Source organism: Vipera ursinii (genome assembly GCF_947247035.1).
Source record: "Vipera ursinii genome assembly, chromosome: 3".
Lineage (NCBI taxonomy): Eukaryota > Metazoa > Chordata > Lepidosauria > Squamata > Viperidae > Vipera > Vipera ursinii.
Genome location: NC_139516.1, coordinates 114,532,916 through 114,821,273, shown reverse-complemented (window position 1 = coordinate 114,821,273; position 288,358 = coordinate 114,532,916). Strand labels below are relative to the sequence as shown.

The following is a 288,358-nucleotide window of genomic DNA, read 5'->3' as shown; positions in this document are numbered from 1 at the left end:
GCATCTTCCCAATGAGAAAGTAGCTAGATCAGCAGCTCTCAACCTTTTCTATACCCCGCACCCCTAGAACGCTCTGATATATTCGCGCACCCTTTGCAAAAGTTCAAAACAACGGCAATAAATTATGCATATACACTATAATTTTGAAAAGCCGAGTTTTCGCACCCCCTGGAATATTGTCTTGCACCCCCAGGGGATGCAAGCACCCCTGGTTTGGAACCCCTGAGCTAGGTAGGCGTAGGAACTTCATTTTCTTTCCCTCAAGATGAACATAAATCCAGTGCCTGTCCCCATCCTCCCACCTAGTGTTCATCTGTACACAAGCTCCTAACTCACTCTTTGTGTTGACAACCTGAAATCCAGAATTGTTCATGACGTACTTACTCACAAAGTCTGTGTGAAACTTCATGCAATGTGGATGATCCCCGTACATTTTTAATCTTCAATCCATCACCTCACTGGAACAGCAAGAGTGCCTCCAGCTTCAAAAATCCTTAAAATGTTCTCCTTTCCTGATCAAAAGTGACCCAGACAGCAGTTTCCACCAATTCCAGGGTAGAGCAGCCTCCTCAAGTGGAGAAGAAATTACGTGCAAGCAAATCCGGCTTAACCACAAGACAGCAACAGCAGCTGTTGGATGGCTGGTTAGAAACAGTTGGAGCTGCTTTTCCCTCCCTCCCTCCTTCTCTCTGCTTGTAGCAAACTTAAAATCTCCCTCAAAGGGAGCTGGATTCTTGCTTTATGATATCCTGGTAGCTGAATTCATCAGTGTACACCAATGAGTGTATCACGCTACTGATATAACTCACAAATCAAAAGCTGGGGGAATAAAACTGGGTTGGATATTATTCAATGTGTTCATTTTTGAAAAAGGTCAGTGCTGTGTGGAGTAATAAAAATGACATATAGCTAAAGTTAAATATGGGTATTTCTGTGCTGGTCTTGTTGAGATACAAATTGGATAATATCTAATAATATTATCTTATAAGGAGCTTTTTAAATGTAAGATGGTGACTTTATTTTGACATTGCCATCGTTTGATAGATGGGGTTCTCTTGTCTAATAACAAAACAGAACTGCAATTAACAAGCAAACCCTTTCCATTGCAGTTTGCATCCGCATACTTAGAAGTGTCAGATCTGTTGAATTCGTTGATTAATTAGGTACCTTCAAGTTGGCATTGATTCTTAGTAGTCACTGAGATAGACCTTCTTAAGGGTGATTTGTCCCCAGCCTTATTTCTTAACAGTGCGCCCATTGCCACTAAAATCACTTTAGGACTTTAAAGTGATTCCTGGTGTTCTCCTTGAAAATGGTGAATATATGTTCAAGACCATATCATGCAAACTGGTTGGTGTCTTCTTCCACTTTACCTTAACCTAGAAGTTGCAAAACATGTTGAGTGCCATCCAACCTGAGGAGCCTAACACATGGCACTGTATCACCAATCACTTTACCTTGTCCATCCATGTGGTTTCTTTGGTAAATCACAAGATTGGTTTACAATTGCCTCCTCCCACACAGTACAAACTGATGCCTTTGCTATTGTCATACTTCTGCTGCCCAATAGAAGTGTTTTGTGTTTTGTGTTTTGTGTCCAGGGTTTTTAGGTTCACTTTTTAAATCAATATCAATAATGTTATTATTGATGTTATTGATATTGGTAAACTAATATATTGATGATTTCAAACATTTGAGATAATATAAATTCTCCTGGACTGGACTGGAAAGCCTCCAAAATCCCTTCCTGCCCTATGATTCAGCTAGCCTTACCTTTGAAGAAATAGATAACCAAGTCAAGGAAGAAATGTCTATTCCAGTGATGGCAAACCTTTTAGAGACTGAGTGCCCCAAAATCGCCTCCGCCCATCCTGCCCCTACTCCGCTCCATCCCGCCCCCACTCTGTTCCCACCCTGCCCACCTGCAGGGCCACTTACCACCTCCAAAGCCCACCGCAGATCACCCAGGTGGTCCAACAGCACCATGGTGGCCACACCCTCTGCCCATATGCCTGCAGCATCAACTGCGCGTGATGGGGCATGAGGGCGGAGTCTTGTCCCTGCTGCCCGGCTGCCATGTCCTTGGCTGTGCTACTCTGTGTTGGATGCACTCGGGGGTGACTCTCCTCCAGGGGGGCTACTGGTGAGGGGGCCACAGAGAGAGGCGAGGCTGGGGCAATGGCATGCGTGCCCACAGAGAGGGCTCTGAGTGCCGCCTCTGGCACGCATGCCATAGGTTCGCCACCACTGGTCTATTCTATCTTTTTTTTCCTGTGTGGTGCTAGGTTAAATCTGATTCTATTTATATATTCAAATAGAAAAATGGATTTTAAGTCAAACAAACCTCAACTATGTTAAAAAAGACCTACTGTCTTCTCTACAAGGATCTTAGGATCTATAATTATGTTTTGAACCTTCTTCAGTCTGTTTTGTACAAAGACTCTGCCTGCAATTTAGATATTTGTAGCAAACCAGCACCAGCTTATGATTTCCCCGAAGTACAGCATTTTATTTTGTAATTTTTTTTAAAGCTGCTGACCCTGATTGGAATGCCTTTATCATTACTAACATTAAATATTATACCTGAAATAACAAAATTTAAAAAGAAGTTTTATATTTTTATTTTACCTTTTAAAAACATTTGATTGTGATCATTTCCTATGTGACTGAATTATCTCCTAAGGAAGGGAGAATCTCCAGCTGCATAGCTAGGACACTACACTATAAACATTATTTATTCATTTTTTTTACTTTTTAATTTCCAGGAAGATAGCACAGGAAACAATGAATCTTGTTTCTCTTACATGGTTAGGGCAATAGAACCAGGTGAAGTGCACTCTGGAAAATAGGTGATGACAGCTGGAATTACCTAGCTGCCACCAAAATTAGGAGGCATAGCTATGAAGACCTTGGTGGCTTCTGAGGGGATATTTAAGACCTCTACCCTCACATTTTGTGTGCTCATCCCTTCTGCTACAGAATCTATTACTATATTTGAGGATTATCTCTTCCTATCACTAATATATAGGGATTTTACTTATATATTACATTTACAAAAATAATGAAGGTGGGATTTAAACAACAAACAAACAAACATAAATATCATCTGCCCTATTCAGCCATTATTTCTTAGTAATTAAACAAGAAAACTTCAGTAAAAAACACAGAAGCACAGACCATCAAAAGTATGTTGGAGTGGCAATGTAGATGCAGGAAGATGGGTGTCAGAACCCATATTTCTAAGGGGCTCTTTCTAATTCTGATTCTAAACTTCATTCTTTCTATTCCTCTGGGTTCTGTCATACTCCTGGAAGGGAAGGGGGAAGACACTGCAGGTTGCTTCTTTGTTTTCTATATCGCTACAATGTAACTCTTTCCCTGTCTCTGCATACACACTCTTTGAATTGTCCTCCCTTGATGTCAACTAGAAAGAAGGGAGGAAAGAATGTGCCTCCGGGCATCTGGCTTATCTCCTGTGCGGAAGGGAAGGTGTGAAGACCCAACAAACACCGCTATAACCCTGAGACGGACTGGTGCTATCAGCATTTTCCCACAACGGATTTAACACCTGGGGAATTGGCCCATTCGAACTGACTGGATGAACTATTGGGGTGGGGTTTGCTTGGGACTCCTTTAACCTATTGATCTGAGTGGGGAAACCCTCAGATCCTGTCTATTATGCCTTCTATCAGCTTCTCCTAATAAAAGTTCCTTTTGGAAGAACCTGCTTCCACAAGTTCTGCTTTCTTAGGATGAGGTTTTGAAGTGGGCCCTGACAACGGGGCTCTGTCTTTCATGTATGGTTTCTCCCTCCTGGGGGACCCTGCAAAGGGTCAAAAGTTGCCCCGTAGAGGCAGCAAGTAAGGAGGGGACTCTCGTTGATCATGGGGTGGTGGTAGCGGCAGACCTCCTGTTTGATCTGAGGAAGTCCTCCAAACCGGCGGTGGAAAGACTGGCTGCATTCATGTAGCCAGTCCAAAGCTGCTGACAATAGAAGTCAACAAGCACTACCAACCAACTTTACAGCAATGTGGATGAAACTGGGTGAGACCTGATCCTTTCTTTATGATTTTAAGACTTTTTCCTGAAAATCTGCCCAAAGCACTCCCCCGATGAAAGAGGGAAAGGGAATTTCTGCCCCATTCCCTCAGAAAAGAAAAGCCAGGAATTAATTACTTGGGGATACTGGCAAAACCTAGAAGACTTATCTGAAATTAATATATACATACAGCTTGAAAATTTGGGGACTAAAAGTGTTTTTAAGACCTTTTTTTTAAGAAAAAGACTTGAAAAGTTTACAACATAAGTTTTGGATCTAAAAACTGGAAAGTGTCATTGATGACATCTAGTGGTGAATTATGGCACTACAATTTATTTATGCCTAAAAGAAACGTGGCTTGAAGCCCAGAACTAGTTAAGACTTTGGTTGGCTTTGGAAGCTTTTATTATTGAGAATTACAGTTGAGAAAAAAGAAACAGGTTTGGGGGCTGCTTATCTGTGTGACAGAGATGATAAACGTTCTGAATTTGGCCTGACTGAAGTTTGAACATAAATACTGACTTTCAGAACTGTATTGTGGATTTATTTATTTTTGTAGAAGAAACATATAGAATTCTTTGGATTATAAATCTTGATTGTTAAACAATCTTCAGTGGTTCTTTTTTCTCCCTGGACAGAAAGGATATATTTCTTACTGGACAGAAAAAATTGAATTTTACTTATATCTGCTTGGGGGAGATTCAAGAACAGATAATTGGTTGGATAAATCTATAAAAGCTACTTATTTAAAAAAAATGGATGTTTCATACTAAGCATTAAATAGTAAAACACCATCTTTTAACATCTGTTCCCAGTAACCTTAACTTGCCATATCACCAAGAAAATACTGATGAAACACAGAAAGAAATTCTTTCCATGTTGAAATTAATACAAAAAACAATTACTTTAGCTTGTGAGCAGGTTAATAGTAACACAAAGGAGATAAAAGGACAATTTTCTAATTTAAATCTACAAACTCAGAAAACAACTACAGAGAAGGAACCAGCAACCCAGAAAATAGAAGGAAAACTAGAGAATGCTGACACAAACATTGGCAATCTAAAGGAAGAAACTAATGACCAGACTCAGATAAATGAAAACTCAGAAGAAACAATGATAATATTGGAAATGGAGCAGACATTTTATAAACTAAGGTTTCAGAACATACTGGATGACAAGGAAGGAAAGCTGATGGAATGGAAGATAAAGTTAACAGAACCTCGGGGAACTGGAAAAGGAGGGAGGCGGTTTAATGAATATCAATGGGCTGTTGTTGTTGGTTGCGAAGTCGTGTCCGACCCATCGCGACCCTATGGACAATGTTCCTCCAGGCCTTCCTGTCCTCTACCATCTTCTGGAGTTCATCTAGGCTCACGCCTACTGCTTCAGTGACTCCATCCAGCCACCTCATTCTCTGTCGTCCCCTTCTTCTATTGCCCTCAATCTTTCCCAGCATTAGGCTCTTCTCCAGTGAGTCCTTCCTTCTCATTAGGTGGCCAAAGTATTTGAGTTTTAGCTTCAGGATCTGGCCTTCTAAAGAGCAGTCAGGGTTGATCTCCTCTAGGACTGACTGGTTTGATCGCCTTGCAGTCCAAGGAACATCAACGGGCTAGCTCTTCCAAAAACACAAAATTGTTTCTCTTGTTCCAAATAATATATACAAAAATAGAGGAAGAATTATTTGATGATCCAAATGCACTGACTTGGAAAGTTAGTTGGCAAAGAAAGAAAGCTAGAGTAAAATTGAAGGAAACAGAAGCTTTGACCTATTAGAGGGGATGCTATATTATTAATTAGAAGTTTGGATATGGTTAAGAATAGATTGTTAGAAATAGAAGTATTATTATAACTAGATAGATAGGATTTGTAATCAGAATATTATATCTTGGTATGAAAAGGGAAATACAAATATGTTAAGAACTTTGAATAAGGGATGCTTTTGGTTACCCAAATATAACTTGTTTTGAAATTATAAATGATTAGGATACTTTGAACATGGATGGGAAATTAAAATTGAAAAAAAGCAAAAATAGGACATGTACTGAATAAGTGGAAATTGAGTGCAAATGTAATTAAGATATGCTTTGGCTAGAAAAGATGTTTTAAACTGATATTATTGATATTATTAGAAAAATGTAACAAATGTTGATATGCAATTGTATGTTTACTAACAATAACAAGAATTGTATTTGCTTAATGCAGAAAAATGGTTATTGCCAGAAGAAGAGAGGCTGTACTGGCGGGTTTAATATTGGACCTAGTTGGAAGAAGCTTACATGTATCACAGAATTACTAATGGACTCAGTCATCATGTTGTCTATTGAGCACTTGTTTGTGAAAACAGAAAATTAATAAAAAATTTAAAAAGAGTATATTGGAGCACCTGATAAGTAGTAACCATCTTGTAATTTTCAGGGAGGAAATCTACTTTCAAATTGCTTTTATAACAGAAAAACCTAGTAAGGGAAATCGAATATGTAAAAATGGTTTGGGGTAATAATAATGAAGGCTCCTTCAACGTGACTTCAACTTAACTGAAACATACATATAGTTTGTTTTTTGTAATCATAGAGTCATAGAATTATAGAATTGGAAGGGACATTGGAGATCTTCTAGTTCAATCTTCCTGACAGTTAGAACAATTAACCAGTGGAACAACTTGCCTCCAGACACTGGAAATGCTCCAACACTGGACGTTTTTAAGAAGAGACTGGACAGCCATTTGTCTGAAATGGTATAGGGTTTCCTGCCATCATCATCATCATCATCATCATCATCATCATCATTATTATTATTATTATTATTATTATTATTATTATTATTATTATTATTCCCTTGCCCAAGGCAGGTATCCTCATACTAGCATACCATCCCAAGTGGTGGTCCAATCTTTTCTTAAAAACATCCAGTGATGGGACGCCCAGGACTTCAGCAGGTAGACTAAAGGTAAAGGTAAAGGTTCCCCCGCACATGCGTGCTAGTCGTTTCCGACTCTAGGGGCCGGTGCTCATCTCCGTTTCAAAGCCGAAGAGCCAGCGCTTGTCCGAGGACGTCTCCGTGGTCATGTGGCCGGCATGACTAGATGCCAAAGGCACACGGAATGCTGTTACCTTCCCACCGGAGTGGTCCCTATTTTTCTACTTGCATTTTTAGGTGCTTTCGAACTGCTAGGTTGGCAGAAGCTGCCACAATGAGAAAATTCCTCCTTATTTCAAATTTTGATGTTTTTCTGATAAGCTTCTACCTATGGCTTCTTGGCCTAACTTTGGGAGCTATAGAAAATAAATCCACATCCTTGTCCATGTAAAAATCCATCAATTATTAGAAGATTGCTATCATGTCTTCCCACATCCTTCTTTTCTTTAAGCTACTCTTAAAGGTTTTGTAAGATTTTGCTTTCAAGCTCTCGACGATCCTTTTTGTTCTTCTCTGCGCTTTTTCTCTTTCCAAAAAAGAGGTTTGTTATTACTACTTTCAGGATGTTTTAGATTTCCTTGTCAGTCCATTGCCCTAGATTTCCTAATCGTCCCCCCATTCAGCTGTCCAGCCGGCCGGTAACTGACACCTGCTGGTAAAAGGATATATTAAATACCTGTTTTGAAACAATATAGCCTTGATTTAGAACAGCAAATTTTAAAGGCAAAGGGCTAGTGTGCTACTTGCCTGAGCCCTGAACTTGTTGTAAAAGCGCAGAAACAAAATATAAGTGGGATAGTAGATGCAGTCTAGGATTTATATGGCTGTCTTCAGACAGTTTGATTTCAGAGGAGAGAGCCTGCTTTTTCCTTCTGCTTAACACACTTAGTATGTGGGTATTAAAGATGTACCTGCTGAGAGCATTAATGAAATTAACCCCAGAAACCTAAGCAACTAATTCAATTACCAAGAGTGATATGTTAAAACATGACATCCTAAGAACACATGCAGAATACACTTCTCTCTGAGCACCCATCTGCTAAAGCACATCTTTACTAATAGAGCTCTTCTTATTTTGCTCATCCTAGTTTAAAACAAAATTCCTAGCTATAAGTACATAAATGAAATGACATGCTAGGGAGATGTTAAAACATTTCCTACCTTAGAAAATGCACTTCCAGAGCAATCTGTCCCCAGAAAGCAAGCCAATTTACAGGGTATTTAAACCTCAAAAGATCTTTAGTTATAATGCTGAGACCTTAATGTGACTGGACATTAATGAGCAGCGTCATTGAGTCATCTTAGGCCTACTTAAGACTCTTCAACAGATGTACTTTACTGTAGGTACAGCTGCCTATTTTTCCTTGAAAATGATCGGTGATAGATGATAGCACTTCTGACACAGAGCGGGCAAAAAAGACACAGCTTAATTGTTTTGTTTATTTGTGTTTTCACTGCCTGTGACTGCTGAAGCTCTACAGTGAGTCATAACAATATTAGAATTCATATTATGTTTATGTTTATGTTTATTGGACTTATATACTGCCCTTCTCCCGTAGGACTCAGGGCGGTTCACAAGGTATTTAAAATAACAATACAAATTACAAAAGTTAAGAACAATTAAAATAATTAAATTTAGTCCTTGAAAAAATAAAACCCCTGTTAAACTCCAATTAAACCCCATTAAAGTAAAATTACAATTAAAAATCTCAGTCCTGGCCGGAAAGCTCAAAAAGCCAGGTCTCCAGGTCCCAGCAGAATGAACGAAGGTCAGGGGCAGTCCTAGGACTCATATTATTATAGTAACATATTGCAATCACATAAAGCTGAGGGTGAAAGCATGCCAAAGTTGGCTTGAAACAACATTAAAAAAACTAAGATCATGGCATCTGGTCCCATCACTTCCTGGCAAATAGAAGGAGGGGAAAAATGGAAGCAGTGACAGATTTTATTTTACAGAATACCAGAATAACAGAGACTCTAGCAGGAGACTCTATACCATTGCAGACAAGTGGCTTTCCAGTCTCTTCTTAAAAACCTCCAGTGATGAAGGACCCACAACTTCTTTTTTTTCAATATATTTTTTTATTTTATTGAAATCATCCACAACTACATCATAACAATACATCGCAGTGCTTAATAAAATTCTTTTTTTAAAAAGAAATACAAAACATAATAATAAACATTCTAATGATTTAGACAAATTGCTATTACATTATATAATCAATCCTTCCCATAACCATCCCTTTTTGTCAACCATTCATACCGTGGTCTCCAAGATAGATAATAATCTGTATCCCCCTTATCTTTCAACAGCATGGTCAAACGGTCCGATTCTGCACAATCAATAAATTTCTTAATTAACAGATCCTCGGGAGGGCTAACAGAGTTTTTCCAGTATTGAGCCCATAATATGCGTGCCGCCGTTAACAAATGCAACATCAAATACCATGCAGATCTATTCAAGTTGTCTGGTTTTAAGCCTAACAAAAACGTGTCAGGAGTCAATTTAACAGAATATCCTAAAATCTCATTCATCCATATATGAAACCAATGCCAATATTTCCTTGTTTCGCCGCAGGTCCACCACTGGTGGTAATAGGTGCCTTCTCTTTCTCCACACTTCCAACATGCTGGGGACACACCCAAAAACATTTTACCCAACCTAGCTGGCGGGAGATGCCAACAAAACATCATCTTATAAACGTTCTCCTTATACGCAGTAGATTTTGTTAGCCTAACATTTTTCTCCCAAATGGACCGCCACTTATCACGTTCAATTTGATAACCCAGATTCCTTTCCCAGGTGACCCTAAAGCCCTCTGTAAGCTCATTTAACCCATCCATATCCAATAGTAAGGAGTAACATTTTGCCAGCAACTTCTCACTTTTCCCGAAAAGAATCTTATCGAATCCTTGAGCTTCTCTAGTAATCCCTGGCACCACTCTCTCCTTCATGAACCGACTGCGAAGCTGCATATACGCCCACCAATCTACCTGGATACCTGCAATAGCAATTTAGATTTTAATTCTCCATTTGAATGTAATAATTCTTTATAAATCACCCTTTTTTCTGGATTAAACACATTAGGGAAGGTCAATGTTTCCATTGGGGACAGCCAATACGGTATCCTCATATAAAACTTCTTCCTAACCAACGACCAAGCCCCTAATAGTATATTACGCAAATAATGCCTAATAAAATATTTTGGTGGGCTTCCTGACTCCCGCCACAAATGGGCATGCCACCCTTGGGCTAGATCATGTCCCTCTAACGCTAACAATTGCCTATTTTGGAGAGTCATCCACTCCCTTATCCAAACTAACAACGCCGCAACATAATAATACTTCCAATTAGGGAGCCCAAGTCCTCCTTCTGCCTTTGGTCCTTGCATTATCTTAGCCTTAACCCGAGGTTTTTTATTTGCCCAAACAAATCTAGAAACAAGTCTCTCCAAGTTCTTAAAAAATGAATTGTCTAACTTCACAGGAGCTGTTTGGAAAAGAAAGAGAAATCTCAACAAAACCTGTGTCTTTATTAATGCTATTCTACCAAATAGAGACAGGGACAATTTGTTCCACTTCTCCAAGTCCTTGGATATTTGTACCAGCAATTTTTGATAATTATTTTCTTTAATTGAGGAGCACCGTTCTGTGAACCTGTTCCAAGGTATTTTACCTTACATTCCACCTGCAGCTCCAACTTTCCTTGCAGCTCCACCCTTTGCGCTATTGTCGTATTCTTTACCATGACTTTCGTTTTTTCTTTGTTAATCTGTAACCCTGACACCTCTCCGTACTCCTCCAACTTCTCCAAAAGACGCTTACCCAAATTCATAGGTTCTTCAAGAATAAACACCAAATCATCCGCAAACGCCTGGACTTTATATTCTTGTTCTTTTATCCTCAACCCTTTAACTTCCGGGTCTCCTCTCAAGGCTCTCAAAAATGGTTCCAAAGATAAGATAAATAACAAAGGAGACACAGGACAGCCTTGCCTCATTCCTCTCACTATTTTCACCTCTTCCGATTCCTCTCCATTAATCAAAATTTTGGCAGTTTGCTCTTTATAAACCGCCTGAAATGCATTCAAAAACCTTGAACCAAAATCCATGTACCTCAATAACCAATTTAGATACCTCCAATTCACCTTGTCAAATGCCTTTTGGGCATCAAGGAATACCAATGCTAACTGTTTATCAGGTTGGGCCTCATAATATTCCAACACATCGATTATAATTCTCAAGTTATCCCTAATCTGCCTAGATGGTAAAAAACCATTTTGGTCACTATGAATGAAGCTATTCAAAAATCTTTTAAGTCTCCCAGCCATGATAGAGGCAAATATCTTATAATCTGTATTTAAAAGGGAGATAGGTCTATAGTTCTTAATTTGTGAGTGATCAATGCCTTCTTTAGGAATTAATGTGATATAGGCTTCGGACCAAGATTTGGGAACTACAGATTCCTCTAAAACTGTGTTAAATAGATCTTTCAAATATTTCACCAAAGTCTCTAAGAGCAATTTATAAATTTCAGCAGGCAAGCTGTCTGTCCCTGGAGTCTTACCTGTCTTTTGACTCCTAATCACACTTTCTATCTCGCCCCTCTGATGGCAAGCTGTTCCACTGGTTAATTGTTCTCACTGTTAGGAAATTTGTCCTTAGTTCTACACTGGTTCTCTCCTTGATTAGTTTCCATCCATTGCTTCTTGTCCTGCATTCAGATGCTTTGGAGAATAGTTTGACACTCCCCCTTCTTTGTGGCAGCCCCTCAAACATTGCAACATTGCTATCATGCCCTTCTTTTCACTAGACTAGACGTAGCCAATTCCAGCAACCGTTCTTTGTATGTTTTAGCCTTCAGTCCCCTAATCATCTTTGTTGCTCTTCTCTGCACTCTTTCTAGAGTCTTTTTTTTTGGGGGGGGCTTCAAGATCACTGTAGACGGTGACTGCAGCCATGAAATTAAAAGATGCTTGTTCCTTGGGAGGGAAGCTGCAGCAAACCTAGACAGCATCTTAAAAAGCAGAGACATCATTTTGCCAACAGAGATCCATATGGTTAAAACTATGGTTTTCCCAGTAGTAATATATGGCTGCGAGAGTTGGACCATAAGGAAGGCTGATCACCAAAGAACCCTGACTGTTCTTTGGAAGGACAAATATTGAATCTGAAGTTCAAATACTTTGGTCACCAGAAAAGAAGAGAGAACTCATTGGAAAAGATCCTGATGTTGGGAAAGATTGAATGCAAAAGGAGAAGGGGATGGCAGGGGATGAGATGTTAGATAGTGTCATCGACACAGTGGGCATGAGTCTGGATAGACTCCAGGAGATAGTAGAGGATAGGGGGGTGGGGGTGGCATGCTGTGGTCCATGGGGTTGCAAAGACTTGACTTAGCGACTGAATAACAACAAAAGATATGAATCCTAATATGAGTCCTAATAATTAGGGCTCCTTCTTTCCTTCCTTCCTTCCTTCCTTCCTTCCTTCCTTCCTTCCTTCCTTCCTTCCTCCCTCCCTCCCTCCCTCCCTTCCTCCCTTCCTTCCAATTAAATGATAGATAGATAGATAGATAGATAGATAGATAGATAGATAGATAGATTCTCACCATTCTCTTCTTGAGATTAGAATTACGCTATGTCCATTTTCCACAATTACATTTGTCTTTATGATTTCCCCTTCCCTTAATGTTTACCCACACAATTAGTCAAGACCCATAAGAGTCCAGTGGCACTGTTCTGTGGGCAGCTAGCTAATATTGGCACCACATTATGATCATAGCTTATTTAAGACCATGTACTTTCAGACAAAAAAGTACAGCATTTTGTACTACAGATAATTTGCTCAGCCATAATTCTTTCCTCCACCTGTTAAAAAATACCTAATACCTATCACAAGGTCATGTGGAAAATATCCCCAGCATAAAAGGAACCAATTTATGCATGGAAATTGAGAAATACCACATTGATTTCACTTCTTGTCAGCATGTATACAGAACAACCCTCCCAAACAGAAGGGTTATTCCACAGTATCATCCTCAATGTTAGCACAAACAGTTTTGAGTACAGCAAGTGATACTGGACAGAGGTTGACATCCCATATTTACCGCTTTCACTGCTGATTACTCAGGAGGTGACAAATAGAGCAGCAGCATATTTTAAACACATTTTCTGCAAGAAATATGCAAAATGAAAAGGTTAGCAACCTCAGATAAAAAAAAATCTGACCTTGAGATGTTTTCAGTTGCAGCTATTGGAAACTTTGAAATTTTGGATGCAAAACATAGGCACCAAAGTTTCAACTGTAATACACTGCTGGCTCCCTTTGTCACTCATTGGCGAGTATTTTTGTAATTTGCTTGTATGTGGCAATATCAAAGAACATAACTTACCTCATGTACTGTTAATATTGGTAATGTCCTCAGGCACCAAAAGACCTGAATATGACACTATTTCATTTAATCAATTTATTGAAAAATGTTTGAATGCCTTATTATGGTTGAATATTATACTTCTAAGGGAAAGAATGGAGGCTGCTCACCTGCTGCTATGGAAAAACAGCTAAGTGAGATGCAAGAAATCATTTAAGACCATCTCCCTGCTCCCCATCATCCCACTTTATTTTTATTTTATATTTTTTTTGCCTCAAAAAATATTTGTAGCTGCATTCTGCACTAACTCCTTGGCATTCATGCAGTGGAGCAGAAGGAGAGGTAATAGACTTTGTGGGATTCTCTGTTTCATCCATGTTCTTCATCCAGTGCTTTTGGCTCGCTTAGATTTCTCTGCGTTTTGCTTCCCAGCATTACTGTGCGAGAGATTTGTTCAGAATATGATTGGAGTTATTCAAAGAGGCTGCCAGCACATTCATTTGGTCTCAGTCTCTGGTTGAACAATGCACTTCCCCCCCCCCAAAATAGCGTGAAAGGGAGAGGAGGGGGGAAAAAGAGAACCACTGTAATGCTGAGATGTATCCTAAGGCAGAAAACGCATTCAGCGCTCAGGCAGGGAAAGTTGAGTCAATTTGATGCTTTCTGAGCCACAGACTGCCAACAATTCCTTCTTTTGTGTGAGGGAAAGAATCAGAGTCTATGTGCTCTGCCCTCTTTTCCTTGCCAGAGAGGAAAGGTCACGAAGAGGCACGTAATGGAAAAAGCATGTGGCAAACTTTCCTGAGAAAGAGGAGAACTAGCCCAGTGAAACCTCTGAAGAGGACCCTCCGCTTCTTGGTTTCAGAATGGGTCATAGGCTGGGTGAGACTCCTCTGGGCATGAGCAAAGGGAGTTGCACGGAGCCAGGCCACGGAGAGATATTAGTGCAAGCAAGACTGAGGAGGAAGACCAGACAGCACCACACAGTAACCTCTTCCAGTCAGCAAACAAGCGTATTTTTAATTAGTCAAATTAATTTTTGCTGTTGGGAAAATACACTAGCATTTTTCAGTGTTAATTTGGAAAACAGTATGATCAACATTTCATAAATTGCATTTTTTTCACATTCATATTCATAATATCGTATTCTATCACTATTCATAATATTTCATAAATATATAAAAAACGAATAAGACCGTCAGTTCTAGTCCCACCTTAGGCACGAAAGCCAGCTGGGTGACTATGGGCCAGTCACTCCCTTTTAGCCCAACTCAACTCGCAGGGTTGTTGTTGTGGGGAAAATAGAAGGAATATTAGGTATGTTTGCTGCCTTGAATTATTTATAAAAATAATAAATGTGGGATAAAAGTAAATAAATAAAATAAAAGCACCTTTTCTAATACGCTACAGTAGCACAAAAGGGAGAAGAAGCAAGTTCCCAAAAGGCCAGCTGCATTCTAGATTCTACCATCGAAATTTGAAGCAGTGCAAGGAAAGGAAAGCTGAGGGACTGACCAAGAAGGAAATCAGTGCAAAGGTTTGTTTTTTTTTGGAAAAGCAAAGAGTATTAAATGATCTTTTCACAATACTGTAATGGGGTTCAAACTGAACTTCTATTTCTGATATTCCTGCTTAGATGAAATTGGAGGAAAAGGGACTAAAATGCCCCTCATTTCTTCAAGGGAGTAGCTGAATAGGAAAAAGCCAGCCAATGTTTCATTGACTGCAGTTGCCATTTGGGAAATTAAGAAAAGTCCCATTTTGCACAACATATTAAGCAGAATGGAGTTGGCTGGCTTGTACTTCAGTGTGTGTTGTATGGTGTAAATCATGCAAGTGAGGTTAGAACATAGAACATAGAATAATAGGGTTGGAAGGGACCTTGGAGGTCTTCTAGTCCAATTCCCTGCCCGTTGCAGGAGTTCGTATATCACTCTGAATTTTCTTTGGGCTTGATGGGATGGATACACATGATCATAGAAAGAATAACAGAAGAGAATCATGGAGTTGAAAGGGATGTCAGAGATCCTCCGGTCCAACACTCCACCCAAACAGGAGACTCTGTACCATTTCAGAAAATGGCTGTCCAATCTCTTGTTAAAAACCTGCAGTGATGGAGCACCCATAACTTCTGGAGACAAGCCATTCCAGTAGTTAATTGTTCTCACTGTTAGGAAATTTCTCGTTAGTTTTAGGTTGCCTCTCTCCTTGATTAGTTTTCATCCACTGCATCTTATCCTGCTTTCTGGTGCTTTGGAGAATAGGTTGACCCCTCTCCTTTGTGGCAGCCCCTCAAATATTGAAACACTGCTAATGCCCTTCTTTTCACTGGACTGACATACCCAATTCTTGCAACTGTTCTTCATATATGTTTAGCCTCCAGTTCCGTAATCATCTTTGTTACTTTTCACTGCACTCTTTTTCAGAGTCTCAACATCTTTTTTATATTGTGGTGACCAGAACTGGGATGCAATATTCCAAGTGTGGTCTTTCCAAGGCATTGTTGTTATTGTTAGTTGCGAAGTCGTGTCCGACCCATCGCGACCGCATGGACAACATTCCTCCAGGCCTTCCTGTCCTCTACCATCTTCTGGAGTCTATTTAAGCTCATGCCTGCTGCTTCAATGTCTCCATCCAGCCACCTCATTCTCTGTCGATCCCTTCTTCTCTTGCCCTCAACCTTTCCTAGCATTAGGCTCTTCTCCATTGAGTCCTTTCTTCTCATTAGGTGGCCAACGTATTTGAGTTTCAACTTCAGGATCTGGCCTTCTAAAGAGCAGTCAGGGTTGATCTCCTCTAGGACTGACCGGTTTGATCGCCTTGTAGTCCAAGGGACTCGCGGGAGTCTTCTCCAGCACCATAGTTCAAAGGCCTCAATTCTTTGGTGCTCAGCCTTTCTTATGGTCCAAGTTTCACAGCCATACATTGCAACTGGGAAGACCATAGCCTTGACAATATGCACTTTTGTTGACAGGGTGATGTCTCTGCTTTTTAGTGTGCTGTCTAGATTTGCCATGGCTTTCCTCGCCAGAAGCAAGCGTCTTTTAATTTCTTGGCTGCAGTCCCCGTCTGCAGTGATCTTGGAGCCCAGGAAAATAAAATCTGTCACTACCTCCATTTCTTCCCCATCTATTTGCTTTATTAATAATAATATATATTAATTATGTATTGGTCAGATGTAAAGGTAGACTTACAGTATAAGGTTTAATCAGATCTATTTATTAAATGGGGTTTAACTTAAAGGTAAATTAAAAGTAATCTGTTCACTGAGAAAGTTTCAACTTTAATTTGTTTCAAGTCAATATCCATTTTAAACTCCAAATGTAAATTTTTCCAACGTGTTTGACAACTTCTTAAAATAATTCAATCTTTTACAAGCAACCAAATTTTGTTTTATTGGACCAATTTCATTCCACGTAGAAAGCTGACATTTCCACTCATTAAACTAAATGGGCATGCCAGTAGTAAATGTCCCAAAAGATTAATAAAATGCCGCCTTGTAATTTAAAGCCACACAGTGCATGGTAACATTAATAGTATTAACTTATCTTGAACAAAATCCTAGTCTTTTAGATACACTAAAAATTGAAGGGTTTTTTTTTCAACTACAAAGGTAAACATTGTAGGGCAGGCCAGGTGGGTTGTATGACATTTGTGAGTTCCGGCACTTTTTTTTTTACACAAAAAAAAGCACTGCACTTAGAGATAAAAGATTACTATATCTAAAGGGGCATGATCTACAACTTGGATGGCATGCCTTCTTATGGTATGAGAAGAATAAAATACATAGATACTTTCAAAACCACTACATTAAAAACACATTTCTAGAATGGGAAAAAGTAAAAACGAAAATCTACATGAAAATACCTGGATGGCTATTAACAATGGAAGCATTTGTTCACCCAAACGTAATTAACTATGAGAAAATTGTGATCTATAAAGACATGTTGAATACTGAAGGGAAACTAAACTGAAAGAACAGGGCATTGATCTATCATGGTGGCCACACTTGCAAATTCAAACGAGATATGAAAAAGATGTTAAAATTTCTGGATTTTATAAAAAACAGAAATAATTGGACCAGATGTTATTGACATCAGATGAAAAATGGATTAAGAACCTGTATACAGTAAGTATATGTTGAGTTTAAAGATGGAAGAGGACCAACTTAAAGAAACAATGATAACCAGTGGAACAACCTGCCTCCAGAGGTGGTGAATGCTCCAACACTGGAGGTTTTTAAGAAGAGACTGGACAGCCATTTGCCTGAAATGGTATAAGGTTTCCTGCCTGAGCAGGGGGTTGGACTAGATGACCTCCAAGGTCCCTTCCAACTTATTATTATTATTATTAACATGGGCAAAAAACTTTGGGTGTAACAGAGTTAGAAAACTGGCAAAGTCTTGCGGAAAGAAATTCTAAAATAGCAAAGGCAGTGATTTACAAAGAAAACCTATACAAAATGTTCTACAGATGGCACTTAACACCTGTGAGGTTAGCGAAAATGTTTAAAAATATGCCTAGCAATTGTTGGAAATGTAGACAAAAACCAGACACATGGTGGACATGACCTAAAATCTGTCAGGACCCACCTCAATCCACATCTTAGGAAATAAGAACTCTTGGATGCAAGTTTTAGTCCAAAAGGAAAATGTTTACTAGGATGGAATCGATTGTGGCAATACAAGATGGAATCTAACAAAGTTACATTTCAATCCTATATAAAGCATTCCCATTTCAGTCCCTCCCCTCATCCATTTGGTCAGGCTCCCATCATTTGCTTAGGTGTCAGGCCCTTCCATGGGAAAAGGAACTCTCCTTGGTTTTATGGTTATTGCTTTCCTTTTCAGTTGTAAATGAAGATGCGATCCAGATCTGTCTCTCCCCCTCCCTCCCTCAGTTCAAACGTTCCCTGTTGTTTGAAGATCGCCTTAAGTAACCATCCTCTCCCCCCCCCTCAGAGAGATGGCAGAATCCCCAGAATAAGCCCAATGTTCTACCTATACATTTATGAAATGTGTAGAATACATATATGGTTAGAGAAAATGACTTAAAAACACATAGATTTTAAGCCACAATTATTTTTGTTAGGTATAATTGTAGTAAATTTTGAGAAGGAATGTGTATATTTAATGTTACGTGTATTAACTGCAGCAAGAATTGTATTTGCTCAACACTGGAAGGATGAAGAATTACCAGCGGAGGAAAAGATAATTAAGAAAATTTTAGACTGTGCAGAAATGGACAGACAAACACTAAAAATGAAAGAGAAAGAAGATTCAAATTACTTTAGAACATGGGATACATTTTATCAATGGCTAGAAAAAATGAGGTAGAGAGAAAGCAGTTTAACATGTATTAGTAAACTAAACATTGGAACCCAGACAATATGTTGCTGATAAAATATAAAAGATTTGTGACTATAAAAATTAATAAAATATTGTGGGGGGAGGGGGGAAGAAAGTGTCTTGGGCCAGTCACTCTTTTTCTGTCCAACCTACTTCACAGAGCTGTTGTAGTGTGAAAAAACAAAACAGGAGGCATTGCTACATTTGCTGCCTTATGCTCTGGCAGGAAAAGGTAAAGGTAAAGGTTCCCCCGCACATGCGTGCTAGTCGTTTCCAACTCTGGGGGCCAGTGCTCATCTCCGTTTCAAAGCCAAAGAGTCAGCGCTTGTCCGAGGACGTCTCCGTGGTCATGTGGCTGGCATGACTAGACGCCAAAGGCGCACGGAACGCTGTTACCTTCCCACCGGAGTGGTCCCTATTTTTCTACTTGCATTTTTACGTGCTTTCGAACTGCTAGGTTGGCAGAAGCTGGGATGAGTAACAGGCGCCCACTCTGTTATGCGTCACTTGGGATTCGACCCGCCAAACTACCAACTTTCTGATCGACAAGCTCAGCGTCCTAACCCACTGAGCCACCGCGTCCCTTCTGGAAGGAAAGGCGGGATATAATAGATAAACACCCAATGAAGTTAACAAGTATTCCAAAAGAAGACAAAAGCAACAAGACCAGTAAGAAGCAATAGGACAGATGAATCGGAAGGAAGGAAGGAAGGAAGGAAGGAAGGAAGGAAGGAAGGAAGGAAGGAAGGAAGGAAGGAAGGGTCAAAATAGAATTCAACAGCCAAGAATCTAGTTTTCATCAGAAAAAACAAACACTCAAGAATCTAAACACAAACCTTTACATTTGAAAAAAGCAGAATTGGATATAAAAATGATACCTTGGTACTACTCTTTTTTTTTCAATTAACTGCCTGTAACCATTAGTGGTCCAATGGACTTCTCATTCATATATAAACTTACCTCATTATGACATAGATATTTCCTTTATGTGAATGAATCCAAAGCATGAATAACATAATATCTGAAATGTAATCTTTTGTAGCAGAATCAGTTAAGCAGATGTTAAGGGACAAATTAGAGAAATGGCATAAACAGTTTGAGAACTGGATATTATTGGAACTGGGGGGAAATGAAGGGAAGGTGCTATTTTTGTTTTCCAAGGACGAGGGGGACATGATAGCAGTGTTCCAATATCTCAGGGGCTGCCACAAAGAGGAGGGAGTCAAGCTATTCTCCAAAGCGCCCAAAGGCAGAACAAGAAGCAACGGATGGAAACTAACCAAGGAGAGAAGCAACCTGGAACTAAGGAGAAACTTCCTGACAGTTAGAACAACTAACCAGTGGAACAACCTGCCTCCAGAAGTGGTAAACGCTCCAACATTGGAAGTTTTTAAGAAGAGACTGGACAGCCATTTGTCTGAAATGGTATAGGGTTTCCTGCCTGAGCAGGGGGTTGGACTAGATGACCTCTAAGGTCCCTTCCAAATTATTATTATTATTATTATTATTATTATTATTATTATTATTATTATTATTATTATTATTATTATTATTATTATTATTTGCTGCTGTACACTTTCATCTCTCTGTTCCATGAAGTCTTCCTGAGGGTGAATCTTTTGGATATATAGATACTTTTATACATATATAGATACAGATATACATTTGAACAAATATATATACACACAAACTATGCACTAAATACCAAAGTAAAGCAGCGAATGCACGTATATGCATATATACATAACAATCACCTTTAATATAAAAAATCCTTTCTTATAGCTTAATTGCTCTTCAAGAATGTCTAGACCTTCACCCAGCAGTTAAAACAGTACAGTAGTAAAGAATTTTGTTTTGTACATAAGAGATTGCTGGTTCAAACCCCAAGAAAAACATTTTTTTTCATTGCTATTTTTGTTTTTTCATATACATAGCTTTCTCCAATTGATTGAGGGCTGTTTTTGAAAGATTAAATACAGACTTCCAATGTTTCATTATCTTTTCAGTCATTTGAAGTAAAAGGTTTCATACTTCTGCTAGGTTTTGAACAGAAGGGGAAGGGGAAGGGGAAGGGGAAGGGGAAGGGGAAGAAGAAGAAGAAGAAGAAGAAGAAGAAGAAGAAGAAGAAGAAGAAGAAGAAGAAGAAGAAGAAGAAGAAGAAGAAGAAGAAGAAGAAGAAGAAGAAGAAGAAGAAGAAATAGAAGAAGAAGAAGAAGAAGAAGAAGAAGAAGAAGAAGAAGAAGAAATAGAAGAAGAAGAAGAAGAAGAAGAAGAAGAAGAAGAAATAGAAGAAGAAGAAGAAGAAGAAGAAGAAGAAGAAATAGAAGAAGAAGAAGAAGAAGAAATAGAAGAAGAAGAAGAAGAAGAAGAAATAGAAGAAGAAGAAGAAGAAGAAGAAGAAGAAGAAGAAGAAGAAGAAGAAGAAGAAGAAGAAGAAGAAGAAGAAGATAGAAGAAGAAGAAGAAGAAGAAGAAGAAGAAGAAATAGAAGAAGAAGAAGAAGAAGAAGAAGAAGAAGAAATAGAAGAAGAAGAAGAAGAAGAAATAGAAGAAGAAGAAGAAGAAGAAGAAATAGAAGAAGAAGAAGAAGAAGAAGAAGAAGAAGAAGAAGAAGAAGAAGAAGAAGAAGAAGAAGAAGAAGAAGAAGAAGAAGAAGAAGAAGAAGAAGAAGAAGAAATCATCTTTCTTCTGTTAGGACAACCATTGCTTCCTTCTTTCTTCTTCTACAAAGTAGTCAGTGAATTGTTGCAAGGAAGTAATCAGCTATAATGGGCAAGAACACTGAAGACAACTTGAAAAGACAAGACTAGTTTCAAACCACAGCCAGGAAACATGCCTGAAGGCTGAATTTGTGATGAGAGGGAAATGACTAGAGGATTGACCTCGTCTATTTTTTCCCCTCTTGTTCTTGTGACAGGGCAGATCGGCAGGGTGGTTAAAACCCTACGTCTTCCTTCAGTTACTGTAAAATGTAGAGGCTTCGGTTGATTATTTAAGATAGATGACCCCCCAATTGAGGAGGATGGTCCATAGCTGAAATTAAGCATCAATCTTTGTTTTTAATTTCCCAAAAATAGTTTGTGTTTTTTCTTCTTCTTCCTTCTCACGAAGATACTGTCAGGCTGCCCTCCTCATCACTTGTGCTGCAGGCTGCCACAGTCCTGAGAGGGAGGGGGAGGGGGGGAAGGGGAGGGAGACCAGTGGACACAGGAAGCAGAGGTGTGAACCAATTTCATCCGGCCCACTTCAAGGACTTTTGGGCACCCAGGACCTGGGAATGGAACTTCTTCTCTAATTGTCCTGTTCTCATAACACACAGCTACCATCCTATTGGGTAGTGACAAACTGGTCAAAGGAGGGGGGGCTAAGGGTTTGGAAGAATGTAGCAGTTTCCGTGGGTTTTCTCCAGATCTGGCCTTGTTTTCGTGGCATCCAGTTGTCTCTAGTAAAAAAAAAAAAAAGCCTTGTAACCGTCTGATGGAATCAAGTGTTTTTCTCTCCTAGAAAGCCAGCTGGAGCAGGGCTGACAGATGTTTTGGAAAGAACATAATTCTACCAGCGAAAACTAAAAAGAAGAGATATGACTAACTAAAATTAACTAACAGCTGAAATATTAAGGTAAAAAGCATAGTATAAACTAAATAAAAATAACTTGATACGCTAGAAAGAGCTACCATAAGCCTGCTGCGGCTTCAGTGCCTTCATGAAAAAGAAAGGAAAAAAACTTTAAAATGTGTTTTTTAAATGATTTCTAGAATTGGGGAAGTGCCATGTGTGAGAGATGTCATGTCTACATGTGCGCACTTAATTCTTTCCCTGTACCAAAGTAATCTTCTTCCAAATAGTCTTCCAAATAGTCTTCCAAATATATTCATTATCATCATCATCAGCAGCAGCATCTTACATTTTAAGGAGATACCTGGTTGATACCTAGGATGCTGGCAGCAGCCCGTGTCAACCATTAGGGCCAGTCAATTTGAGTGTTCAGTTGACTGAGTTTCATGTTTTATGAATAAAAGTTGTATAATAATAATAATAATAATAATAATAATAATAATAATAATAATAATAATAATAATAATAATAATAATAATAATAAAGTTGGAAGGGACCTTGAAGGTCATCTAGCCCAACCCCCTGCTCAGGCAGGAAACCCTATACCATTTCAGACAAATAGCTGTCCAGTCTCTTCTTAAAAACTTCCAATGTTGCAGAGTTCACAGCTTCTGCAGGCAGGTTGTTCCACTGGTTCATTGTTCTAACTGTCAGGAAGTTTCTCCTTACTTCTAGGTTGCTTCTCTCCTTGATTAGATTCCATCTGTTGCTTCTTGTCCTGCCTTCAGGCAATTTGTAGAATAGCTTGACTCCCTCTTCTTTGTGGCAGCCCCTGAGATATTGGAACACTACTATCATGTCACTCCTCGTCCTTCTCTTCATTAAACTAGACATACCCAATTCCAGCAACCGTTCCTTATATGTTTTAGCCTCCAGTCCTCTAATCATCTTTGTTGCTCTTCTCTGTACTCTTTCTAGAGTCTCATCTTTTTTACATCACGGTGACCAAAACTGGATGCAGTATTCCAAATGTGGCCTTACCAAGGCATTGTAAAGTGGTATTAATACTACATGTGATCTTGATTCTATCCCTCTGTTAATGCAGCCTAGCACTGTGTTGGCTTTTTCGGCAGCTGCAGCACACTGCTGGCTCATATCTAAGTGATTGTCCACTAGGACTCCGAGATCCCTCCCACAGTTGCTACTATTGAGCAAAGTACCCCCTATACTATACCTGTACATTTGGTTTTTCTTGCCTAAATGTAGAAGCTTACTTTTTCACCATTGAATTTCATTTTGTTAGATAGCGCCCAGTGCTTGTCTGTCCAGATCCTCCTGTATCTTAAGCCTATCTTCTGGGGTGTTGGCTATTCCTGCCAGCTTGGTGTCATCTGCAAATTTGATGAGTTCCTCATCTATCCCCTCGTCCAAATCATTGGACGTTGGATGGTGTGCAACAAATTTTTGATTGCTTTCCCTTTTTCAAGGAATAATCATCTACTTTCTAGAATATTTATGGGGGCCATCTATTGGCTAGGTACTGACATGGTAGTGAAAGAAACAAACAAACAAAAATGGGGCAACGGTTGTGTACATTTTCTTCCCCAATTTCTCCACCCACCAACAGGATAGAAAAGTTCAAGAGGCTATTTGCTCATAATTCAAATTCCTTTGAGGCTGAAGAGATGCCACACTTGATGTGAGCATTATTTGTATTCTGCAAATGAATGGTCCATAGACTGATTGCTTAACTAAGAAATAAGAAACTTGGTTGATTTGAAAGTTAGTTCAACAATCCCACCCCTACTTCCAATTCTGGCTTGTTTCATAAAGTTTTCTGACTAGACTCAGAGATTTCACTTTAATTTCTACAGCAACGGTCTGTGGTTTCCAATTATGGAAATGCAGTTGGTTTCATTGGTTTCAGAAAGGATGCTACTTAATGGAGATAGGGAAGGTAGCGCATTTTAGAGGCATAATCTACAGTGTGAGAAGAAAATGCCTCCTATGAAAACCCAACTTCTCCCCAACATGGAAGTTCTGCTTCTGAAAGACTTACATATTTACAAGGGTCTAATAGTTTTCCCTTAATCTACAATGGGGAAGCAATGAGCAACAATTTTAACGTATAGGAAATTATAGTTATTGCATCCAAAAATAGGGTTGTCACTCAGGGACCTTCTGCAGAGGTGGGATGTACAGTTAAATATTCCAAAGTAGGAATCAAGTTGCCAGAGTACAGCCAGCCACAGCAGGGCTGCTTCCACGGCTCCATCGAAGAATGTGACAGAAGACGGTTCCTAAAGCCATGGAGATCGATCAGAAAAATGGTATCAAGTCAATTAGTTGAAAACTAAATTGTAATTTACGCTTCGGGTAAAGTGGTCCTCCCTTTTTTGTCCTGGTGCTGCCCACAAGCAGAACACTGCCCCTCCCCCACATTCCCATACGACACCAGTCTCAAAATGGCTTGTCTCAAAAAAACTAAGCAGGGACAGAAGAAGTTGGTGGACGACCTGCTGACAACCAGGACTGACCAACCTGTCAGGAGAGTTAAAAGAACTTCTCAGAAGCAACAGTGAACCATGACCATACTGTTTCTAAGAAAATAGCATGGACATGTCTATATGGCCCCTAGAAGTTGCATTCTATGTGATGACATTGACTTTCCATATTGCTGGCTGGCTGGCTGAATGAGGAGGATATCAATGTTTTTAAAACCTCAAATTCCCATAGCAAGAATTATAGGATAATTTGTTTTCTATAGGTTGTATTCAGCTTGTGATCTGTCCTCCCCTTTCTATTCTTATCAGGTTGACGTTCAACTTCTATTAAAGATTTGGGTCTCCCTTTATCCTTTCTTTTAGCTTTAGGATTGTTGTGTAGTGGGTTCTGGAAAGCAGGAAGGATGCCGAGATGATGAGTACAGCATAGCAGCTCTTTATTAGGTGAAGGGACTGTACTGGGGAATAGGGGCTACCTGCGCTCTTTATATACCTAACCAGCCCCTGGCCAGGTACTCAACCGACCAATCAGTTTGAACCTGTTTCCCGCCAAAATGCTTCCCGCCAAAACAGTTACAGTTCAACGCCTCCTGGTGGTGACTCTTATACACAGCTTTAGGTGTTGCAATAAAGCTTAATACATAACAGATAACATCTTAAAAGATGTACAGCTATGTAGAAATAGTTGAAAACCAAGATGTATGCATATACTCACTCATACTGTTTTTATTTTTTAATAGCAAGCTAAGCAACCAATTTTAGCCTAGTGAGTTATGCGAATGGAGCAAGTAGGTTTACTTTATGATGCATGTATCATTTGAAGGTAGAAAATCAGAAAATAAAATCAGATTTTATCTGATTTTTCAAAATAGTCAAAATGTCAAAGTATAAAGTATAAAGAGAGATTGGAAAACACTTAGAGCGGCAAGCAAAGGAGTTTTAGTGAGCAGACAAAGTAAAGCCCCATTTGTAATCCTGACATTTGTGCTGCAGAAAAATCCCCCAAATTAATAAGAGGAACAGGGGGAACAGATCACTTCCTTCTTTTACTTTGTCTGAAGGAAAGAAATAAGGTAATCAACGGATTTTCACTGGGTTGCTGAGTGAGTCTAAGAACTAACTAAATACCTCATTAGAAACTTCTTTAAAGAACAACCTGAAAGACTGTCTATAGCTTGGCATCTCACTGATCTGTTTTCAAATTTTGAGATGTCCGATGCTTATACTGTACCTCTAAATACCCTATCCTCACAAAGTATTATGTAATACGCTAGGCTTAACAATGAATAGTTATGTCTAAATGGCGCCATCTATTGGACACTGTCTTTTTTTCTTAATAAATCAAGTACATAATCTAGCACATGAGGTGTTGACTTTTGTGTTGTATTGCAGGTGGGGAATAGAATAGAGCTGGAAGGGACCTTGGAGGTCTTCTAATCCAGCCCCCCCCCCCACTCAAGCAGGAGAACCTATACCATTTCAGACAAGTGACTGTCCAGTCTCTTCTTAAAAATCTCCAGTGATGAAGCACCCACAACTTCTGATGGCAAGCTGTTCCACTGGTTAATTGGCCTCACTGTCAGGAAGTTTCTCCTTAATTCTAGGTTGCTTCTCTCTTTGTTCAGTTTCCATCTACTAAAGAGCCTTCAATTTTCCCTAGCCCAATCAGAGGAAAGCACTCTTTTTGAACTTGAGTTTATAGCAGATTAGCAAAATGATATAAACTAAGACTCTGTTGGTTATAACAATGTAATACATTCAGATTCAATGATACAAAACATTATTTAGTTCTATAATGATTTTATTATCAAAACATTTACAATTTAAAGCATAAAACACCACTGGAATTAATTTTAAATAAATTAAATACATATTACATATAAAATATTATGAAACTTATTATGTTTCATTTTTAATTCCTTTAAATAAACTTTTATTTAAAATGAAGGAACTGTGGGCTTAGACATTCATATCTTTTCTTAATATTTCATGTTAAGCCAAACAAACCATATGATGATTTAAGAGCAATGTGTGAATACATTCCTACAATTGAAACAATCAAATTTATGGAGCTATAGAATGAACAGTAATTCTAGATTGCAAGTATAGATATGCAGGGTTTTTTTCAGGAAAGAGTGTTGATCCCTCAGGAGCATTCAAATTATTAAATTACTAATAGATGTCTCTGTGTTATTTATTAAACTATTCCTTAATATGATGTATAAATACTTTCAAACAAATTTCCATTTTTTTTAAAAAAGAGATAGTTCTGGGTTTATTTTGGAGGATTACTTTTAGGATTGTTTCACTTATACTTTGCTTCCAAAACAGATTTAGTCATCTTTGATTCACACAAAATTGCATACAATTGTCCAAGAAATAAATACTATCCGTAAGTTAGATAATACAGTGCTAAATCCCATAGGGATGAAACATTTTAAAAGTTGATTTATTTCAAGATATACCAGTGATGGCGAACCTTTTAGAAACTGAGTGCCCAAACCCCCCACTTTGCCCTACCCCTCCCACCCCACTCCCCACCCCTGCCCACCTGCAGGGCCACTCACTGCCTTCATGGCCTACCACAGATTGTCCAGGTGGCCCAATAGCACCATGGTGGCCACACCCTCCACCACACCCTACAGCATCAACTGCACGCAACAGAGTGCGAGGGTGGAGTCTTGTCCTTGCTGCCCAGCTGCCATGTCCTTGGCTGCGCTGCTCTGCATGAGCTGTGCTCAGGGGCAAGTCTCCTCCAGGGGGGCTGCTGGTGAGGAGGGGGCCACGGGGGGAGGCAGGTCTGGCATGATCTGTTTTTGACAAACCCATGTTGGCTTTTGGCTTTGTTTGCCTCTAGGTGTTCGCTGATTTATTGCTTGATTATCTTTTCCAAGATCTTCCCAGGTATTGAGGTCAGGCTGATAGGTCTGTAGTTTCCTGGATCCATTTATTTTCCTTTTTTGAAGATGGGAACTACCTCAGCTCTTTTCCAGTCCTCTGGTAGTTCCCCAGTGCTCCAGGATCTTTGAAAGATATAGTTCAGTGGTTCTGAGATCACATCTGCCAGTTCCTTCAGAACCTTGAGGTGTAGTCCATCTGGTCCTGGTGATTTGAACTCATCTAGGGTGGACAGGTGTTCACTTATCATTTTCTTGCCTATCTTAACTTGTGTTTCTAATCTGTTTTTTATGGTACTGTTTTTGATAGGTTGGACTGTTTTTTTCCTTTGTGTAAATACAGATGCAAAAAACCGGGTTGAATAGTTCTGCTTTCTCCCTGAGGCTTGTCACCTTTTCTTGCCACTTTCTACTACATACACCTTTAACCGTTTTCAATATGTCAAAAGTATCATTTATAAAAGAGAGAATAAATTGCCATCATCTTTGTTCTAGATTTACAGAAATGGAAGGCAGCTACCAGAGCCTAAATATCCAATGATAGAATATACCCTCAGGTGGACTGGGCACAAGGCTGGAACATATTCCATGCCCTTGGATGGCTTCTATTCTTCCTTGATACGTTGCCAGCATTGGAACAGGATTGTTGTGGTGGGACAGTTTGCTTCTTCTCAAGTCATTGTCCTCAAGGAATCTCCCCTTATCCCCGTCAGAAAAGCTTCTCCAAAGGTGACTTATCTCAATCCATGGAGTATCATTTCAGAGACGTCCAGGTTTACTGGCTGAAAATAATAAAATGTAATAGTGTTGGATGTGCCTCCTTTCAACTTTTTTCCTTAGGTACTCCAAACATTGATGAGAATAAATCAAAATCCTATGGCTATAACAATATTTTATTTAGTGTTTATAAAAGCTGAACTCAGGAGAAACTTTGTATATTTTTTTAATCCAAATATTTCTGTGGCTAGTGTGACACAATATTATTTGACATAATAATGTGAAATTATTCATAGCTGCAGACTATTATGGACCTCACTTTAGGTAAATTTCCAACCTCACTATTTAAAGCATCTGTTTCTGGAAGTTTCTTTCTGGGACAAAAAACCCTTCTGTATGATTAAGCTCATATGAATTTGTGCCACAAGTTATTATGATGTTATTTTAACACTCAGACAATTACCAGGGATTCTGGTAATATTTTTATTGTATATTTTCCTGCACTATTTATTAAAGTATTTTCTCATTTTATCCCTTCCACTGTTTTTAATATTTTAGCTCAGTTTGAAATCTGCATAGAAACTCTGTAATATTAGGCAGATTATTGGAATGATTAATAAATTAGCTATTGTTTATCTTTTCCTCCAGAGCAGGGATTCCTAAGCTTTTTGCCACCACACCTCACTTTTGTATAATCTTAATGTACATACTTCCCCTAAAAATCCAAACATCAAAAGGAACACAAAGCAACAATGAAAATACTATAATGAAAGTTTGTGAAAGTTGAAAGTACTGTAATAATATACACAAGAAAATTTGGCAGTAAAATCAGAAGTCGTAGTTATGTGAAGTCTCCTTAATGACCTGTGGTGACTCACTTAACAACCAAATGGGAAGTAACATTGGTAAATCTGTCATGTTCCCTTGATATTTTCTTTCGTGATCGCATCACTTAGCAACAAAGTTGTTGCTATCCCAATTGTGCTCACCAAGAAAGGACTACTTGCACTCCTGGAAAAGTTGGATTGGATTATCAGAAGTTTAGATTAAATGGAATCTAAAATTGTATGAATCCATTTTAAAAAGCATCATATATGGAATAGACCAGCCAATTGTATCCCAGTTTAATATCATCTACTGGGTGAAGATGGAAAAATTTATCCCATGGAACATTGAAAGAAGCCCCAGATGATTTTTATAAAGGTTCAAGATATAAATCTTAAATGTGTCTTAAATACTATAATATTTTCTTAGTCAGCTTTGTTGCTTGATGGGAAAAATATATATTTTTTTTCATAAATCAATACCCAGCCATGAAGTAAAAACTTTAAGCATTATAAAAACATGTTCAGCTTTTTATCGGAACATGTAATTTAACATAAAATACATACATAGTTTGGCAACCAGTATTTCTCCAGGCTTCAGGAAAAGTTCTTTTTTTCCCCAGTCCTATAACCTAATACTATTCCTTACTAGAAACGTTAGCATATGCCCTTGGCTATTTTCACATTATGGAGTAGCACCAGTGCTTTTTTTGTAAAAGAAAAAGGTGCCGGAACTCACACATGTCATACAACCCACCTTGCCTACCCTACAAGGTTCCATCCAAAAAAGGTGCCGGAACTCCGTTCTGAGCGTTCTATGACAAAAAAAGCCCTGAGTAGCACTCTCCTACTGAACTGTGCTCTTGGCCTCCACCCACCCACCCACCATTCTATGCACTATTAAAAGCAATAAACAGTAGCTTTCTTCATAACTTACTTGATTAAATGATTTGAGGTTGGAAACTACCTTCTGAATCAAGGCTCGAAACTGTGATCAAAAAAACACAGGAAAAATAATGTAAATTACTGGGTCCCAAAACAATATACTAACAGCCAAAAATTGCATTGGATTCTTCAAGAATCTGGAAAAAGAACATACCTTGTAAGAGTGAATGATTTTTCTGCAGGAGAGAAGGGCAATGAAGAAACAGAAGGAAAGAAAAAGAAAAAATAGTAAGGTAAGATTTTTTAATTTTTGTACCCATTTTTTAGCAATTGCTAATATAAACATATCTGGATTATCTTCTTCATTTTGTAAAGAATCAACTTATATACATACAAAGAATAGAAATCATTCTATAAGTCTGTATGTATAAGAATATGTATCAAAAGATTCTCATAAGTTGCTTTTTAAGTTAATCTTGCTCTCATCTGTTATCAAAGTGAAAGTCCATTCCCATAACACTTGTTCATAGAGTTAAATGTTACTAATTTAATTTATATTTAATATAGGGATTTCTTTAAAAAAAAAAACAGATAATAGCCCAGGAGAAATTACTGGGACTGCAGCAGTCATGAATGTGAAATTCAAACCTTCCAATGCTTGCTACAATTTCATGTACACTGTTAACAATCTATATTATTTGAATCTGTTTAAAACAGACATTTTAATACATATTTTTTGCTCTTGGTATGTGCATTCAGACAAAAAGATTTATCTCACTTTTATCCTCCCACACACACAAATGCTCAAGATGATGAATATAGCTTATAGTCCTGCTTCCTACAAGTTTGTGAGGGAGATTAGGCTGATAGATTTACCTTGTAATTTCGCTATTTCTACACAGTACAGTTGGGTATTACTTTAAAACAGCAGATTGTAAAAATGTCTTACTTTTTCTTTGAAGACGCTTTTGGACCCAGATAATGAACGATATCACTGATAGGGCCGAAAGCCCAGTGACTGATATAGGAATTGCTAAGAATTTCCCAAGCGCTGGAAAAGCTAAAATTGGAAAATTGGAATAAATTAGAAGAGTATAAAAATCTGTTCTATTGGCTTTGAATTTGTTGTTCTAGACAGCAATGGCAACCCACTTATGAAAAACCTTGCCAAGAAAATTACAGGGACTTCTACAGGCATTATCTGAGAACTGGACATGATTGAGCGGAAGAAAAAAAAATACTATATATTATTCTAGCATCACTTCCTATTTATTGTATGAGGTTGATTTTTCAAAATTCATGTATCTTCCTTTGGAGCATGAGTGCAAAAATAAGCCAGACCAAAGTAATTGTTATGAAAAACTGGGGCTTTGACTTGCTATTTGCATTTTGGTGAGGATTTACAAAGCAAAATGGCCACCTTAGAATTTTCAGATGCTTAAGGCCCCAAATGCATGCATTTAAACTCCTGAATTTCCCCCCAACTATTCCTATGAGTCTATGAATTTGATGTAGTTCTGCCTCAAAGTATTAGAAATTACAAATATAATATTTACACATCATAAAGATGCTTATTTCATGAAATTCTAGTAAAATCCCTGTCACTATGATGTATGAAAAATGAATCCTGGTATGCATGTAGCACCGATAACCAAAATATATTACTGGATAGTCCGATCTCTGTCTCTTACCTTCACAAACAGGAATTGGCTGACTCCAGTGTCCGTCTGATGAGCACTGAATCTGGGGTGATCCTCTTAAAGTGTAACCCTTTCCACAAGCAAAATCACACGTTGACTTATATTTCAGTTCTGTATCATGATGGGAACAATTCATAAGGCTTCCTTCTGACTGAGGTACGGCTTGACATTTCACCACTGAAATAGAGGCAGATCGTGCTGTAAATCATCCCATATATGGTCAAAGAACAGAACATAGAAAAACAGCAACTCTTTGTGAGTGCAAGTAAGGCAACAAGATAAAACCTTCACCTTCACATGTTGGCTCCTGTCCATCCCATTTGCCTGATGCTCCACACTGAAGCATATCGCGGCCTTTCAAAACGAAACCTTCTTCGCAAGAAAAATTGCAAGATGAATTCCAGGCATAATTTCCAGAAGGGTTGGAGCAGTTGAATAAACCATGCACAGGCCTCTGTAGTGCATGACATTCCACAACTAAAGACAGAATTGTATTACATTAGATTAGGCATCTTCCTTAGTCAACAAGATGCCTATTGGCTGAAGACAAACTAAAGCTGTGAATTTCTTATTATAGTACTGAGGTTCCATTTAAACTCCTGATCTCTTCTCCCAATTATTTGTTTATTTTCTGTTTCAAAGTCTACTACCAATCTCCATGATTTTTTCTCTATAACAAATAATTCATTTGTCTTTACTCCAGCCCATATAAATTATATTTCAACAAGATTTCCATTCTTGTTTTAGATTTGGGGATACATTCCCAATAAAAATGTCTTAAAATTCACTCTCCTTTTTTGACAGTGCATTGAAATTCAGAATAATCTAAGGGATGTTCTTTCAGTGGAGTCAAAGGGACTAGTCTAGTTTAAACTGTACAATCCTTTTCTCCATGCTGAAAATATAACTCTTGAAATATTTTCTATAACTTATTTGCACTTTCTTTCTTAAAACTGGGGACAAAATTCAAAGATTCTGATTCTTTATAAATATTTTCCATATGCATTCATTGTTTTATAGACTCAACCTGAATCAAAGAAATTATACAATGCTGCTTGATATTGCATAGTTTCATATGTATTTCCTAACTTCAGCAAATGTATGGAGGCGACAAATGGCAATTTTTCAATGCTTTTAAAGTTTACCTTCACATTTAGGAACTGGACCAGACCATTCACCACGTGATGAACAATGGATACGGGATAACCCTTTCAGCATGTAACCCTCCATGCAGGTAAATTCATAGACTGACTTAAAATTTGGATTTGTGTCGTCTGAAGAATGTTTGGCTATTCCCATCTCAGGAGGCTGCACTGCTACACATTTCACTGCTGGAATTAAACACAGCCCATGCAACAATTTACTTTTTTTGTATGAAAATTTTTAGTTTATTCAAAGAAAGTTAAAATACAAAACACCAAAAAATTCAAAACAGGACGAGAGAATTAAAAAACATAACAAAAAAACTAAAAAGAAAAAAGAATATTAAGACATATAGACATAACCTCCTCCCTAACTGAATGCTGATTAATATAATACAGCAATGTTAGTTTCCCACCCACTGTGAAACAGGCCAAAAGAATTTTAAACTGTTAAACAACTAAATCTACTTACAAGTTGTTATCCTGTCATCTATAAACTATATTAATAACAAAATAGTTACCAGAAAAGGCAATAATTACAAATATATAAAAGTAATAAAATTGTGAATAATAATAAGAGAAGACAAGATTGAAATTCCAAAATGCTCTGTTAGCAAACTATTATTATAATCAACTTGTAGAAAATTTACCATGGCTTCAGTCCCAAATCATGTGGTAATGAAGAAGCAACTTATTATCATATATGGTGGACATGTAAAAATGTTAAAGCTTTTTGGATAAAAATATGGTGGATTTTTCAGAAAGTTTTTAAGAAAAAAATAAGATTTACCCTGCAGTTACTTTTATTGGGGATTATTCCAGATCGTACTGTTATAGAAACTGAATTAATGTTACATTTAATAACGGCAGCCAGATTGTTGGTGGCGCAATATTGGAAGAAAGAAGATTTACCTACAGTAGAACAATGGATACTTAAAGTAATGGGAGTAGCTGAAATGGCAAAAGTTTCAGTATATTTGAAAGACAAGAAAAATATATTTTGGAATGGAAAAGATGGATTGATTATATTCAAAACAAATATGGGACTAGAAAGTTTCAAATAGCATATGAATAATTTTTAATAATTATAGAAGTGTTATTATAATTATTTTAGTTTTGTTATAAGGGAGTTAAAGGGTAGAAGGTTTGTTAACGTTGTATTAGATATTTAGCATATGTTTGCTTAAGATTGCTATATGTAATACCCTGTATTCTGCTTTGGGAAGTCCGGGGCGGGGGGAGGGAAGGGGGGAGGGTTGGTGGGGAGGGTTTTTTTTCCACTAAAACTTTGTAAAACTTTTCAATTTAAAAAAAAAATCCCAAATCATCCCAAATATTAACCCTAATTGGTCCTGGATCAAATATGCGCATTTGTTTCTTTATACCATCTCTTTTCAACTGTCGATCATTCACCATAAGTCTAATCTCTAAAGCCAATCTATCTTGCCCAAAAAACCCAGATAAAATCATTTCTCAATCATTTGTATTAACTCCATTTTCCACTCTTTCCTCTTTCAAAACCCATTAACACTGTTCTCTGCTATTATATAAAAGCACAGTGTTACACTTCTGTAAGCTGTGTGGAGCTGGTCGTATTCTGAGTCTATATTTTTTCCTGGCCACTATAAAGCTGGGCAATCACATTTCTTCTCAATGTTCTGCACCATCTGTGTCATTTCTGTGTCTATATTTCTTCCCATTGAATCTGCTACTTTGAAAACAAGTTCTTCTCGTAGGTTTAAAGTATTTAATGTCTGGAGGGGTTTTTTTTTACAATGTTTTGCACAGACTTTATAAGTTCAACCAACGTTTTAGGGGGAAAAAAATCAGTTAAAGACTGCATGTTGCTAGCCAGGCACTGTTTCCCCACCTTGGGTGTCAGCTTCCTCCTTCTCTCTGTAATCCAATATGTTGTTGCTCAAAGCAGGGAGGAAGCAAAGAAGACAGAGAAGATATTTTCTGACTATATTGATCCAAAAGGTTTTTGCAGGTTAATTAAATACAAATCAAAAGTCATGTGCTGTGTTTCATTTTGGAAAGCAAAAATGGATAAAAGCAATCCAATAATTCGAAGAAACCAAGCAAAAAAGAAAACAGAAAAAATCAGCATTCAGCCAACCAATTGATTTTTAAATAACAAAAACAAAAAAGTGAACTTAAAAATCACAGGCATGTTTACAATTTCTTCTGGTAGGAAGAGATGTAAATGCCCATTGATTTTTCAGCTGCTCCCACAAGGAGCTGCAGTCTTCAAGATTCCCTTCCTGAGCGGATCCACAGCCATCCAAAAGTCATCTTGGGTCAATCCTAAATCGGTAAAGGTAAAGCTTCCCCCACACATGCGTGCTAGTCATTTCCAACTCTAGGGGTCGGTGCTCATCTCCGTCCAAGGACGTCTCCGTGGTCATGTGGCCAACATGACTAGATGCCAAAGGCGCACGGAACGCTGTTACCTTCCCACCGTAGTGGTCCCTATTTTTCTACTTGCATTTTTACGTGCTTTCGAACTGCTAGGTTGGCAGAAGCTGGGACGAGTAACAGGCGCTCACTCTGCTACGCGGCGCTCGGGATTCGACCCGCCAAACTGCCGACCTTCTGATCGACAAGCTCAGCGTCCTAACCCACTGAGCCACCGCGTCCCCTAAATGCTCCCTTTCAAATCCAGGAGACAAGACTGCCAAAGAACCAGGTCTGGCAGCAAACGCAGTAGATCCTGAGTAAGAGAAAAAAAGCCCCTTGCTCCTCAGCACACATCTTGTGGAGGAAACTTACACAACAATTTAGTTTGAGGATAAATGGGCCAATTCACTACATTAAAAAATACATCCGGTAGGAAAACAATACTAGGAACTAAGAAAAGAAGGTACCTTCACATTCTGGCTCTGATGCATCCCAGTGTCCAGAAGCATCACACTGGAGTTCACTGGATCCATTAAGTTTAAATCCTTCTTCACAAGCAAACTTGCAGGTTGAATTCCAGGCAGAGTTTCCGGAGGGATCAGAGCAGTTCATGGAGCCATTAGCTGGAGGCTGTAGTTCACTGCAATGCACAGCTGTAAATGACAGAATTTAAAAATATGGCCTGTTATATCTTCATAGGGTATACATATATTCATATATCGTAATTATACATAAAAATGATGAGTTTGGAGGTTAATATTGTATAAGTGGGAAAGGGTTAGGGTTTATTGACTTTGATGTAGTCATGCTTCAATTACAAATATTATATTTATACTTCATAAAGATTCTTATTTTATAAAATTCTAGTAAAATCCCTGTCACTACGATAAGTATGAAAAATGAATCCTGGTAGGCATGTAGCACCGGTAACCAAAATATATTACTGGATGGTCTGATGTCTGTCTCTTACCTTCACAAACAGGAATTGGCTGACTCCAGTGTCCGCCTGATGAGCACTGAATCTGGGGTGATCCTCTTAAAGTGTAACCCTTTGCACAAGCAAAATCACACGTTGACTTATATTTCAGTTCTGTATCATGATGGGAACAATTCATAAGGCTCCCTTCAGACTGAGGTACGGCTTGACATTTCACCACTGAAATAGAGGCAGATCGTGCTGTAAATCATCCCATATATGGTCAAAGAACAGAACATAGAAAAACAGCAACTCTTTGTGAGTGCAAGTAAGGCAACAAGATAAAACCTTCACCTTCACATGTTGGCTCCTGTCCATCCCATTTGCCTGATGCTCCACACTGAAGCATATCGGGGCCTTTCAAAACGAAACCTTCTTCGCAAGAAAAATTGCAAGATGAATTCCAGGCATAATTTCCAGAAGGGTTGGAGCAGTTGAATAAACCATGCACAGGCCTCTGTAGTGCACGACATTCCACAACTAAAGACAGAATTGTATTCCATTAGATTAGGCAACCTCCTTAGTCAACAAGATGCCTATTGGCTGAAGACAAACTAAAGCCGTGAATTTCTTATTATAGTACTGAGGTTCCATTTAAACTCCTGATCGCTTCTCCCAATTATTTGTTCATTTTCTGTTTCAAAGTCTAGTACCAATCTCCATGATTTTTTCTCTATAGCAAATAATTCATTTGTGTTTACTCCAGCCCATATAAATTATATTTCAACAAGATTTCCATTCTTGTTTTAGATTTGGGGATACATTCCCAATAAAAATGTCTTAAAATTCACTCTCCTTTTTTTGACAGTGCATTGAAATTCAGAATAATCTAAGGGATGTCCTTTCAGTGGAGTCAAAGGGACTAGTCTAGTTTAAACTGTACAATCCTTTTCTCCATGCTGAAAATATAACTCTTGAAATATTTTCTATAACTTATTTGCACTTTCTTTCTTAAAACCGGGGACAAAATTCAAAGATTCTGATTCTTTATAAATATTTTCCATATGCATTCATCGTTTTATAGACTCAACCTGAATCAAAGAAATTATACAATGCTGCTTGATATTGCATAGTTTCCTATGTATTTCCTAACTTCAGCAAATGTATGGAGGCGACAAATGGCAATTTCTCAATGCTTTTAAAGTTTACCTTCACATTTAGGAACTGGACCAGACCATTCACCACTTGATGAACAATGGATGCGGGATAATCCTTTCAGCATGTAACCCTCCATGCAGGTAAATTCATAGACTGACTTAAAATTTGGATTTGTGTCGTCTGAAGAACGTTTGGCTATTCCCATCTCAGGAGGCTGCACTGCTACACATTTTACTGCTGGAATGAAACACAGCCCATGCAACAATTTACTTTTTTTGTATGAAAAAATTTAGTTTATTCAAAGAAAGTTAAAATACAAAACACCAAAATATTCTGCTTTGGGAAGTCCGGGGGGGGGAGGGAAGGGGGGAGGGTTGGTGGTGAGATCGTGCTGTAAATCATCCCATATATGGTCAAAGAACAGAATATAGACAAACAGCAACTCTTTGTGAGTGCAAGTAAGGCAACAAAATAAAACCTTCACCTTCACATGTTGGCTCCTGTCCATCCCATTTGCCTGATGCTCCACACTGAAGCATATCGGGGCCTTTCAAAACGAAACCTTCTTCGCAAGAAAAATTGCAAGATGAATTCCAGGCATAATTTCCAGAAGGGTTGGAGCAGTTGAATAAACCATACACAGGCCTCTGTAGTGCACCACATTCCACAACTAAAGACAGAATTGTATTCCATTAGATTAGGCATCTTCCTTAGTCAACAAGATGCCTATTGGCTGAAGACAAACTAAAGCTGTGAATTCTTCATCAGAATACTTACAAAAATTGTGTTTCACTATTTATCATTTGTTGCCATAACAATGTCTACACAGGAAGTCCTAAATTTACAACCATTTGTTCAGTGACTGTTTAAAGTTACAACACCACTGAAAAAGTGACTTATGACTGTTTTTCACACTTATGACCTTTGCAGCATCCCCATGGTCACATGATGAAAATTTGGAGGCCTGGTAAATGGCATGTATTTATGATGGTTGTGATATCCTGGGGTCATGTGGTCACCTTTTGCCACCTTCTTATGAGCAAAGTCAATGGGGAAAGCCATATTCATTTAACAGCTGTGTTACTAACGTAACAACTGCAGTGATTCACTTAACAATTGTGGCAACAAAGGTTGTGAAATAGGGCAAAAGTCACTTAACATCAGTCTTTCTCAGCAACAGAAATTTTAGAGTCAATTGTCGTTGTAAGTAGGGACTGTAATAAGTGACAGATAATGGAATGTAGAATAGAATGTAATTTACATTCGTAGATTCCTCTGGTAATTTAATGTGATAATCTTTCCAACCTGACCAACACAAATAACAAACTAACAGAAATAACTGAATAACAAATTTTCAGCATAGAATACTTTTGTATGCTTGCTTTTCTTCAGTTAATCAGTGATGCCTTTTCCAAAAATACTCAATTCTCTTTGCTTTCCTATTCTATTTTCCAGCAGACTGTCTCAACAATGAAAATGCTTAGTCTTTGGGAAAGAGTCAAGGTAGTGTCTGTTCTCTAACTTACTTTCCCCAAAGTTTTATTTTTGCTAAACTGAAGCTATTTTAAAACTTCAGTGTATTGGCAAAATAAAATCCACATTTGATGACTTAGAGGATGGTTCAGAGTGTCTTGAGACACACTCATGATTTCAACTGAAGGTAGCACAAGGTGTTTTTTTTGACAATTGAATAAAATGTTTCTAGTTCAACAACACAGATTTAGACAATTCTCTTTCGTTTTCATTTGGTTTCAGCAGTCAAATGTGCATACCTTTACAGGATGGAGAGGGTGCAGACCATTTTCCAGAACTGGTACATGTTATTGATTCCATCTCAGTTGGTTTGTAACCTTCCTTGCATTGAACATCACAAGAAGAGTTAAAGCCAAAATCCTGTATTGGATGTTTGCATGTAAAGATACCTTGATCTGGGTCTTCCAGTTGATCGCAAGTAATTACTACAAGAGAACAGAAGAGTTTGGATAAGGCATTTCTATCAAAGTGGAACAAATGAACAGAACTGGAAATCACAATAAGTTTGAACTAACTAAATGACTAATTAATCATACCATGTTCACAGTCACGTCCATAGAAACCTTTGTTACAGTGGCAGATGTAATTGTTAATTGTTTCTATACAGTCCCCACGACCACTGCAGGAATTTGGACTACAAGAGGCTGCAAGAAAATTAAGCAGATTATATTTTAAAAACTTTACAGCAGTGATATTGTGGCTATTATAACACAATAGTAGTATAAGATATTTCCCTTTAAGAAGGAAAGAGAAAAAAACTATGTTTCTATCTTGAAGATTCATTTTTTTCTTTTGGCTTTTTGTCCTTTGGGTGCTCTTTTTTTCTTTTTCAAAGCTGTCTGCTGTGTTGTATAAATTTCAGTGGAAACATTTTCCACAATAAAAAAACAAAAAAACTAGGACAGAAACAGCCATTTACATAAATTACAGAGATTTTTTCCAATTTCTTGCTTTTAAGCAAAACTGTTTCCACAATTACTTTCATATTAACCCCATATCTTTGCACTTCATACATCCAATGTTAATTTGATTGGACTTCCAAATTATAGCCACCAACAATTATCACATCTGACATTTTAAAAAAATATTACTATAACTTTGGAATATTAGAAGCAGAATCCATACAATGAAATTACTCCAAATACATTCTTACAGAATTCCATTGAGACTTATTATTGATTTACATCAAGAATGATTCAATCCGAATCTAACCTCTTATTTTTCAATATTTACAACAGTCCTAAAAATAAATATGTACTTTTCCTACTGAAAACAGTATAAACAGTAATCAAAGTGATATCAGTCCATACCAGTATAGCACAAAGCTCTTTTAGTTTTATAACACGGTTCATCATTCCACTTTCCTGAATCTTTTGTTCGTTTTATATAGATCTCAACACAGTCCTCATTCTTTTTTACGTTGTTTGGTTCACCTTCAGCCCAGTTTTTAGCTTCTTCAGTCAGTGGCTTGTTTGTTCCAATCCACCTCCATTCATTCTCAATTTTTCGGATACCAATCCAGTAATAATTTGAATTCCTAGGAAACGTTGCATTTAAGTAGTCAATTTCCTCTTTATTCTGAATAGCAACCAGATTTGTGAAATGGGTTTTACACCATTTCTCTGCATTGATATAATTCATGTTTGCCTCTGACGCATGGTATGTCCAGCCATTGCTATCCTTAAATAATAAAAGTCCTAAAACAAGAGATAACAACAAATTGCTGTATTAGAATTTAGCTATCTGAGCTAAACATAAGCCCCGGAGACCAGAAATGTAGTTCATGCTAAAAGAAAACAGAAATAAAGGTAGAGAGGATAGCTATGGAAAGAGGAATGGTTTTGGTTTAAAATACAGATGAGAGATAACTATGCCTTCTTATCAATTGGATGGAGAAGGAAGAGAGCATAAAACTAGCATATGCCTAGAATGGGCTTCTAATATGGAATGGAACTTAAAGTTTTTTTTAGTGGAAACAAAGGACTTGATTAAAAAAAATAGAATAAAAAGAAAGTAGATAAAATATAACAAGGGATCTAGAAAAGATGGGAAAAGGAAATAGACAGGAATGAGTCTTGAGTTTTCAGAATAATAAAAAAGAGAAAAATGAATCTGATGATAACTTTTCAGACAGTTTAGAAACTACTATGAGAGAACATCATTAAGCAGAACTTAGTAGATTTTTGATACCACTCACCCTCACACAAACATAAAATACACAAAATATCCTATACTTTCGACATTGGTTTGCTGTCTGTTTTTAGCCAAAATATTTTTTAGTTTGTATTATTAGTGTAATTTTTAAAAAGTATAAAATAAGATTCCTGTTTCAGTTAAAAGAAACCCACGGTAAGAAATGTTGTTTCCAGGAAGGTCTCCTAAGGTTTGAAACACTCACTTACCAAAGCAAATAATGGAGAGAAAATAAAAGGTATTCATCACAGCAGAAACAATCTTAAAATCCTCTCTTTATTCTTGTTGGTAGTGCTGCAGTGTCTGGATAACAAAATAAAAATAAAATAGTAGAGTGTTGTAAATTGATAAAAGAAGTTTCGGTTCTCTCAAGTATAAATAAAATCATACAATTCACATACAGTATTAAACGTGAAATCCAAACAAAAGTAGCAGTTAAACCTCATCAGCCTTCTGACCTTCAAACTCTTTTCCCCTCTCATTTTCCTCACCCAGTTATCGGCAACCGATTACTCAGTGAGATTACAGGATCGTTTTCAAGAAAGCTAGACTGAATCTATTTGAAACATTTGAATGTTGTAAATACAAACTGGAGCTTGAAAAATGTTGAACTGGAGGAAACATATTCTGCATGCATATTTTTTTAAGTATAGAGTTAAAATAATTTACCCCTTAATCTGCCTTCCAAACACATTGAAGTGACATTTACCAACTATTGGCATTTAGTTATATTGAATGGTAATTAGGCATGCTGCCTGGGAATTCTGAGAATTGCAATTCCAAGTTTTAGGAGAAAATTACTTTCAGGAGATGCCAAGCAATATAAAGTATGAACTTTACAAAAGTGAAACTTACAAACTGCACGTTGTACAATTTTAAGGAAATTCAGATTGGCATTAGTTCTCTGTTGAATTGATAGTTTAATTTTAAAGAGCAGATTAATGTGAAAATTAATATATATTTAATAATATAAATAATACTTTTATTCTTTGATGCATTATAAATGTATTTGCTAAAAGAAATTTATCAAATTGTAGTTTTAAGATGAAATGAATGCTGTCATTACTCATATGTCCTTTTTCTATTAAACTTTCCCTCTGACATCCTTTGAAAAATAAAAATAAAAAGCTCTCAAGTTTGTTTTTTTTAACTTACCAATAGCGACTGTGGAATGTTAGAGCAGCAGAGTAGTTGTCTTGTCTTCTGCAAACTCAAGCTTTAAATTTACTCTCTACAGCTTTCCCTTGTTGATTGTTGGCCTATTGCTCAGCTCACTGCCTTATATAAAAGACTCCGGCCGCTTTGGAAATCCCATGACACATCCAACAGGATATTACCAGAAGAAAGTGAGAATTTCCCTCGGTAGGAAAAAAAAAATCTCCTTGGAATATTCATGATGTTAAAGCACTGAGACCACCTCCCTGCCTTTTCCGTTAGAAAGCATTTGTCCTCATGAATATCTGATTGCAATTCCTGGACACAAATATTTTTTTAATTAATCCTCATTTTTAAAAATGATGTGCTCAGATTCCTTTGTTGATGAAGCTATTCTTGGAATTGGATTTATTTCAAGGATTTATTCTTCAAGATTTTTTTCTGTTTAGTTATGGAGGTGAAAAAAATTCCTTTTTATTCAGTCCATCCATCTATCCATCCTTTTCTCTATGAACTCACTGCAGTAAAAATAGCCTTCCTGCCCTTAATTTTAACTTCATAAAAGCCTGTAAGATAGATTAGGTTTGAGAGATAGGGCCTGACCCACATTCCTTGAGTATACTACTGTAGCAGTAACTGTATGCCTGAATTTGTCTGTCACTGATCCTAGTCCCTTACCTTGGCTCTGCCCAGTCTGGATCTATTGCCTCCACATGTGCAGGGTCAAGGACTTCCTGTTCTAAGGCTAGCCATGGCTCAACACTAGAATAATATTTTTTTATGATTTGAATGAAAGATACAATTATCCTTGTCTCCCCATAAATGCATTAAGTTTAATAACTATAGCAAATAATATTGCAAAACTTGTCACTGATCACATTTGAAATGAAGTTTGTATGGATTTTCACTGGATAATTTTATTGTCAGGTCAGGTCTGCCATCTTCAACTTGGTGCCTCGCTATCATCTTGCCATCAAAGGCTAGGAGGGAGGGGGGAAAAACATACAGAACAGAAGATATAACTTCCTAGCAAGAGATGCTTCTACCATGTTTCCCCGAAAGTAAGGCCTACATAAAAAATAAGCCCTACCTTGAGTTTTGGGGGTGGGCCTAATATAAGCCCTACCCCAAAAATAAGCTCTAGTTTTGGGGTGAGGCACACACCTAAAAATCAAGCAAAGGCGGGGGTGTGGTGGGGGTGGAGCTGCAGCCAGGCCTCTCCTTGCTGGCCCTCTTCTTCTGAGGCCTCTTCTGCAGCCAGGCCTGTGTTTCTCAGTCTCAGGGTTTTCCAGAAGGCCTGTGCAGCCAACAACCAAGTTATGGATTCAATCTGTAGCTTGGGTCTGCAAGACCTCAGCAGCCAAGCACCATAGCTTGGTACTCGGCCGCTTAGGCCTTCTGGAAAGACCTGGCTGCAAAATGCAGTCCTGAATGCAGCTGCAGAACTTTGGCCACAGAAGAAGTAGACCGGCTGGGTGTGGCTGTCGGTGCTGGAGGTGAGGTAAGGCCTACCCTGAAAATAAGACCTGGTGTATCTTTTGGAGGCAAAAAAAAAAGACCTGTTCTTATTTTGGGGGAAACACGGTAGAATGAGCCAATCAATATAGAAGTCTTGTTCAGACATAGTCACAGAGCCAGTTTGGTCTAAAGAGTAAGAGGCCAGTTTGGTCTCAGGTTGGAAACCAGGAGACTGTGAGTTCTAGTCTCACTTTAGGCATGAAAGCCGGCTAGATGACTTTGGGCCAGTCACTCTCCATCCAACTCAACTCATAGGGTTGTTGTAAGGAAAACAGAAGGAAGGAATACTGTGTGTGTTCACTGCCTTCAGTTATTTATAAAAATAAGAAGGGTGGAATATACTGTAAATATATAAAAAATAAAATTCGCCACACAAACCATGCTATAAAGCTCCTCCCTTCTGAGCAGGGTTTAGGTGGATGTCTAAGGTCCCTGCCAATTGTATGTTTCCATGGTTCACTGTCCATAGGGGGTTCAAATAAACATGGTGGCCCTGGCTCTTTATACATGCATCAATGTAGGAGCATGGACGTCAGGCAACAGGTGCCTTCTTGTTTGACTTGATTTCTTCTTACAGGCACTGCTGCTGCAAATCATGTACACTTTGAACAGAACAGTCTACACAGCCTGCAAACTCAGTTTGATTTCCTATTATTGTATTCCTTTACTGCACATCCCAATCTTTATCTGTCTTCCTTTTGTGTCTTTTCTTGGTTTTGCTTGAGAAATCTACTCCAATACTCTGCTTTTAGGAAAAAAAGAAAGTGACCTTTCAGTGGATGAAAAACACATCAAGGGCATGAATGTCTTTTCAGTTTTTGCCATTTTTCTTCTGGAATTCATGATAAACTCAAGTCTTTTCTGAAACAGATTTTAGGAGCTTATTATTTACTAGATTTATATTCTTCCAGGTGTTCAAAGTAACATACATAACATCTCCTCCTCCAATTTTTCCCAACAACAACCCTATGAAGCAGACTAAGTCTTAAAAGTCTGACTGGCCCCAAATCACCCCAAGAGCTTCTGTGACTTAAGGTTGGTCTCACCAGGCCTAACCAAACACTTTAATCAAGCCTCAACACATGGTTTCCATATGATATTTAGGTTGTCTCTGAAGGATGATATATAAATACTAAGCATTGGCAAGTGTTCTTTAAGTCCTGTAATACACATTCATAAATATAATGTTCATAATTTTTACTAGGATTTTTTCTAACGAAGTGCTACATTAAACTTCACTTGTGCCATGCATACATTTTAATGGTTGCATTAATTTTATTTTGGAGACTTTGCATGTTGGGCATTGCTTAGTTTAAAGCTTTGTTACGTTAACTGGAATTCTCAGAGTGACTTGCAGTAATTTCACTGGAAGAATTCATCATTGGAGTTCCAAGAAGGAAGGAAACTCCACCAGACAGTTTGTTGTGGGCTCAGAAATAACTTTCCTGTGCAATGGCCAAGCAATACTTTGTTGATAAGCCAGAAAAAATATTATATTTTTAAAACTTCCAATGAATTTTACTTTCCCTTGTAATCTTATCAAAATTATGAAAGCATTTCTTAGAGTTAAAAACTATTACAATGACATATGTGCAAATAAATATTTATATAATTTCCAGATTCCTCCTTCTAATTGCATTTTTCTTCTCCATACTATATTTATAGCTAGATTTCACTTACATTATTCTCTCTGAATCAGCTTGACTCCAGGTGATGTCCTGGATACATCCATGAATTTTTCCTGGTAACAATGTAGTGGTTTGCCATTGCCTTCTAGGGGCTTTTTTTTAACTTCTCAGTCTGCAGTCTTGGGATTTCCTTGTGGTCTTTCATCCAAGTAATAAACATGTGTAACCGTGCTTAGCTTTTTGAGATCAACCAAGATTGGCTAGAACACATTTCCAGCATCAGGAAAATATGAATGCTTTCTTCAGATATTATGGTCCAAATATGTTACTAGAATATTGAATATTTATTTCATCTTGTCAAATTCTAATTCAGTTTTACTTCTTAAATCTTGACCATTTCGACAAATGGATATATAATGACAACTTGAGTCAGCTTGTATCATTTATCTTGCTATCTGGATTCATTTTAGATTGTAAGGTTCTGCCTCAGCTAGTACTCCCAAGAAAGCAGAACTGTTGAAACTGGAATTGTTTCAATAGGAACTTTTATTGAGAGATAGTGAAAGCAGAAAGGCAAGGCAAGATCTGAATAATTGCCATGTCAAACATTACATTAATACTAGCCTTTCAAAACCCCTCCCTAGTGCCCAACTGTCCAGTTTGATTTCGAGCAATCCACAGGCCACAATAGTTATGGGAACCGGAGCAATAAGGTATGGTTCTCAGGCGTTGCAGTTTCTTCCCAATGTCTTCACAGTGGAGTAGAGATAAGGCAAATGGCCCCAGGCACATTCCTCCCCCAATTTCATACCCAGAGAGATACATCAAAGGTGAAGAGAACAAAGTAACAGAAATACATCTCAGAGCCCACAAGTCTTCCCCACTTCCAACAGAGTGAAACCTCCCCCCTCCAGTGGTGGGATTCAGTCGGTTCGCACCACTTTGGCACAACTGATAGGTAATTTTTTGTTACCCAGGCCCAGAATGGACTTCCGGAAGCAACATCCATACAGAGAACCAGTTGTTCACATATTCCAGTACATTCAGGAAAGCAGCTACCACAATGCCTTCATAGATAACCCCACAGGGGTCCACCAAGAGCAACACATGCTTCTCTCAACCAGCATTTACCTTCTTTCTCTTGCCCGCCCTGGAGGAAGATCCTCCCATTTTTATTGATCTTGAGCATTAGAAGACCTAATTCCCCAATTTTCAAACTTGATAGAAATAGTTACAGGTTATTCTGATGCCAGGATAGGAACCAATGATGAAGCTCTTTTCCAGCACTATAATCCACTTGCATACTACCAGCTGGGATATGGTAGTATGGAAATCTAAAGTCTCATTGCTATTAACAGAGGAGATTGGGGGCTGAAGAGGAACATTTACTCTCAATAACTAGATGATAATATCTAATACATACTGATTCTGCATCCTGTTGCAAATATTTAATGCAACTTTTTGTCTAGAGAGTAACCATCTATCAAAAGCAAAACTGACACTCCACAATCTTATGTTCCCCCTTCTACTGACAGAATCATTAGACCTTTAGGGTCTTATAAATTGTCTACATCTCAATTCAATTTTTTGATGATCCAGCTGCTAATTTTTTGAAACAGTCTAAAACCACAGCAAATGATGCTCATGAGACACTGTTTGTTTTTCAGCAAATCATCAGCTTTGCCCAAGACCATTTACAGTCCAGATGACTTTCTTCTTTATATATGTCTAACTAATACTTCAAATCTTGATTTCAGCTATAGCACAGGTCATCAAAGTTTATAAGAATGCTCACATAAATAATAACTCTCTTTCATATGAAATATTTGTTCTGTTAAAAAGGGTATTAAAGGAGAATAAAGTTATGCACTACAGAACAGGACCAGGTTACACCAAGCTGTGATATTTGAAGGCAGTGTTCTGACACCAAGTATATTGATTTCTAGCAGAATTCAACCCCATAAATAGCTATAACTTAATTCCCAATGGGACAATAAAGCTCCAAATAAAGATCTAATCCACACCTGCTGCACCCAAACCAGCAGCAGCTGTCTGAGCTTCCCTCTCCCCAGTCAGGCCCTGCAAAGCCTTTCAGCCAGCCCCGCTACATATATATATTGCTCAAAAAAATAAAGGGAACACTTAAACAACACAATGTACTGTATTTAATAGTAGGATGTCTTATCTTGTGTTCCCTTTATTTTTTTGAGCAGTATATATATATAAAGTTTGGATATAAAGAGGCCCTAGAGAAAGATTATTACAGTGTATTATAGGATTAAATATTGTTGGAATATAGCCAAAAATAGATAAAGCTTGTAAAGGGGCCCTATAGTAAGAGGAATAAGATATATAAGTAGTATAATACTTTTAAAATATATGAAATATTAAAACATTGAGAGGGTCTATTTAAATGAAAACTTTGGATATTTAAAGGTAATGAATTTTGAGAAAACTATGACTGATAAGAGTGGTTTGTACTGAGGGGAAACTAAGCTTCAATAAGAATCTTGAAAACAGGACATATAATGATTTAATGATGACTTTTATATATACAATATAAGCTGATTAAAAACATGTTATATGTTGATGTTATTATTATATGCATAAATACTAAAAAAATTATATTCAACTTGGTTTGTACTGAAAATATTAAGAATTATATTTGTTTAAATATAATTTAAATTGGCCACCCCTTGGGGGGTGGCCAATCAACCATGGTTCAGGCCGGACTTGGGTCTGACCACGCGGCGGGAGAACGGGGTGTCGCTGTCTCCGGAGCTCACGAGCGGGTCGTGGGATTACCAATTCCCACGACGGGGAATGGCAGCAGGCGGATAGACAGGGGGCCGTATCGCTACCGGGAGGGCCATCTCCGCTACTTGCAAGCGGTGAGGCGCTCCGACCCTCTGCTTCTTCCCCGAGGTTCCGGGAGCGAGGATGTGCAGCCTCCTGAGCTCCGGCTGGTGTATCTGAATGCCAGGTCCGTGGTTAACAAAGCTCCCCTCGTTAGGGATTTAGTTGAGGGTGAGCATGCGGACCTGGCCTGCATCACGGAGACCTGGTTGGGCCCAGAGGGTGGGGTCCCTTTGGTTGACATCTGCCCACCAGGCTTCCGGGTGCTGCACCGGCCTAGAGCTCAAGGTAGGGGTGGGGGAGTGGCGGTTATTATTAGGGAGACCTTATGTCCGCGGGAGACCACCGTTTCTCAGATAGTCGGGTGTGAATCTCTCTTTGTGAGATTTGGTTCTGGGGCGCAGTTGGGTTTGCTGCTGACGTACATTTCGCCTAGTCGTACAGCGGCAGCCCTGCCCGAGCTGCTTGATATCCTCTCAGGGTTGGTGGTTGAGTTTCCCAAACTTATAGTTTTGGGAGACTTCAATCTACCATCCCTGGGAGGCTCATCTGAGCTAGCTCGGGAGTTCATGGCTTCCATGACGGCCATGGACCTGACGCAAGTAATTTCTGAACCAACTCATGAGGGAGGCCACACTCTTGACCTGATTTTTTTATCTAGATGGTGGTTGGATGATCTTGGTGGGGGCTCTCCATTTATTATGCCCCTGTCATGGACCGATCATCATCTCCTGCGGATGGTCTTCCGTTTTGCCACCCCCCGCCGTGGGGATACGGAACCAATTAGATGGTACCGCCCCAGACGCTTAATGGATCCTGATAGATTCCAAGCGGCGCTGGGGTCCCCACCTGCCTCCATTGCTCACAGCTCGGCGGATGCCTTAGTGGAAACCTGGGAAAGGGCAGCCACTGAGGCACTTGACCGGGTTGTACCCTTGCGGCCCCTGACCCGGCGCAGATCCCAGCGAGCTCCATGGTTCTCCGCGGAGCTCCGGGAGATGAAGCGTCGGAAACGGGGCCTAGAGAGCTGTTGGAGGTCGAGCCGATCCGAACCCGACCGGTTGCGGTTAAGAACCTATATTAGGTCTTATCTCGCAGCGATGAGGGTGGCGAGGTGTAATTACTTCTCTACCCTCATTGCGTCCGCAGATAATCGCCCGGCCGCCCTGTTTAGGGTGACTCGCTCACTTCTTAATCAGGAGGTGAGGGAGGATCCCTTGCAGGGTCGTGCCGAGGAATTTAGTCAACATCTGTCGGATAAAATCGCTCGGATTCGGACCGGTTTGGACTCCAGCTGGGCAGAGTCAGGCGATCAGGACACGGACGGTCTTGTCAATGTTATCTGGGAAGAGTTTGATTCTGTGACCCCTGATGAAGTGGACAGGATTATGGGGAGGCTGAGCTCCTCCACATGTTTGTTGGACCCGTGCCCTTCCTGGCTGGTTTATGCAGCTAGGGAGAGGACACGAGGCTGGCTCCAGGCGGTTATATCTGCTTCTTTGAGTGAGGGTTATTTCCCCACCGTCTTGAAGGAGGCGGTGGTGAGACCTCTCCTCAAGAAGCCTGCCTTGGACCCAGCTGTATTGAACAACTTTCGTCCGGTCTCCAACCTTCGCTTTCTTGCGAAGGTTGTTGAGAGTGTGGTGGCGCATCAGCTCCCTCTGGTCCTGGATGAAGCGGATTATCTGGACCCCTACCAATCGGGTTTCAGGCCCGGGTACAGCACGGAGACGGCATTGGTCGCTCTGGTGAATGATCTCTGGAGGGCCCGGGACAGGGGATATTCCTCTGTCCTAGTCCTATTAGACCTCTCGGCGGCTTTCGATACCATCGACCATGGTATCTTGCTGCGGCGTCTCAGGGGATTGGGAGTGGGAGGCACGGTTCTTCGGTGGTTCTCCTCCTATCTCCTGGGGCGTTCGCAGTCGGTGTTGGCAGGGGGGCAGAGATCGACCCCGAGGTCTCTCGTTTGTGGAGTTCCTCAGGGGTCGGTTCTCTCGCCTCTCCTGTTCAACATCTACATGAAACCGCTGGGTGAGATCATTCGTGGTTTTGGAGTTGGGTATCATCAATATGCCGATGATACCCAACTTTTCTTTTCGACCCCAAACCACCCCAGTGATGCCCTCGCTGTGATGTCCCGTTGCCTGGAGGCGGTTCGGGTCTGGATGGGGAGGAACAGACTTCAGCTCAACCCTGACAAGACTAAGTGGCTGTGCATTCCGGCATCCCGGGACATTCAAACTGTTCCATCTCTTTCTATGGGGGGTGAGCTCTTACCCCCCGTGGATAGGGCTCGCAACTTGGGAGTCCTCCTAGATTCACGGCTCACCCTGGAAGATCATGTAGTGGCCGTGACTAGGGGGGCTTTTGCCCAGGTTCGCCTGGTGCGCCAGTTGCGGCCCTATCTGGACCGGGATGCCCTGTGCACGGTCACTCATGCGCTCGTGACCTCTCGCCTTGACTACTGTAATGCTCTCTACATGGGGCTTCCCTTGAAGACCACTCGGAGGCTCCAACTGGTACAGAATGCGGCCGCGAGAGTTGTCTTGGGAGTTTCCCGGTACTCCCATGTTACACCTTTGCTCCGCGAGCTGCATTGGTTACCAGTTGTCTTCCGGGTGAGGTTCAAGGTTTTAGTTATGATCTTTAAGTCCCTACATGGCATGGGTCCGGGGTACCTCGGGGACCACCTGCTGCCGGCTTCAACTCCCCTCCGCCCTGTGCGTTCCCACAGAGAGGGCCTCCTCAGGGTGCCTCCGGTCAGGGAATGCCGACTGGCGGCCCCCAGGGGGAGAGCCTTCTCTGTGGGTGCCCCGGCTTTGTGGAACCAACTGCCGGTGGAGCTCCGGACGGCATCGGACCTCCGAACTTTCCGTCGTGGTCTGAAGACCCATTTGTTTGAATTGGCCGGTCTGGCCTGATGGGGGAGTTGGGTTTTAAATTGTCATTTTAAATTGTATTATTGTTTTTTAATTGGGCACTGATTTAATCTTTGTTTTAACTTTTGTATAGTATTGTATTTTTATTTATATGCCCTGTGAACCGCCCTGAGTCCCCAGGGAGAAGGGCGGTATATAAATTAAATAAAACTAAACTAATAACTAAAACTAATGTAGACAAAAGGAGAATATTACAGGAAGAAGAGAGGATGAAGCAATATATCACTAACATATTGATTAATTGTATAAATTAATTATCACTGATTGTTTTAAATATATGAACCCAGACAACACACTGTTCATGAAGCACTAAAGATTGTTATTGTAAAAAATCAATAAAATATTTTTTTAAAAAAGAAAGTCTCTCATCTGTAATTAAAAAAAGTATACATCAGATTCCTATAACGATTGGATGCAACAAGAAAAAATTCTGGCCCTTAGCAGTCTGGATTCAGGTCTGAACTATCAACAATTAGCCAACGTATCATGATTTGGCTGAGAAATTCTCTATCCCACCAAAAGGTGCTTCTATGTTGCTGTCATTGAATCAAAGGCCAGCATTGATTCAAAACCACATGATGGATTTTGGAGGGAAATAGTTGCTACATTGATTGGACAATGACCTCTTAAATTGATAAAAATACAATGCATCATGGCACCACCGTTCAAAGAAAGGGCAATTGCAATGACAATTTAATCAAACCTGGCCCTATTCAAACAAGAGCCCTTTCTTGTCCTACCATTGTTTAATTTACATATTAGCAATATTGTTGATGTCTTTGCTAAGCCAGAACATCATCCTCCATGTCTTGTCTTTGCCTTGTCACCAATTGCATATATGCTGATGATGTAACCATTCTATCCGTAATGCACATGGGTATTTATTAAACAGATAAATTATGATTTTGCATATTGCAGCTTTCCCGTAATATCCACTCTTGGCCTTTGTAATACTTTGGCCAAAATAAGGCAAAGAATTTGGGAAATACGATTTCCAGCTGGATAGAGCAAGTGTTTCCAATACCTTCCCACCTTCATTATAATGCAATCTCCATCCTTTTTGGATTATCCGTAGCTATTTTTTTAAACATTTTACATGCCCTGTTCAGGAGACTTTTCTCCCTGGCCTGAATTAATGCATTGCCTATTCTGATGACAATAGGCAGCTATACCAGCTTCCCTTGTGAAAATTGCATGTGGGTATGCTAAGATACAGAGGGTGAAACTTTATCACATATATTGTTAAAATGCCCACTTTATAGAGACAATGGTGACCAGATCTTTTGCTACCTATTGTTAGAAAACTTGTTTCCTTTGTAACCATACATTTTAATGACAGGTCTAGGAGACTAAATAAATTTCCAATGAACAGTAATCTTCATAGAATCATAAGAGTTGGAAGGTACCTAATTTCAGTGCTTTTTTTGTAAAAGAAAAAGGTGCCGGAACTCACATACATCATACAACCCGCCTTGCCTACCCTACAAGGTTCCATCCAAAAAAGGTGCTGGAACTCCATTCTGAGCGTTCTATGAGAAAAAAAAAGCCCTGCCTTAAGTTTGTCCATTGCACAGAACCAGTTCAGTGTCGTGGTTAAGGCATCAGGCATGAAGTCAGCTGGGTGACCTTGGGCCAGTCGATCTCTCTCTCTACATTAAAAAGGAGGCAATGGCAACCTTTGCCAAGAAAACCACTCAGTCTTGTCCAGCCAGTCTCCAAGAACTGAACATAACTGAACAGAAGAAGAAAAAAATCCTTGCTAAGTACTAGATCTACTTGAGCAACTTTGACAAATGATCACCCGGTCTTTAGTGATCTCTAGTCGCATAACTTTCATTTGGAAAATACTGTGCCTGAATTAACCTCTTTGCTTTCCAGAAAAAAAGAGGCGCCTCCTTTTTGAAATTAGGAACGATTTACTCTGTAAATTCCTTGGAAGTCCCAGTTTTCTTCCTCTGAACAAAATTTGGATATGGAAAAGTAAACTTCTTTTTTAATTATTATTTCCAGAAAGCACAGGGCAACAAAAGAAAAAGCAAAGAGAAATAGGAGCGCTTCCGGTTTTGTGTTTCTTAAAACCTTTTTTTGGCGTTATATTAAATTACTCTTTGGTGTATAATAAAAATGAATTTTAATACTCTGCTATTTATTTTTTTCAAAATAATTGATGGATGCAAAGATAATGAGGAAATATTTGCATTCCTGTTTATGGGCTTGGGAGAAGTTCTTGCCTTGTGTGATATTTAACAGAAAGAAATAATTCAGTGATTCCCATCAGCCAGTCCTCTGAGAGTTTTAGTATAGCTGGTGTTGTGTAAAACAGTCTCCACTCTGTCTGGCTCTGCATTGTCATAAACTGGAATTCTCTGCTTTAGTCATTCTGTGTCTCTTCAGTTCAGGAGGAAGAGTTGGCGACAATGGTTTAAAGAGGGCTAAAAGTAACTTCAGATAACTTTTGTCATCCATGGTGGGGAATTTCCCTTTTCTCCTGGCCTGTGATAAGTGGGGAAAGTGAGCTAAGTCTTGTTCACTTTTCAAACTTTATTCAGTTTATTGATTTGGTTACCATATTCCACAAAATTCAATTAATTATGGATATAATTTGTTAACCAGCTATATTATGCTCATACAGATAAATAAAATTACAAACTTTAGGCTGGGTTCCTTCATGCAACTTCACCTATACCCTGGTTTATGTCTCTCAACATCAGCTATATTACAATCACCAAATCCTATAACAGTTTAATTACCTCAGGTGACAATGCATCAGTCTCAAAAGTCTCATACAAAATTTGGCATTCTCTTCTTCATACAATGGTCATGAGAACCTCAGGATAAGCGGACAAGCAATAAGGATTACATTGTTTTACTAAATTCTCTGTACATTTGAATTGCTCTGTGAGCTTGAGGTTGTGGCTATTTCTTTGTCTTGCCTTATGTGTTACTTCTTGTTATTACTAACCTGTTTGTAAATCAAGTCGGCAGGGCTTTTTTTCTCATAGAACGCTCAGAACGGAGTTCCGGCACCTTTTTTGGATGGAACCTTGTAGGGTAGGCAAGGCAGGTTGTATGACATGTGTGAGTTCCGGCACCTTTTTCTTTTACAAAAAAAAGCACTGCAAGTCGGTGTGTGTATGGCCAGTCTAAAACAGAAGAAGACGTATGCTGACTGGGAGAAAGATGTTGTTCTTAGTAATCTGTTAAGTGGGAGTTGCTGTATTACTATTGCAATTGCTACTCAAATAAAGTCCCCTTTGTCCTCATTAGAAGGCAGGCTCAACTCTGCTGGAATAATATGTGTAATGCCATTGAGAAGCAGGTTAGCTAAATCTTGCCTTAAGCTTTATAATCTCTGAAGAACAAAATCTTGTTCATTCTTGGGAATTAAGGCAAAGGAGTTCCTGGCTTCCATCCCTTTGGTCAGAGCAGGAGAGGAAGAGGGGGTTAATTAATCCTGGCATAGATTATGTTTTTGTCTTCCTGAGGTCAGGTTCTCTGTAATAGGGGTCAGGGTCTTATCTATATCTTTTCCACCAGTTCTGCTCTTGGCAATGAGCCCAGAAGCAGAAAGCACTAGCATAGGCTTAGTTGTCATGTCTCTGAAGACTTCTTAAACTCTAATTTGATGGTAAAGTCAGTCTTTAGAAGAATTTTTAAATTCACTGGTAGTCACAGAATCACAGGATTGGAAGGGACCTTGGTGGCCTTCTAGTCCAATCCCTTGTTAAGGCAGGAGACCTTATGATATCCTGGACAATTGGTTGTCCAGTCTATTCTTGAAAATACCCAGTGATGAAGCACTCACAACTTGTTCCCATTTGACTGTTCTCAATGTCAGGAAATTTCTCCTTAATTCTAGGTTGAATCTCTCTTTAATGATCTTCCAGCTGTTGCTTCTGGTCCTGCCCTCATCTCAGGTGCTTTGGAGAATAAGTCAATCTTCTCTTCTCTGTCACAGCCCCTCAAGTGCTGGAAGACAGCTGCCATGTTCCCCTAATCTTTCTCTTTGTTAGGCTAGAGTCTAGACATACCTAGTTTCCTTAACCATTCATCATATGATTTATCCTGCAGACCCCTTATCATCTTTGTTGCTATTCTCTGGGCACTTTCTAGGATCTCAGCATCATTTTTTGTACTGTGGTGACCAGACCTAGATGCAATATTCCAAGTATGGCTGATTAAAGCGGTTCTATCACTTCTTACGATCTTAATGACATCCTTCTGTTGATGTAGCCAAGGACTGCTTTGGCCTTTCTGGCAGTCGTACCTTAGTGTATGGAATGAACAGTAGAGTAACATTTTGGGATGAAATGCTTATTGAGAATGTGGTGAAGTTAGCAATGCCTTCTTATACAGGTAGCTCAAACTGTTGTCTCATTATTTGAGCAGCTGTCTGCTGTAAAACATGATTTAGACCTACTGGAAAAAAATATTTTAAGTCTTTTGTACAAAAGCACAAAGTCAGACCTGTCTCCTCTCCTATTAAGGTTTACACAATTCATTCCCAGAATGCATTCTAAAAAATGGCAAGTTGTTAAAGGGCAACATTGACAAAAATGTGCAATGTTAAATGTTTGTATTAATGTCTGATAAGGTAAGGGTGGAGACCCTACTTATATTAATGCCTATCTGGATCCCAAAGAGGAAATTACCTGCAAGCTAAACTGTTCTCTTCAAATTCAGCAGACATCTCTTGGTATCTCCCTGAATAGCCTTAATGTTAGACACTGGGATTATAAGATAGCACTTGTAACCTCCCTAGAGCAACTTCTTTAATCAATACAGACAGAGCTAGGTGCCGCTGAATGGCTTCCAGCTGTTCAAAACCAAAAGCAGCTTTTGCTATTTTTTAATCATATTATTCCCCTAATGCTAATTAAGATGAAACCATATCTAGCATCATTTCAAATTATCTCTATCAGAGATTTTCACCATTTTAAAATTAATTCCTTTCAACTTTGCCTCAGCTAGACCTTGTACCCATTGCAAAACTTCAATAGATCAGTAAGGTTTACACTCCTCCACATATGCTCTTGAAAAAAATAAGGCATCAGGAGTAAGCCACTCTTACTAAGTGAAGATGTGTCAGGTCCAGCTGAAGCCGATCTCATCAGTGCCTTCGCTGTCCAGGACTGAACAAGATAATATAACACAAACACTGGGTAATCTTAAAGAAATCTTATTGGTGACTATAGCTACAGCAGAGCCATTTACTGATCTTGTGTCTTGAAATATTGACACCCATCACCACTCTTCAGTGGATAATGGAATGGTTGGAAATCACTCACCCAAAATTATTTGTTCCTGCTCTTATAGGATGAATGGGGAATCTGCTGGAGACTGCCAGGCCTTATTAACTAAGGAAGAGGAAGCAAACCCTGTACCAGAACAGATGTTAAAAAACCTGCTTTGAATCGTAGACCGGGGCTACATGATGGCCTGTTACCACTTCCCTTGGAGCCTTTTAGTCTTTTCCCTCTTGATCTGGATGTTGCTAATGGAACCTGTAAAGTCACCCAACTGGAAGCTACTCCTCAAACCCCAGTGATGTCACAACAGTCACTTACTAGATGAAATCTTATGTCTGGTTCCATTTCAGATTTCAGAGGGTGAAACGTCAAATACCAACGTCAAATACCAACAAAAGACTCTGCATGTTTAGTTAATCTTATTATACTTATGGTTATATATACCAATATATAAAAAGGTAAAGGTTCCCCCGCACAAGCGTGCTAGTCGTTTCCAACTCTAGGGGCCAGTGCTCAAGTCCGTTTCAAAGCCGAAGAGCCAGCGCTTGTCCCAGGACGTCTCCGTGGTCATGTGGCCGGCATGACTAGACGCCAAAGGCGCATGGAACGCTGTTACCTTCCCACCGTAGTGGTCCCTATTTTTCTACTTGCATTTTTTACAAGTTTTCGAACTGTTAGGTTGGCAGAAGCTGGGACGAGTAACAGGCCCTCACTGTTACGTAGCACTCGGGATTCGACTCGCCAAACTGCCGACCATCTGATCGACAAGCTCAGCGTCCTAACCCACTGAGCCACCGCGTCCCTTATACCAATATATAGAAATATGTAATTATTATTCAATATGTTGTTTAACTCTTCACCCCCTATAAGTTTAAACTGATACCTTTTCATCCCTTATCCATTTCCTCATCCATAAGCAAATCTATAAAACATTGCAAAAAAAATTCTTTTAACCTCGATCAAGCACTTTCAACTACAGTGTATTAGATTATCTGTGACTGCTATTCAAGTTTAACCGTAGATATATGGGAATGTTTTTTTTAACAGAGCTATAGTGGACTTGCAACGAAATATTTAACTTTTTCATTTAAAAATGTCAATGTTAATTATTCCCACAAATAATATTCTCTATCAGATAATAAGACCAAAGTAAGACTTGTCTTTTTACTTCAACCCTATCTATTATTCAACCTTATCTCCAAAATGAGACATTATAATCTTGACAAGTAATCAAAAGAGTAAATTTACAGCATTTTTGTCATAAAATCATATTGCTTTATATAATGAAATAAAATATAATTATTTCAAAAAGCCCAACAATATTTTGTTTCATCACAATTTTGAAGTATGCTGTGTGCATGCACACCCACTGAATCATTGCTGGGGAAACTGCAGCTGCAGAACTTTCTCTCCAAATAGCCCTCAGTGAATAAGCAATCAAGAGAACAGTCTTCCAGCTTATGATCCATTAGTATTTCCTTTCCTTTGAATGAAAGTTCTTTTAGATATCCTGTTGAGCAAAGAACAGATCTCTTGGGTCTAATCAACAAAGACAGCAATTCAGGAACAATACATTAAAAAAAGACTTATCTATAAATGAGGGTTTGCCCAGTCCTTTCTAATGCCAGGAATATCCAAACTCTCTTCACATAAACCTGGGAATATTAGTGCAATAAAATAGAGACATAAATGGCTGTCCAAAACTTTTTATACAAATAGGAATTCTCCATTCCTTTTCTAACAGCTTCCAGTGGCCAACTATTACACATTATGTGACTAGCGTTTAATGGAGAGGTCCATAAGTAGCTTAATAAAAAAAAAAAGTTAACTCCAAGTAGTAATAGTAATTTGGGCTACTTCTGATCTTATACACCTGGCACTTGGGAGACAAATTTTTTGTTTCAAAGTTTCATTTCTGTATATTTCCAAACATCCTTCCCTGTCAGTCATTGCAAATGCATTGTAATGGTATGTGGGAATGACCTTGGGAAATAGGTAAAAGAGATGAAGCTTAGTGAATGGTCAGATAATAGACACCATAGCCTGCAGCTGCATAAAGGATGGAAAAAAGAAATCATGGCGTTAGTTTTAGGAGCTATCCAGATCCTGAGGTTTAGCAAAGTTACAGGAAGCGATATATATCTTAGAATGGCGTAGGCAAGTGCTTCCCAAACGTTTTCTTTCATTATCAAAAACCATTTATCAGAAAGCCTTTTATACCAATTATCAGAAAGTCCTTATAAATGTCCCTGTTGTGAATGAGAAATTGCTTTGTGTGTCAATACAGGTAGCCCTCGACTTACAACAGTTCATCTAGTGACCATTCAAACTTACAATGGCACTGGAAAAGTAACTTATGATCATTTTTCACATTTACAACCATTGTGGAATCCCCATGGTCTCATGATCAAAATTGAGACGCTTGGCAACTGACTCATATTTATGACGGTTGCAATGTCTCAGGGTCATGTGATTCTCTTTTGCGATCTTCTGAAAAGCAAAGTCACTTAACATTACTAATTTAACAATTGCAGTGATTCATTTAATGACAGAGGCCAGAAAGGTCATAAAATGGGACAAAACTCAACAAATGTCTCACTTGGCAACAGAAATTTAGGGCTCAATTGTGATCATAAGTCAAGGACCACCTGCACCTGAAGAAAAATTGCTTTTACCCAATTTGGAGTAATTTACTATCTGATGAATGCTTCTGCCTTCTAGCCAATTTTGTTAGCATTACAAGGTACTACCAAACTGATCTGGGGCTTCTGTAGACTAACATGCTCTCCTACAATGTATTATGCAGTCCGTATGTAATGTGTGTACTAGTTAAATCGGTTAATCCAAAGTAATTTGGATTTGGCCTGCAACTTGGATTAATTAATGGGCTGTTGAGCAAACATGGCTTCTTGTTCTGTTCCTTTAAAATAGATACGGTTAGTACCCCACATTAAGCACCTTTTGTTCCACTGGCCGAGATTGAAGAATATCCGTTATCTACCCTGAAATCGTGGGCTTCGCGGGCGAGGGGAAAGGTTGTGCTTGTGTGTGTGTGTGTGTGGATAATTCTAGCAAAGAGGCTCAACGCAGCCTTCTTCTCTTTTGGAAAAGTCCCGTTCCTTTCGCGCATTCGTGCGGCCAATACGCAGCTGGCCCACCAGCAGTACCAACCAATAAGCCACGGGTCTTCAAACTCGGCCCTTTTATGACTCATGGACTTCAACTCCCAGAATTCCTCAGCCAGGCATGCTGGCTGAGGAATTCTGGGAGTTGAAGTCCATGAGTCATAAAAGGGCCGAGTTTGCGGCTGCCGATCGAGGCCCCTTCTTGCCTTAAGAGAGGCTAGACGCGACGGCGAAACTACGTCGATGCTTTCGCTTTCTGCGCTTCGGCCTGGCGCTCTGTTCTCCTCCGCCAGGCTGGGTAATGGCGGCCGGAGGGCAACTGAGCTCGGTGCCCGAAGTGGAGCTGGACCCCGACGGCACTTTCAAATATATCCTGGTGCGGGTACAACGGGGGGCTGATGACCACCGCGACATCGTGAGGGGCACTGCGGACGCCGAGTTCCACAGTGAGTGGAGCTGCCAGCTGGACCGGACCCAGACAGTGGCTTAACAGTGGTGGGGGGAAAAAATGTGAAGTCGGCACCGTTGAACGTGAAATTAGAAAGCCGGGATAGCACTAAAGAAATTTTGTTTTGAAAACTTACACGTATGACTAAGGAGTGGTCTCTGAAAACGTTAGTTCAGGGTTAAACCCTAATAAGCAGGCATATACATAGAATGAAGGCTATTGCTAAGCACATTGATTTGTGCTTAGATTGTAAGCCGCCCTGAGTCTTCCGAGAAGGGCGGGATATAAATGGGATTAAAATAAATAAAATAAAAATAAACCTGGGTCAGATCCGCTGTCAGATTTCGCGGGGACAGCCAAGCCTAGTTCAACCATAATGTTCCGTTTGCTTTCCTTTTAAGTAGGGTTTGCGGAAACACCCCCCCCCCCCGCCCTTATGGTTTAGTAATAGATGAACTAGACCAGGGGTAGGCAACCTCGGCTCTTTTATGACTCATGGACTTCAACTCCCAGAATTCCTGAGTCAGCTGTGCTGACTCAGGAATTCTGGGAGTTGAAGTCCATGAGTCATAAAAGAGCCGAGGTTGCTTACCCCTGAACTACTAGACCAATACAGGAACTTGAATCCTGAGTTTGCATGCAGTGTGAATTCAGCATGTTGAAATAACTTGTTTCAGCTATGCCTTTTGAGCTTTTGCATTTCGAATCTGGAGAAAAGCACATTGTTCTATCTCTTTTATTTGGATTATAGTATAAATCTAAATGATGATGCTTTAGTCTAAATGCCACACTTTCTTCTTCCACAAAACCTTAAGTACGTGGGTTGCTATTTTCATTTTTACAAATAAACCACTTTATTCTTTTTTACCACTCTATTTTGTTTGTGGGCAGAGAAAGCCAAAAAAAAAAAAACCTTGTCACTCGTTTTTTGGCATTCAGTTTTGGCATTTCTTCACCTTTTTGGCATCTACAAAGGTGAGGATAGTCTATGTTCGTTTATAATAATGAATCCTTTCCAGACATAAATATGTTCGAAACTACTTGCATGAATACTATAGTTCAGGCAAGGTAGAGTTTTTATAGAGTTCCTACAATGTTTACATTTCACAGATCCTTGTTTTATATACTCTTGATATTCAGCTTAGCTTCTTTTTATATTACAGATCACATATTTGAAAAAGTAAATCCTGAAATGGAAAAGCTAGGCTTTGTATGCAAGTGTCTTGGAGGAGGAAAAATTGAACATAACAGCAAAGACAAGAAAATCCGTGTATTTGGCCTTTCTACAGTTAAGTGCTGCTTACATATGCTGCCCAAATATGACAATTTAATTTGCATATTAAGATTAGGTTGTTTATAAATGTATTGCTATTAATTCACAAGAAGGAACAGTAATAGATTTGAAGATGAGGTTTCTGTAACTCTCAGCTGTCCTCAAATATGTACCATCTTTCATGTTAAATCATTGCTTGTAGAATTTTTATTGAGTTCACACATTTCCAATTCTGCTGATTGCAAAACTGCAACAAAAACTCCAAACAAAAACATAATCTAAATTACATAGTATCCAGAATAAGCATAATGAATCCAGAATCTATTTTTATTGCTTTCTGTTCTGAAGAGATCTTGGGGACACAGGAGTCATTCCTAGTTTAGGGAAAATCTATGATGCATCATAGAAAACACAAAAAATTACAGAATACAGCTGTTTGATACTATTGGTTGTTCTTCAGTTTTATTTAAGAAATTAATGTAGTTGTTGATCATTTATTTATATAAATTTGTATAGCTGCCCATCTCACAAAAAGGTGACTCTGGGCAGCAGTGAACAATCATAAATAATCTGCTTTGAGTTCTGTCATAAGTTGCTTTGAGCAAACTTGTTCTGTCATAAGTTGTCTGCTCTGAGCAGGTATTATTAGGAATAAGTGTATTTGGAAATAATCGTGCTCAATAGCTATAGCAGAATGGAGTAAAATATTTTTGAGTGTCTTTTCCCATCCTTTTATTCTATGATTCCATGACACTAGAAATCTTTTCTTCTTACAGGGATATGGTAAAGCTGATCATTCTGCAACTGTTGAAATACTGAAGAGAACTTATAAAGATTATGAAATTAGCTGGTCAGATGACAAGAAATAAAATTGTATAATCTAATATAAATCTGAATCTTTTCAAGATAGTATACACTTAATTCTAAGCTCCCATGAAACATGAGTGCATTTAGCCTATACTGAATAAAAAAAAGTATATGAATGGGTTGGTTCATGTTTTAAATAACTTGGGATCACATCTTGTTGACAGCATTTGAATTTCTTTGAAATCTATACTGTACTTTATTTCCAGTTTACATTGCCATAAAGATAATTTTGATGCAGGCCCTCTTTAAGCATTTTTAAGGAATAAAGTTTCATTCAAGTCAAGCTTTCTTTGAGGACTTCATGAACATTGGTAAATATTTCCATTTTTGTTGATAAACTGCCAAATCAAAGACAGAATGAACACATGATCTTTGATAATTCATCCAGTTTCAATATTAAAATTCATGGAAATTATCTTGAATATACCTAATACTTGTATTTCCAGACTCCAAATTAGGGATATACATCTTTTTCAGGTACTCCTTCCCTAAAATAATGCAATTTTAGAGCCTTATTTGGGAAAATCAAAATTGTATATATGACAATTTAATGTATTAATACTGTTTCCCCGAAAGTAAGGCCTACCCCGAAAATAAACCTAGCTTGATCTTTGGGGGTGGGTCTAAGCCCTATTCCAAAAATAAGCCCTAGTTTGGGGGCAAGGCACACACCTAAAAATCAAGCTAGGGCAGGGGTGGGGGGTTAGAGCTACCCCACATGCCTCGCACCCACTTATCTGGCAGCCAGGCTTTTCCTCGCCAGCCCATTTCTTCTTCTGTGGTGTCTTCTGCAGCCAGGCTTGCATTTCGCAGTCTCAGGCCTTTCCAGAAGGCCACTGCAGCCGAGAACCGAGCTATGGATTCAATCCATAGCTCAGTTCTGCAAGACCTGTGCAGTCGAGAACCAAGCTATGGATTGAATCCATAGCTCTGTACTCAGCTGCAGAGGCCTTCTGGAAAGGCCTGACTGAAAATGCAGGCCAGAATGCAGCTGCAGAATGAAGCTGCTCCTTCAGTCAGAAGAAGTGGACCGGCTGGGCAGAGCTGTCAGTGTCAGAGGTGAGTATAAAAGACAACCCCCCAAAATAAGATCTGGTGCATCTTGGAGGCAAAAAAAAAAAAAAAAGACCCGGTGTTATTTTCAGGGAAACACAGTATTTTAATTTAGAAGGGGCACTTGAGCCATTTAGGTAGCATTGACACACTGGCAACTGCAGGTGCTGGATATAAATTCTCCTGTGGGCAATTATATAATTCTCTTGTCATCCAATCCCAGAGCAATTTAAAAATATTTAAATACCGTATTTTTCGGACCATAAGACGCACCGGACCATAAGACGCACCCAGTTTTTAGAGCAGGAAAACAAGAAAAAAAATTCTTTCTCCTTCTGTCTCTCTCCCTCTCTTTCTCTCCCATTGTCCCTTCCTTCCTTCCTACCTTCCCTCCCTCTCTGCATTAGAGCAGTACCCGCGGAGGCGGCCCTGCAGCCCAGCTTTCTCTTGCAGAAAGCAAGCTGAAACGGAGTGAGGGAGATTGCCAGAAATGCGAATCGGCCGATCTCGCACTCCTGCAAACTCCCTCGCTCGGTTTCAGCTTCCCTTGCTACAAGAGAAAGCAGGCTGAAATGAGGCAGATTGCAGCAGCGCGAGATCAGCCGATTCGCATTCCTGGCAATCTCCCTCACTCCGTTTCAGCCTGCTTTCTCTTGTAGCAAGGGAAGCTGAAACCGAGCGAGGGAGAGTGCAGGAGCGTGAGATCGGCGTTTCTCAGCACGTGCCGATTCGTGCTCCTGGCAATCTCCCTTGCTTTCCACTTGCGGAGGTTGGGGCTGGCCATACGGATCACCTTCGGACCATAAGACGCACCCTCGTTTTCCCCCCCACTTTTGGGGGAAAAAAGTGCGTCTTATGGTCCGAAAAATACAGTAGTTAAAAATATTAAGATATAGATTGTGCTTTGATGACATACGTTTAGTTACAATTTACTCAGTTGTGGTTTTGTACTTGTACCATAAAGATAACCATATGAATTGGATTCATAATACATGCTAGATTGAAAAGGCATTTAACAAGGTTCATTGCAAACATAATCACAGTGTAACTCTTTACAACTAATGTTTCATAAAAAAAATCCCTGTGCATGACAAGACACATCAACCATGGAAGGATTAGATCTACTTCACTATTTGAACGAAGACCATGAATTAAATTGTGCTGAAATAGAATTTTTACTGTGATTCTTCATTTGTTATCTGAACAACAAAAAAAATGAAATTAATTTATGGTAACATTCAGCTTCTAGCACAGGGGTGTCAAACGCAACATCACATGACGTGTCACGACATATCGTGACTTTCCATTTTTGACAATGGGATAGGTGCGGTTTTGGCACTGCCTGCGGTCCAGCAGTTTGACACCCGTTCTAGCATGACGCATACACCTGCTTGGTTTTACTGCTGTGAATTGTTAGAAAAGTCAAAGGTAAGCATGCTTCATAAGCTATTGCTTATGAATGTGGACTAACAAAGCAAGAGATAGAACAAGTGAAGATCAGAGGAAAGTATGAGACGAGCTTCAAAAAAAAGGGTAACATCTGGAAAGAAAATATAATGGAAATATGGTTGCTGGTTTCTAGCGGTAAGGAGAAAATTATAAGACAGCCAAGTTGACCTCAGTTAAAGTTCTCAACTAGAAATAGGGAGACCTGAATTCTAATCCTGAGTTAGCCGCAGCAGGCAACTGGGTGACTTTGAGCCAGTCACTCTTAGCCCTGGGATGAAGCAACAGCCAAGCACTATACATATTGTTTCCAAGAATCAATCAATCAACAATAAAAATGATACCGAGAGAGGTAAAAAAAACCACCCAAGGAAAAAAGGGATAGCATGTAGAGCAGGGGTGTCAAACTGCCAGCCCGCAGGCCGGATGAGTCATCCCAAAACCACGCCCACCCCATTGCCAGCAATGGAGAAAAAGCTCCAATACATTGCACGACATCACGTGATGTCGCAAGTTTGACATGTTTGATGTAGAGGGAGACTGCTTACCCCATGGTAATATAAAGAATATAAGGTTAAATTTCTCTCATATGTAATTTACCCATGGTATTTCAGAGATGGAATGTACAATGAATTTAGAATTTTTAAAGCATAGAATAATGCTGTTCCTATTTTGCTTTTTTGAAGCAGCTTCCTTAGTGTCTTAGACTAGATGAATCTTTATGCCAGTAAAAATTATTGAGATAATTTTGATAAGTGATTGATGTATTAGAGCAGGGGTGTCAAACTCAATTTCATTGAGGGCCGCATCAGCATTGCGATTGCCCTCAGGGGGCTGGGTGGGTGTGGCCTACTGGGTGGGCGTGGCCTACTGGGTGGGCATGGCTAAAGTGTGTATGGCCTACTGGGTGGGCGTGGCCAGCTCTACATCCTTTGCATCAAGGGTGCCTATGGGGGCCTGGGCAGGAGTGGGACAGATCTGAGGGTCTCTGGCAGAAGGAGGGTCTCTGGGCCAGGGCCAAGGCAGTGGGGGCCGTTCCCTCACTGTTTCCAGGATGGCTTCACGGGCCGCATGAAACCACTTCGCGGGCCAGATCCGGCCCCCGGGCCTTGTGTTTGACATGTCTGTATTAGAGGGAAAGATATTATATATGTAGTATCAGTCTTAGATAAATTATCAAACTAGGTCCATAAAAGAATGCAGTCTTAGACATTAATGGGAAATGACTGCTAGACAAAATCAAGGAGAAAATATTCTTATGTGGTACATACCCTGCACAAATAATTATAATTCAGAGATGAGAAAACATGGTAAATGAAAAAAGTTATGGTATAAGTAAAGTTAAATGTAATTACAACACCTAGTAATTACAAAACCTCTGATAACAGAAAATACATATTTAATAATATGCTGAGCCAACAGGAATTGGCTAACAGGAATTGTTAAATGTTAGTTTAATAATGAAACGCTTGAGCCCCTTCTCAATAACTTTAACTGTTTGAGATTTAAATATATTCTTCTTTTCTATGAAACTTGTAAAAAGGTGAACCCCTCCTCCACACCCAAAATAATGTGCTTTGCTAGCTAAAAATATGGTGCCCTTTCTTGCCAATAAACTTGAAAGTGCATCATGGAAAGCTTCATAGTAATTAGGATTATAAATAGTTTCGGATGTAAGTATGAGATCATATTTTACTAAAGGCTTGGTATTATTTAAAATAAATTTACTAAATTCTGACCATTCCCCAGAAAAAAACTTGCATTTAGATAGAAAATCTTGGGTGAAGTCTTTTTTCCTAAATTGATTTAGGTGAAATTGGGTATCTTCTTCACAATCATCATCTTGAGAACAATTAGCCAGCACGTTCGGCATGGTGAGTTCTTCAATTACTGAACTGTTATAATCTTGAAAATGAACTTCTTTGGCATTTCCTTTTAGTGCAACTATTCCCAACAGACCAGCTCCACACCCAAAGTCCAAAACTGACTTCTGTGCAAACTGAATGTCAGCTTCTGATAAATAATCCATGAGATCAAAAGTGCATTCCCAAATCTTTAAACCTCCTTCATAGACACCTGTAATTAGGTCAGATTGAGGAGAAATGTTAGGCATAATATTTTCTCTGACAGAATTTCCTGGGAGTGCAGCCTCCACCACAGAAATATTTGCATAGTGAATGCCTGGTAAAGTTGCAATAATTTTGCTCTCAAGGACTTTACTGATATCTTTAGGAATATCATGTACCTTGGCAGATTTGGGACAGGACTGTTGCCTCAACAAACTTGAGTCAGGGCTTTCATTCAAAGTACTGTGGTCTGATATATCAGCAGTGGTTCCAGATAAATAGTAATTTAATATTTTTTCTTCTGAGGTAATCTTATTGCTGTTTTCTGAAACGTCGCCTTGATTATTCAATAGGACCATTTCCTGCTGTAGCTTTTCATTCTCAGCAGTAGTATCTGTTCTGTTTTCTGTTATTTGGTCTACAGAGAAGTTGAATTGAAATTCCATTGTCTTGAGAAATAAACAGGAAAAAAAAGTTTATGTTTGATGTATTAATAAGCAAACATATACTGATTATGGTTGTGCTTCAAAAGAAACGTACAAATCTTATTCTTAAAGTGACATTAACTTCTATCCAGTTATAATTTACCCTATTTCTAATATCCTTACAAATGTACTATACAGCATATAATATTATACTGTATATTGTTTCTTAACAATACTCATAAATGCTTACACTATCCGGTTACGGCTTCGTGGGTTGCCCAGACAGACAGCAATCTTTGTTGTTCAGAAAAAGATACACCAGAGTTGAGGCAAGAGTAATTTGCCCCCAAATCTGATCCAGTTTCAAGAGTCTCTTTCACAGCGTTTCCATGGGAAAAAGGAACCCAGCGTGGCTAAAGCTGATACACCAGGGGTCTTCAAACTTGGCCCTTTTATGACTTGTGAACTTCAACTCCCAGAATTCCTCAGCCAGGCACACTGGCGTAGGAATTCTGGGAGTTGAGGTCCACAAGTCATAAAAGGGCCAAGTTTGAAGACCCCTGTGATACACCGAGTGCTTCGCTGCCTCGTACTATTTACCGGTACTTGATTGATTATGCTACTCCCCCTCGCTCCCCCCCCTTTTTTTTTCCTTCCAAGAGCACCCTAATTCCCACACAATACAGGATCCTTTCCTTCCAACCTCGTGAATGGTGGCGTTGGCGGACTCGGAAAAACTGAACTTCGCACGGGAGGAGGAAGCCTCTCTAGGCTCACGGCCGGGCAGCCGATCGACTTAGCGGAGAAGCTCGCCGGCGGCTGAATAATAAGCTAAACCTCACGTGGCCCGGCGGGGTTTCGCTTTCCAAAGAGTTTCCAGAGCGGCTCCGTCGCAGGACTAGCCCGCCCTTGAGTTCGCTCTATGGTCGCCGCGGTGTTTGATGGGAGTCGCCCTGAGCGGAGGGGGAGGGAGGGAAGAGGAGGACCTTCGTTTCTGGCGGCAGATACGGAGTGAGCGGCATGGCTCAGGCCGAGCCCGAGAAGATCTCGCTGTTGTCCGAGGTGGAGGGCTGGGATCCAGAGACGTGCCGTCGCCAGCTCTCCGACGCCCTGCCGCGCCTTTTCATATCCTTCTCAATTGCAATAGCCGAGGCGCGGGAGCAATTGGGAAAGGTGGCCCCGCCCCTTCCTTTAATTCAAGGGTTCCCAGCCGGGGGTGCGAGACGATATTCCGGGGGGCGGGCGGGTGCGAAAACTTGGGTTTTCAGAATTATAGTATGCCTAATTCATTGCTGTTGTTTAAGGGGTGGCTCTTTGAGCTATCAGGCCTGGACTGAGGGGTTTGAATGATTTTAAATTGGGATTTTAATTTGGGGGGCCATATTAAATTTAATTTAATTTTAACTTAATTTTATACTGTATTGTTGTTAAATTTTGCCCTGTAAACCGCCCTGACTCCTTCGGGAATAGGGCGGTATACAAATTGAAATAATAATAATAATAATAATAATAATAATAATAATAATAATAATAATAATAATAATAATAATAATATAATATATCAAGCATTCTAGGGGTGCGGGGTATGGAAAAGGTTGGGAGCCGCTGCTTTAATTAGTCGTATCCACTGCTGGCGTTTGGGATGATTCAATCTTTCTGTAAGTCAGGATGTTTACTTGCAAGCCAGTCAGTTAGTTGCTCGCAGCGAGCTAAGAGGAGAGGTAGAAACGAAGCGCTGTAAGTTTGAGAAATGAAAACGGGCCCTAAACAACCTAGGTCAGGGGTAGGCAACTTCGGCTCTTTTATAACTCACGGACTTCGAGTCCCAGAATTCCTGAGTCAGCTATGCTGACTCTGGAATTCTGGGAGTTGAAGTCCATGAGTCATAAAAGAGCCGAGGTTGCCTACCCCTGACCTAGGTAAAGTCTCACACTCAGCAATTTCCTGAGCATTAAATGTTTAACACTGAGTTTATCTGTTTTCCACTCCCTTTCCAAAGACAGCGACTTACAATTAGTAACATAAAATTTTAAAAAAATGGATAGCAGTAGCATAACAGTAATAAAACAATAGAAACTTGGATAGGGCCCATTGTTCATACTTGAACAATGGGTCCTATCTAACAAAATGGAGAAAAGCAAAGTTCTACATTTAGGCAGGAAAAATCAAAGGTACAAGTACAGATTAGGTGAGACCTGGCTTAAAAACGGTAACTGTGAGAGGGACCTTGGAGTCCTAGTGGACGATCACTTGCCTGTGAGCCAGCAGTGTGCAGCAGCAGCCAAAAAAGCTAATACAATCCTGGATTGTAAAACCAGAGGCATAGAATCAAGATCATGCGAGGTATTAGTACCGCTTTATAAAACCCTAATAAGACCACACCTGGAATACTGCAGCCAATTTTGGTCACCATATCACACAAAAAAATGTTGAGACTGGAAAAAATTCAAAGGCCTAGAGTCTAAAATACAAAGAACAGCTGCAGGACGGGTCTGGCTAGTCCATGGGTAGGCAACCTTGGCTCTTATATGACTCATGGACTTCAACTCCCAGGAATTCTGGGAGTTGAAGTCCATGAGTCATAAAAGAGCCGAGGTTGTCCCTGGGCTAGTCTAAAGAAAAGAAGAAATAGAGGAGAGATGATAGCAGTATTCCAGTATTTGAGGGACTGCCACAAAGAAGAGGGGGTCACATTATTCTCCAAAGCACCAGAGGGCAGGACAAGAAACAATGGTTGGAAACCAATCAAAGAGAGAAGCAACCTGGAATTAAGGAGAAACTTCCTGACAATGAGGACAATTAACCAGTGGAACAGCTTGCCTCCAGAAATTGTGGGCGCTCCATCACTGGAGATTTTTTAGAAGAGACTATTCACTAGACAGTCACTTGTCTGAAATGGTATAGGTTCTCCTGCTTGAGCAGGTGACTGGACTAGAAGACCTCCAAGGTCCCTTCCAGATTCTATTCTGTTCTATTCCATTCCATTCCATTCCATTCCATTCCATTCCATTCCATTCCATTCCATTCCATTCCATTCCATTCCATTCTATTCTATTCTATTCTATTCTATTCTATTCTATTCTATTCTATTCTATTCTATTCCATTCCATTCCATTCCATTCCATTCCATTCCGAGGTTCTGATTTTTCTGAACCTCCCATGGATGGAGGAGGCTGTTGTCATAGCTTTCTACCTGGAGAGAATTAAAAGGTTGAAGCATGCACCTGACCTCACTGAAAAGGAGTGAAAGAATGAAACAGGGCTTCATTCTATGCTGTACACATGGAGGGGAACAAGGGCACAAAACTGGTGTCTGCTTCTCCCCATCTTGTGGTGTCGGCACTGGTTTCTAAACTCCTGCTTCATTCTTATTGGCCCGCTTATTTGCACCTCCTGTTCATTTGCTCACTTCCAACAGTGCATTCTATTAATATATTTTTAGGGAAAGTAAGATACAATGATACAGTGGTAGAAAAATGTACAGCTTTATTTACTACATTATCACTTGAATTTCTTTTTGATTTTAAAGTGATCATGTTTATATTTTTAGATTTTTAAATTCCTGTTTAGTTTTTGTCTTTGTTTGCTGCCTTGAGTAGAAGGGCATGTAAATCAAATAGGTACATTTTTAATCCTCCGGAGTCCTTCATAAAGCTAGTTGTAAAGCACACATCTTAAATATACTAAAAGCTTTTTAACATTTAACTATTTTTAACCAATATTTTCACTATATTATGACAGAAACAAAAGACACGCAACATATTTCATGACCAGTAAGTAGTGTTTATTGAGACCAATGTTTTTAGCCACAGAATAGAATTTGGAAGCAACATTTTATTAGAGCATGGTTCTTATTTCAATGCGTTAATGTTGGAGTTACTACTGAAGTCTCTTTGTCTGTTTTGTGCCTGACATTTTTGTTTGGTTGTTACTGTAATTGTTAAATGCAAACACGTAAAATGTTGCACCTGGGAATAGTTTGGAAACAGCGACTGTTAGAAAATATAGCCCCATTCTTATCAACTGAGATCAGATCTCATCTGTTTTACTGCAAGGTGCTTACCTCAAGGAGGTAGAGGGTTTGGTGAATTGGTGTAATAAAAACAGCCTAGTTTTAAGTGTTGGAAAAACTAAAGAGATCATTGTTGATTTTAGAAAAGCACATTAATAATTCACCTGTGGAGATGGTTAGCAGTATGAAATTTCTGGGTGTGCAGCTAACGAGTAGGCTGGCTTGGTCGCTCAACAGCAAGACACTGCCTGCATTTTCTGTGTTGCATGAAAAAAGTACATCTTCCTTTCCCTGTCCTTACCACTTTCTACAGAGGGACGATCGAGAGCATCCTGTCATTGCATTACAGTCTGGATTGGAAGCATCACTGCTTCAGACAGGAAGGCAGTGCAGAGAGTGGTGAGGACGGCTGAAAAGATTATTGGTAGTTCACACCCTTATATCCAGGACATAGCATATAAGCGATGCTTGAGCAGGGTCCGCAGTATTATCTGGGACACTACACATCCTCTTCACAAACTGTTGCCTTCTGGGAGGAGGCTTTGTGGTATATGAAGCAGAACATCCAGATTCAGTCACAGTTTTGTTCCGAAAAAACCTTGTGAACTCTCAAGCTTTTTCTTTCCGCTATGTATTCAAGATGGACAGTGATTAATATTTGTATGTTTTATATATAAGGGTGGTATATACAAATGTATCTATATAGCATGTCTATATGTGTGTTATGTATGTGTACACTTTTGAGAGCAAGCAACAGAATTTCATTTTTAATGTGTGCCAGTGTGCTTTCAGTAAAAAAATGGCAGTTTTATTGTCTTTCTGTTTGCCCCCCTCTCTCTCTCTCTCTCTCTCTCTCTCTCTCTCTCTGTGTGTGTGTGTGTGTGTGTGTGTGTGTGTGTGTGTCTATCTTTATACAGTTATAATCATACTGATCTCTCACCCACTTTCAAATGTAATTCACAATGCTGATTTTGATTTGTAAAACATTAAACTGGGAAAAAGTATCCTAAATATCACCTTCTGACTCAAGTGCCAAAAGGCAAATATTCTAGAATATTTTTACAGATCAGGGTAATCAGGAAAACATTGATAATGTAGTTTAAGATAATATAATTAATTATTGCCAAATTTGTTTGAAATGTCCATAACTGTAGAGTTTAGAGAGCTCTAGTTTTTTTGTTAATTTGGAGGAGCCAAATACTTTTACACAATTTAAACTACCAACAAAACATATAGTTTCATTTTTCAGTTGGTTGCAATGACAAATTCTGTCTGATTCTAAATCACAATTGATATCTGTTTAGGCTTGGAGGATCCTGGAGTTTCAGTTCTTTGTGTTGAGATACAAATCCTATGCTCTCCAAGCAACACACTTTTTTATTTGGAAGTAGTAATCTCATTTGGTGTAGCCAATATAGCTTAAATTGTACTGTAGTTTAGTTGAAAGAACCATTAGTATATACTGTGAATTAAATTAGCGTCCTCAGATGTTGATAAAGCTCAACTTTATTTTAAGCTATGAGTATGCTGTTTTTCTTAATATTTGTACTCTTTATATCAGACAACTGACAGTGGGATTCAGCATGTAGGTAAGTAGTTGTTGTATAGACTTTTAAAGTATGTTTAATTCCTTTATTTGTAATTATTAAATACTATGAATATACACAAAACAGGTTTATTTTGAACCCAGATCAAATCATTCTGGTCTGGAGGTTCTGATAAATTGTCTCAGGTCAGCCACAATTTACCATAACATTTTGGTGGTTCCAAGCTTTAGCATGACACAAAATCTGGGCAAGGCAAGCGGACCAAAGCTGGTGCTTTTCCATCTTTGTATCTCCCAGGAGGTATATCTCACCCGCCATCTGATGTGTGGACATTGTTATATTTATGTCAGCGAGACCTTTTCTGGAATCACCCTGCTTATAGAAATTTAGAATTTCTCAAATGAACATCTAAATATGAGAGCTTAGAGCCAAACAAACTAAATTATCCTGTCAACCATCTAAATGTATTTATCCAACCTTGTTAAATCTTCGTAGTTACATGTTTCAGAGAAAATGGAAGATTTTTCAGTAAAGATGCCATATGGGAATTCAAAATGAAGGCAGCAAAGTATTCAATAAAGGAGAATATTTGTAGCTCAGGGTTGAAATGAGGGATCCTTGGTGTTCTCGTAAGCTTGATTATTTTTTTGCAGATGTTTCATTACCCAAACTAGGTAATTTCATCAGTATTAGTCACTGATGATTTTGCCTAGTTTGGGTAATACAACATCTGCAGGAAAACCAAGTTCAGAGAGCACCAAGGACCCCTCAGAAAAGTATTCTCTGGCAATATATTAGTTATGTTTACTGTATGAGGATAAGACAAATTCTAAATATAACTTCAAATTCTAAGCATCATAAAATGTTTATCTAGAACTCTGCTTAACACATGAAGAATATTACATTTCTTAGACAATAAGCTCCATGCTATAGTCTCTCAGATTTCTGAAAAGATGCTGCCTTTTTTGCAGGATCAGGATGCTTAGAATTGCAGTCTTTTATCATTCTCATTATTTTGGCTTAGTCACCTATAAATCATTTTCTTTTAGATAAAAATCTGTTTAGTATTTGCATATTTGTGGTTAAAAGCTGTAAAACATCACATTGAGACTCCTAACTGGGATATAAAGCTTGGATTTATGATTTTATTAAATGTACTTATTTACAGATGTCTTGAGGATTCTGACAGAGAGATTTCTACCTCACATAAAGCTTTCAGAATTGGAGAAAGTTTTTTTCCCCCAAATATTTCCAAAGGTATGATATTGTATGTTATGAGCTGAAAAGTGTGAATTAATAACCACTGTGTATGTGCATGCGTGCACATACACATGGACCTTTCCATCTTGCTTTCCTGGACACGTTATTGAAGTTTTCTTGGCAAGGTTTTTCAGAAGCAGTTTACCATTTCCTCCTTTGTAGGGCTGAGAGAAAGTGAATAGCTCAAGGTCACCCCTCTGGCTTTGTGCTTAAGACAGGATGACAACTCACAGTCTCCTTGTTTCTAGCCTGATGCATTAACTACTAAAAACTGCCTCTAATAGCTACTGGCTATGTTGATAGATTTCCACTTACAATCTTGAATTTAGATCAATGAGTCTGCCCTCCTTGCTTTTTTCCCCCTGTTTTCTTTATTGAAGGGGTTTCTGGTGTAGGGAGGGGGTTAAGCTAGGGAAAGCTTTTGGGAAGCTCTTCCTGAAGCTTTTGCCTGTGTATACAGATGGCTGGCTTCTTCAAAAGCTAGCAAGGCCAGGAAAGGGGGCCACCTAATTGGGGCGGAGGCCCAGCCCGCCCCTTTGTTGCCTAAGCATGGAGGCTTGTTTAGAAGCCTCTTGGGCATTGGAATGCAGTGCTAGGCACTAATCTACCTGGGTTCCTCCCCCTCCTCGGCTGTTTTTGACTTTGCAAACTTTTTGTTGCTTGTCTGCCTCCTTTATGGGCCCAGCTGGGTATGGGCCTCCCAGGGCGGCCTCCACCCATGCTCGCTTAAAAGACCCATGTGTTCATTTAACTTCAGCGTCAGAGCAAGAGATGAGGGCCACTAAGCAAGGTTGTCTTACTTAATGGTTGTCACCACTTGCGACCGTAATGGGCAGACTCCATTATGGTCATAGATTGAGGACTACCTGTATGCTTCTTTAATAAAGAAGACTATGTAAATGTCTATATACCTAAGCACAATATAAAAAGTGTGTTGTGGGATCAACCAAATTTAACTTAGCTAAGCACTGACTGGAATCTAAAAAGGCTACAATAATGTATATGCAGCTGGAATTTTGTTTTCTTTTTGCTAGCTGTCCCCCTATGGCCTCTTGGCCCTCCTCATTCTCTGCCAAGTTGTCTGTTAAATTTGGAGCTTCTGTTGTAGTGCTGTGCTATTGCACTGCAAGAAAATAAAAGCTGGGACTCCTGTCCCTTAATGCTCATGCTCTTTAGTTTCTTTCTAGAGAATCTGGAAAAACTTAAATAGGATATCTTAATCCTGTGTCTGCTTATATGAAGGCTTTTTGTTTGAGTGTCCTGGCTGATAACCACTAAAAAGGTAAAAGGTAAAGGTTCCCCCGCACATGCGTGCTAGTCGTTTCCGACTCTAGGGGCTGGTGCTCATCTCTGTTTCAAAGCCGAAGAGCCAGCGCTTGTCCGAGGACGTCTCCATGGTCATGTGGCCAGCATGACTAGACGCCAAAGGCGCACGGAGCACTGTTACCTTCCCACCGTAGTGGTCCCTAGTTTTCTACTTGCATTTTTACGTGCTTTCGAACTGCTAGGTTGGCAGAATCTGGGACGAGTAACAGGCGCTCACTCTGTTACGCGGCACTCGGGATTCGACCCGCCAAACTGCTGACCTTCTGATCGACAAGCTCAGCGTCCTAACCCACTGAGCCACCGTGTCCCACTCTGATAACCACTACGTACCTTGAATTTCTCTTGTATATATTAAAAGCTAACAAGGGTAATAAATGCCATCCCATTTTATAACAAATCATGTTTCGTTTGTATTTAATTTATTGCTTTCAATTAATATTGTTTTAATTTGTGATTGTTTTTGTTCAAACAGACCGTAGAATTATTTGACCTTTTATTATATGAAATATCCAACGAAGCCAAAAGATTAACAAATAAGAATGTACAGTTAAACATGATACTGAGGAACAATCTTCAGGTAAATCTAGCTCAAAGAATTGTCCACATCTTTTTTTTTTCTACAATTTTAAGATTTGGGGGCTAATTTATACCAACTACAAAAAGTAAATCCACTGAAAATGTGTGAGCAGTTGCTGTTTTTGTCCTGTTGCATATAATGTGTCTGTGGCTGTTTAAAAGGCATCTGTATCTATTCCCATTACTTTTTGGGTGGAAAAAAATGTAAGAGTCAATTGTGAATTGTAATTGATTTTTTAGTAAAGTAAAAACTGAAACGTGTTGAACGTATTTTGCAGATTTTTATTAATATTTGATGTGCCTCTGCCTATTCTCACCCATGCTGAAAATATAAGGGGAACCATTAATGCTGTATGCTTTGAAACAGAATTATAGGGTTGGAAGAGACCTTGGAGATCTTGTAGTCCAATCCCCTCCCCATGGCAGGAGCTCCTATACTAGACATGCCAAACACAAAGCTCTCAGACTGGATCCGGGCCGATATTTGGCCCCTGGGGATGACCCGGAGATGGCGAGGAACTGGCCCCCGCCAGACTGGCAGACCCCAAAGCCTGCGCACAGGAGACGGTGAGCACACGCGGGCTGATGGCATCGGGCAGCAGGGGCTGTGTAGCCCGCTGTGAATACTGGGCCAGCCCTCTAGCAGCAGTGCTGTGGCAGCACTGGCAGCACACGGAGTCCGGGGGTGGGGGCATGTGATGTGGACCGCTGGACACACCTACTCTGTCCCATCTCTTTTTGATTGGAGAGCAGGTCACCGCTGGTCATCTCAGCCCGCTCAAGGGTCTTGCCCTTAGCCCGCGAGTGGAGCGCATTCCCCTCATGCACCTTGGTACCACCCGCCAGCTGCTCATGCAGGTCCATTAGGCCGCCGCCCAGAGCTGCAGGCCTACCCAGCACAAAGGAGGTGAAGCGGTTGTCTAGGAAGCCCGAGTAGAGGTGGTAGAGCATGCCCAGAGCCAGCAGGCAAAAGGCCACCCCAAGTGGGGAAAGCCGGATCCCCATCGGCATCATGGCTGCCCAGGCCCAGGAGAGATGGTGGGGGGAGGCACACAATCCTAGCTGGGACAGGGGGGCCATGGCATGGATGGGGATCCGGCTTTCCCCACTTGGGGTCGCCTTTTGCTTGCTGGCCCTGGGCATGCTTTACCACCTCTACTTGAGCTTGCTACCTGGCTGTTTCGCCTCCTTTGTGCTGGGCAGCCAGGCGGTGGCAGTGGGCTAATGGACTTGTGTGAGCTGCTGGTGGCGGCAGCGCAAGGCGGGGCCAAGGTGTGTTGGGTGCGCAAGGGGAACAGGCTCCACGTGCGGGCTAAGGGCAAGATCTGCGAGGGGGTCGAGAAGATGGCCAGCAGTGACCTCTCCAACTGCAAGGAAAAATAGATGGGACGGAGTAGGCGCGTCTGGCGGTCTGTATCACACGCCTCTGCCTGCTGCTAGAGGGCTGGCCCGGTATTTGCAGTGGGCTGCGGAGCCCCAGAGTGAGCTGGTTGAGGGGCCGGCAGGCTGTTGCTGCTGATGGACATCGTTGGCCCCCAAGCGCTCGCTGGCCTCTGTGTGCAGGGGCCAATGGTGTCAGGCACCAGCTGCCCCTGCCTCACTTTGCCTTGCCCTACCGTAATGGCACCCCCACCCTGCCTCGCCTCGCCCCACAGGATAAGCCTCTTGCTCACCACCCCACCTGCCACAGACCCCCTGGATCTCCCCCAACCCTGCCCGACCCCCATAGGTGTCCCCCCCACAAGCAGCATTGAGGTGCCCATGCTCACCCCAGCCATGCCCACCCAGTCTGCTGTGACCACCATAGCCATGCCCACCCAATGGGCCACGCTCCCTTGCCCCCACCTTGAGGGCACTACAATGCTGAGGCAGCCCTCAGTGAAATTGAGTTTGACACCCCTGTCCTATACCATTCCAGACAAATGGACAACGTTCAGTTCCTAGTGAAACTTCCACAGGGTCTAGATTTTGCTTTCATGTTGTGAAGACAAGAACCTACTGAAAATATCTTTATAAACTGAAAAAAATATTGAGTAATTTTCCAATTTCTCAGTAACCCCCACAATATATAATTACTATGTTTTCCCGAAAGTTAGACCCAGTAAGCCCTAGCTTGATTTTTTGGGGTGGACCTAATATAAGCTCTACTCCAAAACTTTAGGGCACACCCCTAAAAATCAAGCTAGGGTAGGGGTGGAGGGGGGTGAAGCTGCCCATGCACCCCGGACCCACTTACCTTAACCAGTAGGACCACCACAGCCAGGCGTCCCACGCCCCGACACCTGTCGTGCTGCTGCTTGACTTCTTCTACGGCCTCTTGCCGCCACTTGTGGCCAGATGCCATGTGGTGCATTGCTCCATTGCTGCTCCTCCTGGCAGGACGCCACATGATGCTTTGGGCCACTTCCGCTGCTTGCACAGTGCTTCGGGCTGCTTCTGTTGTTTGCGGCTGTAGGTCACATGGCGCTTTGGGCCGCTTCCGCTGCTTGCGTAGTGCTTCGGGCTGCTTCCGCTGCGAAAACGGCCCAAAGAGCCATGCAACGTCCTCCTGTTGCGCAAGGAGTGGAAGTGGCCTGAAGCGCGTGAGCAACAGAAGCAGCCCCAAGTGCTGCGCAAGCAGCAGAAGCGGCCCAAAGAACCGCGCAAGCAGCAAAAGTGGCCCGAAGTGCTGCGGAAGCGGCCCAAAGCAATTGAGCAGCGGCAGTGGCCTGAAACGTCATGTGGCATCCTCCGGGAGGAGAAGCAATGGCGCAATGCGACGCATGGCGTCTGGCCACAGGCGGCGGCAAGTGGCCGCAGAAGTCAAGCAGTGCACGACAGGTGTCGGGGCATGGGAGGCCTGGCTGCAGTGGTCCCAAGGTAAGACTCTGAAATTAAGACCTAGTGCCTCTTTTGGAGGCAAAAAATATATAAGACTGGGTCTTAATTTTGGGGAAACATGGTACTAAATATAATCTATATAACTACTAAAACCCATGTGTATAACCTTTAACTGAATGAAACTGCATCATAGGGCAACAAGTTTTGAACCAAGGTATCCCAAATGGGCTAGATTACAGAACGCATCCAAAATCTGGGGCCCATGAATCTGGAATTGAAATTTGTCACATTTGTGCTGCAATACTGCCATCCAGAGGTTCAGCAGACCAGTCATGCTCTAGTTGTCTTCCAGAGATGGGGTAGACCAGTCCCACCATTGGCTGCTGGAGGGCAGTCGGCTGTGGTCAAGCCATCAGGAAGTTGGAAGTTGCTCCGGTTCCCACCACTGTTTTGCCCTTGGTTATTCTGTTTAGATAAGGAGATATCTTTGAAATGACAACCCAGCAGATCTTAGGTTGTCTAAGAATTTGCTAATAACTTAGACATGTAATTTGAGAAAAAGCAATTAATTGCAACTGCTACTTTTTTCTCTCGAGTTGCTGGATTTTCAAGATGAATGCTTTTCTGCCAAGGCAGCTATATTGTTAAGGTCAACTTAATGTAGGTTGAACCTGCCACTGAGCTAATAAAAATATTTTTATACGTATTCTCAAGTTTAAACATTCCATTTGCAAAGAAAGAAACAAAATCAGTTTGGTCTTTGTTTCGTATACATCAAATGCTGGATCTTTGTAGAGAGGCTAAACATGCAGATATATATTTTAAAACTTATTAAAAACATTGATGTCCGAAGTATTTACTTTGTTATTCTTCTTCTTTGAAGTCAAAATTTTAACAGTTAAGCTGATAATATTTAAGACATTATATTTATGCTGCAATATTCTTTTTGCAACATTTATTGATTCTTTTTATTAATAATATTTTTTCTTTCAGGCCCTGATACATATGTTAGAAGTATTAACAGGTTGTGTGCAACACATTTGTAGCAGACAGGAGATGGTACCCTTAGAACATATCTATAGCCTTCCCTCTTCTGTTCTTCATATAATCAAGAACACATTTCTACACTGCAAGGTTAGTGAGGCTATGTTTTGAAAAGGAGTTGAAGTTACAACTCCCAAAACATCTTAGAGAGATATTTACGAGAGCGAGATTCGAACAGCTTGATACAATGGTCAGATATGGGAGATTTCATGCTATACCGTACAATGAGCGTCTCTGCATTTGCGGAGCGGCAGAGGTAGAGGACCTGGCTCACATCCTATTTGACTGTTGCCTGTATAAGAGGGTGAGAGACAGGTATCTTGGTCTATATACCAAACGAATGACCCATTGGGATCCCCATATCAAAATAACTTACCTTATGTCCGGCCAGAACTTGAAAATAACATCCAACGTAGCACAGTATTTGAACAAAATGATCCAGTTAAGATCTGCATACGTGGGACTGATTGGGGTAGATTGTAAGGGCGACTCCGAAATATAATGTTATCATATTTTATCTATATCTTAAATTTGCATTTTATTACTATTTCAACTTAAAATTGTATTTTAATTCCATTTTAAATTGTATTTTATCAAATTCCATTTTGGATTTTTTTTTATCAAGTTTTGGTGACGGTATGATATGGCCCAAGGGCTAATCAATAAAGTTGTTGTTGTTGTTGTTGTTGTTGTTTTGAAAAGGAGCTGACAGATACAAAACGGTCTGGAGACTCTCAGTCATCCAGGTCGTAGTTATCCCAAGGGTGCTTTTTCACAAGGCAACTGGACCTTCTTGTTTTTCTTCGAAGACGTTTTACTTCTCATCCAAGCTCTGACTGGATGGTGGGGAATGGAAGGATTTATACTCCTTGCAGACAGCTGGTCATTTGCATTCTTTTAGAAAGCCGTTGAGGCCACCTGGAGGTTTATCTGTGTCATCAGGATCACCTGAGTAGTGTAAACGGGTGTGGAGACTTTTTGGAACTGCTGAAAGGACTGTCGCAAAGGGTTATTTTTTTTCCAGGAGGCTTTCTTGTTTTTTCTTTGAAGATATTTCGCTTCTCATCCAAGAAGTTCTGACTACTGTATTTCCTCCAAAATAAGACTTGGTCTTAGATTTTTTTTTGCCTCCAAAAGTGGCATTAGGTCTTATTTTCAGGGGATGTCCTAGTTTTTCCATGTACGGGAGGCCCACTTCTTCTGCTTGCAGCCACTCGCAGGAAGCCGTGCGGCACGTTGTGCCAGTGCCACCGCCACAAGGTGAGACAGGTGGGGGAGGGGGGTGGAGCGTCCTACACACCTCCACCCGCTTACCTCAGTGCCCCTGCAGCCAGGCCTCCCACACCTCAACACCTGTCTCACCTCGCAGTGGCGGCACCAACAGAAGCCCGTGTGGCCGTTGGCCCTCTTCTTCTGGGCCACTCGCTTTCTTTGAAGTCCAGCAGTAAGACCCAAGAGTTGTTTATTTTTTGTGGCTGACCACGGGTTCTTCTCGGGAAGTGAGGAGTGGGGCGCTGCCTTCAGTGCACCACACCCAGAGAAAGTCCAGAAAGAGGTGCTTCAGGTGCCACGTTCTTTGCCTGCTGCAAACAGCCCAAAGCCCACTGCTTGCACTCCCGCTTGCACTTGAGGTCGCTGCCCGCCCCATCCAACGTGCATGGGAGGCCCTGTGGTAAGCGGATACTGGGTGCGTGGGGCAGCTCCACCTCCTCCCCACCTACCTCGCCTTGTGGTGCCGGACTGGCATACTGTGCGGCCTCCTGCCGCAAGCAGAAGTGAGCCGGTAGCCATGTGGGCTTCTGCTGGATGGAGCTGTTGGTGTCACTGCCATGAGGCGAGGCAGGTGTTGGGACCTGGGAGGCCTGGCTGCGAGGGCCTGAGGTAAGTGGGTGAGGGAGCATGGTGCACTCCACCCCCTCCCCCACCTGCCTCGCCTCACTCCATGGTGGCAGCATTGAAAACAACCAGACGGTGTGACAGAATAGGCAGGCTGCTGGCTGTGCAGGCTGTTATATAGGGCTTATTTGGAGGGAAGGGCTTCTATTGGGCGCACACATAAAAACCAAGCTAGGGCTTATTTTTGGGATAGGTCACAGGTCTGCAACCCGCGGCTCCGGAGCCGCATGCAGCTCTTTCAGCCGTCTCCTGCGGCTCCTGGTCCTCTGCCATGTGCAGTCCAAAAAAAAAAAGTGGGACTAAAAAAGTTCAACCAATCAACTCAAATATGCAGGGTAGGTGCATATCTCGCCTTGGCTCTACTCTTCAGTCAAACCCTGTTCTGCGCATGTACGTCCATGCGCACATATTTTTTGCGGCTCCCAGTTTTTCCTTTTGTGAGGGAACCGGTTCCGAGTGGCTCTTTCACTGTTTGAGGTTGCTGACCCCTGGGATAGGTCATATTTTTGGGGAAACACGGTAGATGGAGTGGAATGAAAGGGTTTATATTGCTTGCAGACAGCTGATCATTTGCATTCTTTTAGAGAGTCATTGGGACCATTTGGAGGTTTACCTGTGTCCTGAGTAGTGCAAATGTGTGCCAAGCCTTCTTGGCTGCAAGCTGTGTTTTTCTGCCCTTTGTCCCTTCACTATTAAAGACAGGTGCAGGCTGTTGGGGATGAGTCTGTGTTGTCTGAATCTCAAACTGAAGCACAAATGGATCCGATAGTCTGCAGTCTTTTCTGTAAATCCGTTCATACTCTCGCACCATTCAAAGGGTGTTCATCCCAAAGTGCATAGCTAAATGTCTATCAAGATTCTCAGTCATCCAGGTATGGTTGTCCCGAAGGTGCTTTTTTCAGGAGGAAACTGGATTTTCTTATTTTTTTTCTTTGAAGACGTTTTGCTTCTTATCCAAGAAGTGCTGGAAGCTTCTTGGATGAGAAGCGAAACATCTTCAAGAAAAAGTCAGTTGCCTCCTGAAAAAAGCACCTTTGGGACAATCATACCTGGATGATTGAGAATCTCCATAGACATTTGCTGAAAGGACTGTGTTGTAGAGTAGAGATGGATGATGTCTCCCCCCATGAGAGAGGGCTGTTCAGTTTTGACATAGATTGTCTCTTTCACGCCTCTTTCCAACCAGTGGTCCTCTCTGTCCAAAATGTGGACTTTGCTGTCTTTGAAAGACTGGCCTTTGTCTTTTAAATGTAGATGGACTGCTGAATTTTGTCCTGATAGGTTTATTCTCCTATGTTGTGCCATGCGTTTATGAAGTGGTTGTTTCGTTTCCCCAATGTACGGATCTCTACATGGCTCACTGCATTGTACTGCATTTACCACATTGCTCAATTTGTGTCTGGGTGTTTTATCCTTGGGGTGGACAAACTTCTCCTTAGTGTATTCTTGGGTTTGACATGTGCACGTATGTTGTGTTGGCTGAAAATCCTTCTGAGCTTTTCTAATATTCCTGCAACGTATGGAATGACAACTTTGATTTGTTTATTGTTTTCTTCTTTGTCTGTTATGGACAAAAAAGACCCAGCAGGAGCTGATCCATAATAGACAAAGAAGAATAGAAGCTTTCAAGTTTCTTGGACCATATCAACTGCTGATCTAGTAATCTAACTTTATTTTTGAATTTTTGTTTTGCTACAGAGCAGTGAATCTTTATATGCAGAGTGTCTCCACGTGGTTTCTGATTTACTACAGTCTTTGTTTAAGGGGACCTATAGTTTGCAAAAAGAGTTTATGATACTATTGGATATTTTGTCTGTAAATTCCTGTGCTACTGAAGACAGCATAAGAATTATGGCATCAGGTGTGTAATTTTAAATAGATCTCACTTTATTAGTACATGGCACTAAATGTCCAAATTCTCTTCTCTTTGGTGAACATTAATGTTAAAGAAAGATAATTTCATGAAAGTAATAGAAAGTCTCCATTGACTATATATTCAACATAACCATCTATTGTATTCAATACTGATTTTTTCTTGCATTTTACTTTTATATTTATTTCCTCTATAGTGATTCACACTATGCTGGAGATCTGTTCTGCTATTTCCAGCATAGATCATGCACTTCACGCAAACACATGGAAGTTTATAATCAGGTAATTTTAAGCTATCAATTTTATTAATTATGCAGTCTAAAGTTTGAAATGGGATTGGATAGGGTTTCCATCCTGCATTCTGTATCTTGCAGTAGCACACGAGGAATGTTGGGAGTATTCAGTAGCAGAAGATGGAGACCTATCTTCTCTCTTCATTGTTTCACTGCAACTGGTATACAGAGGCTTGATTTTTCCCAAGCAGGAGGGCTACTAAGTCTTCAAGACTTTGATAGACCTCCATGAATGTATCTAATACCCCTTTAAAGCCATATAATTTAATGGCTATCTCCATATCCTGTGTTGAATTAATTCCACAGATAACTCATGAGTTTTTGGGTAGAAGTACATTCTTTTGTCTGTTCTAAATCTCTTCCCTAGCTAAATTTGACTTCCAGGACCATCTGACTAATTATAAGTTTCTTCACTGTTCTTATTATTGATGTAGAATATAGAATAACAGGGTTGGTAGGGACTTTGGAGGTCTTCTAGTCCAGGGGTGTCAAACTGCCGGCCCACAGGCCGGACACATCACAACAAAACCGCACCCACCCCATTGCTGGCAATGGGGAAAAAGTTCTGATACGTCGTGCGACATCACGTGACATCACAAGTTTGACATGTCTAGTCTAGTCCAACCTCTTGCTTGAGCAGGGGACCCTATACCATATTTGGGGCAGGAACAGTACCCATTTTGTAATATTATGTGCAGAAACATCTTCTTTCACTTCTGACTGCTGGTAAGATCATGGCTCATTCTTTTAGGGTAGTTATTCAGCATTCTCTGAATATCCGGTATCTGGTGATCTCATTTGATTAATCTTCAGAGCCTATAGGGATGCTTTTTGAAATCGGCAAAACTGTGACAATAAGTTCTTGAATTTTACTCAGCATTTGTTCTGACTTATGACCCCCAAAGAAAACTGTGTGGTATATCCGTTTTGTCAAGCTTGCCCCAAGCAGGTTGTTGTAACTCCAAGACTGCAGACATTTCTCAGAGCAGCTACAATCAACTTTGGAGGAAAACCACACCTGAGCCCTCCCAATTTGTAGAATGTGAGTCCTCTTTCTGGATGCCACAGTTTGATCAGTCTTGACCAAGATCAGAAAATGCTACTTGCATTCTTCTAGTCAGGACCACTGTCGATTCAACATCTGGTAGATTACTCAACGTGAATCTGTGAACCTGGGGCATTTTGTCACAAATGTAAGCCAGAAATCCAAGAAGAAGAAGAAAGAAAAAACTAAGATCTTTTTTCAACTCCTCTAATGTTCTCTGCATCAATAATGACAGATGCTGATCTTCCCCATATATACTAGTTGCCATATCCACGCTTGTTCATTGTTAGAAAGAATGATGCCAACTATTAAAAACTGTTAAGAACTGTTGAATATTTGTCTTTGCCAGGCAGATTCTCAAGCACAAATCCTTAATAAAGGACAGTTTGAAACATCCTGATATCTTTAGTGGCCTTTGTGAGGACATCTTGTTTTCTTTCCAATCTTGTTTGCAACTGGCTGAACACATGAAACTGTCTGGAACCCAGGTGAATAGATTATAACACACCTTTCTTAAACTGATGCTCCCAGATATCTTGGGAGGAAAAGTGTCAAGTCCTAACTAATTTGGCTCCAAGCCTTAATCTGGTGCTATGAAGCAGTGGTTTATCAGGGACTTCATGGAAAAAATGTCGGTTTCATAAATTGTGCATGCTATAGTCTGGCATACAAATTATATATTTTTTTCAGATTGGCTATAAAATGCCTGACATACAATGGAAGCAAAGATCTTGTTAAAGCTATTTTCAAAATTCTTAAGCATTTGTATCAGATTATTGAATTTACACAACTAAAAGGGGCATATTAGCAGCTGTACCACAAATTTCATAATCAAGTGTTTCTCTCCTCACTTCTTCTGATCATGTTAAATTGTCATTATCATGCACATCAGTGATTAGAAGACCCAAATGTTGCCTCAGTTCCTACCTGAACTGACTTGTCCAGGGGAGTGGGAATGAGATAACTTGAACTTAAGATAATTTTTCTAGGACATTTTTTAGTGCTGTACATTTCAGATATTCTGTTTTTTTTTTTTTTTGGAATAGGAGATTATTGATTATAAAATATTCCAGAGAACGATAAAACTGTGTAGATTCTTTGCCAATTCTCTAATGCACTACATCAAGGTAAGTTGTAATTGGCTTCAATTTTATTAATATTTATTTAGCATTCTTACTAATTTTTATTTTTATTTTATTTTAATCCCATTTATATCCCGCCCTTCTCCGAAGACTCAGGGTGGCTTACAATCTAAGCACAAATCAAATGTGCTTAGCAATAGCCTTCATTCTATGTATATGCCTGCTTATTGGGGCTTTCGCCTCCCCCCAAGCGGCATTATTATAAAGTCAGCTTATTGCCCCCAGCAATCTGGGTCCTCATTTTACCTACCTCGGAATGATGGAAGGCTGAGTCAACCTTGAGCCTGGTGGGACGTGAACCTGCAATAATTGCAGGCAGCTGGTGTTACTTAAGGAGGCATTAGCCCACTGCTCCACCAAGGCTCTATGGTGGTACTGTGCACTTTTTACCCAAAGCTACAAATGAACATGGCCAAACTTCATTACTAAAACCCTATTCTATTCTTTTTCTCTAAATCTTCCATTTGAATACTAATAGTATTCCATGTAGTACTTCTAAATCAACAAAAACACTTCTTCATGAAAATATTCTGAATTACATTACCACCTAAGTAACATTAAATTATATTAGCAAGTGTATTATTAACCCCATTGCTCCACTTTAAAATGCTTCCAGGATTGCTTGCATATCATTTGGCCTCCAAGAGTGAATGCAGTCCTGTCATTTATCGGAGATGCTGTCAAGCTACAATGACAATGACGCACCAACAGGCTGCTCAATTACAGAAAAGAAAACTTCATTTGATTTCTGAATCTTTAATTTAATGTGCAAGTCTCTCCATTGCCTTGGCAGAACTATGTGTAACCCTCAAGACTGTGAATTTAAAATTCATAGTTTTAAATCAGTGTATTATTTGTAATTATGCATGTGACTTATATCCTAACTTTTGCTACTAAAGGCAGCTAACCAAATTAAAAGTACAAAAAATAATTCTTATTAATTCATCAATTAATTAAATAAAGCCCTGGCAAAAGAGAATGGGGGAGCAAAATAACTTCTATGGCAATGTAGCCCACAATCTGGGAGCAGTGCCAGGAGCAAGGCCCTCTCCTCTGTGCCAGAGAAATGGACTCTAAGAGAAAAAATGGATAGTTCAGTATCCAGCTAGATATATTAGAGCAGACATATCAAACTCGCGACGTCACGCGACGTATCGGAGCTTTTTCTCTATTGCCGGCAATGGGGTGGGTGTGGTTTCCTGGTGACGTGTCCAACCCACGGGCCGGCAGGTTGACACCCCTGTATTAGAGAAATGGTTCCCGTAGCTAGTCAGTCCCTAAGCCAGTTGGGTTTTTAAAAGTTAGCACTAATATTCTAACCCACAGGTGTCAAACTCGATCGTGTCACGTGACATAACGTATTGTGACCTTTTTTGCCTTTGTGGAGCTGCGGAGTTGCCTGCGCGTGATGCATCCAGCCTGTGGGCTGCCAGTTTGACAACCCCTATTCTAAATAATACTTGGGAAGCAACGAGTCACCTGAGCAGATATTTCACCTTTGACTCTTCTATCTTGTGCTAGTTTATACTTAACTATACCATGTTTTGAGCCAGCTGAACTTTGCAGTACTTTCCAGACTCTTAGCAGCATACATTGCAACGGCTGAGTTGGAGTGTGATTGGGTTATAGGTAAAATTTGCTAAATTTGAATGACTCAGGAAGTAGCGTACTAGTTACTAGCATAATAGGTTTCTCATCACATGTGCCAGCACAGCTGAGGATTAAAGAGCATTCCCAGTCTGTAGATTCTAGAGAGAGCACAACACTATCTGGACTCGTGGCCTCTGATTCCAGTTTACTGTTGCTCAGCATCTCCTCTTGGTGGTTTTGGAGGTTTTGGCATTTGTATTTAACACTGTTTAACGCTGTTTGCTTTACAGGAGTTCACTTCATTCCTGGTAGATTCTTGCTATCAGCTTCACCAGACATATCTTCAAATATACAGGTAAATGAAACCTAGCTAATAACTATTTAATCTTACTATAGAATGCTCCTTCTATCCATGTTTTTTGGGCTTCAGTTTGGAACTAATTTAAAAGCCATCAAACTCATCAAATTTGCAGATGACACTAAGCTGACAGGAATAGCCAACACCCCAGAAGACAAGCTCAGGATCCAAAAGGATCTTGACAGACTTGAACAATGGGCCCTATCCAACAACATAAAATTTAATGTGGAGAAAAGCATGGTTTTACACCTAGGCAGGAAAAACCAAAGGTACAAGTACAGATTAGACTCAAAAACAATAACTACGAGAGGGAGCTTGGAGTCCTAGTGGATGATCACTTAAACATGAGCCAGCAGGTGTGTGGCAGCAATCAAAAAGGTTAATACAATCCTTGGTTACATAATCAGAAGCATAGAATCAAAATCACATGAAGTATTAGTACTGCTTTATAGTAGTAAAAGCACAACTGAAATACTGCATTCAGTTTTGCTCATCACATTGGGAAAAAAGATGTTGAGACTGAAAAGAGTTCAGACAAAAGCAACAAAGATGATTAAAGACCTGGAGACTAAAACATATGAAGAAGGGTTGCAGGAATTGGGTATGACCAGTCTAGAGGAAAGAAGGACTAAGGGGGGACACGATAGCAGTATTCCAGTATTTGAGGGGCTGCCGCAAAGAAGAGGGGATCAACTTATTCTGCAAACCACCAATTTTAAGACTTAGCAATTTTGTAAATAGGATTTTGTGAACTACCTCAGTTTGCTTCGCTCAGTTTTCCTCATCTCAGCATGTTTAAACCTTACATCAATTAGGCCCTTTCGTGTGTGTTGATTAAACTGTAGCTCACAATAGCTTGTGCCTTATAGTACATTGGTTATCTTATAAGGTCTTTCTGAAGTGCTAAATGTAACCTTTGAACTTCTAATCATTTGGGAATAAGATATTTGAAAAAAAATTTAAACGGCCCTGCTTTGTACTGTTTTGAATCGTAAAAGTTATAATTTTTAATATTTAATATTATACCTCAGTAGTTAAGGGCATGTTAAGTGCTGTGTAACAAATGAGATTTGCACAAGGCATACAGCAAGGAGACATTCTGCATTCTTTTTCAACAGTAAGTTTCCACCGAGTCTTCACGCTGTCGTGATTTCCGAGGCCCATCAGGATGAAATAGCCAAGGGATTCCTAACGTCACTGGATTCTCTCGTCCTCCCGTTACTTTCCTTTAGGCCTTTTGTAGAAGTCGTGTTAAGTAAAACTTCAGGTAGGCTTAAAAATCCTGACTGTGCTCCAGTGTATTAAGTTGCCACAAAGAAATATTACTGTGTATATAAAGGCTCTTTTACTTGCCCATCTCTTGTAGAATATAGACTTACTGCAACAGTATTGCATGCATTTTCAAATCAAATGTAGCCATAACCTGCTTAATTCAATTTCTTTTATTTTCTTATTGTAGCTAATGGGATTTTCATACAAGAACAAAGTAAGAAATATGTCAGCTGCATCTGATTTCTTTGCTTTTTTTTTAGGTACATCATAGCTCAAGCATGAGTAATCATGATTGGTTCTAACTCTTCAAACTGCTAATTATAACTGAGATTTAACTACCAAATCAGGAAATAAAGTAAAACGCAGTTTAAACTTTTGGAAAACCAACAGCAAATATTTTTAAAAGATAGGTTTCCTAGTAAGATAGTTTAGATTGCCCTTATAAATTTCAGTTCCGTGCACTGTCAAGATATAAATTCCAGTATTTCTAGCGTTGTACGTTTTTTGTAGATTTGCTAGACTTGTCAAACTTGAGAAGTCAATAAAAATTATGTATTTGCTTTGTTATTTATTTAACCAAAATGCATTTGCTGTCTCCTTTCCCAAACTGCAGCTCTGTCTCCTGAGCTGCATTTCCCACAGTCTCAGCTTCTTCTTTCTATAATGGACATGTTACCATCCCAGTCCCAGGATGTGCAGGCTCTGTGGAACAGAGGAAGTCAGCTCCCAGAAGAGATTCCCAGGTACTTTCTTGCTACTGCCATGAATCTGTGTTGGCATGGGTGGATGTATTTGAGCCTGATTATTTTCTGCTGACAAGCCAAGACTTTGCTACATCCTGAACTTGCTTTATGAAAACAGACTACATTGTTTTGGTGAAGGAAATGTAGTATTTGGCTTTAAGGAAGCAAGTGAAATTCAACATTGAGTTTTAAATTAATCTGTTTAGAATGCTCAGGATGACATACTGACTTATATTTGACCTATGTAATTGGTGTCATCCTTGAGTTTGTTTTTTCCAGAAATCTAGTGTTTAATAATGTGCTTCAGTCTCTATTTGCTTTAGTGATATGTGAGGATGAGTACCAAGGATCTTTGTGGAGCATGAACTCTTCTATTCTGTTTCTTCACAGGTTGCCCTTGCTTGCAGCCCTTCTGCTCAGTCTTCAGCAGTGCTCTAGTGAGCTCTCCCTCCCTCTCCTCTTGCAAAGAACGAGAGAGACGGAGCAAACTAAGGGCCCTTTCACCTTTTACCACCATGTTTGCATCCACTTGTGTACCTTTATAACATCCCTCTCAGCGTCACATTTCCATTTACTGGTAAGGAATGTTGCAACTCTTAACTTGGAATAGTGTTTGAATGTTTAAATCAGGCATTTATTTTGGGAGATTTGGATAGATCATGCTTCACTAACGTGGATTACACTAGCACGATCAATAATTGTGATTTAAAAGTAAAAAATTGCACACGCCACATACTATATTATCATTATTAAAATTGAGCTCTTATTAGCTTCAACTTTTCAGTGCATTGTTGCTCTTTCCTCCATCTATTTCTCTATTGCTCCTGATCCATGTAAATTATTCATTATATATCTCACTAACACCTTACTCAGAATATATCTGCTCTAAGGCTAACATTTCATATTGTAGCCTTGTGTTATTTGATGGTGATAATGTGATATACATGGCCAGAAGTCTACTCTTTCTCCCAAATAGAATCATGATTTCTTAATGCAACAATTATTATATATAATTTCAAAATATGCTCAAAGCTGCTAGTCAAATCTTAAAACTATTTTTCTATAATTCTATTTGGCTGGGAGTCTACCTTTTCTCTTTACTGACTATGGGATGACAATTAAAAAAAACAACTTTTTGTTTCTCTGTGTCTGTTATCTATTTAATGTTTAGGAATCCTCTCTGCTGGAAACCGTACTAGGTCCAAATATGATCATGGCTCTCCTAGCCATGGATGTCTGGTGCTTCCTTGTCCGGTAAGATCAAAGGTGTGCAAAAGAGTGAGGTGTACAACAAAGAGTGACACAAGAGCTGCTTATCTACTTATCTTTTACATTTGCAAATCAAGAAGGTTATTCCATTTTCTTCCATTTAGGCTAAAAATGTGCTTGCTTAGAACTAAATAACAATTTGAGTTCAAATGTTCCCACTGAAAGATCATTCCAGAGTAATAGTGATTGGCTGGTTGTGAATTTATATACTAATCTTGCTGTCTTTCTCCTCTTCTAGGTATGGAACAGAAGACCTGTGTGCACACCATGCATTTATGATAGCACATGTAGTAAGCAGCATTTGGTTTTCTTATAAAAAGCTAATTTGAACAGAACAAAAATAGTAAAGTCAGGCAAAGAATGTGAAGTTTAAATGGTTGTTATGGTTCCGACTAATGAGACAGTTCAAAGAACATTCAAGCATTGTTTTTTCCCCAAAAAGTCTATAATAATGAGAACGAAGCATCGGCACTCATGGATGGATGCCAAAAACTGAATTCTCCTCCCCTGAACATATGTATCAAGCACAATTCCCTCCCTTAATTTAAACATCTTAAGTCACATTCTCCAATTAGTTTAACATGCAAAGCTTCTCTTCCGTTCTATTTCGGGCCATTCATTATCTTATTAAAAAAACAACCTGGGTAGCATTCTCCTCCTCCCCTCCCCCCCAGCTTCATTTTTCAAAAGCAAAACAGTTTAAAGGGAAAGGCTGCCTCTTATATTGTCAAGGCAAAAACGTCCAATGTTTGCAGCGTTGACAATGGTCTAATTTCACAGTTTTTGATACTTTGGAAAACGTTATTTTATAATATAGGAAAATGCTAATTTCCCCCCTCCTTTGCCTGACTTGCTTATATACAAAGTGGTAAATGCTGGTTTTGTAATTTAGAAAAATAGGAGTAAAGAAAAAAATAGTCAAACTGATTGCTGCACTTGGTGACGCTGGGAAACATATTTAAGAAGAGTGCTCTCAAATCATTTAAAGCTGCCTTCCTGGCCAAGCTAGTGTTTCTTTTGGGGGCTCTTTCCCTGAAATGTTGCTACTTGGATAAAATGTTTTTGGAGTGCTCAGTGGTGATTAACTTTGGTAGGCATTTTTTCTTAAATGCATTTGGTATTTTTACTTAAGCTGTCAGGGGACCTTTACTAAGCCATTTCTTGTCTTTTGTCTGCTCTGACGTTAAACTTCTGAACATGAAGAAATTCTTGTTTCTACTTGTCAAAACAAAATAAATGCATTTGAAGTGGTTGATATGAAAGGGATTTTGGTTAGTTAGGCTAGATAGTCTTTATGGCAGACACTCTGCATTTCTGATTGGGAGTCTATAAATGTTAAAGAGATAATTATGATGATGGGCTAATTGCTGCCTAAAATTAGGCCAGTGTGAGCGTAGGTGCAGAGTCTGAACCTTCAGAGGAAGTTGATTAAATATTGTTTCATTTAAAAACCATCTGTTTTGTGTCCAAATTTAGGTAAAAGCTTGTCCTGCTGAATGTTATCAGGTCTCTCTCTTAGGGGTGCTGTTACGACGTTTGCTCTTTCTGATGGCCCCGGATCACCAGGCAAGTCTCTCCTGATGTGGGTCAGCTTATAAATAATGAGCTTTCTTCGATGTGGATATCCACTCACTAGCTAACGTGAATCGGTTTTTTGTTCCTTTGCAATGAAGGGTAAAATATGGTTGCTCATTATTGCAGGGCAGTTTATTTCTGATGCTTCATTATAACAGGGAATGAAAAAGAAAGACTGTTCTTTCCCTTTTAATTTGACTATCAATTACTTTTCTACCTGGTGTGAAATATTTAAGATGGCTAGAAATACAGCTAGTGTTCAGTGTTCCTCTTTGCGGCCTCCATGTTTCTATCATGGGCCCTTTGTTGGCTACTCATGGTGTCATTTAGAATATTTTAGAGCAGGGTGGACAACAGCCAGTAGTCTCTGTGCAGTTCCCAGGGCTCCTGTCATTACTGAAATTAGTGTCACAGTTCCCATCATTTGGACAACCAACACATGGAAGTATTGTATAAGTCCCCAAATGGGTTTTGCATAGCTTAAAAATCAGAACGCTTCTCACAAAACAAAACAAAAACCCTCTGCTGAAAACTAGGCAGATCCACCCACCCCTTTTAATAATAATAATAATAATAATAATAATAATAATAATAATAATAATAATAATAATAATAATATAAAGTTGGAAGGGACCTTGGAGGTCATCTAGTCCAACCCCCTGCTCAGGCAGGAAACCCTATACCATTTCAGGCAAATGGCTGTCCAGTCTCTTCTTAAAAGCCTCCAGTGTTGGAGCATTCACCACCTCTGGAGGCAGGTTGTTCCACTGGTTAATTGTTCTAACTGTCAGGAAGTTTCTCCTTAGTTCTAGGTTGCTTCTCTCCTTGATTAGTTTCCATCCGTTGCTTCTTGTTCTGCCTTCAGGCGCTTTGGAGAATAGCTTGACTCCCTCTTCTTTGTGGCAGCCCCTGAGATATTGGAGCACTGCTATCATGTCACCCCTCACCCTTCTCTTCGTTAAACTACACATACCCAATTCCAGCAACCGTTCCCTATATGTTTTAGCCTCCAGCCCCCTAATCATCTTGGTTGCTCTTCTCTGTACCCTTTCTAGAGTCTCGACATCTTTTTTACATCGTGGTGGCCAAAACTGGATGCAGTATTCCAGGTGTGGCCTTTCCAAAGCATTGTAAAGTGGTATTAGTACTTCACTTGATCTTGATTCTATCCCTCTGTTAATGCAGCCTAGCACTGTGTTGGCTTTTTTGGCAGCTGCAGCACACTGCTGGCTCATATCGAAGTGATTGTCAGAAAACCACTGTGCAAAGGTTGGGAATAGTTGCATCCCTCAGAGCATCTAATAGTACTGACTGAAGCTTTATAGCCTTTTCTTTTAGCATTAAAAGTATAAATACATTTTAGACTTATTGTCATGGGTAGATTTTTAACCTTTGAAAGAAAGTAGCCAGTCATATCCTGGATGGAAGAGTAAACTGTTGAATTGTGTGTTTTTTTTTTCTACTTTCACATAGTGCTTATCCGATGCTTTTGTTTTTATTTCTCCGTAGTTAAGATTCACCCAAAAGTTTCCTCCCAAAGATTCTGAAAACCTACTACTGTGGCAGCACCTTTCTCTCCGGGCCCTGTTGCCGTTGCAGAGGCAGCAGGTTGCTCGTGAACTTTTTGGGGCAGGACTTGTGCGATGTCAGGAGTGGCTGAATAGTGTAAAGTCATTGAATGAACTTCCACAAGTGGTAAGAAAAAGCGTGACTCAAAGGATTCTTTTTTATGAATTAACAACTCAGGGGGATTATTTTTGTCTTCCTTAGTTCCTCCTGTCTTTTCTGAGAAGCCTACACACATAGACAGGTGGACCAATATTTTCATAAACGGGGTACAGTATTTTCTGGCTTTACAAGAGGAGTGGCCTGACTGTATCCAGCACCATCTACTACAGTGAATCTGCATGAAGGATGGAGACTTCTGAATTACAGAGCTTATCCCTTGAAAAGAGAGTGCAGCTAGCTATTTTTCTCTGTGGTTGCAAAAAAAAAAAAAAAAACAACCCCAGAGCAAACAGAAATAGCTTCTGCTGCTTTTAGAGAACAGAATATTCCAACAACAACAAAAAAATCAGTCTAATTGATTTACTTTAATTTTGCTTTTTATAGCCTCTAAACCTCTTTTTTAAGTTTATATTTATATTTATTAAATTTTTATACCGCCCTTCTCCCGAAGGACTCAGGGCGGTGTACAGGGCAATAAATATCAAAATACAAAATACAAAAGTTAAAAAAACATTAAATAATAATGCCCGATATATATATATATATATTGTTGGGGGCAATAAGCTGACTGTGTAATAATGCCGCTTGGGGGGGAGGGGAAAGCCCTAATAAGCAGGCATATACATGGAATGAAGGCTATTGCTAAGCACATTGGTTTGTGCTTAAATTGTAAGGCGCCCTGAGTCTTCGGAGAAGGGCGGGATATAAATGGGATTAAAATAATAAATAAATAAATAATACAATAGTTAAAAGCCATGTTAAAACCCAAACCCCGAACCCATCAGACCAGGCCGGCTTGTTCATAGTTCTTGTACTAGAGGCCAATGCTTCTCAATCTTAGCAACTTTAGGAAGGGTGGCTTTTATCTCCGGAATTCCCCAGGCAGTTTGAAGTCCAGACACTTTTAAAAGTTGCTGAGATGGAGAAGCACTGCAGCAGGCGTTTAATCTTGGGAGATGATTTCATTAGAACTCCATTCTGGAGGAGCTGTTCTGTTGCAGGAAGACACCTAGATTATTTCTACCTTCTTACAATTCTTTCCACGGTTGCTAGAACATGGCGCTCTCAGCCTTGCTGTCTATGTGCCAGAGTGCTAGGGAGACCCTGGAGGAAGCAGACCAAGCAGCGCTGGTGGAAGCTCTTAGCCAGATTGCAGTTCACCTGCCAGCTACGCAGGTAAAGAATGCTAATTTCAGCTGCATTTGCTTGACTTCTTTATATGGAATGAAGGGGGTATGCGATTTTTTTTTTGCTAGGGAAATGGAAATCATATTCCATCTTATTCTTTTTTTAAAAAAAATACATTTTTTTTACATAATCACCTTAATATTTGGCAAACACCCTGTTGTCTGGATTTATATTTAAAAAAACAATAACAATTAGTTTCTATAATTCTATAGTCCGCATAATAGCTTTGCTTGATGTTCTCTTCTTCCAAAAATGTTCTCTTTTACCATCCTTGAATTAATACAATTCTTATTATTTGGATAAATAACTAAATATAGACATTTTTCTAATATTTCTGCAAATAATAACCACGTTGATATAAAACTTCTTTCCTAACTAATCATCTTGATTGCCTTATCATAGAGTTTAAAATTCTTATTTAAATTTGTTTTCCCCACAAACATTCTTACTGGTTAAGATTTTCATTACACTTAAGTATTTGTCTTTTTCCTCATATAGGCCATCCCAACACTTTTACATTTCTCATATCTTAAAAAAGGAAAAGAAAGAAATAAGAAGATAGTATACTACTTAAAATACATATCCTTCTTATAATGTACATTTATATCCAGAATTTTTCTCTTCTTTTTAACCATATGCAAGCATATGTTTAATCTAAGTGTTCCATTTAAATAAATCAATTTCCTAATCTTTTAGATCTAATCAAAATAATTTATTCACTCAAAGTTTTCTCAAGATCAATTTCACTTAAGTATCTAAAACATTTCCTTTATATAAACATTTTTACATTTCTCATGTCAAAAAACAAAACACAAAGGGGGAAAAAAGGAAAAATACTATATTACTTGAGAGGCTCATCCCTCTTAAATTCATTTATATCCAAAATCTATTTCTTTAACTATATTAAAACAGATAAATTTCAAATATTCCCTCTGATAGATCCCATCATCTAATTTCTTGATTCTTACTTTAGCCTTTTTTTATTTTGCCAGACATCTTTCCTGATCAATATGTTTCTCTGAATCAAAGAGTCTTCCCATAGTCTTGTGGATGTTGTTGTAGATACAAAAGACAAATCAGGTGAGATGTTTATATAGGAAAGTTTCATCTCTTCATATTGATTGATTTTTTTCCCTTTCTCTTAATTTCTCTTACAATTTTTTGTCTCTTAAGTTCTTGTAGTTCTCCTGGTAGCTCTGAAATCCATTTTGTCAAATCTTTTTTCTTGTCCTCAGACTTATTTTGTGATCTTAAAGTTTAAGTTATCTTTTCCGTGTCCGTTATTTCCTGTTTTTTTTCACCTGGGTTAAGTCATACTTCCTTCTGTTGTTAGGTTCCATATTTAAATCACTCTTCTCTGGTTCATCAGTTGTCTGTTTTATCTACTCACTCTCTATTTTTATTTTCAGAGAGGTTTTTTTTGTTGTAAAGTTAAATTAGAGATGCATTCATTTATATTTTCAAAGTTATTTTTAATTTCCTCGTGGTTTGAAATCATTGTTGTTTGAATTAGTTGCAACATAGCATATATCTCCTCCTGGAAAGTATTTGTTTTTTCTTGGTATATTCTTTCTGCAGATCTCTGGTTTTCCATGATAGCCAAAAATCAGGGTTTTCCTTTCTCTACAGACAGCTTTAGTGTCACAGTTGAATAAGTATTTGTAATCCAGAAAGCTCAATTTTTTCCCCTAAAGTTTATAGTTCTCTCTTTGTGGGTAGCCCAAGATGTTTTCTTTTTCTCACAGCTGTTTCCCACCCCCCCACCCCCAGAAAATCAATTATCAAGTAGAAGAGAGAAAATCACTGTTCTTACCCAGTTCCAAGCACATTGTTTACAGTCAGCATAAAATAGTGCTTTTAGGCTTTGGCTGCTTGTAGCTTGGGCTAGACTCTGAAGTTAAGCTAGCCTTTCTCCTGCTGATTTCTGGAAAGCTTTTCCTGGACCTATCGGATTAATCGCCATCTTCATACTCAGCGGGGCTTCCGTCCTTTTTTATAGCCTCTACAGGGCGAGTTCAGGCCCAGTTAGGGTCCCCTAACAGGCAGAAATCGGCTGTAGGGTGCAGAGCCCCGCGATCCCTCAGCTGCTGCACTACTGCGTCCATCTTATTCTTGCTTTTTGTTACAATACCTGTAGTTCTACCTCATTGTAATAGCTTCTCAGGACAAATCAAACATCACATAAGATGTGATTGCAATAATGTCTGTTGTGGGCCAGAAGAAAAACGTTCTGTGCAGCCCCCATTTCTCTTTGTCAAAATGACTGTTTTCAGTGGCATGATTTTCCCCCCTCCATTTTATATGAAATAAGCCCTTAAACAAGTGTATTAAGCCTTTCTCCTTATATCACTACCATGATCCTTGAAATCTCAGAAGCCAATGGAGAATAATTTTTTAAAACTGGATCCTCTTATTTAGAAGGTAGTTTAATTCACTGTACAAGAAGGGTAGATACTCTGTAAGTTTTAAAATGTGGATTTTAATAAGTTGATCAGTAATAAAATTTACTGCTGCGATAAAAAAATATATCTCTTCCTGACATTAATATTAGCAACTGCATGTGTAGTTCCAGAATCTTGTTTAAACAGTGAAATTGGATGCTTGGGGTGACACAAAATGTTACTTTTATCAATTAAGATATCCAGTCTAGCCTGTTTCCAGCAGACGTTTTGCTTGACACTTCAACTTCTCCAGCTGTTCATTGAAAGTTTAGAACCACAGTTGCTAATTCAGGTAAGAAAATATTTGGTGGGTAGTTTTGATTTAGATACAGAATTGACTAATGTACTGCTTTTCAAAGCTAGTTTTAGTTAAATTATACATAATGTATAAATAAATAATCTGGGGTTGTATCAATTATGGGATTGTGAAAATGCCACATTCCTGCCATTCCTCATCAAATTATGGAAGTCTGGCAAAAAATAAGCCAAGCTACTTCATCCCTCAAAATAGTATTTCTCTGTTCAATGAATAACTCTAAATTAAAGCATCTGAGACAAATGACAGCTAGCCCACATTTGAACGCAACCAGTGAAGATGGGCCCTCTTATCTCTGGTAACTGGTTCTGCTATCAAAACACTCTCACTGTTAGAAAGTTCTTTGTAACATGCCATCAGAATCTTTGGTCGTCTAATTCGTTATTATTATTTTTTCCTATGATCCACTCTTTAGATTAGAACAATAAAGAACAGATCTTTACTTTCTTCTGTGTGACATCTTTTCTGGTGTTTGAATTCTGCTTTCTCCATCTTTTCTTAAGACTAAAAATATTTTTCCACAGTTACCATCACCAAGAATGGTACTCACCATCCTATTCCTATGCATTTGATTTGTTTATTAAATCTTAATTTTTCATGTGTCACAAATATAGCTGTGTGCTTTTCTTGCTTAATGACAGTGCAGGATTTGCTTAATGATGGCAACCATTATTGCTGTTTCTATAATCGATGTAGCCACCTGACATTGTACTTTACAACGGTGCCATTTATTGAAGGAAATTCAATAATAAAATTCCAGTTGTTAACAGAGGACTACCTGTAATTTTGTTCCATTTTAGTTTAAGCTCACATTTTGAATGGGTGTAGTGTTACAATATATTGGTGACACTGACTTCCATTTCTATATTAGCATAAAATCAGAACAAATCAAACAATAATATATGTGTGTGAGAATGTGACATTCACAAAACAAGACAGGACTCTTTCAGTTATGAGAGAAAGTATAAACTCAGTCCAAAATGACCTGCTACTTACATAAAATGAGTTTTTCAGAATGCTTCATCACTCATTTATTATTTTACTGAATAGTATATTCAAGGGCGGGATATAAATAGAATTAAAATAAAAAAATAAAAAAAATAAATAGTGTCTTCATGAGCTAAAGGTAGGCAGTTTATCTTATAAAAAAGGAAGAAAGGTTAAATGTCTGAGCAAATTTAATTTTGATCATAAAAAGCAGTTATCAAAGATTTTTCAGTATAATGTATTTTCTGCATTTTTTTAATGTTTGATACTTATTTTCTCCATAGATACTTTCACTACAACATTCCCTTTTGCGATTGAATTCCCCTGATCATGTTGTGATTGCAGTCTTAGATTTTCTTTCTTCATTGGGAAAACCTGTCATTCCTCCAGATTTCCAGGTAAATAAAGCAAACTGTCATTCTGTTCTTTCTTTTCTGTATGTAATCTTTGGAACTGTTACAATAAAAATAAGGAATAGCAGTTGAGATATTACTTTTCAGCACTGGCTTCTGAATACTATATTAATACAAAGAGGTATAATGATTGTTCTTTGAGCTCCATGCAGTCAAGCACACAGACCTACATTTAGATAAAATGTCCTAAAGCTGAGAAATGTTTTGACGGAAGGCAGAATTCCCTCCCAATCTTCAGTAACCAATGTAGAGGCTACGTACACCTCCAGGGGAGAGGGAAAGTGTGCTAACATTTACAGATAACCAGTCTGTCCTCTTGTTATATCTGCATCATGTACATGTATTAAGATAATATGAGCTGTTATAATTATTGAAGTTACAAAACTGTATGTCTTAAAGTGACATCTAAATTAACTATCTAGTTGGTATGATAAAGTAATTGTTTTAGGTCAAGCAAAGTTTGGGTAAATCTATCCATAGAAAGGCATGGACAAACCAGTTGTTCTGGCAGAATATGAAGATGAGGGGGCCAATTTAGTTTACTGGTAATACATTATATGGAAGAACTTACTTAAGGAGAAGTTAGAATGAAATGAGAATGCTTGCCTTAGGCCATAATAGCAAAGACAAACCTTAAGAGTGTCAAAGGAAGCAATTTTCTTGATGTTAATAGGAAATATTCCTGCAGATATCTATATCCCAGAACTAAAGAGAACTCTACAACCTTAAAGATCTTATCTGAGATCAGTATCTCAAAATGCTTATCTGCTCAACATCAAAAGCATATAGCAGGGTGATCATGCAAGACATTTGTGATGAGATGACATTGTGAAGAGCAAAAATAAATTGAGTCAAAATCAGGAAATCTTTCTCAGATGTTCTATTTCATTACATACAGGGATTATTGCCTGCTGTAAGAATTCCCATAGAAGTCTGAAACAACCTATCTTTGTGGCATTAACGAAAACCATAGTCTGAATTGGTATATTCTGAGCTGTTGACACAGTATCTCTTTGGAATAAGAGTGACAGGTTCATATAAACATATCTCCCCATTTCCTCCCACCCCCACTTCCCCAATTTGTAATCCATCTTACAATTAAAGGTACATTTATTTTACAAAGCAGAAAATGTAGACAAGTTCTTTCAATCTTTCAGAAGTTACAACCATTTTTCCCCACCAAAAGATTTAATAACAAGCTATCCATTTTGATGGAACTTGCAATGCAAGTAACCTTCGGTTTCTTACAAATTTATCAAAATAAGCAAGACTAGGTGTAAATCTCAGGTAGAGATTTGGCAGTAAGGAATATATTGGTTTGGTTTTTCTCTCTTCAATTACTGGAACACTGAAAAGTATAGCAGCTGAGATCAATTTGCCCATAAGTGTTAGGCCACAAAAAAAGAAAACATACTACCCATGTGTCAACGCTTCTAACATCGGATGTTCTTGCTTCGACAATTATGGAGATGCAGCCATTTTCCTTAACTTGTGTGTTACTCTTAAGAGTTAGAATGATACTGGGGTGGGTAGAATGTGTATGGGAATTAGTTAGACATAACAATATTGTAGCAGTGTGTGATTCAAGGTTGCTTGAAATAAAGAGATGATAAGAAATGGCAGGTTGGAGAACTGGAGGGAAAGTCTGCATTTCAAACTAATTGGAGAATGTGATTTATGACTGTTAATTAAAGGAGGGAATTGTGCTTTGATACTATGTGTTCAGGGGAGGGGAATTCAGATTTTGGCTTCGACTGTGTATGTGCCGACGCTATGCTACTCGAATAAAAAGTCTTTAAGGTAAACAATGTCTCAAAGTTCTTTGAAAGTAAGATCTACCTTGAAAATAAGTCCTAGCTTGATTTTGGGAGATGGGCCTAATATAAACCCTACCCCCAAAATAAGCCCCAGTTTTAGGGCAAGGCGCATGCCTAAAAATCAAGCTGGGGTGGGGGTGTGGAGCTGCCCCATGCATCCTGCACCCACTTTCCTTGCAGCCAGGCCTCTCCTCGCCAGCCCACTTCTTCTGCAGCCTCCTCTGCAGCCAGGCCTGGATTTCTCAGTCACAGGCCTTTCTGGAAGGCCACTGCAGCCGAATACCGAGCTATGGATTCAGTTGGCTGCAGAGGTCTTGCAGAAAGGCCTGACTGCAAAATGCAGGCCGGAGCTCCATTCCCACCTGCAGAATGAAGCTGCTCCTTTTCTTCAGCCACAGAAGAAGTGGACCAGCTGGGTGGGGCTATCGGTTCCGGAAGTGAGTATAAAAGAGAACACCCCTCCCCGCCCCCCAAAAAGACCTGGTGGTCTCTTTTGGAGGCAAAATTTTCGGGAAAACATGGTATATAGCCTTAGTTTTTTTCATAGGGGCAGAAATTTGGTGAAAGCACTTCATCTGGGCTTGATTCTTAATTTATTTTAAACTAACAGTCATTAATGTGTAAGATATTTCCATTTCTTTACTCCCCTGATGAATATAGTTTGGTATACGTGAATACATTTTAACAGCTGCAATATCGTATTGCAAGTTTGTTGGTTTGTTCTGGAGGGAGTGAAATGCCATTTGTTACTAGCAATGGCTGTCATGATTTAATTCTGGAACTGGAGATGAATTATATAGGTCAATCTCCGTAGTAACTATTTTAATATAGAGATTTAAACCAAACTAATTGTACTATTCATTGGTTAGGTTCAATTTCTGTCCAGCTTATCCTGTTTGTTTGGTTCTTTACTGGCTAACAATAGCTGGCTAATACAACAGCATGCCATAGAGTCATTCACTCAATTTGCAGAGGTAAGTCCAATTGTGTTTTTCAAGTTTTAGAAAGTCCAAGTTAAGTTGTTTCAAATTGTTGCAAGTAACTAACTCAGGATGAAATCCATTTGTGAAGCAGAACCTGTCCTTTAGAGGACTGGTATGTAATGAAATTTGGAGAAATTAGAAGCAGCAGAAACATTGGCCTTGCCCAAAGTACAAATTCAAAATATCTGAATGTACCACAGTTTTGGGAAAAGGCAGAATTATATTTCATAACCAGAAGTTTGGAGAAAGTGAGGAAATTGTAGAGGAAGGCTAAATTTTTGCCATTGCCCTGCAAAATTTATTTTAAAAAGAGGATTATTCTTCCCTCTTCTGCAAGCCTTTTTTGCATGACAGAATATAGGGATGGGAACAGCAAGCTGATTATTAGCAATACAATTGTTAGGAGGATTTAACTTTAGTTAGGTCAGCATTCTTGAGTTGCTTATCATACTCGTGACTGAGTTTTATTATAGCAGATCGTATTTGCTTAGTAACAGTCATGTTTTTGGAGAAATGGAAATCTTAAAATATGAGTTGTTGAGGACAGAAAAATGTGTGGAGAAGTTGTATAGTGTTTCTATTTCTTTTGAAGTGTATTTTGGTTGTAATGTTTATTGTTTACGTAAGATAATTAGGTAAATGTGGAAAAAAAATAAGGGAATATGAGCAGAATCATGAGTACTTTCAATACTTTCAGTATTAAACTACTGCAACCTAAATTTCTCTAGTGCTGAATACATTCAGTAGTTAGTAGATATTCTTGATATCTTGATATCAAGGTACTGCTTAATTGTTACACTTAATAAACTGACTAGTTATTGATCTAAACTTTCCTTACTTTCCTGTTTTGTTTTTGTATCAAGGGAACAAGCCATGAACAAATACTTCAGAAATGTCTGAACTCTGTTGAAATCAAAAGCAAAGTTGTTGGCTTTCTGTCCAAGGTATACAAGAAAATGTAAATGTGTCAAACCTACTTTTAAAGTCATGTTTCATTAATTAGTATGCATGCTGTCTTTATTATTTTAAAACACATTGATTTTGCAGAACAGATAAGAATCTTTAAGGACCTTAGAACATAATCTAGAACAGTGATGGCGAACCTTTTAGAGACCGAGTGCCCAAACTGCAACCCAAAACCCACTTATTTATCACTGGGTGCCAGGTGGGACGTGGCCCACTGGGTGGGCGTGGCTGTGGTGGTCATGGCAGACTGGGTGGGTGTGGCCAAAGTGGGTGTAGTCACCTCGATGTTGCTTGTGGGGAGGGATGCCTGTGGGGGGAGGACAGGGTTGGGGGAGATCCATGGGGTCTCTGGCAGGTGGGGTGGTGGGCAGGTTTGTCCTGCGGGGTGAGGCGAAGCAGGATGGGAGTGCCATTGCCATGGGGCAAGGTGAGGCAGGGGCCAGGGTAGCTGCTGCCTGACACCATTGGCCCCCGCACACAGAAGCCAGTGAGCGCATGGGGGCTGACGGTGTCTGTCAGCAGCCAGAGTCTGCCGGCTCTTTGACCGGTGCACTCTGGAGCTCCGCAGCTCACCGCCAGCAGTTCAGAGAAGCTGCCTCTGAGCTGGACAGCTGGCCGACAGCTGAGGAGGCGATGCAGTGGGTTGTGCCCAGCAAAAAGAGAGCATGCGAGGCCAGGAGGGATGGGATGGGGGGGGCGGGAAACCAGCTGTGCCGAGATGCATCCGGCCACATGGGATCTCGGCCGGCTGGTTGAAGAGGGACAGTTGCCATCTCCGGGGTATGGCATGTGTGCCCACAAAGAGGGCTCTGAGTGCCGCCTCTGGCACGTGTGCCATAGGTTCGCCACCACTGATCTAGAACTTTGGCTGGACAAGTCACCTGGCCCAATGCATTGCAGAATTCTGCTGAGTGAGATCACAAGATTTCTGACTTGTTTTTCTGTATAGTATTCATTTCATACCCAAAGCATAGGTTTCTCTTTACAGCCTGTATGTAGCTATTCAAATTGTAAATATTTATATTGTACAGATAATACTTGTTTGGTGACCACAATTGGCACCAGCACCCCATTTGTTAAGCGATGTGATTGCTAAGTGAAAAATCTTGTGAGCGCAATTGTGCTTTCAATTTTATTTTGGCTTTCCCTTTTCCCTACTCCCCTGCTCTTTGGAATGCTCACTCTGCTGGGATAATTATCAAGAATAGAATTAATATTTGTATTTACATTCATTGGAAAGGGAAAGATTACAAGAGAGTAAGCAGGCACACAGTGGGGGATGCACATTAAAAGCAGTGCCCTGGCTGTTTGCCTAATGCAGTCAGAGTTCTAGGTCCTGAGCTGCTTGGGAGGCAGACAAAAGCTGAAAGTGGAAAAATGATTAAAGCCCTGCCAGTTACAGGCAGCAGCCTGCTAATTAAAGTTACAGAAATAAACCTGTTTAATTTTCCATTAGTACTTTTCGGGGAAGCGCTGCAGAGAGAACTCAGGAATAGATCATTTAAGTAATCTCCCTGGGGGTGGGGAGTAAAGAGTTATGCGTACTAACTGGCTGTAATGGTGAACAGGTAACTGACAGAGAGGCTGCAGTGGTCGTAAATGCAGGCATTGATTACAGAGTTACTTTTTCATCTCTGTTGTAAGTTTGAATGGTCACTGCCTGAGGCAGCCACTAACTGAGGTTTATCTTTTTGGACCGAGATGCCCCTATGCACAGTTACCCACGCCCTTGTCACTTCTCGCCTGGATTACTGCAATGCTGTCTACATGGGGCTGCCCTTGAAGAGCACCCGGAGGCTTCAACTGGTGCAAAATGCGGCCGCGCGGGTGCTTATGGGAGTATCTCAGTACTCCCATGTTACACCACTCCTGCGTGAGCTGCATTGGCTTCCGGTTACCCTCCGAGTGCGATTCTAGGTGCTGGTAATAACCTTTAAAGCCCTACATGGCTTAGGCCCAGGGTACTTGCGAGACCACCTGCTGCCATTGTCAACCTCCCATCGCCCGGTTCGCTCCCACAGAGTCGGCCTCCTCAGGGTGCCGTCGGCCAGGCAATGCCAGCTGGCGACCCCCAGGGGGAGAGCCTTCTCTGTGGGCGCGCCGACCCTCTGGAATGAACTGCCCCCGGAGCTGCGGACGGCCCCTGACCTTCGGTCTTTCCTCCATGACCTGAAGACCTGGTTGTTCCAACAAGCGGGCCTGGACTGACTACGGTTTTTAATTAGGCTTTTTATTGGGTTAAATTGTCTCGTAATTTTACATTTATTTTTTAATTCTTTTTTAAAAAAATTTACTCTATGTTTTTTTAATTTTTATTGTTGTGAGCAGCCCTGAGTCCTCAGGGAGAAGGGCGGCATATAAATTTAATAAAATCAAATCTGTACTATTTGTACTTTTTTAACTGAAGACAACTGGGGAAAAATAACAGAGTTTTAGGTTAGATCTTTTATTCTTCTCCACCTAACTATCTGCGTAATTTTATTCCTCCTTGCCCCACTTCTAGGAGTAAACTAAGATGAATTCTATGATAGGAACTATTAACAGCCATTAATTAGGAATACTGGGTTATTTTTGTTATTCTCTCACAGAGCAATCATATTGAGGAGACACCAGAAGCAAAAGCAGATCGAATGAAAGAAGAAAATGCTCTTTTTATGCACTTCTTCCTGGAGGCCAGAGCTGATGGGCAAAGAGCTGTTATTGGAGAGGTATACTGTAGTATTTTCAAGTCTAACTTCAGAATGACAAAGGGTATCACAGTGTTATTTTTATATTGGGAAAATTTAGGGTTAATTGAGGATTCTCACAGATACTGTGACATTAACAATCTTTTATAGGATTTTAATTTTTTCGTTCATGGGAATTAACTCCAATTAAAAATTACATATCTAAGTTGTATATACAGAAGGAGTCACATTTACTAAAGTGATTGCTAGCAAGATAAAATCTTACTAGCAACCATCTATTTCAAATCGTTCTCATTCAGATGGTGATGTATCTTATACATATATATATTAGGTTATCAGTGCCTTGAAATGTATTCTTACATTCTAGCTGATCTTCCAAAACTGTGTTACTTCAGATCATTTTAGAGGTGGAAGTCTGTTCACTTCTTCTTAATATTCTCTGTAATGCAAGTAGTCTTCGATTTATGACAATTGAGCCCAAAACGTATGTTGCTAAGCGAGACAGTTAAATGAATTTTTCCTCTTTTATGACCTTCCTTGCCACAGTTGTTAAGTGAATCACTGCAACTTGTTAAATTAGTAAGTCAGTTGTTAAATGAATCTCACTTCTCCATTGACTTTGCTTATCAGAAAGTTGCAAAAGGTGGTCACGTGATCCTGGGACACTAGCTGTCATAAATATGAGTCAGTTGCCAAACATCTGAATTTTGGTCACATACATGACCATGGAGATGCTGCAACTGTCATAAGTATGAAAAATGGTTACAAGTCATTTTTCCAATGTTGTTGTAACTTGAAACTCACCAAATGAACTGTTGTAAGTTGAGGACTATCTGTAGAAATGACAACAGAATTTTCATAATACTGCTTTAAGGCTTGTATTTAGAGGAGTTACTTTAAGTAGGGAAGGTAAATCTGAAAAGTATATTGTTTTATAAATATAAACATATTATATTTATACAACAATCTTATCCCCAAAACTGAGTTTGTGACAATTGGGCTATAACTGCATCTATAGACCTCTACTGTTATATGGTTTTACTAGTTTTTGGTTCCAAACTGCTGCAGAAATAGCCAGTAATATCAGAACAGCTTTACAAGACTGTAACGGAAAAGATGCTACTTATCTGTATGTGAAAAAGTTTCCCTCAGCATTACAATCTATTCTTTTTGGCTGGCAAGGAGGATTAATTTCAGACGTAAAATACCTATCTATTTAAAACAGAGCCCCTTTGAACCTTCCAGTAAGAAACATAAGGAACATAGGGCTTGAAAATCAAAGAGCATCATGGAAAATTGCAGGATTTTATTGCATGGCTGGGTTCATTAGGTTTCCCTGCTTAAAATCCCTTGTGTTACACAACTGCTCTTCTGTTGTTTTTTTTTAATTGCAGCCATCCCCCAAGAGAACCTGCTACTCGCCCACTGAGGTGCAGTACAAATCAGCAGTTGACACCACAGAAAGGGCACTGGAGACCCTGAAGGAGTTGTTGCAGAGAGGCCCTCCCCCCACTTGGCTTGCAAAGAAACTGGAAGCATTACAGGCGACACTGCAGAGCTTAACAGAACAGCATACATTGGTCTGACCAAGGTGTCCTTTCAGGATGATTTTAGTGCTGTGCTGTAAATTGAAGTTCTACATTAGGACTTGGAACACGAAACAGGCAGAACTAGTAGTAATTCTGGATCTAGAAAGCTGCAGGTTAATGTTATGTTTACAATTTGTTATGCCTTTTGGGTTGAAAAATACTGCAATTGCGTGAAAACATTGATTTTAAAAGTTGCACATGTGTTAGCTTATGCTATTTCTTTAGTTTGTTTATAGACTTTTACTACCAAAACATAAAAATTACAATTATATTCAACTGTCCCTTTCAGGACATTTTATCTAGGAAATAAACTGTCTAGTGCAAGAACTAAGATTTGCTGCTATCCTGTGATTTTTCTCGCCTGTCCTAACTTAATCTCAGTTATTCTGCAATTACCTTTGTAAAAACAATTGCAAGTTTCTCTTGTAGGATCTACAGAAACATTTTGAAGCCAGTTTACTCATTAAAAATAAGTTGTACAAAAAGGTAGTGATTTATCCATTTATTTTTTTTCTAGAATTCTTCACAAATAAAACAGTTGTGGAAATATAAAGCCACATATCTGTAATATCCCCTTTTGTCCAATAATTCATTGTTAGCAACCAGGGCCGGGAAATCCCTGCTGTAGTTTTGGCCTAAAAGTTTAACTCAGAAAGGCAAGCACTTGCACTGATATGCAAATACCAAGTTCACATTGCTTGTGAAAGTGCAGAATGAGGAGAGGAATAAGAATGTCCAGGGTACTGTGAAAGAAGCTACTGAACTGTAACCAATAGAAGATCTTCATCGTCACCAGTTAGTATCTTCTTCCCAATTTAGGTCATCTTCTTCTTCCCAGCCAGCACCATCCACCTGAAATAATGATCAAATCATGAAGACAACCAGTGACATTATTGAACTCTGTGCACCACTCTTTTGAGAAAGTGCATTTTTTTCCACAGAGTGTCATTCCCAGGAATAGCAATAAGCATATCAGTCAAAACCATCTCTGATTTTCCTGAAGCTAACACAAACTTATACTGATCAAAACAATCTCTTCTTACAACACCACTAAGAACCTGTGTGGCCTTCCTATATTACGTAATGAAACATGGATGCCACATCCAACTCAGACACAGACCCCTTCCTGTTGAAGTTAGTCAGTTCACATAATCACTACATGACATAACAATATCATGTCTTTTCTCTAACCCTATTATAGAACTATTTTAGGTTTGTATCTTTTCTCCGTTATGAAACTATAGCTAATACATGTTTTCTTTAAGCAATCACCTGTTCAAAAAAGACATGTGATACTCTTTGCCAGTGCAACTAATGAATACAGAAGCCAAGAATTAAAGTTGTACAAAACAGCAAGTTCTAATGATGTGCCTCCTGACAATGTACAGATGTAGAACACAAATGTTTGAGTGCAGTGGGTAGTAAAGAAAATGGAAAATAGCTGGTGACAGGCAGTAGCAGTTAAAGGAATATAAGGAAAAGGAAGGTACAGTACAGTACTGGGAAGTTGGGCTATTAGATGTGCTGCATTTGAATCAAAATATGTGAGGACTTCCGGTTTTGTGCCCGTAGCGCATGGTCGCAGGAGAGCAAAGCTCTGCTCCCCACAGCTGCTTTCGTCTTGCCATGGTCCGAAGTCGCTCCAAAGAGATGACTGTAAAGGAGGGGTGCTCTGTTGATCACGAAGTGGCAACGGTTGCTTTCATTTGATCCAGGGGAAGCCCTCCGACCCGACAGGAGATAGGCTAGTGTGAGATCAGCGTCGAGCCCAAGCTACTTGCAGCCGAAGTCCAAAAGCATGAACCCGAACATCAGTGAACAGTGTGCTTGGAATTGGTGAGTGTATTGATCTTCTTTCTTCTATCTACTAATTGAATCCTTGAGAAAGATCTCCAAAGCAAGAAAACCTCCAGAACAGAAGGGAGAAGACTATATCTCCATTCCCTTATAGACAGAAACAGTGAATTAATATTAAGGAGAAAAGAGATATACTAAAATTCCATTTAAAATACTACAATCTGGATAAATTTAGGAACTAAAGAACTGTCAAGATTATACCCTAAAGTGTTTTGATGGAATTATTAAAAATACATAACAAAAAATAACTTTTTGATTTAAAAAAACTGAAAAAAGAAATAACTGTACCTAGTGGAGAATCAGAGCATAGAACACTAATAATAAGTACTCAGAAACTGGCAGAATGCTCAGAGATAAAGACTAATCTGTTCCTTTGAATTGCAAATAACCTTGAAATCAGCTGGGAACAAAGGAATAGCTAGGCCAGCTATAAGATTAAAAAGTGTCTGAAAGAAAAACAACAACACCTGGACTGTTTTTTAAATTTAAGAACTGTTTATGGAAGAGAAAAACCTCGGTTCTTGGCTAATCTTTTAAAGAAGAACCTACAGGAAGGATTTAAAGTGGCTTATCATACTGAACTGTAATTTTGAACTGACTGATAATTGACCCTTGAACTAAAACATTGATGAAAGAGTATTTGAAGTGGGGAGACAACATGGATATTCTGTACGTATCAAAAAAATGACAGGACACCATATTCAATATTTTCTCCCGAAGGATTTAGCCTGGAAAATCGAAGATTTCCAGAAGTAATATTTCAAGGCAAAACAAATACTTTTCAGAAGGAAATAAATGCAATGTTAGGATAAATACAAATGACAATAGATTCAAACCACAAGAAAATTCGAAACAACTTTGATGATTTTTAAATCATAAGCATATTTCTAATTTAAATCTACAATTAAAAAACATCCAGGAAATAACAACGAATGAACAAACAAATCAGATAACAGACCACAAATTAGAAGAATATGACCACATTGATGAAACAACAAATGAAAAGAATTACAATCTTAATATAAACAGGAAAAAATCTACAACATTCTGATATAACAGTAAAAATGGAATGGACTATAGAATTTTTAGGAAAACTGTTCGGGAGACAGAAAGTATACATCTTACTTACTTCATCTTTTGTATTCCCAACTACATTTGCAAAAATACAGGAACTGCCGGGTAAACGGATTATATCAACCTGGAACATTAATCGGCAAAAGAAGACCAAAGACAGGTGCAAGAGATTTGACTTGCCCTACCAGATGGACTATTACACGAACAAACACTTGTTTGAATATGGTTAAAAGAATAGAGAACCTTGAACATAAAGGGGCCCTATAACAAGAGGGATAAGAGATTTAAGTAATGTAGTATGTTCTACAATAGATGAAATGTAAAAATAGTGGGTTGATGTAACTTTTATTAATATAAGTGAAATATAAATTGATTTAAAAGGATGTTATACCTAGATACTATAAGACAGATAATAAGTACAGGATTTCTATAATGCATGATAGGGAAAATTTGGACATTTAGATGACTAACATATGAAGAAATTATGACTGATAAGAATTGGATTGAACATAAGGGAAATTAAGCTTAAACAAAAATTATGAAAATAGGTTGCCTGGTGAATTAATGAGATGATGGTTATAAGAAAAATATAAGCTAAAAATGCTATACATAGAGATTACTTTTTGTACAAATATAAAAAATGTGTTTAACCATTTATATATTGAAAATATTAAGAATTACATTTTGTTTAGGGTTGAAGGAGGAGTATAAACGGGAGAAGGGAAAATCAAAGAAATGTATTATTAATATGCTAATTATGGAATTTTCAAACTTAATCATTATTGACTGTTGTCTTTTTTTCCTTTTTTTAAAATCCCATTTATATCCCGCCCTTCTCCGAAGACTCAGGGCGGCTTACAATCTAAGCACAAATCAAATGTGCTTAGCAATATTAAAACATAAACCAAGACAACACGCTGTACGCTAGGCACTGGTTATTACTATAGTTAAAACCAATAAAATATGTATAAAATAAAATAAAATATGTGGCTAAGGCAAGGAAAGTGCCTGAGAGAGAAGGGTAGGTGGCCTGGTACTGAAGCCACACAGGAGAAGATGGAAGGAAGGGAAAAGCATACCAGTCCTTCCCTATTCATCCACCAAGCCCCTCAGAAATAGGTCTTACCTGAAAATGAAATCAAACGTTATTCCAAGTTTCAATTCAATAGGACGGTGAACTGTCCTAACAGTTCAGTTGAGTCAACTCTTGTGTGAGCACATCTACTAAGAATGTAGCTGACAGAATGTCTGCCATATCTCTCATGTAATCAACCCGATGTAACAACTTTAGTAGCTGACTAATACACAGCAGGAGTTTTATAAAGTACTGTACTAGAGATTCTGTTCCTCAGATTCTTACCTCTGTAATTTCTGTGGCTGCAAATTTAGAAGAAAACTGCATTTCTTGTGCATCGCTCACAGAGCTGAAAACTGTGTCTGAGTTACTCTGATTAAATGAATGGGTCTCTAGTTCTGGTAGAACTAAGAGCGATGATGAAGATTTGATATCTGGGACCATGTCTGCAAACCAGTCCAGCTCTGTGTCATGCAATTCTTTCCTCTTCACTTGGATCACAAACTCTTCTCCTAAACCACTTTTCAATTTAGGAGATTGCTCTGGAAATGATGTTTTTGTCAAATAAGACTTTTGATTCTGGTCTCTTGGGTCACAACCATCACTGTTGCTGATGGACCCTGGCAAAGGATTATTTCGGAGAGTTCTGAGTTCTTTTTTGGGCTCAAATGTATTTGGAGGCAGCTGCAGCTCTGTGATGTCATTTATCCCTCTATCATAGTGACTGTTTCCTGAAGAGAGCTTAAAGGGAAGGCTAGGAGCTTTCTTCGTCCAAGATTTCTCTTCTCCATCATGATTGGCAAGACATGGATGGCTGTTAACACAAAAGTCTTTCAGTTTGGATTCAGCAATTCTATTTTTTTCTGACTTGAGCTCTTCACATTCATTCCAGTCTGGCCATTCCTCTGTCTTCTCAGTCACATGGTGGCAGGTTTTGCCATTATTTATTGTACTTATTGTACTAGGAATATTATATAAGTTCAAAGAATCTTGCTTCCCTGGGGAATATACACAAGCTTTGATCAGTGATTTAGTGAAACTAAATGAAGTCTCTCTATCTCTCTCTCACACACACACACACACACACTTTTGTACTTAAACATACAGTACAAGCATATTGCTTCCATTTACCGACTTAACTATAATGCAAGGCAAGAAAATATTTTCTAAAGCTGAATAACAGCTGCATAGCCTAGAAATCTCTCAATTGCTATAACATTTCACTTACGGTATTTACATTCAAAAGAAACAGATCACATCATAGATTTCCCAATATCTTAGCCAAAAGTATAGATCTGGATTTTGTGTTGGATTGGCAGATATAACAATTTTTTTAGAAAGAAAAGCAAAAATAAGCAGGACCAAGGCTACCTTTTCTTAGAGCAATGTGAGACCCTTCCCCTGGTACATTGTTCTGGTTGCTGAAGGGCAAACTTCCAGAACTGTGGCACTTGAGAAACATACTTGAATTATGCTGCAGTGGCAGATAGATTAGTTTACCCTCGCAGCTCACTACATCCTCAGAAGAATCTGTTAAGATATTAAGACATACAGAAGGATATATAGAAAAAAGCAGCAACCCTGTAATATCAAAACATTTAAAACATTGAATCCTTTTCAGAATACTGTTTAGTTTCATTAATAAAAGCACGAATTAGTTGCTCTTATGAGATGGATAAAGAGTTATAAAAACGGCAAGCAAAGCAATAAATTGGAGCTGGGGAAATCTGATCTGTATGTCCAGTTTAGTCTTTGTTGTGGCCCTGACCCCCGAGTCTGTCCTACCCAAGGAAGAGGACTCTGAGGATGATGGGGAGGAACTGGCAAGGCCTCCCTCTCCGGGACCCTCCCCTCTGGCAAGGCCTCCGTCTCCATCTGAAGGCCGACAGGAGCAGCCTGTGATTAGCCGGGCTGGGAGTGAGCCAGAGCAGCTGCAGCAGATGGAGAGTAGCAGAGATGAATCATGGCTAGATCCCCGAGAACGGCGCAGAGCCAAGCATTTACAGCAGCATAGGAAGAGTAGGAGGGTCAGGGATTAGCTGAGTCACTGAGCCACACCCCACAAGGTACAAAAGGGGGTGTGGCTGCTCTCAGGACTTTGTGACGAACAATAATTTAATCAACTTCTGGTCACATCTTCGGAATTCCGTCAGATTTACTACCTGTTTGAAACCCTGGCCTGAATTCTTGACAACGCTTCTGTACTTTTGTTTCTGGACTGTTTGCTTGTTTGCTTGGACTCATTTTGAGTAATTGTTTGGAAGTTATGGACGCTTGAGGTAACGAGCCTATTTTGGCTGACTGTTTGTATTTTGCTGCCAAGGCCTTATCAGAAGGCAATTACTAAAGCTGAGAAATTAACCCTTGCTAGTCGTGCCTGCTTGTCTGTCTGTTTGTACCCCTGGGGGGGGAACAGAACAGTCTTCTAAGACAACCCATCTGAACAGGAATCCTCATCCCCCGGCAGCAGAATGCTTTCCTTGTCACCCTACAGAGAAAACTGATAAAAGAAATGGAGCCTTAAGCCCTACTCCTGATGTTGCTCTCCCCCCAAATGAGACTTAGTTCCACCAGTCTACTGGTCCAGTGGACAGATTTGAAAGCAGAAATTCTTTCAACCTGCCTGAACGGATCTAATGTGCAATGATGAATGAAATATGTTAATCTGATATTTTTAGAGATTTGGAACATGTGACCTGACGCTCTATTAGGTGATGAGGAGTCTCTGACACTATATCTTCTGAAATTTCACGGCGATCAAGAGGAAAAATAATAAGGAGCTATGTAAATTGAGTTGCACAGACAATTCTATATCTTGGGAAGTCTTTAATTCAAAAATTACTTTATCTGTCCAGAAGCTGTTTACTCACACATTTCCCATTAAAAAAAACAATTCGGTGAAACCCAAAAGCACGTCTGAGATCAGAAGATGGTAATGCCAATTCTTTGATGATCCAGCATGTTCACCAAACACCCAGAATAAGATAAAACAGTATTGCATCTTTATGAAAAAGAATGTGCTGTATCGATTAATGATTCCTAGCTACTAGCTACACAATTATTCCAATTTACATAACATCATTACACTTTAGCTTTGTTTAGAACTTATGTAAACAGCCTTCCATATCAGGGAGAAAATTACTGCAATTTAATGGTTCAGTAACTATTCCCAAATGAATCCTAAGCATGTAACTTTGTCCCCTGATCCTTTCCTTTTTAAAGAATAGCACAGATTGTGATTAAGTATGTTGCTCCAATTATATTGTCTGTTCTAGCTTCGTCAACAGAGCTTGTTTTGTTTGTAGGAGAGCTATAATTGGCTATATTTATTTACCTTCAGAGGAAAGATCCATAATTTTAGTGAAACTTGGGGCTGAACGCTTGAAGATCTTTGTTCTGTCACCCCCTACAACCACATCAGGTCCAAGGAATGAGACTAGCACTCCTAAGCTTTGCAGTGTCACAGCCACTAGAGAATCACTAGTATCTCGCAAGCCAAGTAAAACCTAGAATAAAGATATTCTGTCAAATGGAGTTGGCTTCCTACCCCCCCCCACCCTTTAGTTACAACAACAACAATGTAGGTCCCTTTCTTAATAGCTATAGTACTCGGGTGGAAGACATATCCCAAAAGGTAGTTTTTTCGAGCGTTTACTACCACAACAATATTTTCAAGCTAGTTTGGCTATAACTCATCCAGATTTATCTGCTTTGTGTAGATTTAGAATTGAATATTTATACAAAAAAGTTTTGAAATACCAAATACTTGTTCCCACTTCTGACTGCCCAGTACAGATAACACTAAGTGGGTGTAACTATGTAAACAAGAAAAGGTGGATAAAAGGGAAAATCAATCCAGATGGAAATGATGGCTAGAACTTCAGAATCATATTCCTGAAGAGAAATGAAAAAGACTGGTTGACTTTATCTTTGTAAATAATCTCACTGCAGAAATCAACAATCCTTAATAATTCTATTTATTAGAAATAAAATCCCCTCCCCCACGCACACATAATTACCCACGTCTTGAAATTACATTACCTTACATTATCTAGCACAGGCATCTACAGCTAGTCACAATAACATGACAAAGCATCGTGATATCATGACACAAACTCCATCCTTTCCTACTTGTATCACACTAGCATACTTGTTGCATGTAAGTACTTCAGAGATAGAGTCGAGTTGTGAGGTTGCAATATACAATTTGTCACTTGACCTGCTATGGTCCAAATGCTGAACTGTTTAATTTAGAACATGGTAATCAAATGAATTGGCAGATACTATAAATAATAAGAGCAAGTATCTGAAATGGAGGGGTGGGGGGAGAAACAACTTTTCACTTAAGAGGTGAATAGTATCCTTGTCTTGCCCACCTCCATGTGTAAAGGATGCAATGTAGAGTCTCCTCTGTCCATGAAGGCTGTCTGCTGGAATGAGAATGCTCAGCATCCCTAATCCCTTGAAAGTTTCGATGGCAAAGTTTCCTTTACTCACTGTCTATATAAGAGCCACTGAACTAGAATGTACTACAAAGTAATGCATAAGGTGACTTGTTCCTGCAGCCCAGCACAAAAGTCAATCATACATAAATCAGTCGTGTAAGTTTGGAGTTTCTTTTTTGCAAACAGAAAAAGCAGATTAAATATTCATCCTAACTTAAAGTATTATTTTATGATTAATTCACTGATTTATTGCAGAGTTTTATGCTTCCAGAATGTTACATCATTCTCCCTGTGTGTTCAGCTATATGTACGTATGATGTATCCTATCCTGCCCTTTTTGGGGTATATGGCCTTAGCCAATTTATATATCCACACACATACACAAATGTCTGTTTGTCCATCTGTATCCTCTATCTCATATGCATAGATAGGTTGGGGGAAAAAGCCTCCTGAACTGATCTCGGTTAGCCCTACCTGACAAAGTAAGGAAGCAGGGCAATATGTACAATGTTTTTCACCTGTGGCAATATGATGTTTTTCAGCTCTTTCTGTGTAAACAGTTCTGCATAGGCATCTAGGTGAGACAGCAGTACCATCCGAACGTGTTCTTCGTGCACCTCAAAGAGTTTCAACAGCACTGGGCTGACATGTGCTTGGAACACAGCTGGAGAAAGCAGGCCATTGATCTGGCTGTCACTCAATTTATCTGGGGTGAAGAAATCGGAAAGTTAACACGATGCCAGATAGAACTGGCAATTCAAGGTTGTTTTCACAACTATTACCCACAACTATTTCATTTTACATTTATAACTATTTAAAATTAAAAACTAAAAGCCTTTAAAAAGATCTGTTGCCTTGTTCAACATTTGAAGCCACTACCGGTACGTGAAAAACAAAACCAGAAAGCTGCTCGCTTACTGGGACCAATGGGAAGGAAGGAAGCAGTCAGTATGGCAACTTTCATTAACCTCTAAGAACAAAAACCCCATTAGCACATTTAGATCAACCATTATCTCAGTGAGAGTTAGAAAATCAGGATAGAAAACGTGGCAGAAGAGGTGAAAACAGCCATAACAACTTTTGTCCCCTAATATATGTGACCTGGTTAATCATATCCTGTGGCACTTCATCTGGGGCATTCCAACTCTCAGACTGAATGCATGCTGGAGAGATAGTATTCAGTGTTTACCCTTCTTGGGCCCTAAAAGATGAGGAAGAAAACTCTTCACAGCTACTGGCTCAGCAAACACAAGCTGATTGAGCAGGAGAGGCACCAAGCGCAAAGCAATCAACTTCTCCGACAGGCCAGCCACTCTGTCTAGCAGGAATCTGTGTGAAGAAAGAAACTGGTCAGTGCCTCAGACAGTTTCTACATTTATATTTTACATTTACCACTTCTCACCTCCAGCATTAAAAAGCAAACAAACAAACAGATCAAACCCTTTGAATATAAGAACAAGCTCCATAATTTCTTCCACTGTTCTCTATCCCCAAATGTAGAAATATAGTTTTGCAGGTATGAACCTATTAATAACCTGGAAATTGAATCTGTCAAGCTTGCACTTTTTTTAAAAAAAAAATAACCACGTTATTCTTGTCCACCAAATCATACCAAAAGGGCAACCAAAGACACATAATTAAATATATAAGTTCCTTACTGTATTCCCTCCACCCTCCTCAATAACAAGACACAACGTCTACTTCTTGACTTCCGGTGGCTCCGCGGCGACGGAGGGAGCCTTCCCGGGCTGCCCGCGGCTCAGCTGTTGTTTTTTCGCCCGAAACAGCGCCGATCAGCTGTTCGGGCGAATCCGAAGCCCCCTCCTCGGGAGAAGAGGAGGGGGCGAGCTCCCAGGTAGGGGTAGAGTTCTCCAGGGCCGCCTGAGCTTATGGCTTGGGCGGCTGAAGGATTGAACTCCCCCGTAGCCTGGGCTGCTCCCAGCTGGCCGTCGCCTCTGCTCCTGACTTCTTGGAGCAGAGCCAGCCGTCTGCGACCACCCCTGCCTGAAGGAATGACTATGATTTAAAGGAGCAGGCAGAGCGATACAAGAGGAAATGGTAAAGAGGATTACTATGTTTTACTCTCCAGCTTGATGGACTTTTTTGGATTACAAATCTGAAGTGAAAGTGCGTCATATTTGGTAAAAGATGGCGGCTAAACCACCCCCTAAAACTCTTCGGAGTGCTGGAACTTCTCCCGTGCAACAATCATTATTGCAGGCGCTGCATCCTCCTGATGTATTGACATCAAAGGACTTACAAGATGCTCTTGAAAAACATACCCAGGTAATTTTGGAATCAATTAATATTAGATTTGCACAGATGGAGGAGAAATTGGAGAAATTGGAGGAGAGAATGGAGGAGAGGATGGAACAGAAGCTCAAAGCGATGAGGGTAGACATCTTGACTTCAGTGTTTAAAGTGGCTCGGTGTGTGGAAGAATTGGAGGAAAAGCTAGAAGACTTGTCTCAAAAGAATGCTATATTAGAAGCAAAACTATTGGAGAATGAAAATAAAATGGAAAGGGAACTGTGTCTTGCTCAATATTTCCAGATGCAGTTTGCCATTAGAATTAGAGGCTTAAAGGAGAATACTAAGGAAGATCTAAAGCAGCTGGTTTCTGAGGCTTTTGAAATAGTGTTGAAACAGCCAGCATCTGAAATAAAAGGAGGCATGGACAAAGTGTTTCGTGTGAATTCATGGATTGCCAGACAGAGAAAGTTGCCTAGAGATGTGGTGGTATATTTTGCAAAAAGGGAAACTAGAGATGAAGTTATACAAGCTGCTTATGATACTAAAGTTATGATTGCTAATCAAGAAGTTTTGGTTTTAAAAGAAATTCCTCCAAAGATTCTAAGGAGAAGGAAGGATTTTACATTTCTTGTGCAAGAGCTCAAGCAGCGAGATATAAGGTTCAGATGGGAGATCCCAGTGGGGTTGATGGTGACGCACGAAGGTAAAAAGTACCGTTTGGTTACTGTGATGCAAGCGCGTGATTTCTACAATAATGTTTTAAATGCAACGCCATTAACACTTTTGGAAGCTGGAAAGGGATCTGGAGAAGGAGTGCATCAAGAGACCGAAGATGGTCAGATAGAAGACAACGGTGTTGGAGGAGATCAAGATACAACCTCGTCGGATGAATCTATAAAACAGAGGGTGACGCGTGCTGCTGCAAAACGATCTAAGAAGAGAAAGTAGCAGGAATTGCAGAAGTCTATGGAACTTTTACGATATAGTCAAGTAGTCAAGTAGGGGAGGGGGGAAAAGATTTGGGTGTAGACGCAATATATTTTTATATTTGGTGGTTCTGTGGAAAGGGTGAGCTTTTTTGGATTGTGGTACTGGAAGAGGAACGGCCGATTACAGAAGAGTTGACTTTAAAGTTTTTTGATTTGGGATCCTTGGTTAATTTGGAAAATTATTTGTAAGAATGTTATATCATGGAATGGATAAAATGGATGGAGTTTATTTAGGATAAGTATAGGGTTGAGAAGGGGTTTTTTTTCTTCTTTTTCCTTTTTTTTGTCTTTAATATATATTTAATACTATTAAGGTTTGTTCCATTCTATATAAGCTAGAGAGTGTCCTTTTCTTATTCTAGGTTTTTTTTATACATATATTTAATATTGTTAAGGTTTGTTTTATCCTATATAAGCTAGAGAGTGATGGATTTTAGAATTTATAGTTGTTAGTATATGGTTGCTTAGGTTTGCTTTTTTTTATATATATATATACCTTGTATTCAGCTCTGGGAAGTAGGGGGGGGAGGGGGGAGGTAGGGGGGGAGGAGGGAGGAGGGGAGGTAGGGGGGAGGAGGGAGGGGGAAGGGGGTTTTTTTTTAAAGGAAAATTGTATTTTAAAACTTTTCAATTAAAAAAAAAATAAATAACAAGACACAACGTCTACTTCTCCACATGAAGGCACAACTATGGATTTGAAGTCTCTAATTCATGATATCTGACCATTTCATTTCATTTCATTTTCATTTATTATATTTGTATACCGCCCTTCTCCCGAAGGACTCAGGGCGGTGAACAGGGCACATAAAAAATACAGAATACAAACATTAAAAAAGAATTAAATAAGAGCCCGAGCTAAAAACAGTAGAATAATATGAAAATCCCCAATAAAAACCCCAGCACATCCCCCATCAGGCCAGGCCGGCTTGTTCAAATAGGTAGGTCTTCAGACCGCGTCGGAAGTAGCGAAGGTCAGGTGCCATCCGGAGCTCAACCGGCAGCTGATTCCATAAAGCCGGGGCGCCCACAGAGAAGGCCCTCCCCCTGGGGGCCACCAGCCGACATTCTCTGACCGGTGGCACCCTGAGGAGGCCCTCTCTGTGGGAACGCACAGGGCGGAGGGAAGTTGACGCCGGCAGCAGGTGGTCCCCGAGGTACTCCGGACCCATGCCATGTAGGGCCTTGAAAACCATTACCAAAACCTTGAACCTCACCCGGAAGAAGGAAATTCATATACACAACCCCACGGAGGGTGCTAATTTGGTCTAGAACATTTGTAGATTACAAACACCTTATCAATAGGTCATCTTCCTGAATGTCTCAAGCAAAACTAGCTATATACTTTGAGCATGTACTTTTTGCATTGGTAGCTGATGCCATTTCCTATTTTATGTACATTCCATAGAAAATATTATTTCTTTGTAGTGGAACTGGAAAATGGCTGGGAATGTTCATGCAGCCATTCTTTTTTGATAATTGATATCAGCAGATCGAAATTCCCCTATTAAAGCAACTTTGAAGATTAAATTTACCTCTCTTTCAAATAGCCAAGAAAGCAGAGCATTTTTTTTTCTATGGAGAGCATTCCATAATATACAAAGAAATAATGAGAAAAATCCTTTCACATATTACATCCAAACAGGCCTCAGTGAATAAAGGTGTCCCCAAAATGGTTAAGGCATCAGGATAGAAACTGGGAGTCCCAGAGTTGTGGTCCCACCTTAGGCATGAAGTCACTCTCTCTTAGCCTTGAGAAGTCACTCTTGGACCAGTCACTCTCTCTTAGCCTTGAGAAGTAAACAATGGCAAACCCCTTCTGAAATCTTGCCATCAAGACTGATTCAAAGGCACAGGAAAAAATATATATCTTGAAGCCAAGAAATGTTTAGCAGCCTAATTTATCATACCCACATATGCTTCTGGATACTCTTCCTAATAAATAAAACAACTTTTATATCATTCGTTTGCAAATTATTTTTATGTCTTGAAAAATGACACCACTTTCAAATAACTTTAATGAAATTCTATATGTTCATTCGTGTGCACATTTTTATGAAAATGCCAATAAAATGCTAATTATTTCAACTATATCAAGTAACATAGGTAAGTAGCAGAATACACAATTCTAATGTAAAAGGTTTCAAGTTATTCTTTTTCACTGGAAAGGTAAAGTACTGCAGAAAAGAATGACACATATTATTGATTCAGACACAAGTTTCTGATCTATTTATCAGAATATAATACAGCAATGAATTACTATCATAATTAGCTTTAGAACGGCCACTTTGAATTTTTCCCCCCTAGATTTTAGAAGATGACCACTTGCACCAAATGGTAAAAAGGAATTAGCTTCTTGTAATTTGATGGTACTTCCCAATTTTTAGGAGGTTATCTGAACTATACATGAAATGTTTAGCATTTCCCAGTTATTTTTATTTTCAGTTTCTCAAGCAATAATCACTGTAGTCAATCAAACAACAACAAAGAACTTCATAAAATGCATTGGAAAGTAATATACAAAAGTAAGAAAACAGCCAACATTTATTCTTACTTGAAAAATTCTGTTTTTTCCTCCTCAGATTTCAGTGTCAAACTATTCAGAAAGCTCACAACTTCTAAGAAATCATTTCTGAAAAAGTTTAAATGGTTATTATTGAGCAAAGACATACAAAGAGAACAGAATAACATCCACACATAAAAATGACTCATCTGCAAACAGAAAGATGCAGTCATGATCCACAGTGTAATGATACCAAAACACAAACTTAGAACAATTCATGTTAAATCAGCATCAGGCTCTGGCACAAGCTAGTTGTTAAAAAAAACAAAACTAACTACTTCACATCAGAAACTATGCTATAAAAACTGGGTGAATGCAGTAGAAAAATATGTAGACAACAATATTAATCATTCTTTTAATAAATGCTTATTTTGTCTATCAGTGTTGCTTGTGCATTGACCGCAGATTATGGCAAACATTAGAACTTTTCAAATCATTGCTCATATCTAATATATCACCAAGATTGAAGCAATTGCAGTTGCAGTATTATTTAGTTTCTAATGAAAAGAACAATAGAAATTAACTAAGAATATATTTATTTGTTATTATTCGACTCATCAAATTTTCAGATGACACTAAACTGGCAAGAACAGCCAACACCCCAGAAGACAAGCTCAGGATCCAAACTTGAACAATGGGTCCTATCCTACAAAATGAACTTTAATGTGGAGAAAAGCAAAGTTTTACATTTAGGCAGGAAAAACCAAAGGTACAAGTACAGATTGGGCGAGACCTGGCTCGCTGTGAGAGGGACCTTAAGAGTCCTAGTGGATGATCACTTGACTATGAGCCAGCAGTGTGTAGCCGCTGCCAAAAAAGCTAATACAATCCTGGGTTGTACAAACAAAGGTAGAGAATCAAGATCACACAAAGTATTAATGCTGCTTTATAAAACCCTAGTGAGACCACATCTGGAATACTGAAACCAATTTTGGTCACCATATTACAAAAAAGATGTTGAGATTTTGGAAAAAAATCAGAGAAGAGCCACTAAAATCGAAGGCCTGGAGAATAAAACATGAAGAACAGCTGCAGGACTTGGGTTTGGCTAATCTAAACAAAAGAAGAAATAGGGGTGACATGATAGCAGTATTCCAGTATTTGAGAGGCTGCCACAAAGAAGAGGGGGGTCAAACTATTCTCCAAAGCACCAGAGGGCAGGACAAGAAACAACAGTTGGAATCTGATCAAAGAAAAAAGCAATCTAGAATTAAGGAGAAACTTCCTAACAGTGAGGATAATTAACCAGTGGAGCAGCTTGCCTTTAGAAATCATGGGGGCTCCATCACTGGAGGTTTTTAAGAAGAGACTAGACAGTCACTTGTCTGAAATGGTATAGGTTCTCCTGCTTGAGAAGGGGGCTGGACTAGAAGACCTCCAAGGTCCCTTCCAGCTCCTATTCTATTGTATTCTATTGTATTCTATTGTATTCTATTGTATTCTATTGTATTCTATTGTATTCTATTCTATTCTATTCTATTCTAATCACCCATGTTTAATTAGAAAACAAAACACGTTCAGTAAAGCTTTGACAAGTTGGTTTAGATTTCAGTAACATAGTTACCTAAAAAATTCATGACACAGTAGGTTGGACAGTGGGGAGCGGCATGTTAGATCTGGATTGAGTGAAGTGGAGTGCAATGTATGCTGAAAGCTGGAAAGTACATCCTCTGAAACTAAAACATAAAGTTTAATAATAAATTCTCTCTGAAACTAAAAGCAAAAAGTTCTGTCAAAACAAGAGAGCACATTGAAAAATGAAAATGATTTATTCTTTTGCACCTTAAGCAAATATTAACTCTCCAGAAAAGCTTCTTTTTTTTCCTGATAGTGGCTATAAGGAAATGAACTAAATGAAGTTACAGGTACTGAAATGGCAATGAAATATAACAGAAGATTATTTCAAGGGAATGGAAGTGAAGAACAGGTTTTTCTACTTGAAAATTCTGAGGAAATAAATAAAGATGCACATATACACAGAAGAGTTTATAAGTTTATTTGCTCCACAAGTAAAAAAAAACAGAATTATTCTGTTTGGGATCAGGAAGGAAGATTCCAAATTTTAAAATTAAAGACAAAAAGCAACTTCACTAAAAATTGTCAACTTTTATATCAATTGCTGATCCAATCTATACAGCAGGATATTCAAACCACTGCTGCGTTGGATTAATATTAAATGACATATAAGACTGATTTTTAAAAAAATCTCTTCTAATGATTCTAATACACAATCCCTGAAGTTATTCGCTGCCAGGTTTGTGTGAAGTGCAGGATTTTGTACAGAAACCTACTGTGTTTAATTACCTGCTGAAAAAAAAAATATCATGGCACAAATAATGGACAACTCAGTTCCTTCAGAGAGAGTCCTTAAGATTTTACATGGAGTTTTTATTTACTAAAATCGGAACTTTCTAATCTTGTGCTCTCTAGAGCAGAACGGGACGATTCACAATGGCCAGCTCAAAGCAGATGAGTGGGTGTGGCCAGGCCGCAGCAGACAAGGGGGCGTGCTGGGTCAGCACAGATGATTCGGTGCGGCCAGGTGGGCTCAGGCTGGTGGGTGTGGCTGGGTGGATAGGATCTGGTGGACACATTGGCCAATTGGGTGTGGGGTGGAGTGGGCACATACGAGTGGGCACAGTTGGGTTAGCACAGATTACTCGGTGAGGTTGACTCGGAGTGGCCAATTGGGCACGGCTAGGTGGATGCACTGGGTAGGCATGGCCGGATCAGGGTGGAACAAGTCACACCAGCCAACTGAAGGTGAGGACAACTTGGCACCCCACCAGCTCCTTGCCCCCCTGAATTGACAGCAGCCAAGCATGGAACTGGGTGTCATTTCATCCCACTCCAGCACTGCAACCTCAAAGGGAAAGAGACCCGCAAAGCCCTCCAAGGTCAGAAAAACTCACTTCCTGCCTCTGCTATTCCCAACAGCTGTTGGGTTGAGGCCAAGTGTTCTGTCCCAGCCTACATGAGTCCTTGTTATACTCACAAGGAGAAACCCCTCTTCCAAGAAACAGGCAGGAACCACAAGAAAAAACCAACCCCTTTTATTCTCATTTAATTGTCCAGTGATCTAGCCAAAACCTAATTAGCATGCTAATCAGAATGTCACTGTGTATTCAGTCAAATACTAACTGAAGTAAAGATATGTCTACAGCATTCCCACATTCAATTATAGAAGTTACCAAATCAAAATATGAGATAGGCATATCACCTGGCAAGATTTATTCCTTAAATACTGAGCTTTCTCCATCATCCCCCTGCAACTTCCAAATAAACAGGAGATCCAGTTTTGTGTGTGTGTGTGTGTGTGTGTGTGTGTATGTGTATGTGTGTGTGTGTGTCCGGGGAGCTACTTGGCCTCAACCCAACAGCTGTTGGGAATGGCAGAGGCAGAAAGTGAGTTTTCTGACCTTGGAGGGCAATGCCCCTCATTTGCCCCTTCACTGGGCAATGATGGAGAAAGCTCAGTTCTTCACTCCCACAATGATACATAGCAAGATTTGGGGAAGATGAGGTTTTGTCTCCCGTTGGGGAAGATATAAAACATGACAGCTCTAGAGATGCAGGTGGGCCAAAACCTCCCTTTTGATAGGATTGAGGGGGAACCGGTTTGTCCTCATACAGATCTTCACAGCCTCCAGTCTGGAGGAGGGCAACGGGGAACTTGTATTCAGAGCAGTGGGTCAACCATCATTGGGCTCCAGTGTGGGCTCTGGGAGACTTCATGGGTTTCTCTCCCTTTGAAATTGTGGTGCTGGAATGGGGTGAACCTGCATCCAGCTGCATGCTTGGCTGCTGTCAGTTCAGGGAGGTAAGGAGCTGGTGGGGCACCAAGTTGTCTCCATATCCAGTTAGTCAGTGTGATTTTTTTCCCCACTGATCCAGCCATACCCACCCATCTGTGCCCATTTGGCTGCTCCGAGTCATTTGCACCAAGTCATCTGTGCCAACTCGTTCAAGCCCACTCATATGCACCAACTCACCCAGGCTTATCCAATTGCAGCAACTCATCCATGCCTACCCAGTGCACCCACCCATCCATGCTGACTTGGCCATTGTGAGTTGTCCTACCCCGCTCTAGAGATGGTGGTCAACAAAACCAATATTAAAAGCCACAAGCAGAAACATGTTCCACAATTCCACTAAGCACTGTATATGAGAGTATTTCCTTTTATCCATTCTGAATTGTGAGCGCATTTACACTTGAGGGAATACATTCTATTTCCAAGAATTCTTACCTTCTTCATTTAAAAAAGTAAGCAGATTTTCAACCATTACACCAAATGAGTAGGCATCTCGGGAATGCCCATGACCTTCAGGAAGAAGCTGGAAGTCTACAGACTGGGGAATAAAAATATTATATGGAAGACCCTAACCATTTCCAAAACATTATCTTTAAATATATCATACTTCCTTAAATATTTAAAAATATACAATATGTACATCTTTCTATTAAATACAAAGAGTACCATATTAGAGAAAAATTACCAAAACAAGGGAGACTTTATTTTAAATAAAAAAAAGATATGCACAGAGTATTGAAGAAACAGCATATAATCTAGGAGGAGCTGTTTGACCTACAATAAGACTCAGGCCAGAGTCACGGCACTTGGTAAGAGATACATTAACCAATTAACTTTTTTGGTTCTGAAATCAAGGGCATCATCAGGGAAGAAACCCTTGCAGTGGGTGAGTAAAAGGTAAAGGTAAAGGTTCCCCCACACATGCGTGCTAGTCGTTTCTGACTCTAGGGGCCGGTGCTCATCTCTGTTTCAAAGCCGAAGAGCCAGCGTTTGTCCGAGGACGTCTCCGTGGTCATGTGGCCAGCATGACTAGACGCCAAAGGCGCACGGAACGCTGTTACCTTCCCACCATAGTGGTCCCTATTTTTCTACTTGCATTTTTACGTGCTTTCGAACTGCTAGGTTGGCAGAAGCTGGGATGAGTAACAGGCGCTAACTCTGTTAAGCGGCACTCGGGATTCGACCTGCCAAACTGCCGACCTTCTGATTGACAATCTCAGTGTCCTAACCCACTGAGCCACCGCGTCCCTATCTTTGATTACTATAGATGTACAATTAAACCCACATTAACAGAAACTATTTTTTCAAGTTATCTTTTAGATTGGTCTCAGCAGAGTTCTTCTGTATAAACAATGATAACATTTACCTGTTCTTCAGGTGGAATTCCTGCCTTCTCTCGTATTGCCTGAATACTATGCAGAAACTACAATGGGTGAAACAATGGAAAGCCATATTAATGCAGAGGAACTTGTGTCACAAAGACAAGCTACAGAAACCTATATATGTTATCTTTGTCCTTTCCTTACCACACATCTAAATATTTATTCAAACAGCATTTCTCTACCCCTCTACTGTCGATGCATTATCTGACACTCCAAAATCCCAATGCATCATTTAAAGCTATGTTGCATATAACCCAAAACTTCTGTAATAAGATTGCGAAATGAGCAAAATCATTGACCCTAAAAGACGGTGTAATTTGTCTCAGAGTAACAGGAAGTGCAACTGATGTATACTGGATAATATTAAATATTGATAACTACTGAAAGTTAATAGTAGATTCTGTCCCATCTCTGTTCACTGTACACTTCGCAAAAACAGAAGTCAGTTATCATTCTTACAACCTTAATTGAGAATAGTGTAATTTCACTTTTCTTATTTGGTCAAAGCTGGGAAAGCCAAATCCTCAAATGCCACAGCAATTAGAACATTGTAGTGAATCCCAATTTTAAATTATTTTATATCAAGGGCCCACAGGAGATCATATTCTTTCATCTTTAGCAAAGTAGTGTCTTCATTAGAGCTAAATATATGTATGTCATTGCAAGGTTGCAACAATATCCCTACATAATTGTTCATTGAACCTTATCCATTAGCTTCGTGTCTTCTTGTTCAGTGTTGTTAGTTTGGGGACCCTACTAATAGCTCTGAAAAAAAGAAATAAGGCAACACGACTGGCTAATAAACTCACGCAAGTTGGAATCTAAAAATATCCAAACTATTCAAGAGAGTGGAATGCAACAGTGAAGACCATTCAAGGAACAGGAAGTAGTTCCCTTGTATGTGACAACAGAATAGGGTGTTTGACTCTACCTCTGCTGTTGCTTCATTCTGCTTGCAGACAGTTTCCATGCCTCCTAATTTCCAATGTCCATCCTCACTCACAAATACAGAGGATAAGCAGATATTATTGTGGGTTAGGTTTCCCTAGTAGGTGTTTTTAAAAAGATAAAAAAAAATACGTAGTAAGACTGGGAATAGTTAAATATAAAAGTCTTGTTAGTACTAATTAGATATCCTGAGACAACAGAGGACAGCAGTCAAAACCACAGAGGAACTTTATATCCCACTGGAGAACTAGAAAGTAAGGAGTGTTATGTCAGGCTATTCAGTTTATTACTCACACACATCTAGACAAAACAAAACAACAGGGTAGGCTGCTTAGAATTTGCTTGCTTTAGTAGTGGAAAAACTATTCATCAATAACCACTAAAGAAAATAATTAAGGACACTATGCTCAAATATAGCTCCAAATACGAAGAACTGAAATCCATAGTTCTATCTTTTCAGTTGCCTATTCCACTGAGTACCTATATTTATTCTGCCACTTCTTATACTTACTTTAAGTACACAAGACATCTAGGGCCAGATAATTATTTCCATGACCAAGTATGTCATGGAAATTATTAACATTATAAAATTGTGCTTCCTCAGGGTGCCGTCGGCCAGGCAATGCCAGCTGGCTTCCCCCAGGGGAAGAGCCTTCTCTGTGGGCGCACCGACCCTCTGGAACGAACTGCCCCCGGAGATGCGGATGGCCCCTGACCTTCGGTCCTTCCGCCGTGACCTAAAGACCTGGTTATTCCAACAAGCGGGCCTGGACTGATCATAGTTTTTAAATTTGGTTTTTTTATTGGTTTAAATTGTTCTTATTTCTTATATTGTTTAATCCTCTTTTAATTTTTGTATTTATATCTTTTAACTTTTTATTGTTGTGAGCTGCCCTGAGTCCTCAGGGAGAAGGGCGGCATATAATTTTAATAAACCTTAAACCTTAAACCTTAATTAGAAGAAATTCATCTCCAGTCTCCAGGCACAAATCAAATTCATGCTGTTATTCCTATCCAATATCTCCTGCATTGCTTCTTATTCCTTATTCTCTTCACCAACTTTTTTTTATCCCACCTTAACAAAATCTAATGTAAAATCCAGAATAAAGTGTAAAGCCTAATAAGACTTTTTAAATTATTAACATTATAAAATTGTGCTTCCTCTGGGTTTGAAACAAAGCATAAGCCAAATGAATTTATTTGATTTTGAAAACATTTTGCCCACAAATCAAATAAAAAGCCCGATATAAAATAGTAGCTTAAAAAAAATGGAAGGATAAATAAATCTCACTCTGAGATTTATTCCAGAGCTGCCTGTCCTCATAAAATTGGTTTGTTTTGAGGGAGGAATCATTGCTTTTTTCACTCTGTACAAGTATAGGTGGACTTTTTTTCCCAATTCTTGGACTAGTAGGCAATTTACATTTATGTTTCTTTTACTCTTACTTCACCAAGGGCGACCTCCTGGGCACAAAAAATAGTGTCTGCAATTTAATTAAACTACAGAAGGAACACAACCACCTCCATAAGCAAGCCTTTAAGTCAATTTCATCATCCCTATTTAAAAAGCCCACTTTGATATTCCCTCCTTATATAAATACGATCCTAAATTCTTGTTCACCTGTCTCCCAGCCCCTAGCTTAGGTGAGCATTACACTGCCCTGTCCTGCTCTGCAACCTGTAACCATTGTCAAAGCAACACTGAAAATGATTGGTTGTAGTAATGCTGACATATTCTTCCAACAACCCAACAATGACTTTTTAATTTAATTAGAATGCTTGACAACAAGATGGCTCCTTCTTCTGCAATACAACAACTGCTTATTCTTTCAAAGACCACATAAATATAATTAAAATATGATAGTGGCAATTAATTTTCTATTATTTGGATAAGATTGAAAGGATTTTTCTTATTCTGGAAACTATGACAGCTTTAAGGAGTAGAATGATATTTGAATTATCATTTTTGAATTCCCCTCTTGGTTAGCTTGGTAGATAAGTGATTAGCTCATGAGTTTTCTTTGTCTCTTCTCAACGTTCTCAGGCTAACAAAAGTGATGGTCAAAGGATGGTTCCAGAATAGAGACGAAACAGAATGAAAACTGTGCTCTGGGCACATTCCCTAAATCAGGCCTGTGAAAAATTCTTTTAGCTTCCAAAAAATGCAGATATGTAAAAATACAGCATAATGTGATCTATTTTCCATTAGGTGACACAAAATTATGTTAAAAAAAAAACTAAAGCAGCAAAAAGAAACACCTAACATATGATAGACACACGAAATATAGTGTTAAAGTAACGAATTAACAAAGCCTATCTCCATATGTCTCTGTCTTTATTTTGATTGGAAAGTGCTTAATCGTCACACTCACCCGATCATGAAGAAACACCAGAGCCTGCAAAACATCGTAGATTCCAGCACATAACTCTGAAGGAGAGAGAGTCTCCAGGACCTTTTCCAGTGGTTGCACATGCTCTGTAACCAGGTGAATTCCATCTACTTCCACAGTACATGAAAGGAAGCGCAGAAGGCAAGGGTGGCGTAAAGTTTTCAAGTGCTTTCAAAATGCAAACAAAACAAAAAACAAAAACACACACCACTCAGTATGACGTACGTATTATTATATCCACACACTTCATATCCAATAGTGAAAGGAGAAGAAGACAAATATTATCAACTTCCTTTCCATATGGTTGCTAAACAAATTGAATATTTCGTTAGAATATTTGGACAAACTTAATTCTAATTTGCTCTCTAGCAATCAGAACTTCCACCTCTGTATTGGTTTCAAATTCTATGAGACAAAAAATCCTGGTATTCCAAAATCCTACTTTTAAATAACATCTAATAGGTGATTTACATCTCACAAACAATTCTATGAAATGTTTTAGTCTCTAGCAGCAAATGCTCTATACAGTATGCAAAATGTCTGCAAAATCACTCACTAACAATCTAAATAATATAAATGCAGACACAAAATCAAAACCTTTAGGATTCCCCAAATACAACAGTTCTGACATTTACTTCTTGCAATTTGTCATAGCCTCTATTTGAGATATATAAGAATTTTAACTCACTCTTCTTAAAAGTAATTCCATATGCTCAATCCATATATTTACAAAATCAAAGAGTACTTAAAACTTTCCCAATTATATTTAAGAACGTTACAAGAAATTACACCCTATAGTCAGATCATGCATTTATTTCTTAAAAAGAGATTAGAGTAATTGAAAAGGCACTAATAAAATTACAATTGGCAGAGCTTTTTTGAGCTCACCTGACCTGAAAATATTTAAAATTATTTTGAAGACCACAGGTAATGCAAATTGAACAACAATTTCACCTTCCCTTACTATAGATATGTAAAACTGATGATGTCACCTAGTTATGAGGTAACAAGTTACCTAATAAAACATATTTAAGCAAACAACACTCAGAGAGCACTAAGAACTCCACATATGCAAAATATTTTGAGACCAAAATGTCCAAATACTGAAACATCCCGTTCAATTTTATTTAAAGGGTTCTGATGTCAGAATGGTCTATTTGTAGGTGGAATACTTCCAATAAAATTAAAGCACATCTTGAAAACTGAGGAAAATATTCTGGTGTTAGAACATTTCAGCCTTGAAATTTTTTGCCCATATCTATTTCTTATATAAATGAAAGCATGTATATTTCTTTTCATTCACTGAATTAAAAACGTATTTCTAAACCACAGACGTTTCGGGGAAGGGCTTAAACTCACAGCTAATCTGCCTGAACTTATTTAATAAAATTCAGATAGTCTTCAACCATAATTGAGCCCAGAATTACAGTCATAAGTTGTTGTGATCATTAAGTGGGTCATCATGTGACCACACCCAATTTTGCCAACTTTTTTGTGGCAGTTGTTAAGTGTTAAGTTGTTAAGTCATTAAACAAATCCATTTTATCCCATGGACATTTTTTTTGGTGGAAACTGAAAGTAAATGCCAAAAACTGGCAAAAAATGTCAACAATTGCAGTCACGTGACTGTAGGGTGCTGCAAATGGCCATAAATGTGAGCCAGTAGCCAAATGCCCAAAATGCAATCCCATGACCGGATATGGCTGTTGAAATTTTGAAATCGAATGATGGGTACCTGATGGTGGGGGGGGGAGGGGAGAGAGCCTGGTGTCTGTTGTAACTTTGAATGGTCGTTATGCGACCGGTCATTAAGCAAATATTACCGCAACATAAGAAAGTGTATAATTTCTTCTGCAATGCTTATAATTTTATCAATTTACTAAATAACGGCCAACCAATCTAAAACAGTTACAAATCAAGAATACTTTTATCAGTCACAGTGATACATAAACAAAAGTCAAATCCTCAGATATTTATGTAGTTATAAAACTTTCTAATTATATCACACAAAATTAAGTCATCAGTGCTGGATGATCTGTCAGCAATATTATGTAAAATGGCCAGTTTCTACAAATATTTATCAGTGTCTGAGAAACTTCCTGATAGTGAGGACAATTAACCAGTGGAACAGCTTGCCTCCTTCAATCGTGGGCGCTCCATCACTGGAGATTTTTAAGAAGAGGCTAGTCACTTGTCTGAAATGGAATAGGTTGTCTTGCTTGAGCAGGGGGCTGGACTAGAAGACCACCAAGGTCCCTTCCAGCTCTAATCTATTCTATTCTATTTATATTTATATACGGTATCTACTGTGTTTCCCCAAAAATAAGACCCAATCTTATTTTTTTCTGCCTCCAAAAGAGTCACCAGGTCTTATTTACAGGGGGTGTCTTTTCCACTCACCTCGTGGCAGCACCGACAGCCCCGCCCAGAAGGCCCACTTCTTCTGCTGCCAAAGGAGCAGCTTCATTCTGCAGCTGAGAATAGAGCTCCGGACTGCCTTTCGCAGTCAGAGGTCTTTCCGGAAGGCCTATGCAGCCGAGTATTGAGCTACGAATTGAATCCACAGCTCAGTTCTCGGCTGCAGAGGCCTTCCAGAAAGGCTTCTGACTGCAAAATGCAGGCCTGGGGATGCCACAGAAGTGGGCCGGCAAGGAGGGGCAGGTGTTGACTCATGGGAGGCCTGGAAAGCGGGTATGAGGCCTGTGGGGCGGCTCCACCCCCTCAACCCAGCTTGATTTTTAGGTGTGCGCCTCGCCCAAAAACTAGGGCTTATTTTTGGGGTAGGGCTTATATTAGCCCCACCCGCAAAAATCAAGCTAGGGCTTATTTTCAGGATAGATCTTACTTTCGGGGAAACACGATAACCATTATTTTCTTCCCATTCCTACCTCTGAATGTAAATAGAACATAAAATGCTAAGCATAATATAATTGCTAATTACTTGTGAGAATATAGTCACTGTGTTTTGTAAAACATGGTTTATATTTTAATGTTTCTACAAACCCAATAAATATATTCAATAAATTATAACAAAACAACAATGATCAAGTATGTTGTGAATCTAACCATAATTCTGTCAGAATAATACTCTATGTAGGGACGTGGTGGCTCAGTGGGTTAGGACGCTGAGTTTGTCGATCAGAAGGTCGGCAGTTTGGCGGGTCGAATCCCGAGTGCCACGGAACAGAGTGAGCGCCTGTTACTCGTCCCAGCTTCTGCCAACCTAGCAGTTCGAAAGCACGTAAAAATGCAAGTAGAAAAATAGGGACCACTCTGCTGGGAAGGTCACAGCGTTCCGTGCGCCTTTGGCATCTAGTCATGCCAGCCACATGACCACGGAGACGTCCTCGGACAAGCGCTGGCTCTTCGGCTTTGAAACGGAGATGAGCACTGGTCCCTAGAGTCGGAAACGACTAGCACACATGTGCGGGGAAACTTTTACCTTTACCTAGTGACACATTCTATGTTCTACATCAGTAATCACTAGGAATTAAGCTCAACTTTACTTTTTGTGCTGCTATTTCAAAGGCCACGTGTCTTTTCCCCATAAACTGCCCTTGAAATTTCTACTGAAAAGAGATTTCAGACATTTCTATGCAAATAGTAATAATAAATATTTAAATACCTTGGCAGCTCTATTAACATTGTCTTCATTCTCTCTACTGTAAACAAACACTGAAGCAAGTTTGTCATGCTGCAATATTGCTGAATAAATATTGACTCCAGAAGGTAGTGCAAATGAAGGTTCTTCCACTGCATCACGCTTTAGAGCACTGTTCTCTGATCCCATTACCTAACTCGAGGTGTCTTGGAATATATTTTATAGTAGCACAGAAGCTTTAAAGAGAAATGATTTCAGACAAATTAGTCCCAATTAATATTAGTGTAAAATTCCTTATGTTCAGCAGCATTCATAACAAATTGTGATTATGCCATAATGCAGATCTTACAATTACATACTTAGTGTGAATCATTTGCATAATCAGAAACCTATGTGTTAGTATTTACATGATGCACATATTGTTTGATACCCTTTGAACAAAGCAGGAGGAACATAAGAAAAGGAAGCTTTTCACTCTTTTATGATGACAGATCTTTAGATCGCGCCCGACCTTCGCTCCTTCCGGCGCGATCTAAAGACTTATCTGTTTGAACAAGCCGGCCTGGCCTGATGGGTGATAGGCTTGGGTTTTACTGTTTTTTAATGTATTTTAACTACTTCTTCTTCTTCTTCTTCTTCTTCTTCTTCTTCTTATTATTATTATTATTATTATTATTATTATTATTATTATTATTATTAATTCAATTTCTATACCGCCCTTCTCCCGAAGGACTCAGGGCGGTTAACAGGGCATATATAAATAACAATACAAAAATTAAAAAGAAATTAAACAAATGCCCAATTAAAATACAATAACAATAAAAACAGTAAAAAACCCTAATATTCCCCATCAGGCCAGACCAGCTAGTTCAAATAAGTGGGTCTTCAGCCCGCGCCGGAAGGAGCGAAGGTCCGATGCCATCCGGAGCTCAACTGGCAGTTGGTTCCATAACGCCGGAGCGCCCACAGAGAAGGCCCTCCCCCTGGGGGCCACCAGTCAACATTCCCTGACCGGAGGCACCCTGAGGAGGCCCTCTCTGTGGGCAAGCACAGGGCGGAGGGGAGTTGACGCCGGCAGCAGGTGGTCCTCGAGGTATCCCGGACCCATGCCATGTAAGGACTTAAAGATCATAACCAAAACCTGCTGTTGTTGGGCATCTTGTTTAATTTCTTTTAATATTTGTATTCTTGTTTTTTAACATGCATTGCCCTGTTCACCGCCCTGAGTCCTTCGGGAAAAGGGCGGTATACAAATAAAATTAATAATAATAATAATAATAATAATAATAATAATAATAATAATAATAATAATAATAATAATAATAATCTGAAAATATGCACAGAGTAATCCATATTAATCAGAGTAGGTCTTCCAGGTTAATATACCTATACAGTACTAACCGTGAAAATGTTTAAATGTTTAAATGTCTACCAATGTCTTGAACATAAACATTTCCAGTTTTTTAAATATACGTGCATATCTTAAAGTAAACATGACATACTGAGAACAATTTCACTGAAAACACTGAAAAGTACATTCCACCAGAAATTTGTCTTTTTGCCCTTTCTGGAAACAAAGAAGTAACTTTGTGCAGAATATGAAAAAAGTTTAGGTCAGTTTGTATGTGCCACTGACTCTCAGAATGAACAGAAGCTGACACAGCCTCTACATGGGACAAATTTAAATAGAACAGATCTAAAACGCACTTTCAAATCAACTATGAAGTCTTGTAAGAAAGAAAGATCAAGGTTTGGAAATGGTCTTCACAGAAACCAGATTTGAATATAGTTGAAAATCTATGGGGAGAGCTCATATATACAGCACATGCCAAAAAGATAAAAGACCAAAGAATATTTTTTGAGCTCTGCAAAGAAGGCAAATACACTTAAGTCTCTTTAAGAAATGTACAAAAAATGTTATTTCAGCCAGAGGCAGTTTACAAAGTACTGAGTTTCCAAGATTTCGCATCTGCCCTATACATTGTTTTCTTATTTTGAATTTGTAAGCAACTACACATAAATAGTAGGGATGCATTCAATTTTGCAAAAAGATAAATTTAAATTTGTACCAAGGCTATTGCCTTCTTTTCACCTAGGGATGCCTAAAGTGATTATGCTGAAGGAAGAAAATCAGCAGAAACAGAAAATTTTAATTATTCATTTTTCCCCATGCATACAATATATGCATAAGTTTCTGGAATATCATGAATGTTTAGTTTAGTTTAGTTTTATTGAATTTTTATACCGCCCTTCTCCCGAAGGACTCAGGGCGGTGAACAGGGCATATAATAAAAATACAAAAGTACAAAAGTTAAAAAAGAATTAAATTAATGCCCAAAATAAAACAATAAAAATATACAAATAATTAAAACCCTAAATTGACTCCCCATCAGGCCAGGCCAGCTTGTTCGAATAAGTGGGTCTTTAACCCGCGACGGAAGGAGCGGAGATCCGGTGCCATCCGGAGCTCAACCGGCAGTTGATTCCACAGAGCCGGGGCGCCCACAGAGAAGGCCCTCCCCCTGGGGGCCACCAGCCGGCATTCTCTGACCGGAGGCACCCTGAGGAGGCCCTCTCTGTGGGAACGCACAGGGCGGAGGGGTGTTGACGCCGGCAGCAGGTGGTCCCCGAGGTATTCCGGACCCATGCCATGTAAGGACTTAAAAACCATCACTAAGACCTTGAACCTCACCCGGAAGACAACTGGTAACCAATGCAGCTTGCGGAGCAAAGGTGTAACATGGGAGTACTGGGAAACTCCCAAGACAACTCTCGCGGCCGCATTCTGTACCAGTTGGAGCCTCCGAGTGGTCTTCAAGGGAAGCCCATGTAGAGAGCATTGCAATAGTCAAGACGAGAGGTCACGAGCGCATGAGTGACCGTACACAGGGCATCCCGGTCTAGATAGGGCCGCAACTGACGCACCAGGCGCACCTGAGCGAAAGCCCCCCTAGTCACGGCTACTATATGATCTTCTAAGGTAAGCCGTGAATCTAGGAGGACTCCCAAGTTGCGCGCCCTATCCACGGGGGGTAAAGACTCACCCCCCATAAAAAGCGATGGAACATTTTGAATGTCCCAGAATTGCCGGAATGTACAGCCACTCAGTCTTGTCAGGGTTGAGTTGAAGTCTGTTCCTCCCCATCCAGACCCGAACCGCCTCCAGGAAACGGGACATCACAGCGAGGGCATCACTGGGGTGGTTTGGGGTCGAAATAAAAAGTTGCGTATCATCAGCATATTGATGATACCCAACTCCAAAACCACGAATGATCTCACCCAGCGGTTTCATGTAGATGTTAAACAGGAGGCGAGAGAACCGACCCCTGAGGAACTCCACAAACGAGAGACCTAGGGGCCGATCTCTGCCCCCCTGCCAACACCGACTGCGAACGTCCCAGGAGATAGGAGGAGAACCACCGAAGAACCGTGCCTCCCACTCCCAATCCCCTGAGACGCCGCAGCAGGATACCATGGTCGATGTGCCTTTTTCATTGTATAAGCTATAACTAAGTAAAGGTAAAGGTTCCCCCGCACATGCGTGCTAGTCGTTTCCGACTCTAGGGGCCGGTGCTCATCTCTGTTTCAAAGCCGAAAAGCCAGTGCTTGTCCGAGGACGTCTCCCTGGTCATGTGGCCGGCATGACAAGATGCCAAAGGCGCACGGAACGCTGTTACCTTCCCACCGTAGTGGTCCCTATTTTTCTACTTGCATTTTGACGTGCTTTCGAACTGCTAGGTGGGCAGAAGCTGGGACGAGTAACAGGCGCTCACTCTGTTATGCGGCACTCGGGATTTGACCCGCCAAACTGCCGACCTTCTGATTGACAGGATCAGCGTCCTAACCCACTGAGCCACCGCGTCCCTCTAAGCTATGACTAGGGAGGGGGAAAAAACCAAGCAATTTTGCCAAAAAAATAAGCAACCGCCTAGGTATAGTGCAAGACTTTTGCATTTTTTTTCAGTCAAAGAGAAAGACAAATTTGTGAAACCTGTAGAATACATCAGGGCTTTTCAACCAGTGGTACGGGTACCACCTGTGGTACATTGGCACCTGGCAGTAGTACACGACCATCCTAGAAAAGTGGTAGTGGGGAAGGGGAATGAGCTGAACCGGTGGCAGCACTGCACAAGCCTGAGCGAGAGACAGCTGGAGCTGCAGGGCTGTCAGGGCTCAGTGGAGGCGCCAGGATGAGTGCTTCTTCGGGGCTGTCAGGGCTCAGCGGAAGCACCAGGATCAGTGCCAGGCTCCAGCTGGAGCTCGGTGTTGATCCTGGCGCTTCTGAGCCCAGAAGAAGCGCCGAACAGCTGGAATGTTGCAGCATCTCCAGGGTCTTGTGATTTACATTCAGATGCTTGGCAACTGATTCATCTTTATGACGGTCACAGTGTCCCAGGGTCATGTGAAGTGACCAAAACCTGCTGCAACCACCCAGCAGAATGGGGGGGATAAAAACCAAATGCCCCCACCCCACCCCCACTGCCAATCCTCAACAGAAATGTTCACAACAATGAAAACCTCAGACAGGAGGAAGAGCGCCACCGGGCAGGCAGGCAGGTGTCTTGCTCGGCTGTGGCTTGGGGGACACTTTTTTCACTGCCATTGTAACTTTGAACAGTCACTAAGTGAACTGTTGTAAGTCGAGGACTACCTGTACTTCATCACTTTTTTCCTTTTTTTTTTTTGGTTATCAAGTTTTTGACACCTTGCTAGGCGACTGGTGGTACTCGGATGTTGCCATAGCCTAAAAGTGGTACAATGGGTGAAAAAGATGAAAAGCCCTGGAATAGATGTTGATGTTAAACTCAAAGGCAGATCTAGTAGTGGTTACATGGATTTGAACTTCACAAATTTGTCTCTTTCTCTTTGACAGAAAAAAAATGCAAAAGTTTCGCACTATGGTAACTGAAGTTCATTTCAAAATCAGTGATTGACCGTATGAATTAAGGCTCTTTGGTGGTTGCTTGTTTTTTTGGCAAAATTGTATGGTTTTTTTCCCCCTCCCTAGTCACAGGCTTATTATACAAGGAAAAAGGCACATTCATGATATTCCAAAAACTATTAAAGAACATTTTCTGTACTTAAATTAGCCAATAAGAATTTGTTACGAAAAAGATAAGTACAAGTTAGGGGTGACTTGTTAGGGGTAAGTACGAGGGGTCACATGATAGCAGTGTTCCAATATCTCAGGGGCTGCCACAAAGTAGAGGGAGTCAAGCTATTCTTCAAAGCACCTGAAGGCAGGACAAGAAGCAATGGATGGAATCTAGTCAAGGAGAGAAGCAACCTAGAACTAAGGAGAAACTTCCTGACAGTTAGAACAATTAACCAGTGGAACAACCTGCCTCTAGAGGTGGTGAATGCTCCAACACTGGAGGTTTTTAAGAAGAGACTGGACAGCCATTTGCCTGAAATGTTATAGGGTTTCCTGCCTGAGAAGGGGTTGGACTAGATGATCTGCAAGGTCCCTTCCAATTATTATTATTATTATTATTATTATTATTATTATTATTATTATTATTATTATTATTAATTTTCCCTTGCACTGAGCAACTTAAATTCCTCTTTAGCCATGGATTTTTATTTTGTTTTACTTTATATCCCCTTCTTTTATTATTTTTAGAAATAACACAGTGAACATATCCAACACATCCTTTTCCTCCTATTTTCCCCACAACAACAGCCCTGGGAGGTGGGTTGGGCTGAGAGTGACTGGCCCAAGGTTATCCAGCAGACTTTTGATAGCTAAGGGAGCACCTGAACTCATGGTCTCCGGCTTTCTGGGCCGGTGCCTTAACCTTTAGATCAGTGGTTCCCAAACTTTTCTATACCCTGCACCCGTAGAATGGTTGATATGTTCTCACACCCCTTACAAAAGATTGAAATAACAGCAACAAATTATGCACTATACACTATAATTTTGAAAACCCAAGTTTTCACACCACCTGGAATATCATCTCACACCCTCAGGGGCTGCAAGCACCCCTGGTTGGGAATCCCTGCTTTAGACCAGGGGTCTTCAAACTTGGCCCTTTTGTGACTTGTGGACTTCAACTCCCAGAATTGCTGGCTGAGGAATTCTGGGAGCTGAAGTCCACAAGTCACAAAAGGGCCAAGTTTGAAGACCCCTGCTTTAGACCAATCTGGCTCTCAGTTTTAATTGTCTTTCTGTATCCATTTAGAGATAATGGTAGAAAACCCAAAGCACAAATTGAACTGATAAACAGTAAATGCAGTACATTTAAATCACAGAAAAGTGAAAGTCTGGAGACTCCTGGAACAAAATTAGTCTGACCACGACTGATTGATTCCTTTTTTTAAAAAAAAAAAGTGAAGCAACACCATTACCAGAAATACCAAAGCAGATTCATCACACTTATTTTTAAATGTACATGCCCCTCATTTCCATTTTCCATTTTACAGCATACTATTTATGCGCTCCTTGTTAATTCTCAGTATTTCCCTCTATTTCCTGGCTCAGCTATGTCACTCACTATATTCACTGGATCATTCACTCACAGAGAAATATACAAGTTTTGGTCACCTATCTAAAAAGTTGTAGAGCAGGGGTCTTCAAACTTGACCCTTTTATGACTTGTGGACTTCAACTCCCAGAATTCCTCAGCCAGCTTTGCTGGCTGAGGAATTCTGGGAGTTGAAGTCCACAAGTCATAAAAGGGCCAAGTTTGAAGACCCCTGTTGTAGAGTATGGCATGCCCCACAGTGAGAAGTAAAGAACAGATTAGACGGGAGTGGGGGGAAAGGTTTCAAACACAAACACGCAAAAGAAAGCCAGAAGATGATGAAATCAAACAATATTAATTCTGTAACTCAACGCCAGATTTATTTTCTTTTAATTCCATTGATATCCCGCCCTTCTCCGAAGACTCAGGGCGGCTTACAAGCTTAGCAGTAGCCTTCATTCTATGTATATATATGCCTGCTTATTAGGGCTTTCACACACACACACACACACCCCAAGCGGCATTATTACAAAGTCAGCTTAATTGCCCCCCAACAATCTGGGTCCTCATCAGACCTGATCTTACATTTCAGAGCTAGACGGGCAGAGAGAGAAAAACGGGCTGACTTATCCCTCTGAACTCTTGAATCTCTAAAGGTGCCGGTTAATATTGAAAAAATGTCACAGGACTCTCTCTCTCTCTCTCCACCTTTCTGGAATAAAATTCTGGGACGATAAAACAAAGGCACTTCATCATGCCCTCTCTTCCTTTGCTAAAGCGCGCTTCAGTGCCGATGCCAGGCAGTCTTGCACGGCGAGCAAAATCACCCGGACCGGGACGAGACCGCTCCTCGGAAAGACACGAAGCCCCAAAGTCAATCCTTTCTCGCCAGCGTCGAGCTGAGCCGTCACCCCCGTTCCCAGGAAATCAAACCACCCACCCACCCCCCGCTTTCCCCCCCCCCCGGAATTTCCCGGGCTGTCACCGCCGGTTTGGCTGGCGCCCTCTCACCTGCGACCCCCGCCGAGGGGGAAGGAAAGAACCGAGCTGCCCTCACCCTCCCCGCTTTCTCAACAGCCACCTCCACAACCCAGCCGCTGAGGGAAGGGGAAGGTAAATTTCCGGCTTACGCAGACCATAGAATCACGCCGGAGGATCGGCGGACGCCCGCAAGATCGGCCTTTGCTCCGCGCGGTGGTCGGCGGCGCCATGCTGAATGAGGGCAGGAGAGACTGGCACGGAGCTCTTCCCAGTCGACGGAGAGGAGATCGCGGAAGCTTCTTAACTGCGGGGACGGTGAGAACGTCGATTTATATTTATTTATTTATTTATTTATTTATTTATTTATTTATTTATTTATTTATTTATTTATTATTATTATTTTATTTTATTTATTTTAATTTATTTTATTTATTTATTTATTTATCTATTTATTTATTTATTTTTATTTTATTTATTTTATTTATTTTATTTTAATTTATTTATTTATTTATTTTATTTATCTATTTATCTATTTATTTATTTATCTATTTATTTATTTATTTATTTATTTATTTATTTATTTGGATTTGGATTTGGATTTGGATTTGGATTTGGATTTGGATACCGCTTTTTCCCCCCGAAGGACTCAGGGCGGTTTACAGGGAATTAAAACAAGAAATACAAAAATTAAAAACAATTAAAAAGATTATAACAGTCCCTGAAAGAGTAAAAACCCCAATTAAAATTAAAATTTTAAAATTAAAATTAAAATTCTCAGCCTGGGCCAGAGAGCTCGAAGAGCCAGGTCTTAAGGAAGAATTAAGAAAGAACGCCGATGAGGAAGCTAGGGAAAACGCTAGTGTGTCCCATCTTGCAACTCTTGCCACAGTTCAATTTCTAATAACGTGTTGCCTTTGCAGGGTGTAGGCAGGGGGACATCGTTTTATGACGGAACGAGGAAACGGCTCCTGGAATGTATCGCCTTGTCCCCGAGGGCGCTTGCGCGCGGCTGCACTAAAGTGCTGCTCCGCGGTTGTAACAGCAGAGAAGCGCACCAGCGGAAAGAACTGCGTGAGGTGCCCCACCACCCCCTCCGACATCGCAGTTCTTCAAACCAAGAGAAGTAGTTCTGTCTAGCGGTGGGAAGTGCCTCCTTTCAGCCCCTGTCCCGTGGGATTGCTGCTGTTTGTTCTGTGATCCCCATAGGTCAGGGGTGTCAAACTCAATTTCATTGAGGGCCGCATCAGCATTGCGGTTGCCCTCAGGGGGCCGGGTGGGTATGGCCAGGGTGGGCGTGGCCTATTGGGTGGGCGTGGCTAGAGTGCGTATGGCCTAGTGCAGGGGTAGGCAACCTCGGCTCTTTTATGACTCATGGACTTCAACTCCCAGAATTCCTGAGTCAGCTATGCTGACTCTGGAATTCTGGGAGTTGAAGTCCATGAGTCATAAAAGAGCCGAGGTTGCCTACCCCTGGCCTAGTGGGTGGGAATGGCCAGCTCTACATCCTTCACCTCAAGGGTGCCTATGGGGGCCTGGGCAGGAGTGGGACAGATCTGGGGGTCTCTGGCAGGAGGAGGGTCTCTGGGCTAGGGCCAAGGCAGTGGGGGCCGTTCCCTCACTGTTTCCAGGATGGCTTTGCGGGCCACATAAAACCACTTCGTGGGCCGGATCTGGCCCCTGGGCCTTGTGTTTGACATGTCTGCCATAGGTAAAGGTAAAGTTTCCCCGGCACACGCGTGCTAGTCGTTTCCGACTCTTAAGGGCCGGTGCTCATCTCTGTTTCAAAGCCGAAGAGCCAGCGCTTGTCCAAGGACATCTCCGTGATCATGTGGCCTAGATGCCAAAGGCGCATGGAATGCTGTTACCTTCCCACCGTAGTGGTCCCTATTTTTCTACTTGCATTTTTACGTGCTTTCGAACTGCTAGGTTGGCAGAAGATCCCCATGGGCTGCGTCAAATGAGCTTCTCTGCTTCTCCTGCCATCCATGGCAACAGAATGAGCAGGGAAAGCAGGAGGAATACAGCCCCTACTTTCCCCCCCCCTTCTGCTTTGCTAGCAAAGGGTGAGCAGGTGAAGTGAGGGGGAGAGAATGGGGTAGGGCAGGACCGCTGCAGATAATGATGTAGTTTCAGGGAAGCTTTTCTCCCCCATCTTTGCCACGAGGGGAAGAAAATGGGGAAGGATATCAGATGTGTATTGAGACACCTTTAGTACTGCTAATGGAAGGCCTTTGGCGGGATTGGGATGGGATTAGTGCACCCATCCAGACTCTACTTGACCACTCAGCTGCCTTGGGTTGCTCTTCTTTATTAACTTAAGAGGCCTGCAAGCGAGGAACATTGATTTGCAGTGGTTCTCCTTCCTCCAGGGTTATTATTATTACTTCTAGTTGTATTGGTGGGCAGGAGAATGGGCACCTTAAGTATAAGTCTTAGCAACTAGTTTGGAGCAACTCAGGGGAATTGTTCCTAGCATAAAGAACCACCTGGGTTTTGTGCAATTTTGGGGCTAAGGTTTTAGTTCAAAACAATTTTAAAGCAGCCCATGTTAATTTACATCCTTTAATAAAATAGAACCCACCTGCAATGTGTGAGAGGTTGATTTTTAGGAAGTTGAGGTTTATGACTTGATTTTTTTTTAAAAAATAACATTGCTTTTAGTTCATTATTTTAAAATTTTACTTTGGGAATTACCTGGAGAACCTCAGCTATGTCATATATAAATGACGTACCTATGTAATTTGTAATTTTGGGATTAACTTGACATCATTTTTTGTTTAACTATTTAAATATTAAAGTAATCCAACATTTAAAATTTAAGCCTGGGCTTTCTTTTTTCCAAGAGTGCACTTCCCCAAACCGATGATATTGCTATTTGAACTCTATATCAAGAGCTGCAGGACAGATCCTATATAATAGTTACTTTGAAATAAGTTTTCATTGAGAATATCTACTCTGTAACAATGCATTTATCTACACTTAAGGCAGGCACAATGTCCTTTAAATTAAGTCCAAAAGCTGTAATACAACAGATGCTACTGCTAATGTTCCTCTCAGGCTGAAGAATAAAAGGCTATCAAGACATTAGCATTCCCTTACAAAATTATTATTATTATTATTATTATTATTATTATTATTATTATTATTATTATTATTATTATTATTAATGGGATTTATATCCCGCCCTATCTCCCGAAGGACTCAGGGCGGCTAACAACAAAACATATAATAAGTACAGAAATTAAGATAAAAATAAAATCATCTGTGCAATAAATTAAAATTAAAAATTAAAAATAAATTAAAAATTGTAAATATAATTAAAATGCCTGTCAGTCCAGGTCAGCCAGGTGGAAAAGGAGTGTTTTGAGGCCGTGGCAAAAGGACTGGAGATTTTGGGCCATCCGAAGCTCAGGGGGGAGCTGGTTCCATAGGACTGGCGCTCCCACAGAGAAGGCCCTCCCCCTGGGGGTCGCCAGCTGACATTGTCTAGCCGACGGTACCCTGAGGAGGCCCTCTCTGTGTGAGCGTACTGGGCGATGGGAATTCGTTCCCGGTAGCAGATGGTCCTGCAAGTATCCTGGGCCTAAGCCATGTAGGGCTTTAAAGGTAAGTACCAGCACCTTAAATCTCACCCGGAGGGCAACCGGTAACCAATGCAGCTCATGGAGCAGAGGTTATATGGGAGTATCGGGGAGCTCCCATCACTACCCGTGCAGCCGCATTCTGCACCAGCTGAAGCCTCCGGGTGGTTTTCAAGGGCAGCCCCATGTAGAGAGCATTGCAGTAGTCTATACGGGAGGTAACGAGTGCATGGGTGACTATACTTAGGGCATCTCGGTCCAGAAAGGGGTGCAATTGGTATATTAGGCGAATCTGGGCAAATGCCCCCCTAGCTACGACTCCAATATGATCTTCAAAACTGAGTCGTGAATCTAGGAGGACGCCCAGATTGCGTGCTCTATCAATGGGAGGTAACATCTCTCCTCCTATAATCAAAATGGAACCTCTTGGACTAAACGAGATGACGGCATGTAAAGCCACTCAGTCTTGGCCGGGTTGAGCCGAAGCCTGTTCTTTCCCATCCAAATCTGTACCGCTTCCAGGCAACGGGACATCACATCGAGGGCATCACTGGGTTGGTTCGGGGTGGAGATGAAAAGCTGGGTATCATCAGCATATTGATGATATTTCACCCCGAATGACCATTATATACACATATTTTTTTTAAGTTGCTAGAGATTTTGAAGACAAATCTTCAAAAAAGATTTGAAAACAATGTATAATATGACATTTCTGTCAGCAGCTTTTTTTTCCAAAGAAATTTAACTATGGATCCTATACATCAGGAAGAAAAATTTGGCTGAGTCTGTCTTAACTGTGGCCCCGGTAACAAATAAGCTTAGAAAAAAAATTGTTGCCAATTTAACACTTGTTCCCCAACAACTAATCAGATTGCCTGGTAAGGACAAATAGTACTCAGTGATGAAGTTTCCCATTCCTGCTGTCTAGCACTCCCATCTTTCACTAGGAATCTTACTTTTTTTAAAAAGAGAGTAGTTCAATTCAAAAGAGAAAGGTCAAATTCAAATTCAGAATAGAGCTGGAAGGGATCTTGAAGGTCTTCTAGTCCAGGGCTTTTCAACCTTTTCATCCATTGTACCACTTTTAGGATATGGCAACATCTGAGTACCACCAGTCGCCTAGCAAGGTGTCAAAAACTTGATGACCAAAAAAAAAAAAAGGAAAAAAATGATTAAGTACAGGTAGTCCTTGACTTACAACAGTTCACGTAGTGACTGTTCAAAGTTACAATGGCAGTGAAAAAAGTGCCCCCCAAGCCACAGCTGAGCAAGACACCTGCCTGCCCGCCTGTCCGAGGTTTTCATTGTTGTGAGCATTTCTGTTGAGGATTGGCAGCGTGGGTGGGGTAAGGTGTGTTTGGTTTTTATTCCCCCCCCCCCTCTGCTGGGTGGTTGCAGCAGGTTTTGGTCAGTTCACATGACCCTGGGACACTGACCGTCATAAATATGAATCAGTTGCCAAGCATCTGAATGTAAATCACAAGACCCTGGAGATGCTGCAACATTCCAGCTGATCGGCACTTCTTCTGGGCTCAGCACAAGTGCCCGGATCAGCACCGAGCTCCAGCTGGAGCCTGGCGCTGATCCTGGCACTTCCACTGAGCCCTGATAGCCCAGAAGAAGCACTGATCCTGGCACTTCTGCTGAGCCCTGACAGCCCTGCAGCTCCAGCCATCTCTCGCTCAGGCTTGTGTGGTGTTGCTATCGGTTCAGCTCATTCCCCTCCCCCGCTACCAATTTTCTAGGATGGTTATGTACTACCTGCCAGGTGCCAATGTACCACAGGTGGTACCTGTACCACTGGTTGAAAAGCCCTGTTCTAGTCCAACCCCCTGCTCAAGCAGGAGACCCTATACTCTTTCAGAGTAGTGGCTTTCCAGTCTCTTCTTAAAAACCTCCAGTGATGGAGCACCCACAATTTCTGAAGACAAAGTGTTCCACTGGTTAATTGTTCTGTTAGGAAGATTCTCCTTAATTCCAGGTTGCTTCTCTCCTTGATTAGTTTCCATCCATTGTTTCTTTTCCTGCCCTCTGGTGCTTTGGAGAATAAATTGACCCCTCTTCTTTGTGACAGACTCTCAAATACCGGAACATCCCTATCATGTCACCCCAGTCCTTCCCTTCCTCAGACTAGCCATACCCAAAATCTGCAAACATTCTCTCCAGGCCTTTAATTATCTTACTTGCTCTTCTCTACACTTTTTTCAAAGTCTCAATATATTTTTTGTAATGTGGTGACCAAAACTGGATGCTGTATTCCAGGTGTGCCCTTACAAAGGCTTTATAAAGCAGTACTAATACTTCACGTGATTTTGATTCTGTGCCTGTTTATACAACCAAAGATTGTATTAGCTTTTTTGCCAGCTGCCACACACTGCTGGCTCATGTTTGTAATCGTCCACTAGGACTCCAAGGTCCCTCTCACAATTACTGTTTTTGAGTCAGGTTTCACCTAATCAGTATTTGTACTTTTGGTTTTTCCTGCCTAAGTGTAAAACCTTGCTTTTCCCTACATTAAATTTCATTTTGTTGGATAGGGCCCATTGTTCAAGTCTGTCAAGATCCTTTTGGATCTAAGCTTGTCTTCTGGGGGGGGGATGTTGGCTATTCCTGCCAGTTTGATCTCATCTTCAATGAAACTGAAGCGTCAACCTGAATGAGTAAGACTGATTCATAGAGGGCATAAGAAAAGGCATGACCCAATGTGTGTCTTTGTGTATGTGTAGGTGGTGGTGATGATCAGGCAGATGAAAATAAATGAGAAAAAGAGATGAAGACATTTCAAAGCTCATTTCAGCAATGCTGTAAGTGAAAAGAAAAAACCCCAGACATTCTGTATTTCTTCTTGTTCAGGTTTATGAGAGTTATAATTGAGAGACTTTGGCCTGCACAAAAGGTACATGAATTTTCATTTCACAGTACATGATTACTCTTCTAGACAGAATGTCCGCAAAGCTGAAAATCTGTAGCACTTCTTCCCCCACCTTAGTACCATGAACATTTTCAGACAGTGTGCCAAAACTGGCTAGGATTGTAGGAGTTGCAACTGCAACACACTGAGACACTGTGATGTAGATGTCTCTGAAGTGTTTTTCTTAATAGGTGCAGAGAACCTACATATGTGCTTGTACAAAGATGTTTGTTGTTATTTGACTCCAGGGAAATTAGATAAATTAACAAAAAAGATTTATAATGGAATATTGTTGGGAAATTTGGTGAAAAAAGGAATTCTACATATTTTGAAATTACTGAATATTATATTATTTAGTCACTGTTCCTGAAAAAAAAAACAATTAAGCTTAACTGTATCCCTGGCTTCTTATTAGCATGTCTTTTGGCTACTGTGCAGAACATTTCTGACAGAGGATTAAGTACCAAAGTTATCATTTATCCTTCAATTTCCAAACAGCTTTATACATTCTGAAATTTCAACTGATTTTAAATTCAAAATGTGTATCACGTATGTGCTATGAAATGACATCAATACAACTTATCACATCCTGGAAGTCTCACAGAAAGGGAAGGTACTAAGAATATTACTCAATTTCTTCAGTGACATTATAAAGCAATAAACCAGTTATATCTTTTATACATCAATTAAATTTTTATTGAAAAACAAAAAAAGTCATATTAGTTTAACCCTGGGCGAACAGTGTAACAATCACTCAGTCTATTTTTAAGGTAATTAAATTAATTGCTCAATATACATAACATTAACTTTCCAATTAGTAGATTCCAACATCTGAAAAAACACCCAAAATAAATAATGTGTAGATGCAGAAGAATGGGAATTGAATTACTAACATTTTCTTGGAACAACAAACATGTATCACAGACATGTAAACAGTAGCATCATGCATTGATAATATGAAAAAATGTCCTAATTAAAACACAATTCATCAGTACAGGAAGTTTAATATGATAAATTGCTTTATCGGGATCCAAAGTTGTTATAGTAGTAAGGTTCATCTGGTCGATACCCATAAGCAGTAGTTGGGCGGCTTGGAATACCTATGGGCTGGCCAAATCCATCCACTGCAACACTATAAAGAAATGATGACACAGTCAACATATTATAATACAGATACACTATCTATGCAAAAAGGTTTGGGAAAAACAATAAACAGCAGTAAATTATTTAATAGTTATACACAGGATACCAAATCTAGCTGACAGTTATAATCAAAACCATTTTTCTAAGTTGTTATGCAATACCTGGTATTAATAACGCATAATAACATGCTGTAATGTCTGCTACTGTATTACTGCACAGTAATACAACTTTTATAATATAAAAAGTGGAAAGAAGGGCATATAGCTAAGGCAGAATATCAGCAAATAGCCAAAACCAGCAAAGATTAAGTCAGGAAAGCTAAGGCTCATGATGAAATAAGGCTTGTGACAAAAGTAAACAATAAAAAAGCTTCTTTCAATATGTAAAAAAAACAAGAAAAAAGTCAAGCAAACGATTGGTCCATTAATGGGAGAAAATGGCAAGAAGGTGATGAGCAGCAGGGAGAAAGCAGAACTGCTTAACACACTTTTTGCATCTGTTTTTACATAAAAAGGGGAAAAAAACAGTCCAACCTATCAAAAAAATTTGTAAAATGCAGATTAGGAATGCAAGTCAAAATAAGCAAGAAAATGGTAAGAGAACACCTATCCGCTCTAGACGAGTTCAAATCACCAGAACCAAATGGGTTCTGAAGGAACTGGCAGACATGATCTCAGAACCATGATCCGTATCTTTCAAAGATCATGGAGCACCAACAAAGTACCAGTTGACTGGAAAACGGCTTATGTAATTCCTATCTTCAAAAAAAGGGGAAAAAATTGATCCAGGAAACTATGTATAGACCTATCAGCCTGACATCAATACTTGGGAAGGTCCTGGAAAAGATAATCAAGCAATTAATCTGCAAACCCCTAGAGAGAGGCAAACAAGAGAAAGGCAAACAAAGTCATAACCAAAAGCCATGATGTGTTTATCAAGAAAAAAATCATGCCAGACAAATCTTACTGCCTTTTTTTACAAAGTGACAAAATTAGTGAATGAGTGGAATGCCGTGGTTATAATATACTTGGACTTCAGTAAGGCATTTGATAAAATAGACCACAACCTACTACTTGACAAATGAGGGCTAGATCAGTGATCCCCAACCTTTCTGGCTTTGCAGACTGGTGGGAGGAGAAGAAAGGATGGTTCTGCGTGAACGGCGGGCGAGCGCACATGGCTCCATTTGCACAAGCTGCGAGCGCAAGCGTAGCTGTGTACGTGCTCACCTGCTACTTTTTTAGCCTGGTTCTGAACAGGCTGTGGCCCAGTAGTGAGCCATGGCCTGGGGTTTGGGGACCCCTGGATTACACAGCATCACCACAAGATGGATTTGTAACTGGTTGACCAACCACACTCAACGTATAATCCTTAATGGAACTACATCTGCATAGAGGGAAGTATACAGTGGGGTACCCCAAGATTTTGTCTTAGGCGCAATAATTTTCAATTATCTTCATCAATGATTTAGACAAGGAGACAGAAGGGGAATTCATCAAATTGCAGACAACACCAAGCTGGCAGGAATAGCCAACACTCACAGACATGTCAAACTTGCGACGTCACGTGACATTGTGCAATGTATCGGAGCTTTTTCTCCATTGCCGGCAATGGGGTAGGCGCGGTTTCCTGGTGACGCATCCGGCCCGCAGGCCGGGAGTTTGACACCCCTGCTTCAGAAGATATACTCAAGATACAAAAGGATCTTGACAGACCTGAACCCTGGACCCTATCTAACAAAATGAAAATCAGTGGTGAGAAAAGTTAAAAGTACATTTAGGCAAGGAAAACCAAATGCACAAATATAGAATAGGTGGTAACTGGCTCAGCAGTAGTTAACTGTGAGAGGCATCTAGGAGTCCTAGTGGACAATCACTTAAATATGAGCCAGCAATGTGCTGCAGCTGCCAAAAAAGCCAACGCAGTGCTAGGCTGCATTAATAGAAGAATAGAATCAAGATCACGTGAAGTGTTAATACCATTTTATTATGGCTTGATAAGACCACACTTGGAATACTGCATTCCACAATATAAGAAAGTGGTTGAGACTCTAGAAAAAAGGCAGAAAAGAGCAACAAGGATGATTAGGGGACTGGAGGCTAAAACATATGAAGAATGGTTGCAGGAATTTGGTATGTCTAGTTTAATGAAAAGGACTAGGAGTGACACGATAGCAGTATTCCAATATCTAAAAGGATGCTGTAAAGAAGAGGGGTCAGCCTATTCTCCAAAGCACGTGAAGGCAGGACAAGAAGCAATGGATAGAAACTAATCAAGGAGAGAAGCAATCTAGTACTAACCAGAAATTTCCTGACAGTTAGACCAATTAATCACCGGAACGACTAGCCTCCAGAAGTTGTGGGTGCTCCAATACTTGAGGGTTTCCTGCTTCTGCAGGGAATTGGATAAGAAGACCACCAAGATCCCTTCCAGCTCTGTTATTTTCCTCTTTTGTCTTCCAAGAGATGAAGATCTAAAAGTAATTATCTTATCTGCAATTATCTTATCTGACAAAAGCGCAATCATAAAGTTCTCCTGATGTTCCTTAATGGCAGAACTTGTATGCCTAACTTATTGCATTTCTCTGCTACTGGTAGACTAGGAGAATTTAGAAGTTATTTAGAAGTTATTCTTGAACCACTAGATGGCAAGCTATAGTCTTTATTTACCACTAGTTCTTTCCCGACAGTTTCAATCTATTTCAGCTTAGGCCAAACTACACTTGAACATATTTTTAATTAGGCAGGAGAGAGAATCATGGTTTTCATTAAGTCCTGATCAAATCAATCCTTTTAGTTCAAGAAACATGTAAATAATTAAGTGCAGTGTCTTAATGTTCAGAGCTTGTGATGTTTTGGTGATTTCCAAATAACTTACATATGCAGTAGCTGAGATATGTCACTCTGCAATGTTAAATCATGCATGTATTAAAGCATTTAGATTACAAGGAATAATTCACATCCCAAGATACATGCTGGTAAAGATTCAAATCTGCAAGCAAAACTGATTTCAACTTTTTTCCTAAAAATGTAAGTTTGCATATAAAACTTTACTGAATATGCAGAGCAATTTTTAGAAACTGACAACCTGAAGGTGAGATAAGTAACTAGCCAGTATGCAATAGTGAAAATAAAAAAGAAGACTTGAAAATTATATAAAGTTGTCTTTTCAAAGTAGATAATTTCTAAAGATCTTTTTATACTACCTATAAAATAATGAAACAGCAGAGGGTTATAGCTCAGTATTCTATTTACATGAAAGGACTAAGAATTTTCATAATACCTTCTGAAAATGAGTGCCTGTGTTATATTTAGTTGACGGACACTGGTAAGACTTTTTACTGCCTCTTATTGAGGTAAAAGAAGTTATGTGGTGATGGCAGAAAACATGATTAAATCATTATACAATTGGCATTACACAATGTTTGCATAGTCAATTGTAATACAGCTGCATACATTCTGGTCAGATTTCAATTAATTCTAAAGTGAAAAGAAGATGACACAACCTTTGCATGGTACAAATGTAAACATCATTAGCAATGTTTTTTTTAAAAAAAATATTTTATTGTAAGAATAATAAGTACAAAGGAAAAAATGTCAATAAAAACATTATGGGAAAACTTTCTAATAACACATCTACCCCTTCATTTATTTCCCCAACAGCTGACCACAACGCAGATATATTGTATATACATTTCACATTAAAATAATTGCCAGTATACATTTAAAACCTTTCATTTCTTATTAATATATTCATCTATTAAATTTCTTCTTAAAAATCATATTCTGAATGTTTTAATTTGCCCTGCTTTGCAATGTATAAGGGAGCCATTTTTAACTTACATTTGGTTAGACTTCTATTATGGACATATGCTAATGATTTTGCATTTTTGTTTTCTGGAATTTTCTAATAAGAATTTTTGTGGTTTCAGTTCAAATTTTAGGATTTCTTGAATATTTTGATGTTTTCGTTTCCAGCAATTTTTTTTAACGCATAACCAACTCACATGATTAAGTGTTCTTTCTTTATTCTGGTACTTTAAACAATTATTTTATATGATTGTTACTTCTAGAATGAGAGTCTCCCTGAGATTTGAACAGGTCAAACCCAAATGGTGTTTCAAAGAACCTTGAAGACTTGACACTTTGCCCAGGCGTTTGATAAGCATGATTGAAACCCCCTTTTCTTCTTTTTCTTTGTTCCCATCTGGGTTACTTATCTTTGCCATCTTTGCTCCTTTTTTATGTTGTTTTCTTGTTTATTTTTTTTTTAATATTTTGTAAACTGTCAATGAAAGTTGGGTGGCATATAACTTTAATAAATAAATAAAGGCCATCTTGGTAATTATTGACAAAATTATATATCATCTGTAAATATTTAATTCCAATTCCTCCTAAAATTATAACAGGGAGTGAATTTTATTGATTTTTTTTTCACCATAGCTTTTTCCATATTGTGTTCACTTTTCTGAAATTTTGCATCCAATATAACATGCAATTTCTGATTTGTTCCACTCGTCTGTCATATTTCAATAACAATGTACCATATGTCCTAATAAGTAATCTGGGCTTTTATCTTGAGCTTTGAACAGGGCAATCCCAAATGGTGTTTCAAAGGGCCTTGAAGACCTGATCGATTCTTTGCCTAGGTGTTCAAATTGTTTCTCAAAGTTCTTTTATATTCTTAAAACCACTTTTTATTCTTCTAGCAATCTGCAAATACATCAGTATTACAAATATACCAGATTGGGATAAAGGTAATCCTAAATTTACAACCATCATCATCATCATCATAAGTTGCAAGGGACCTTGGAGGTCATCTAGTCCAACCCCCTGCTAAGGCAGGAAACCCTATACAATTTCAGACAAATGGCTGTCCAGTCTCTTCTTAAAAACCTCCAGTGTTGGAGCATTCACCACTTCTGGAGGCAGGTTGTTCCACTGGTTAGTTGTTCTAACTGTCAGGAAGTTTCTCCTTAGTTCTAGGTTGCTTCTCTCCTTGACTAGATTCCATCCATTGCTTCTTGTCCTGCTTTCAGGTGCTTTGGAGAATAGCTTGGCTCCCTCTTCTTTGTGGCAACCCCTGAGATATTGGAACACTGCTATCATGTCTCCCCTCACCCTTCTCTTCATTAAACTACACATACCCAATTCCAGCAACCGTTCCCTATGTTTTAGCCTCCAGTCCCCCAATCATCTTTGTTGCTCTTCTCTGTACTCTTTCTAGAGTCTCGACATCTTTTTTACATCGTGGTGACCAAAACTGGATGCAGTATTCCAGGTGTGGCCTTACCAAGGCATTGTAAAGTGGTATTAGTACTTCACTTGATCTTGATTCTATCCCTCTGTTAATGCAGCCTAGCACTGTGTTGGCTTTTTTGGCAGCTGCAGCACACTGCTGGCTCATATTTAAGTGATTGTCCACTAGGACTCCGAGATCTCTCTCACAGTTACTACTATCGAGCAAGGTACCACCTATACTATACCTGTGCATTTGATTTTTCCTGCCTAAATGTAGAACCTTACTTTTTTCACAACTGAATTTCATTTTGTTAGATAGTGCCCAGTGTTCGAGTCTGTCCAGATCCTCCTGTATCTTAAGCCTATCTTCTGGAGTATTGGCTATTCCTGCCAGCTTGGTGTCATCTGCAAATTTGATGAGTTCCCCATCTATCCCCTCATCCAAATCGTTGATGAAGATGTTGAAGAGCACTGGGCCCAGAACAGAGCCATGGGGCACCCCACTACACACTTCCTTCCATGTAGATGCGGTTCCATTGAGGACCACACGCTGAGTACGGCCTGTCAGCCAGCTACAAATCCATCTGGTGGTGATGCTATCTAACCCACATTTTTCTATCTGATCAAGTAGTAGGTTGTGATCTACTTTATCAAATGCCTTACTGAAGTCCAAGTAAATTATATCTACAGCATTCCTCTGGGCCACTAGTTTTGTCACTTGGTCAAAGAATGCAATAAGGTTTGTCTGGCATGATCTGTTTTTGACAAACCCATGTTGGCTTTTAGTGATAACTTTGTTCGCATCAAGGTGTTCGCTGATTTGTTGTTTGATTATCTTTTCCAGATATGCTTCTTATCAATGAAAATCTCTTTTGTTAGAGTCTAGCTTTACAAACGCTAATGAATTTTCAGATATACAATTATACAGTTACCTTAAAAAACACAATAAAATTTACATAAGATAAGATAATTAAACCAAGTTTTCCTCTTGTACCATATAATGGAGCTCTACAAGGATTCTGCTGGCCATAACTTAGCATTTAACAGCAAGTGATCACTAAGGAAGAAATTTTACTCCATTTAACTGTTGCTGATTTACTGCAGTGAGAAAAAATGGCTATGTAACCTGAGAAATGACTGAACAGAGAGATCAAAGCCACAGTCTGGAAATTAAAATAAACCTTCAGGGTACTTCCTGCAAGAAAATTCACTTTGGCAAACTAAAATAGAGTCCACCTAAAAACTGTTCTATTTTATGAGCTGTCACATTAATTCAAGTGGTTTTGACCAGTCAACTTCAGAACATGTATTTCCTTGTTTCTGTCTCACATACTTCTGTAAGCAGTTTTGGGAAGAGGGGGGAGGATAAATATAAAATCAGAATTCTTTCCTTTGGATTGAAACTGAGAAGGTCATAGTTAAACTCATTAAAATAAACAGGTTTGCATTTGCACATTCCATTCCCATTTATTATAATTTTTATTTTTACAGATTTGTATATAGCATACATTTTTTAATAACACTTCTATATTATGTTCAATTATTGTTTAAATCAGTTTATACAGCCCAGATGACTACAACTCAAGAACTGGTTCATTCCTAACAGTACATCTGGAGGACGTTCAGTGAGAAATAAGACCATAGGAATTACTGCTAAGTTTCAAAAGCTAACCGTTTTTGACAGTTTTCTCCTGGGACATGCAGAAAATTAAAACTTTAATTGCTCAGTTTTTATGGAACTGGACAGCCTTACAAATTTGGCAAATAAAATTAATATATCTAGATTATAGATACTGCTACAGTATCTGCTAAATTAATTTAGATTCTGCTAAATTAATACAAATGAAACGTCATGTCTACTGAGAGAAAAATTATTATTGAATACATTAATCCAATCAAAGTTCATATAGTTTTAACTTTGTGCACAATTGAAAATTATCAATCAAATCTTAGAAGATTGTACTTAATATTTAGAGCAACTCACCATTTAACTCACACAATCACTAGTTATGATTCTATGATGAAACTATGATTAAAATGTTTCAAGCTATTAACAGTGTAAATGTTGCTACCAAATATAGCGGTTTTTAGGTTTATGAACTTTTTTTAATGTTCAATATGTCTGCATGTCCATTTCAATTTTCTGATTTCTCATATACGTTTATAAATAGAAGATGCTTCATAATTTCTTCTGCCATATTGAACTTTATGATCAGCTTTGTTTCTGTTTGATAAAATGACTTTATTAAAGATAAGCAAAATAGCTAATGCAACAAAAGCCTATGATACAATATAGATCAGACATGTCAAACTCGCGACAACACGTGACATCACACGATGTATCGGGACTGTTTTGCCATTGCCGGCAATGGAGTGGGCATGGTTTCTGCATGATGCATCTGGCCCGTGGGCCCTGTAATATGTGAATCCAGCTACCAGAAGTTATTTCAAATATTGTTGGTTTTGGGGCTTTCAGTCAGAATGTCTTTGTGCCCTACTTACTAACCTTCTCTAGAGCATCATATTTTATGTTATTTTACCATAGCACATCTTCTGCCAAATATTACAGGCCCTGAAATAACTCAAAAACAGCTTCATATCCTAAAACATTTGCTTGGAAATAGACCAATGACAATTTCTGATCTACTAATATATATTTATCTTTTTCTAGAAGCAACTTACCTGCCAGAGAAAGGATGCTGACTCACAAGATCTCCATTCTGAAGATGATAATCACTGAAGAAATCAGGACTTATTGCTCCATCATGTGTTATTAATCCATCTATGAAACAAGAAAAAATAGGGCATCAATGTGATATTTCTAAAGTAAAATGTTAAAAGTAGAGACTTAAGACATTTTATTTTGGAACTACTACGTTGCATTAGTTTCATGTACTACAATGAAAAACTACATTGTTGATAGTAGATTTGTCACTTCCACTAACTACATAACTATGTCAAACCTTTCCAGTCAAACCTTTAGAAGACTTTTGGAAGTGGATTCATGGATTTTGAAGGGCTCAAAGTGAAAAATTAATTTGACTCTTTTGATGCAAGGACAGTTATTATTTTCTACACAGGCGTGATATTAGATGTATGAAATGTATTTTTCAGCAGAAGAACAACAAACAGGTTATGAAGAAAAAGCTTCTTCATCTTAAAATGATCTTTCTTCCTTATTACTAGAACATAATATTCCTATTACACTGTTGGTAAATGATCTTTACAAGGCATAGTTTGCTGAATTTGCTTCCTTTCTTTGCCTACTGTTATAGACCACATCGAGATAAAGAAAAAAGGACAAAAAGATTTCAAACCCGTACGATACAGTCAAGAGATGTAAAGTGATGTGACCTAATAGTGAAAAAGCAAGTTCAGTTACTGCAACTGATAACTATTTCTTTCAGGGGGAGAAATTAATTTATGAAAAAGTTCTATATAGAAGAACTGTTTTTAAGTTTTTAAGAGAAGCTTTAAGACAACTTCTGAAAGATAGTGCATTTTAGGTAATACAAGCAACATATGCAGCAGATGATTTTGTTTTTTCTTGTTTACTACCTTAGGTCTCATCTTCCTTGTTTGGGGTTTTCAGGACAATTATTCCTACCCAGAAGACTCAGAAGTAAAAATCAGATTTCTACTTATTCCAGAACAACAAATTATGTTTGGATCTTGGGAGATGATTGAGCAAAATCTAGAGTTGAAAGTGATCCACTGGTTTTTGTGTTGGAAAGAACTACTAGAATTTGCTGGTTTATAACACCCCTGCCTGTCACAAACCAGTACATTAGACTCTACTCTAGCCACCTTGAGGCACCTTCCCTTGAGACCTGCATATTTTGGTATACTTTCCCACTGTGATTCTGAGAGTAGGATGATGGTCTGTGATTTTATCCTCAACCCTCTTCTACTGGGAAGGATGGTGATGATGATGAGACAATAAACAAACTACAAAAGTAAGTGTTTTCCCACTTCCTTTAGTCTCCATATTATATTGGGATTGGGGGAAAATCCCCTGCAAAAGGGACCATCTTAAGTAGGAAGAGATTCTCTTGTAATTATTGTGACCTATGCACACACACACCCAATCATACTCATAAAAGCATGGTGTGGGGAGGGAGACTTGCAGCTAGAAAGACTAAACATTAGTGAAAAGTAACAATTTCATAATAAATGAAAGTACAGGTAGTCCTCAACTTATGACCACAATTCAGCCCAACATTTTATTAAGTGAGAAATTGTTACGTGAGTTTTGCCCCATTTTACGACATTTCTTGCCACAGTTGTTAAGTGAATCACTGCAGTTGATAAGTTAATAACCTGGTTATTAAGTGAATCTGTCTTCCCCATTGACTTTGCTTGTAAGAAGGTTACAAAAAGTGATCATATGACCCTGGGACGCTGCAACGGTCATAGGCATGAACCAATTGCCAAGCACTGGATTTTGATCACATGATCATGGGGATGCTGCAAAGGTTGTAACTGTGAAAAGTGGTCATAAGTCACTTTTTTCAATGGTGTTATAACTTTGAATAGTCACTAAATGAACTGTTATAAGTCGAGGACTTCCTGTAGCTCTATTTATACATTACAACTATTGTAGTACAGCATACTAGCTGAAATTATAAATTTGCAATTTTTTATGGCAGCTTTAATGTGTTGAAATATGTCATTTGAAGGACATAACAAACACACATATATATTCATACACACATACACAATAAATGTATGTGTGTGTGTATGTGTGTATATATATATATATGTTCACACACACACACACAAAATGCATACATTCCATTACGTTTCCATTGAAATGAGAATTTGAAAATGAAATTTACTTGATAAATTCAAGTAGTAATTGTTTTAGCATTTGTGACAAGCTAGCATCAGATAAAACAGATGCAAACAAAATCAGAATTGTTTAAAGATTTCTCTAATCCAAGCAAATATTTGCAAACATATTATAACAACACTAAAAAAATACAAAGGAAAACATATAAATTTCCCTTTTTGATTATCTGCTTATATTATAACCAGATGTAAATAGCAACATGAATTGAATAAACATGTTTATTTCTTTCTAGATTTCCTTGGAGAGGCACATACTGCAAGAATGTAAGTTAAGAGTATATCACTATTAAATTTTAGATCAGAGCTAGGAATTAAAAATGTTATAGGGCATCAATCTTCTACCCATTCACTCCTAATTTAATATCATTACTCTATAAAACTGCCTTGTTCTTTTAAATAGAAAAATTCTACATGATACAATCTCACATATTTGGATTATTGATCAATTTGATTTTCATTTATTGAATATATTTATATGCTGCTGCAATCAAAAGCATCTCTGTGCCTTGTAGCTAATGATTTTAAAAAACAATCAGCGTGAAGGGAATGTACAAATGTTTAGGGGAAATTATTAATACTTCTAGCCTGAGGAATGTTGTTATATCCTATTCCAAAAAACTTTGCTTAATTTTATATAATGGTTTTCAAAAATTAGGCCTTCAGAACTTTGATTGCACTAGTTTTTCAGCTCACAGCTTCAATAGTACCAGTGTCAAAGTACCAATCTACAGAAATAAATAAAGCAGAACTCCAAGGCTTGCAAATTCCTCAAAGAACATGTATATTGATACAGAGTATCGGCACTTCAAAAGTGAAACCTAGTCTGAAGAGATGCATAACAGTTCCCCAATACAAAGTTAAGAAATCCCACCCATAAAACAATGCAAGCAACTACGTTCCCCCATTCAGCTCGTTGGCGGGCTTTTCATGAAACGCCCAGCTTGCAGTCTCAGGAGCAGCCGATGCCCTTGGTTCCCATGAAAGATGAACAGAGTCTGTTTTGTCTAGCGCAACACCTGGCAAACCCCCCTCCCTCCATGCTATGTGCCAACTAGGAATGAGAAGGAAAAAGATGGCTGCAACCATGCTCATTCTAAAGTTGACAACCAGCTTCTACTGATACAATATGCAGCAGTTTGTGTAGGGATAGGATCTCTTAGGATTTATGTAACAACACCTCTACTGAAAGAAGTTCAGTTACCAGGTGTAATTCAAATTATGGCTTCCCATTATTTTATAAGAGCAAGTGACCATAGTTCTTCCAGTGCATAAGCCTTATTATTATTATTATTATTATTATTATTATTATTATTATTATTATTATTATTATTATTATTATTATTAGAATTCTGGCTTATGGTCTGCTAAGATCCATTGGCCTTTCCAAACAGGGATTTTTAGAATAATTGGGCATGGCTAATACCACAGTAAGCCACAGGAGTGTGACAATCAAGTCTGTAGACAAAGAGGTGGCTTAGGAGTTGCATTCTCTGAATTTGAAGCTGCATCAAGAGAGGCTGGAGGAAGGAAGAGATCTGGAATTACCCAAGTATACAGGTGAAACTCAAAAAATTAGAATATCGTGCAAAAGTTCATTTATTTCAGTAATGCAACTTAAAAGGGGAAACTAATATATGAGATAGACTCATTACATGCAAAGCAAGATAGTTCAAGCCATGATTTGTCATAATTGTGATGATTATGGCCTACAGCTCATGAAAACCCCAAATCCACAATCTCAGAAAATTAGAATATTACATGCAATCAATAAAACCAAGAGTGTACATAGAACAATATCGGACCTCTGAAAAGTATAAGCATGAATATGTACTCAGTACTTGGTTTGGGCCCCTTTTGCAGCAATTACTGCCTCAATGCGGCGTGGCATGGAAGCTATCAGCCTGTGGCACTGCTGAGGTGTTATGGAAGACCAGGATGCTTCAATAGCGGCCTTCAGCTCTTCTGCATTGTTCAGTCTCATGTCTCTCATCTTTCTCTTGGCAATGCCCCATAGATTCTCTATGGGGTTCAGGTCAGGCGAGTTTAATGAAGCACAGTGGACCAACGCCAGCAGGTGACATGGCTCCCCAAATCAACACAGACTGTGGAAACTTCACACTGGACTTCAAGCATCTTGCAGTGTGTGCCTCTCCATTCTTCCTCCAGACTCTGGGTCCTTAGTTTCCAAATGAGATGCAAAAGTTGCTCTCAACAGAATGGACCACTGAGCAACAGACCAGGTCTGTTTTTCTTTAGCCCAGGTAAGACGCTTCTGATGTTGTTTGTTGTTCAGGAGCGGCTTGACAACAGGAATGTGACATTTGAAGCCCATGTCCAGGATCCGCCTGTGTGTGGTGGCTCTTGATGCACTGACTCCAGCCTCAGTCCGCTCCTTGTGAAAGTCCCCAACACTTTTGAATGGCCTTTTCCTGACAATCCTCTCCAGGCTGCGGTCATCCCTGCTGCTTGTGCACCTTTTTCTTCCACACTTTTCCCTTCCACATAACTTTCTATTAATGTGCTTTGATACAGCACTTTGGGAACATCCAACTTCTTTTGCAATTACCTTTTGAGGCTTTCCCTCCTTATGGAGGGTGTCAATGATGGTTTTCTGCACAACTGTCAGGTCAGCAGTCTTCCCCATGATTGTGATTCCTACTGAACCAGACTGAGAGACCATTTAAAGGCTCAGGAACCCTTTGCAGGTGTTATGTCTTAATTAGCTGATTAGAGTGGGACACTTTGAGCCTAGAATATTGCACCTTTTCACAATATTCTAATTTTCTGAGATTGTGGATTTGGGGTTTTCATGAGCTGTAAGCCATAATCATCACAATTATGACAAATCACAGCTTGAACTCTCTTGCTTTGCATGTAATGAGTCTATCTCATATATTAGTTTCCCCGTTTAAGTTGCATTACTGAAATAAATGAACTTTTGCACGATATTCTAATTTTTTGAGTTTTACCTGTATATGCATGCATGCATGCATTCCATGTAAGTATCTGTAGGCATTACAGGTAATCCTCAACTTACAACCACAATTGAGGCCAAAATTTCGGTTGCTAAACATTTGTTAAGTGAATTTTGCAGTATTTTACGACTTTTCTTGCCACAGTTGCTAAGTGAATCACTGCAGTTGTTAAGTTAATAACATCGTTAAATGAATCTAGCTTCCCCATTGACTTTGCTTGTCACAGGGTCACAAAAGGGAAATACATGACCTTGGAACACTGCCATCGTCATAAATACAGGTCAGTTACCAAGTGCCTGAATTTTGATCACATGACCATTTGCATACTGCAGTGGTTCTAAGTGTGAAATACGGTGATAAGTCACTTTTTTCAGTGCTGCTATAACTTCAAAATATCACTGCATGAACCGTTAAGTCAAGGTCTAGTTTAATGAAGAGAAGGACTAGGGGTGACATGATAGCAGTGTTCCAGTAGCTCAGGGGTTGCCACAAAGAAGAGAGTGTCAAGCTATTCTCCAAAGCACCTGAAGGCAGAACAAGAAGCAACGGATGGAAACTAGTCAAGGAGAGAAGCAACCTAGAACTAAGGAGAAATTTCCTGACAGTTAGAACAATTAATCAGTGGAACAACCTGCCTCCAGAAGCTGTGAATGCTCCAACACTGGAAGTTTTTAAGAAGAGACTGGACAACCATTTGTCTGAAATGATTATAGGGTTTCCTGCCTGAGCAGGGGGTTGGACTAGATGACTTCTAAGGTCCCTTCCAACATCATCATTATTATTATTGACTACCTCAACAGGTAGTCCTTGACTTTAGACCACAATTGAGTCCAGCAGGGGGCTGGACTAGAAGACCTCCAAGGTCCCTTCCAGCTGTATTTTATTCTATTTCCATCCTTGCCATTGTAACTTCAAACAGTCACTAAACAAATGGTTGTAAGTCAAGGACTATCTGTAATAGGTTATTTGCCTATTTAAACCCCTTCAAACCAGCAAACTTTTAAAAAAAAATTCCAAGTAAGGCATAGCCTGTGCCACCAGATCGACAAAATAATCCTCAAAACCTATGAGAATCCTGCTTGTCAATATAAACAGAAAAATCTCTTGCCTTAACAACTTTAATATTAATATTGGACATGCACATGAGGAAAGTATTGCATATCTGTTCTAAGAAGCAACTTCAAGAAGTCTGGGATGGGAAGGAGAATTCTATATTGCTTTTTGTGTCAGCCTTACCAGCACTGTAAAAAAGATCAGGTCTTTCTAGAATATCCCCTTCATGAATGTAGGGCTCAATGCGGTCATCCCCATACAGGTATTGCTCATTTTCATCCATTTGCCGGCTTTCCACCATTTCTAGCCACTGAGAATTGTGCCATCGGAATTTTTCACTTTGTATCTTCTTAGCCCACTCTTCATCATACTCCTGTTTGGACCATTTAGAAATGTAATGTTAGGATTTCAATGGCATTCTTTGTTATCCTTGCTTTCAAAACAATATCAAAAAATAGTATTGCAAGAAGATGAGAAAGTGGAAAATAGGAAGATCAAGCTCAAATAGGAAACAAAAAGCAAGCAGTAATTAATTTCTTATTTGAACAACTGGTGGAGTTTTGGCTTTAAATGTAATTTATTTAGCCTGTGAGAGTAAAAGTAACAGTCAAAATCTTAAAGCTAATTTATAAAAAAAGAGTGACAATACAATGAAAAAACAAGAGCCTAGGAATAGCACTGTTGGGTCTGAAAAGAGCCATCTTTAATCCAGAATTCTACCTCACATAGCCAATGAGATGCAACTATCAATTTATTATTACAGCCAAAGGCCAACACATAAACATTCAGATTAAACAAAACAGAAACAACACAAGAAGACGTAGCAATATATTACAATTAATGCTGTAATCAATGGGACTTCCATTTTGCCATCTTGGCCCCTGCGGACGGACGCTGGAAGGCGAGCTCCATCTTCTGCATTTGATGACAAATGCTATTTCTGCCTTAGCAACTGGTCTTTAACTAACACTAAGATGAAACACAACTTTTACAGTATCCTTTTCTTTAATTCTAAATGTGGCTTTGGTTCAAATGAGTGCCACTGTATGTCAACAGTAAATTTTAAATTATTCTGTGATGGCTGTGCAAAAGAAATATTCAAAAGAAATTCATTTTTAAAAAAAATTATAACATTACATTTATTACAGTATGCTAATATGAAAATATTGTAATTAATCATTTGCAATATTTGACTTACTTAAGAAAATGAAGTCCAGCATGCTTAGTTTCTGTGCATTTTTACAAATAAATTGATACATTATGCTCTACATAGCATTACAATTGTTTTTATAAGTAAATATTATCCACATCACATATTGGGTAAGGATTCCCTGAACAATTAAAGAAACCCAGAAGAATTTCATATATAAAAAATACATCATAGTCATGTTAAGGCATTCATGAGTCTTGTATTTCCAGTTTGCCTATATATAAATATCAGTAAGTATAACATATTGTACTGAAATATTCTTACATGGGTGCAATTTGTAAATATATTTTCATTTATCATCTGATTCTCATCTTGCTCTTAAGAATAACTGTTCATTTAGGTAATCCTTGGTTAACAACAGTAGCGAAGATTAGGAAATTCTGGTGCTAAGCAATGTGATCATAAAGCAAATTTGGCAGTTCCAGTTGCCATTGTAAGGCGAATCCTTACACGACATCACTTTATCTCCACTTATGATTCTTGCCAGATTCCCCTTTGACTTTGCTTGTAAGAATCCAGCAGTGAAGGTTGCAAATGCTAATCATGTAACCACAGAATGCTGTGATCACCATAATTGCAAACTGGTTGCCAAGCACCCAAGTTGTGATCTTATGATTGCTGGGTCATTGTAATGGCCATAACTTCAAGGACCAGCCATAGTCTCCTTGTTCAACACCACCATAACTTTGAATGGTCACTGAACAAACGTTCGTTAACTGAGGACTACCTGCATTAGAATAAAATAATCACTTACTGCTATTATATCCAGTGTATTATCACAGACTTTGCGGATTTCAGAATTTTTATCATGCATCAAATCTATAAGATATGCAGGAGCCTCTAAGAAGATAAGAGTAAAGGATCTAAAACAATTTTCAAAGCCTCAATCTGGTGATGCGTATGTTTTTGCTGTAAGAGATACATTGAAAGAAATAAAAAAAGGAAACCCGTATGTTAATGCTATGCTTCATTATAATTTATAAAAGAAGGGAACAATCCTTTTTAAATATGATATACTATATTTATTTTTAAAGAAATATTTTCTCCCTCCAACAATTACCTTTGAAAGGGAATGTCATTTTACACTCACTAAAAATACCCTAAAAGAGGAAGGAAGGGGGTCTCCTTCACGAAGAATACAGATAGTTTAGCTCTGCACTCCTGCTGCTACCATACCCTCTACTGGCAGACAGTAAATCTGTGCAGTGGAACATGGGCTCTCCTCTATCCATGTGAAACGTACAACTGGAATATCAAGTTACCATTAAAAAGTCTCTATTTCAGACACTCTCTTTACACATGGAGAAAATAAGGAAGGACCAAAATGCAAATGTGGCTAGTATATTTACTTACCAAATTCATAGCCAAATCTATTTGAAACAGCCCCTAATTTCAACAGAATATATGGCAGAGTAAGCACACGTAGGTTGTCTTTTGCTGAGCTACATAGAGTAGTTCTATCTTCAATGGAACAGCAACCTATGCACTATTTACCTTATATTATGCTACACTATTCTGTACTAGTAGGAATTCTGTTTTCAATAATAATATAGATGAAAAGGGAAAAGCCAGTAGAACTAGAATCCAACTTTCAAAATGATGTCTTATTCCTGTTCTTCTGTATCTCCTCACATAAAGTAGCAAATAGAAAGCAGACTTAGGATAAAGTTTTGGCAGTTTTCCAGATGTCTAGCTTGTGGCAAACATTCTTTCTCTCCAGCTCCATTCATGCACGTCATATATTCCAGTCATATAGCCAATCCTGAAATATTTTCACAAATAGCTAAACTATAGTATGTGTTGGCTTACCACACAATTTTTCCTAAAATACTGGCTGAAGAAAACTGCATATACTTGAAACAATATAATTCTATAACTTGATTAGTTAATCTGCTCATTGATTGTTACTTCTGTTTCATCCATATCATATTCCAGAATATTTATTTAGTTCATTCCGTCTGTCTAGATTTTCCCCTCTCTTGCAGTCCATTTATTTAATTATCTCATGAAGATCAAGAAAAGGTTAGAAGGATTATCAACTGATGGGCTATTACCTTGCACTAATAAACTACCTAATAAACTAATAAATTACCTAATAAAGATACTAAATTCAGGACTGTATGGATACAGCCTATTGCTCCTTTCCATTTATAAATGAAGAAAGCTAATCCCAACCTGACAATTAATAACAGCATGATCAAGGGGACAGACCCATCTGCTAATAAAAAAAACAGGTATTGATGTGGGTGGGCAGTAAATGAATTTTGAAAACAACACTGAAATATATAGGCTTGTTCTGTTTCACAAGCTCTGTTGTGGGACAGAAAATAAACAATCCCATAAATCACTACATTTCTGAATTAGCTATACTTGGGTTACATTCCTTTGATATTTCTCACAAACTGGGGGAAAATACAGAAGTCCTGAAAGGACAAAAACAACACACCACATGAATGAATGCCTATGTGTACGCACACACACACACATACACCTAGATTCTCATTGTCACTGAATGCATTTTCCAATGCTAGTTTCACTTGTCTTTTCATTAAAAGCACTAATAGCAAAGGAAGACTTGATAAAGGATACGAGTCTCTTTGATGATGACATCTCTAGTAGCTTGATGGAAGACCATCTGGTAAAACACATAAATGATTTGGCACACAAACTCATCATCTTCCTGCTGAGCTATAAAAAGAGAGACAGTTATCCTGTGTTGTATTTTAAGTGACTGACTACAAGCAATCTAAGCCACATGAATATATTGTACCTATCTAGAACAGAAGAGAATAACAAGCTTACTGTCACTTTAAATGTACACTAATTGGCATACATTAAAATGAAATTTCATTGCATACAGCTCTCAGAGGATCACCGCCTCCAATATACACTGCATAAATATGACATAAATAAATACAGAATTATGCAAATGCCCACATACATTATACGACACAGAAACAACACAGTCTAGTTCAGATTATGTGTAAGTGTGCATGGCGAGAAAAACAAATCTTGCGAGTTTACCAGACGGATGGCATAGGGAACAAAGCTATTACAGAATCGGGTAGTCCTGCTAGAAATACTTTGAAACCTCCTCCCAGAGGAGAGCAACAGAAATAGACCATAAAGTGGATGTGTGGGGTCTTTAACAATGCTTTGAGCTCTAAGCACAGAGAGCTTATAAGAGGCATCTACACATCTTACTTAAGCTAGGAAGAATAATTTTCTGAAAATATACTTAACCAAGACCGCATCCAATTACTAATAAAAGAACGAAGTTTTAAACTAGATTAAATTTATAGCAGCGGCAACATTTCAAATGCAAGTGCTCTCTCTCTTTAGAGAACTACCTGCTCGCCCTGCTTCCTTTACTCAAAATACACACACCTTACAGTATATCTCAATGCAATCCCAACATACAGATTCTTTTTGTTCTCCTTGGGTAAGAAAACGCACTGTAAATTCTCTAAAGAGGGAAATACAATCTTGTTCCAGAATTTCGTATGACTCCCACTGGGAAAAACAAATGCATCATCTGTCTTGGTCAATCCAATTTATTTCAGTCTCTACCAAGAAATATGGCAGAAAGAATTGGGATCAGAAAGGAGAAGTCATGAACTGACTACAGTCAGTTCACTGGTTTCCTGTAGTCAACCCCCCCCAAAAACCCACTACTTTCTGCCCGTGTCATTATTTAAAATTTAAGTTTACATCAATTCTGAATGAGGCAACTGCTTTAGAGAAAATATGGGTATTTAGGACCATATCATGAACCCACAAAAGAGCTACCGTACAGTTCCATATCATGGGACTGTACAGGATCGTATCATGATCCCACAAAAGAATTATAATTCTAAACCTCTTCCCTGAGTAAGTGGGACTGTAATGGCTCATCTTAGACTTCTGGTCCACTCGAAAACACCAGTGAACTCCTGAACAGATTGTTAATCCCAAGAAAACATTCCCCGAAGCATCTTATTTCTCTGCCTTCCAGATCTGTAGTTCTAACTCCATCATCATTCTTGCGGCCTTTACTCAGTTGAGTCTCAGATGGGACATGGGCATGTAGATATCTCAACAGTTAGGGACAGGTCTTCCCCACTTGTCCTGCTGGGTCCTAGGCACTGATCCCCACCAGTCTCTAAAGCTTCCTTGGCTTCTCTGCATATGACTGCATCATGGATGCAGGAATCTTAAGAGTAAAACTATATTTTATAACTTAAAATTCTAGCGAACATTTTGTTGTGCAAAATAATACACAAAATGTATAAAGGAAAGTAAAAAGTAAACTAATGTCTTCTCTTGGGAATACAAATACATTGGTTCTATGGCAGCAAGAGAACAATAAATAGTGGCAGACAGTCCACAGCTATCAATCACACCATATAAACTGTGTTGTACAGGGCTGAAATTCAAATCTCAAAATTTCAGATACAATTGATGCCTTCTTAAAAGAATATGAGCCAAATTAAATTGCGTTTTAAACTCTAGGCTGTGAGCAGTCAACCAAGCCTTAATTTCTTCTATAAAATTGATCATTGCACTAAACTGTTTTGCTTGGTAAAATGCAATCTCATTATTGATGCAAGATGGAATGCAACTTTCTAAAGCAGTACTGAAAACCTTGATTCCAACACAGTATTGCTAAATTTTGATAATAAAAATTGAAGAATAAGTAATTTTTAATGCGTAATAAGCAGGCACTCAAAAAGTAGTATGCAACACTTGCTACATACCATTCAGTAGTTCAATAAGTGCTGGAATAATTCCTGATTTAGCTAGCAGTGCTGCACAGGAATCATCCATTGATACAGTCCCAATCATTATCACCACTTCCAAGACAAGATCATCTTCTGCTGAACCTGGTAAATTTAATAGAGCAACAATATTACAGCACTCTACTGAAATGCAAACCTCGTTCTCAAAGACATTCAGAGTAACTCTCAAAAAAGAAGAGCCTTGGTGGAGCAGTGGGCTAATGCCTCCTTAAGTAACACCAGCTGCCTGCAATTAGTGCAGGTTCGCATCCCACCAGGCTCAAGGTTGACTCAGCCTTCCATGCTTCCGAGGTAGGTAAAATGAGGACCCAGATTGTTGGGGGCAATTAAGCTGACTTTGTAATAATGCCGCTTGGGGTGTGTGTGAAAGCCCTAATAAGCAGGCATATACATAGAATGAAGGCTACTGCTAAGCTTGTAAGCCGCCCTGAGTCTTCGGAGAAGGGCGGGATATAAATGGAATTAAAATAAAATAAATAAAAAATAAAATATGAGCAAACCTTGTTAAATTATAGGGACACAGTTATTGCTACCCTGATATGACATGTTGGCTCAGCTTTCAAGTATCACTCAACATAAACCCTGAACATAAAATTATGTCATCACAACTGTTGCACAAATTCTTAAAGAGCTTATTTACAAATATAATACTCTGAATTGATATAATATTTAAATCTGCCCTATGTTCTTGAATGATTACTAGGCACTGTAAAATCCATGAAGTGTTCAAAAATAATTATTTTTCTCCCCTAGTCTATCCATTTCTGCACCATCCTAATTTGGTGATTCAAACCCAAAACAGTCATTTGGAAAGTAAAAGAAGGAAGTAGGGAAGTGCTGATCAGACTGTTCCAAGAACAGAACATTCCAGGGAACACTGGCACATTTTGTGTTACTCCTGGATCATGCCAATGCAGCAATCCAGCAATTCTGTGTGTATAATTTTTTGGAACAGGAACAGACTGTCATATTCCAGTTGCAAACTGGCCAACAGGAGCTACAGCAGGCCACAGACAAAATGAAGATGCATGGTGACATCATGATGGCAAACCTGCCCCTATAGCCATCCTGACATCTAAAATATATGTTGCATTATTTATTTATTTATTTATTTATTTATTTATTTATTTATTTATTTATTTATTTATTTATTTATTTAATTTGTATACCGCCCTTCTCCCGAAGGACTCAGGGCGGTGAACAGGGCAATACATAATAAAAACAAGATACAAAAATAAAAAATTATTAAAAGTAATTAAACAACGATGCCCGTAATAAATTAATAAATTATTTGTATCATGATGCATGTTTCATCATTGTTTTCCCCTTGAGCCTGGCCCCAATTCAAACTATGAACTATTTTTACTTCCAGAAAGTTTACTTCTGGAAAGTCTCTGGACCACCCCCAGGATGACTGGAAGCGTAGCTGGAAGCAAAATAGAATGTTCCAGTGTTCCTCAGAACATTCCATTCTTGGGATGATTTGTTTTGCATATAAGTAGAAGGATGCTCGGATTATTTTATCATTCATGTGGCCCAGAAAAAGACGATTCACGATTTATTTTAGTTAAATGCATGGGACAGGATTAATTTAGCAATCTTTCCTAATCCATCCATATGCTCTCCAAAAAGCTTTCTCTGATATGGAGCACAGCTTGCTTAGCTATAATTGTGGCTCTTCAAGTGGTCATCACTGAATTTACATACATTTACATTTATACCTGCACATGCTATCATTTGGATTATTTTTTGGCAGAAATTTCATCTTTCTCTTAGCATGCACTTCTTCAGATTAGCCTAACCTCTTCAGCAAAGGCAAAGTAGTTGTTTACAAAAGCAAGTACCTATATGGACATTTGGTTGAGTTGTATAAATGCTCAGATGACCACCCAATGCTGAGTGAGCATCCAAACTCTGGAACATTTTCAACTGGGAGGATAGGAATGAAAACATGCATGTTATTAAATTACATTCATCCAAAAATAAATGAAAAATTAATATAATCCTCAAATCCCTTTTGGATAATTTTATCATTTTATTTAGCAATTTTTATTTTATGTTGCTGTTTTAAATTTTACACTATCCAGATTCCCAAAGCAAGCTTAGCATTCTTTGATTTAATACTATCTTTTTCACATTCTTTGTTTATATGTACCTCTCCTAACTGTGCTAAAATTGTCAATTTAGTTTTGAATAGTTTCTTTGTGCTGGTTGATGATTGCAATAAAATTATTTCAAAAGTAAGATTATGAGCTACCTCTAGCAAATGAAAATAGCAGATAAATAATGTGTGCATAATAAATAAGAGCATAAAAATGTAATTTCTTGAATTAAGTAGACTGGGATGGATTCACAGTTAGTTTAAGTTCAATGTGGGAAACAAAAGGCAGTGCTGTGAATGAGCTGATTACACACCACCAGGTGAGGGAGAATTAGCTCCAGAAAGACAAAGGATGAAAGCCTATGTGTTTCTCTGTGTGCATGCATGCCTTCAAGTCAGTGTTGTGAAATCATAATAGGAGGATTAATTTATTGAGTGTTGCTCAGACTACAATTGGACAAATCCCCCACCTTCCTTTGGCACAGTAATATATATAAAGTCCTGCCTGGTTTTCTTTGAGATTGGGTTTGCCTGTCTGGAGAAGTGAGTATTTATCTTTCTGAAGACTTTTCCTAGTAAAAATTTTTCTTCTTTTTAATATAACCAATGCAAAGCATGTCCATCAGAAGGGAAGACATTTTCCGACAAATTAGTACATTTCTGAAGAATTTCCAGAATGTATCCAAAGCAAATAAAACAAAGTTAAATTTAAAAAAAGTTTACAAAGTTTATAAGGAAAAAATAATTCTGAATAAGAACAATTTTCTTCCAGTAAATATAGAAATGTTCCAGGACTGTGTAGTGTTCAAAATAAATTAAAATATTCAATATATTAAATCAATAAAGTGGTATCTTCTGGTGAAAAGCTAAGCTCGAGTTGTTTCTGAATGAAGCCCCTGAAACAACAGATCCTCTATGTATGATCCTTGGAGATCACAAAGATAAATCTTTAGAGTGGCAGTCAATGTGACACAAAGGACTACAACCACAAAATAAATTTATGTAATTTCTAAAATATTCATATGGATACATATTATTTGGTGATTCCTTATGTGGAAGATTCTTGGCTCTTCATAGAAAAGCAGGTTTTCTTAGCTATTCTGGATAATAATTCAATACGCTCTCTTCATTCAACATGATGGCTAGGCCATGGGAGTTGTAGTTGCAAGCAGCTGGAATAGAAAATACTACATTTCTGTTGTTTATGCTAATGTTTTTATGGATGATGAAACATATTAACATGATAAACAAGAAGTTATGATTATTTTTGTTTTATAGCCATGAAAAATTTCTCAAAATACTTGGAATTTTACCTAAATTTTGCTAAATTCTTACAGTTACTTTTATTGAGAAAAATCCACGTTAACTGCATCCTTCATCGAGGTACAAACTAAAGATACAGACCTGGCTTTAATTTATCTTTCAGATATGGCACCATTTTGTATTCTTTTAATACAAGTTCCCAATCCAAATCAGATAAAGTCAAATTAGCCAATGTTCCTAAGCATTCTATCACAAATTCCTCCTCTTCATCATTAGATATCTGAGCAGCCAGATCACCAACATAATCCTAAACAAAACAAATAAAGCAAGATTTGAGAGATGTAAAAGAGGAAACATTAGGAAATCAATGAGAACTACTCCATTAACTCAGCAAAAACTGAATCAGCCAAAAATCAAGTTTAAAGTTTTGTACTTTTTTCAAACTCAATCTTCCGTCCTCTTTTATACTCACATCAGGAAAAATGGTATGACTTGGATTAAAAAAAGGCAAAAGATTGTTCACTACTTTTGACTGCTGCTTTTTCTGGATGGATGGCTCAATTCTGGTGATATATTTATTATATGAATTTCCGTTCATATGTATTATTGTAGCAATTTTGTTAAGGAGATGCTAATGTAGAAGAAACTGCTCACCTACAATGGTGCTCTCTGAGCACCTTCATTCATATGGGATTCCATACCTATGCAGCGTTTACATCAGGGGATTTCTTTAGCTGAGAATATTTTAGGGTGCGAAATCTACCACTTGAATATCTCATAGGTCGGGCTCCAGCTCTCCTCTATGTTTCTTAGGACAATGTAGCAGCATCAGAAATACAGAGTGCATGCTGGTGCAAGCAAGGAAGTGGCTGGGTTGTGTCAGTGCACTGATGGCTGTAGGAAGATCACAGGCTACAAATAAGAGCCTGTTCTCTTTCATTATGGTATCTTTACATCACCTATACAAGTGCCTAATAATCTTACCTAAAAGGTGAAAAATCAGGTGCTAATTGCAAGCCAAGATGGAACAGCCCATGCAAAGGCCAAGTATGGCCCTAGGTATTCATTCAATAATACTTTCACAGTGAATGAAACTGGAAATCCCTTTTGGGGTGCTTAACAAATGGTAGGAATAGAATAGAGCTGAGTTGTTGAGAATGACAGAAAGATTGTCTCTGAAAATCTAACAAATCTAAAATATGCAAACCAGTTTAGAAGAATGGAAACAGAAGTGGAATGGTTAAAATGATGCCACTTTCGGGGGGAAAAGAGATTTTGGGCATAGAATTAAAGATCACCCTAAAGAGTAAATGATTCTCTTAACATGTCATTCTCACATTACTGCTACAAGGAAGATTATCATTGCAGGTAAGCGGAGATCAACCAAAGATTTAAACTACCTTTGTATGTGGCTAGCTTGATACATTCCTATCAAAAGTCAAAGGACAGACTGGAAGATAGAGATTAGGAACTAAACTTTTGGGAAATAAAAGAGGAAAGAGGAAAAAAATGATATCTGCTGTAGTTTACAAAGATTGCTACAAAATACACAGGCAGTGATAACAGGCAATAACAACACAGCTATAGTCTTCTGGATAAAAATAAATTGGTTAACCAGATCCAATGGGCAGATAACAGGGGTCATCTAACTCAAAGATTCAAAAACTGAAAACCAGATGAAATTTTGTATATAAAAATATATGATGCAAAATCAATATAGAGCTATCAGAACCCCCAAGACCTATTGAAATCATAAGTTAAACAATCCATGCTGCCTCTTGCAGTGTTTATAGGTTTGAACAATGCAATTCATCCTTATTCTGGGATAACATAACTTTGCCATAAAAGATGAAAGTACGACATTCAGAGACACACTGAAGTCATAAAGATCCACACTGGAAATTAATGCAGAAAGAGAAGAAAATTGGTGGATCAGTGAAATGTGAAAGAAAGCCAAAAGAAATTGGGCAGAGAAAGTCTGCCAAATTATTACCTAACTAACCTGTCAAATACAATGTGATTAATGAGGAAGTATGAAGGATGGTGTAATGAGTGGCACAGTGGCCTAGAGGTGAAGACACTCATCTCCCTTGGAAGGTTGAGAGTTTAATCTTTGACAGCAACATATGTTTCTCTACGAGAGTGCAAAGAGAAAATATCTGCTGTGAACTCTGTGTAGGTGTCAGGAAGGACAATTGGCCAGTAAACGCTCAGCTCCCTCCCGACAAAGGGATTACAGGGTTGTAAAAAAAAATGAAGTATGGTGTAAAGTTGAAGCTGTTGAGACTGGAAGCAAGGAGCCACACATACCAGGCTTGACTATTATGTAAACAAGTTCTTTCCAGTTTGGGAAAAGAGCAGCAAAAGCCAAGGCAGCAGAAAGAAATGAAATGCAAATGTTTGTTTTAAATATATGTAATATTTAAAAACTGTTCATCTTCCTGAGAGATTGACTCTGGACAGTGTACAAATATTGTCCCTCTATGAAATCCGGCAGATGTAACCCCGAATAAATAAATGATCCTTATAAATTGTGAACTTATTATCATTCCTGATTGGAATATCTGATAATTTAACCACTGCAGATGCAATATCTTTGTTCCAAGGCTATGAGACGCTTGTGAATCTGTATACAAAAGAAAGGCTCAAAGCCAAAATGAATTATTTCCTCAAGTATCTGAAAGAACTGTATATTGCTGTGAAAATATTTGGTAGCATGCACGTGTATCAACTATTTGGCCTCCACTGATGTAAGTAAGACATGCTAAATGTAATATGAGTTTACTATCATACCTGGATTAATTACAGCCACCAGCATCAGAAACCTCAAGCAGCCAGTGTCCTTATTCTGTTAGTTTTGAGTTTTCTCACTTTTTTTTAAAAAAAAAGAAAAGAATTGAAAGCACAAAATGGAAGGGGAGAAATAATAACAACCAGACAAGTTGAGTAGAAAATAAAAACTAAGGTGAGTCCTTTGCGGGAAGGACAGAGAAAATTCCTGATGATGTACCATCTCTGGCAGTCAAAAAGAAACTGAGGGGAGAATAGAAAGCCTATCTGTCAGCATACATAATGGATGTAGGGGAAGGACTGACAGAACCTGGGAGCAGAGTGAAAAGAGGAATCAGCCTAGAATCTCTACATAGCCACAGCCCTTGAGTGCCATTGACCCTTATCTAACTTTAACCTGGTGCTGACAGTGCATAGGTCCCATGAATAAGTTTTATGCTTATTTAAGAGCCTTGGTGGAGCAGAGGGCTAATGCCTCCTTAAGTAACACCAGCTGCCTGCAATTAGTGCAGGTTCGAGTCCCACCAGGCTCAAGGTTGACTCAGCCTTCCATCCTTCCGAGGTAGGTAAAATGAGGACCCAGATTGTTGGGGGCAATTAAGCCGACTTTGTAATAATGCCGCTTGGGGGTGTGTGTGTGTGAAAGCCCTAATAAGCAGGCATATACATAGAATGAAGGCTACTGCTAAGCTTGTAAGCCGCCCTGAGTCTTCGGAGAAGGGCGGGATATAAATGGAATTAAAATAATAAAAAATAAAAAATTATGCAATAAATCAGTTTAACTGAACCTTCAGGTATGAACCTGTTGTTTTTTTTCTGTCTGACAGTGGGTGTCCACAGCTATGAAAGATTCCTGATATAGACCTTGTGCAGGCACAGAGTCTACGTACACAATGTACAAAAAACAATGAAAAAGAGATAATGGGTGCCTATGATCATACACCGTAGAAGTGAAATTAAAATCAATGATATCTAGCTCGTTTCTAAGTACCAAAACTTATGCAGAAGAGGGATAATAAAAGGACAAATCATATTAACTGATGACAGCCTTATTTTTCTAAGGGCACATGCAGATAAAGGAACAAAAAATGTTAAATCAGTTTTATAAGTGTCATAGTTAATAATTTAGTGTCTGCACAGGTGCAGGTAAGGGCATTGGTAATCATATTTTGTAAAACTACTGACAAGCCTTAATTATGAATTGGAGAAGTGAAAGGTGCTACAATATAGCAAGCCCTTAAATTTTACTCTTGTGCAATTCCACTAGAATTAAGGCACATGCAATCATTTAAGGATCATTTATGTATAAACTAAGTTCACTTCTTCCAATATCTCATTTCACAAATTTAGAACTTGAAAAGATGCTTACAATAAATAAAGATTTAGTTGGTCCATCATGTTGGGATATGTTTCTAATCATCTTCATTAACAATGGGTCCTTGAATTTCAGTGCTCTCTTCATCAGCATCTTCAACCCATTTCCTGAAAATATAGGAATATAAATGAAAAATGTATGAATCAATTAATTGTGCTGTCAGTTTCACAATTGCCATCATAAAATTGATTTTTTTAGAACAAAGGAAACAAAAATCATATTAAGGTAGGCTAACATCTTCTCATGAAACTTGTTTGAAAGTACTGTATCATTGAAGACAAAAAATACAGTAAGTGCCATTAGTTAATATGATTTCTTATATCCCCAAAGCATCAAAAATAGCAAGATACTCCTAGATACAACTACAGCCTAGCAAATTTTCTGAGTTCAGTTATTCTTCTCCTTTAGTCTTACATCTTAGGTTCCACTCTCATAGTATTACTGCAAGACAAAAACATTTCCGGATATTAACAAAGCCCATTTTAATAGAACATTTAAAGGTTTCTTCACATAAATTTTTAAAAATCGCTTTTCTACAAGAGTGTTTCTGAAACTATTTTTTTTAAAAAAAAAGAACAAACAAAAAATACATTATTTGACAGCTTAAAAAACTAATTGTAAATAAATCCAAATGTAAATTAGCAGCTCTGATATCATAAATTATTTGAGTAAACAAGTATGTTTTTATTTTTTCAAAGAAAAAAATTCAGGGGCCAGCCACAGTAGGATTCGATTACTGGGAAAACCACCTTGCCAGGAGCCAAACTCAACAGTGAAACTGCAAGCAACGCTTCACCAGCCTTTTCAGCTGACTCTAATGCAAGAATTGTATGGAAATAGAGACATTAATCCTTCAATTACCTAGATCTCATGCCATTTAGGACTTTGTGAGCTAGTACCAACATCATAAATTGACCTTGATAGCTCACAGGCAACCACTGCTTTCAGGACTGCTGTTATATGGTTCCATTAAGTTACATGACATGTTTCACTGAAACATGGTCCAAACAGCATTGCAGCTAATGCATCATATCAGAACCCTGTCCTTCTAGGGCAGGGGTGTCAAACTTGCAACATCACGTCACGTGTTGCAATGTATTGCAACTTTTTTGCCGTTGCCAGCAATGGAGTGGGCATGGTTTCGCTATGATGCATCTGGTCCGTGGGCCGGCAAGTTTGACACCCCTGTTCTAGGGCTCTTACCCTTTTCTTATTCCTTTCAGGTTCTGCCATTCTCCTGGGGGGGGAGGGAGAAGCTTGGGGTGCTGATGTGTATTTCCTTTGCTTTGCCTCTTTGATGTTTCTCTAACGGGGTGAAAATGGAATGTACCTCCGGCCATCTGCCTTATCTCCAGCCATGGAAGAAGCAGCTTGGATACATAACAACCTTGGAAGCGGTGCCTTATCATTCAGTTCCCACAGCATTTTCACAATTGAGGATTGGCCTGTTTGAACCATCTGGATGGACAGTTGAGGTGGGGTTACTAGGACCACTTTTGATTACTTGTTTTCATGCAGAAAACCCTCAGATCCTGCCTTCTATTCCTGCTGTCATCATCTTCCAATAAAAGTTCCTTTTGAAATGATACTATTTCAAGAGTTCTGCTTTCTTGGGAGCACAGATTGAGGCGGGTCCTTACATTAGGCAGGATCTGCAAAGTGGTCAGCCCGGAGGGAAAACCCCTGTCTAATACTTCCTTCTAATTCTCAAGCCACCTAACCACAATAACAGATTTGTGTTATCAAGATTCACCTTCAGTTTATTAGCTCTCATCCAGTCCCTTACAGCCTAAGACATCTATAAAAATTATTCCAATGGAGGCAGAGCCAAATAATGCACACACGCTGATGAACAAGACATTTTGAGGACTCTGGATGACTCACTCCATTGGGTTCATATCGATACAGAACAGCAGAACATAAAGAATAAAACCTATGGGATCTCACAACTCAAAGATTATGGAATGGAATAAAACAGAATTTACTCACTACCAATCTTTGGATGGCCAATTTCTCACAAGTAGAATGGAACTACACAGTGCCTCCAATGACTACTTAGCCATTCCAACATAGTTGTAAGCAATGACGTCTATTCTAAGATCCTCAAAAATAAACATGAAAGTCCCTGGTCTTTCTCCCACTAAAGATAATCAATCAGCAAAACCAAGGTTTTCTATGCCATATCTAGGCCTTAAGCCAAAATGACATAGAACCAGATAATCTATTTTCCTTTTCAATTCTGTCATCTCTAAGATTTAGCTAAAATTTTCTTTAGATGAAATACCATCACATTCCCAAAGAACAATGTTAACAATTAGATTTTCAAATGCATCAGATTATTTTAATAGAAAAACAGAAGAAATGCTGATAATTATTCCTCACACTACTAAGATTCTGAATAAAAAGTTCTGAAAATATTAACACATACGGTAATATAAGAAGTGAACTAAATAATTCAATGGTAATTTAACTTGACCTATATGCCAAAATGAAGCCAGTTTTGTGTAGTGATCAAGGCATCAGGCTTTAATGTCCTAGGAAGGAGGAAATGGCAAACCAATTTCCTAGTCCAGTCAGTCCATAGAAATCAAAAACTGACTTGAAGGCACTCCACAAACAGAAAGCAGAAGCAATTTTCATTGGGTTTTTTATATTACATTTAGATACTAATACTTCACTGTAATTATATATAATTCCAAAGCACAGAAGGATTCTTATTATTTTAATCAGAATAATTATTTGGTAGAAGAGAAAAATGCAAGTTGGCTCAGACAATGTTGTTTGTTATTTTGCTCATAGTCAGCAACCTTAAATATACTCTTCAATACTCACCTTCACAAATTAATTGTACATTCCTCTTGTTAGCAGCCAAATTAATGCAGAAGGAAATGAGTTCCAGATCAACACGTTCATCAGGACACTCCAGCAGCATCTTCATTAGCTGGCAAAATACAAATATCAATCTGTTACATTTTTAGGACATCTATTTGTAGCAGAATTAACTGAAGTAATTTTTCCTTTAACAGAATAGAGGAATTTTTTTACTATGAAAGATTATCAATCTACAGAAAAAAATAATGAATTTGTAGTCAGAGGCAACTGATGGGGTGGGGATGTTGTGTAAGATTTGGCAATTTGTTAACATGGCTTTGCCATCTGGCTTGGGGATCTGGTAATAGTGGCGTGGAGCTTGAAGAATGGCTGTAGCATTAATGAGATTGTACTCTCCTGCAGATTATTTTTTAATGTATGGTTTTAATATTTTTTTATCATTTTAATCTTTGTTAACGATTCTTACTTTTTGTTATTTTGTTTTCTGCTTTAATTTTGCATGTCACTTTGTACGTCACTCAGAGTCATGTATGTAACATGGGTGGGTATATAAATTTACCAAATAAATAAATAGTCCAAATCACCTCACAGGGTGATGGTTCTTATGAGGAAAATAGGAGAAGAAAGGAATATTAGATATTTTTGTCACCTAGAGTTAATTATAAAAATAATAAAGGCAGGATTAAAAATGTAAAAAACGTATTTCTTTCTGTAATCCATATCCTGTAAAGCACAAAGTATCAAAAAGAGCAAGAAACATGCTGAACATTATCTACAGAAAACAATCAAATGTCATTAGTGTAACAGATGAACCTGTGTGCCAAATATTTTTCTGAACATATCATGATTATTACAGTTGATATACAAGCAAATATATAAAATAGCAAAATAAATAATTACAATAGAGCATTACTCAAAGTGCAAAGTTGAGAGCCACCAAAGAACTCTTTAGGTCTAGGTCTAGCCATTTATTATGCCTTGATGCATACAAACTAACTAACTATTTCTTGGTTGTTTAGGGGTAGGATTCCAAGACAAAAAGTGTTTGCCATTTTAAAAACTGGAGGATTAATTGGTTTCTTTAAGTCCTTATGATCTTTGTTTAATATCTTTATTATCTATAACAGAGGTCCCCAACCTTTGAGCACCAAGGACGTTCTGTGGAGAGGTTTTTCTGTGGACCAGAGGCAGTGTAGTTTCATGTACTGTGATTTCATGTCCTGTGGATGGGGCTTTGCTTGTTTGCATGGACCGTTTCTGGTATGCCGCGGCACGGTTCTGGTCCATGGCCTGGGGTTTGGGGACCCCTGATCTATAGCCACTGTCAGTATTTATACATTCTCTGGAAACCAAGAAGCTGAATTATTTATTCCCATAGTATAGGCCAGGGCTTTTCAACCAGTGGTACGGGTACCACCTGTGGTACATTGGCACCTGGCAGGTGGTACGCGACCATCCTATAGAAGTGGTAGCGGGGGAGGGGAAGGAGCTGAACCGGTGGCAGCACCGCACAAGCCTGAGCAAGAGATGGCTGGAGCTGCAGGGCTGTCCGGGCTCAGCGGAAGCGCCAGGATCAGTGCTTCTTTGGGGCTGTCAGGGCTCAGTGGAAGTGCCAGGATCAGTGCCAGGCTCCAGCTGGAGCTCAGTGCTGATCCTGGCGCTTCTGCTGAGTCCAGAAGAAGCCCCGATCAGCTGGAATGTTGCAGCATCCCCAGGGTCTTGTGATTTACATTCAGATGCTTGGCAACTGATTCATATTTATGATGGTCACAGTGTCCCAGGGTCATGTGAAGTGACCAAAACCTGCTGCAAGCACCCAGTTGATGGGGGGAATAAAAACCAAACTCACCCCACCCCACCCCCGCTGCCAATCCTCAACAGAAATGCTCACAACAATGAAAACCTCAGACAGGAAGAAGAGCGCCGCCGGGCAGGCAGGCAGGTGTCTTGCTTGGCTGTGGCTTGTGAGGCACTTTTTTCACTGCCATTGTACCTTCGAGCAGTCACTAAGCGAACTGTTGTAAGTCGAGGACTACCTGTACTTCATCACTTTTTTACTTTTCCCCCCTTTTTTGGTCATCATGTTTTTGACACCTTGCTAGGCGACTGGTGGTACTCGGATGTTACCATATCCTAAAAGTGGTACAACGGGTGAAAAGGTTGAAAAGCCCTGGTATAGGGTTTGTATCACAGCAGCAGCACTGCATTCACCTGTCTCTAACATTTAAAAAACATTGGCTGTTACAATATTGCTCTTTCTTTAAGCTACACATCTATTGCTGCTTCTATTGGTTCTTTCTGCACATTAACAGGAAATGCCAGTAGCTACTCTGGATCTTCTTTATGTTCTGAAAGTAGGATATTGATTCATATAGCTCACCGTTCAGAAAGCTGTTTGGATATAGAAAAATTTCCCATAAACTATGTAACCCTTGGATTAATTTTCATTGGACATTTTGTTGGGGAAAATAGCTATATCCAATTCAATGCACTTTTGGCTTCCAAACAAAGCGACTTTCAGTAAGAAGTTTCTAATGAGGCTTGCTGCAATTCAAAGTAATTGCACGTATGGCTCTTGGTATCATATTCAAAAAACTAGCACTGGTAAACAAATGAGTTTATAGAATGGTAATCCTTAAACGTCTTGCTTAATAATTATTAATCAAGTCCAAGATAAATTTCTTTCATTCTGAAAAGTAACATGTTGAGGCACAAGGCTACAAAGTTGATTAAAACAGGAGCAACAAAAAGGATATCTGTCAGAATCCATTTATACTTCATTTCTAACTCCCTCTGTGCAAACTCAAATCTCACCCCACCACCCCCTTACTGGATTCTGCCATTCCCAAGGAGGAAAGAGAAGACAGGGGTGTTTATTGCCCCATCTCTTTCCCTTAGATGTAATGTTTGTTTACTCAGCCTGCCTGTTGGCCATCACAAAAAGACCGATGGAAGAAACCCTCTCCCTCTGAACTACGAACAACTAAGAAAGGGGGTGGGGAGAATTCTGGCTCTTGCCGATGAAAGGAAATTCTCTCCCTATCTGATTTACAAAATTCTCTCCCTATCTGATTTACGAGCAAACAAGAAAGGTGGTGGGGGGAATTCTGGCTTGTATCTCCGGATGGAATGTGAAGGGGAGGAAGTAATTGTGTTGCAAATGTACTGATGGTTCTCCTTTTCCCACGAGGGGTTTGACACATGAGACTTGACTGATCCGGGACTGACCAAATGGACTGAGGGGTGGGGTTTTTGCTCGGGGACACTTTAAAAAATATCGATCTGTGAGACAGTTTTCAGATCCTGTCTATTATATCCTCTTTCATCTATGTCTTAGTAAAAGTTCCTCCTTGGACAATCTTTTCTCCAAGAGTTTGTCTTTCCTAAAAATGTGGATTGGAGTGGGTTCTGACAATATCTCTCTTTCTCTATCACCTTTTTTTTGGTAATCAAATCTATCATATACAGAATTTTCCCAATTTTTCCATAAAAGAATAGAGAACAATCAAAAAAGTTTTGATTGCAAAAATGGGTCACAGGAAAAGGTATATAGTATAACCTCTCCTGGAAACTGGACCTCCAGGGAAGAAATGAGAAACTGAAGACAACTCTTCTAAAAACACAGTCAATAATCGCAGGAGAAGAGATGAGTAGGTCAGCTCTTCGTAATTCATCGCCAGACATGAAAAGGACTTGACATCACCCACAAGTGTTTCAGACAGCTCCCCACTGCAAGGAAACCACAAGACAGAGGTCTGCAGCAGGTTAGAATTCTGGAAGACTTGGGAATAACCATTTTGTTCAAATTGTGATCAGTGCCTTCAAAAGACACTGGGTTCACAAACTTCTTTTTCTAATCACATTTCGAATTTGTTTTTCACCTGTTAGAAAACATGTCTGAAAGCATCAGGTGAGTCTCTTTAGCAAGTTTAAGGTGTGTGTGTATACATGCACAACCTGTGTGTACTGTACATATGTGTGTGTTTGTGTGTATAAAGATTACAGATTAAAAAAGAACATCTAACTTGATCTATTACTACAGAATGGAGCAAAATATTTTAAAACTGGACATACTGAAGAATATTTCTGAATAATGGACTAAATTAAATTGTCTGCCTCTATAGATAGTTTGTGTTGAAAAATTATTATGAGAGAGGAACAAGTTTTACCAGACAAAACTGAGACTGATCTGAAAATGGATTTAAAATGACAGGTTACAAGATTGATATGAAAAAAGATGCTACATTAGACATACAAATGAAACTGGCTTAATAATTAAAGGGATTTACAAGTAACAAACCAAGAGAATGGCCTGGATATTTTTCCTAAATTGGATTTACAAAAAAGCCTTGTTAACGCTTTGAAGAATTTTGTGAGAAGGGACAAGTAGAAATGAAATCAAGTTCTACAGATTTATTGGAAGGGTTTAAGGATCAAAAATATTAAAGTAAAAGAAAGGCATATAAAGTTGTTTTATTTGATCAAGGTTAAAATAGGTATGTTATCTCTAGTAACCCTTACAAGACTTTTGTTGAACAGGGCTGAAATGACATGGTTTTAAGGATTTGTTTATAGGCAAGACAACAGATACAGATAGTCCTCGAGTTACAAGTGAAATGGAGCCTGTCCATTCCACTCGTAACTCGAAAACTTGTAAGTGAATCTCATAATTCGAACGAGATCACTCCCTTGCTCGTTAAGATGCAGCTCATTAAGTGAACATGAGGTATCTCAGGGTGGGAAAGGCCATGGAGGGCCTAGTGATGGAACAGGCTCCCAAGGCCTCCCCAACCCAATAAGATACCTCATGCTTCCCCCTCCCTTCCTGCCATGCCGAACTCACCTGGAAAAGATCCATCTCCTCTCTGCTGCGGTTCCTGTTGCTGCCTGAATCTGAGGCCGAGGGATGCTTCCGCAGCCACCTACAGCCCGATCCAGGCTTCAGAGGCCTATTCCAGACCACTGCCACCCGGATCTTAGGCTGGGGGACACTTCTGTGCCCCCCTCCACAGCCCAATTTGGGCGCTGGAAGCCTTTTCCAGGTTGCTGCCTCCCGGAAACAGTCTGCCGGAGGGCTACACAAGCGTCCCCTGGCCTCAGATCTGGGCAGCAGTGGCCTGGAAAAGGCCTCCGGAGCCCAGATCAGGCTACAGGGGGATTGCAGAAGCGTCCCCCGGCCTCAGATCTGGGTGGCAACGGCCTGGAAAAGGGCTCTGACGCCCCGATCCAGCCTTTGGAGGCACGTGGAAGCATTCCCCGGCTTCAGTTCCATTCCCTGTTGCCTTAAGTACTGCGAGATCAGTAGCATGAGATCTCGCCCCAATGATCTCACGTGATCTTACATTACTTTAGGCCTTTATTCTCTGTGAACACACGGAAGGCCTGGAGCAGCCTAGAAAGGGAAGGATCTCTATCTTCGCAGAGTGAGTATTGAAAGCCTGGTGCTTAGGGAGACCCAGGCGGGGGTGGGGAGGGAGGGAATAACCAGGATGAATATTGCAATGCCACTGCAGTCTCTCAAAAGGGTGAATGACTGCCGTGGTGTGGCAACATTCATAATTTCAGGACTTGCTTGTAAGCACTAGGGGGTGCTCATCACATAATTTTGAGTGTTAAGTGAATGCTCATAATTTGGGGATTACCTGTACAGAAAGATTATTTGTTTCATTTTAAGAGAATGTGATAACTTACTAAAGTTATTTATAGATTTTTTACACACTTGTTTACAAAAGTATGAGGAGACATAATAAGTGTCTGCTCTTTGAAACATAGCTTGTTAATTTACCTTGATCCATAAATAAAATCTTCAGCCAATAGTCAAATACATTAATTGCTAGGTGACTGTATATGGGATACATCCAACTCTGCCTTTATAGCTGAAGCTGGCATGGATTTGTCCACCCCCAAGATGTATTTCAGGAGATCAGACTATATCTATTTCAGTAAGGGAACATTTATGGAAAGTTCTGTACCGTATCTAATAATTATTTTGCTGTTGTATACCTTGACAATTAGAATTAGGAAGCAAGAAACTTACGTTCAGTGAGCTACCTTACAACAACAGTAACTAGCTGCCTGGCGAATGAATTCAATATAATGCAAACACAAGCAATAGAACATAATGATACCAGAGTCTTAAATTTTAAAAGAGCTGATTTTAACAAACTCGGTGAGAGCTTGGGAAAGAGACCTTGGATGAAAATCCTAAAGGGGAAAACAACTCAAGAAGCTCGGGAAACTCTGAAAAATATGATCATAAAAGCCAGTCCAGCACAATACCACTGAAAAAGAAAGAGAAAAAGAAACATAAAATCTAGAAGAAACCAGCATGGCTGCACAAAGAATCTCTGATAAACTCAAAGACAAAAAGGACAAGTACAAAAAATGGAAAGGAGGGCACATAACTAAGGCAGAATATCAGCAGTTAGCCAGAATCTGCAAAGACGAAGTCAGGAAATCAAAGGCTCAGAATGAACAAAGACTTGCAACAAGAGCCGAAGATAATTTTTAAAAAGTTTCCTTCAATATATAAATAACAAGAAAAAAATCAAGGAAACAGTCAGTCCACTAAAGAGAGAAGATGGTGAGGAAGTAACAGGCAGCAGAGAGAAAGCAGAGCTGCTTAACTTATTCTTCGCATCGGTCTGCATGCAAAAAGAAATTATAGCCCAACCTGCCAAAAACATAACTGTAAAAGACAGACTAGAAATAAAAGTTAAAATAAGTTAAAAAATGATAAGAGAACATCTGTCTGATCTTGATGAATATAAATCACCGAGACCTGACAGATTATATCCCAGAGTTCTGAAGGAGCTGGCAGATGTCATCTCAGAATCACTGTACCATATCTTTCAAAACTCCTAGAGCACCAGGGAACTATCTGAGGACTGGAAAAGAACTGATGTGGTTCCCATCTTCAAGAAAAGGGGGGAAAAACAGACTCAGGAAACTGTAGATCAATATCAACCTAACATCAATACCGGGGAAGATACTGGAAAAGATAATCAGAAAACAGATCTGCGAACAACTAGAACAAGTAAAGTAATAACTAAAAGTCAGCATGGGTTTGTTAAAAACAGATCATGCCAAACCAATCTTATTTTATTCTTTGATGAAGTGACTAAATTATTAGACCAGCGAAATGCTATAGACATAGACCTCAGCAAGGCATTCGACAAAGTAGATCACAACCTACTTCTTGGTCAGCTAGAAAAAAAATGGGATAGATAGCATCACCATCAGATGGATTTGTAACTGGCTGACAAACTGTACTCAACGAGTAGTCCTTAATGGTACTATGTCTATATGGAGGGAAGTAAGCAGTGGGGTACCACAGGGTTCCGTCTTATGAAGGTACTCTTCAATATCTTCATAAACGACTTAGATGAGGGAATAGAAGGGGAACTTATCAAATTTGTAGATGATACTAAACTGGCAGAAATAGTCAATATCCTAGATTATAGGTTCAAGATCCAGATGGATCTTGACAGACTTGAACACTGGGCCCAATCTAACAAAATGAAATTCAATGTAGAGAAAAGTAAAGTTTTATACTTAGGCAGGAAAAACCAAAAGTACACATACAGGTTGTGTGAAACCAGGCTAAATAGCAGTAACTGTGAGAGGGATCTTGGAGTCTTAGGAGGACAATCAATTAAACATGAGTCAACAGTGTGCGGCAGCAGCCAAAATAGCCAATGCAATCCTAAATTGCATTAACAGAGGGATTCAATCAAGATTGCGTGAGGTACTAATACTACTCTATAAACCCTTAGTAAGACCACACCTAGAGTACCGCAACCAGTTTTGGTCTCCACACTATAAAAAAGATATTTAGACTCTAGTCTAGAAAAAGTGCAGAGAAAAGCAACAAAAATGATTAGGGAACTGTTAGCTAAAACATACTGAAGAACGGTTACAGGAACTGGGCATGGCTAATCTAGTGAAGAACCAGGGGAGACATGATAGCAATGTTCCAATTTGAGGGGATCTCACAGAGAGGAGGGAGTCAACCTATTTTCCAAAGCACCTGAAGGCCAGACAAGCAATAATGGAAGGAAACTGATCAAGGAGAGATTCAACCTAGAAATAAGAAGAAATTTTCTGACAGTGAGAACAATCAACCAATAGAACAGATTGCCTTCAGAAGTTGTGGGAGAGTCATCACTGAAAGCTTTCAAGAAGACTGGACTGCCATCTGTCAGAAATGGTGTAGGGTCTCCTGCTTGGGTGGGTGGGGGAGTTGGACTAGATGAACTACAAGGTCCCTACAAGGTTCTATTCTATTCTGATTTAGGGCAGAATATGCTTCCTTTTTCACTATCAAAGCTGGATGGCTGTAGCCCTTAAAAAAACTCCTCTTGAAATGTGGGAACCAGAAATTCTTTTCTGTGACAACAATTCCAAAGTACACATAGGATTTAACCTGGTCTCTATAACCACGTTCAGGCTCCAGTTACACTTAGTCCTTCTAGTCCTGAACGCAACCAACTTGGCCTTGGCCTTACTAATGTTAATATATTTAGAAACTCAGTATGAACTTAACTTATCATCCCTACCTATGAGGGCAACATTAATATAATTTTCATAAAATGGGATAATTACAGATTTATTTTTAACTTTGGACATCTGGATCTGCCAGATATATAGTCTGAACTATACATTTTGCAACTGGCTTTCTTCAAATTAACAGCTTTTCTAGTATCTGTAATGAAACTTAAACATTTTATGAACAGCAAGACTCTGAGTCTTTTAGTTCAAGTATAAGTCTGGTTGAAGGCTGACATCTGAGACACCTCTGGGGAAAGTTAAGTATAGATGTTTGTTTTACCCCATCTGTGCCAGAACAAACATCCAGCTTTGATTGCTTCTTTTCCTATAGTGAAACTCTGAAAGGAAGTATATTCTGCCTTAAATCATCCTCCAGGCTGCTAATTACTATAGGTTTGTGCAGGTTGGGGCTAAAGAATGTGGGCACATGTGTAGTGTACTGTATATATGTGCTACTATTATTTATTAGAACCTTCTGTAAGAATAATAAAACTTGAAACTTCATTATAGCCATAGACCAGCATGCAGTAATACAATATAAAGGTTTTTTTAAAAAAAAATACATGATAAAAAAGGGGGAAATTTACAAAACCAATCAGGGTAGAATTAAACTTGCTACAGTAGGTAACTAATAATCAGAATAATAAAAGTTGAAATTAAAAGAATATTTAATACACTATCAAGAAGCTATTAAACCCAGAAATTTAAAAGATTTTTAAAAAGTGCCATAAACCTATTTCTGAATATTTACAACTGAAAATGAATCCTTTTGTTTAAAAAAAATTACTTAGAATGTGCCATCGCTATTAAACTGAGTTCCTATACAAAAAAATGGAAGGAAGAGAAGTTCTGTAATTTTATCTAGAGTAGTTCAAAGTTTTTAGAATAATCCTTTAGTATGAGTTCCATGTTTCCCATTATGTCTTAATTTAATTTGATTGCTACTCGTGCCACTTCAAAGGAAAATGTAATTGCTGCCAAATAGGAAATATCAAAATTAAATTTGTTCTGCTTTTACTGCAACCATTGTCATCTTTTCTTCATTTAGAAGGAGAGCAATAAAAGGGTTACAACGGGTGCAATCAGACAAGTCCCACGTTGAGTATCAGATGCCACAGCGGAGGACTAGAATCACTGTGTCTAGACTCTCTGGCACCTGACTTCACTTATTTACCAGTGACCAGAGGCCAACCCCCAACTGCTTTCCTTTCATACACCTCAGTCCAGTTCTCTCTATCCTCAGCTCACACATCTTTGAATGATTATGCCAGACCTGCCTGCCTCTGACTGGCTACTCCCTAACTCTAATGTTTGAAGTAAAGCTCTGGTTTCTTCAGCAGATAATCGAGGACAAAAGCTAAAGGGGCTGTCAACTGAGGACGTTTACCAGCATTAAGCTAAAAAAAGTAGATCAAAGAGGGACCAAACAGAAAAGCATAGTGGAAAACATGTGGATAAGTCAGCTGCAGCTTGCCTACTATTCTGTGGAAGAATATTGAATATCACTATGACATCACTGCATAACCATGCTCTTTGATTGGCCAGACTATTACCTATAAGCTCTGTTACAAACATATGGTTTATATTTGCACCTATTTAAATAACGCTTGTGATGGTGGGATATAAACAAGAATGGACTTTTAATTCTAACTATAATTTCATCCATTAATCTATGGAAATGAAAAAGTTTTCTAATGATATTGCATTCTCATCAAATATTGAACTATTGCAAAACAATTCTATAAGCTGGCAAGTTTCATACATGAAACAAACAGAACTTTGAAAACAAAATTAAACAATCAAAGTTTATTTGACACTTCTGTACAGTCTGCAAAATTATGATAAACTGGAAGCTTATAATTTACATTTCTGAAAAGGAAGAATCAAAGTCTCAATCTCACTTTTTATTATAGTTATGCAAAAATATGGAAGAAAAAGGAAAAAGTAAGCATATATTTTGGACTATTTCTAAACACTACATAAGAATTATCAATAAACAGTGCATCCACAAAGCAATAGTACAAACAAGTATAAATAACCACAACTAGGAGCAGCAACTCATTTATTACAGTCACTAAGTGAAACCAGGAGTAGGCTTATGATCTTACTTCAGCTTTCCTTTCCTTTACAAACCTGCTAAGGTCATAAATGTGAGGAATGATTGTAAAGATATTTCTTCATCATTATTGTATTTTGAACAGCAACTGTACAAAGAAGTCACTGAATGAGGACTACCTATAGATGTATTTTTGTTACATGGGAACAAAATAAATGACCAGTGATATAAATATGCCAACTGGTGTAAATAAAGACTACACCGGACAGACAATTCTGATCAACTTAATTGCAAATCATATGCTTTTATTTCTTAATTTATTAAGACATAGATGCCACATTTGATTTCTATTCAGACCAATTTGCTTAACAAATTAGAGAGATAACTTGCCAGAAAGTAAATAAGAAAGAAGTTTAATTATAAGGGGAAAAACAGATATTTTTTTAAAAAAATCAGTTCAATTTATTAAATAACCATTTACTAAAAAGTTTAGGTATTAATCTCTATTGTCACAAAAAAGAGTAAATTTGAATATTTCTTACTTTAGACTAAAGTCTATAATAAAAATCAGTTCTGTTCATATTGTGAACAGTTCAAAGGCTTGTTAGTCTCTCCTTCCCCACCTACCCCCTCAGTGAAAACTGTAAGTTAAGATATGCTCAAATGTAGCCCTGGGCTTATGGAATAACCTTCTAGAGAAGACTCCCTGTTATCCATCAGGTACCTAACAGAAAATCCTCTTCTACCAAGTATTTTAGATTTTAAAAATCACTTCCATTTATCATTTTATTGTCATATTATACCAGGTATCACTGACATTTGAAGAGATGATCTGAACAGATACTTTACCAGATTTTAACTATCCAATTGTGAAAAGTTTAAAAACTGATTGTAACGATGGCCGTTTTGACAGATTAAATTATAATATATAGAGTATATTAAATATATATAATTTTATCACATATGTTTAATAATAAATAAGTTGTATAAGAAGACTGCTTTCAGTGTAACATAACACTAAGCGCAATTATTACAAAAATACTTTTTATCATAACAAGAAAATTCAGAGGGAAAACACAATCATAAAGACATAAGAATTATTTATATGTGAAAGAAGAGGACAGCTCATCCATCTAGCGTAGACAATTTTGCATAGGAAATTTCTTAGAATGACAAGGTAAATACAGTACCACATTTCTAGAATAAAAATAATAAAAATGCCAATGTCTATATACCGTGTTTCCCCAAAAATAAGACCTGTCCCCAAAATAAGACCTAGCTTGATTTTTGGGGTTGGGCCTAATATAAGACCTATCCCCAAAATAAACCCTACTTAAGACCTCGCCCACTCCATCCCACCATAGGTTTTTTGCCAGGCCGGATTGCATGCATCCCGCCCCCCACCTTGCCTGCCGCCGACGCCGAGAGATTGCTAAGAGGTGGCCTGAAGCAAGCAGAGGCTGCCTCTTTTCTATCCCTGCCTTGGACTGGGGAATCCAGCGGGCAGGCGGGGTGTGAGGACTGGCCAGGGTGTCAACCATCAGCTTCTCTCTTTCACCCTCACCCCGAAGCAGCCTCCGGAGGTGGCCTGCACTGCCCCACAGGCTTTGCCGGCTTTCTCTTCCTCTGTGGAAAGGCAGGAAAGAAAGCTGGGCATCCCGACATGCCCCACTCTGGGAGGTGACTCAGGTTTCCCTTGGTCGGGGAGGAAGGCTTTGGAAACTGCCTTTTCATTTCCATCACCCAGGCTTCCTGAAGGTGATGGGAACTGCGGCCCGCCGCAGCTGAAGAGTTTACCTGAGCCACAAAGTTGAATGCACCTGTAAAGCAGTGGTGCACCCTGAGCGAGGAAGCGACGTGAGCTTTGAGGGTGCAAGTGTCTGTATTTCTGGGGCTCATGTGCAGAATTCACACGTCTTCCCATTGGCGTTCAAGGAGGCTAACCGTGGTGAATACAAAACATTTTTTTTAAAAAATAAAGGGACAGAGTACAATACTGATGATGAATATAAATGAAAAGGCAGTTTCCAAAGCCTTCCCCCTCCACCGAGGGAAACCTGAGTCTCCTGGGGGACAGGGCACCGGCCGGGCTGGGCTTTGTGGTGAAAAAATAAGACATTCCCCACAAATAAGCCCTAATGGGTCTTTTGGACCAAAAATAAATATAACATGGTATGTCTCTGGGGCTTTGGAATGCAGGCAATGCTTGTATGGCTTGTCTAGTGGATGAGTTTCCAGCAGCTAGTCTAGAGCCATTCCTGCGCCAACTCAACATTCTGAGAGGAAATTGCTATTTAATTATTTTCTATCACATGATTAATATCCACTTTTAAACAGTGAACTTTTAACAATAAAGTTCTTCATTTTTGACTGGGATAGAGCTCCTCCAGACAGAATTGCTGCACAATTTCTTCCAGGACTTAAAACTCCTGCTCAAAATACAAATAGCAGCTAAGGAATGGTATTCCCCAGATGAATCTGGTGCACTAATTATGTCCTTTCTTAGATTGAGATTCTCTTCTCATAGTCTCTTATGTCTTAGTCACTTAGCCTGTGGACTACTGCAATGCATTCCTCAAGGATCTGCCTTTGAAAACCACTCAGAAGCTGCAGCTGGTCCCAAATGCAGTGTCATAAGAAATTATGGACCCACTTCTGCTGTTTGAGCTGTACTGGTTACCAGTAAGAGTCAGTGAAATTCAAAGTGCTGGTTGTAACCTATGAACCCCTTAATGCAGGCATGTCAAACTGCTGGCCCACGGGCCAAATGAATCATGCCGAAACTGGGCCCACCCCATTGTCGGCAATGGGGGAAAAGTCCCGATACGTCGCGTGACGACACATGATGTTACAAGTTTGACATGCCTGGTTTAATGGTATAGTGCCTTATTGCCTTTCTTCCATTGTTTCTCCCTATTTGATAAGAGCAAACAGAGTAGCCATCTTAAGATAGGTCCTATCTTAACAACATCTTCTAATAGAACCTAGGTGGCACTTTGGAATAGTATCCCAGCAAAGATTCAAGTTGCATCAAACTTGCTGTCCTTTATATAAGTCTTGAAACATAGATGTTCCTCTAGGTCAGACATGTCAAACTCACGACATCACGTGACATTGCACAACGTATCAGAACAGTTTTACCATTGCCAGCAATGGGGTGGGCGTGGCTTCCAGATGACGTGTCTGGCCCATGGGCCGGGGGTTTGACACCCCTGCTCTAGGTGTTGGGTCAAGAAGGGTAAGCCTTGGTGGGAATTGTGTTCTGTTAAGTGTATTAGTCCCCATGCAGCAAGCGTGCAGGCACTGTCCGGCAGCAGCCGCAGCCTGCCAGCCCCTTGGCACAGCGCAGGTAAGTCTGAGTGCAGAGGAAGAGCTGGGGGGAGGCAGGCAATCCAGACACTGTGTGGCCACCTGGCTTGCGGGAGGCTTGTACGGCAGCACTGGCAGCAGGCAGGGCAAGCCAAGAAACGATGGGACAGAGTGGGAGGTGCATCACGATTGCCTGCCTCCCCCCCCTGTGCCTCTGCTTCCGCAGTGTTGCTGATACCGCCTGCGAGCCTTCCGTGAATCAGGCAGCCACACTGCTTCCACGCTCGGACTTACCTACACAGCGCGAAGGGGCTGGTAGCCTGCTGCTGCTGCTGGACACTGTCTGCCCCCCCCGCGCTTGCTGCCTCTTGTGTGCGCACTGGGGATGGAGCACTTGGCCAGGCTGATCACCCTGATACCATGTTTCCCTGAAAATAAGCCCTAATGTGACTTTTGGTGCAAAAAAAAAAGAGAGAGATAAGACCGAGTTTTATTTTCGGGGAAACACGGTATATCTTATACATTTTACTGCTGAAATGTTGAATTATAGGCACTTGAAAAAAGCAAACATCCATTAAAATCTTAAATTTTCAGAAAGCCTTCACAGTAAGAAATCTGAATGCTAAGATCTTCATAAAAAGCAACATAACCCATTAATAATATCACAGATTCATAACAATATTTTATTAAAGATATATTTCACTCTGTCAAAATTTATGTTGGGGATTTCCATATTTATGTGTCAAAATTTCATTATAGAATACTATGGACGTGATCCAACCTAAATGTTACTGTTTACAATAAAGTAATTTTTTTAAATGACTGGACTCCAAAAATACTAAACTAAGGTTAATTTGAGCAATAATTAGATTCATGTTGTATATATGTGTACTAAATATTGAAATGTAACTGGAACAGAAAACTATCAACTAAGCAGAATTACCGGCAAAAGAAAAGTTTTGAATAAACCAGATCAAGAACATTAAGTTACTGAACATATCAATACAATCTAGTGCCTTTACTGAAAAGTGAATGGAAATATAAAATTACAAGGACCTCAGTGTTACTTAAAAATCTCAACAGCAAAGTAGGATAAATATATCCCTAAAAGTTGCCCTGAGATATTTGTAAAATTCTTTTATAAACAGCTGTGTTTAAATACTATCATTATAATTTAAATAGTGCAACCATAATAAAAAATATTTCAGCATTTGCATGCAGAATTAAAGAATATACAACAAAACTGAAAAGACAAAAGCAGCAGCAGAATTAATATCACGTTACTCTGCCCCTTGAGCTTTACTTGGAGACCCACTAGCTGTTGACCCTTGCTTTAATTTAAGGACTTTCAAGATAGAACTAGTATGAAGGAAAAAAAACATACCTACCTGAGGTATACAGTCAGTATAAGCAAACATTGATTTAAAACGATCATCCATGCTTATATGATAGAGAATACACATAGCCACTTGTTTATAATTTTCATTTCCTGGGGGAGGAGGAAACAAAAACATTTAACAATGAGCATCTATATGAATTAGTCACATCTGATTTATATTTAGCCACATTTAGAAACTGTTTTCAAAGCTTATAAAAGGAACAGGGTTTTTTAATGATTATGACTGTTTTTAAAATAAAGTATTTTCAAGGAAATCTTATACTAAGAAGAAAAAAACAAGGGAGCCAGTTTAGAATTTTATATTGCTGTTATATAGTGCATTTATTGTCCTTTATACTCACAGATAAGACAGCCATAGGTAAGTCAATCTTGAATTTTTCACCAAAATATCATGACAATTGCACCAATTATATATAAGCTGACCATTGAAATTTTCATAAGTTTTAATTTTCACAATTGGTTTATCCACAGGTGATGCATTTTTCATAATATTTTCACCATATTCAAGGGTCAGCTTATCTGCAGACAGGCCATGAATATATCAGGACACTTTGAAAAAGTACTACTGCACATACTCGCACATAAGCCAAACCCAGTTTGGCGGGTATATTCTGGAGCCTAAAATTCTCAGTTTATCCACAAGTCTATACTTCTGTTTACTTTCCTCATATGTATTTTATCTTTAGAGTAGGCTAAATGTTGCAAGGATGTAAATTGCCAATTATTTTCCCTTTTATTAGGACCTCCTGCTTCCCCATCCCATCAATTTAAAAAGCTTAGTAACTTGTTCATTAGTTCTATGAATAAAATTTGAGTTGTATACAGAGGGAAGTAGAAAAATAAGATTCTTTGTACAGACCACACACAAATACTTTGGGCACAATTTAGTTAAATGTTTTGGACTGGAATCAACATGAAAAGTATTCTACTAAACCTTTTCACATTATGGAGAAATTCTATACCATTATACCTTTCTAAGTATAGTATAGATAGAACATAAACATTAGCTTTCCAATAAATGTGAAATATTGGATGAAAATAATTTTTCATGTGATCCTATAATACACCTACTTCAGAATATGTCCTCAGACTTCAGATAATGAAAATACTCTTGAAAATCAACTATGGAAAGTTTCTAGAATACGCACTTTACACATCATGCAAGTAAAAAACTAATGATATCTTAATATTCTAAAAAAAAAATTCTGGAGCTACGTTATCCCTGTTTAACCTTATTGAACTGTCTGATTCTCGTGTATGGTATCATATCTTTTCTAGATATGAAAATGTACCTTAGAAAGGAAAAAAAATATATAAAAATTTGCCATATCCTATTTACCATTACCACAGCCATGTTCTTCATTTGAATGTCAGGAAATAGCTAAGCAAAAACTATGGACACCATCTCTACATCTTTCCTTAAGCGCAATGGCCTATTTTAAAATAGTTTCAGTTTATTTTTCAACAAATCATACTTGAAATAAATTGTGAGAGGGGAATTAGAAAGGGACTAGTGGAAGGTGCAAGTCTGGGGAGGGTGTCTGTCATTCTCTCAACTGCATCATTTGCCAGTGAAGGCTGGAATAATCAACAGAATCCCTCCCCACCCACCCCTAGCACTCTCCACAGACAGAAGTTATATTTTATATTATAGTTTTATAATAATTATATTTATAATAATTATAATTATATAATTATGTTATCTTTTTCAGGAAGCCACTGAAGAAAATGAACAAGAGAACGTTTCTGGAGCGATTGCCTATAGTTTATAATGAACTTACAGGTTGTGAGCAGTAACTTGTCCACCATTCTGCATAAGTATTAGTAACACAGTGCTATCATTTGTTTTACGTTAACAACTAAAAAGAGCAAAAACCCATTTATGCACGACTGAAAATGAAAATTAGAATCATCTGTAAATAGAGGCCAAGAATTTTTTTTAAAAAAAATACAAAACCCATCTTTTTTAAAGATAAAGGGTGAAAAATATTAGAAAAAAATCATTAAAATGTCTCATAAGAGACAGAATTTACAAATTAGACTTAAAACCTGAGCCCTAGAAACAACATCCTGGACATCATGCATTACAGATAGACCTCAACTTACAACTATTCATTTAGTGACCATTCAAAGTTACAATGGTACTGAAAAAGTGACTTATGATCAGTTTTCACACGTACAACTGTTGCATCATCGCCATGGTCACATGATTAAAATCCAGACACTTGGCAACTGCCATGTATATATGATGGTTGCACCATCCTGAAGTTATGTGATCAGGTTTGTGACCTGAGAAGCAAAGTCAATGAGGAAGCCAGATTCACTTAACTGTGCTACCAACTTAACAACTGCAATGATTCACTCACCAACTGTGGTAAGAAGTTGTAAAATGGGGCAAAACTTACTTAACAGTTTAGCAACAGAAGTTTGGGCTCAGTTGTGGTTGTAAGTTGATGAATACTTGTATGGCAATAAATCTGAATAATGAGCTCATTAATAAATAAATAAATAAATAAATAAATAAATAAATAAATAAATAAATAAATAAATAAATAATGTTCAGAAATCCTTTTCTCAAGAATTTATTAACCAACTAATTAATGTGAATTTCATTCAATTGTCCTTTGCATTTATAATACCATTCTGAATTATTTGTTCATTCCCAGATGAGGCAAATTAATCCTCAAAATATCAGTCATTAACAGTCAACATCAGTCATTACCAATCACAACTGATTATTCTATGTGAGATATTGCCATTATAAAATATACTCAGTGATTTATAGAAATAATACTGTTTAAATTTGCAGCTGAGGTTCATCTGGAACAGTTGGGGTGGAAAAATATTGTCCCTTGGGCTGTTTCCACACCACATTTTCAACAAATTTAAAGTTCCAAATATACATATCTTGGATCTCAAGTTCAAAATTATTCTAAGCTTTTGAACAGCAAGCCACAAAATAGCAGTTGTGGAGCAGAACTATTTTATTCTGTTCATTAGCACACCACTCCTATAATTTTAAGGCTAGAATTGGGACATACCAGCCTCATTCATCAAAGCCAATTTGAAGCATCTGACCTACAGAATGCATTGCAGTGACTGAAAACTCATACTGTACATATATGCAAGAAGTGTCATATCTGCTTCTGAAGAATCAAAATGTGTTAAAAGAGATATTTAGGAGTTGTTTCTTTGTATAGGAAATGCCTTCTCTTGCTGACTTCAGTCATTTCAAATAGAGAATACCTGTGCTGACACATGGGCGCATACATATTAAGCCATAATTGTTTGGTTTTCACTTGGTGTTATGTGTGACTCCAGGTACTATATGATTTGCAACAATGGTTGAAATTAGCCTTCCCCAAACTCAATGTCCTCTAGTAATACAGAGTTTAATTCCCTACCTCTTAGGGAAATGGTGGGTTAGCCATGCTAGTTAAGCAGTTCTGGGAGTTGCCCTACTTTCAGAAGTACCTAAGTTGGAGAAGTGGTTTAAGTCTCCTGCTGATTGTCTTAATAGTTTTTAGTGGGTTTATGTTTTTAGTTGTGTTTTTTTTTGCTTTTGTATTTTTCATTTCATTATGTGAGTTGGGTGACTACATAAATAGAACAAAATACTGTTATATGTGAAATGCCTGATGAATCACTTATTTGGAAAATGGAATATTTTCAACTACTTTTTACTTTCAACCAAAGTTGGTATTAAAAACCTGAAGTTGGGTATTAAAAACTACTCAGCAATGTAATGCTAGCCATTCTCTTTCTACATGCTATATATGTATTGTATTAACATTATGCTTTTGAATTAAGTTATTTGAGCACATCAAGAATAGGCAGCCTTTTTGTGATCATGGTCTGTATATTGTTGTTAAACCATTTTTTGATTTCTGATGACTGCAGGAGTTGCAAATGTGACACAACAATGCCACTAGAGATTAGGACCAGAATTTTTGAACTGATTTATGAAAGTCAGTAGGGTTCTTTGAAATAAATAAAATTTACGGATTCTACCAAAAGTTTAATGCACCTACAATTCTGCACCACTTTGATTGCTTAAAGGGAAAAAAATCATACCACCGTCATTCATTAAAATACTGAATTCAGAAATATGACTTCCTTAGAAATATAAATTAATTTTGGTGGAAGGTACCTCACCAGTTAGATTTCTTTAAATGTGCACAACTGAAAAAAGTAATACCTGTTGTTATCATTTACTACTCCTGTTTGGGAGACAAAAGATAAAAGACTGTAGTTGTCTTGAAAGAAAATATTTAATACTTTGAAAAACAATGTAGATAGACATTGAAAGCAATGTCATTAGATATCTAGATATAAATATCCAAGAGGAGAATCAGTTTGGTGTAGTGATTATGAAGCTGGTCTAAAAATCAGGAAACTGTGAGACCTAGTCCTGTCTTAAGCAAGAAAGTGAGCAGGATGACCCTGGGCCAGTCACTCTCTCTCAGCCCAATCCAACTCTTGTTTGTTGTGGAGAAAATAGGAGGAAGTATTATGTTCACTGTCTTACATGAAGTAATAAAGGTGGCATAACAATTTAATAAATAAATAAAATGGGGCAGAGGATTCTCCTGTGAAGTTATTTATATTTTATGTTAATTGTTTTAGTAGTAATTAAGGTTTTCTTTTAATTGTTTATTTTACTGTATGCTACCCAGAGTCATATCAGTGAAATGAGCAGCTATATGTACTTAATGAATGAATGAATGAAAGACGGAAAAAATATATGGGGGCGCTGACATAGATGTTGTACATAGTAGCACTAAATCCATCTTCAAAATAAACCCACCTTCAAAATAAATCTGAGTAGTTACCATAGTCTGCAGACCATTTTTTTTTATTCTTCATATGTTATAACCAATTACTGCTAGGAAGAAATGGACACCTCACGCAACATTCACACATAAAATATTGAAACCAGCTGTAGCGGATCTGCTGAAAGAATGAAGGTTTTTCCATTTAATTGGAAAAACAAGAGGAAACATAACATTTTACTGTTATGAGTAACTTTAAGCAATCTTGATAAGGTATTGCTGAACTCTTAAGGCAGGACATATGATTTCTGTTATGTTCTGCCGCATCTAACTTTTACTGTTTGCTCACTTAATTGGGTTGGGAAATGCATGTTTCTTTATAGGATAAATTAGACTTAATTAGAAAAACACTGCTGCTTTTAATAAGTAACTCCTTTCTCATGTGTACATGTAAACTGTTTGCTTAATACAGGGGTGTCAAACTTGATTTCACTGAGGGCTGCATCAGGGTTGTGGTTGACCTTGGGGGGCTGGGGTAGGCATGGCTGGGGTGAACATAGTGGGAGTGGTCAAGTGGTCATGGCCAGGGTGGGTGTGGCCACCTCAAGGTTGCTTGTGTCAGGGGGCGCCTGTGGCAGCCTGGGCAGGGCTAGGGGGATCGTTTCCAGCCTAGGAAGGTGAGACCAGGGCAAGCACTATACCCTTGTCCACCAGAGGAGCCTTGCTGTCCTTCTCAGGCCATGCACAGAACCCCCAGTGATTCAGGCTGCCCAGAGCCCTGGGCAGTGGAAGGCAAGCGCCCAATCCAGCCTTCCCCAAGGGTGCGCCCGACTGCTCCTCATGGCTGTTGCTGATTGGCTTGCTCTCCTTAGCCAAGTTGCTCGTGGTGTGTGCCAGAGGGCAAAATGTGTGGGTCAGAGGGAGACCCACTCCCTGTCCCTGTGAGGAGTCCCGGCTTTGTAACCAAAGCATCCTCAGTGATAGAATGGGAGACAACCAGGAGACATCAGGAGGAGGGGACAAGAAGATGGCAGCAGGGCTGCTTGTGGCCAAGTGCTAAGGCAGGACTTCCCTCAAATGTAGCATTAAATTATTCCTGCTACATAGAAGGGGTCTGTCTAGTTGTTAATTCATTTCACTTATTTTTTTATTTTGCTTGGTTCTGCAGGGTGGTGGGCAAGATCAGATTTTATAGTAATAATCTGATTATTTTCATCTGATTATTTTGTGAATTTGTAATATTTTGAAATTAGAAATTGGGCGCCAAGATTCTTTGTAGCGTTTGTGTTTTTATAGAACATACCTTTGCTATGTCATTTAGCATTGATCTAAATCACATAATTTATTAGAGACAATATGGTATTGAGATGGGAATAATATATATCCCAATATAAAGTATATATTGGAGTCACTTATGTGTGAGTTGGAGGCTATATAAATTTGCTTGATAAATAATAGATAAATAACCATTTCATGTTTTTTTCTGTTCCCTTTTTAATTCTTCTTAGAACATCTTTCTGAAGTTATGAATGTCAAATTAGTCCATTTTGGAGAATCCAATCTGAATGTATTAGAAACCTGCTTGATGAGTTAAAGCAGGGGTGTCAAACTCAATTTCATTGAGGGCCGCATCAGCATTGCAGTTGCCCTCAAGGGGCTTGGGTGGGTATGGCCAGGGTGGGCGTGGCCTACTGGGTGGGTGTGGCTAGAGTGCATATGGCCTACTGGGTGGGCATGGCCAGCTCTACATCGTTCGCATCAAGGGTGCCTATGGGGGCCTGGGCAGGAGTTGGACAGATCTGAGGGTCTCTGGCAGGGGGAGGGTCTCTGGGCCAGGGCCAAGGCAGTGGAGGCCGTTCCCTCACTGTTTCCAGGATGGCTTCGCGGGCCACATGAAACCACTTCGCGGGCCGGATCCGGCCCCCGGGTCTTGTGTTTGACATGTCTGAGTTAAAGGCATCATCTTATTAGTTCTGTTACAACTTAGGCCTGGAAAATTGAAAACAGAACTTATTGCTGGATAGATTGATGGATGGAACCTATTGTTAAGTCAACCATACTGAGGTCCAGCACTAGGTAAGGCATATATTTCCTTTAGCCTCATTAAATGAGACACAGATACAATGTCACTGTCATTCAGAAATACTTAATATTACTTAAATTCAGAGAGAAGAAATGTTTTAGCTGATGCATTTATAATTTTGAGAATAAGCTGTAAGTGCTCTCACAGAATGACTGCCATGGAAAACACTGCTTATTCAAAAACCTGTTGGCTTCATTGGTGAAAAATCATTCATAACTTATTTGTGTGTTAAATTATACAATAATTATTCAGGAAGAGAAAGCAAACTGCAGCAGCCCTTCTAGCTCTCAGGATGCTCTACCATCCTAACATCTTTCCTTTCCATTCCCTAAGCAGGCATGGATGCTTCCAAACAAAGCATTGGATGATCTAGTTTCCAACATCTTTGATATTTGTATGAGCCCCAGATGCACTTCTGTAAAGAAAGGGGGAGGTAAAGGCTGTTCCTTTGTAGCATGCCAGTTTCTCACTCAGTTAAGATTAAAAAAAAATCGACTGAGATGGGAAGCAAACTGGCATCAAGGGAGCTCCCCCATGAGCTTCAGATGGCCCAAGATCTCCAGTCCTTTCGCCGCGGCCTCAAAACACTCCTTTTCCACCTGGCTGACCTAGACTGACAGGGATTTTAATTATATTTACAATTCTAACTTTACTCTAATTTATTTTAATTTATTTCAAATTTTATTTTTAACTTACTGTACAGAGACCTTTAAGTTTTGTTGTTGTTAGCCGCCCTGAGTCCCTCGGGAGACACACACACACACACACACACACACACTGATGCCTAATACATAAATGGAGTAGGGCTTAATCTATTACCTGTTTTTCTCAATGACATGTAGAAGATGATAATAGCTTGCAGAAAATGTATTTTTTCTGTTGGTTAGATTTTTCTTCCATCTTTATTATTTCATAAATAACCCAAGGCAGCGAATATACCTAACATTCTTCCCTCTCCCTCTTTTTCTCCACAACAACCACCCTGTGAGGTGGGGTGGCCTATGAGACAATGATTGGCCCAAAGTCATTTAGAGAGCTTTCATGTCTAAGATGGGACTAGAACAGTCTTCTGGTTGCCAGGCTAGCACGTTAACCACTACACCAAACTGGCTCTAAAATAAATCATAAATAATAATAAAGTAATAAAAATCAACAGACTTTGCAGATAAAAATATTGAATTACTGGTCAAGCTAATCAATAGAAAAACATAATTCATAAAATTTCAATAAACAATGGAGCATGATTATTAAGACCAATGTTAAGTTTCATAGTGAGAAAAGAATGAAATCTACCCAACAATGCAGTGAGTTTTGGAAGAAGTCCAACTTGCACCATCTTGTTTCTCAAGCCTGTGTCAAAGGAAAGGTTCAGTAAAAGTCTAAGAGTAATATTCAGAAGATCTTCATGTTCACATGGTATCATTTTCACCAGTTTGTCAATTATATCCATTTCAACCTATGGAAGAAGCATGGAAAAACACAAAGACTTTTTGAAATATTGCTAACATTTAACACAAACTGAAGAATAAATGTTAACAGACAAATATCTCTCCATTATGTACCAATAATTATATTAAAAAAAATTGGTTTGTTGGAATATCTCATGAATTGTTTACGGATTTTCTTCATTCATCAAGTACAGATAATTTAACTATCCTTAATACATTTTAGTATATTAAGTTGAAATAGTTAGTTTCAATTTTTTTCAATTTTCAATTTTTTTCAATTTATTCAATTTTTCATTCAACTTCCATTCTGAGATACTGTATATCTACTTTAGGGAACAAGGTATTACACTGCTTCAAATAAAGTATATCATGTTCAAAAATGTATCATTTTAAATTACTTTTAATATTTGCATTTTGTTTTAAAAGTGGTATTTCCAAATACCTATAATCACTATTAATCCAGAAGAGACATTTGATCATGATTAAAAGGTAAAAAGGCTGAGAATTTTAACTGGGGTTCTATTTTCAGGGATAATTTAATCTTTTTAATTGTCTTTTAACTTTTGTATTTTGTATTGGTGTGATTTTAAAATGCCCTGTAAACCGCCCTGATTCCTTCGGGAAAGGGCGGTATATAAATCTAATAAAATAAAATAAATAAATAAAAAATAAATTAAACATCTCATCTTTTCATTTAATTGAATACAAATTTACTCAATAAAAATCAAGCTTTCGTTGGCTAACTGCCAACTTCGTCAGGATGGAAACGCTGGGGTGGGGAGATCGGTTTATACTGTTGGTGTCTGCACTCTGCTCATGGAGCGCATCACCGGTCTGTTTGTTGAGGTTGGCCGTATTTCTTTGAGTTGTGCATCCGTTTTGGGGGGATGTAGTTGTCTCTGGGTGTCTGTTGTCAAAAGTGAATTGCTGATAGTTCCATGTGTTGTAGCCATAGCTCTAGTCATTGCCCGTGTTCTCATACCAGAGGTTCTAAATGGTTGTTGCTCTTCTTCCCTGTGTTCTACATTGCAGGGTGGTTGTGTGCTTGTGCAATCTTGATTTTGATACAATGAGGCACTCTGTGAATGCTTGCGCTGTTTGCCTTCATATCACGCACGTCGTTCCACTTCCCAATTCCTTAAAGCCTGGCATGCAGGGGGGGGGGAAGATCCACTCCCCAATGAAGAAAAATCCTCGGTTGTGTATAAGATGTCATGCCAGAACTGCAATTGCTATTACATTGGGGAGATGGCAAAACGACTGAGGACTAAGGTGCATGAACACAAGCTCGCTATTAGAAGACAAGAACATCATTCACAGGTGTGGGCACACATGGCTACACATAACCACGTCTTTAATCTAACAGGGACCGAGACAATTGCCAGTGACAACACTAAAGGCGGCCACTTGTTTAAGGAAGCTTGGTTTTCAAATCACTCCTCTATCAACCGGCACATAGACCTCCCCCCTGCATACCAGGCACTAACGAATTGGGAAGAACGACATGCGCGATATGAAGGCAAACAGCGCAAGCATTCACAGAGCGCCTTGGTGGAGCAGAGGGCTAATGCCTCCTTAAGTAACACCAGCTGCCTGCAATTAGTGCAGGTTCGCGTCCCACCAGGCTCAAGGTTGACTCAGCCTTCCATCCTTCCGAGGTAGGTAAAATGAGGACCCAGATTGTTGGGGGCAATTAAGCTGACTTTGTAAAAATGCCGCTTGGGGGGGGGGCGAAAGCCATAATAAGCAGGCATATACATAGAATGAAGGCTATTGCTAAGCACATTGATTTGTGCTTCTTAAGATTGTAAGCCACCCTGAGTCTTCAGAGAAGGGCGGGATATAAATGGGATTTTTTTTAAAAAACACAGTATAAATACGATCTCCCCACCCAGCATTTCCATCCTGACGACGTTGGCAGTTAGCCAACAAAAGCTTGATCTTTTAGCAATAAAAACTGTTTTTCTTATTTCATTCCAGTATTCGCTTAGTTTGTTTATATATATATATATAAACCAACTTATATCAGTTGAACCATCTATTCCAGTACATTATGGTATAATTTATTACAAGTCACGGTGTCCTTTTAAGAAAGACACCTGAAATTTCGTTTTCTCCACTTAATGAACCTGAGATTTTTCTGCATAATAAGTATGTTCTGTTTCTTAAACAACTATGTGACTTTTCTCCATGGAAACAAATAAAGCAACAAAGTATCTGATGTATAGTATAGGTCACTCAGCAGATAAAAACAAAATGAAAACTAGAAGAAATTTTATTATGCTTTGTTGACTAGCTTTCAGCTTATGGTAACAATATTTCAATAGAAAACTATAAAATTATACCATATCATTTTTGTTTTCCATAAAGATGCTGAGTTTCTTCAGAAATGACACAACCAATATTAACAGTTCAAAGTTATCTCGGTCGAGTGCTTTCACCAACATATGGACAATGTTCTTGTTCCTCATCTTCAATTCAGTTCGTGTGTCCTCAGCAAGATTTAGCAGCAAATAAAGAGCAACTGATTCATCAGCAGGCAAAAATAAAACACACAATTGAGAGATTATGAGTATTCTCTATTCACTTTTTAAGTCATGAATTCTTTCAAGCATCTGGGCCATCTTCAGCAGAGAATAATTGCCAAAAAAGAATATGCTGGTTTTATTAACTAGCCTGTTTCTGCAAAATGTACGTTTATAGGAGAAAATGTGTACTCTTTGTCAAGCCCCTTGGCCTTGCCACTTCAGGGAGGGGGGAGGGAGACAACTCTAATTATCATAACATAAATTAATATGGATTAGTCCAAATTATTTTAATATGAGCTCTTATTATATTCATCAATACCAACTCTTTTGTATGTACTATATACTGTGTACAACAATATAGTGAACTTAAGCTTAAAAGATAAATCAACATATCTGCATTGTCCATTTCCCAAATGTGTGCTTTTTATTTCTCTGAAGCTTTTCAAAAATCAATTTTTATACATGTCAGCACTGTCAAGAAACCAAACTAAGAAACAGATCCAGTGAAGATCTAAACTATTTTTAATTAGAACAATTGTAATAATAAAATGTTGAAAGTCTGAATGTGCTACATTTCCCCCTCTTTTATCTTCACTGAAATTGGGGAGGGGAGGGGGCAGTGGGCTCTATGAGACATTTTCACAAATGTTTCTTGGCCTGCCGTTATCTTTCCTTTGTCTGATTGTTCCCTTGGTAGCAGACCTTCCTTCTGACCAAGGCCACCCTCTTTATCCACCACAAGGCAACATCTTTTGGTTGCACTGAACTGAAATCATAACTGTTAGCAATTAAACCAATAAATGATTAAAGTGACTTCTGTTAAATATATTATCTTCACAAAAATAATGCACATTAATATAAGTTTCTGAACATTTTTTTCATCCATATTTTGAGCAGAAATAAGTCAAATTAATTAGCTGCATTTTCAAGTTACAATCAGATTACATACTTATACATTCTACTTTAATTAATAAATACTGGGGATCGTATTCTTCCTATTCCACAGTTATTGCAATACTTCCTGACTTTCAAGAAGAAGAAACATTAGATGCACATAAGAAGAAACATTAGGATACATATAGGTGATGAGTATCTGCAGAGGAAAGGAAAGGATAGTGTCTGAGGTGATCTCTGCCTGTCTCCTTTTCTCTCTTGGAATTTTTCTGACAGGCTATTTAATGGCACTGATCTTCAGGAGGAATGAAAGTACTTACTAGTGGGAGTATTTTCATCTAATGAGCATTCAGATCTAACAATAAACTCTCAGAAACTCTTTCTCTGCGCAATATATTTTCATTTACAATACTGAGTATCAGTTTTTAACCAGCTTCTAGAATTTGCTTCTCCATTATTATTATATACACAACGTGAAATTATTAATTCCACCATGTTATATTTAACCCAAAAAGTGAACATGCCTTATATAAACATACTTTAATAGTCATTAGCTGATACATCATTGGTTTAACCTATGTTCTTAGCGTTCTTAATTATTAATGCGCTAACTTTAAAGGGAGTGCTACAAATGGACAACTAACTTTTTAAACTTTTGGTAAACAAAGATAAACACTACTTAAAATGAGTTCTAAGTCATTCAAATAGCTGCAATTCTAACAAACAGACTAAGCTATGCCATCTTTCAGACTTTCCCATAATTTCTCTAAATGCGGAGAAACTATATTGAATAACTGGGAATCAAAATTTGTACCTCGAAGAAGTTGTTCTTGCTTAACCACCAGACCTTGGTACTTTTTAAAGGTTTTTTCATATTCTTTTTTCAGTGTTTGATTTTCAGGATCTTCATCAAGTGATATTTAGAGATAAGGATATGCCCAACACTTAAGAAATGTAAAACCTATCAAGTGCTTTTTGATCATGAGGAGATGCATGTGTCCTGTAGGAGTACCTGCTGCAATTACAAGAGGCTATATGCATATAGCGTAAGACAAGAATCTTAAGAATTCATGATTACCTTGTTCAGAAAGACTAAAGGCACATGCTATATTATCACTCCCATTGGTTTCTCCTGCTTGTAAGAGCAATTAAACCAGTCACCAATGTTCTTGTAATATGTTATAAGCAGGAACTCTGGATTACTTTCCCACTAATCGAAAGTAAGACCTTACCAAAAACAACCCAGGAATTCCAGTTCATACACAACACAAACCAAACACCGAATGGGTTTCCATTACTTGCTTAGCTATTTCTGTGAGCAGGAAGGAAGCACGTATGAGTGAGCCATGATTATCAGTGTATTGTCTGTAATAAGCAAGAACTATTTGGACATTTTGTGATGTATGAACAGCCTCAGTAATTGCCAGCCAATATAAATACAGCTATTAAAAAAACAGATTTGCTGCTACTTTGTTGATTTAACCAATCTACTAAAATCTTAGTTCTCTGCACTAACGTCAAAAAAAGGGACCATCACAGACCAATACTAATTTCTTGTAGCAATTGCTAAACTAATATAACCATTAAAATAAAACATTTTTCTATCTATACAGAAAACATGCTAATATTCTATTCATTTGCTGTGGGTGCTCCGGCATTCTCTGTGGGTGCTCCGGCATTATGGAACCAACTGCCGGTTGAGCTCCGGATTGCATCAGACCTCCGATCCTTCTGCCGCGGGCTGAAGACCCACTTATTTGAATTAGCTGGTCTGGCCTGATGGGGGAATATGGGTTTTTAATTGGTTTTTTAGTATTTCATTATTGTTGTATTTTAATTGGGCACTGGTTTAATTTCCTTTTAACTTTTGTATCTTTTGTAACTTTCACAGGCCCTGTGAACCGCCCTGAGTCCCTTGGGAGAAGGGCGGTATAGAAATCAAATAAAACAAACATAACAGATCCTATATATTCAAAAAGGTACCATTCTCATAAATCACATATTCAATCTTGAAAGCATTACTAAAATATTTTATTTAAAAATTAAAGGATAGGAGAATCTAAAGAACAACCAAATGAGTATGCAGAACAAACACAACAAGCTGAATAAAATGAAGTAGACTGCTCTAAGTTATAAAAATATGTTGGATTCATGCTTGTCCATTAATCTACTAACAACAGCAAACAAGGATATCAGCTTTCTTCTTCTTGGTAAGTTCCTCTTGCCAGAGTTCATGCCTCTTTAGCTCATGATCAATGATGTTCATGCAAAGAGCTCCAATTTTATAGTGTGTTATCAGTCCATGAAACTGAGAAAAGCTACATTAAAAAGAAATAAATCAGAGTACTGGGTCCAGAGTAAATTCTATATTAACCCACAAGCATAACTTAATAACCACTGCTTCCAGAACATGTTGACTTACATACAGTACATGTTACTATACATACCTGGAAAAGCAGAAAAATATATATATTATATTAGTAGCAAGTTCTACACTTTGTTTCCAATCCTCTCGCAGAACCCTGGCCAAAGCACCCAATGCAGTTTCTAAAAAGTAAGAAGAAAAGTACTGTCTCAACAATAGCATGAAGTTCATATTTCTAATGCACTATAGTATGTCTTCTGCCTAATGACTGAATCAAACAAAGGGTAGCATCAATCAGGGTTGAAGAATTAAGAGTACGAATAATCTCTGTTCATTTCAATATGAACCTAGTAATAAAAAAAAATATTCTGCAAGGCTGACCAACATGTGAACCTTTCAATGGTCAAGCTAGCTGGTCTCGCCACTTTTCTCAAGGAAGTTCTGCCTGCTGCCTCTCTGAACTGCAAAGCCCTGATAACAAGCTTATAGTTTTCTTTTTCCTAACCTTTCTGCTATTTAACAGTGTGGCTATTCCCATTTCAACAAGGTAATTGCTCCAACCTCCTTCACATTAAGGATATAATTGACCACCCAGCCTTGGAGAACAAAGTAGTTAATCTTTTGCTCTCTCTCTCTCTTTAGCCATATGATTGTTCTATCGATTGGTTTCTCCCATTCATTCTGAAGAGCAGGAACTATCCCTGATTCCCACATGCATGCTTTTGTTGATATGAATACGTAACTGTCAATTCCAGGATAGTGCTGGATGGGAAGAGGGAACCTGGGGTTATAAAAATATGCATCAGAAGATTTATAAACACAAGCCATGGACATGATGAAAGGCTCTCCTGCCATTGTCTGTCATGGATGAACAGGATGAGAGCTCCCTCAATATACTGCTTGTATAACATCACTTCATTTAATACAGCTTATATTTTATTGTAATTGTGGCATCTATAGATCATGGCTTTTTTTTCCAGGAGCTCACTGATGTAGTCATCATATAGAAAACCTGCAGGGGGAAAAAAATCTGTGATACTAGGTACAGGAAGAAAGCTCAGAGACAGTTATTGGGTTAGTCAACTATAGAGATCTGAGCACTCATGGGAAGGTTCATTGAGCTGTGTGGACTCCCATGAGAATAGCTAGAATTGGACATTTCTCCAGCTACTCTGCAAAAAATGATATCTCAACTCGAGTCAGGGTCCCTCATGGAGAGAAAAAGGGAGTTGCATTAGTAGGTTGAATAAGAGAGTGACATGGCTTCCGGTTCTGCACAGCTAGCGCTACAGCTGAAGGATCGAGACAATCAGAGCCCTACAGCTGATTTCTCTCTGTTTGGGGACCCTAAATGGGCCCAAAGCCATCCCGGAGAGCTGGCAAGGAAGGAGGGAAGCCCCAACAATCTTGGGGAAATGGTGGTCAATCCAGACGTCTGCGGAAAGCTCTGCAAAAACTGTCAGAAGAAAGGCTAGCGTCATTTGTGACTCTAGCCCAAGCTACATGCAGCCAAACCAAAAAGCACTAAACTAAGTGTGATTGTAAACAGCGTGAATGAACTGGGTAAGAATATTGACTTTCTCTCTTCTACCTGACTGATTTCCTGAGAAAAAAGAAAAAAAACCCAGAAGTAAAAATCCTCCTCAAAGTGAGGGGGGGAGTCTTTGTTCCACCCTCCTCTAAATGGAAGCGGCGAATTAAGTTTATGGGAAAAAATACAGAAAATTGAAAGATGGACTGGTGCTGACATCTAGTGGTGGATGAAAATACTGCCCTAAATATACAGCCCAGAAAGAAAAGCCTGTTGTCGTGACCTTCAGGGCTTTGATTAAACAAAGAGCAGCTGTGACAAAAGAAAAGAAAACATTGTGGACTATCTACAAAGTGAGAACTATAAAACTTAGAAAAAATTGACCTTCCTGGATTATAAATATTTTTTAAATTGTGACTTTAAAGTGATTGGCAGATAAAGGATTTTTGGTCATTATGGAGCATCAGAGATCTGCAGAAAGAACATATCAAGAAAAAAATACTTACCAGAAGGAAATGTATGTTCTGTTACAACAAATGCAAATGATATTAACAAACCATGAGGAAATTAAAAATGAATTTGAAAATTTAAATGAATCCATTCTCAATTTAACGTCACAAATGATCAGAAAACAAAAAGAGAGAGACCAGAGGTCCCCAACCTTTTGGGCACCAGGGATCAGTTCCGTGGAGAAAGTTTTTTCCATGGACTGGAGAATGCATGGTTTTGTGTGTAGCCTGCATCCCATGGATGGGGCTTTGCTTGTTTGTGCAGACTGGTTGCTGGCATGCTGTGGCCCAGTACCGGTCCATGGACTAGGGATTGGGGACCCCTGAAGCAGACAACTGAATATAAGCTAGTGCAGAGCTTTTCAACCTTTTCACCCACTGTACCACTTTTAGGATATGGCAACATCCGAGTACCACCAGTCGCCTAGTAAGGTGTCAAAAACTTGATGACCAAAAAAAAAAGAAAAGAAAAAAGTGATGAAATACAGGTAGTCCTCGACTTACAACAGTTCACTTAGTGACTGTTCAAAGTTACAATGGCACTGAACAAAGTGTCCCCCAAGCCACAGCCGAGCAAGATACCCACCTGCCCGCCCAGTGGCACTCTTCTTCCTGTCCAAGGTTTTCATTGTTGTGAGCATTTCTGTTGAGGATTGGCAACAGGGGTGGGGTGGGGGGTGTTTGGTTTTATTCCCCCCCCATCTGCTGGGTGGTTGCAGCAGGTTTTGGTCACTTCACATGACCCTGGGACACTGTGACCGCCATAAATATGAATCAGTTGCCAAGCATCCAAATGTAAATCACAAGACCCTGAGGATGCTGCAACATTCCAGCTGATCGGCGCTTCTTCTGGGCTCAGCTGAAGTGCCAGGATCAGCGCCGAGCTCCAGCTGGAGCCTGGCACTGATCCTGGTGCTTCCGCTGAGCCCTGACAGCCCTGCAGCTCCAGCCGTCTCTCGCTCAGGCTTGTGCGATGCTGCCACCAGTTCAGCTCATTCCCCTCCCGCCCACACTTTTCTAGGATGGTCGCGTACCACCTGCCAGGTGTCAATGTACCACAGGTGGTACCCGTACCACTGGTTGAAAAGCCCTGAGCTAGTGGAGACCCAAGTGGAGAAGGACTTACAAGAATCATTGAACATGGAAAAGATAACTTGTACTCTAAGACCACAAAATAAATTTGAGGACAAGGAAAAAGATTTGTCAAAATGGATTGCTGAGCTGTTGGGAGTACCACAAGAAATGGGGAGACAAGAGATGATGAGAGAAATCTTCAATGAATATGAAGGGGCAAAATCTTTTTACAAAGACATGATGTTTGATTTGCCTACTATATATACAACAATATTTACAAGATTATGGAAAGACTCTTTGATGCAAAGGAATATATTGATTGGGAGAGATGCTTGGCAAAAGAAGAGGGCTAAAGTGAGATTTGAGGAATTAGATGATGGGGTGTATCAGAGGGAATATTTAAAAATTAAACACTTGTTTGAATATGGCAGAAGAAATAAAAAGATTTTAGTTTAAGAGGGATGAACTCTCTAACTACAACAGTATTTTTTTCTTTTCTCTTTTTTATTTTGTTTTTTGATATGAGAAATATAAAAATGTTTGGGATGATCCATATAAAGGAAATGTTTTAGATATTTAAATGTACGGTAATTGATTTTAAGAAAATTCCAATGGATAACTGAAAAGGGGGAAAATGTTAGATGATTGGATTTATTAAATGGAATATTTAAAGATTAAACATAGGTTTAACTATGGGTAAAAAGAACAGAAAAAAATTGGAAATAAGTGTATACTAGTTCAAGAGGGATGTGTATTTTAAGTAGTATATTATTTTTTTATTTTTTCTCCCCTTTTTCTCTCTCTCGTGTCTTTTCTTTTTCTATGTTTTTCTTTTGTGTCTTTTTCTTACTTATTTTTTAAGACATGAAAATAGATTTAAATACTTTAAGGTAATTAACTATCGGAAAATTTAACCAGTAGAAATGTTTTGAACACTGTAGGGAAAATAAATTTAAATAAGAATTGTAAACAGGATTTATGACGAGGCAACCAAGATGACCAGATAGAAAAGAAGCATAATATTGATGTGATTATTATTGGTAGAAATTTTAGAAAAATATATTTAATTGTTACCTATCAAATTAATAAGAATTGCATTAATTTAAGGTTGCAAAGAGAATATTATTGGAAGAAGAGAAAATCAAGCAAAGCTATTATGTGGACTCTGGAATATAGAAACTAACTGTTAGTGATTACTTTGTAAACATAAACCCAGACACCATACTGTTTATCAAATAACAAGGTGTTTTATGTTAAAAAATCAATAAAATATATTTTTTTAAAGTGACATGGGTTGATGGGATGCTTATTGGACTGGACCATCCAGAATGTTTGGTGCACTCAAAATGAAATCCACGAACATGAGACCATGGATCATTGTATAAGCCTAAAACCAGCTTAGGGAATTGGGCATGCTAGCAGCATGCTATACAATGGAATTCCTGGGACCCAACACGGAATTATCTGGTGTGGACATGAAGCTTATACTGCTGAAAAATAATCTCACACAGTATAAGATCCATTTTTGAGCATTTTGAGATCTGTGGTAGACCAAAGGATCGGGGATGTGGGAACTATATTTAACCACGTAGCTTAGGCAAAGGAGAAGAAAAGCAGTGTAACTAATAAAGCAAGTCAAGCATGGGTGAAAGGGGGCTGTCAAAGTCAGTAAACAACTGATATGAATCTACCTCATTAAGCATCCCCATAGGGAAGATAGAAAAGCAGCCCAATCCCAAACTATTTGAATAGGTTCTATGGATCCAGAGAAAGAAGAGAACCACAATAAAATAATGCTCCTATCTCCAACACATGGAGACACCCAGAAGGATACCATGGTCAACAGCATCAAAAGCCACTGAAAGATCAAAAAGCACAAGGATGGATGTACCATCAACATCCCAGCTCCATCACAAGTCATCAGGAAGCATGACCAAGACTGTCTCAATACTAAATTCTAGCCTAAAACTAGACCAAAATGAATCTAGATTATGGGTGTCTAATCTTTTGGCTTGGCTGGGCTGCATTGAAAGAACAAGGTTTGCATTGAAAGAACAAGGTTTGAGCCGCATATAAAATATATAATATACCGTATTTTTCGGACCATAAGACGCACCGGACCATAAGACGCACCCAGTTTTTAGAGCAGGAAAACAAGAAAAAAAAATCTTTCTCCTTCTCTCTCTCTCCCTCTCTTTCTCTCTCTCTCTTTCTCTCCCTCCCTCTCCCATTGTCCCTTCCTTCCTTCCTTCCTTCCTTCCTTCCTTCCTTCCCTCCCTCCCTCTTTGTCCTTCCCTCTCTGCATTAGAGCAGTACCCGCGGAGGCGGCCCTGCAGCCCGGCTTTCTCTTGCAGAAAGCAAGCTGAAATGGAGTGAGGGAGATTGTCAGAAATGCGAATCGGCCAATCTCGCGCTCCTGCAAACTCCCTCGCTCGGTTTCAGCTTCCCTTGCTACAAGAGAAAGCAGGCTGAAACGAGGCAGATTGCAGCAGCGCGAGATCAGCCGATTCGCATTCCTGGCAATCTCCCTCACTCCGTTTCAGCCTGCTTTCTCTTGTAGCAAGGGAAGCTGAAACCGAGCGAGGGAGAGTGCAGGAGCGTGAGATCGGTGTTTCTCAGCACGTGCCGATTTGTGCTCCTGACAATCTCCCTTGCTTTCCACTTGCGGAGGTTGGGGCTGGCCATACGGATCACCTTCGGACCATAAGACACACCCTCGTTCCCCCCCCCACTTTTGGGGGGGAAAAGTGCGTCTTATGGTCCGAAAAATACAGTAGTTCAATAGCATAAAAATCACATAACGATGCTGAAAGTTTACAATCTTATGGGGTCACATTAGTAGCTATCCAGGGCTGCATGGGGCACCAAGCCTCAGGTTGGACATGTCTGGTGTAGATAATCTATTTCCTCCAGAGTTCTCATCAGGTATGGACTGACCATATTCTCAATAGCCTATCCTAAAAAAAGGAAGGCTGGAGATTGGTTGATAGTTGTTGAAAATCTTTGGATCCAAGGATGGTCTTTTGAAGAGGAGACCACAATAATGCCTCTTTCAAAAGCAAGAGGTGCCAGCAATATTATCCACCATATAACCTGAGTAATCCTTACAATGGTCCAACAGATGGTTTTTAAAAGTAATTAACATAATTTCCTATATTTATAGACAACGGAATATGCATTATTATCTTTAAAATACTATACACCTTACTGGCTTACATAAGGAAAACACTAATGCTTTTAATGAGAATTTTTGTGGAGTACATAAATTTTAAATCCCAACCTCCCAAAGAAGTCTGGACACAAATCACCATGAATAAAATTTAAAAAATCAGAATAATATCATACCCAAAATCTGTGACTATAAATGTCTCTGAAAGACATAGCTAAACTGTAACAGAGATAAACAATTTCTGTTTTCTTAGATTTTCAAATTAATCAAACCAAGATAAGTCACCAAAAATAGTTACTGTGCTATCTCATGAAAGCCAATTATTTAATGAGTTCAAGAGTCATTAAATAACCATGGTCTGGGTTATTCTGAATAACTGCATCTTTAATTAAGGATCAGTTATTCTGAACATAAACTAGTACTTCTACTGGGATTCCTTTATCTGATTACAGTTAGCTAACTTTACTCCACTTACTGAGCCAAAAGCCAAACCAATTGTAATAGCATTAATTTGTTAATTACCATTAAGGAGGAGTTCTTCTAGGTTATCAGGATTTCTGGCCAGCTGCAAAATAAGTGCAGAACCACGAACTTTATCAGGAATATCTTCATATAGTAATTCAATGTACTCATCCATGTCATTAATATTAGCTACTTCATCAATCTGAAAACAGCAGGCAAGAAAAATTAGAATACAGAGGAATGCAAGATGTCAATAAGCAAACATTTATAAGGAAAGTTAAACATGAAACAAACAGTCCAAATGCATTGAAAAGGCAATAATTCATGTTAAAAAGTTTTGTATAAACTGCTGAGGGAAATATAAAACCAGAGTAATTTGAAAGAAAAATAATTAAATTAAATAATACATTAGTTAATATCTAATAACACGGGACTTTTGGTTTTTATTCCCCCCCCCCCCGTCTGCTGGGTGGTTGCAGCAGGTTTTGGTCACTTCACATGACCCTGGGACACTGTGACCATCCTAAATATGCAGTGGCATTAAAAATCATTAAAATGTCAATCTCACAGGAATAAAGATTCCTGTTGTCCTATGGTGGAACTGAAGGTTTTAAACAAAGTTTTATTAGTACCGGTATATAAATTCAAATGCAGCCTAAGCCCAGGTATTACACTAAAATAGAGAACTATAATAATAACTTCAATAGTTATTTTGTTTCATAATTATTAGAAAGAAGGAACAAAGAAAACCAACAAATAGTGGATTAAATAAATTAACTAAATTAAATTTAAAGTTTTAAAATATAGTAATTTATTATATTTTAAATAATACACAATTGAACAACAAAGACATATAAGATGCAAGTCAATTTAAAATAGATTCATCTTTAATAGTTTCTGTATTTTTGTATAAAATACGAATTTTAGTAAAAACACTATAGTTTAATTGGATTCAATTGTCCTACCTCCATCCCTTCAAATGGTGGTGGATCTTTAGGTTTATTGGATTTTTCTTTCTTTTCTGTGGAAAGACAATGCAGAATAATGACTTAAATACTTTTGTCACGTTTAGGAAAAAAGGGGTAATTAGAATGGGTGAAATTGATTAAATGTGAAATCAGCATTTCTACAGACATATACCTTAATTGTTTAAGCATAATTTTCCACAATCAATCAGTCAATCAATTAAAACCAATAGTGCTAAATTTCATGTCAATACACAAATGATAATTGTTTTTCCATAAATCTACCAATTATTCTGATTGAAACAGCGGTGGCCAACAGTACTGCCCCTTTCCTCTCAATATTCTCAAAGGAAAAATTGCTCATACCACATATAATTTGTTTCTCATCTAAACTTGTTTTGCTCACCTTTGGCAGATGAAGTGTCTCTGCGATTTTGCAAGTAATAGAGTAATTGTTCCACCTCAGCCATTTTCGAGGGATGAATAAGTTTGCATTCCTCTACCACTTTCCGAGCCAAGGAAGAAATGTCTGTATTTGAATTAAGACTTTTCAACCGAATGCTGTAAAATCAAGGATAGAAGCTTTTTATTTTCAGTTTCCACAGAAATTCTATCTTCAACATTTAGTTTTAAATGTGTAAAACTTATTACAATTTCAACCTTATTAAGAGCTGTGGTGATACAAATAAAAAGTAGTTAGAATGCAGTATTGTAGACAAATTCTGCCCACAGCCTGGGGTTTGATCCTGACAGGCACAAGGTTGACTCAGCCTTCCATCCTTCTGAGGTTGGTGAAATTAGGACCCAGATTGTTGGGGGCAGTATGCTGACTCTGTAAACAGCTTAGAGAGGGTTATAAAGCACTCTGAAGCGATATATAAGTCTAAGTCCTATTGCAATTTTTGTAGACCAAATTGTGGCAATTTGGTTTCCTTGTTTTATTTAAAGCAAAAACTTTCACTCATAAGCCCCAAACTTCATTCAAATCTGTTAACTAGCATATAATTTTTGTATTTAATCCCCACTGCACTAGAAAAAGCCCACACTGAAAACAACCATAGAACAAATATGGCAGAAATAATAAAAAGTATCAAATATATCAGGAAACAGTAGTCTGTTATCCCCAATTTCATGTATGGCCACTGAGCTAAAGATAAAGCTATTCCTCATTTAGTGACCATAATTGGGACTGGCAACTAGTCAAGCAAACTAGTTGCTAAATGAGACTGCGACTGTGATTCTGATCTTACTTCAGCTTTCCTGCTTTAAACCTGCAAAGGTCATAAATGTGAGGATTGGTTGTAAAGTTACTTTTTCATTATCATCACTACAAACTGTCAATAAACAAGGCTGTTGCTAAACAAGGACTGCCAGTGTTGATTTTAAATCTAAGTCGGAATTCCAGAACAATGCCATCTACAGTACAAATGGGCAAACCGGAGACAGCAAACATCCTTAAAACCTTGTTTTGCCCTCCACAAATGTTCACAATTCTCATCACTACCACTGGTGGTGGCCTGAGAGAAAAGCAACCACAGGTAATCCTTTTATTTATTTTATTTATTTATTAATTTAATTTATATACCGCCCTTCTCCCGGAGGACTCAGGGCGGTGAACAGGGCAATACATAAAAACTAGATACAAAAATTAAAAATTATTAAAACGTGATTAAACAATGCCCATAATAAATTAATACAGATTAAAATTGAAGTTCATTTATAAAAATCCCACCCCGTCCCATCAGGCCAGGCCAGCTTGTTTAAAGAGATGGGTTTTAAGATTGCGCCGGAAGGAGCGGAGATCGGGCGCCATCCGGAGCTCGACCGGAAGATGGTTCCATAAATCCGGTGCACCCACAGAGAACGCCCTCCCCCTGGGGGCCACCAGTCGGCATTCTTTGACCGGTGGCACCCTGAGGAGGCCCTCTCTGTGGGAGCGTACTGGGCGGAGGGAAGTTGACGCCGGCTGCAGGTGCTCCCCAAGGTATTCCGGACCCATGCCATGAAGGGCTTTATAGGTCATTACTAACACCTTGAACCTCCCCGGAAGACAACTGGTAGCCAATGCAGCTCGCTACTATATGGTCTTCTAGGGAGAGCTGTGAATCTAGGAGGACTCCCAAGTTGCGAGCCCTATCTACCGGAGGTAATGACTCACCCCCCATAGTGAGGGGTGGGATATCCTGAATATCCCAAGATGCCGGTACGCACAGCCACTCAGTCTTGTCAGGGTTGAGTCGAAGCCTGTTCCTCCCCATCCAGACCCGAACCGCCTCCAGGCACCGGGACATCACGTCGAGGGCATCACTGGGGTGGTTTGGGGTCGAAATGAAAAGTTGGGTATCATCAGCATACTGATGATACCCAACTCCAAAACCACGAATGATCTCACCCAGCGGTTTCATGTAGATGTTGAACAGGAGAGGCGAGAGGACCGACCCCTGAGGGACTCCACAAACGAGAGGCCTCGCGGTCGACCTCTGCCCCCCTGCCAACACCGACTGCGAGCGTCCCAGGAGATAGGAGGAGAACCACTGAAGAACCGTGCCTCCCACTCCCAATCCCCTGAGACGCCGCAGCAGGATACCATGGTCGATGGTATCGAAAGCCGCTGAGAGGTCTAATAGGACTAGGACAGAGGAATATCCCTTGTCCCGAGCCCTCCAGAGATCATTCACCAGCGCGACCAATGCCGTCTCCGTGCTGTACCCGGGCCTGAAGCCCGATTGGTACGGGTCTAGATAATCCGCTTCATCCAGGACCAGAGGGAGCTGATGCGCCACCACGCTCTCAACAACCTTCGCAAGAAAGCGAAGGTTGGAGACCGGACGAAAGTTATTCAACACAGCCGGGTCCAAGGCAGGCTTCTTGAGGAGAGGTCTTACCACCGCCTCTTTCAAGGCGGCGGGAAAACTACCCTCACTCAAAGAGGCAGATATAACCGCCTGGAACCAGCCTTGTGTCCCCTCCCGGGCTGCATAAACCAGCCAGGAAGGGCACGGGTCCAATAAACATGTGGTGGAGCTCAGCCTCCCCATAATCCTGTCCACTTCCTCCGGAGTTACAGGATCAAACTCCTCCCAGGTAACATTGACAAGACCGCTCGTGTCCTGATCATCCGATACTGCCCAGTCGGAGTCCAGACCGGTCCGAATCCGAGCGATTTTGTCCGACAGATGTTGACTAAATTCCTCGGCACGCCCCTGCAAGGGTTCCTCACTCACCTCCTGATTAAGGAGGGAGCGGGTCACCCTAAACAGGGCGGCTGGGCGATTATCTGCGGACGCGATGAGGGCAGCGAAGTAGTTAGACCTCGCCACCCTCATCGCTGCGAGATAAGACCTAATATGGGTTCTTAGTCGCAATCGGTCGGATTCAGATCGGCTGGACCTCCAAACGCTCTCTAGGCCCCGTCTCCGACGCTTCATCTCCCGGAGCTCTGCGGAGAACCATGGAGCCCATTGGGATCTGCGCCGGGTCAGGGGTCGCAAGGCTACAACTCGGTCAAGTGCCTCCGTGGCCGTCCTTTCCCAGGCTTCCACTAAGGCATCTGCTGAGCTGTGAGCTGAGGAGGCAGGTGGGGACCCCAGTGCTGCCTGGAACCTCTCAGGGTCCATTAAGCGCCTGGGGCGGAACCATCTGGTTGGCTCAACAACCCCACGGTGGGGAGTGGCAAAACGGAAGACCAGCCGCAGGAGATGATGATCGGTCCATGACAGGGGCATAACAATTGGGGAGCCCGCACCAAGATCATCTAACCACCGACCAGATAAGAAAACCAAGTCAAGGGTGTGGCCTCACTCATGAGTCGGTCCATGAATTACTTGCGTCAGGTCCATGGCCGTCATGGAAGCCATGAACTCCCGAGTAACTCAGATGCTCCTCCCAGGGATGGTAGATTGAAGTCTCCCAAAACCATAAGTTTGGGAAACTCAATCACCAGCCCTGAGAGGATATCGAGAAGCTCAGGCAGGGCTGCTGCTGCGCGACTAGGCGAAAGATACACCAGCAGCAAGCCCAACTGCGCCCTAGGACCAAACCTCAATAAGAGAGATTCACACCCGACTATCTGAGGAATGGTGGCCTCCTGCGGACATAAGGTCTCCCTCATAACCACAGCCACTCCCCCACCCCTACCCTGAGTCCGAGGCCGGTGTAGCACCCAGAAGCCTGGTGGGCAAAGATCAACCAGGGGGATACCGCCCTCTGGGCCCAACCAGGTTTCCGTGATGCAGGCCAGGTCCGCATGCTCACCCTCGACCAGATCCCGGACGAGAGGAGCCTTGTTAGCAACAGACCTGGCATTCAGGTACACCAGCCGGAGCTCAGGTGGCTGCACATCCCCGCTCCCAGAACCTTGGGTCGAAAACAGAGGGTCGGAGCGCCTCACCGCTTATAAATAGCGGAGAGGCCCTCCCGGAGGTCGGTACGGCCCTCTGATCTTACACCTGCTGCCATTCCCTATCGTCGTGGGAATTGGCAATCCCACGACCCGCTCCGGAGCTCTGGAGATGACCGACCCCGGCTCCCTCTCTACGCGATCTATCCTTGACTTACAATCGATCACTTAGTGACTGTTTGAAGTTATGACAAACCCCCCCCCCCAAAGATATTTACAATCCTATTTCAAACTGTGCAGGGGGCCTGAGAGAATCACGAGGGACAGGGAGCAAAACACCAGACACCTTAGGGTAGGGAGGCTTTGGGAGACCTGGAGCAGGTAGCCCTAGGCCTGTGCTAGGTCTCCAAGGGCCATCCCCACCCCAAGTTACCCCATGCTCCACTTAACAAGCCACATGCTCATTTAACATTCCTTGTGGAGAGCAATAGTGTGTCTGGGGTGGGGGGGGAAGTGTCATTAAATTAGATGCTTTACTTAATGGCCATCGTAACCCGCAAACATATATAAGGGGGTTATAAGTTAAAGACTATGTATATCAAAATATGGCTGCTAATATGACGGTTCAGTCTTCTTGAAACAGCTGCAAACATATGATCAGAGTTTGTTAGATATTAATTTTTATTCCAGTTTTAAAAAAATGAGAGAATGTAATTGCTCTTTCTTTTGTATTATTAGCAATGGAAAAGCCATAAATCTGATTCAGTAAGGGGAAGATTAAAGTGGCGTTTTATGTTACCTGCAAACATTTGTGCACACATCTGAACTGTGCATTAATTTATTTATCTCAACCTTGGGCGGTATACTAGAATCTCAATAACAGTCTTGATATATAATCAACTAAGCTCAGAAAAAAGCAATAAAGTATAGCCATCCTCCTTTCCCACTAAGGCATCAAAGACCAGCTTGAAAGGAAACCTTTTCAGAGCTTTCTAACTATCAGAAGTAAAAAAAGCCAAATATATTTCAAGATGGAGTGTGGCCCATGGAGCTGGGCCACAACCAAGAACCGTGTTATGACCACCTCCCCATTTCAAATGGAGGATACACCTTAACCTAACTATAGTAGGACAGGCAGACTTACTTTGGATAAGATAACTCAGTGCCATGCCATGCACTCTGAATTGATCCAGAAGCCTACTGGCAACCAATGCAGTAACTTTATTTTTACAGTGATTTAGACAATTATTCTATAACAGCCATCAGCAGTCTGGTTACCACATTCTGTACTAGTTGTAGCTTCCCAGTAACCTTGTAAGGCAGCCTCCATATCCCCAAGCCATAACCGGTTCCTTCCCTGGCAGCATGACCCCATCTAAAGCCATAACTGGCGATTTCAGGGAGGTCAGGATATCTATGACAAGCAGCTTTTCTGTCTTGCTAAAGGAAGTCTTCCACTACGATGGCAACAGAAACTGGGATTGCTGTCATAAAATGTAATGACCGCATTGCTTAGTGACAGCAATTCCAGGAGTTCGCGTTGCCACTGTAATCCCAGGAGCATGCAAGGCTTTAAGCAAAAAAAGGCAGATGGCATAGGCAAGGAGTGTTGGGGTAGTATGCAGGTGCTGTGGTATGTGGGGGTGAAGGGTACAATGGGCGAGTAATTTTGGATGGTCACTGAAAGAATTATTGTAAGTCAAGGACTATCTATAGTTTGTTTCTCTCCTTCTAGTTTGATGTAGTGATTAAGGCACCTGGCTGTAAACCAGGAACTGTGTGTTCTAGTCCCACCTTAGACATGAAAGCTAGCTGGGTGACTTTGGGCCCACTCATTCTCTCTTAACTCAACTCACTTCATAGGGTTGTTGTTGTTGTTGTTGTGGGGAAAATAGGAGGAGGAAGGAATATTAGGTATGTTTGCTGTCTTGAGTCATGTTTTAAAATAATATAGGCAAAATAATAGATGAATGGATAAATAAATATAAATAAATAAAAATAAGTACATATTCCTGACAAATAAGCTCAGACACCAGCTCAGGACCAAGGTGGTAAAATACTGTATAATTTAGCATCACCAACAAGATACCTTCCCCTGAGAAAGTATGACCTCTCCAACTGTTTCACAGAGTGTAACAAAAATAGAAGGGGCACAATCCTGCCCTTCAGACCCCAACTAAGGCCATCCATTTCAGCAACAAATGCTGTTTCAATTTCAATTAAATTAGACTTTAATTTTGACTGAAAGGGATCCAGGCAATATACTTCTTCTAGTGTTCTCCATAGTTGACTCCTCACCTTCTCCCAAACATCAGAGTATAGCCTCCACAACGACTGCTTACTTCGAGACATCGTGTACTACACAACCTGGCTGCCTAAAGGAACCTGCACAGGTACAACTCTCAGTGGCAGAGGATTCTGTCTACATACTCAGGTACAAAAATTCAACAGAACCCTTGCAGATAAATAGGCACAGATTAGAAAAGGTATTTTGAGTTTACTTCATTTTTTTCTTTTAACAATCCTGTAGTCTCTTAATTCAGGATATAGTCAGGGTGATTGAATGGAGCTGAGTGTTTACTAGCCAGATGCCCTTCCTGACACCTACACGGAGTTCACAGCAGATATTTTCTCTTTGCACCCTGAGAAACATCTCTCTTTGCCGAGGACTGAACTCTCAGCCTTCTGAATGGGAGACAAGCATTTTCACCACTAGGCTGCCATGTCACTCTGTTTGAGTCTACTGCATGCAGACACCCCCCCCAAAAGGCTGGTCACATCAATTCACTGCAATCCTGAAAAATATTTATGTTCCTTGTTTTTCAGAGGAAAATCCTGATTCTGATTTCCACTATCAGGTTGAACGGCTATGGTCTTGTTTTCTGGTACTCTGATGTTTGCCCCAACTGTGGCTGGCATCTTTAGAGGCAAAGTGAAATGCTTTGTAGTATATCTCTTGGCAGCTCATAGACAAGTGAACAGGGAATGGCTTCTTATATCTGAACCTGGAAAGCTGATCTTTCATTAATCCATGTCATGGGAATCCAATAAGATGGGTTCCTGACTGGCTGCTTATCTAGATTTCTGGATTGGTGTATTTGAAAAACCTCAAAGAAAATTGGTTACAGTTTGGACTGTCCTTGAGCCAGTACAAAATAACAAAATTAAAGAATAACAGAGTTGGAAGGAACCTTGGAGATCTTCTAATCCAACCCACTGCTGAAGCAGGAGACCCTATACTATTCTGGACTAATGGCTGTCCAATCTCTTCTTACAAACTTCCAGTGATGGAGCACCCACAATTTCTGAAGGCGACATATTCCACTGGTTAATTGTTCTCACTGTCAGGAAATTTCTCCTTAATTCTAGGTTGCTTCTCTCCTTGATTATTTTCCATCCATTGTTCTTGTCCTGCCTTCTGGTGCTTTGGAAAATAGGTTGAACCCCCCCCCTTCTTTGTGGGACCCCCTGAAATAATGAAACACTACCATGTCTCCCTAATCCTTCTTTCCATAGACTAAACATACCCAATTTCTGCAAGCATTCTTCATTTGCTTTAGTCTCTAGCCCCCTAATGATCTTTGTTAGTTTTTTTTACACTCTTTTCAGAGTCTTTACATCTTTTTAAAATTGTGGCGATCCAAACTGAATGCAATATTCCAAGTGTGGTCTTACCAATGCATTATAAAGCGGTACTAACACTTCACATGATCTTGATTCTATCCCTGTTAATGCAGCTTAGAATTGCATTGGTTTGGGTGGCTGCAGCACACTGCTGGCTTATATTGAATTGATTGTCTACCAGGACTCCTAAATCTCTCTTACAGTTCTACCTACTCTATAGCTGTATTTGCCTAAATGTAAAACCTTACTTTTCTTACCTCTGAATTTCATTTTGTTAACTAGGGCCCAGTGTTCAAAAGTCAGATCCTTCTGGATCTTCAACCTGTCTTCTGGGATGTTGGCTATTCCTACCAGCTTGATGTTGTCTGCTAATCTGATGAGTTTCCCTTCTATTACCTCATCTGTATCGTTTATGAAGATATTGAAGAATACTGGGCCTAAGACAGAACCTTTGGGTACCGCACTGCTCACTTCCCTCCGTGTAGATTCCATTAAGGACTACGCATTGAGTGTGGTTTGTCAGCCAGTTAGGAATCCGTCTGGTGGTGATGCTGACTATGCCACATTTTTCTAACTTACTAAGAAGTAGATTGTGGTTTACTTTGTCAAATGCCTTACTAGCAATTAGAAAAATCTAGCAATTAGACTTTAAACCACAGTTTAGTTAACCATGCTAAACCATGGCAAAATATATTATTCAAACACATAAAGAGAAAATAAACACAGTTTGTGCAAAAAGGGCTTGCCATCATAAAAAAAAGATTATTTTTCTTTTATTAAAATAAAGCAGCAAACTTTTTTTCCTAGGAGTTAAATCAAATATACTAAAACTCTGTTTCTTTTCACGAGGATAAATCAATCATTTAACATAAAGTAATAAATTCATTTTCTTTGATGTTATGGATTTTGGTTACAATTGGAAAAGTGCTATACTAAACATATTTTGGATCTCTTAATAAAATATTTGAGGGCATATTAAGGACTTTTGATGTTTTTAAAATGATTTTAAATAAATATAATGTACTTGACATCTTTTCTTAATAAATGTATAAAAAATATAAAACTAAATTAAGACTTTGGATTTTATTTTTCTAATTCAATATTTAAAAAAGACTTTAAAGACAAAACATTAGCTATGCAAAGTGTTTTATCAAAGGTTTTTGAACAAAGGTTGCTTGAATATTGTAAACTTACATTTTTTGACATTCTTTACGCTCTCCCAACATAGGATCTCCCATCTCCCCAAGAATTGTAGCTTCCACTTCATAGTGAACTATAAGTGCTTTTTCTGATGGATGTACATCAATATTTCCTCCTTTTACCTTTCTGTTAAGTAAAAAATATACTGAATGAAAAAAACCTACAATTTTTATATCAGCCTAGCACAGAAATAAAAACATTTTTGAGTATTTTTCCAGTTTGCAGTACTTCACAAGTTTGAACTGATCAAGATAATCTATATTCTGTTTTATAAAGCAGCTGTTACATATGCGTCTTTCTTATTACTTCCAGCTTGAGAGTTGTGCAAATTTAAAAGAAATGAAACTATATTCCACCAAAAAGCAACAGAGATCATCTCCAACATCAGTAGAGAGAATGGCCATTCCCATGGTAAAATATAAACAGGTGCAATATATTATTTTCTCATTATAGTTGTGAGCAAAGTAATTTATACCATTTTACCTTGAGATAGTATTCCCCGTTTGACAGAAAAGATCATTCTTACCACTAGTAAACAAAAAGCTGACTCCAGGTTTCCTTTAATCTGAGAATAAAACCGTATTCAAAATTTGGACTTGCTGTTCCCAGATCTCATAAATCAGACAAGAGCATGAAAAAATAAAGTGTTGTGCCAATTAGATCTGGCCAAAGGCTCACCTATCATTCAATAATGACCCCTCCAGCACCTCAATCCAGTTTTCCCCATCATCCTTCCCCATGCCACACCTCATTCCCTGACCTCTTCACTCTTCCCCTTCTTTGCTTTCCTTAACAGATTCAACTCCCTTTTCCTTAAATAATAAATACAGACTCCAAAGTGGCCGCTGTACCAAGTCTATTGGGAATGCACCAACAGCCTTGGGATTGCTTCAATCAAAGCCAGCACCTGCATTATGTCATTATGTCAGTGGACTAGACACCAGCAACTCTGCCTAGGCCAGGGGTAGGCAACCTTGGCTCTTTCACATGCCTCGTGGACTTCAACTCCCAGAATTCCTGAGCCAGCATGAGCTGGCTCAGGAATTCTGGGAGTTGAAGTCTGATGAAAGAGCCAAGGTTGCCTACCCCTGGCCTAGGCAGAGTTGCTGGTGCTGGGCTTTAGTGGATAACAGACCGCTTTCATCCGAAGCCAGGGGTAGGCAACCTTGGCTCTTTCACATGCCTCGTGGACTTCAACTCCCAGAATTCCTGAGCCAGCATGAGCTGGCTCAGGAATTCTGGGAGTTGAAGTCTGATGAAAGAGCCAAGGTTGCCTACCCCTGGCCTCGGATGAAAGCGGTCTGTTATCCACTAAAGCTCATCCCCGAAGTCTGGAGAACGTTCTCGGTCTTGGGCTCGGGGCTCCAAGGGACATAAACAAAAAAGCTAAAGCCACCGCAAGGGCAACACGCCCGGAAAGGGTAGGCTGGGGTCGCCCAGACCGATCCCACTAGGGCAGGGGTAGGCAACCTCGGCTCTTTTATGACTCATGGACTTCAACTCCCAGAATTCCTGAGCCAGCCACGCTGGCTCAGGAATTCTGGGAATTGAAGTCCCTGAGTCATAAAAGAGCCGAGGTTGCCTACCCCCGCACTAGGGTCCTTGTCCCTTAATATCGCTCGGCTACTGGGCTCTGCTAGGCGCTAATCCCAACCTGGTGCAGCTCAACACCTTCCGCAAAGTCGGCCACTTTCCTCTGGCCGAGGCATCCTTCTCCTTTCTGCCATTTTCTCCAGCAGAAGAACCGCCCCTCGCCCTTGCTCGGCCTTCTGCTCTTATTGCCGGTTCAACGCCTTTGCTCGCTCCACTTTGGTGGGGGAACCCTTACCTTTTGAGGTACCGAGCATCCTCTCCCTGCATAGCGTCGACGGTCAACCGGAAAGAAGGAAAGAAGGGAAGGACGGCGCGACCGCCAGCGAAGGCGACAGCCAGGGATGGGTTGGATTGGGTTGGGTTGGGTTCCGTTACCAAGGGAGGAAAAAAAAAAAGCGGCCGGTGCTGCGCAGGCGCAAGTCGCAATGCGATGCGCAGACGCAGAGGGGTTCTATAGCGAACAGCCGGCTTGGAGGCGGCGCGTGAGAAATAGAACGGGTGAAATGAGCTGCCGTTTGTAAAAAGCGGAGCTTTCTTGTCTGAACTCGCACTTCAAAAGCTTTTAGTTTTTGACCGTGGCTAGGCTGAATAAAAATGCTGGATGTTAAAGATACTGTACAGACGTTTCGGCTTTTCTGCGAGAAAAGCCTAGCATCCTTTGCTTTTTTTAAAATTCCTTAATTTAGCCGTGCAATATTGACATGTGAACACATGGTGATTAAAAAGAAAGACATAATTTAGCAACAGCAGCGAATTTGATGTTCACTATATTACTTGCTTCAGTGTGTGATATCTACACTTACCCTTCATGATTTAAGTTTTGTCTTAAATTAACTGCTTAATATTGCCTCCCCTTCATGGATTACTGCCTTGTCGTGGCGAAGGGGATTGCGTAACTCAATGAAGCTATGAGCTATGCCGTGCAGGGCCACCCAAGACAGAAAGATCATAGCAGAGAATTCTGACAAAACATGATCCACTGGAGAAGGAAATGGCAACCCACTCCAGTATCTTTGCCATGAAAACCCTATGGACAGTACCAAAAGGCAAAACGATATGACGCTGGAAGATGAGCCCCTCAGGTCGGAAGGCGTCCAATATGCTACTGGGGAAGAGCAGAGGGCTAGTACTAGTAGCGCCAGAAAGAATGAAGCGACTGGGCCAAAGCCGAAAGGATGCTCAGCTGTGGATATGTCTGGTGGTGAAAGGAAAGTCCAATGCTGTAAAGATTTTTTCTCCATAGGAACCTGGAATGTAAGCTGGACGTGGTCAAACAAGAGATGACAAGACTGAACATCGACATCTTAGGTATCAGCGAACTAAAATGGACAGGAATGGGTGAATTTAATTCAGATGCCCATCAGGTATACTACTGCGGGCAAGAATCCCTCAGAAGAAATGGAGTAGCCTTCATAGTCAATAAAAGAGTAGGAAAATCAATACTGGGATACAATCCTCAAAATGACAGAATGATCTCAGTTCGAATCCAAGGGAAACCATTCAATATCACAGTAGTCCAAGTCTATGCCCCAACCACCAGTGCTGAAGAGGATGAAATTGACCGGTTCTATGAAGCCCTACAGCACCTTATAGAAGTAACACCAAAAAATGATGTCCTTATCATCATGGGGGATTGGAATGCTAAAGTAGGAAGCCAAAAGATAACTGGAATAACAGGCAAGTTTGGCCTTGGAGTACAAAATGAAGCAGGGCACAGGCTGATAGAATTTTGTCAAGAGAATACGATGGTCATAGCAAACACTCTTTTCCAACAACCCAAGAGACGGCTCTACACATGGACATCACCAGATGGTCAACACAGAAATCAGATTGACTATGTGCTCTGCAGCCAAAGATGGAGAAGCTCTATACAGTCGGTAAAAACAAGACCAGGAGCTGACTGTGGCTCAGACCATGAGCTTCTCCTTGCAAAGTTTAGGCTTAAACTGAAGAAAGTAGGGAAAAGCACTAGGCCACTCAGGTATGAATTAAATCATATCCCTGTTGAATATACAGTAGAGGTGACAAATAGATTTAAGAAATTAGATCTGATAGACAGAGTGCCTGAAGAACTATGGACAGAGGTTCGCGACATTGTACAACAGGTAGCAACCAAAACCATCCCAAAGAAAAAGAAATGCAAGAAAGCAAAATGGCTGTCTGAGGAAGCTTTGCAAATAGCTGAGGAAAGGAGGGAAGCAAAAGGCAAGGGAGAAAAACATAGATATGCCCAATTGAATGCAGAATTCCAGAGAATAGCTAGAAGAGATAAGAATGCCTTCTTAAATGAACAGTGCAAAGAAATAGAAGAAAACAATAGAATAGGGAGGACCAGAGATCTTTTCAAGAAAATTGGAGAGATGAAGGGAACATTCCATGCAAAAATGGGCATGATAAAGGACCAAAATGGCAGGGACCTAACAGAGGCAGAAGAGATTAAGAAGAGGTGGCAAAATTACACAGAAGAACTATACAGGAATGAGCTTAACGTCCCAGATAATCACAATGAGGTGGTCACTGACCTCGAGCCAGACATCCTAGAATGTGAAGTGAAGTGGGCCTTAGAAAAGCTGAGCAACAACAAAGCTAGTGGAGGTGACAGTATTCCAGCTGAGCTATTCAAAATCTTAAAAGACAGTGCAGTAAAAGTGCTACACTCAATTTGCCAGCAAATTTGGAAAACTCAACAGTGTCCACAGGATTGGAAAAGATCAGTTTACATTCCAATTCCAAAGAAAGGCAGTGCCAAAGAATGTTCAAACTATCGCACCATTGTACTCATTTCTCATGCTAGTAAAGTCATGCTTAAAATCCTACAAGCTAGACTTCAGCAGTATGTGGATCGAGAACTACCAGAAGTACAGGCAGGATTTCAAAGAGGCAGAGGAACTAGAGATCAAATTGCCAACATACTCTGGATCATGGAGAAAGCTAGGGAGTTCCAGAAAAACATCTACTTCTGCTTCATTGACTATGCTAAAGCCTTTGATTGTGTGGATCATAACAAACTGTGGCAAGTTCTTAAAGAGATGGGAGTACCAGACCATCTTATTTGTCTCTTGAGAAACCTATATGCGGGTCAAGAAGCAACAGTGAGAACTGGACACGGAACCACTGATTGGTTCAAAATTGGGAAAGGAGTCCGGCAAGGCTGTATACTGTTGCCCTGCCTATTTAACTTATATGCAGAGCACATCATGAGAAAGGCAGGGCTAGATGAATCAAAAGTTGGAATTAAGATTGCTGGAAGAAATATCAACAACCTAAGATACGCAGATGATACCACTCTAATGGCAGAAAGTGAAGAAGAACTAAAGAGCCTCTTGTTGCGGGTGAAGAAGGAGAGTGCAAAACTTGGGTTGAAACTTAACATTAAGAAAACCAAGATCATGGCATCTGGCCCTCTCAATTCCTGGCAAATAGATGGGGAAGAAATGGAGGTAGTGACAGATTTTGTTTTCCTGGGCTCCAAGATCACTGCAGATGGGGACTGTAGCCAAGAAATTAAAAGACGCTTGCTCCTGGGAAGGAAAGCCATGGCAAATCTAGACAGCACACTAAAAAGCAGAGACATCACCCTGTCAACAAAAGTGCGTATAGTCAAGGCTATGGTCTTCCCAGTTGCAATGTATGGCAGTGAAAGTTGGACCATAAGAAAGGCTGAGCGCCAAAGAATTGAGGCCTTTGAACTATGGTGCTGGAGAAGACTCCTGCGAGTCCCTTGGACTGCAAGGCGATCAAACCGGTCAGTCCTAGAGGAGATCAAACCTGACTGCTCTTTAGAAGGCCAGATCCTGAAGCTAAAACTCAAATACTTTGGCCACCTAATGAGAAGGAAGGACTCACTGGAGAAGAGCCTAATGCTGGGAACGATCGAGGGCAATAGAAGAAGGGGACGACAGAGAATAAGGTGGCTGGATGGAGTCACTGAAGCAGTAGGCGTGAGCTTAAATGGACTCCAGAAGATGGTAGAAGACAGGAAGGCCTGGAGGAATGTTGTCCATAGGGTTGCGATGAGTCGGACACGACTTCGCAGCTAACAACAACAAACAACAATATTGCCTACCTCCAAACTCTTAAAAGACAGTTGATTTTAGGTGGAATAGTATTTCCTGAGATAGACAAATTACTTGCTTTTTAACTCATATAAACTGTATTGTGAAATGTAAACACAGAGCTTAGAGAAAGAGTATACAGCGAGGGGGAAAACCTATTTGATCCCTTGTGATTTTGTAAGTTTGCCCACTGACAAAGAAATGATCAGTCTATTATTTTAATCGTAGGTTTATTTTAACAGTGAGAGAAAAATCCATTTCAAAAAAGTTATAACTTGATCTGTATTTTAAGATTTCTGGCTCCCAGGTGTCTTTTATACAGTTTTTTTATTTTTATTTTTTTATTTTGATCCCATTTATATCCCGCCCTACTCCGAAGACTCAGGGCGGCTTACAATCTAAAGCACAAATCAATGTGCTTAGCAATAGCCTTCATTCTATGTATATGCCTGCTTATTAGGGCTTTGGGGGGGGCAAGCGGCATTATTACAAAGTCAGCTTATTGCCCCCAACAATCTGGGTCCTCATTTTACCTACCTCGGAAGGATGGAAGGCTGAGTCAACCTTGAGCCTGGTGGGACTCGAACCTGCACTAATTGCAGGCAGCTGGTGTTATTTAAGGAGGCATTAGCCCACTGCTCCACCAAGGCTCTCCACCAAGTTGAGAGATGACTAGCCATTAGCACCCAAAGGAAACATTTTACACATTAGAATTATCCCAAACCTCAAAACAAGCGGGTAATTTCCTTCGGGGAAAAGAAATCCTACAATTAAATATTTTCAAAGAGAAAATATTACAAAGGAAACCCAAACCCATAAACTTGCCATCACAGATGTAAATGAACCCAGAAAGAATAGGGGAACCCCTCAGAAAAGGTGCTATTTCAGAGAAGAGCCGGACCAGAATTTAAAAAGATCAAAGGAAAAGTTTTTCCTGTCTCTCATTCCTTTTCCCCCACCCTCTGAAGCAGTTCTGTGCAAACTGCAAAGTCAAAAGAAACATTCTGAAGCCAAAGACATGCCTCTCCAATAAAACATTAGACCCATCAACCTCACTAGGAACATTGTAACAACAGAGAAACACATTTGCATGAACAAAGAAATATTTCTTGAGGACAATATTAGTCGCTACCGGTTCACACAGACACAAACTGAGATGAAATAAAATGAACAATAAATCTTTAAAACAGCAAAATCATAATTTCAATAGCCTGAGGGGTATAAGAACAGGACCTCTCAGCCTGGGAAACTACTAGCTAGTCCAGAAACCATTGTGGTACTTTTACTCTGCCTGGTTTCTGTAATAAACCTACTTTCGAACAGCTTGCTACACTTCGTGTCATTTCTTTCCATTGGAACTGGAAATCTGCATCCCAGCTGGAAACCAGAACCAAAGAAAATCTTTCTACACAGGTGAGCTGAGATTAGGAGCACTCTCTTAAAGGGAGTGCTCCTAATCTCAGCTTGTTACCTGTATAAAAGACACCTGTCCAAAGAAGCAATCAAGTTTCTCCTTAGCTCTAGGTTGCTTCTCTCCTTGATTGGTTTCCATCCATTGCTTCTTGTCCTGCCTTCCGGAGCTTTGGAGAATAGCTTGCCTCCCTCTTCTTTGTGGCAGCCCCTGAGATATTGGAACACTGCTATCATGTCACCCCTAGTCCTTCTCTTCATTGAACTAGATTCCAGCAGCCGTTCCTTATATGTTTTAGCCTCCAGACCTCTAATCATCTTCGTAGCTTTTCTCTGTACGTTTTCCAGAGTCTCAGCATCTTTTTTACATCGTGGTGACCAAAACTGATGCAGTATTCCAAGTGTGGCCTTAACAAGGCATTCTAAAGTGGTATTAATACTTCATGTGATCTTGATTCTATCCCTCTGTTAATGCAGCCTAGCACTGGGTTGGCTTTTTTTGGTAGCTACAGCACACTGCTGGCTCATATCTAAGAGATTGTCCACTAGGACTCCAAGATCCCTCTCACAGTTACTACTATTGAGCAAGGTACCCCCTATACTATACCTGTACACTTGCTTTGTCTTGCCTAAATGTAGAACCTTTTTTCACCACTGAATTTCATTTTGTTAGCGCCCAGTGCTCAAGTCTGTCCAGATCCTCCTGTGTCTTAAGCCTGTCTTCTGGAGTGTTGGCTATTCCTGCCAACTTGGTGTTGTCTGCAAATTTGATTAGTTCCCCATCTATCCCTCGTCCAAATCATTGATGAAGATGTTGAAGAGCACTGGGCTCTTCTTCTTAAGCTTACAATGGTTGATGATTGAAGGGTTTGCTTCTTGGCTACTCAATGTTTTTGATTAAACATTCTGCAGGATCTTGTGTTTCAATGTTGATATGAATCTCACCAGTGGTGTTTAAGTTTGTGTAACTAGACATTTTATATTGCAAAGATTATTTACAGTATACTACTAGAAGTCCCGCTTCTGTGTTTAATCATTTAACCAAGTCTTGAATAGCAATAGCATTAGCATTAACACCTGAGCCTGCTAGCAGATTATATATATTTGTTGTCTCTGCCATATTGATTAATGATTCTAGTGTATCTTTTGATTTTTGTGTTAACTATTGTTAGGTGCTGCTCTATTGATTAATGTTTGCACTTTAGCAATAGCTGTGTCTATAGCGTGCAGACCAATCTGCTTTGCTGCCAATTTTCCTGCTTCAATAACCTTCTTGCCAAACTCTGTCTGTACTGCATTTGTTAGCTTTGAAGCTACTATTTTTGCAGCGCTCCATGTAGCTAATTGATGTTTCTCCCCACCATTGCCTGACCGACTGTGCAATTGAAATCCTACTGAGTGCTAAACTCCCAAAGCCTAGGATGTACGTGATGATGCCCAAGGAGATGGAGGAATTGCGCAGCTACATCAATAAGAACCTGGCTTGGGAGTTTATACAACCTGCACGGAATCCACTGCAGCCAATTACTAATCACACATCTCTCCTTGCCTTCCAGGTGGAGCCCTAGTAGGGAAGCCACGTGTCAAGCTCCTGCAGGCTTGCCACTAACTGAGAGGGGGGGTTATGGGTGCCACTACAGTGACAGCAGCAGCTGGAGGCAGCAGTGGTGACAGCCCTCTGCCCTGTACCTGTGTGATGACTGGGGGCCATTTGGAGTGCAGCTGGGAGGCATTCATGGTCGGACAGCTGGGATCGGCTGCTGCAAGGCTGTCATGCCAGAGGATGGCTGCCAATCAAACTTACAGGTTTTGCTGGCTCAGCTGTTTGGCACTCTGCTGAACAGCTGATTGGCACAGAGAAATGGTGGGTAATTTGCAACTGGCCCTCGCTTGCCCTGCTGCCTTGCTGCCATGGACCAGTCAGGCTGATTGCTAAGGCCAGAGGACTGCTGCTGTGAGCTTGGTGCTCACAATCGTCGTTCTGGATGCTGGTTAGATGGGTGGGGGCAGGCCAGGGCAGATCCTTCTATTTAGCGCGCTGGGAGGCAGTTGCTCCCAGTGCTGACTTTGTTTGCATTTGCTTTAAGCTAGCAAGCCAGAGTGTACTCAAATAAACAAGGTTTCCTTTGAACCCAACGTCCTGTTTTCTGTTGGTCTCAGATCTGTTATTGGGACCTCTGACAAAGAAGTCAATGAGGCCACCACCTTTATTTTTATATCTTTGTTTAATGACAATCAACATTTTATAAAGATCAACATTAATTTTTTATACGATTCCTTGTTTAATATATTTTGTCTCAACAGTTCATCCAATATGTCTACAATCTTGTTTCTTACTCCCGTGTTGCCTGCCATATAACTCGGCATTCTTAAACTAAGCATTTCGCTTAGCGAGTCTGGATCTGAGGGCATCAGTGCAATTCCCTTTCTGGTAACTTATCTATGGAGCTTTAAATACTCTTCGTATATTGGCTTGATAATTTGCATGTATTTTTCACCAGAACTAGACTTGACCCTTTCAGTTGATGGATTAATGATGGCATTAGTTCTAAGTAAAATGTCCTTGTAGTTTTCAAGGTGTTCTGAAGTGTAAACTCCTTTATCTGGATTCTTCAATGTTACTAGTTCCCATAACCCTGCTGACCCATTATATTTATCATTTCCAACAAAAATATCATTCCCCCAAAATAACAACTTTGGCATCACTGATATACAACTTTCCACTTCTATCGTACAACCTGAATGTTTTATCCATTGACGTTTTGCTCATCATCAATCTCAGGTAATGGGCAGCTGTTGGTCCTATTTTTAATAGGCTTTTTTCATCCATTTCTGGTTTTGTGCTAGGATAATTAGGCAACGTTACCTCTGGCAGTGCTTGAAGCACCATTGATGTTAAAGCATTCATTAGTGTCACTGTTTGAGCCAATTGCGACTTGGTTATAGGTTTGTAAAGCTTTGTTAGCTCTCTTTATTGTGTAGTGGGTCCGACGCAAGGAAGAGACAACAGCCAGAGTGTGAGTTCAGCTCTTTATTGGAGGGGATGGCCCACTGGGGAATAAGGGTTACCTGGCCTCCTTAAATACCTAGCCAGGTAAGCGGACAGCCAATGGGGTTGGCCCTAGGTTTCCCGCCGAAACTGGGTTTCCCGCCAAAAACCGTTCAGGCCAATGTCCCCTGGTGGCTGTTGCTATGCAGGTGCCTGCATACATAACACCCCTCCCCCCTTAGAGAAGAACCACATAACAATAAACAACTTGCAACTAACTATAACTATATACACTGTGTGTCAATGATAAGAAAAAAAAACAATGCAACTGTTTAAGGGTCATTTGCACACATAGTCCACCAGGTAGGCAGGTGTCCTGTGGGGCCAGGTGGACCGTATGGGTGTGGCCTGGCCCTGGGCTTGGACGGCTGGTTCCTGAGGCCTTTGTGCTGGGTTGAACAGAACTGGGTTCAGGAGGCCCTCCTCCTCTGGCTCCTGCCCCGTGTTGTTTCTGGTTGGGCTGGCCTCTCCTGGGGTGTGGCTCTCCTGTTGGGCGTGTGTGGTGCGCTCAGGGACCCTTCCTCTGAGCTGGTCGATGTGTCACCTTATGTGTCTGTCCCCCTCCACCCCCACGATGTAGGAGAGGGGTCCAGTTATTTCAACCACTGTTCCTGGGACCCATGGATGCCCTGCCCCATAGTTCCTTGCCCAGACCAGGTCCCCCACATTGAGGACTCTGTGTGCTGGTGATGATGACGATGAAGATGATGGTGATGCTGATGGTGGTGGTGACCTAACCGTCTCGGCTGCTACCCGGTCTGGGTGTAAACGGTCCAGCTTGGTGATGAGGCGCCGTCCTCATCGCAGTTCTGCTGGGCTCTTACCGGTAGCAACGCATGGTGTAGTGTGCTGGGCGAGTAGGAATTTGGCCAGTCTGTGGTGCCAGTCCCCACTAATGATGCACCGGAGTGCATCTATGGTCGTCCTTACCATCCGTTCGGCTTGCCTGTTGGTTGATGGATGGAAAGGCGCGGAGGTGGCGTGCCTAATCCAGTTTGCCTTCAAGAACGCCTGGAAATCAGTGGGGGTAAACTGAGGCCCATTGTCAGACACAATTACATCGGGGAGGCCGTGTGTGGCAAAGAGAGCTCTGAGCACCTGGATTGTCCTCCCCGAGGTCATGTTGGGCACTGGGACTGCCTCCAACCACTTGGAGTGGCTGTCCACCACTACTAAGAATAGCTGACCCTGGAATGGCCCTGCATAGTCAATGTGGATGCGGGACCAGGGTGTGTGTGTGGCCTCCCACCGTTGCACGGGTGCGTGTGGCATTTCTGGTCTGGATCTCTGGCACGTGTAACAGGCCTTGACCCGTTCCTCAATGTCCTTGTCCAGCCCTGGCCACCAGAGGTAGCTTCTGGCCAGGGCCTTCATCCTAACCACCCCCGGGTGTCCCTCGTGTAAGGAGTCCAATACCCTGCCCCTTACTGCGGTGGGAATGATGACTCTGCTTCCCCAGAGGAGGCAGCCCCTGTGTGTGGAGATTTCGTTGCGCCTGGTGAAATAGGCCTGGAACTCAGGTCCCGGGGACTTGTCCTGCCACCCTGTGCAAACCCAGGAATGTACCCTGCTCATGGTGTAGTCTGTGGCTGTGTGGCTGGCAATGTCCTTGGCATGAACTGGGCACTCTGACAGCTCCTGCAGTGCTAGGATCTGTGTGGCTGGGGCCGGGTCTGGATCAGGGGTGTCTATGGGTAGCCTACTTAGACTGTCTGCGTGGCCCATCTCCTTCCCTGGCTTATGCACCAGCTTGCAATTGTAGACTGCAAGGAAGATGGACCACCGGAGCATTCTGGGGGACAAGATTTGTGGGGTCTGCCTGTCCGTTGTGAACAGGCCCAGGAGTGGTTTGTGGTCCGTGTAGACAGTGAACTCCCTGCCATACAGATAATCGTGGAATTTTTTGATACCTGTCACGATTGCCAGGGCTTCTCTGTCGATTTGGGCATAGTTTCTTTCTGCTCCAGACAGCGTCCTGGAATAATAGGCTATGGGGATTTGCACCCCATTGGGCTCAAGGTGGCTGAGTACTGCGCCCACACCGTAAGGAGATGCATCGCATGCGATGCAAATGGGCTTGGACTCAATGAAATGGGTTACTGTGGACTTATCCGACAGTAGTGCTTTCAATGCCTTGAAGCTATGGTCGTGTGCAGCAGTCCAGACCCATGCTGCCTGCTTGTCTAGCAGCCTGTGGAGTGGCTCTGCAATGGCTGCCTTGTGTGGGAGGAATGCATGGTAGAAATTCAACAGGCCCAGGAATGCCTGTAGCTCTGTCTTGTTCTTGGGTGTGGGTGCTAGCTTGATGGCCCTCACCTTGGATTATGTGGGGTGAATTCCCCTGGCATCTACTCTGAACCCCAGGAATTCTGTGGAGGGCACCCCTATGCTGCATTTCTCCCTTTTGAGTTTAAGTCCAGCTGTGCGTAGCCTGGACAGTGCCTCCCTGAGCCTCCCTGCTAGTTCTTCTGCTGATGCTCCTGCAATCAGGATGTCATCAAAATAGGGGCAGACTCCTGGGATGCCCTTGAGTGTCTTCTCCATGATTTCCTGAAAGATGCCAGGAGCCACGCTAACTCAGAACTGCAGCCTGTTCACCCGGAACGCCCCCCTGTGTGTTACTATAGTTTGAATGTCAGCTGTAGCCCGCGTGACCATGTGTAGTGGGTCCGACACAAGGAAGAGATGCCAGCCAGAGTGTGAGTTCAGCTCTTTATTGGAGGTGATGGCCCACTGGGGAATGAGGGTTACCTGGCCTCCTTAAATACCTAGCCAGGTAAGCGGACAGCCAATGGGGTTGGCCCTAGGTTTCCCGCCGAAACTGGGTTTCCCGCCAAAAACCGTTCAAGCCAACGCCCCCTGGTGGCTGTTGCTATGCAGGTGCCTGCATACATAACACTCTTTGTAACCCAATATCGCTTAATTTTTCAGATAAAAGAATTTGTTGAATGTTCCTCGTTGTGTTTAGAAACTCCTCCACAATAAAGTTTCTCTTTACTCTATCTGATATATCTAAGAATGACATTTTTAAGTAAACAACATAATGTTTCAACACATGTATTTTTTAATGTAATTTTTAACATAGTTTTTAACGTGTGTTGAAATGTAAAATCCAATGTAGTTTTTAACGTGTGTTTAGCTTCTTTTGAAACATGTTTTGAAACAACACGATTGTGTTTTCATGGCCTTGGGTGATGAGCACTTGCTTTGTCTCTTTATCAATACCAGTCTTGATTTTAGACCTGATTTCTTCCTTCAATTGGTTAATTTTTTCTAGCTTGCTCATGATGAGGGAGTATTCTTGGTCTGTAATTCAGTCGTCTTTTAGTGCTTTGGAAATGTGGTCACTTATCGTATTGAACTTTGTGTATGCAAGCTTTTTGACCTTTTCATGCTTTTCTGCCTTTATTGATAGCTTCAATAATCGACAACAAATCTGTTCCTAAAGTGACACCCTCCATAGCTACTGCTGCTGCTGCACCAACTTCTGTGCTTAAAATTCCAATTCCTGCGATGCCCAGACCCTCTGAAGCTGCAACAAGAGCATTGTCTAACCTGTCAATAACTTTAACTGCTGTGGGCTACTTTTCTGATGATGTATTGTGTGTGGCTCGACAAAAATACAGTTTGTGAAAGTGACTACAACCAGTGGTGACTTGGTTTCATCGTTAAACTATGTCACTAGTAAGATAAAGCTTCCATCGGCGAAATTCCCAGGTGAGATGCATTTACCAGGAATGAACTTTGCTGGACCCAGTACTAATTTGGATGCACAGCTAACTTCAACTAGGTTGTATAAAGACTGGTAATGCCACTTAATTTAATTTAATTTAATTTATTAATATTTCTATACCGCCCTTCTCCCGAAGGACTCAGGGCAGTGTACAGGGCAAGAATAAAACACAGAAATGTACAAAAAATAAAAGATAATTAAATACATGCCCGATTAAAAATACAATTAATACATGGTAAAAACCCCAATAAAAATAGTAAAAAGACCCCACTAATCCCCCCTCAGGCCAGGCCGGCTTGCTCGAACAAGTATGTTTTCAGGTCGCGGCGAAAGGAGCGAAGATCGGGCGCCGTCCGGAGCTCAACCGGTAACTTGTTCCATAGCTCCGGGGCACCCACAGAGAAGGATCTCCCCCTGGGGGCCACCAGTCGACATTCTCTGACCGGTGGCACCCTGAGGAGACCCTCTCTGTGGGAACGCACAGGGCGGAGGGAAGTAGACGCCGGCAGCAGGTGTTCCCTAAGGTACTCCGGACCCCTGCCATGTAGGGCTTTAAACACCATTACTAGCACCTTGAATCTCACCCGGAAGACAACTGGCAACCAATGCAGCTCACGGAGCAGAGGTGTGACATGGGAGTATCGGGAGACTCCCAACACAACTCTCGCGGCTGCATTCTGTACCAGTTGGAGCCTCCGGGTGGTCCTCAAGGGAAGCCCCATGTAGAGAGCGTTACAGTAGTCTAGACGAGAGGTCACGAGCGCGTGAGTGACTGTGCATAAATCATCCCGGCTTAGATAGGGCCGCAACTGGCGCACCAGGCGAACCTGGGCGAAAGCCCCCCTAGTCACAGCCACCATGTGCTCTTCCAAGGTGAGCCGTGAATCTAGAAGGACTCCCAAGTTGCGAGCCCTATCTATGGGGGGTAATAATTCACCCCCCATAGAAAGAGATGGAATATCCGAATAGACCAGGGATGAAGGTATGCAAAGCCACTCGGTCTTGTCGGGGTTGAGTTGAAGTCTGTTCCTCCCCATCCAGACCCGAACCGCCTCCAGGCAACGGGACATCACGTTGAGGGCATCACTGGGGTGGTTTGGGGTAGAAAGAAAAAGCTGGGTATCATCAGCATACTGATGATACCCAACTCCAAAGCCACGAATGATCTCACCCAGCGGTTTCATGTAGATGTTGAACAGGAGAGGCGAGAGGACCGACCCCTGAGGAACTCCGCAAACGAGAGACCTCGCAGTCGACCTCTGCCCTCCTGTCAACACCGACTGCGAGCATCCCTGGAGATAGGAGGAGAACCACTGTAAGACCGTGCCTCCCACTCCCAATCCCCTGAGACTTATCATCATGACTTGGTGTATCTGTTCTGAACCAGCCCTCTTCTCGCACCCCTAATCAAAAGAAGAGTCTGGAAAGCGTCCAAGACCAAAAGGCTTCTGCCAAGTTTTAATTACACTGTTACAAGAATACAAGAGCTTGACTTCTCAAACGGAAAAGTTGCTTTCAGCAACCAGCCCCTCCCCAAACACTTCTTTTATAGAGAGCTCAGGGCGTGGTCTCCCTGTGCCTCCTCCCGAGGAGTCCCATAGCCTTTCTTTGTTTGTCCCTGCTCGTCTGCCTCCTGCGTCGGGCGTCCTTGAACAGGGCCAGCTGTGGGTCATCATCCTCCGCACTCTCGGGCTCACACAGCTGAGAAGAGGTTCCCGGCTGAGGACTCTGCAAAGTCTCCAAATCATCATCAGCCGGTTCGTTTCCCTCCTCCCCCACATCTGAGTCCTCCGATACATCGGACCCGGCTGTCGGACCCACAGGCTGGCCCTGAGTCACAACAGTATCGACATTTTCCCAACATGACTACTGGAAACGTTGCAGACAGATTGATGCTCCAAGAGATGGATGCTATTAAAGATCCTACTATGCAGGAAAGAGCGGAGTGTGTGATTATCAAACCAATTATAAACGAGAAACAGAAATTTGGTTTGGGTTTTTAAAAAGCCCAAGGTAGACGAATGAAGTAGCTGAAGAATTACATAAACCAGTTATCATTGTTTCACTAAAAGGCGCATCAAAGTAAGAGGGATCAATGATACTTGGGCCGCCGACTTGATTGATATGTAAACATTTGCTAAAGATAACAAGAACATCAAATTTTATTGAGGTAATGTGTTTTCAAAATACAGCTGGATCGTTCTGTTGAAAAATAAAACCAGCGAAAGTGTTAGTAAAGTGTTTAGGGATATTTTTAAAAGAAGCAGTCATAGACCTGAAAAATTATGGACAGATAAAGGAAGAGAATTTCATAACAAAGATGTTAAGTCATTGGAATTTGAGATTTTATACAACCAAAAACAAGGAAAAGAGTTGTCTAGTAGAGAGATGGAATAGAACGATGAAAGAAATTGTGTTCAAATACTTCACCGCTAATAGCATCAACAGATATATTAATGTGTTGGATCAAATGATTGATCTGTACAATAACTGTAAACATTCTTCTATAAAGATGACTCCTATTCAAGCTAGCCTCAAGAAAAATGTGCAGAGAGTTAGCTTAATTTTTTTCTAAAATTTAATTTGTATACCGCCCTTCTCCCGAAGGACTCAGGGCGGTGAACAGGGCAATAAATACTAAAATACAAAAGTACAAATTTGTACGATTTGGGATTGGCTGTTGAAATAAAGCCCAAGTTTAATGTCGGAGATCATGTTAAAATAAGTAAAAAGAAAGGTCTATTTGAGAAAGGATATACAACATGATGACAAAGGTGCAATATACAGATCTACCTACTTATAAAATCATCAATGATAATGGTGAAGAAATCACTGGCAGCTTATATGAGCCAGAACTGCAGAAGACGAAGCTGAAACAGTAATATCATAGACTTTGCCATTATGGAGATTTCCTACATTCATCTGCTGTAACGATTGTTTGCTCATTTTTTTTGTATTCTGTCTTAAAATCCCGAAGAATGTCAATGGGTTTGACGTGATCTTTTGCAGTGTATTCTTTATGAGTACAGAACTCATGTTTATTCAAAGAGAGATAATATGCAGGTGGATTATCTCACCAAAATATCAATGCCAAAAGCTAAATAATGCAGTTGCTGCTGCCTTGCAATATCGGTTTCTCAGCGACTACATTACATAAAGAATGGATAGAATTGCATTTTTATAGACATGTTTTTATATAGAGAAGAATTTTTTTTAATGTATTTTCAATTTTGTGTTATGGGACTACTTGCTTGCAGAGGGTGTGGGAGATTTCCCAAAGTGTGGGTGTGGTTTATGCTAATACGCTTCTGTTTTGGCCAGTCAGAGCTTGCGCATGGAGGATGCAAAATGGGCGGGGTGGGTGGGGCTTAGGTGGCTCAGAATAGTCATTTCTCTACTTACTCTTGGGTGAGAACCTCCTTCCCTCAGTCAGGGCACTGAAAATGGGTTGTGGATGGGTATTCCAGCAGTGCAATGACCCAAAACACATGGCCAAGGCAACAAGAGAGTGGCTCCAGGAAAAGCACATTAAGGTCCTGGAGTGGCCTAGCCAGTATCCAGACCGTAATCCCATAGGAAATCTGTGAAAGGAGCTGAAGATTTGAGCTGCCAAATGTCAGCCTCGGAAACTTAATGACTTGGAGAGGATCTGCAAAGAGGAGTGGGGAAAAAATCCCTCCTGAGATGTGTGCAAACCTGGTGGCCAACTACAAAAATGACTGACTTCTGCGATTACCAACAAGGGTTTTGCCACCAAGTACCAAGTCCTGTTTTGCAAAGGGGTTAAATACTTATTTCACTCATTAAAATGCAAATCAATTTATAAATTTTTTTGAAATGCTTTTTTCTGGATTTTGTTGTTGTTGTTGTTGTTGTTATTCTGGCTCTCACTGTTAAAATAAACCTACCATTAAAATTATAGACTGATCATTTCTTTGTTAGTGGGCAAACGTACAAAATCAGCAGGGGATCAAATAATTTTTCTCCTCACCGTATTATAGACATAACCGAAGGACTAGGGGAGACAGGATAGCAGTGTTCCAAAATTTTAGGGGCTCCTACAAAGACGAAGGGATCAAATTATTTTCCAAGGCTCTAAAAGGTAAGACAAGAAACAATGGAGAGAGAAAAAACAAAGAGAGAAGCAACCTAGAAGTAAGAAGAAAATGGTGAGAGCAATCAATCAAATAGAATAGCTTGCCTACAGAAGTTGGGAATACTCTGTCACTAGAGGCCTTCAAAAAGAGTGAACAACCATTTGTCTGAAATTGTATCCTTGAGGAGAGAGATGGACTAGAAGACCTCCAAGGCTCCTTCCAACTCTATTACTCTGTTTTATGTTCTTTGCCCCGCAAGTACACCATTTAATTGTTGCTTCAGAAGTGGGGGGATTAACAGGCCATTTATGAAGCAATCAAGTTCTCCACAATAAAGACATTGGCCTTGTGTGCATCATCAGTGCCTTCTTTGAAGCAGATATTGCTAGTTTTTATCTCTATGGGATTCATCTACTAATGTCTTAGATATGCAAAACAAAAATAAACTGAATGAAAGGGAATAATGCCATGTTCCTTTCATGTTCATATTCTGTAGTAATTCCTTTAGCCTTTTATCATTACCAAAGCAGGCCTGGATTAATGCTGATAAGGCATCTGGAGTGTCTTGATAAGTTAACTTCTATATTTCCTCTGACAATCTCTCTCTAAATTGGTCAATTAAATTTCTTCGTTCTAGCTCATATCCTGAGCTAATAGGGAAATTCAGCCTCATACGCATTGGTAGATGGAAAAATATTGACTACAGGCAAATGTGGTGTAAAACAGAATTCTGAAGAAGAGGGGGGGGGGAAATCACTGGGTTGGTAAAGAACAAGCAGAAACTGAGAAAAGTGAGGACCATTGTGATGTCTAGAATCCAGAAGACAACTGATGTTGTGCTGCAGGTTGACTTGGAGGATTCACAGATGGTTTGTGGAAAGAAACCTGGGATAGCAGAAGACCAAGTGTGGACAGAGCATGGGGGTAATAAATTAGATTCAGCATATCTGGAGGTGATTACAAGCTGATGATGGTGTAGAGGAAGAGATTGACTTGTTGAGATGAGAGCCCTTTGGTATGTTGTAGATACCAAGATTATTATAACAGAAAGCAGGATTTTCTCTGATTTTCCTTTGCTAAGATTTATTGGAAAAGAATAGACTAAAATTTCAGCAATTATATTACTTTCGCAGTTTATTTTTCAGACTACATATTTTTCAATTTGTTATTAAGAAACTTTCTGTGAACAGATCCCAGGAGGCTAATCATTTGTCTGATACCTAAGCCAACATGCAGATGACTAGGATATGAATTTTTTTTTTCAATCTCTGAATATAACCATGACAGCCACTTTGGTTGCTGCTACAGAAAGCAGGCACCTCAAGATTTGGAAATGGTTATTTTTGCAGAAGAAAGTGTTGTAAATACTGACTGAAATGCTATTTGCAACTGTTATATTAAGTGTTAGTTTTGAATCTAAATCTCTACAAGCTCCGTTTGTAGAGTTTGTGCAAAAAACAAAAAAACAATGAAGAGCTTCCTAGTCTCATAGAACAGGGGTCCCCAACCCCCCGAGTCACAGCTCACTACTCAGCCCTGAGCCATTCATAACCAGACCCTGAAAGTGGCGGGTGAGCACGAACACACATGCATCCCCGCTTGAGTGAACAGTGGGCAAGCATGTGCATGCATGCTCCATTTGTACCCCCTAAATGGAGCTGTGCACGTGTGCGCTTGCCGCCCCCTCAGGGGAACCATCCCCTCTTCCCCCTCCCCCACCAGTCCGCAAAGGCAGAAAAATTGGGGAACTCTGTTACAGAACATCTGTTTAGGCCTGGAAAGCAAACTGGTCTTCCTCTGAGGAACAACCAACCAACAGAGGGCAACATGCCCATATGGAATTGTTTTGCTACTCTTCCCTTGGAAAATTTGGCAAATATTACAAGAACTCTTTTAGTTTGGGACTGAGCCTCAAAAGTTATAGTGAGAGCATATAAGTATTTTTAAATGTATTTAAAAATATTTATCAGTCCAGAAACAAATTTTTGATTTTAGATACCACCATGCATGTACGCATGCATACGTCACCAAGCAATGCTTTTGAGCGAAACCTAAATATGGAGTCTTTTCGAGTTTCTAAAAATAATGCTCAAATTAAAGAATTGATTTTCTGTTACCAAGTATATTTCAATAATGTGTCACAGCAGATTATTTTAAGGAGGCTCCACAAGGTCCACAAACAAAAGGAACTTCAGTAAAAAGTACCTCCACAAACAGAGCCTCCTTAAAAAAAGGGAGTCTCTACAGAAATACCACTTACTAGAAGACTAGCGGGAGGCCAGTAGCCTCTTCAAGAAAGCCTCACCTCGCCTGCCCCAGGTTTCTCTACAAAAAGAAAGGTAAGTTGGGTGCTGCTTGGCCCTAGAGTTGAGTGGTCCTTCAGGTGGCTGGATGGGCGTTGGCGCTGGCTACAAGCTATAACTTCCCTCCCTTACATCACTGAAACGCCAGATTGATAGCAGGACTTTGGCCTGGGGGAATCCCAAGGGACAGAGAGTGGCACATTGGGTGCCTCATGGGTGGGAGAGGCCTTGGGAGGCCTGGAGCAGGTGAGCCTGGATAAGTGCTAGGCCTCCAAGGGTTTCATCCACTCCTGAGGCATCCAGTGCTCCACTTAACAATGTGTACATTTATATAATGATTTTAAGTCAAGGACTACCTGTACAGTCTTTATTATATTGTAATATTTAATTGGCAGTTTTATAGCTCAGAGAGCACCAAGGACCCCTCATAGAATCAAAATCACCTGAAGTATTAGTACTAGTTTAACAAGCCTTAGTAAGGCCACACCTGGAATACTGCATCAGGTTTTGATCACCACATTACAAAATAGATGTTGAGATTTTGGGAAAAGTGTGAAGAAGAGCAACTAAGGTGATCAAAGGCCTGGAGACCAAAACATGAAGAATGGTAGCATGATTTGGGTTTGGCTAGTCTAGAGAAAAGAAGGACTAGGGGTGACATGATAGCAGTATTCCAGTAGTTGAGAGGGCAGGATAAGAAACAATGGTTGGAAACTGACCAAAGAGAGAAGGAACCTGGAATTAAGGAGAAAATCCCTATTTTTATACTTTTTTATTACATAAGCAATCCACCCAGCAAAGCTGACACATATAAGGTAAAGATTTCATCCAGAAAGGCTGCCACATTGTAGATAGGAAGGGAGAAAGCAGAAGTAGCTAAAAATGTTCTCTTTTGGGTGTTTCCCTAAAGACACCGTATGTTCCCGGGTGGGCTGGGAATGAGGGTGTTTTCCTTGCTGTCCTTTCATGACCTTGCATCCATGACTCTGCAAGTGCCCAAAGACAGCAGGGCCATTTGCATATATTCACAATTTATACTTCCTGTGCTGTCCCCTAATTCCGGGTCAACATAATCCCCCCTTTCATACTTTGAGCGGTGCGCAGAAGTATGATCATTGAACTGGATAGACACAGGATAAGCTTCTGCAGTATGTGGGCCACATCATTTAGGACAGGCAAGCAGTGAAAGATATAACAGAAAAAGAGAACAAGGAACACCACAAAGAGAAGATCAATGAAGAGTTCCTTAAACTCATGGCCCCCAGGGGGAGGGCCTTCTCTGTGGGCGCCCCGGCTTTGTGGAATCAACTGCCGGTGGAGCTCCGGATGGCACCGGATCTCCGCTCCTTCCGGCGCGGGTTAAAGACCCACCTGTTTGAACAAGCTGGCCTGGCCTGATGGGGAGTTAATTTGGGTTTTAAATATTTGTATATTTTATTGTTTTATCTTGGGCATTAATTTAATTCTATTTTAACTTTTGTAGTTTTGTACTTTTATCAAACGCCCTGTTCACCGCCCTGAGTCCCTTGGGAGAAGGGCGGTATAAAAATTTAATTAAATAAATAAATAAATAAATAAATAAATAAATAAATAAATAAATAAATAAATAAATAAATAAACCATCCCCAGGAGCCAACTGGTAAGGAATGAGAATATACCACTAAATACACCCCATACAGAATTAGTAGAAATCCCCAGATCCTTAGGGTGATTCTTGATTCCTTCTTCCACGAGATGGATGGTGTGACTAATATTAACTTGATAATCAGTAGTAAAAGTTCAGCTACTCATACTTCCTATGCTGTCCCCTCATCCTGGGTCAACAGAAGTTGTCAAACAAGGTAGAAAAATTTACATTTGGAATTTAATATGGATATTGACTTGAAACAAATTAAAGTTGAAACTTTGTCAGTGAACAGATTACTTTTAATTTACCTTTAAGTTAAACCCAATTTAATAAATAGATCTGATTAAACCTCGATGTCAACTCTGCAAACATTGGATGTTTTTGCTCCAACAATATAAGAGGCAGCCTTTTACTTTAAACTGTTTTGCTTTGAGTCAATGAAGCTGGGGAGAAGGAGGAGGAGGTTAACCCAGTTTTTTTAATAAGATAATGAATGGCCTGCTACAGAAAGGAAGTGAAACTTTACATGTTTAACTAATTGGAGAATGTGATTTATGATGTGTATTTAAGGGAGGGAATTGTGTATAATACAATGTGTTCAGGGGAGGAGAATTCAGATTCTAGCATCCATCTATGAGTGCTGATGCTTCGTTCTCATTATTATAGACTTTTTAGAATAAATAATGTTGGAATGTCCTTGATCTGTCTTATTAGTCGGAACCATGACACTCATACTGTAGGTCTACCTTTACATCTAACCAATACATAATATATATTATTAATAATAATAATACTTCCAAATCATAAGATAGTGGCTTTATTCTTATTCTTTCCCTCTGCAGTTTGGAAGATCAGTTTGGAAGATCATATAGGAGCTGTGACCAGGGGGGCTTTTGCCCAGGTTCGCCTGGTGTGCCAGTTGCGGCCCTATCTGGATCGGGATGCCCTATGTACAATCACTCATGCGCTCGTGACCTCCCGGTTAGACTACTGCAATGCTTTCTACATGGGGCTGCCTTGAGGACCACTCGGAGGCTTCAGCTGGTGCAGAATGCAGCCTACGAGTAGTAATGGGAGTGTCCCAATACTCTCATGTAACACCTCTTCTCCGTGAGCTGCATTGGTGAGATTCAAGGTGCTGGTGATGACCTATAAAGCCCAAAATGGCATGGGTCCGGATTACCTTAGGGAGCACCTGCTACCAGCATCAGCTTCCCATCGTCCTGTGTGCGCCCACAGGGAGGGCCTCCTTAGGGTTCCGCCGGTTAGAGATTGCCGGCGGGTGATTCCCAGGGGGAGGGCATTCTCTGTGAGTGCGCCCGCCCTTTGGAACGAACTGCCGATGGAGCTTCGGACTGCCCCCGACCTTCGCTCTTTTCGCCGGGACTTAAAAACCTGGTTGTTTGAATTGTCTGGCCTGGACTGAGGGATTTTAAATTTTAAAGTATTTAATTAAATTATATTAAATTATATTAAATTAATTTTAAATTTTAAATTTTATTGTTATTATGAATTGTGGGCCTGTACTAATTTAATTCCATTTTATTCTCTTTTTGTACTGTTTTAACTGCCCTGTGAACCGCCCTGAGTCCTTCGAGAATAGGGCGGTATATAAATCCAACTAATAAATAAATAAATAAATAAATAAATAAATAAATAAATAAATAAATAAAAAGGATAAAACAGATTTTCATAGACATCCCAGCCTTTAAACTACCCAAGGAACCAAAACAGCAAAGTTTCGCTGTCAGGCAAGCTTCCATACCAGCCGCCTTTCTTTCCTCTCACTTTCCTCTCTTTTTAACCTCACACCCCACCTTCTGAAAGGGAAGGCAAAAGGCTCACTCACCCTCTCGTGAAAGATGGCCTCCATGTTTATGTGTCTCCCATTGCCACCATTGGCTTCCACACAACATGGCCCAACCCAGGCAATCAAGCCACGCTCTGGCTGTGATGCTCCAGTGCCTCATGGCTCCTCCTAGAGGAACTGGACAGCGCTGGAGGGGATCCTGCTCAGGTGGGCTCACACTGTACCGCCAGCGGGGCATTTTCAAAACTAAATGAGGATAGGAAGGGCAACAATAGGAAAAGAATGCAACTCTGGAAAATCTGTCGAAAAAAGGTGCAGGAATGCTGTTCCGGTGGGTTCTATGACAAAAAAAAAAAAAGCCCTGGTCGTACTGATTTTTACAGAAGTCTGGTGGAGCCGGCATTGACTTTCTGTAATTGCAATACCACATCAAAATATATGAGCAAGGAAGTTATGGGGTAGGCATGGAATTGGTCATTTTGGCAAGTGACAAAATTACTTTCTAAAAGAAATAACTATGGCTTGAAATTCTATTCACAATTATATCGTGTACCCCCACTGACAGAAAAAAGATGCTTTGTCATTGGTTTTTTTTACTTGGTAGAATTGTTTTCAACTTTCTTCCCTTCCCAAAGCTAAAATCAACAATGGATTCAATTGCTTTCAGCCACTCTTAAACCACCTCCCTGAAACTTGCAGAATAGGATAATATTGTAGAACTGCATTTGCAGGCCTCTTTTTAAACTCAAAGAGTTAAAGACACCATTACATATGAGCTAAAATTTAAGGGCACTTGTCATTGCCTTTTATTGGTGGGAAACACCACAATAAAATGACAATTTGGTGGAAGAATGCAAATAGACCATACCACTGGAATGCAAAAATCTACTTCAATTTGGAAAGATCTATCAGCAGAATCCTAAATGCTATGTCCTATGACTAGATGAAAATGTTTTACATTCCACATCGGTCACATTTATTCAACCACAAATTTGTTCCATCCTGTTTCCACAATAGTTCAAAATGCTCTTTCTAAAAGCCAGCATTTTTTGAAAAATTCATATTTATTTCTGCTAATCTTTCAAATTTAGATACTGATGATCTCATTATCTAAGTGACTCTGGGTGGTTTACAAATAAAATATATAGATAAGTATTTTCATGCACATTTTGAATGCAAGCTCCCTGATATACTTGGGGTTTTTTTTGGGGGGAGGGGTTGATAAGAGGTTTCCTTGTATGTCAATTTTAACATAAATATAACTGAACCATCCCATACAATTTCTCCCATCACTATTTTTTCCCCAATCTTAAATTCGTGCTTCCATACTGAGGGTTTCTAGTACTACCAATTTGAAGACTGTGAAACTATTCATCTTTTGCTTTGTAACAGATTATTTGTGGTAAGAAGTAAGGTTTAGTAGTAATAAAATAGGCAAAGATTGTTGTCTTCAGAGCACTCATTGTATTTCATAAGTTATCTAATTGCTTCATGAATGATCTAATTGCTTCATGAAACACTAATCTGGATGTACTGACAAGCTTTGAATTCCACTTATACCATAATGTTCCTCATTTATTTAAGCCTTTAGTCAGTGCCAGAATAATAACTTTAGAGGAACTTGAACATGGTGACCTCATGGTTAAAAAGGAGGTTTCCTGATTCCTATGCAAAAACTCAGTGAGGATAAAATGTGTCTGCCATTTTCTTTTATATGATTTATTAATGGCAATAAATAATTGTATCTGGATCATGGTGGTGCAATGGTTAAAATGAAGTATTGCGGGCTAATTCTGCTGATTGTCAACTGCCAGTAGTTTGGCAGTTCGAGTCTCACCGGCTCAGGGTTGACTCAGCCTTCCATCCTTCCGAGATCAGTAAAATGAGGACCTAGATTGTTGAGGGCAATATGCTGACTCTGTAAACCACTTAGAGAGCTCTGTAAAGCACTATTGCCACTGGATGCAATTGACTAATTGCCTGATGATATATTTGCTTTGAAGACTTATAGTAATACTACCAAAATGTTGGTCTTTCTTTTAGAGACCACCGGTCAAGTTTGCTCAAAATACAAGGGCAATCCAGAAATAAACCTCAGTTTGGTGATCTGAGAAACCATTTGTTATGATATCTACACTTTATGAACACCAATAGCCAAAATGTTAGAGATCCAGATCATATCTATTCTTGGAAATAATCCATGTTTCTCGGAAAAATAAGAATATTCTTTTGAGTCACTATTTTTATATCTCTTTACATAACAAGCTCCAAATTATTTATTAAATCAAAAAGAATCTTTGGTTCTTTGCCTTGTATATTTTTAACATTTTTCTCAGAAGTTCTATCTATTTGTGGAGAAACCACCTCTTTCCACTGTCCCGAAATGCTAATTTTCATACTGAAAGTCCAATAATCTATCCATAAGTCCTTTATAAAATCATCATTTGGAGAATATTTTTTCAATAACAAAGTATTAACCCCCTATAGATTAACTTTTACCCCAACATATCTGCCATGATCATCCGTCAGTATAAGTTTTGGATACAGTGGAGGATTTATATAGAAAATAACTCAATTTCTTTTTTTATTCCTGTTGAAATAAATGTAAATGGATTTAAATAAATAAAATTATTTGTTTATAAAAATAAACCAAAAGTAATTTTTGTGATTCAAATATTTTATATCTTTTTCTAGTATGTGTTTCTTGTAAACAAATCACTTATTTTAACTTTTTCTAATAATGATTTCAGTAGCCCAAATCCTCCTTTTTTTGTTTTTTATTTTATTTATTTTACACATTTTTGAATCACTCATCTCCCTCAGAGATAGACCAGCATTCCTCTATTCTTATTCCCTTTCCTGCCATCCAATTTCTACACACTTTTTGTGACATTAACTATTTCACAGAGAATTTTTTCCTTCTCTGTTTACAATCATTCCATTTTATTTCTTTCACTTCCTTTCTTTTCTTGCATGTCCATTTTCCCCAAGACCTCCTTGACATTACTAAAAATTAGTTTGCCTCATATTGAAAACTTCTTTGCAACCTTGGTCTTCCGTTATAAACAATCATGCCAACTGTGCTTCTTAATTTTTGTTATTTTCTTAGATATTAATTACCGTTCATATCTTTGTTTTTTATCAGATATGTCATCCTAATTTACATTTTATTTGTCCTACCAAAAAGCATTGATTGAACAAAGCTGTGACGGGCAGCTTCTATGATCCAGAGTGAAAGTCTGAGTCACCCAACTCCTGGAGTTCACAAACAGGTCAAGAATAAAGACTGACATTTTGAGAAGCATATTGCCTCTAATACTAAATACAACATTATCCTTTATTACATTGCCCACTTATGTTGTCCAGGTTGATAGCCATCACTGAAACATTGAACTCAACGTTTTTATCTATGTGCTATATTAAGAAACATTTCAATATCTACCCTGAATTTTTAGCCATTCAGTTTCATGGGCTCCATTATAAAAGGAGAAGAATGTGTGAATATTTATTTTGTCCACACCATGCATAATTTTATGTACCTCAGTCTCCATTACCTTTCTGTTTTTGAAGCTATGAAAGCTTTGAAAATGTCATTTTCACTCCTGATGTTTCTATGAGCAAATGGGAGGAATCCTGTCTAAAAGACTGAGAAATTGCTGCCATTTAGTATCAAATACACTGGCCTACTGGAGCTAGTTTCTGACTCGGCAGACAGGCACAATCTCTGTTTTATGTGCTTAATTTTTTTAAAAAATGTGCAGTTTGGTTCATTTCAGGAGGCTGTGTGCCAGAGATTATCCAATCAGTCGATTGGCGCTGTTTGGTGATTGAGGCAGGAAGTTTCTGTTTGGCTGATATGAGTGTTATCTGAAGTAAATAACATGACAAATTTTATTCTTTTGTCAAAACTAATTGAACATTTTATTATTATAAATTCAAAATCTACAGGGTTACCATAGGAATGACACAACATTCTAGGCACACAAACTCGAAGCAATAAGTTACCTGTTCACATAGGCATCTTGGCTATCATTGCCATCATTTATGCTTTCTTTTATAAAGCGCTTTATACTTCTAATATTCAATCAAGTGCAATCCAAACTCCTGTTGACCAAGCCTGGGGCTGTTCTAATGAATTCAGATAAGAGTCCTGAGCAGAGTTGTCCAGACACGTGGAGACTGGTTCTGAACCAAGTCCTCTGCTAGGGTCTGGCTGACTCACACAGAGGTCTCTTTAGAATATTCTGATATTCTTCCTCTCACGACGTATCCTCAAATGTGGCCATGATAGTTTCTGCATGGAATTAATTAGCACTGAGTAATAAAGCAAATTCAAAGAGGGAGGAAATTATTTCCACAATTGGGAAATGTTTATTCCTTTGTGTTGATGGCACAAAAAAGAAAACAGCTTGCGACAGCAAAGGCTGCAGGGCTATGCTATGTTAGTTAGTTCAGCATTAGTTCCATCGAGCGTGCTGTAACTGGCTCCATATCTTGCTAAATACTGTGACACATTCAGTGCACTGCTTTGGCCAGTTTATGTTGCACCACTAGCAAGACTTAAGTTTCAAAAGAAAAGTCTCAGACCCCACCCCTCACCACCACCCCCCAAACGAAAGAAAACCCTTCCCTCTTTTCAGTCTGATGTTTGATATGAAGAACTTCTACTGAGATTTCTCTGCAGAGACTTTCGGTTTTCCTGGCAAACAGGGTTGAAAGATCCTCAGCAAAATGTCTGCACTTTGCATGTCAAGAGGAGCCAGCAGGCTGGGTGTGCCAGCCAAGGGAAACACAGCCTCAGCCCCAAGAACGCTTTTACGAGACACAGACCCACAGCGGGCTTGGAGGAGATGACTAAGCTGGGGGCCCCTTGTCTGTTGTTTTTTTAACTTCTCTCTCTCTCTCTCTCTCTCTCTCTCTCTCTCTCTCTCTCTCTCTCTCTCTCTCTCTCTCTCTTTCCCAGCAAAGACCTTTTAGGATTCTAATGTGTAGTTGCTGTATGGGATAATGATATGATATTAGATGAGTCCTTGAATCTCCCTCTATGTTCTGAGCCCCTTAGATGCAACCTCTCTCCCACCTTCTCTTAAAACACTCTCACACAGAGTAGTTTGTCAAACAAGTATTTCCATGGCCAGTTTCCGAGAAAAGGGAGTTCCTCTCTAATCAGGAGAGGGGGGAAAAAAAACAGTAAGAAAAAGGCAGGAATCACACATACTTTAGTGAATTTGTGCCTTCAGCTGATTTTATACAAATAAACTCTGGAAGACATGAGTCTGATGATTAAGGAGGCAGACGCTACAGGAGAAAGGAAGAGAATTAAATCACAACTGAAGCATTAAAAGGGTCCTACCCAAATCATTTTGGCCTGACACTTCATCAATTATGTGCATAAGCTTAAACAAAGCTTCACACGGGTAAAATGGGATGCTGAGTTCAGCATTCAACTTTCCATCTTTATAAAACCAGCACAGAAAGAAAAGCAGGAGCGAGATATGCCCTTCTTCTCCTACACTGTAGATGCAATGTTGTGGGTTCAGGAAACAGTCAACACTAGGCAGATAGTTCGGGGCAATTAAGCTGACTTTGTAATAATGCCGCTTGTGTGTGTGTGTGTGTGTGAAAGCCCTAATAAGCAGGCATATACATAGAATGAAAGCTACTGCTAAGCTTGTAAGCCGCCCTGAGTCTTCGGAGAAGGGCGGGATATAAATGGGATTAAAATAAAAAATAAAATAAAATAAATAAATTAGGAGGTAGATTCAACAGGGGAATAGGGTTACCTGTGCCCTTTTTATACCTGGCCAGGTGTGCTGCCAGCCAATCAATTCAAACTGGACTTTCCCGCCGAAACTAAACCCATCCTGCGGCAGTTGTGTTACAGTGCTGCCTGGTGGTCTCTGTCGATCTGCGTTCTATACCCTGTAACTCCAATACATAGCAGTAGAGTCGCATTTAAGTCCCAAGCAGAAAGGGCCAGATGATACCTTTTCTTCCCTCCATTCCTACATGGAATTACTGGGCCCTGCTCTTGAGTAATTCTTATTCATTTCAGTGCAGATTTTGTAAGGACATAAAGTCCTGTAACCGTGTTATGTATGGGGTGTGAGCAGCAGCTCTGCAGGTACCATCAGGGGGCGCTGTGCTGAGGCCGGATTGGCTGAAAGGGTTTCGGCGGGAGATATGGATGGATGGATTGGCCAGAGCATCATTTAGCTAGGTATATAAGGGGTCCAGGTAACCCCCTTTGTTCAGTACGCGCAAACCACAAATAAAGAGCTGACATGCGGTACTCATCTGCCTCCTCATTGCCATGCGGTCCACAACCCACTACACAATAAACATTACAGGCAGATCTCTGCTAGTTTAGCATCTTGATAATAGAGTCTGTTGGCCTCATTGTTATTGGGAGTGACAAAAGAGCTGACGGTATGGTTGATTATACCAGTAGCAACCAACCAGCAGGCAAGGAGCCATGGAATTAGAATTAGAATTAGAATTAAACTGAATCTGCTGGGGTTATACTGTAGCAAAGGGAGCAACCAGCCGTTCATCTTAATTCCAATGTTGCTCAGTAAATCTTGTTAGATCAGCCAATATTCAAAAGCTACCATGTGCACCTTGGTCTTTCTTGCAGCCACACATAACAAACTTTGCCTGGACAGCCCATAAGCAGTTCACTCCTTGGTTGGCATTCGCTGACTACATACCTCAAATGCAGGCACTCAAGATGCTTCCAAATTATAGTACTGGAAGGGCCCAATATTGCTATTAAATCCAATCCTCTGCTAGTTCAGGAATCCAAATTAAAGCATACCCAACAAATAGCTGTTTAGCTATTGGAATGGGACAACTGGCCGCAATCAACTCGCTGCAGGACAACTTGCCACGGTCAACTTGCCATGTTGATATTTCACTATGGGACAATTCAACAATTCAATTTAGTTATTTAGACTAATTTTAAACATATTTTAATTTTTGTCATTCACATTTCATTTTGTTCTTCCTTTGGCATCCTTTCTTTAATGATTCTTTTCCTCTATTTCTTTGATATTAGTGTAACTTTTGTCCCATGGTAAATTGGCCATGGTGAGTCGTCATAGACCCATCTGAACACATCCAGTGATGAAGAATCCATCATCATTACTGGATGTGCAACAGCTTACCCCCAGAAATTGTGGGCACTCCATCACTGGAGTTTTTTAAGAAGAGACTAGACATTTACCTGTCTGAGACGGTACAGGTTCTCCTGCTGGACTAAAAGACCTCCAAGGTCCCTTTCAGATTCTATTCTATTCTATTCTATTCTATTCTATTCTATTCTATTCTATTCTATTCTATTCTATTCTATTCTATTCTATTCTATTCTATTCTATTCTATTCTATTCTATTCTATTCTATTCTATCTCTATGGGTATTGACTTCAGTCTCACATGATTTTCATTTATATCCATTATCCTGCATTTTGAAGCAATACAGAAGAAGTCTTTAATGTAGCTTGTTGGGAACCTTTCAGCTAATTCCAGTGTGTAACTATATCCCCCCCTCTTCTCTTTTCAAAGTTACAAAGTCCGATTTATTGACTCTTTCTTCATAAAACCTAGCTTTAAGACCCTCTCATCATTTTTGTCTGTGTTGCCTTTCTCTGAAACAGTTTAAATGTTTGGATCTTTCCTAGTAGCTTTTCCTGCGGTGGAATCCTGCTTATCACCATTCTGAGTTTATTAAAATCCACTCTCCTGAAGTCCAGGATAGATATTCAAGCGTACTCCACTTTAGCTTTCCTTAATGCCAAGAAATGCAGCATTACATTATCACTTTCCCTCACTACTCCACCTACTTTTACTTCCTTGTCTAAGTCGTCTTTGTTGGTTATTATCAGGATCAGGATAACAGATGCTCCTGTGCTTTCTTCCTTTCTGTGAAAGAGAACGCTGTCAGCAAGAAAAGTCAGGAATTTCTGGAAAGATCAAACTTGGCACACTTTGTCTTCCAACAGATGTCAGAGTGATTAAAACCCTCCTTTAATACTAAGTCTAGTATTACTAATCCAAAAGCTTAGACAGCTTTTCTGTCATTCCTTTTCTAATGGGTTTATTTTCAAAGGGCAAAGGGAAAAATAGGGGGTACAATAATAATAAAAAGTATATGTATGTGTTTTCATAAATGAGGCAGTGTGATTTCAGAGCATTTCCATTACAAACTAGCTGAACTTCCCAGGTTTTCCTGGCATTATTGCTGAAGTTGTTCATATTTGTGATGATTGCAGTGTTTGTAAGGGTAGTTTTAATAAGCAATTAATTATTTGGAGAAAGCCAAATCTTGCGTATCTGAATTATAAATGAAGCTGACCACCCCTTGAAATAACAGCCAGCCCAGCATTAGCAGCCTTGTTTTACCCTGGTCTTTCAGACTTAGATGAGTATCAGTTATACCTATGAGTAGACACTGCACAAAAGGTTGTTTGTAAAGTTTGAGGAAACAAAAAGGGTGAAGTTTTATTTTAGTGCATGTAATATTATAATCATGTTAGGAGGCAGGTAGAGGGAGGATTCGTAAATTGGGATCTTTCTGATGGTTGTTAAAAATGTTCTGGAATCAACTCAAATACTAATCAGAAACCTCATTGTTTAGCTAAATCACTTTCAGATGCCATTTCAGATACTGAGTGCAATTGCTCCATTTTTGAATGTAAAGTTTCCGCCTTTTTCTCTTTTTTTTCTTTCCTTTTTATTTTTATCCAAGTTGGCAGGCATTTAGGCTGTAGATGATCTATTGATAGGCTTCCAGCAGCAGAGAGGTTGCTGAATAGACTCTGGTGTTCTTGCAAATGCCATGAAATGGACATCAGGGCTTTCTCCTTTCCATTTATTTACATTTGATGGAACTGAAAGAGGCTGAGATAGCCAACAGGCTCTGTTTCAAAAGTGAATATTTGTTTAATTAAAAGGTCAAAAAGGAAATGCTGATGGGAGTTGCCAGGTGATTTCTGAAGCAAACATACCTGAGGACCAGGACAGAAAAAACAGCACCTGCTTACCACTGGATAAAGTATCAGACAGCGTAACTCTCTCTCCCTTAACGTGAAGCATTTACTGTGTCTCAGGGAGATCTTGAGACAAATAACTGCCACATTGTCATTCAGGTCAGTCAGGGACTTAGCAGTGTCACCAATTCCCCTGAAATCCAAATTAAAATAAAAAGAAACGTTTAAATATTTATTTTCTAATATCAAAAATGCGCTAGCATCAAGGTTCAACTTAGTTTGAAATTGTGGCTTAAATCCTTAGCTGTATCTGTGGTAAAAAAAAAAGAGCCAGTTTGATCTAGAAGTTAAGGCACCAGGCTAGAAAGTGGGAGATCATGAGTTCTAGCTCCACCTGAGCCAACCACATGGATGACTTTGGGGCAGTCACTCTCTCTGAGCCCAACCACCTCACAGGGTTGTTGTGGGGAAAATAGGAGGGTAAGATGCATTGGATATGTTCATAGCCTTGAGTTACTTATAAAAATAATAAAGATGGGATACAAATAAATAAATAAATAAATAAATAAATAAATAAATAAATAAGTAAACTCAGACAAACAAGCTAACAGTAAACATCAGAATAACAAAATAACAGAGTTAGGAGGGACCTCGGAGATATTCTAGTCCAACTAGTCTTCTTTGTGGCAGCCCCTCAAATATTTGAACAGTGCTATCAAGTCACCCCTAGTCTTTCTTTCCACTAGACTATACAAACCCAATTCCTGCAACCGTTCTTCGTATGTTTTAGCCTCCAACATCCTAATCACCTTTGTTGCTTTTTCCAGAATCTCAATATCTTTTTTATAATATGGTGACCAAAACTCGATTCAGTATTCTAAGTGTGGTCTTACTAAGGCTTTATAAATACTTCACATTATCTTGATTTTAATCAAGCTTATTTAATACCTTAATCAAGAAACCAACAGCTTAATCAAGGAAACACCAATATTGACAAGGAAAGCTACTATTAAATAAAATAACAGCAAATTCCACTCTGTACTAGCACTGGTGATGTTATCTACTGTAGTTTGGTAATGAAACTTCTGCATGAAAACAACCATCAGAGAACATCAAGGACACTGCAAAAAATACAGTTTAATGCAGTTTATTTATCAATGAATATTTCATGCCGCGTCTGTATAATCCATGGTGGCAGATTAGTCCCAGCCTAAATGCCTGAATGTTTTACCACTAAAAATAAATTAATTAATTAAAATAACTGTTATCCTGTTTCAAAAAATGGGCAATTCCATGCATCTTAACAGGTTTTTTTTAAATTTAATGTCAGTTTGGACTCTGGTGTTGAGAGAATGAGAGAGTGACAGCGAGAGCGAGAGAGACACAGACAAAGACAGAGAGAGAAACAGAAATTTTATTTACAAATAAGAAACAGACTCCAATTAACATAATGTGGGAGGACAGCACCCACCCCCCAGAGAAAGAAATATTCTGGGAATATTAAAAGGCAGAATATTATATTAAGGATCTTAAAGGCAGAAAAGCAATCCCAGTTTTTCTTAATAGCCCTAAGCAGAAAACTAGGCAGAGGCCAGGTCTGTAGAAATGCAGATTTGATAATCCTATAGAGAAAGGTTGGGGCCAGGAAGCTTGGAGCTGATGAGATTAAAAGTAAAGGTAAAGGTTGCCCCGCACATGAGTGCTAGTTGTTTCCGACTCTAGGGGTCGATGCTCATCTCTGTTTCAAAGCCGAAGAGCCAGCGCTTGTCCGAGGACGTCTCCGTGGTCATGTGGCTGGCATGACTAGACGCCAAAGGCACATGGAACACTGTTACCTTTCCACCGTAGTGGTCCCTATTTTTCTACTTGCATTTTTACATATTTTCGAACTGCTAGGTTGGCAGAAGCTGGGATGAGTAACAGGCACTCATTCTGCTACGCGGCACTTGGGATTCGACCCGCCAAACTGCCGACCTTCTGATCGACAAGCTCAGTGTCCTAACCCACTGAGCCACCACGTCCCTGATGAGATTAAAAAGACAATATAATTATTCCTAAGGATATAAATCTGATATGGTTCCACATGTAAAACATAGCCCCCATGAGTTTAACTGATTGTGGTTGCTTTTACACCTGCTGGCAGTCCTGGGCAAAACCTCAGCTAAATAATATTAGACTCTTTTTGAGTCGTTTGTCTTTTTTCAGCAACATTTATAATTTCAGTAGAATGTGTACAACCCATGTCTGAGCAGCAGTACATTAACTCAGACCATGGTCTGCACATCCACTTTCAGGATTCTTTTTTTCACCTCTGATTCTATTCCATGTACTGAAGGGAAAGATGAGAATTTCATCTGAGCCCGCAGATTCTGAAGTTACCTTCTAGGACAGACATGTCAAACACAAGGCCCGGGGGCCGGATCCGGCCCGCAAAGTGCTTTCACGTGGCCCGCGAAGCCATCCTGGAAACAGTGAGGGGAACGGCCCCCACTGCCTTGGCCCTGGCCCAGAGTCCCTCCTTCTGCCAGAGACCCTCAGATCTGTCCCACTCCTGCCCAGGCCCCCATAGGCACCCTTGATGCGAACGATGTAGAGCTGGCCACGCCCACCCAGTAGGTCATACGCACTCTAGCCACGCCCACCCAGTAGGCCACGCCCACCCTGGCCATACCCACCCGGCCCCTTGAGGGCAACCACAGTGCTGATGCGGCCCTCAATGAAATTGAGTTTGACACCCCTGTTCTAGGAGTTGAAAAGTTGATTTTTCTAGTTAATACCTCAAATCTCCCTGCTTTTTCCTCCTAAAGAAATAGGTCTAGGTTGGAATAGCTGTGGAACATTTTCCTGTTTGGAGGAGTGGAAAATGGGAAACACCAGCCAAAGATACTAATACATATTTTTGTTTCTGCATCCAGATAAAGTATTCTATCCTGGTTTCCTAAAGGCAATTATCCAGGAAAAATATGTGTGCAGCCACCTGAGATGCACACTAGACATGAAGAGGATTCAGTAATTTGTGTGGAATGTGGCAAGAGTGCTATAGGAACCCCTGGAGGTTCCTGATTAATGCTGGAAGAATGCCATAATAGAATCATTTCTATTCTAGGTACAGCATACAAAGGGTAAAGTTAAGTGGTCTGACTCTAAATTTTTCAGAATTGGAGTAGGGAAGAATGTTTTGGTTATTGAGTAACCAACATGAAAAGATTAGGATGAAGAGTTTAAAATGATCTATTAAAAGAAAAACTCTTCTGTTACATTTCTTTAAAAGGATAGCTTAATTTTTTAAAAAAAATTCTAGACATAGTCTAATAATGCCCCTTTTTATGATGGACAACTATTTATTAGAATATGCTGCCTTAGTGTGAACTTGATTTCCAGGAGTTAAAAAAAAGATATACATTTATGTATTTATTAATTTTAATTTGTAATTCAATTTCCCAAGAATCCCAAGGAAAACTTACATAGCTAAACCAAATTAACAAAAAAAAAAAAAAAAAACCTGGCAGAGTCACATTTTCCAGTATCATTAGCGTGTTGTATCTTTCCACAAACCTATAATCAATTTGGAGGCACTGCTCTGAATTTTTCTCCTCACAGAGCATTTCTGTAAAAAGAAATTAAACAATTGTTTTCATTTTGCCAAGTTTCTCTCATCTCTGCAGATATTATTTATACCGTAATATACGGTAATTATAATTAAAAATATATATTATTTTGTATCAGGCAAATTGTACTGAAAGACAAGAAAAGCCATATTTCCACATTTCCAAATGCGTGAACATTCAGCTCATTGGCTGATTCCCCCTCCCCCCATTCCACCCTGGTATTTAGTTGTGTTGTTGAACAGAAACCAGAGCACAACTTTATCATAACATTCATCAGAGAATGCAGGAATTCCGATGAGGCTAATTCTTGAAAATGAATTAAAATTAGAGAGCAGCACAGAGTTTCAGCCTATTGTCCATTGCTTCAAAGAAAACCAGTGTAGCCTTGGAGAGGCTGCTGACATTCCAAATCAAGAAAATCCAAAATTCTTTCGACTACATAGTTCTGAAGGGGAAATACCTGGAAATCTTGTTAACAAACCACACCATTTCATTATTAGCATGTCAACAGCAGTTTGAAGAGCAACTTAGTCAATGTGAACTACACCTCCCATTTTAGTGAAAGAGTTTTCAGGTGCTGTTTCTCCCACTCTGTAGAGAATCCTGGAAAAATTCCAGCTTTTACTGTTATTTATTTGTTTGTTAAATAGTTTAGTTAATATGTTTAAAAATAATTTAAAAGAAAAACTATTACAATAACAACAAAATAAATTGTATACATAAGAACTTCTCATGCAAAAACTATATACGCATGGATATACATTAATTACACTTCTTTTCTATTTCTTCCCAGAAGATAACTTTAGGACATTGCATAAATATGTTTTTTAACGAAGTGTTATTTTGGTTGCATCTCCAACAATACAATGATTAAGGAGACTTTTAGTATTAAGTTTAAAACATTTTTCCATTGTTTGGCAAAATCGGCCTCTTGTTCATTCAGTCTTTACAATTTACAATTTATATACAATTTACAGTTTAAATATCTGATAACAGATATTTATAAAGATTGATAGTTTGCTTTTGGGTCTCATAAAATTTAATAATCCCTTGTAATAACTTAGATGTCACTGAAGATGAAAATGCCTCTGATCCAAACTATAGTATTAGACAATGTTGTAACTGTAAACACAGCCAATGGTTGCAACTGAGGAATGATGTTTATTTTTTAACCATTTTTTTTGGGGGGGGGGTTGTCTTAAGTCAATGTTGGCTCTTGAGTTAGTATTAATTTGTGGGATTGCCTGGACAAGTTTGCATACTTTCCTGGCAAGGCTTTTCAGAAGTGGTTTGCCATTGCCTCCTTCCTAGGGCTGAGAGAAAGTGACTGGTTCAATCATCCACCTGGTTTCAGGCTTAAGACAAAACTAGATCTTATAGTCTCCTGGCTTCTAGTCCAGTGCCTTTAAGCATTACATTAAACTAGCTCTCATATAATTAAACACAGAAAATAATAAAAGCTGATTATCATCATCCAATAGTTGATTTAATGTAAAGGTTCTAGCTACCTTCCGGGTCTTTCATAAAACTATTTTTAATCAGTTTGAGTTCCTGATTATCCTATAGCATCAATTTAGCATGAATAAAAGAATCAAAATATTTTTCATAAATAATTATGGAGTTTCTTTTAATTAACAGGTGATATAATAAATCTATTATATTCTGAACCTGAAACATTCCAATTAACTACAGATGTTAAAACAAATATTTCCCAAAGGGCCTGGGAAAGAAAATTTGCACGACTGAAGATGTTTAAAATTTGATATAGTTCAAAAGTTATACTGTACATAATAATACAACAAAACCACATTCTTTAACAAAGAATTGCATCTTTTTCAAATATATAGTCAGAACTGAAGAATTATGATGAAACAATGTATCAAGTTTTTGAAAGTATTTTTGGATACTGTATTCATATACTATAGAATTCCATACAAGATATAAAGCATCTAAAAATAATTTAAGAGTATTTATTCTATTCTGAAGAATAATTTTAATTACTCCCCTTATTATTCTCCAGAGAAATATCTTTATGTACCCTATTCATATTCATTGTATTTCAGAAATATTATTCGAGATAATATCATAATAATAGATTCAGTTCATATGCAAAAATCAGAATTACTTATTTATTTATTTATTTATTCAATTTATATACCACCCTTCTCCCGTAGGACTCAGGGCGGTTCACAAGGTTATTTAAAAAACAAATACAACAGTTACAAAACTTAAAATCAATTAAAAGAATTATATAAACCTTGAAATAAAACCCCAGTTAAAAACAGTTAAAAACCCAATTAATATGTTCAGACCAGGCCAGAAAGCTCAAAGAGCCAGGTCTTCAGGTCCCGGCGGAATGAGCGAAGGTCAGGGGCAGTCCTAAGCTCTACAGGCAGCTGATTCCAAAGGGCCGGCGCACCCACAGAGAAGGCCCTCCCCCTGGGTATTGTCCACCGGCAATCTTTTACTGGCGGTTCCCTGAGAAGACCCTCCCTGTGGGAGCGCACAGGACGAAGGGAGCTTGATGCCGGCAGCAGGTGCTCCCTCAGATATCCCGGACCCAAGCCATTTAGGGCTTTATGGGTCATCACCAGCACCTTGAATTGTACATAAACACGATTTTACTTATAGGTATCAGTTTTTAGACCAGCTGTCAGAGTATCTTCCCATTTTGTCAAAGTCAAATTAATGTCAGATAAATCAAAGACAAGATCAAAGTACGAGGTTTGAAGATAAATAATAAAATATGATCAAATTGACTATGTATTTTGCAGACAAATATGGAGAAACTCTATATAGTCAGTAAAAACAAGACCTGGACTGACTGTGGCTCAGATCGTGAGCTTCTTATTGCAAAATTCAGGATTAAATTGAAGAAAGTAGGGAAAACCACTAGACCATGCAGGTATGACCTATATCATATCCCTTATGAATATACAGTAGAGCTGATGAATAGATTTAAGGGATTAGATCTGTTAGACAGAATGCCTGAAAATCTATGGATAGAAATTTGTAACATTATACAGGAAGCAGCAACTAAAACAATCACAAAGAAAAAGAAATGCAAGAAAGCGAAGATGCTCTCTGATGAGGCCTTATAAATAGCTGAAAAAAGAAGGAAAGTGAAAGGCAAAGGAGAAAGGGAAAGAAATAACCAAATGAATGCATATTTCCAGTGAAGAGCAAGGAGTGATAAAAAGGCTTTCTTAAATGAACACTGCAAAGAAATAAAGGAAAACAATAGAATGGGAAAGACTAGAGATCTCATCAAGAAAATTAGTTATCAAGGGAACATTTTGTCCAAAGATGGGCACAATACAGGACAAAAATAGTAGACCTATAAGAAGCAGAAGAGATTAAGAAGAGGTGGTGGGAATATGCAGAAGAACTATGCAAGAAAGAACTTCATGTCCCTGATAACCATAATGCTAAAATTGCTGACCTTGAATCACACAATCTGCAGTGGGAAGTCAAGTGGACCATAGAAAGCATTTACCAATGACTTCTAGTTTGATGTCGTGGCATGAGGGTGCAGGAAAACAGGGCTCCATCTTCCGTGTTCAATTTTACCTTGCTGGGGATCCTAAAAAGGGTCAAAAATCACCCCAAAGAGGCGACGGAGAAGGAGGGGACCCTCGTTGATCATGGGAGGGTGGTGGCCTTATGTTTGATCTGAAGAAGCCCTCCAAACCGGCAGGGGAAAGACTGGCTACATTCATGTGGCCAGTCAGAAGCTGCTGACAACCGAAGAAAATAAGCGTTAACTAGCAACTTTTGAGCAATGTGAATGGAACTGGGTGAGACCCTATCCTCTCTTTATGACTTTAAGACTTTTTCCTGGGGAAAAACCACCCAAAGCAAAGAATCCTCCCTGATGAGAGAGGGAAGGGGAATTTCTACTCCATTCCCTCAGGAAAAAGAAGAGTGATGAATTAATTGCTTGGTGGGAAAACAGAAAATTACAAGAATAATTTGGAATCAATACACATATATAACTTTGAAATTTGGGGATTAAAAGTGCTTTTGAGATTTTTTTTTAAGAAAAAGAGACTTAAAAAGCTTGTAATATAAGTTTGGATGTAAAAAGCTGGAAGGCAGTATCAATAACATCTAGTGGCAAACTACAGCACTACAATTTAATATGCCTAAAGGAAACTTGGCTTGAAGCCCAGACTCAGATAAGACTTGTTGTTTTCAGAAACTTTCACTTTTGAAGACTGCAGCTGGGAAAAGGTTAAAAAAACACTCTCTTGGGCTGCTTATTTGTGTGGCAGAGACAATAAACTATTTTGAAACTGGCCTGCCAAGACTATGAATATAAATACTAACTGACTTTTAAAGTTGTGTCATGGAGCTATTTCCCTGTAGAAGAAACATGCATTATTGATTGAGATGATGGAATACTTTGGATTATAAACCTTTGATTGATGTACAATTTTTAATTGCTCTTCTCTCTTTGGACAGAAAGGATATGTTTTTCATTGGACAGAAAAAAATGAAAAATTTGAACTTTACTGAGGGGAGACTTAAGGATAGACTGATAGTCCGGTTGGATAATTTAGAGTTCAAATGACAATTGACTGAAACTTTTTAAATCCCTAAATAGATTGGACTATAAAGACTACATACAAAAACAAAATAGCTATTCCATACTTAGCTTCAAATGGTAAAAAACCATCCCTAACAACTGTCCCCAAAGTCCCCAGCTTGACATACCAACAAGAAAATGTTGATAAATTTCAGAAAGAAATTCTTTCTGTTAAAATCAATACATGAGACAATTACCTTAGCTCATGATGAGATTAAAAATAACACAAAGGAGATAAAAGACCAATTTTCTAATCTAAATCTACAAACTCATAAAATGACTACAAAGAAGGAATTAGCAACCCAGAAAATAGAAGGAAAATTAGAGGTAGCAGATCCAAAGATGGAGAACCTAAAGAAAGGAACTAACAGACAGACTCAGACAAATGAAGAATTAGAAGACGTAGCGATAATATTGAAAATGGAAAATATATCTTACCTGCCAAGATCTCAGAACACACTTGAAGATAAAAAAGAAGAGCTGACTGACTGTAAGATAGAGCTTTAGGAGAATTGTGGGAAACTGGAGAAGGAGAGAGGCTGTTTAATGAATATCAGTGGGCTGAGCGTCCTTCCAAAAATACTTTAATCAAATTGTCTTTCTTATTCCAAACAATATACACAAAAATAGAGGAAGAATTACTTGATTATTCAAATGCATTGACGAGGAAAGTTAGTTCGCAAAGGAAGAAAGCTAGAGTAAGACTGAAGAAAATAGAGGTGTTGACCCATTAGATGGAATGTTATACTATTAATCAGATGTCTGAACATGGCTGAGATTAGATAATTGTTAGAAATTGAAGTATTATTATAACTAGAAAGATAGGATTTGTAACTAGAATATTATATTTTGGTATGAGAAGGGAAATATGAAAATGCTAAGAGGGTTTGAATAAGGGAAGCTTTTGGTTACCCAAATATAGCTTATTATAAGAAATTATAAGCGATAGAGACATTTTGAACACTGATGGGAAATTAAAATTTTAAAAAAGCAGAAAAATGGGATATTAATTGAACAAATGGATATTAAGTGCAAATGCAATTAAGATATATTTTGGTTAGAAAAGATATTTTGAACCGACATTATTGATATTATTAGGAAAATGTAACAAAGATGTTGATATTCAATTGTATATGTATTAACAAGAATAAGAATTGTATTTGCCTAGTGTGGGAAAATGTGTACTACCAGAAGAAGAGAGGAAGATATTGGATGGTGTAATATTGGGCCTAGATTGAAGAAGTTAATATGTACCACTGAATTACTAATGGACCCAGACATTTATCCAGTACTTATGATTGTAAAACTAGAAAATTAATAAAATATTTATTTATATACATATAAAAGACAGCATTACCAACAACAGAGCTAGTAGAGATATTGGTATTCCAGTGGAGCTATTTAAAATCCTAAAAAATGATGCTATTAAAGTGCTGCACTCAATATGCCAGCAAATTTGGAAAACTCAACAGCAGGCACAGGACTGGAAAAGGTCAGTTTACATTCCAATCCTCTTTGGGCAAGGCCAAGGAATGTTCAAACTACAGTACGATTTGCTCCTTTCACATGCTAGCAAGATTATGCTCAAAACCCTACAAGCTAGGCTTCAGCAGTATGTGAACTGAAAACTACCAGAAGTAGAATCTGGGTTTCAAAGAGGCAGAGGAACTAGAGATCAAATTGCCAATATTCACTGGATTATGGAGAAAGCAAGGGAGTTCCAGAAAAATATCTACTTCTCCTTCATTGACTACACTAAAACCTTTGGTTGTGTGGATCACAACAAATTAAGGCAAGTTCTTAAAGAGATGGGAGTACCAGACCACCTTACCTTTCCCCTAAGAAACCTGTATGCAGGTCAAGAAGAAAATAATTAGAACCAGACATGGAACAACTGATTGGCTCAAAATAGGGAAAGGAGTACAACAAGTCTGTATATAATCACCCTGCTTATTTAACTTATATGCAGAGTACATCATGCAAAATGCTGGGATGGATAAAACAAAAGCCAGAAATAAGATTGTGGGGAGAAATTTCAACAATCTCAGATAGGCAGACAATGCCGCTCTAATGGCAGAAAGTGAAGAAGAACTAAAGAGCCTCTTGATGAGGGTGAAAGCGGGGACTACAAAAGTTGGCTTGAAACTCAATATTAAAAGAACTAAACTCAAAATTAAAAGAACGTCCTGGCAAATAGAAGGTCAAGAAATGGAAGCAGTGCTAGCTCCAAGATTACTGCAGATGGTGCTGCAGCCATGAAATTAAAAGACACTTGTTCCTTGGGAAGAAAGGTATGGCAACCGCAATCAGTGTATTAAAAAATAAAGACATTAGCTTGCCGACAAAGATCCATATAGTCAAAGCTATGGTTTTCTCAGTAGTAATGTATGGCTGCGAGAGCTGGACCATAAGAAAGGCTAGGTACTGAAGAATTGATGCTTGAACTGCAAGGAGATCAAATCAGTCAATCCTAAGAGAAGTTAACCCTGACTGTACTCTGGAAGGACAGATATTGTAGGTGAAGCACAAATGCTTTAGCCACCTAATGAGAAGAGAGAACTCATTGGGAAAAAACCCTGATGTTGGAAGGATTGAAGGTAAAAGGAGAAGGAGATGGCAGAGGGTGAGATGCTTAGATAGTATCATCAATGGAGTGGCATTGGTTTGGACAGACTCTGGCAGACAGTGGAGGACAGGGGGGGCTTGCATGCTTGCTTCCATGGGGTTGTGAAGAGTTAGACATGACTTAGCAATTGAAGAACAATAAAATTCCATGCTTCATTTTTTAAGAAGAGACTGGACAACCATTTGTCTGAAATGGTATAGGGGTTTCTGCCTGAGCAGAGGGTTGGACTAGAAGACCTTCAAGATCCCTTCCAACTATTTATTATTATTATTGATCATCACACAGTCAGCCAGATGTTCAGACTGGATTTGGCATTTTTGTCTACCTATCGAGTCCTTACCAAGAACCTGGGATAGGCAGATGTGGATGTTTGATGGTATTACAGATATCGTCGCAGGATGGAAGCAGTTCCTAGTAAGGCTGCCTTTTGCAATTGACTAATGACGAATTTGTCAATGCCAATGGTGTTCAGGTGGTGCTCCAGTTGTTTTGGGATTGCACCCAAGGCGCCTATTACTATTGGTACTACCCTTGCTTGCCTTTGCCACAGTCTTTCTATTTTTATTTGTAGGTCTTTGTATTTTGTTATCTTCTCCAGTTCTTTCTCGTCTATTCTGCTGTCTACAGGCACTTCCACGTCCACTATCCAGACTTTTTTATCTTTCTTATCGACAATTGTTAAGTCCAGGGTGTTATGTGGCAGGTGCTTGTCTGTTTGAATTCCCAGAGCAGTTTAACTTTATCATTTTTTATGACTTTCTCTATTTTATGATCCCACCAGTTCTTGCTTACAGGAAATGATATTTCTTGCAGATCTTCCAATGCATCATTGTTGCTACTTTGTCATGCTGCTGTTTGTAGTCAATCTGTGCGATCTTCTTGCAGCAGCTTACCAGGTGGTCCACTGTTTCTTCTGCTACTTTGCATAGGCAGCACTTACTGTCTGTTGCTGTCTTCTCAATTTTGACTTTGTATGCATTTGTTCTTAAGGCTTGGTCTTGTGCAGCCAGAATTAGTCCCTCGGTCTCTTTCTTCAACTTTCCTGCTCTTAGCCATTGCCAGGTCTTGTTATTATCTGCTTTCCCAGCTATTTTTTAAAATGTACTGGCCATGTAGTGCTTTGTCTTCCCATGCCTCTATTCTGTTCTTCATTTGGTCTTTCTTGTAGGCCAGTTTGGTCTCTCCAGTAGTCAGTAAACTTTCCTGATATACTAATTTCAGTGCCTCTTCATCATTGTCCTTCAGATATTCTTCCAAAGCCATTTTTTCTTCTTCAACCATCTGATGTACTTGCAGCACTCCATGTCCACCTATTTGCCTTGGTAGATAGAGTCTGTCAATGTCACTGCGTGGATGAAGGGCATGATTCATTGTCATTATTTTTCTGGTCTTCCTATCCATTGCTTTTAGTTCTGCTTGAGTTCAGTCCACTATTCCAGCTGTGTATCTAATGACTGGAATTGCCCAGGTGTTGATTGCCTTCACGGTATTTCCTCCATCATCATCATCATTATTATTATTATTATTATTATTATTATTATTATTATTATTATTAAACTTTTATTCATTAAACATGAAACTCAGTCAACTGAACACTCAAACTGACTGGCACTAATGGTTGACATGGGTTGCTGCCAGCATCCTAGGTATCAAACAGGTATCTCCTTAAAATGTAAGGTGTTCCAAGTAATATTATTACTACTACTACCATTATTATTATTATTATTATTATTATTATTATTATTATTATTATTATTATTATTATTACTATTATTATTATTATATTGTTGCTGTTGTTGTTGTTGTTGTTACCTTTTGTTGCATTTAGGTTGCAAACCAGAGGGTGGTATATAAAGAAAGGTATCAAATAGATTGGGTAAGAATTATCTGCTCATTCCCCCTCACCCAAGAAAATATCTGTTCAGGATACACTTTGTAAATAACAGAGATGGGCAAATCCTTCAAAAGTGGAGCTTCAGAACATATGCCAATATGGGAAGCACCTCTTTTCATATCATTAAATGAGCTGCTTCATTTCCTAGGATTTAGGAAGCCAGTTTTGGAATCTGTTCCTAGCTTCCTCTGTATGTGGGCTTGCCCAATTCCATTTTTTTTAACCCAATGAAGCTTCCTGTTATAATCTGTTGTGGTGTAGCCCCAACATATTCTCAGAAATGGATTCATTATGTAATCCAGCACCAAGGATGTAAACTCTGAAAGGCCAAACCCATACTTTGAACTTAGCCCACTATACTGCTAGTATATGGATGCTGTTTACTTTCCCATGAAGAAATATGGCCTTTGATTTATGCAGTCCTGGTACAGAATGAAATTAGAATACATCCTTTCAGGCTTGCAGAGAAAAAAATACTGAATAAAAGTTGCCATAAAGGCAAGAAGGTGCTGGCCTGTTTGTAAGAGACCAGAGATCAATATTAAAAAATCATAATGAAATCCACAGACTAACACAATCCTATTTACAAAGGCTAGAATCCAAGCTAGATGGTGATGATAATATTTTTAGCATTGTGGAATCTGGCCCTTCTTAACAGAGTTGACCTTTACAGTCAAAATGTTATTATTTTCTGAGTAGGCTGATGAATCATAGCAAATTATGAGTTCAGTAGAAACTTGCTGCCAAGAGTCAGCCCCCTGAGAGTACCTCCTCCTCAGTAGTGAAGCCAACAGAAAATGGCTGTTTGATCAAGGCTTTTGAGAGAAACGTAAATTCATCCATAAAGGTGAATCATGAAAGGAGAAAATCAGATTGTAAGTGTGAGTCATAGTCTCTGCTCGCTGTTGGAGCAACTAGAAAAGAAAAAGAATCCTACCCACAAAAGTTGATATTTGGCAGTTTAGTCAAGAAAGAAAACCCCATCCAGAAAATGTCCAAAATGTGAAGTTATTGTTGTTTAAGACAAAAGGCACATTCATAATTCAAATCAAGAATCTAAGGAATTATTGGCAAAAGATTTGAAAAGGAAAACATTCTAGTTTCAATTTCATTGGGAGTTTTGGATTGTATAATCCTTGTTTTTTTTGTGTGTGGGGGGGGGTGATAGCTCAGCGGTTAAAGATGCTGAGCTTGTCAGATGGAAAACTGATAGCCCGGTTCAAGACCTGAGCACCATGCAATGGGTTGAGCTCCCATTAGGTGTCCCTCCTCCTGCCCACCTGGCAGTTGAAAAGCATACAGATGTGAGTAGATAAATAGGTACCACTTCAGTGGGAAGGTAAGAGCATTCCATGTACCTCGGTATATAGTCAAGCTGGCCATATGACACGTTAATGTCTTCAGACAATGCTGGCTCCTTTGGCTATGAAATTGAGATGAGCATCACTCCCTAGAGTCAGACTCGACCAGATAGGGGAAACCTTTACCTTTACCTTTAATCCTTGTTTTAATACAAAATATAATTCATATTTGATTATATACATCTGATAAGCATAAATTAGAATATCTAGTTGGCCTCCATTCCAAAGAGAGATCTAGAACCTGGCTTTCCCAATACCTAAAGTAGCACTTTAACCGCTATACCATACAGGCTATGAATATTCATTCCTAAGGCTCAATCGTGTATATTGCCCAATACATTGTAAGCATGGAAATGGGATATTTTGCATGCCGTGAAGCAGTACTGTCAAGAATAGGTCTCTGTGTATTGCAGCTAATACATCTCCATCTCACCTCTGCAGCAGGATAGAGCTCCCATGGATAATATGTATAATGCATAAATATGCAAGGCAAGCCATTAATGTTGTATCAGATACAACAGAGTCTGTCAGTGCCCTTTATTGACTGTATCTAATGCATGACATATACCATGTTACATTTTTTGTTTCTTTGCAATTTAAAAAGAAGGAATGGAAGGGAGCTGCCTAGGATGCTGAATATTGCAAAGACAGTTTCATTGTACAGCAGGTCCTCCTCTAGTGACCATTCATTCACTGACTGTCCAAAGTTACAGCAGCCCTAAATGAGGAGATATATGACCTTTTCCTCATAAATGCAGCCATCGTAGCATCCCTGTGGTAACACAATGGCGATTCAGGTGCTTGACAACTGGACTGCACTTACAATGGTTGCAGCATCCTGTGGTCATGTGATCACATTTGTGACCTTCACTGATAGCATCCAAAAAGAAAAGACAGTAGGGAAGCTAGCAGGAGGTCACAAATGGTGATTGTGTGACATCATGCCTAACAACATGTGGGAATCACCTAATGACATCAAGCAGAACTGCCACAACTGCCATCATAATTTGGCATGGTCATATGACACTGTGCTTTATGACCATGTTGCTTAGCAACAGATTTTCCAGTCCCAATGTTATGCAAGGACTACCTGCTCTAAGGTAGGTTGGCTTCTGGAGTGGTGCAGTGCTGAATGAGGTCCCTCCCATTTTTACTGGTGTTCCACACTCTTAGTATTTGTTAGTGCTTAGTGTCTAGGACAGGGGTAGGCAACCTTGGCTCTTTTATGACTCGTGGACTTCAACTCCCAGAATTCCTGAGCCAGCCATGCTGAGGGGAAAGGGAGAGGTTTCCATACTGAGCCATGCTGGCTCAGGAATTCTGGGAGTTGAAGTCCACAAGTCATAAAAGAGCCAAGGTTGCCTACCCCTGGTCTAGGAGGATCTGATAGATTGAGGCTTGGCCCACAGACAGGCAGCCCTGGTTCTTTGTGACAAAAGGCAGAGTAGCTTTTCCTTTCCTGCACTGCACTTTGACTGTTTGTCATAACTGTGGAGACACTAATCTTTCATTGCAATGAGGAGAGATACTGTTCTCTTCACTGCAAAAATAGCTGAAAGGCTGCTTAATATCCTGCTCAGTTTATTGGTCTTTATCAGCCCTGCCAACCTTGATGTGACACTGAGAATAGCTCCCATGACAGCGAGAGAGAACTCTTGATGGTTTCATTGAGCCTCAAAGTAATTCGGGGAACATTTTTTTGGCTGAGATCTGATATGGAAGAGGCTCTTTAACAGTAGAAGAAATTATGTTGATGTCAAAATGACAATACTCATATATGACATTGTTGCATGAAGGTTGGCATTTATTAGTAGCATCACAGCATCTAATATAAATACAGTATATGTTACCTTATGCTGTGACAACCCACTTTTTCATGTCTCTCTTTCCCCAAACTCATCACTATTACAGGTGCCAATGTTCCAAATAATCCAAAATCTTCCCTAAAATTAAACTGGAATGAAACATTACTGGTCATTTTGGTTTTCACCAGTGCCTGCATCTGAACATCAAATCCACAACAGAAAAAAAACAAGAAACCAAGGGAGGGCTAAAATATCCCTTGAACAACACATGACTAATTAGCTGGTTGTAGGATTATGTCATGTTTTTAAAAAGTAAAGCTAGTGATAAATGAGCAGTATGGCGGATTGGTGCGTTTACATTTCTTTGTTTTAAACAATGACTGGTTTCAGATAAGGGTGATGCTATAACCATTGGAGCATACTGACTCTATCAAACAATTATCACTGAGTTAAATCCTGTCTTCCACCTGCTATTGCCTTGGGTCTTTTGAGTAAACACAAACTATATTTTAGTAATTGTGTTATACAACATGGTCCCTGCAGCCGCTGGAGGAGATACATAGCTTTCTCTACCTCCTAGCTCCTTTACCTCATCATAATGGCTAGCTGGGAGGACTGATTACAAAGATCCAAATTCAGCAACAGATGTGGCTTGGTAGTTGCAGTTGCATAGAAGATGACTCCATTTGAAATGGTTAAATGGATCAATCCTTTTCATTAAAAGAAAGACAGCAAAGGAAATTAGTTAAAATATAATGCTAACATTTTTTCAACATTTCAATGTTCTGCACACATCTGGCAATTGGGTTCTAACTTCAGTGGACAAAAACAATGGAGATATTCCTAACTGCTAATACTGAGTGATGTAGCCTGCTTGGAGCAAAACAGATTGAGAGCTAGACACCCAGCCATCTCTGCTGCTAAAGCACTTGTAAAAGATGATTTCAAAGCCCATAACATGTGGAAATAACACTGGATAAAAAATTGCCCCCCACATTGTCAAAGCTTTCTTTGCATCTTGGAAAAGCCATCTTGTTTTTACCAGCCCCATGTAATATAAACAACATTGAACCAAATTTGCACAGCTCATGGTAGATGCCCTCCATAAGTGGGGCAAAATGCCATCACCAAATTGTGACTTTGGGCCAAAAAACAAACTATCCAACACATAGTGACAGTGTCAAAACAGAGCGTATGATGGAGATTTCACTGATTTCCTGCATGCGACAAATGAATAAAAAGTTATATTTGCAACTCAGACATACATTTGTAATCTTCCTGTTAAAATTTCAGATTTCATATTTTACCTATGTTCCTTTTCACTGAAATATGATGTGAATATGCCATAGGATCAATAAATAGATAGATGGTGTTTGGTTCTGATAGACGCGGACTCAGAGTGATTTTACAATGAACGAGTTTATTGAATACACAAAAGTCAACTGACAACTGTCAAATGTTCCAAGCTTTTATAGTAACTCTATTTGAACTGTAACCAATCACTTGACGCTATTTTCCCGCTTCTTGTTACTTTTAACCAATGATTGCACCTGAATCTCCCGCTTCAAACCCTGCTTCTTGCAACCAGCTATTTTCCTTGTTTGTAACTATTTACAGACACAACACCCCTTACCCCCCAGTTGATGTTACTTATGAACATAATCCTTTAAATATTTGGGTGGCCTATGGACTCTAGAAGGGTACCTGTTGCTATGGATGTTAGAATCATTCCTCTCTGATTGATTGCTTGGCTGACTTACTCTGGTGGACCTGGACTCTTGGCTAGCTGGCTCTGTCGCTTCACTGTTAACACTTTGAGAATGTTGATGTGTATGCAGATCGGCTATTGCTGGTCTATTCCGAGGGGGAATCTCCCAGTCAATTTGACTATGTTGTTGTTGGTTATCAGTGGACGGGTTATTTTGTGTTTCTGCTTCCCCACTATCAGGCATGTTGTTATTAATAAGCCTTGATGCATAGTCTCCCCCAGGTAAACTTTTATCCCCTACAACTGGCGTACAGCCCATAGCTCTCTTCCTTAGCTGATCAATATGTCTTTTGCTGATCCAGTTCCCTTCCCCCTCAATAATGTAAGACAAGGGACCCAATATTTCAGTGACCACCCCTGGGACCCATTTGTCCCCTTGTACGTAATTCCTGGCCCAAATTAAATCCCCCACTTTGAATGATCTGTTTGGCATGTCCAGTTCCGCACTTGGTAGAAGTCTATCAGGGTGTAATCTGTCCAATTTGGTGGTTAGTCTCTTTCCCCACCTCATTTCGGCTGGGCTTTTACCGGTAGCCGTGCATGGGGTCGTATGTTGGGTCAGCAAGAATTCAGCCAGTCTTTGGTGCCAGTCGCCTCTGATGATTCTCTTTAAAGCGTCTTTTGTGGTCCTCACATTTCGTTCAGCCAAGCCGTTGGTGGACGGGTGGAAGGGTGCTGATGTCTTGTGTTTAATCGAGTTGGCCCTGAGGAAATCCTGGAATTCAACAGAGGTGAATTGGGGCCCATTGTCTGACACAATTACATCAGGTAACCCATGAGTGGCAAAGAGGCCCCTTAATACTTGTATTGTTTTAGCTGATGTTAATGAACTGACAGGTACCACCTCTAACCACCTAGAGAAACTGTCCACTACTACCAGGAAGGTTAACCCTTGAAAAGGTCCAGCAAAATCAATATGAATCCTGGACCATGGGTTTTTTGCTAACTCCCATTTATGCGTACGTGTGTGTTGCTGCTCAGGCCTAGAACGTTGGCACAAATAGCAATTAGAAACACATTCTTCAATATCTTGGTCTAATCCTGGCCACCACAAGTGGCTCCTGGCCAATGCCTTCATATGTACGATTCCCGGGTGCCCCTCATGTAATTCTAATAAAATTGAGGGTCTGTAGATTTCTGGAATGACCACACGGTTTCCCCACAGAATGCATCCCAAATGAACTGACAGTTCATCTTTTCTTCTAAAATAAGGAATGTACTTGGCATCAGGGTTGGCATTTGGCCACCCGCTCAGGACCCAGGCCATTATTCTCTTTAGAGTATGGTCATTATTTGTTGCCACAGCTATATCTTTAGCGGTTAAAGGCCATTCAGGAATGTCCAGGATGGACATTATTTGTCCCACAGGGGCAGGGTCTTCCTCGGTGCTATCTAATGGCAGTCTGCTAAGGGCGTCTGCATGCCCCATGTCCTTGCCCGGTCTGTATTGGAGAGAAAATGAATATGCTGAGAGGAAAATGGACCACCTCAGCATTCTGGGTGACATGATTTGGGGTGTCTGTTTATCCGTGGTAAACAGTCCCAATAGGGGTTTGTGGTCAGTTAGTATGGTAAAGTTCCTACCATAAAGGTAGTCATGGAACTTTTTTACTCCTGCCACGATTGCTAATGCTTCCCTGTCTATCTGAGCATAATTCCGCTCTGCTTTGGTTAGCGTCCGGGAATAATATGCGATTGGTCTTTGTATACCTTGGTTGTCTAAGTGGCTGATAACAGCCCCCACACCATAAGGTGAAGCATCACATGCTAGATAAATTGGTTTATTTTCGATAAAATGGGTTACTGTTGATTGGCTGGAAAGAATGTCCTTTAAAGTTTGGAAACTAACTCTATGTTTATTCAGCCACTGCCAAGGAGTCTTTTTATCTAAAAGTCTATGGAGGGGTTCTGCAATGGCAGCCTTGTGTGGCACAAATGTATGGTAGAAGTTTACTAAGCCAAGGAAGGCTTGTAGTTCAGCCTTGTTCCTTGGTTCCGGAGCCAATTTAATTGCTTTAATTTTTTCAGGGGTAGGATGGATTCCATTTTTGTCTATCCTGAACCCCAAGAAATCAGTGGACTTAACCCCAATGCAACATTTTTCCCTTTTTAGTTTCAATCCAGCCCTCCTAAATCTTTCCAATACCTGTTCAAGCCGCTCCACTAGCATTTCTTCATTTTTTCCAGCTATCAAGACATCATCAAAGTAAGGGCATACACCAGGTATGCCCTTTAAGGTCCTCTCCATCACTTCTTGAAAGATGCCTGGAGCTGCTGCAATACCAAATTGCAGTCTGTGGACTCGGAACGCCCCCTTGTGGGTAACAATCGTCTGTGCTTCTGCAGCCTCTTCAGAAACAGTCAATTGTAAGTACGCATGTGCCAAGTCTAGCTTGGCAAACATGGCGCCGTCCTGGATCGTGGCGAGGACCTGCTTCACCGTCGGGACCGGGTAGGCATGTTTTTTCATTCCAATGTTCAGGGTGGCTTTGTAGTCAGCGCAGATTCTCACATCCCCATTTGGTTTGAGGGGTGTGACAATCGGCGTTTCCCACAAACCACCCTCAACAGGTTCTAAGACGCCTTGGCCTACAAGCTTGTCGAGCTCGGCCTCGATTTTTTCCTTCAGGGCGAAAGGCACCCTTCGGGCCTTAAGCCTGATAGGTTTTACTGAGGGGTCTAGATTAAATTTAATTGGGGGCCCTTTGTATTTACCTAGAGACCCATCGAATACGTCTGCAAATTCATTGCAGACTGATTCGAGGGTCTTATTTTTAATAACTGAATTTATTCCCCCAATCCAAATGCCCAGGGCTGGGAACCAGTTAAGGCCAATTAAACTAGTCCTTTGTCCCTCAGTGACTATTAAATCTAAAACCCCTTTAAACCCCTTAAATTTAACACTAAGGCTAATCTTACCTTTTATTTTTATTGGGGTTTTTTGAAAATCGGTTAATTGAATTTTTGTTGAACTAAGTGGAATTTTCCTTCCACTTATTTGTTCAATCTTTTCAAGGGTTTCACTGGATATTATAGACACTGAAGCCCCTGAGTCTATTTCCATCCTGCAAGGAACCCCTTGCAGATGGACTATGATTTTTAATTTTCCTTCTGGAAAATTGCTATTTTTTCCCTTCCTACTGCGATTGACACGCGCCACCTCCCCGCGGTTTGGAATTTTAACCCTCAGTCTAGGGGTCTCTTTGCCACTATCATAAGGGGTTACCTTACCTTCGGGCCACACATCGACTTCGTGAAGGCGGTTGTCGCGGGCACGACTCCTGCAGATGGCCTGGATGTGGCCGGTCTTCCCACACACTCTACATCTGGCGGTACGGAATCGGCAAGAGTTGCGGGGATGGTTGCCCCCACAACTGCCGCACCTGTTGTCATTGTCGCGCGGTCTCATTGTGGAGTCTCTCCATGGTCGTTGGGCCCCGATCGGTTGTCGCTGGGGTGTAGCGGTTTGGTGACGGCGGTTTGATTCAGGCCCCTCACTTCGGGATGGTTTTGGTGCCATTTTCCCAAATCGTCTGGAGACTTCAGCAATATCTTCTTCCCATTGCTGGTCCACCTCCCCGCAGTCCACAAAGCCTTCTTGGTTAATCTCGGCTGGTACGGCCATGCTACCGCGGGGGGGTCACGATACCCGGTGGATTCATACGTTAGAAGTTCATCAAGCACTTCTTGCAGATCGCTGGTGGGTTTGGCAATTATTCTATTTTGCAGCTGCTCGTCTCGCAAGCCCAGTACTACTCGGTCTCGAATTCGTATGTCCAAATTGTCATATTTGCACCGTACTGCGGCTTCCCTGACGGCAGCGACGAATTTTTGAATTGACTCTCCCGGTCTCTGGTTCCTTTTCTCAAAGATACGGCGCCAAAAGAGTTCGGATCTTCTTGGCTTGAAATGTATCTTAAGTTTGGCTAGCAGGTCAGCATACGGCACACTTGAGACCGGCTGTGGTTGACATAGTCCTACAGCGATCCGATATACTGGTGTGCCGCAAATTGTTAATAACGCTGCCGCCTTCTTCCGGTCGTCCGTGATTCCGTTCACAAGTAGGAACCCTTCGACCTGTCCGATGTATTCTTCCCAGTCCTCTGGGAAGTTAGGGTCGAATTCCTTCAATGACCCGATTTGCGCCATTCGGAGAATTTTTCTTTATTCTGCCGCGGCCGCTTGGTTGACTGTGACACCTTTTCGAATTTGCCGCCTTTGCGCAGCTGTTTCGCCGAATCTACTCTGGTCTTCCGTCTATCCCACCTTCGTCGCCAATTGTTTGGTTCTGATAGACGCGGACTCAGAGTGATTTTACAATGAACGAGTTTATTGAATACACAAAAGTCAACTGACAACTGTCAAATGTTCCAAGCTTTTATAGTAACTCTATTTGAACTGTAACCAATCACTTGATGCTATTTTCCCGCTTCTTGTTACTTTTAACCAATGATTGCACCTGAATCTCCCGCTTCAAACCCTGCTTCTTGCAACCAGCTATTTTCCTTGTTTGCAACTATTTACAGACACAACAGATGGTGTTATGTATTTTGCTTTCGGGAAGACCTTATCATGTTTACGCTGGAAAGCTAACGGTTCTCCAGCAACACAGATGGGACTTTCCAGTCCAGGCTGCAGTCAACTTGGCGGGAATGATGGGTTCAATCTGATTGGTTGTTCAGACTATGGGAGACTGCATGGATACCCCTAACCCTCAGTACAGTTAAAGTTATGAATAAAGCAACTATTCTTCTGTACTCATCTGCCTGGCATCTTTCCTGCTCGTCCGAACCCGAAACATAACAGATGGATAGATAGATATTTTCAAATGAATTGCTTTAGCATGGTAAAGGCCAAGAAATTATCTTCTGCACAAGTTTTTATTCACCATGGGGATTAGAGGGCTACATGTTTTAGGGCTTTAGGAGTAAAGAAACATTTCATTTATGACTTTTACCTAACTTAAACAAGTTTTCTTGCTTTCTAGATAAGTTGAGCTACAGCATCCAAAATTGCCAGTCAGCAGGGTAGCACTCTTTACCTAGTGCCATGTGGGGATATTGGATTATAAAAGCCATGCTGGGTGAAAATTCTGGGAACTGGAGTCTCAACATATCTGGAAAGGAAAGCTGTCTCTTTCCTCTTCCCTATCAAAACCATTTAAGTGTATTTGTTCTGGCATTTTGCTGCTGCAACTATTTCTAAATGTACTTAAGTGTTAGGCAGGATCTTTATTTCCCTTCGTAGAAATTCCATATTAGAAATGATAATGCCTGCTGGGAAATCCATTAGTAATTATAAGCATCCAAAAGGAAACTGCATTAAAAAGGATTACCCACATCTACAAGATAGCAGAATTTCAACTATAGCAGAGCAGAAAAGAAAAATGCTCCTACATTCAGATGGCCTGGAACAGGGGTAGGCAACCTCGGCTCTTTTTATGACTCATGGACTTCAACTCCCAGAATTCCTGAGCCATGGCTGACTCAAGAATTCTGGGAGTTGAAGTCCATGAGTCATAAAAGAGCCGAGGTTGCCTACCCTCGGCCTGGAACCTGCTGAACTTTTGGAAGGCCTTAAAACCTGGCTCCTCCCTCAGACTTTAGGGCCAGGATATTAGTGGAGTCAAGTTTGTGTTTTTGCCCACAGCTGATTGAGGAGTTGATTATTTTTAGCTTTTATTGTTCTTTCTATTGTTTTCATATGTATGGTTTTTGGTTTTTATGTCTTATTAACTGCCATGAGTTATTTGACTAAGTTGAACAGCCATATACTGTAAGTTTGCAGAATAAATAAATAAAATGAGGGGTCTAACTTTCTGGAGAACTCTCTTATGCTGAGAAAAGCGGAAGAAAAGAGGCGATGAGGATGGCCAGCAGCAAAATGGAGGGTGGTCACCGTGGTGATGGGGAATTCTGGGAAGACTAGGTTAGAGACAGATTGTCATAGAGAAAATTTATCTATGTAGCTGCTAAGTATTGACACCAACTTAATGGCACCTTATCAATCAATCAATCGATCAATCAGAAAGTAGATCAGAAGCATTTATTGAGAGATTCCATATTATAATACTACTGCTGTTATTTGAAACCTATGGATTATTATTACATTTGTGTGTGTATCTGTTGTGTATGTAAATAGTTGCTAACAGGGAAGATAGCAGATTGCAAAAAGTAGTCGGGTTTTGAGCGGGAGATTCAGGTGCAATCATTGGTTGCAATAAACAAGAAGCGGGAAAATAGACTCCAACGATTGGTTACAGTTCAAACAGTTCCACTATAAAAGGTTGCAACAATTGACAGTTGACAGTTGACTTTGTGTATTCAATAAACTCGTTCATTGTTAAACCACTCTGAGTCCTCGTCTATCAGAACCAAACAATTGGCGACGAAGGTGGGATAGACAGAAGACCAGAGAATCGGCGGAATTGTCGCACAAAGGCGGCAAATTCGGAAACGTGTCAAAGTCAACCGAGCGGCCGCGGCAGAATAAGAAAAATTCTCCGAATGGCGCAGATTGGGTCATTGAAGGAATTCGACCCAAACTTCCCCGAAGATTGGGAAGAATACGTCGGACAAGTCGAAGGGTTCCTGCTAGTGAACGGAATCACAGACGACCGGAAAAAAGCGGCAGCATTACTGACGATTTGCGGCACACCGGTCTATCGAGTCGCTGTCGGACTGTGTCAACCGCAACCGGTCTCAAGCGTGCCGTACGCCGATCTCCTAGCCAAACTAAAGGTCCACTTTACACCTAGGAGATCCGAACTATTCTGGCGGCGCATCTTTGAGAAAAGAAACCAGAGGCCGGGAGAATCCATACAAAAATTTGTCGCTGCCGTCAGGGAAGCCGCAGTACGATGTAAATACGATAATCTTGAAATAAGAATTCGTGACCGTGTAGTACTGGGCTTGCGGGACGAGCAGCTACAAAACAGAATTATATCCAAACCCACTGGCGATCTGCAGGAGGTGATCGATGAACTTTTAACGTACGAATCAACCGGGTATCGCGACCCCCCCCCCGCAGTAGCATGGCAGCATCGTCCGAGATCAACCAAGAGGGCTATGTGGACTGCGGGGAGGCGGACCAGCAGTGGGAAGAAGATATCGCTGAAGTCTCCAGGCGATTCGGAAAATTGGCGCCAAGACCACCCAGAAGCGAAGGGCCTCAACCTAACCGCCGTCAACAACCCGCAACTCCGCAAAGACAAGCGACAGGGCCACAACGACCATGGAGGGACACCGCAACCAGACCGCGCGACAATGAACCCCAGAACCGGTGCGGCAGCTGCGGCGGCAACCATCCCCGCGTATCTTGCCAATTCCGTACCGCAAAGTGCAGGGCGTGTGGGAAGACCGGCCACATCCAGGCCATCTGCAGGAGCCGTGCTCGCGACAACCGCCTTCACAAAGTCGATGTGTGGCCCGAAGGTAAGGTAACCCCTAACGTTAGTGGCAAGGAGACCCCTAAACCCTGGGTAAAAATTCCAAATTTAGGGGAGGTGGCGCAAGTCAACCGCAGGAGAATTGGGAAAAATAGCAATTTTCCAGAAGGAAAATTAAAAATCATAGTCCATCTGCAAGGGGTTCCTTGCAGAATGGAAATTGACTCAGGGGCTTCAGTGTCAATAATTTCCAGTGAAACCCTTGATAGGATTGAACAAATAAGTGGAAGAAAAATTCCACTTAGTTCAACAAAAATTCAATTAACTGATTTCCAAAAAAGCCCAATTAAAATAAAAGGGAAAATTAGTCTTCACGTAGAATTTAAGGGATTTAAGGGGATTTTAGATTTAATAGTAACTGAGGGTCATAGGACTAGCCTAATTGGCATTAACTGGTTCCCTGCCCTGGGCATTTGGATCGGGGGAATAAATTCAATAATTAAAAATAAGACCCTCGAATCAGTCTGCAATGAATTTGCAGACGTATTCGACGGATCCCTTGGTATTCGACGGGCCCCCAATTAAATGTAATCTAGACCCCTCAGTAAAACCTATCAGGCTTAAGGCCCGCAGGGTGCCTTTCGCCCTGAAGGAAAAAATCGAGGCCGAGCTCGAGAGGCTTGTAGGCCAAGGCGTGTTAGAACCTGTTGAGGGTGGTTTGTGGGAAACGCCGATTGTCACACCCCTCAAACCCAATGGGGATGTGAGAATCTGCGCTGACTACAAAGCCACCCTGAACATTGGAATGAAAAAACATGCCTACCCGGTCCCGACGGTGAAGCAGGTCCTCGCCACGATCCAGGACGGCGCCATGTTTGCCAAGCTAGACTTGGCGCATGCGTACTTACAGTTGACTGTTTCTGAAGAGGCTGCAGAAGCACAGACGATTGTTACCCACAAGGGGGCGTTCCGAGTCCACAGACTGCAATTTGGCATTGCAGCAGCTCCAGGCATCTTTCAAGAAGTGATGGAGAGGACCTTAAAGGGCATACCAGGTGTATGCCCTTACTTTGATGATGTCTTGATAGCTGGAAAAAATGAAGAAATGCTAGTGGAGCGGCTGGAACAGGTATTGGGAAGATTTAGAAGGGCTGGTTTAAAACTAAAAAGGGAAAAATGTTGCATTGGGGTTAAGTCCACTGATTTCTTGGGGTTCAGGATAGACAAAAATGGAATCCATCCAACCCCTGAAAAAATAAAAGCAATTAAATTGGCTCCGGAGCCTAGGAACAAGGCTGAACTACAAGCCTTTCTTGGCTTAGTAAACTTCTACCATACATTTGTGCCCCACAAGGCTGCCATTGCAGAACCTCTCCATAGACTCTTAGATAAAAAGACTCCTTGGCAGTGGCAGAATAAACATAGAGTTAGTTTTCAAACTTTAAAGGACATTCTTTCCAGCCAATCAACAGTAACCCACTTCATAGAAAATAAACCAATTTACCTAGCGTGCGATGCTTCACCTTATGGTGTAGGGGCCGTGATCAGCCATTTAGACAACCAAGGAATACAAAGACCAATAGCATATTATTCCAGGACACTAACCAAGGCAGAGCGGAACTATGCTCAGATAGACAGGGAAGCATTAGCAATCGTGGCAGGAGTAAAAAAGTTCCACGACTACCTTTATGGTAGGAACTTTACCATACTGACTGACCACAAACCCCTGTTGGGACTGTTTACCACAGATAAACAGACTCCCCAAATCATGTCACCCAGGATGCTGAGATGGTCCATTTTCCTCTCAGCATACTCATTCTCTCTTCAATACAGACCGGGCAAGGACATGGGGCATGCAGATGCCCTTAGCAGACTGCCCTTAAACATCACTGAGGGTGACCCTGCCCCAGTGGGACAAATAATGTCCCTACAGGACATCCCTGACTTGCCTCTAACTGCTAAAGACATAGCTGTGGCAACAAATAATGACCACACTTTAAAGAGAGTAATGGCCTGGGTCCTGAGTGGGTGGCCAAACGCCAACCCGGATGAAAAATACATTCCCTATTTTAGAAGAAAAGATGAACTATCAGTTCATTTGGGATGCTTACTGTGGGGAAATCGTGTGGTTATTCCTGGAATCCACAGATCAGCTATTTTATTAGAATTACATGAAGGACACCCAGGAATAGTACGGATGAAGGCGTTGGCTAGGAGTCACTTGTGGTGGCCAGGACTGGACAACGACATTGAGGAATGTGTTGCCAATTGCCATTTGTGCCAACGTTCTAGGCCAGAGCAACAACACATCCGTACGCATAAGTGGGAGTTAGCTAGAAATCCTTGGTCCAGGATCCATATCGACTTTGCTGGACCTTTCCAAGGTTAACATTTCTGGTGGTGGTTGATAGTTTCTCTAGATGGCTAGAGGTAGTACCAGTTAGTTCAATAACTTCAGGAAGAACAATACAGGTATTAAGGGGCCTCTTTGCCACTCATGGGTTACCGGATGTCATCGTGTCTGATAATGGGCCACAATTCACATCTATTGAATTCCAGGATTTCCTCAAGGCCAACTCGATTAAGCACAAGACATCAGCACCCTTCCACCCATCCACCAACGGCTTGGCTGAACGAAATGTGAGGACCACGAAAGACGCCTTAAAAAGAATCATTCGGGGTGACTGGCATCAAAGACTGGCCGAATTCTTGCTGGCCCAACATACGACCCCATGTGCTGCTACAGGCAAAAGTCCAGCTGAAATGAGGTGGGGAAGGAGATTAACCACCAAATTGGACAGATTACACCCTGACAGACTGATACCAAGTGCTGAATTGGACATTCCAAATAGAACATTTAAAGTGGGGGATTTAATCTGGGCCAGGAACTATGCCCAAGGGGACAAATGGATTCCAGGGGTGGTTACTGAAATATTAGGTCCCCTGTCGTACATTATTGAGGGGGAAGGGAATAGGATCATTAAAAGACACTTAGATCAGCTGAGGAAGAGATCTAGTGGATGCTTGCCAGAAGATGGGGACCAAAGTATATTCGGGGGAAATAGTAGATCCAGGTTCAGTAATAACAACATGCCAGAGAGTGAGGTAGAGGAAAGGCAAAATAATTCACCCCCTGGTACCCAACAACAACCATTTAGTCAATTTGACTGGATAGTACCCCTGCGAGGTAGGCCAGTCTCCACTGATCTTCAAACACAAACAAATACACAAAACAGCAACAGGGAAACATCAGAGTCAGGTAGCCAAGAGCCCAGGTCCAACAGAGACAATCAGCCAAGCATAAATTCAGGAAGAGGGGTCCCTAGCAGCCAGAGCAATAGATACCCTTCTAGAATCCATAAGCCACCAAAATATTTAAAGGATTTTGTACAGAAATAACAACAACTGGGGGGTAAGGGGTGTTGTGTATGTAAATAGTTGCTAACAGGGAAGATAGCAGATTGCAAAAAGTAGTCGGGTTTTGAGCGGGAGATTCAGGTGCAATCATTGGTTGCAATAAACAAGAAGCGGGAAAATAGACTCCAACGATTGGTTACAGTTCAAACAGTTCCACTATAAAAGGTTGCAACAATTGACAGTTGACAGTTGACTTTGTGTATTCAATAAACTCGTTCATTGTTAAACCACTCTGAGTCCTCGTCTATCAGAACCAAACAGTATCATAATAGTAATAATAAGTTGAACACCATTGGCACCAACGAATTCATCCTCAGTCAATTGCAAAAGATAGCTTAACTCAGAACAATTTACACCCTGCGACAATACCTCGAATACCATAAAACATCAACATCTGCCTATCCTAGGTCTCTGAGAAGGAATCAATAAGTGGATAAAAATGCCAAATCCAGTCTGAACATCTGGCTGACTGTATGACAAACCAATAATAACACATCCTTGGGAAGGACTCGGTGGACAAAATGCCAAACATGGTCTAAATTTCTGGCTGTGTGATGAACCATAACAATAATCCATAGGCATCCTCAGGGAGCAAATGATGAAATATCACAATGCAAAAAATGTGACTTAAAGGATGCAACTACAAAAGACTAGAATTTGTATCACTGTCATTGCTGTGCACATAGTGTTATTTTTCATTGTCAGCATGAGTAATTTCAAAATAAATCTGTTAGAATTGTTGGTCTACACTTTGGATATACATTTGAAGATACGTATCACTAGGTCTCATGGAAGGGAGTATATAATATTGTCTGCTGTCTGGGTTACCATTTCACACTTGGCTCTAAGAAGTTGACTATAATAATCACACAAAGCCTGAAAGCCTGAGGTTTGTCCTTATCTATATTTGCAGTGACTATCACATTGTCATCATCTTAGATACAATGCCATTGTACAGCATTCTCAAATCTACTACAGTAGAGTTTGTTCGTTCGTTCATTCATTCATTCATTCATTCATTCATTCATTCATTCATTCATTCATTCATTCAATTTATATGCCACCCATTTCCACTGAAGGTGACTAGTTTAACTGCCATTATCCTCAGTAAAAGCATCATTAT

The 288,358-nt window shown here is 39.7% G+C and overlaps 7 protein-coding genes across 9 annotated transcripts in view; 2 read left to right on the top strand and 5 right to left on the bottom strand.

The window, feature by feature from the left end:
- RXRG (retinoid X receptor gamma) overlaps positions 1-433 on the bottom strand; it is a gene marked incomplete at both ends in the record, with an annotated part of 43,989 nt that extends 43,556 nt beyond the window's left edge. Inside the window, one exon of the mRNA XM_083357558.1 lies at positions 337-433. Coding sequence (XP_083213684.1) covers positions 337-433 — 97 coding nt within the window. The remainder of the gene's footprint in view (positions 1-336) is intronic.
- A 29,815-nt stretch (positions 434-30,248) lies between these two features.
- SELE (selectin E) lies at positions 30,249-41,823 on the bottom strand (the record flags this gene model as incomplete). The annotated part of the gene is made up of 14 exons (XM_083358156.1): positions 30,249-30,256; positions 31,009-31,119; positions 31,751-31,936; positions 32,051-32,236; positions 32,905-33,090; positions 35,769-35,954; positions 36,272-36,457; positions 36,572-36,757; positions 37,427-37,612; positions 37,860-38,045; positions 39,148-39,333; positions 39,445-39,552; positions 40,219-40,605; positions 41,811-41,823. The coding sequence occupies 14 exons, from the start codon at positions 41,821-41,823 to the stop codon at positions 30,249-30,251; spliced, it is 2,301 nt and encodes a 766-aa protein (XP_083214282.1).
- A 17,934-nt stretch (positions 41,824-59,757) lies between these two features.
- LOC310637228 (14 kDa phosphohistidine phosphatase-like) lies at positions 59,758-63,503 on the top strand. The gene is made up of 3 exons (XM_083357574.1): positions 59,758-60,020; positions 61,186-61,310; positions 62,072-63,503. Exons 1-3 carry the CDS (start codon positions 59,876-59,878, stop codon positions 62,162-62,164), a joined length of 363 nt encoding a protein of 120 aa, XP_083213700.1. The 5' UTR covers positions 59,758-59,875; the 3' UTR covers positions 62,165-63,503.
- Positions 63,504-65,837: 2,334 nt separating this feature from the next.
- On the bottom strand, positions 65,838-68,072 carry METTL18 (methyltransferase 18, RPL3 N3(tau)-histidine). The gene is made up of 2 exons (XM_083357559.1): positions 67,856-68,072; positions 65,838-67,176 (listed from the first exon to the last, which is right to left on the bottom strand). Exon 2 carries the CDS (start codon positions 67,171-67,173, stop codon positions 66,091-66,093), a length of 1,083 nt encoding a protein of 360 aa, XP_083213685.1. The 5' UTR covers positions 67,174-67,176; positions 67,856-68,072; the 3' UTR covers positions 65,838-66,090.
- A 2,608-nt stretch (positions 68,073-70,680) lies between these two features.
- Positions 70,681-108,238, top strand: FIRRM (FIGNL1 interacting regulator of recombination and mitosis). Of its 2 annotated transcripts, XM_083357536.1 has the most exons (25): positions 70,681-70,925; positions 71,478-71,563; positions 72,726-72,753; positions 73,880-73,968; positions 75,770-75,874; positions 79,687-79,827; positions 83,332-83,494; positions 83,703-83,787; positions 85,193-85,331; positions 85,890-85,970; positions 87,866-87,930; positions 89,052-89,200; positions 89,819-89,948; positions 90,339-90,525; positions 91,120-91,202; positions 91,456-91,507; positions 92,694-92,783; positions 94,302-94,487; positions 95,574-95,696; positions 98,346-98,441; positions 99,737-99,850; positions 102,552-102,656; positions 103,529-103,609; positions 106,220-106,339; positions 107,713-108,238. In XM_083357536.1, the coding sequence occupies exons 1-25, from the start codon at positions 70,919-70,921 to the stop codon at positions 107,902-107,904; spliced, it is 2,697 nt and encodes an 898-aa protein (XP_083213662.1). In that variant the 5' UTR covers positions 70,681-70,918; the 3' UTR covers positions 107,905-108,238. The 2 variants fall into 2 exon arrangements, with proteins under 2 accessions (XP_083213662.1, XP_083213663.1); XM_083357537.1 differs by lacking the exons at positions 70,681-70,925; positions 71,478-71,563; positions 72,726-72,753; ... (1 more) ...; positions 75,770-75,874; positions 79,687-79,827 and adding an exon at positions 89,393-89,419 and having other exon boundaries at positions 83,436-83,494.
- Positions 108,239-108,394: 156 nt separating this feature from the next.
- Positions 108,395-141,961, bottom strand: SCYL3 (SCY1 like pseudokinase 3). 2 transcript variants are annotated; one of them, XM_083357540.1, is made up of 14 exons: positions 141,769-141,961; positions 134,318-134,529; positions 130,675-130,860; positions 128,286-128,399; positions 127,339-127,395; positions 126,408-126,510; positions 123,725-123,836; positions 122,152-122,229; positions 117,548-117,687; positions 116,877-117,064; positions 115,248-115,419; positions 113,285-113,443; positions 112,199-112,911; positions 108,395-108,759 (listed from the first exon to the last, which is right to left on the bottom strand). In XM_083357540.1, the coding sequence occupies exons 2-14, from the start codon at positions 134,480-134,482 to the stop codon at positions 108,697-108,699; spliced, it is 2,250 nt and encodes a 749-aa protein (XP_083213666.1). In that variant the 5' UTR covers positions 134,483-134,529; positions 141,769-141,961; the 3' UTR covers positions 108,395-108,696. The 2 variants fall into 2 exon arrangements, with proteins under 2 accessions (XP_083213666.1, XP_083213667.1); XM_083357541.1 differs by lacking the exon at positions 113,285-113,443.
- A 6,208-nt stretch (positions 141,962-148,169) lies between these two features.
- KIFAP3 (kinesin associated protein 3) lies at positions 148,170-228,098 on the bottom strand. The gene is made up of 20 exons (XM_083357538.1): positions 227,947-228,098; positions 226,113-226,244; positions 217,362-217,516; positions 216,956-217,011; positions 216,051-216,192; positions 209,328-209,427; positions 209,074-209,198; positions 207,695-207,793; positions 205,804-205,982; positions 203,304-203,466; positions 195,145-195,245; positions 179,842-179,950; positions 177,004-177,116; positions 172,986-173,151; positions 169,439-169,564; positions 167,292-167,390; positions 165,457-165,542; positions 163,676-163,865; positions 157,296-157,395; positions 148,170-149,362 (listed from the first exon to the last, which is right to left on the bottom strand). The coding sequence occupies exons 1-20, from the start codon at positions 227,976-227,978 to the stop codon at positions 149,251-149,253; spliced, it is 2,385 nt and encodes a 794-aa protein (XP_083213664.1). The 5' UTR covers positions 227,979-228,098; the 3' UTR covers positions 148,170-149,250.
- Positions 228,099-288,358: the final 60,260 nt, after the last annotated feature.

Excerpts from the sequence above, each read along its gene's own strand:
- LOC310637228 (XM_083357574.1), top strand. The coding sequence starts at position 59,876 with ATGGCGGCCGGAGGGCAACTGAGCTCGGTGCCCGAAGTGGAGCTGGAC. Across the intron at positions 60,021-61,185 it reads TGCGGACGCCGAGTTCCACA|ATCACATATTTGAAAAAGTA; the intron begins GTGAGTGGAGCT and ends TTTATATTACAG. Across the intron at positions 61,311-62,071 it reads GTGTATTTGGCCTTTCTACA|GGATATGGTAAAGCTGATCA; the intron begins GTTAAGTGCTGC and ends TTCTTCTTACAG.
- METTL18 (XM_083357559.1), bottom strand. The coding sequence starts at position 67,173 with ATGGAATTTCAATTCAACTTCTCTGTAGACCAAATAACAGAAAACAGA.
- FIRRM (XM_083357536.1), top strand. Across the intron at positions 79,828-83,331 it reads ACACATTTCTACACTGCAAG|AGCAGTGAATCTTTATATGC; the intron begins GTTAGTGAGGCT and ends GTTTTGCTACAG. Across the intron at positions 85,332-85,889 it reads TGAAACTGTCTGGAACCCAG|GAGATTATTGATTATAAAAT; the intron begins GTGAATAGATTA and ends TTTTTGGAATAG.
- SCYL3 (XM_083357540.1), bottom strand. The coding sequence starts at position 134,482 with ATGGGATCAGAGAACAGTGCTCTAAAGCGTGATGCAGTGGAAGAACCT. Across the intron at positions 130,861-134,317 it reads ATGTTAATAGAGCTGCCAAG|CACTTGAAAACTTTACGCCA; the intron begins GTATTTAAATAT and ends GCATTTTGAAAG. Across the intron at positions 117,065-117,547 it reads TCTTTTAGGGCCCAAGAAGG|ATAAATTGAGTGACAGCCAG; the intron begins GTAAACACTGAA and ends TCTTCACCCCAG.
- KIFAP3 (XM_083357538.1), bottom strand. The coding sequence starts at position 227,978 with ATGCAGGGAGAGGATGCTCGGTACCTCAAAAG. Across the intron at positions 217,012-217,361 it reads AGACACTTCATCTGCCAAAG|AAAAGAAAGAAAAATCCAAT; the intron begins GTGAGCAAAACA and ends GTCTTTCCACAG. Across the intron at positions 179,951-195,144 it reads ATACTGACTGTATACCTCAG|CTAATGAAGATGCTGCTGGA; the intron begins GTAGGTATGTTT and ends GTATTTTGCCAG.